The sequence below is a fragment of the Triturus cristatus genome, chromosome 1_1, assembly GCF_964204655.1.
Source record: "Triturus cristatus chromosome 1_1, aTriCri1.1, whole genome shotgun sequence".
Lineage (NCBI taxonomy): Eukaryota > Metazoa > Chordata > Amphibia > Caudata > Salamandridae > Triturus > Triturus cristatus.
Window position 1 is genome coordinate 63,632,163 of NC_140579.1, and position 243,793 is coordinate 63,875,955.

The window sequence follows — 243,793 nt, forward strand, 5'->3', positions numbered from 1 at the left end:
CTTCAGCTCCGCCGCCTTGGTGAACTCTTCCCAGGCTGCGAGCTGTAAATGGCCCTTTAGTCCTCTAACAGCTAACTTGTAACTTAAACAGCAAGCAGCCACCCACTCCCTGTCCCGAGGAGTCTGCTTAAGTGCCACTTTTAGCTCTCTTAGGGCCTGCGAGCATTGGCTATCAAACCACCTAGGAGCACCCCCACTGGACGTGTGTGTTGAGGACTTCAACAAGTTATCAACCAAGTTTGCAATATTTGTGAAAGCCTCTATTAATTCAGCCCCTTCCACTCCTAAATCTAAGCATTTCAATATTTCCTGATAACCTCTATCATAAAAGGAAATATTAAAAGCAACAGTGTCAACCTGGGCCCATCTCAGCCTTCTGCCTTGGTCGGTCACAGCAGTCGATGAACCCCATTCCTGTCTGTTTAATACTGGTTATTAGGATGGAACAGCAAGCACTAAGATAAGTGGATTATGATCACTAAACACACTGTGTTGAATATTAAAATTTGATCCACCTCTTTTCAATAAAGAGGAAACAAAAATAAAATCAATGTACGAATGGCATCCTCTCACTTTAAATGTAGGAGGAACCGCACTACCCTTTGTATTAACAATCATGTCCATCGTGTCGGTTAACCCATAGGAATATAAAAGACCAGTCAGTTCCCTCCCCACCTGGGTATGCTCCAGGTGTGGTCCCTTCCTTAATGGACAGGTTGACCAATCACGCTGAGCCGCCCTCAAGTGTGGGCACAAGTGACAATTAAAATTGTCGACTAAAATCAATTGTGATTGAGCCAGCCCTTTCCCTCGTGTGCGCTCCAGCCGTGTATTTAGTTCTTAGAGACTGCTCGCGCCCTGCACATTTGGCATTGCATTATAAAAATGTATTAAAATTAACCTAAAGAATTTATTCAAGAATTTTTATCCTTGGACAACATTTGAGTCCCATGCCAGGTTCTTCCGACTGCCCTGAATTCTCAAATCTATTAACATGATCAGGCCCGCTTTGCTCTACCGGAGAACGAACTAACTGCTGGGCAAAAGAAGGTTTTATATATTTCAATATTTTTTTTTACCTGTCTCCCATGTTTCCTGGAGGCATATTATGTGGTACTCCCTCATATTAGTATGCCATTGCTCCTCCCCAAATGTACTAGACAGCCCTGCTATGTTCCACAAGATAATTTTTATATATCTCCCCCACCGCTCCCCACAATAGAATCTTTTCAGCCCTTTAACAGTTTGGCTTAATAAAATGGTGTCATCTGCATATTGTAAATATTTTATCTCTTTATCCGACACAAAAGGGGAATGAGAGTTAACATTATTAAAATGGGATGGGAGATCGGACATAAAAAGGTTAAAAAGGCAAGGAGCCAAGACACATCCTTGTTTTAAGCCTACATTCGCTTCTAGGCGACGGGTCGTATGTCTTCCGTCGCCAACTTTGATCTGTACCCAAGTATCGGAGTATAATAATTTAATCATTTTTAAAAGTGTTTCAGATATAACCCAATTAATTAACTTCGACCAAAGAACATTTCGGGGCACAGAATCAAAAGCGGCTTTTAAATCTATGAAACAAATATACAATTTTTGTTTCCTACACTTGGCTCTTTCTCCTAATAATGTCAATAAAATCAAATTAGTATAAGTTGATTCTCCCTTTCTAAAACCAGTTTGTAGATTTGGGATCAAATCCTCTGTTGTAGCCCATGATTCCAATTCATCCAACAGACAACTAGCAAATATTTTCGCATCTACATCTGTTAATGTTATTAAGCGATAGTTTGCGAGATTATCCCGGGGACCACTTTTATAAATTGGTTGGATGATACTTCCCGGCCATGATTCCAGAATAAGGCCTGTTTTAAGCACATCATTAAACAGAAGCGTTAATAACTCTGGCCAGTTCTTTATCTTAGCCTGAAAAATGGCATTTGAAATACCATTCGGTCCAGGCGCTCCATTAGATCTCATCTTATTTATTATTTTCTTTACTTTATCAAGAGACCATGGCTCAATATCAACAAATCTTAGTGAATCATAAGCACTGGAATGTGACCCCACATCTACTATCTCAGATTGGCAATGATGTAGGTTACATTTACCTTCATCACACTGTGGGCATTGAGAAACAGTTTTCAAATTGTTAAAAACGTTTACCCAAATGAATTCATCAATATTGACACTATTACTTCTATAATTACCATTTTCTTTTTTTTTTTTTTTTAAATTTTTTATTAGAAACCGTTAGCACACAATAAAATACAGACAAGGGCCTACAACCACCAGGGCCGGCCGCTATAGAGCCCGAGGGCCCGCAGTATAATTACCATTTTCAAGGTTATTAATAATACCCCAAAATAGCCGCGCATCATTAGATTTACATGCCCAATGTAATTTAGACCAAGTTTCTTCATAATATGCCTGTTTAGCCTTCCAAATTTCGTTCTTATAACCCTTTTTCAGATCTCTAATTTGTAAGGATATCAAAAGATACGATGACCCTTTTGCTTTCCTATATAGTAATCTTATTGTTTTATTAAGGCTTCTTTTAAGGTGTAATAAGCGATAAGAAAACCACCCTGGATTCTTAGGATTTAAAATTAAAACCCCAGAAGGTTTCTGGTTAGAAAATGTAACCAAAAGCGCATCACATAAACCAGGCTAAAGAGCAACCATAGATTTTCCTTCAACATTAGCAACTTTAACATCCAGAATTAAACGAGAAAGAACTTCTAAAATTTCCTTCTCAGTTTTATCATTCCATATCAGCCTTTTAAGATTAAAAGGGGTAGAAACAGTTTTAAATATTCTGGATTCAGGCAGATAATCAAAGGGAAAATTGAAACAGATGACTTATGGATTGTGATCACTCTCAATCCTGGGAACTATCTCATAACTTTGGACTAAATTAAAAAGTTTCTCTGAAATTATTGTATAAATTGATTATTGAGGTACTACCCATTTTATTAAATTTCGGTATATGATCTCCATCATGCATAATCTTTAAGTTATATTTTATAAACTCACAATTTATCCATTGGGATAAAAGTTCTGAATGAATTGGCCAATTTTTATACGAAACAAGATGCATATTAAAATCCCCGGAAATGATGATCATTGAATCCAAGTGATCAAAATATAACACTTTCATCATTTCCCATAAATAGGTAAGTTGCGTGGATCTAAGCTTTTTTTTCGAACTCAAATAAACATTTAAAAAAATAAGTGATTGTCTGGCAATTAATTTAACACATTGTATCTATTTTCCTTGATAGTCAATCTCAAAATGTTTAACATCAAGACTCAAAGAAACATAAATAGAGAGACCACCACTTGGACGGCCCCTAGAGGCCTCACGTGTTGCCACGTTCAAATATTCAAAATAACCAATCAAAGCTTCACTACACATATTCTATGTTTCTTGCAAAATTAGAATATCAAAAGATTTAAAAAAACCTATAACATTCGAATCCTCAAGTAGTGTTTTAAAACCGTTTGTATTCCAGGAACAAATTTTAAAAGAGTTTAGTGCTCTATTTTGAAAAGGCCTGCATCAATCTAGCTTCACAGAGTTTACACTTGTTAATATTGACGGAAGCCAACTCCAATCCTCAACCGGATCGGTGGCTTTCTTGAACTCTTCACAAATTAGAGAACCTGGCTGACTGCTCCAGATCTTAATACCGCGCGACACATTTAACTCTATTGATGGACCTGAAGCACCTTTCAATACCCTAAAATGTGATGCCCTGGTTATTTTTGGTTCATCCTTCTTTAAAATCGGGCAACATGATGACTTAATTGGGATTAACGGAGTTGTATACTGCAAACCTTGCAATCTCCATACTCTGATACCCCATTTCTCAAATTTATTAGAATTAGCAATTATTCTACTAACTGTTGGAAAACGAGGCAGCATCTGTGAGGCCTGCACAAATAACATGACTACATTTGTCCTTCACTGGGAACCAAACACCCAATTGTAGCGCCTGACTCTCAGAGGGTAGCGTTGCAGAGCAGTCTGAGGCTTACTCAAGGGAGGTGGTGTGGGCTAGTAATCTGCACAAAATTTTTCAAACAGAAGTTTGAAAACAAAGGCGCACTGTTCACCAGCCCTATAAGGTGCTAACTTCAATGTATCAAAAACAATTTCTAAACGACAATCATACAATGACATTCATGTAATGGTGTAATCCAAACCATACACAACAGTGACTTGTGAAAATCACTATTCAACATTGTGATCCTTGGTGGAAAATATGACAATTGCACCACCAGAAGTCAATTCGCATTGCATGACAAATGTAAGTGCTCTTCAAACATAGCTTCACAAATGTGTATGAATTCAATGTCAGGAATCTTCTTTATTTTCTTATTCCATATCTTTCAAATAAACAAGTGCTTTCAAAACAACATCATGGCGTCCCAATGCATTTCGGTATGAAAACCTTCGTCAGGGGGATGCTGCAAAAATACATATGTACATATGTATAATACATATATATAATTCATTGGGCTAGTAATCACCATTTGCAGGTGCACAAAAATAACACTCAATAATTGATTGTCCAGTCTGTACTTTACTTTATAAAAGTAAGAGTACATTTATTAAACACACACTACTCAATACTATGCACCAATTTACAAATATATATAAGCTGTTGGAATTACTTTGTGACATTGCATAACATCTCCACCCCTCCCGCAAAGGGGGTGTGGGGTCTAGTACCACCACTCTCATGTATGCACATCAACTTGCCCCCAATGCAGATAGTTAAACATAACCTGGAGCGAGGGCCCTGCGCACTGGCACCATCCCAGTGGCGACCCACCCCATTACCTCAACAAGCATTAAAAAGGGGTAAACCTGCCTTGGTGACACATAACCCTGACTGAGCATCTCCTGCTGACCATAAAGTATGCACCTCTATATCTTAAGGGCTAGCAGTCTGGGGTCTTCACCTAAGCGCAGCAGCAAGAATCCATGTTTACGCACACTTTAGAATGACAGTACTCATAACCTTGGTTGATCATTTGAATGCATTGCAATTACAGCCCCTAAAGGCATCACAGATGAAATCACAGGATTGTGCATATACAGCCAGACACCCTAGCAGGACTGTCTGGCAACATAGCCCCACTTGGCTTATGACATCTCCTTACACATGTGACTTACAGTCCCTTCAAAAGAAGTACTCCTGGCAACTACACTTCTCCTTCTCACTTTAAAAGGAATCACAGGTAAAAACATGGGATTACGTAAATACAGCCAGACCCCCTAGCAGGAAGGTCCAGCAACATAACTCCATTTAGCTTAACATCACCTTACACATATACTTCACTTTACACAAGTGACTTTCAGTCCACCTAAAAAGAAATAACCAATAGTAAATGCATTTCGGTGCAATTACACCACTTCACCTCCAGGGGATGCCCTTCTCCAGACATCCCCAACTCAGCCCTTCACTCCATGAGGCACTTCATAGTACACCCTCAGCTGTAGAACATAAGTTCCAGCCTAGAAGGTGTTAAAGGCTGGCTGAGCCCTTGAGGGGTTATTCTTTCAGATGCCCCGTGCAATTTATGGGTGGACTGTTCTTCTTTATGCTGGGGGAGGTTGCGGTGCTCCTGCAGCCCCCCTGAACCCCTTTTCACACATGAGGGTGAGCCCCTCCTCTGGGGGCCACCAGGCACCAAAATGGCAGATTTCTTTGTGCTGGGGCGGGGGGGGCGGGAAGACTGGGCCTCTCCAGCAGCTCCCCCAGCACCTTTTCACAATTTAGGGTGACCCCCCTCCTCTGGGGGCCACAAAGCACCAAAACGGCAGATTTCCAAGTGCCTGGCGATGCATTATGGGGCGCTTCTTGCTCCTCTTTACCAGCCCCAGCCACTGGGAATAATCTCCTCTGCCCTCTGGGACGCTGAGAGGGTAGATTCATCAGTCTGCTGTCTTCACTGGCTCCCTGCGCCAGCCTTTTGCCAGGCTCTTCTTCTGGGCCCATGTTCTCCCTGCGCAGAGGCCCCTGCTTCTGTGCACCAGTCCTGGGCTCTTCTTCTGGTGCAGATAGGGTCCTGGGGGCAGTCAGGGGGTCTCTCCTTCCAACTGCCCATTGCGCCAGGCTCCAGCACCTTCAGCCGAGCACACAACCCAGAGAGACTTCTCTTCCTGTGCAAGCACTTTTTAAAAGTTGAGTAGGGGGCTGGCAGGAAGTCTCTGTTGGTCCTATCAAACAGCGACACATCACGTCCCTGTCCCTGCTCCCTCCTTCTTGTCCAGCCTCTGGGTTTGTTAAAAATGGTGTCATCCAGTGCCTCGGAAGCCCCTTTCGCCCACGCTGCCTTCCCTCCTTGGTGCAGCCTGGTGCCTGGCACCCAGTGACAGCTGATGATGGATGAGCCTGTAGCCCCTCCCATCTTCTCTTCGTGGAGAGGAGGCCCTAGCTTGTGGAAGAAAGGTTATCAATCCATCCAGCCGAGGTCAGCCCTCAGCCTGGGTCTGGTCATGGCTGGCTCAGGGAAATATGACAGTTCTGGATGACCCAAAAGCAGTACAAATATGACTTTGGACTCTGCAGAATACTTATTTTCACATTCGCTACATTGGACTTAAGTGCGTGGCTGGAATCTGTAGGCCTAACGGAAGTTAATTTAGCCATGGGCCCCACATTCCCATAGGGGAATAATGAAGTAAAAAAACAGTAAGACACACTGACTTTCCCTGGCCTGTTTCTTTCCAGTGTATAAAGCCTATTCCAATATCACCCTCCAATACTGCATAAGTCCTGCCACACCATTCACTTTGTAGCTGCTCCTGGACTGCGCACGCTAGGAATCTCCCCTGCGCAGCCCGTACACGTGTGCACACACATGTACACATGTGTCTGCATGTAACCAGCCCGGCGTCCCTTACGCCAGCTGCTGCGCAGTGACCTGGTCAAGCCAGGGGAACACCAGCCACTGGCCTGGCTCCCTGATAGGACCTCAGACCGGCCTCACCACCACACTGGCAGTGCCAGGGAGGAACACTGAGGGTGCCTCATCAGACATCCTACAGCTTATTCCCCCCGTCAGTAGCTCCACCCGGAAACTACCCCGGGAACCTAGACCCCTTCCTTGTTCTCCGCTGCGAGAACAGGGCCTATGTACCCTTCTCTCCGAGAGGTGCGCTCTCCTCCCGGAGTACCCTTAGAGAGCCTGTGGGTCCCGAGTTAGCTAGACCCAGACCAACCTCTCATGGCTCTTTCCGGTCTCCCTGCAGCGCCTTGGGAGACCGCCCAGGGACCTACATAGTCCCTGGATGGCCTGCACCACCCCTTATAAAGAGCAGGGTCCCTTCACTTAAGATAGGCCCCACCTGCCTTCAGGGTAGTACTACCACTCTCAGCCAGGGACCCTAAAGATCCTGGCTAGGCCTGCACCACCCCTTCACGAAACACAGGGTCCCTTCACTTAAGATAGGCCCCACCTGGCTTCAGGGCGGTACTACCTCCATCAGCCAGGGAGCCTAAAGATCCTGGCTAGGCCTGCACCACCCCTTCGCGAAACACAGGGTCCCTTCACTTAAGATAGGCCTCACCTGTGTTCAGGGTGGTACTACCTGACAGAAGCCCACCTCCTGCCTCCAGCTGGGGGAACACCCCCATGCTCTTGGTCCTTGGGTCCAAGTCCCACAGGACCTACCTGACTGGTTACCGGCTAGGCCTCGCCCCAGCCACCACTTCAGGTTCCCTCCACCAGCTCCTGGTCCTGGGGTTCAAGTCCCACCGGACCTACCGGACTGGTCACCGGCCACCCGACCCGACACCTCAGGATCCACCACTAACCCTTCCCCTGGAAACTAGGGAGCACATCGCCCCCACTCAGATCTCCACTGGGTCAGTTACCTAGCCCACCTAGGGTACCTAGGGGCTACCACTACACACCATCACTCAAGAACTCCCCTCCTTGGGGGCCACCCACTACCAGGGGCCACCCCTGGGTTGCTCACCTCCCCACCAGTTAACCTGGGGGACCTGCCTGACACTCAACTCTACCACACCCTCCTCCCACTGTGGGAAAAGTTTCTTGGGGTCCCCCACCATGGGAACCCCTGGGGCGCTACTACCCGGGGTAAAGAAACCTCCTGCCCCACCCTTCCAGTGTTTTTGGCCTGCGCCATTAGCAAGAAACTTCCAGTGGGGGAAGGATATCTGGGGCCCCTCCTGTGGAAACCCTCCCTGCCCTTAAAAAGCGCGGGAACCTCCCAGGACCCCTACTTCTCCAGTCCCCCTTGAAGGTCAATCCACCCCTACACCCCCACCTGTGATGTTGGTATCAGTTGCTGTCCCTATCTCTTGAGGAGACACCCTCCTCATGCAGGTGTAGTGTATGTAGTGTTAGGGTTCAAAGGTGTACAATATGGCTTAGAACATTTGTATGCAATCATTTCCTGGAAAGCACCATCCCGCTAGCACATTATAATCAACATAGCACTGTCATATCAATACAGCTTACATTTAAACCATAATAACTTCACATGACACATATGGGCGCTGGGCTTCCCTTTCCCATACCTTTAGTTCACATAACCAAAACTTTGAACCTTTCTCAGAGCCTTGCGCTCTTCCATTTGCTCATTGCTGCATAGGTAATGTGTTGCAAAACTGGACTTATCAAATGCTATAAATGCACACCAGAATGGGATACTATGTTTCCCGCCGCTAGACACCAATGTTGGAAAATGAGGCAGCATCTGTGAGGCCTGCACAAATAACATGACTACATTTGTCCTTCACTGGGAACCAAACACCCAATTGTAGCGCCTGACTCTCAGAGGGTAGCGTTGCAGAGCAGTCTGAGGCTTACTCAAGGGAGGTGGTGTGGGCTAGTAATCGCCATTTGCAGGTGTGCAAAAATAACACTCAATAATTGATTGTCCAGTCTGTACTTTGCTTTATAAAAGTAAGAGTACATTTATTAAACACACACACTACTCAATACTATGCACCAATTTACAAATATACATAAGCTGTTGGAATTACTTTGTGACATTGCATAACATCTCCACCCCTCCCACAGGGGGATGGGGTCTAGTACCACCACTCCCATGTATGCACATCAACTTGCCCCCCAATGCAGATAGTTGAACATAACCTGGAGCGAGGGCCCTGCGCACTGGCACCATCCCAGTGGCGACCCACCCCATTACCTCAACAAGCATTAAAAAGGGGTAAACCTGCCTTGGTGACACATGACCCTGACTGAGCATCTCCTACTGACCATAAAGTATGCACCTCTATATCTTAAGGGCCAGCAGTCTGGGGTCTTCACCTAAGCGCAGCAGCAAGAATCCATGTTTACGCACACTTTAGAATGACAGTACTCGTAACCTTGGTTGATCATTTGAATGCATTGCAATTACAGCCCCTAAAGGCATCACAGATGAAACCACAGGATTACGCATATACAGCCAGACACCCTAGCAGGACTGTCTCGCAACATAACCCCACCTGGCTTATGACATCTCCTTACACATGTGACTTACAGTCCCTTCAAAAGAAGTACTCCTGGCAACTACACTTCTCCTGCAGTGCGCCTCTTCACTTTAAAAGGAATCACTGGTAAAAGCATGGGATAACGTAAATACAGCCAGACCTCCTAGCAGGAAGGTCCAGCAACATAACTCCATTTTTCTTAACATCATCTTACACAGGTACTTCATTTTACACATTTGACTTTCAGTCCACCTAAAAAGAAATAACCACTAGTAAATGCATTTTGGTGCAATTACACCACTTCACCTCCAGGTGATGCACTTCTCCACACATCCCCAACTCAGCCATTCACTTCATGATGCACTTCTCCACACACCCTCAGCTGTAGAACAAAAGTACCAGCCTAGAAGGGGTTTAAATGCTACCTGAGCCCTTGAGGGGTAGTTTCCTTTAGGTCCCCATGACACTGAGGGTGGGAGTTTTCTTCGTGCTGGGGGGAGCTCCTGGAGAAGCGCAGTCTTCACCCCCCAGCACGAAGAAAACTCCAACCCTCAGTGTCATGGGGACCTAAAGGAAACTACCCCTCAAGGGCTCAGGTAGCATTTAAACCTTTTCACAAGTGAGGGTGACCCCCCTCCTCTGGGGGCCACAAAGCACCAAAACGGCAGATTACCAAATGCCTGGCAAGGCTTTATGGGATGCTTCATGCTCCTCTTTACCAGCCCCAGCCACTGGGAGCACTCTCCTCCGCCCTCGGGATCTCTGAGAGGGTGGATTCAGCAGGGAGCTGTCTTCACTGGCTCCCTGCGCCAGCCTTTCGCCTGGCTCTCCTCCTTGGCCTCTCTTCTCCCTGCGCAGAGGCCACTGCTCCTGCACACTGGTCCTGGGCTCTTCCTCTCCTCTGCCCTCGGGGTCTCAGAGAGGGTGGATTCAGCAGGGAGCTGTCTTCACTGGCTCCCTGTGCCAGCCTTTCGCCTGGCTCTCCTCCTTGGCCTCTCTTCTCCCTGCGCAGAGGCCACTGCTCCTGCACACCGGTCCTGGGCTCTTCTTCTGGTGCTGTTAGAGAGAGCTTCTCTTCCTGTGCAAGCACTTTTTTAAAAGTTGAGTAGGGGGCTGGCAGGAAGTCCCTGTTGGTCCTATCAAACAGCGAGACATCACTTTCCTGCCCCTGCTCCCTCCTTCTTGTTCAGCCTCTGGGTTTGTTCAAAATGGTGTTGTCCAGTGTCTCTGGCCACATGCCTCGGAAGCCCCTTCCGCCCACGCTGCCTTCCCTCCTTGGTGTAGCCTGGTGCCTGGCACCCAGTGACAGCTGCTAATGGATGAGCCTGTAGCCCCAGCCATCTTCTCTTCATGGAGAGGAGGCCCTCACTTGTGGAAGAAAGGTTATCAATCCATCCAGCTGAGGTCAGCCCTCAGCCTGGGTCTGGTCATGGCTGGCTCATAGAAATATGACAGTTCTGGATGACCCAAAAGCAGTACAAATATGACTTTGGACTCTGCAGAATACTTCTTTTCACATTCGCTATATTGGACTTAAGTGCGTGTCTGGAATCTGTAGGCCTAATGAAAGTTAATCTAGCCATGGGCCCCACATCCCCATAGGGGAATAATGAAGTGAAAACACAGTAAAGCACACTGACTTTCCCTGGCATGTTTCCTTCTAGTGTATAAAGCCTATTCCATGTCACCACCCAAAACTGCATAAGTCCTGCCACACCATTCACTTTGTAGCTGCTCCTGGACTGCGCACGCTAGGAATCTCCCCTGTGTCTGCATGTAACCAGCCCGGTGTCCCTTATTCCAGCTGCTGTGCAGTGGCCTGGTCAAGCCAGGGGAACACCAGTAAAATCCCCATGCAGTCTCTTACATCCTGAGTTCACTGTGGGTGAGTCCCAACTTATGAGGCTCCCCCACAGTAAAAGCTCAACAATTAGGTGCTCAAAAAGTGAAAAATCCGGGCAGCGCATAGTGTCAGAACCACCTTCTAATAACAGAGATCTATCCCTTCTACCCCTGTTGTCAGGCCTACCAGGAGGAATAAAGGAAGTGGCATTATTGTCATCCTCCTCATCCTCATGGTCTGTGTTCACCAGAGTCTGGTCATTGTCACCAGTCTGGTCAGCATTAGAGTTAGGGTCAGGGGAGTTTCCACCCCTGGACCCACCTTCAGGTGCTGCCCCACCCACACTGTCTACATCATCAGGCCCACTAGGACTTGTGATATCATCCAGTTTCAGTATCTTTATGAGATGCTGGGTAGATAGACTTTTGCCTGTCTTCAGCTTCCTAATGGTACATGAGGCCCTAAACTGAGCGAGCAAAGGAGAGATCCTCATATATATAGGGAAGGAGCTCAATGGTTCCTGGTAGGGACCCACTGGTTCCTGGCTGGTTAGACATTACTAATGTGGTGTGGTGTATTGCACTACCTACACTAGGGTGGCCTACTAAACTCTCTTGAGTTGTAGAAAGGGTGTGCTATCCATTAACACACAACTCTAAGTTCAGTAGAACTTACTGTAGCTAAACTTGATATTATATGTACCTCAGGTACCTTTAGTGGATTTCAGTTGATCAATTCAATTGAGATTATCTGGTAAAACAATAGCAAGCTGGATCTGGAATCCCACACGCTGCACACCAATGTGAGAAGGTGGCCTGATATATGCTGTCCACTAGTTCTAGTGGGCACCTTGTATCAGTCCAAACAACCCCTTATGGTGAATGGTTAAAGACAACCTTATGTGAAAGCTATCCTAGTGGTAGCTATGGAGAGCAGCCTTCAGGCTAAGTCTTGAAAGAATTTAAAGCAGCTTGTTTTACCAGTCTATAATCTCTTGAATGATCAAATGAAAGGACAACCACACCAGGTATATATTTAAAATATATGTATTTAGGTTAACACACACCCCTCTAGTCTCTTTATGAGACTGGAGTTCGAAGTACTTTAGTTACAAGTGATCAAGCATCAGTAAAAGCACAAATACACGTTTGGGCCCTAGGGGCGTACCAAACCATATACCAAACAAGCATTGAAAATGCAATAGGTCTCGCCTTTGATTAAGTTAAAGCCATTTGCTTTGCTAATGGTATTCTATAGCAAAGCAAATGGCTTTAACTTAATCAAAGGCGAGACCTATTGCATTTTTAATGCTTGTTGGTAGGGAGATTAAGTGATTTGCCCAGAATTACGGGATGTTGAGCCAATGCCGATGCTCGATCCTTGTTCCCCAACTCTGGCCGTTAGGCCACATCCTCAAAGTCTGGGAGTTCAGAGTAGATTAATTTCAGCAGAAACTAATCGGCATCTTAAAACAATGTAAGAGTGGGGAACATGAAGTTATCCGGTGACCTAAAATACAAAGTGCCCCGTTTTGGCCGCCCATCCTTAGATTGTCTCAAGCGCATATTTAGCTTTACCGCTAAACCACAAGAAACAAACCAGCAAACGCTCGCCTCTGTTGTTGGTCGGAGGGGACACCTCGTCCTCCGAGGGAACACTTCTTACAACGTCAGGGGTGGCCATGCTGCACTATGAGAACCATGCACTACTCGAAAGAGCCAGCCAGCTGGAAAGGCCACATCACCCGCAGGAGGGTGTTTACAGAAGACAGCTCCTTGATGTTTCCCCCACTGTCCGGGAAGAAAAGTCTTTTTTCAGTCAGGGTAACAATTTCCTAAAATATTATCACACCTTTATCCTTTCCCTTAATCCGCTGGGAAAGTTACTTTGTTTAATTAAAAAGAGGGGGAGAGACGTCCCCACCCCTACAAACCAGGCTAAACGGTGCCTTGATAATTATTCCCGGGTCAGGCTTTAGCGGGGTATTACGGCGCGCCGGAGCGTGTGATATTCGCTTTGAGTTTTCGGGCTGTATGTTTTGTGCTGCTTGTTTTGTTTGGGGGCTACTTTGAGTTTCCAATGAAGGGTGTTGAAGCGCCCCTAGACAGGGGTGAACAGCAGCTCGGCCTGGGAGAGGGCTGTGTGTGTGTTGTTTTCACCCTCTTTCCTCCCTTTGTTTGGGCCTGCGTCTGCCCAGCCGCCTCAGAGCAGCTGTTTCAGCACATGTCGTAGGACCCCCATGGACTGGTGCCCGCTCCGGAGCCTTTGAAGGGCCTGCCAAGCTTGTGCTGGTGTGCTGTGGTCGAGGGAGGGGGAGACGTGGGGGGTTTGATTGTGAAGCTCAAGCTGCAAAACGCAGCGCCAGAGAAATTAAAGTTTCTCTTGCAGGACACCGCAATCATTTATTTTCTAACTTTAACAATGAGCGGGGGGGGTAAGGGGGGGAAGGACTCCATCATACGGGAAGGCACCTTTACATCTCATTCCTTATTTCAGTTTGGAAAGGAAACGTTACAGAGATATGACTTTTGCAGAATCAGTGAGTGAGAACCAAATGCGCAAAAAAGAAAAAGTGAAGCAGTGGGCTTTCGCAAAAAGAAAAAGTGAAGCCGTGGGTTTTCGCAAAAAGAAAAAGTGAAGCCGTGGGCTTTCGCACCTCACTGCACCGGAATTTCCGAATGACCGGGGTGAAAGTCGACGAGGACGCCCAGGATGGAGTTTGTTGTGCGTGCCTGTCCTCGACAGAGACTTTTCTCTTTTGGAGCCATCCCACTTGGACGGACTGCCTGCTGGCGTAAAAGGTTTATTGTCTCCTTTATGGGGCCATCTATTTCGCAAAAACAACAGTTGATGGACAAAATGCAGAACAATGTCATACATTCACCCCAGTACAGAGAGCTGGGCCTAAATCCATCGTTTTTTGCTCACCATGCCATTCCAGTTTGAACCCAGCCATATGCAAATCAGTCTTGACCCTGTGCCTCATGGGAACAGTCCAGCCCAAACTGCCAAGCCAGGTCCTCCCTGGACTGGAACCAGGCATCCTAGGACCGGTTTCGGGGTTTCACCTCTCTTCAGCCAGGATAGCCTGATTCCAGTGGCATGGAGAGCACGGGACTCACGTCTGAGCATACCCGTCCCACTCGGGGTGACAAATGCAAAAACAACAGTTGATGGACAGAATGTAGAACAATGTCATACATTCACCCCAGTACAGAGATCTGGGCCTAAATCCATCGTTGTTTTGCTCACCATGCCATTCCAGTTTGAACCCAGCCATATGCAAATCAGTCTTGACCCTGTGCCTCATGGTAACAGTCCAGCCCGAACTGCCAAGCCAGGTCCTCCCTGGACTGGAACCAAGCATCCTAGGACCAGTTTCGGGGTTTCACTCCTCTTCAGCCAGGATAGCCTGATTCCAGTGGCATGGAGAGCACGGGACTCACGTCTGAGCATGCCCGTCCCACTCAGGGTGACAAATGCAAAAACAACAGTTGATGGACAGTGCTCACTTTGGCAGTTTGGGCTGGACTGTTCCCATGAGGAACAGGGTCAGACTGATTTGCATATGGCCATGTCTGAACTGGGGTGGCAGAGTGGGCTAAAGAACGGTGATGGATCAAACCCAGATCTGTTGACTGGGTGGGAGTGTTTGATTGGTTCTGATGCTCCGTCCATCACCACCCCCTTTTGTACCGCTTTGTTCGCCATAAGTTGGCAGGGTATGCTCAGACGTGAGTCCCTTGCTCACTTTGCCACTGGATTCAAGCAAGCCTGGCTGAAGACAGCTGAAATGCCAGAAACCGGTCCTAGGAAGCTTGTTTCCGGTCCAGGGAAGGCATGGCTTGGAAGTTCGGGCTGGACTGTTCCCATGAGGCACAGGGTCAGACTGATTTACATATGGCCATGTCTAAACTGGGGTGGCAGAGTGGGCTAAAGAACGGTGATTGATCAAACCCACATCTGTTGACTGGGTGTGAGTGTTTGATTGGTTCTGATGCTCCGTCCATCACCACCCCCTTTTGTACCGCTTTGTTCGCCATAAGTTGGCAGGGTATGCTCAGACGTGAGTCCCTTCCTCACTTTGCCACTGGATTCAAGCAAGCCTGGCTGAAGACGGCTGAAATGCCAGACACCGGTCCTAGGAAGCTTTTTTCCGGTCCAGGGAAGGCATGGCTTGGCAGTTCGGGCTGGATTGTTCCCATGAGGCACAGGGTCAGACTGATTTGCATATGGCCATGTCTGAACTGGGGTGGCAGAGTGGGCTAAAGAACGGTGATGGATCAAACCCAGATCTGTTGACTGGGTGTGAGTGTTTGATTGGTTCTGATGCTCCGTCCATCACCACCCCCTTTTGTACCGCTTTGTTCGCCATAAGTTGGCAGGGTATGCTCAGACGTGAGTCCCTTGCTCACTTTGCCACTGCATTCAAGCAAGCCTGGCTGAAGACGGCTGAAATGCCAGAAACCGGTCCTAGGAAGCTTGTTTCCGGTCCAGGGAAGGCATGGCTTGGCAGTTCCAGCTGGACTGTTCCCATAAGGCACAGGGTCAGACTGATTTGAATATGGCCATGTCTGAACTGGGGTGGCAGAGTGGGCTAAAGAACGGTGATTGATCAAACCCACATCTGTTGACTGGGTGTGAGTGTTTGATTGGTTCTGATGCTCCGTCCATCACCACCCCCTTTTGTACCGCTTTGTTCGCCATAAGTTGGCAGGGTATGCTCAGACGTGAGTCCCTTCCTCACTTTGCCACTGGATTCAAGCAAGCCTGGCTGAAGACGGCTGAAATGCCAGAAACCGGTCCTAGGAAGCTTTTTTCCGGTCCAGGGAAGGCATGGCTTGGCAGTTCGGGCTGGACTGTTCCCATGAGGCACAGGGTCAGACTGATTTGCATATGGCCATGTCTGAACTGGGGTGGCAGAGTGGGCTAAAGAACGGTGATGGATCAAACCCAGATCTGTTGACTGGGTGTGAGTGTTTGATTGGTTCTGATGCTCCGTCCATCACCACCCCCTTTTGTACCGCTTTGTTCGCCATAAGTTGGCAGGGTATGCTCAGACGTGAGTCCCTTGCTCACTTTGCCACTGCATTCAAGCAAGCCTGGCTGAAGACGGCTGAAATGCCAGAAACCGGTCCTAGGAAGCTTGTTTCCGGTCCAGGGAAGGCATGGCTTGGCAGTTCCAGCTGGACTGTTCCCATGAGGCACAGGGTCAGACTGATTTGAATATGGCCATGTCTGAACTGGGGTGGCAGAGTGGGCTAAAGAACGGTGATGGATCAAACCCAGATCTGTTGACTGGGTGTCAGTGTTTGATTGGTTCTGATGCTCCGTCCATCACCACCCCCTTTTGTACCGCTTTGTTCGCCATAAGTTGGCAGGGTATGCTCAGACGCGAGTCCCTTGCTCACTTTGCCACTGGATTCAAGCAAGCCAGGCTGAAGACGGCTGAAATGCCAGAAACCGGTCCTAGGAAGCTTGTTTCCGGTCCAGGGAAGGCATGGCTTGGCAGTTCGGGCTGGACTGTTCCCATGAGGCACAGGGTCAGACTGATTTGCATATGGCCATGTGTGATTACTGGGGTGGCAGAGTGGGCTAAAGAACGGTGATGGATCAAACCCAGATCTGTTGACTGGGTGTGAGTGTTTGATTGGTTCTGATGCTCCGTCCATCACCACCCCCTTTTGTACCGCTTTGTTCGCCATAAGTTGGCAGGGTATGCTCAGACGTGAGTCCCTTGCTCACTTTGCCACCGGATTCAAGCAAGCCTGGCCGAAGACGGCTGAAATGCCAGAAACCCGTCCTAGGAAGCTTGTTTCCGGTCCAGGGAAGGCATGGCTTGGCAGTTCGGGCTGGACTGTTCCCATGAGGCACAGGGTCAGACTGATTTGCATATGGCCATGTGTGAACTGGGGTGGCAGAGTGGGCTAAAGAACGGTGATGGATCAAACCCAGATCTGTTGACTGGGTGTGAGTGTTTGATGGGTTCTGATGCTGCATCCATCACCACCCCCTTTTGTACCGCTTTGTTCGCCATAAGTTGGCAGGGTATGCTCAGACGTGAGTCCCTTGCTCACTTTGCCACTGGATTCCAGCAAGCCTGGCTGAAGACGGCTGAAATGCCAGAAACCGGTCCTAGGAAGCTTGTTTCCGGTCCAGGGAAAGCATGGCTTGGCAGTTCGGGCTGGACTGTTCCCATTAGGCACAGGCTCAGACTGATTTGCATATGGCCATGTCTGAACTGGGGTGGCAGAGTGGGCTAAAGAACGGTGATGGATCAAACCCACATCTGTTGACTGGGTGTGAGTGTTTGATTGGTTCTGATGCTCCGTCCATCACCACCCCCTTTTGTACCGCTTTGTTCGCCATAAGTGGCAGGGTATGCTCAGACGTAAGTCCCTTGCTCACTTTGCCACTGGATTCAAGCAAGACTGGCTGAAGACAGCTGAAATGCCAGAAACCGGTCCTAGGAAGCTTGTTTCCGGTCCAGGGAAGGCATGGCTTGGCAGTTCGGGCTGGACTGTTCCCATGAGGCACAGGGTCAGACTGATTTGCATATGGCAATGTCTGAACTGGGGTGGCAGAGTGGGCTAAAGAACGGTGATGGATCAAACCCAGATCTGTTGACTGGTTGTGAGTGTTTGATTGGTTCTGATGCTCCGTCCATCACCACCCCCTTTTGTACCGCTTTGTTCGCCATAAGTTGGCAGGGTATGCTCAGACGTGAGTCCCTTGCTCACTTTGCCACTGGATTCAAGCAAGCCTGGCCGAAGACGGCTGAAATACCAGAAACCCGTCCTAGGAAGCTTGTTTCCGGTCCAGGGAAGGCATGGCTTGGCAGTTCGGGCTGGACTGTTCCCATGAGACACAGGGTCAGACTGATTTGCATATGGCCATGTGTGAACTGGGGTGGCAGAGTGGGCTAAAGAACGGTGATGGATCAAACCCACATCTGTTGACTGGGTGTGAGTGTTTGATTGGTTCTGATGAACCGTCCATCACCACCCCCTTTTGTACCGCTTTGTTCGCCATAAGTTGGCAGGGTATGCTCAGACGTGAGCCCCTTGCTCACTTTGCCACTGGATTCAAGCAGGCCTGGCTGAAGACAGCTGAAATGCCAGAAACCGGTCCTAGGAAGCTTGTTTCCGGTCCAGGGAAGGCATGGCTTGGCAGTTCGGGCTGGACTGTTCCCATGAGGCACAGGGTCAGACTGATTTGCATATGGCAATGTCTGAACTGGGGTGGCAGAGTGGGCTAAAGAACGGTGATGGATCAAACCCAGATCTGTTGACTGGTTGTGAGTGTTTGATTGGTTCTGATGCTCCGTCCATCACCACCCCCTTTTGTACCGCTTTGTTCGCCATAAGTTGGCAGGGTATGCTCAGACGTGAGTCCCTTGCTCACTTTGCCACTGGATTCAAGCAAGCCTGGCTGAAGACGGCTGAAATGCCAGAAACCCGTCCTAGGAAGCTTGTTTCCGGTCCAGGGAAGGCATGGCTTGGCAGTTCGGGCTGGACTGTTCCCATGAGGCACAGGGTCAGACTGATTTGCATATGGCCATGTGTGAACTGGGGTGGCAGAGTGGGCTAAAGAACGGTGATGGATCAAACCCAGATCTGTTGACTGGGTGTGAGTGTTTGATTGGTTCTGATGCTCCGTCCATCACCACCCCCTTTTGAACCGCTTTGTTCGCCATAAGTTGGCAGGGTATGCTCAGACATGAGTCCCTTGCTCACTTTGCCACCGGATTCAAGCAAGCCTGGCCGAAGACGGCTGAAATGCCAGAAACCCGTCCTAGGAAGCTTGTTTCCGGTCCAGGGAAGGCATGGCTTGGCAGTTCGGGCTGGACTGTTCCCATGAGACACAGGGTCAGACTGATTTGCATATGGCCATGTGTGAACTGGGGTGGCAGAGTGGGCTAAAGAACGGTGATGGATCAAACCCACATCTGTTGACTGGGTGTGAGTGTTTGATTGGTTCTGATGAACCGTCCATCACCACCCCCTTTTGTACCGCTTTGTTCGCCATAAGTTGGCAGGGTATGCTCAGACGTGAGTCCCTTGCTCACTTTGCCACTGGATTCAAGCAAGCCTGGCTGAAGACAGCTGAAATGCCAGAAACCGGTCCTAGGAAGCTTGTTTCCGGTCCAGGGAAGGCATGGCTTGGCAGTTCGGGCTGGACTGTTCCCATGAGGCACAGGGTCAGACTGATTTGCATATGGCAATGTCTGAACTGGGGTGGCAGAGTGGGCTAAAGAACGGTGATGGATCAAACCCAGATCTGTTGACTGGTTGTGAGTGTTTGATTGGTTCTGATGCTCCGTCCATCACCACCCCCTTTTGTACCGCTTTGTTCGCCATAAGTTGGCAGGGTATGCTCAGACGTGAGTCCCTTGCTCACTTTGCCACTGGATTCAAGCAAGCCTGGCTGAAGACGGCTGAAATGCCAGAAACCCGTCCTAGGAAGCTTGTTTCCGGTCCAGGGAAGGCATGGCTTGGCAGTTCGGGCTGGACTGTTCCCATGAGGCACAGGGTCAGACTGATTTGCATATGGCCATGTGTGAACTGGGGTGGCAGAGTGGGCTAAAGAACGGTGATGGATCAAACCCAGATCTGTTGACTGGGTGTAAGTGTTTGATTGGTTCTGATGCTCCGTCCATCACCACCCCCTTTTGTACCGCTTTGTTCGCCAAAAGTTGGCAGGGTATGCTCAGACATGAGTCCCTTGCTCACTTTGCCACCGGATTCAAGCAAGCCTGGCCGAAGACGGCTGAAATGCCAGAAACCCGTCCTAGGAAGCTTGTTTCCGGTCCAGGGAAGGCATGGCTTGGCAGTTCGGGCTGGACTGTTCCCATGAGGCACAGGGTCAGACTGATTTGCATATGGCAATGTCTGAACTGGGGTGGCAGAGTGGGCTAAAGAACGGTGATGGATCAAACCCAGATCTGTTGACTGGTTGTGAGTGTTTGATTGGTTCTGATGCTCCGTCCATCACCACCCCCTTTTGTACCGCTTTGTGCGCCATAAGTTGGCAGGGTATGCTCAGACGTGAGTCCCTTCCTCACTTTGCCACTGGATTCAAGCATGCCTGGCTGAAGACGGCTGAAATGCCAGAAACCGGTCCTAGGAAGCTTTTTTCCGGTCCAGGGAAGGCATGGCTTGGCAGTTCGGGCTGGACTGTTCCCATGAGGCACAGGGTCAGACTGATTTGCATATGGCCATGTCTGAACTGGGGTGGCAGAGTGGGCTAAAGAACGGTGATGGATCAAACCCAGATCTGTTGACTGGGTGTGAGTGTTTGATTGGTTCTGATGCTCCGTCCATCACCACCCCCTTTTGTACCGCTTTGTTCGCCATAAGTTGGCAGGGTATGCTCAGACGTGAGTCCCTTGCTCACTTTGCCACTGCATTCAAGCAAGCCTGGCTGAAGACGGCTGAAATGCCAGAAACCGGTCCTAGGAAGCTTGTTTCCGGTCCAGGGAAGGCATGGCTTGGCAGTTCCAGCTGGACTGTTCCCATGAGGCACAGGGTCAGACTGATTTGAATATGGCCATGTCTGAACTGGGGTGGCAGAGTGGGCTAAAGAACGGTGATGGATCAAACCCAGATCTGTTGACTGGGTGTCAGTGTTTGATTGGTTCTGATGCTCCGTCCATCACCACCCCCTTTTGTACCTCTTTGTTCGCCATAAGTTGGCAGGGTATGCTCAGACGCGAGTCCCTTGCTCACTTTGCCACTGGATTCAAGCAAGCCAGGCTGAAGACGGCTGAAATGCCAGAAACCGGTCCTAGGAAGCTTGTTTCCGGTCCAGGGAAGGCATGGCTTGGCAGTTCGGGCTGGACTGTTCCCATGAGGCACAGGGTCAGACTGATTTGCATATGGCCATGTGTGTTTACTGGGGTGGCAGAGTGGGCTAAAGAACGGTGATGGATCAAACCCAGATCTGTTGACTGGGTGTGAGTGTTTGATTGGTTCTGATGCTCCGTCCATCACCACCCCCTTTTGTACCGCTTTGTTCGCCATAAGTTGGCAGGGTATGCTCAGAGGTGAGTCCCTTGCTCACTTTGCCACCGGATTCAAGCAAGCCTGGCCGAAGACGGCTGAAATGCCAGAAACCCGTCCTAGGAAGCTTGTTTCCGGTCCAGGGAAGGCATGGCTTGGCAGTTCGGGCCGGACTGTTCCCATGAGGCACAGGGTCAGACTGATTTGCATATGGCCATGTGTGAACTGGGGTGGCAGAGTGGGCTAAAGAACGGTGATGGATCAAACCCAGATCTGTTGACTGGGTGTGAGTGTTTGATTGGTTCTGATGCTCCGTCCATCACCACCCCCTTTTGTACCGCTTTGTTCGCCATAAGTTGGCAGGGTATGCTCAGACGTGAGTCCCTTGCTCACTTTGCCATTGGATTCCAGCAAGCCTGGCTGAAGACGGCTGAAATGCCAGAAACCGGTCCTAGGAAGCTTGTTTCCGGTCCAGTGAAAGCATGGCTTGGCAGTTCGGGCTGGACTGTTCCCATTAGGCACAGGCTCAGACTGATTTGCATATGGCCATGTCTGAACTGGGGTGGCAGAGTGGGCTAAAGAACGGTGATGGATCAAACCCACATCTGTTGACTGGGTGTGAGTGTTTGATTGGTTCTGATGCTCCGTCCATCACCACCCCCTTTTGTACCGCTTTGTTCGCCATAAGTGGCAGGGTATGCTCAGACGTGAGTCCCTTGCTCACTTTGCCACTGGATTCAAGCAAGCCTGGCTGAAGACAGCTGAAATGCCAGAAACCGGTCCTAGGAAGCTTGTTTCCGGTCCAGGAAAGGCATGGCTTGGCAGTTCGGGCTGGACTGTTCCCATGAGGCACAGGGTCAGACTGATTTGCATATGGCAATGTCTGAACTGGGGTGGCAGAGTGGGCTAAAGAACGGTGATGGATCAAACCCAGATCTGTTGACTGGGTGTGAGTGTTTGATTGGTTCTGATGCTCCGTCCATCACCACCCCCTTTTGTACCGCTTTGTTCGCCATAAGTTGGCAGGGTATGCTCAGACGTGAGTCCCTTGCTCACTTTGCCACTGGATTCAAGCAAGCCTGGCCGAAGACGGCTGAAATACCAGAAACCCGTCCTAGGAAGCTTGTTTCCGGTCCAGGGAAGGCATGGCTTGGCAGTTCGGGCTGGACTGTTCCCATGAGACACAGGGTCAGACTGATTTGCATATGGCCATGTGTGAACTGGGGTGGCAGAGTGGGCTAAAGAACGGTGATGGATCAAACCCACATCTGTTGACTGGGTGTGAGTGTTTGATTGGTTGTGATGAACCGTCCATCACCACCCCCTTTTGTACCGCTTTGTTCGCCATAAGTTGGCAGGGTATGCTCAGACGTGAGTCCCTTGCTCACTTTGCCACTGGATTCAAGCAAGCCTGGCTGAAGACAGCTGAAATGCCAGAAACCGGTCCTAGGAAGCTTGTTTCCGGTCCAGGGAAGGCATGGCTTGGCAGTTCGGGCTGGACTGTTCCCATGAGGCACAGGGTCAGACTGATTTGCATATGGCAATGTCTGAACTGGGGTGGCAGAGTGGGCTAAAGAACGGTGATGGATCAAACCCAGATCTGTTGACTGGTTGTGAGTGTTTGATTGGTTCTGATGCTCCGTCCATCACCACCCCCTTTTGTACCGCTTTGTTCGCCATAAGTTGGCAGGGTATGCTCAGACGTGAGTCCCTTGCTCACTTTGCCACTGGATTCAAGCAAGCCTGGCTGAAGACGGCTGAAATGCCAGAAACCCGTCCTAGGAAGCTTGTTTCCGGTCCAGGGAAGGCATGGCTTGGCAGTTCGGGCTGGACTGTTCCCATGAGGCACAGGGTCAGACTGATTTGCATATGGACATGTGTGATTACTGGGGTGGCAGAGTGGGCTAAAGAACGGTGATGGATCAAACCCAGATCTGTTGACTGGGTGTGAGTGTTTGATTGGTTCTGATGCTCCGTCCATCACCACCCCCTTTTGTACCGCTTTGTTCGCCATAAGTTGGCAGGGTATGCTCAGACATGAGTCCCTTGCTCACTTTGCCACCGGATTCAAGCAAGCCTGGCCGAAGACGGCTGAAATGCCAGAAACCCGTCCTAGGAAGCTTGTTTCCGGTCCAGGGAAGGCATGGCTTGGCAGTTCGGGCTGGACTGTTCCCATGAGGCACAGGGTCAGACTGATTTGCATATGGCCATGTGTGAACTGGGGTGGCAGAGTGGGCTAAAGAACGGTGATGGATCAAACCCAGATCTGTTGACTGGGTGTGAGTGTTTGATTGGTTCTGATGCTCCGTCCATCACCACCCCCTTTTGTACCGCTTTGTTCGCCATAAGTTGGCAGGGTATGCTCAGACGTGAGTCCCTTGCTCACTTTGCCACTGGATTCAAGCAAGCCTGGCTGAAGACGGCTGAAATGCCAGAAAACGGTCCTAGGAAGCTTGTTTCCGGTCCAGGGAAAGCATGGCTTGGCAGTTCGGGCTGGACTGTTCCCATTCGGCACAGGCTCAGACTGATTTGCATATGGCCATGTCTGAACTGGGGTGGCAGAGTGGGCTAAAGAACGGTGATGGATCAAAGCCACATCTGTTGACTGGGTGTGAGTGTTTGATTGGTTCTGATGCTCCGTCCATCACCACCCCCTTTTGTACCGCTTTGTTCGCCATAAGTGGCAGGGTATGCTCAGATGTGAGTCCCTTGCTCACTTTGCCACTGGATTCAAGCAAGCCTGGCTGAAGACAGCTGAAATGCCAGAAACCGGTCCTAGGAAGCTTGTTTCCGGTCCAGGGAAGGCATGGCTTGGCAGTTCGGGCTGGACTGTTCCCATGAGGCACAGGGTCAGACTGATTTGCATATGGCAATGTCTGAAATGGGGTGGCAGAGTGGGCTAAAGAATGGTGATGGATCAAACCCAGATCTGTTGACTGGTTGTGAGTGTTTGATTGGTTCTGATGCTCCGTCCATCACTACCCCCTTTTGTACCGCTTTGTTCGCCATAAGTTGGCAGGGTATGCTCAGACGTGAGTCCCTTGCTCACTTTGCCACTGGATTCAAGCAAGCCTGGCCGAAGACGGCTGAAATGCCAGAAACCCGTCCTAGGAAGCTTGTTTCCGGTCCAGGGAAGGCATGGCTTGGCAGTTCGGGCTGGACTGTTCCCATGAGGCACAGGGTCAGACTGATTTGCATATGGCCATGTGTGAACTGGGGTGGCAGAGTGGGCTAAAGAACGGTGATGGATCAAACCCAGATCTGTTGACTGGGTGTGAGTGTTTGATTGGTTCTGATGCTCCGTCCATCACCACCCCCTTTTGTACCGCTTTGTTCGCCATAAGTTGGCAGGGTATACTCAGACGTGAGTCCCTTGCTCACTTTGCCACTGGATTCAAGCAAGCCTGGCTGAAGACGGCTGAAATGCCAGAAAATGGTTCTAGGAAGCTTGTTTCCGGTCCAGGGAAAGCATGGCTTGGCAGTTCGGGCTGGACTGTTCCCATTAGGCACAGGCTCAGACTGATTTGCATATGGCCATGTCTGAACTGGGGTGGCAGAGTGTGCTAAAGAACGGTGATGGATCAAACCCACATCTGTTGACTGGTTGTGAGTGTTTGATTGGTTCTGATGAACCGTCCATCACCACCCCCTTTTGTACCGCTTTGTTCGCCATAAGTTGGCAGGGTATGCTCAGACGTGAGTCCCTTGCTCACTTTGCCACTGGATTCAAGCAAGCCTGACTGAAGACAGCTGAAATGCCAGAAACCGGTCCTAGGAAGCTTGTTTCCGGTCCAGGGAAGGCATGGCTTGGCAGTTCGGGCTGGACTGTTCCCATGAGGCACAGGGTCAGACTGATTTGCATATGGCAATGTCTGAACTGGGGTGGCAGAGTGGGCTAAAGAACGGTGATGGATCAAACCCAGATCTGTTGACTGGTTGTGAGTGTTTGATTGGTTCTGATGCTCCGCCCATCACCACCCCCTTTTGTACCGCTTTGTTCGCCATAAGTTGGCAGGGTATGCTCAGACGTGAGTCCCTTGCTCACTTTGCCATTGGATTCAAGCAAGCCTGGCCGAAGACGGCTGAAATACCAGAAACCCGTCCTAGGAAGCTTGTTTCCGGTCCAGGGAAGGCATGGCTTGGCAGTTCGGGCTGGACTGTTCCCATGAGGCACAGGGTCAGACTGATTTGCATATGGCCATGTGTGAACTGGGGTGGCAGAGTGGGCTAAAGAACGGTGATGGATCAAACCCACATCTGTTGACTGGTTGTGAGTGTTTGATTGGTTCTGATGCTCCGTCCATCACCACCCCCTTTTGTACCGCTTTGTTCGCCATAAGTTGGCAGGGTATGCTCAGACGTGAGTCCCTTGCTCACTTTGCCACTGGATTCAAGCAAGCCTGGCCGAAGACGGCTGAAATACCAGAAACCCGTCCTAGGAAGCTTGTTTCCGGTCCAGGGAAGGCATGGCTTGGCAGTTCGGGCTGGACTGTTCCCATGAGACACAGGGTCAGACTGATTTGCATATGGCCATGTGTGAACTGGGGTGGCAGAGTGGGCTAAAGAACGGTGATGGATCAAACCCACATCTGTTGACTGGGTGTGAGTGTTTGATTGGTTGTGATGAACCGTCCATCACCACCCCCTTTTGTACCGCTTTGTTCGCCATAAGTTGGCAGGGTATGCTCAGACGTGAGTCCCTTGCTCACTTTGCCACTGGATTCAAGCAAGCCTGGCTGAAGACAGCTGAAATGCCAGAAACCGGTCCTAGGAAGCTTGTTTCCGGTCCAGGGAAGGCATGGCTTGGCAGTTCGGGCTGGACTGTTCCCATGAGGCACAGGGTCAGACTGATTTGCATATGGCAATGTCTGAACTGGGGTGGCAGAGTGGGCTAAAGAACGGTGATGGATCAAACCCAGATCTGTTGACTGGTTGTGAGTGTTTGATTGGTTCTGATGCTCCGTCCATCACCACCCCCTTTTGTACCGCTTTGTTCGCCATAAGTTGGCAGGGTATGCTCAGACGTGAGTCCCTTGCTCACTTTGCCACTGGATTCAAGCAAGCCTGGCTGAAGACGGCTGAAATGCCAGAAACCCGTCCTAGGAAGCTTGTTTCCGGTCCAGGGAAGGCATGGCTTGGCAGTTCGGGCTGGACTGTTCCCATGAGGCACAGGGTCAGACTGATTTGCATATGGCCATGTGTGAACTGGGGTGGCAGAGTGGGCTAAAGAACAGTGATGGATCAAACCCAGATCTGTTGACTGGGTGTGAGTGTTTGATTGGTTCTGATGCTCCGTCCATCACCACCCCCTTTTGTACCGCTTTGTTCGCCATAAGTTGGCAGGGTATGCTCAGACATGAGTCCCTTGCTCACTTTGCCACCGGATTCAAGCAAGCCTGGCCGAAGACGGCTGAAATGCCAGAAACCCGTCCTAGGAAGCTTGTTTCCGGTCCAGGGAAGGCATGGCTTGGCAGTTCGGGCTGGACTGTTCCCATGAGGCACAGGGTCAGACTGATTTGCATATGGCCATGTGTGAACTGGGGTGGCAGAGTGGGCTAAAGAACGGTGATGGATCAAACCCAGATCTGTTGACTGGGTGTGAGTGTTTGATTGGTTCTGATGCTCCGTCCATCACCACCCCCTTTTGTACCGCTTTGTTCGCCATAAGTTGGCAGGGTATGCTCAGACGTGAGTCCCTTGCTCACTTTGCCACTGGATTCAAGCAAGCCTGGCTGAAGACGGCTGAAATGCCAGAAAACGGTCCTAGGAAGCTTGTTTCCGGTCCAGGGAAAGCATGGCTTGGCAGTTCGGGCTGGACTGTTCCCATTCGGCACAGGCTCAGACTGATTTGCATATGGCCATGTCTGAACTGGGGTGGCAGAGTGGGCTAAAGAACGGTGATGGATCAAAGCCACATCTGTTGACTGGGTGTGAGTGTTTGATTGGTTCTGATGCTCCGTCCATCACCACCCCCTTTTGTACCGCTTTGTTCGCCATAAGTGGCAGGGTATGCTCAGATGTGAGTCCCTTGCTCACTTTGCCACTGGATTCAAGCAAGCCTGGCTGAAGACAGCTGAAATGCCAGAAACCGGTCCTAGGAAGCTTGTTTCCGGTCCAGGGAAGGCATGGCTTGGCAGTTCGGGCTGGACTGTTCCCATGAGGCACAGGGTCAGACTGATTTGCATATGGCAATGTCTGAAATGGGGTGGCAGAGTGGGCTAAAGAATGGTGATGGATCAAACCCAGATCTGTTGACTGGTTGTGAGTGTTTGATTGGTTCTGATGCTCCGTCCATCACTACCCCCTTTTGTACCGCTTTGTTCGCCATAAGTTGGCAGGGTATGCTCAGACGTGAGTCCCTTGCTCACTTTGCCACTGGATTCAAGCAAGCCTGGCCGAAGACGGCTGAAATGCCAGAAACCCGTCCTAGGAAGCTTGTTTCCGGTCCAGGGAAGGCATGGCTTGGCAGTTCGGGCTGGACTGTTCCCATGAGGCACAGGGTCAGACTGATTTGCATATGGCCATGTGTGAACTGGGGTGGCAGAGTGGGCTAAAGAACTGTGATGGATCAAACCCAGATCTGTTGACTGGGTGTGAGTGTTTGATTGGTTCTGATGCTCCGTCCATCACCACCCCCTTTTGTACCGCTTTGTTCGCCATAAGTTGGCAGGGTATGCTCAGACGTGAGTCCCTTGCTCACTTTGCCACCGGATTCAAGCAAGCCTGGCCGAAGACGGCTGAAATGCCAGAAACCCGTCCTAGGAAGCTTGTTTCCGGTCCAGGGAAGGCATGGCTTGGCAGTTCGGGCTGGACTGTTCCCATGAGGCACAGGGTCAGACTGATTTGCATATGGCCATGTGTGAACTGGGGTGGCAGAGTGGGCTAAAGAACGGTGATGGATCAAACCCAGATCTGTTGACTGGGTGTGAGTGTTTGATGGGTTCTGATGCTGCATCCATCACCACCCCCTTTTGTACCGCTTTGTTCGCCATAAGTTGGCAGGGTATGCTCAGACGTGAGTCCCTTGCTCACTTTGCCACTGGATTCCAGCAAGCCTGGCTGAAGACGGCTGAAATGCCAGAAACCGGTCCTAGGAAGCTTGTTTCCGGTCCAGGGAAAGCATGGCTTGGCAGTTCGGGCTGGACTGTTCCCATTAGGCACAGGCTCAGACTGATTTGCATATGGCCATGTCTGAACTGGGGTGGCAGAGTGGGCTAAAGAACGGTGATGGATCAAACCCACATCTGTTGACTGGGTGTGAGTGTTTGATTGGTTCTGATGCTCCGTCCATCACCACCCCCTTTTGTACCGCTTTGTTCGCCATAAGTGGCAGGGTATGCTCAGACGTAAGTCCCTTGCTCACTTTGCCACTGGATTCAAGCAAGCCTGGCTGAAGACAGCTGAAATGCCAGAAACCGGTCCTAGGAAGCTTGTTTCCGGTCCAGGGAAGGCATGGCTTGGCAGTTCGGGCTGGACTGTTCCCATGAGGCACAGGGTCAGACTGATTTGCATATGGCAATGTCTGAACTGGGGTGGCAGAGTGGGCTAAAGAACGGTGATGGATCAAACCCAGATCTGTTGACTGGTTGTGAGTGTTTGATTGGTTCTGATGCTCCGTCCATCACCACCCCCTTTTGTACCGCTTTGTTCGCCATAAGTTGGCAGGGTATGCTCAGACGTGAGTCCCTTGCTCACTTTGCCACTGGATTCAAGCAAGCCTGGCCGAAGACGGCTGAAATACCAGAAACCCGTCCTAGGAAGCTTGTTTCCGGTCCAGGGAAGGCATGGCTTGGCAGTTCGGGCTGGACTGTTCCCATGAGACACAGGGTCAGACTGATTTGCATATGGCCATGTGTGAACTGGGGTGGCAGAGTGGGCTAAAGAACGGTGATGGATCAAACCCACATCTGTTGACTGGGTGTGAGTGTTTGATTGGTTCTGATGAACCGTCCATCACCACCCCCTTTTGTACCGCTTTGTTCGCCATAAGTTGGCAGGGTATGCTCAGACGTGAGCCCCTTGCTCACTTTGCCACTGGATTCAAGCAGGCCTGGCTGAAGACAGCTGAAATGCCAGAAACCGGTCCTAGGAAGCTTGTTTCCGGTCCAGGGAAGGCATGGCTTGGCAGTTCGGGCTGGACTGTTCCCATGAGGCACAGGGTCAGACTGATTTGCATATGGCAATGTCTGAACTGGGGTGGCAGAGTGGGCTAAAGAACGGTGATGGATCAAACCCAGATCTGTTGACTGGTTGTGAGTGTTTGATTGGTTCTGATGCTCCGTCCATCACCACCCCCTTTTGTACCGCTTTGTTCGCCATAAGTTGGCAGGGTATGCTCAGACGTGAGTCCCTTGCTCACTTTGCCACTGGATTCAAGCAAGCCTGGCTGAAGACGGCTGAAATGCCAGAAACCCGTCCTAGGAAGCTTGTTTCCGGTCCAGGGAAGGCATGGCTTGGCAGTTCGGGCTGGACTGTTCCCATGAGGCACAGGGTCAGACTGATTTGCATATGGCCATGTGTGAACTGGGGTGGCAGAGTGGGCTAAAGAACGGTGATGGATCAAACCCAGATCTGTTGACTGGGTGTGAGTGTTTGATTGGTTCTGATGCTCCGTCCATCACCACCCCCTTTTGAACCGCTTTGTTCGCCATAAGTTGGCAGGGTATGCTCAGACATGAGTCCCTTGCTCACTTTGCCACCGGATTCAAGCAAGCCTGGCCGAAGACGGCTGAAATGCCAGAAACCCGTCCTAGGAAGCTTGTTTCCGGTCCAGGGAAGGCATGGCTTGGCAGTTCGGGCTGGACTGTTCCCATGAGACACAGGGTCAGACTGATTTGCATATGGCCATGTGTGAACTGGGGTGGCAGAGTGGGCTAAAGAACGGTGATGGATCAAACCCACATCTGTTGACTGGGTGTGAGTGTTTGATTGGTTCTGATGAACCGTCCATCACCACCCCCTTTTGTACCGCTTTGTTCGCCATAAGTTGGCAGGGTATGCTCAGACGTGAGTCCCTTGCTCACTTTGCCACTGGATTCAAGCAAGCCTGGCTGAAGACAGCTGAAATGCCAGAAACCGGTCCTAGGAAGCTTGTTTCCGGTCCAGGGAAGGCATGGCTTGGCAGTTCGGGCTGGACTGTTCCCATGAGGCACAGGGTCAGACTGATTTGCATATGGCAATGTCTGAACTGGGGTGGCAGAGTGGGCTAAAGAACGGTGATGGATCAAACCCAGATCTGTTGACTGGTTGTGAGTGTTTGATTGGTTCTGATGCTCCGTCCATCACCACCCCCTTTTGTACCGCTTTGTTCGCCATAAGTTGGCAGGGTATGCTCAGACGTGAGTCCCTTGCTCACTTTGCCACTGGATTCAAGCAAGCCTGGCTGAAGACGGCTGAAATGCCAGAAACCCGTCCTAGGAAGCTTGTTTCCGGTCCAGGGAAGGCATGGCTTGGCAGTTCGGGCTGGACTGTTCCCATGAGGCACAGGGTCAGACTGATTTGCATATGGCCATGTGTGAACTGGGGTGGCAGAGTGGGCTAAAGAACGGTGATGGATCAAACCCAGATCTGTTGACTGGGTGTAAGTGTTTGATTGGTTCTGATGCTCCGTCCATCACCACCCCCTTTTGTACCGCTTTGTTCGCCAAAAGTTGGCAGGGTATGCTCAGACATGAGTCCCTTGCTCACTTTGCCACCGGATTCAAGCAAGCCTGGCCGAAGACGGCTGAAATGCCAGAAACCCGTCCTAGGAAGCTTGTTTCCGGTCCAGGGAAGGCATGGCTTGGCAGTTCGGGCTGGACTGTTCCCATGAGGCACAGGGTCAGACTGATTTGCATATGGCAATGTCTGAACTGGGGTGGCAGAGTGGGCTAAAGAACGGTGATGGATCAAACCCAGATCTGTTGACTGGTTGTGAGTGTTTGATTGGTTCTGATGCTCCGTCCATCACCACCCCCTTTTGTACCGCTTTGTGCGCCATAAGTTGGCAGGGTATGCTCAGACGTGAGTCCCTTCCTCACTTTGCCACTGGATTCAAGCATGCCTGGCTGAAGACGGCTGAAATGCCAGAAACCGGTCCTAGGAAGCTTTTTTCCGGTCCAGGGAAGGCATGGCTTGGCAGTTCGGGCTGGACTGTTCCCATGAGGCACAGGGTCAGACTGATTTGCATATGGCCATGTCTGAACTGGGGTGGCAGAGTGGGCTAAAGAACGGTGATGGATCAAACCCAGATCTGTTGACTGGGTGTGAGTGTTTGATTGGTTCTGATGCTCCGTCCATCACCACCCCCTTTTGTACCGCTTTGTTCGCCATAAGTTGGCAGGGTATGCTCAGACGTGAGTCCCTTGCTCACTTTGCCACTGCATTCAAGCAAGCCTGGCTGAAGACGGCTGAAATGCCAGAAACCGGTCCTAGGAAGCTTGTTTCCGGTCCAGGGAAGGCATGGCTTGGCAGTTCCAGCTGGACTGTTCCCATGAGGCACAGGGTCAGACTGATTTGAATATGGCCATGTCTGAACTGGGGTGGCAGAGTGGGCTAAAGAACGGTGATGGATCAAACCCAGATCTGTTGACTGGGTGTCAGTGTTTGATTGGTTCTGATGCTCCGTCCATCACCACCCCCTTTTGTACCTCTTTGTTCGCCATAAGTTGGCAGGGTATGCTCAGACGCGAGTCCCTTGCTCACTTTGCCACTGGATTCAAGCAAGCCAGGCTGAAGACGGCTGAAATGCCAGAAACCGGTCCTAGGAAGCTTGTTTCCGGTCCAGGGAAGGCATGGCTTGGCAGTTCGGGCTGGACTGTTCCCATGAGGCACAGGGTCAGACTGATTTGCATATGGCCATGTGTGTTTACTGGGGTGGCAGAGTGGGCTAAAGAACGGTGATGGATCAAACCCAGATCTGTTGACTGGGTGTGAGTGTTTGATTGGTTCTGATGCTCCGTCCATCACCACCCCCTTTTGTACCGCTTTGTTCGCCATAAGTTGGCAGGGTATGCTCAGAGGTGAGTCCCTTGCTCACTTTGCCACCGGATTCAAGCAAGCCTGGCCGAAGACGGCTGAAATGCCAGAAACCCGTCCTAGGAAGCTTGTTTCCGGTCCAGGGAAGGCATGGCTTGGCAGTTCGGGCCGGACTGTTCCCATGAGGCACAGGGTCAGACTGATTTGCATATGGCCATGTGTGAACTGGGGTGGCAGAGTGGGCTAAAGAACGGTGATGGATCAAACCCAGATCTGTTGACTGGGTGTGAGTGTTTGATTGGTTCTGATGCTCCGTCCATCACCACCCCCTTTTGTACCGCTTTGTTCGCCATAAGTTGGCAGGGTATGCTCAGACGTGAGTCCCTTGCTCACTTTGCCACTGGATTCCAGCAAGCCTGGCTGAAGACGGCTGAAATGCCAGAAACCGGTCCTAGGAAGCTTGTTTCCGGTCCAGTGAAAGCATGGCTTGGCAGTTCGGGCTGGACTGTTCCCATTAGGCACAGGCTCAGACTGATTTGCATATGGCCATGTCTGAACTGGGGTGGCAGAGTGGGCTAAAGAACGGTGATGGATCAAACCCACATCTGTTGACTGGGTGTGAGTGTTTGATTGGTTCTGATGCTCCGTCCATCACCACCCCCTTTTGTACCGCTTTGTTCGCCATAAGTGGCAGGGTATGCTCAGACGTGAGTCCCTTGCTCACTTTGCCACTGGATTCAAGCAAGCCTGGCTGAAGACAGCTGAAATGCCAGAAACCGGTCCTAGGAAGCTTGTTTCCGGTCCAGGAAAGGCATGGCTTGGCAGTTCGGGCTGGACTGTTCCCATGAGGCACAGGGTCAGACTGATTTGCATATGGCAATGTCTGAACTGGGGTGGCAGAGTGGGCTAAAGAACGGTGATGGATCAAACCCAGATCTGTTGACTGGGTGTGAGTGTTTGATTGGTTCTGATGCTCCGTCCATCACCACCCCCTTTTGTACCGCTTTGTTCGCCATAAGTTGGCAGGGTATGCTCAGACGTGAGTCCCTTGCTCACTTTGCCACTGGATTCAAGCAAGCCTGGCCGAAGACGGCTGAAATACCAGAAACCCGTCCTAGGAAGCTTGTTTCCGGTCCAGGGAAGGCATGGCTTGGCAGTTCGGGCTGGACTGTTCCCATGAGACACAGGGTCAGACTGATTTGCATATGGCCATGTGTGAACTGGGGTGGCAGAGTGGGCTAAAGAACGGTGATGGATCAAACCCACATCTGTTGACTGGGTGTGAGTGTTTGATTGGTTGTGATGAACCGTCCATCACCACCCCCTTTTGTACCGCTTTGTTCGCCATAAGTTGGCAGGGTATGCTCAGACGTGAGTCCCTTGCTCACTTTGCCACTGGATTCAAGCAAGCCTGGCTGAAGACAGCTGAAATGCCAGAAACCGGTCCTAGGAAGCTTGTTTCCGGTCCAGGGAAGGCATGGCTTGGCAGTTCGGGCTGGACTGTTCCCATGAGGCACAGGGTCAGACTGATTTGCATATGGCAATGTCTGAACTGGGGTGGCAGAGTGGGCTAAAGAACGGTGATGAATCAAACCCAGATCTGTTGACTGGTTGTGAGTGTTTGATTGGTTCTGATGCTCCGTCCATCACCACCCCCTTTTGTACCGCTTTGTTCGCCATAAGTTGGCAGGGTATGCTCAGACGTGAGTCCCTTGCTCACTTTGCCACTGGATTCAAGCAAGCCTGGCTGAAGACGGCTGAAATGCCAGAAACCCGTCCTAGGAAGCTTGTTTCCGGTCCAGGGAAGGCATGGCTTGGCAGTTCGGGCTGGACTGTTCCCATGAGGCACAGGGTCAGACTGATTTGCATATGGACATGTGTGATTACTGGGGTGGCAGAGTGGGCTAAAGAACGGTGATGGATCAAACCCAGATCTGTTGACTGGGTGTGAGTGTTTGATTGGTTCTGATGCTCCGTCCATCACCACCCCCTTTTGTACCGCTTTGTTCGCCATAAGTTGGCAGGGTATGCTCAGACATGAGTCCCTTGCTCACTTTGCCACCGGATTCAAGCAAGCCTGGCCGAAGACGGCTGAAATGCCAGAAACCCGTCCTAGGAAGCTTGTTTCCGGTCCAGGGAAGGCATGGCTTGGCAGTTCGGGCTGGACTGTTCCCATGAGGCACAGGGTCAGACTGATTTGCATATGGCCATGTGTGAACTGGGGTGGCAGAGTGGGCTAAAGAACGGTGATGGATCAAACCCAGATCTGTTGACTGGGTGTGAGTGTTTGATTGGTTCTGATGCTCCGTCCATCACCACCCCCTTTTGTACCGCTTTGTTCGCCATAAGTTGGCAGGGTATGCTCAGACGTGAGTCCCTTGCTCACTTTGCCACTGGATTCAAGCAAGCCTGGCTGAAGACGGCTGAAATGCCAGAAAACGGTCCTAGGAAGCTTGTTTCCGGTCCAGGGAAAGCATGGCTTGGCAGTTCGGGCTGGACTGTTCCCATTCGGCACAGGCTCAGACTGATTTGCATATGGCCATGTCTGAACTGGGGTGGCAGAGTGGGCTAAAGAACGGTGATGGATCAAAGCCACATCTGTTGACTGGGTGTGAGTGTTTGATTGGTTCTGATGCTCCGTCCATCACCACCCCCTTTTGTACCGCTTTGTTCGCCATAAGTGGCAGGGTATGCTCAGATGTGAGTCCCTTGCTCACTTTGCCACTGGATTCAAGCAAGCCTGGCTGAAGACAGCTGAAATGCCAGAAACCGGTCCTAGGAAGCTTGTTTCCGGTCCAGGGAAGGCATGGCTTGGCAGTTCGGGCTGGACTGTTCCCATGAGGCACAGGGTCAGACTGATTTGCATATGGCAATGTCTGAAATGGGGTGGCAGAGTGGGCTAAAGAATGGTGATGGATCAAACCCAGATCTGTTGACTGGTTGTGAGTGTTTGATTGGTTCTGATGCTCCGTCCATCACTACCCCCTTTTGTACCGCTTTGTTCGCCATAAGTTGGCAGGGTATGCTCAGACGTGAGTCCCTTGCTCACTTTGCCACTGGATTCAAGCAAGCCTGGCCGAAGACGGCTGAAATGCCAGAAACCCGTCCTAGGAAGCTTGTTTCCGGTCCAGGGAAGGCATGGCTTGGCAGTTCGGGCTGGACTGTTCCCATGAGGCACAGGGTCAGACTGATTTGCATATGGCCATGTGTGAACTGGGGTGGCAGAGTGGGCTAAAGAACGGTGATGGATCAAACCCAGATCTGTTGACTGGGTGTGAGTGTTTGATTGGTTCTGATGCTCCGTCCATCACCACCCCCTTTTGTACCGCTTTGTTCGCCATAAGTTGGCAGGGTATACTCAGACGTGAGTCCCTTGCTCACTTTGCCACTGGATTCAAGCAAGCCTGGCTGAAGACGGCTGAAATGCCAGAAAACGGTTCTAGGAAGCTTGTTTCCGGTCCAGGGAAAGCATGGCTTGGCAGTTCGGGCTGGACTGTTCCCATTAGGCACAGGCTCAGACTGATTTGCATATGGCCATGTCTGAACTGGGGTGGCAGAGTGTGCTAAAGAACGGTGATGGATCAAACCCACATCTGTTGACTGGTTGTGAGTGTTTGATTGGTTCTGATGAACCGTCCATCACCACCCCCTTTTGTACCGCTTTGTTCGCCATAAGTTGGCAGGGTATGCTCAGACGTGAGTCCCTTGCTCACTTTGCCACTGGATTCAAGCAAGCCTGGCTGAAGACAGCTGAAATGCCAGAAACCGGTCCTAGGAAGCTTGTTTCCGGTCCAGGGAAGGCATGGCTTGGCAGTTCGGGCTGGACTGTTCCCATGAGGCACAGGGTCAGACTGATTTGCATATGGCAATGTCTGAACTGGGGTGGCAGAGTGGGCTAAAGAACGGTGATGGATCAAACCCAGATCTGTTGACTGGTTGTGAGTGTTTGATTGGTTCTGATGCTCCGCCCATCACCACCCCCTTTTGTACCGCTTTGTTCGCCATAAGTTGGCAGGGTATGCTCAGACGTGAGTCCCTTGCTCACTTTGCCATTGGATTCAAGCAAGCCTGGCCGAAGACGGCTGAAATACCAGAAACCCGTCCTAGGAAGCTTGTTTCCGGTCCAGGGAAGGCATGGCTTGGCAGTTCGGGCTGGACTGTTCCCATGAGGCACAGGGTCAGACTGATTTGCATATGGCCATGTGTGAACTGGGGTGGCAGAGTGGGCTAAAGAACGGTGATGGATCAAACCCACATCTGTTGACTGGTTGTGAGTGTTTGATTGGTTCTGATGCTCCGTCCATCACCACCCCCTTTTGTACCGCTTTGTTCGCCATAAGTTGGCAGGGTATGCTCAGACGTGAGTCCCTTGCTCACTTTGCCACTGGATTCAAGCAAGCCTGGCCGAAGACGGCTGAAATACCAGAAACCCGTCCTAGGAAGCTTGTTTCCGGTCCAGGGAAGGCATGGCTTGGCAGTTCGGGCTGGACTGTTCCCATGAGACACAGGGTCAGACTGATTTGCATATGGCCATGTGTGAACTGGGGTGGCAGAGTGGGCTAAAGAACGGTGATGGATCAAACCCACATCTGTTGACTGGGTGTGAGTGTTTGATTGGTTGTGATGAACCGTCCATCACCACCCCCTTTTGTACCGCTTTGTTCGCCATAAGTTGGCAGGGTATGCTCAGACGTGAGTCCCTTGCTCACTTTGCCACTGGATTCAAGCAAGCCTGGCTGAAGACAGCTGAAATGCCAGAAACCGGTCCTAGGAAGCTTGTTTCCGGTCCAGGGAAGGCATGGCTTGGCAGTTCGGGCTGGACTGTTCCCATGAGGCACAGGGTCAGACTGATTTGCATATGGCAATGTCTGAACTGGGGTGGCAGAGTGGGCTAAAGAACGGTGATGGATCAAACCCAGATCTGTTGACTGGTTGTGAGTGTTTGATTGGTTCTGATGCTCCGTCCATCACCACCCCCTTTTGTACCGCTTTGTTCGCCATAAGTTGGCAGGGTATGCTCAGACGTGAGTCCCTTGCTCACTTTGCCACTGGATTCAAGCAAGCCTGGCTGAAGACGGCTGAAATGCCAGAAACCCGTCCTAGGAAGCTTGTTTCCGGTCCAGGGAAGGCATGGCTTGGCAGTTCGGGCTGGACTGTTCCCATGAGGCACAGGGTCAGACTGATTTGCATATGGCCATGTGTGAACTGGGGTGGCAGAGTGGGCTAAAGAACGGTGATGGATCAAACCCAGATCTGTTGACTGGGTGTGAGTGTTTGATTGGTTCTGATGCTCCGTCCATCACCACCCCCTTTTGTACCGCTTTGTTCGCCATAAGTTGGCAGGGTATGCTCAGACATGAGTCCCTTGCTCACTTTGCCACCGGATTCAAGCAAGCCTGGCCGAAGACGGCTGAAATGCCAGAAACCCGTCCTAGGAAGCTTGTTTCCGGTCCAGGGAAGGCATGGCTTGGCAGTTCGGGCTGGACTGTTCCCATGAGGCACAGGGTCAGACTGATTTGCATATGGCCATGTGTGAACTGGGGTGGCAGAGTGGGCTAAAGAACGGTGATGGATCAAACCCAGATCTGTTGACTGGGTGTGAGTGTTTGATTGGTTCTGATGCTCCGTCCATCACCACCCCCTTTTGTACCGCTTTGTTCGCCATAAGTTGGCAGGGTATGCTCAGACGTGAGTCCCTTGCTCACTTTGCCACTGGATTCAAGCAAGCCTGGCTGAAGACGGCTGAAATGCCAGAAAACGGTCCTAGGAAGCTTGTTTCCGGTCCAGGGAAAGCATGGCTTGGCAGTTCGGGCTGGACTGTTCCCATTCGGCACAGGCTCAGACTGATTTGCATATGGCCATGTCTGAACTGGGGTGGCAGAGTGGGCTAAAGAACGGTGATGGATCAAAGCCACATCTGTTGACTGGGTGTGAGTGTTTGATTGGTTCTGATGCTCCGTCCATCACCACCCCCTTTTGTACCGCTTTGTTCGCCATAAGTGGCAGGGTATGCTCAGATGTGAGTCCCTTGCTCACTTTGCCACTGGATTCAAGCAAGCCTGGCTGAAGACAGCTGAAATGCCAGAAACCGGTCCTAGGAAGCTTGTTTCCGGTCCAGGGAAGGCATGGCTTGGCAGTTCGGGCTGGACTGTTCCCATGAGGCACAGGGTCAGACTGATTTGCATATGGCAATGTCTGAAATGGGGTGGCAGAGTGGGCTAAAGAATGGTGATGGATCAAACCCAGATCTGTTGACTGGTTGTGAGTGTTTGATTGGTTCTGATGCTCCGTCCATCACTACCCCCTTTTGTACCGCTTTGTTCGCCATAAGTTGGCAGGGTATGCTCAGACGTGAGTCCCTTGCTCACTTTGCCACTGGATTCAAGCAAGCCTGGCCGAAGACGGCTGAAATGCCAGAAACCCGTCCTAGGAAGCTTGTTTCCGGTCCAGGGAAGGCATGGCTTGGCAGTTCGGGCTGGACTGTTCCCATGAGGCACAGGGTCAGACTGATTTGCATATGGCCATGTGTGAACTGGGGTGGCAGAGTGGGCTAAAGAACGGTGATGGATCAAACCCAGATCTGTTGACTGGGTGTGAGTGTTTGATTGGTTCTGATGCTCCGTCCATCACCACCCCCTTTTGTACCGCTTTGTTCGCCATAAGTTGGCAGGGTATGCTCAGACGTGAGTCCCTTGCTCACTTTGCCACTGGATTCAAGCAAGCCTGGCTGAAGACGGCTGAAATGCCAGAAACCGGTTCTAGGAAGCTTGTTTCCGGTCCAGGGAAAGCATGGCTTGGCAGTTCGGGCTGGACTGTTCCCATTAGGCACAGGCTCAGACTGATTTGCATATGGCCATGTCTGAACTGGGGTGGCAGAGTGTGCTAAAGAACGGTGATGGATCAAACCCACATCTGTTGACTGGTTGTGAGTGTTTGATTGGTTCTGATGAACCGTCCATCACCACCCCCTTTTGTACCGCTTTGTTCGCCATAAGTTGGCAGGGTATGCTCAGACGTGAGTCCCTTGCTCACTTTGCCACTGGATTCAAGCAAGCCTGGCTGAAGACAGCTGAAATGCCAGAAACCGGTCCTAGGAAGCTTGTTTCCGGTCCAGGGAAGGCATGGCTTGGCAGTTCGGGCTGGACTGTTCCCATGAGGCACAGGGTCAGACTGATTTGCATATGGCAATGTCTGAACTGGGGTGGCAGAGTGGGCTAAAGAACGGTGATGGATCAAACCCAGATCTGTTGACTGGTTGTGAGTGTTTGATTGGTTCTGATGCTCCGCCCATCACCACCCCCTTTTGTACCGCTTTGTTCGCCATAAGTTGGCAGGGTATGCTCAGACGTGAGTCCCTTGCTCACTTTGCCACTGGATTCAAGCAAGCCTGGCCGAAGACGGCTGAAATACCAGAAACCCGTCCTAGGAAGCTTGTTTCCGGTCCAGGGAAGGCATGGCTTGGCAGTTCGGGCTGGACTGTTCCCATGAGGCACAGGGTCAGACTGATTTGCATATGGCCATGTGTGAACTGGGGTGGCAGAGTGGGCTAAAGAACGGTGATGGATCAAACCCACATCTGTTGACTGGTTGTGAGTGTTTGATTGGTTCTGATGCTCCGTCCATCACCACCCCCTTTTGTACCGCTTTGTTCGCCATAAGTTGGCAGGGTATGCTCAGACGTGAGTCCCTTGCTCACTTTGCCACTGGATTCAAGCAAGCCTGGCCGAAGACGGCTGAAATACCAGAAACCCGTCCTAGGAAGCTTGTTTCCGGTCCAGGGAAGGCATGGCTTGGCAGTTCGGGCTGGACTGTTCCCATGAGGCACAGGGTCAGACTGATTTGCATATGGCCATGTGTGAACTGGGGTGGCAGAGTGGGCTAAAGAACGGTGATGGATCAAACCCACATCTGTTGACTGGGTGTGAGTGTTTGATTGGTTCTGATGAACCGTCCATCACCACCCCCTTTTGTACCGCTTTGTTCGCCATAAGTTGGCAGGGTATGCTCAGACGTGAGTCCCTTGCTCACTTTGCCACTGGATTCAAGCAAGCCTGGCTGAAGACAGCTGAAATGCCAGAAACCGGTCCTAGGAAGCTTGTTTCCGGTCCAGGGAAAGCATGGCTTGGCAGTTCGGGCTGGACTGTTCCCATGAGGCACAGGGTCAGACTGATTTGCATATGGCAATGTCTGAACTGGGGTGGCAGAGTGGGCTAAAGAACGGTGATGGATCAAACCCAGATCTGTTGACTGGTTGTGAGTGTTTGATTGGTTCTGATGCTCCGTCCATCACCACCCCCTTTTGTACCGCTTTGTTCGCCATAAGTTGGCAGGGTATGCTCAGACGTGAGTCCCTTGCTCACTTTGCCACTGGATTCAAGCAAGCCTGGCTGAAGACGGCTGAAATGCCAGAAACCCGTCCTAGGAAGCTTGTTTCCGGTCCAGGGAAGGCATGGCTTGGCAGTTCGGGCTGGACTGTTCCCATGAGGCACAGGGTCAGACTGATTTGCATATGGCCATGTGTGAACTGGGGTGGCAGAGTGGGCTAAAGAACGGTGATGGATCAAACCCAGATCTGTTGACTGGGTGTGAGTGTTTGATTGGTTCTGATGCTCCGTCCATCACCACCCCCTTTTGTACCGCTTTGTTCGCCATAAGTTGGCAGGGTATGCTCAGACATGAGTCCCTTGCTCACTTTGCCACCGGATTCAAGCAAGCCTGGCCGAAGACGGCTGAAATGCCAGAAACCCGTCCTAGGAAGCTTGTTTCCGGTCCAGGGAAGGCATGGCTTGGCAGTTCGGGCTGGACTGTTCCCATGAGGCACAGGGTCAGACTGATTTGCATACGGCCATGTGTGAACTTGGGTGGCAGAGTGGGCTAAAGAACGGTGATGGATCAAACCCAGATCTGTTGACTGGGTGTGAGTGTTTGATTGGTTCTGATGCTCCGTCCATCACCACCCCCTTTTGTACCGCTTTGTTCGCAATAAGTTGGCAGGGTATGCTCAGACGTGAGTCCCTTGCTCACTTTGCCACTGGATTCAAGCAAGCCTGGCTGAAGACGGCTGAAATGCCAGAAACCGGTCCTAGGAAGCTTGTTTCCGGTCCAGAGAAGGCATGGCTTGGCAGTTCGGGCTGGACTGTTCCCATGAGGCACAGGGTCAGACTGATTTGCATATGGTCATGTCTGAACTGGGGTGGCAGAGTGGGCTAAAGAACGGTGATGGATCAAACCCAGATCTGTTGACTGGGTGTGAGTGTTTGATGGGTTCTGATGCTGCATCCATCACCACCCCCTTTTGTACCGCTTTGTTCGCCATAAGTTGGCAGGGTATGCTCAGACGTGAGTCCCTTGCTCACTTTGCCACTGGATTCAAGCAAGCCTGGCTGAAGACGGCTGAAATGCCAGAAACAGGTCCTAGGAAGCTTGTTTCCGGTCCAGGGAAGGCATGGCTTGGCAGTTCGGGCTGGACTGTTCCCATGAGGCACAGGGTGTAACGGTGACCAGTCCACGGGATCGGATTGATGAATGAGGGGTCCACCTCTTGATCTAACCAAGCCTACTAGCCGTAATGGCACAGGTCAGCAGAAGGATCAAGTGGGGGAAGGAAAGGAAGGGAACAGCTGGGAGGGAGATCTGAAATGAGAAAAAGCAGAACATATAATGGTAAACATCGCCTTTAGACACACATAGTAGACAAACGCCTGTGCTCTAGGCCATGCCCGGTTCAAAAACCCCCTATACCTGTAAAGGAAAAGAATCATCCATTCAGTGATGGCGGTAGTAAACTAAAGTTAAGAGGTGGCGGACTTGTGGGCGATTAAGCGTGGGGTAGTTCTGCAGTAATGAGAAAAACAATTATCAGGCCCGCATGCACAATCCTACTCTCTTTTACTCATGCCCTGAAGTCTGGCCCGGCACCTACCCTCCTTGAGACTCCACCGTTCCACACAGGGGTAGAGCGTAGCCCTCTACCACTTGTACCAACCCCTGTTAAAGATAGAGTCGGAGAAACACCATTAGACTTTACTGTTACACTGTTACTTCACATTCACAGCAAGCCACCAGCATTCAATCGCATTGCTCTTCCCCTTGAGTGCTACTGTGACATGTAGCTGAACCTTAAGTGCTTCTAACAAACGAGGCTGTGTTTGCCCCTATACCATGTGTTATCCAAGGTCTGCGGTTATCCTGTCGTGACAGACAGAACTCCGTGTATCTGAGAGGCCTTTTGAACTATCACTGGCGATGCGCCCCCACCGGCCGACAATGCAGGCCGATCATATCCTGAGCGCCAAATAACCAGTAACCAAGAACCTCAGGGATTGTCTCTCTCTCCCCGCCTGCCGAAAATGCGGGCCGATCAAATCCAATGAGTATTAATTGTATTACCCAAGACTAACGCCAGCCTCCAGACGAGCGTCTGCTCCCCAACGGAGGTTGGCACCAAGACACGAACAAGAAGTGGTGCAAGTACCCTTACCGGACCAGGAGTACTGGGACCTTGACCTGCATCGGACGCGAGCTCTTCTGCAACAGAGAATTTCCGACAGCGTGCGGAAGCCGACTTCCTGCTTTATGCGTCTTCTCGCGAAGTCTTGTGTGACGCACTAGGCCTTCTGGGATGTGTAGTTCCTGGCTGTGCGGCGAACGGTCGGCACCGTTTCTCAGCGTGCGCTCGCCAAGACGAAACATGACAGTACATCCTTCCCTCACCACGAGCGCACCTAAGGTCCGGGTTTCAAAGGATGGGCACGATGAAAGGCCGCCACCAAACGCGCAGCATGAATGCCCAATGCCGGTTCCCACGAATTTTCTTCAGGGCCATAACCTTTCCACGCCACCAAATACCACAATTTCCGGCGGCGGAACTTAGAATCCAACACCGTCTGGACTTCGTATTCCACTTCACTCTCCACCAGAACCGGAGGAGGCGGCCTCCGGATAAGTGCCTTAGATGGTTTCAATAAGGACACGTGAAACACCGGATGGATGCGCAGATGCGCCGGAAGTTTCAGTTTTACCGCCACCGGACTAATCCATTTCACAATCCGGTACGGCCCAATGAATCGGGGGTTAAACACACTATGTTTTCGAAAGTGAATATTCCTTGTGGACAACCAAACCGTGTCTCCGGCACAATACAAGGGCCCCTGCCGCCGGTGTTTGTCAGCCGCGGCCTTATAACGCAACTTAACCGCTCGGAGATGTTCCTGTGCCTGGGTCAGAGTCTCCTGTATATGGGCCACCCTTTTGGACACTTCCGGGAGGGTGTGATCCATAACTGGATTAACGAAAGGAAGAAACCGCGGATGGTGTCCATAGTTGCAATAGAAAGGGGAAGAGTCAGTCGAACTGTGCTTGGCGTTATTATAGGCTATCTCCGCCAGCCACAAATAATCCACCCAGTTGTTCAAACTAACGTCCACGTAACAGCGGAGATATTGCTTCAGTGATTGATTAAGACGCTCCGTCTGACCGTCAGTCTGTGGATGAAAGCTGGTGGATAGAGCAGTGCTGATATGGAGGGCGGAGCACCATTTCCTCCAAAACTGTGCCGTAAATTGCGACCCCCTGTCTGATACTATTACACTAGGCAATCCGTGCAGACGTACCACATTCACCATCAGCAATCCTGCCAAGTGGCCAGCTGTAGGCACCTGTTTACAGACAATGAAGTGCCCCATCTTTGTCAAAAAGTCAATAACTACCATTATGGTTGTACACCCCTGATCCATGGGTAACCCAACTATAAAATCCACGGAAATGTGGTCCCATGGCTTCGTAGGTGTGGGAAGGGGTTGAAGCAACCCCTGTGGACGTCTACGGTCCGATTTCATTGCGGCACACGTGGCACAGGAGGACACCCAATTCAGAACATCCGCTCTCACTGATGGCCACCAGAACTGTCTCGTGATGTGGTCCCTGGACTTGTCCACCCCAAGGTGCCCAGCACTGGGGGATGCGTGACACCACAGGAAGACTTGTTTCCTCAAACGCACCGTGGGAATCAACAGGCGGTTATTCCGTATGGGGAACCCCCATGGAGATGCCATTCCGGGTGATAGCGAAGCCAGGTCTTCCAGCCGGCCGATGCCACCCCTCTTTGAACGCCTTGGAGGAAGGCGTCAGGTTGTATGGCTCCTATCACTTATCCCTTGGCAATGATACTGTCCACCGGAGCCCCCTCCTGTCTCTTGGCGGACGTTTGGCGCGTGAGAGCATCAGCCTTCCGGTTCTCCGCTCCGGGCCGGTAGGTGATGACAAAATGGAAGCCGGAGAAAAACAACATCCAACGTAGCTGTCGGGGAGTAAGATGTCTGGCTGCGGTCATGAACTGTAAGTTCCTGTGGTCGGTATAAACCGTTACCACATGTCTGGCTCCCATAAGGAAATTTCTCCATTCCCCGAAGGCCACCTTAATGGCCAGGAGCTCCTTTTCGGCTATCGGATAATTTTTTTCTCGGCCGCGTTAAGCTTCCTGGACATGTATGCCACCGGGTGGAGCTGCCCAGTGGTGGTATGCCTCTGCGATAAAATGGCGCCCACGGCGTCGTCCGAGGCATCAGCCTCCACCACGAATGGTTTGTCAGGGTCTGGGTGCGAGAGGATGGGAGCGGTGACAAAAGCTGTTTTCAAAGCCTCAAAAGCCCGGTGTGCGGACTCGTCCCAAACAAACCGCTGCGATTTCCTCAACAACTGAGTCAGAGGGGCCACCAGCTTGGAGAATTGATGGATAAACCTCCGATAAAAGTTGGCAAAGCCTATGAAACACTGCACGTCACGAACGTTTCGAGGAGGTGGCCAGTCCTTCACTGCTGTGACCCTACGTTCCGCCATCTCCTGGCCAGCTGGACTTAGAATAACCCCCAGGAACTCCACAGTGCGGACGTGAAAATCGCACTTGCTCAACTTACAGAAGAGGTTGTGCTCTTGTAATATTCCGAGCACCGTTTTCACATGTTGAACGTGAGAGTCTTCATCATTTGAATACACCAGGATGTCGTCTATGTAAACCACAACATAGTGGTCCAGGATGTGCCGCAGAACGTCATTGAGGAAATATTGGAACGCCGCCGGGGCATTACACAGCCCGAACGGCATTACCAAATATTCAAACAACCCATAGCGGGTTTTGAAAGTGGTCTTCCACTCATCGCCCTGTCTCATGCGAACCAGGTGGTACGCCCCTTTAAGGTCCAACTTGGTGAAAATAGTCGCCTTTTAGACCTGTTCCAATAATACGCTGATCAGAGGCAGCGGGTACCGATTTTTTACGGTAATTGCGTTCAAGGCCCTGTGGTCCACACAGGCCCGCAACTCACCGTTGGCCTTAGGGATAAAGAATAGAGGGGAAGCGGCAGGGGATTTGGACGGGCGCATAAAGCCCAATCCCAAGAGTTTGTCCAAATATTCTCGTAGATATTGCGTTTCGGGTTCCGTCAGAGCATAAATCAGACCGCTTGGAACCACCGCCCCCGGAACCAGGTCTATCTGACAATCATATTGTCTGTGGGGTGGCAACTCTTCGGCTTTAATTTCGCTGAACACCAATTTGTACTGCTGATAGACCTCTGGTAGCTGGACGTCCTTTTCTGCGGCGGTGGCGATTATTGAGCCCTGAGCAAAGGCTAGGGATGGTTCCTCAGGAATGTCATGACAGTGTTTCAGACAGTATAAGGAAGACATGTGCACTGTTTTAGCCGCCCTATCGATCACTGGGTTGTGTCGCTGCAACCAGGACAACCCAAATATGATCCCATATTGTGGAGCTTGTATGATACTAAATACGACCTGTTCTTTATGGGAGTCCCCATAGAAGACCTCTATGCTTTCTGTGTTGAAGCCAATGGGACCCGTACACAATCGTCTGCCATCAACGGCGTACACTTCCTCAGGTTTTTCTTTGGCCACTAAGTGAATGCCTTTACGTTGTGTCTCTCCTATATCCATGAACATGCCCGTAGCCCCGGAGTCTACCATTGCGGACATCCGGATTCTCTCAGACGCTACTTTCAACTCCACCTGTATTACTAAATGGCCCCTAGCTAACGTGTCTCCTCCGGCCAGAGAAGGGATATACGCCGGACTCCAAGAAACCCCTTCGTCTTTCTTCGAGCCTACTAGTTTTCTGAAGCCGCCTCCACGATAGCGATAGCTAATCGGGGGTTGCGAAATTGACTTGACTTCGGCTTCACTGGACACTCTCTCACAAAGTGTCCTCTCTTGCTGCAATATAAACAAAGACCCTGCTTGCGGCGGGCTTCCTTTTCGTTGAAGGTCAAAGCTGTGCTTACAGCCCCAATGTCCATAGGTTCACTGGAAGACGAAGGGCTCATATGGGTGGCCTTCTGTCTTTCATGAGTTTGCGGGTATTTATCCTTCCGCACCCCCTTCCTTTCACTCAGCCGATGGCCTAACCGGAGCACCAAGTTAATCAAATCCTCACATGAGGAAGGTTGGGGATCTATCTGGGCTATGACATCTTTACGGTCTTCCTGTAACCCCTGATGAAACAGGGCAGCCTGTTTGCTTTCAGGCCACTTGGTCTCGGCCACCAGCCGTCGAAAGGAATTCAGGTAGACAACTAATTTCTTATCACCCCGCCTTAGTTCTAGCAACTCCCTGTCCGCTGTATATGAGTCCGCTCGTCTATCGAACACCCTCAGGAATTCTGCCCTGAAGGCTTCCCAATCGTGCAGAAGGGGATTGTCACGATTCACTAACGGCACCGCCTATTGCGCCGCGTCCCCAGCTAAGTAAGAAATTAGAAACGCAACCTTTCCCTGATTCGTGGGGAAGGATTTGGGTTTACATGAGAAGTGAAGCATCACTTGTGTGAGAAACACCTGCACTGTGTCAGAACCCCCATGGTACCTTTCTGGGGAGGCTAGTGGGATTGATACAGGCATTTCCACCACTACAGCTGCGGTCGGCCCTGCCACCGGGCCTATGGTAAACGGGTTTCTCTGGATACTATCTAGCCTCGCTCGTAAATCAGCGGCCTCCTGTCGTGAGGCAGCTAATTCTCCCTGAATGGTAGCCAAGACGGCTATCACATCTTCAAGAGTGGCCATGCTCAACACAACCCGACCGGGAGGACCGAATTTCGTGGGGCGGAAATTCTGTAACGGTGACCAGTCCTCAGGATCGGATTGATGAATGAGGGGTCCACCTCTTGATCTAACCAAGCCTACTTGCCGTAATGGCACAGGTCAGCGGAAGGATCAAGTGGGGGAAGGAAAGGAAGGGAACAGCTGGGAGGGAGATCTGAAATGAGAAAAAGCAGAACATATAATGGTAAACATCGCCTTTAGGCACACATAGTAGACAAACGCCCGTGCTCTAGGCCATGCCCGGTTCAAAAAAACCCTATACCTGTAAAGGAAAAGAATCATCCATTCAGTGATGGCGGTAGTAAACTAAAGTTGAGGGGTGGCGGAATTGTGGGCGATTTTGCGTGGGGTAGTTCTGCAGTAATTAGAAAAACAATTATCAAGCCCGCATGCACAATCCTACTCTCTTTTACTCATGCCCTGAAGTCTGGCCCGGCACCTACCCTCCTCGAGACTCTACCGTTCCTCACAGGGGTAGAGCGTAGCCCTCTACCACTCGTACTAACCCCTGTTAAAGATAGAGTCGGAGAAACACCATTAGACTTTACTGTTACACTGTTACTTCACATTCACAGCAAGCCACCAGCATTCAATCGCATCGCTCTTCCCCTTGAGTGCTACTGTGACATGTAGCTGAACCTTAAGTGCTTCTTACAAACAAGGCAGTGTTTGCCCCTATACCATGTGTTATCCAAGGTCTGCGGTTATCCTGTCGTGACAGACAGAACTCCGTGTATCTGAGAGGCCTTTTGAACTATCACTGGCGTTGCACCCCCGCCGGCCGACAATGCAGGCCGATCATATCCTGAGCGCCAAATAACCAGTAACCAAGAACCTCAGGGATTGTCTCTCTCTCCCCGCCTGCCGAAAATGCGGGCCGATCAAATCCAATGAGTTTTAAGTGTATTACCCAAGACTAACGCCAGCCTCCGCATGAGCGTCTGCTCCCCAACGGAGGTTGGCACCAAGACACGAACAAGAAGTGGTGCAAGCACCCTTACCGGACCAGGTGTACTGGGACCTTGACCTGCATCGGACGCGAGCTCTTCTGCAACAGAGAATTTCCGACAGCGTGCGGAAGCCGACTTTCTGCTACATGCGTCTTCTCGCGAAGTCTCGCGTGACGCGCTAGGCCTTCTGGGTTGTGTAGTTCCTGGCTGCGCGGCGAACGGTCGGCACCATTTCTCAGCGTGCGCTCGCCAAGACGAAACATGACACAGGGTCAGACTGATTTGCATATGGCCATGTCTGAACTGGGGTGGCAGAGTGGGCTAAAGAACGGTGATGGATCAAACCCAGATCTGTTGACTGGGTGTGAGTGTTTGATTGGTTCTGATGCTCCGTCCATCACCATCCCCTTTTGTGCCACTTTGTTCGCCATAAGTTCGCAGGGTATGCTCAGACGTGAGTCCCTTGCTCACTTTGCCACCGGATTCAAGCAAGCCTGGCCGAAGACGGCTGAAATGCCAGAAACCGGTCCTAGGAAGCTTGTTTCCGGTCCAGGGAAGGCATGCCTTGGCAGTTCGGGCTGGACTGTTCCCATGAGGCACAGGGTCAGACTGATTTGCAAATGGCCATGTGTGAACTGGGGTGGCAGAGTGGGCTAAAGAACGGTGATGGATCAAATCCAGATCTGTTGACTGGGTGTGAGTGTTTGATTGGTTCTGATGCTCCGTCCATCACCACCCCCTTTTGTACCGCTTTGTTCGCCATACGTTGGCAGGGTATGCTCAGACGTGAGTCCCTTCCTCACTTTGCCACTGGATTCAAGCAAGCCTGGCTGAAGACGGCTGAAATGCTAGAAACCGGTCCTACGAAGCTTGTTTCCGGTCCAGGGAAGGCATGGCTTGGCAGTTCAGGCTGGACTGTTCCAATGAGGCACAGGGTCAGACTGATTTGCATATGGCCATGTCTGAACTGGGGTGGCAGAGTGGGCTAAAGAATGGTGATGGATCATACCCAGATCTGTTGACTCGGTGTGAGTGTTGGATTGGTTCTGATGCTCCGTCCATCACCACCCCCTTTTGTACCGCTTTGTTCGCCATAAGTTGGCAGGGTATGCTCAGACGTGAGTCCCTTGCTCACTTTGCCACTGGATTCAAGCAAGCCTGGCTGAATACGGCTGAAATGCCAGAAACCGGTCCTAAGAAACCTTTTACGCCAGCAGGAAGTCAGACGAGCCAGTCCAACTGGGACGGCTCTAAAAGAGAAAAGTGTACGTCACTGAATGCTCTTTTCCAATGGCTGGCCACCGTTTAGCATAAACGGTGACGCCAGCCAATGGAAAAGTGGTGCGGGGCTTAAACCCCGCTAGTGAAAGCTACCCAAAAAACATAAAATCTCGCCAGCGAGACTGCGCATGTGCGCAGCCTACGCTAGCCGAGAGCTAAAAAGTGGTATAAGAACCACAACTGGAATAGGCACTAGGCCTATTGCCTCTAGAATCGCTGAACCACCCAGGGTAGTGATACAGGGGACCCACGGGAGCTGTACGCAGTGTGAAAACACAACCGTGGGTTCCTATTATCTTCTATGGGCAATGTCGCGGTTGGAAATTTAAAGATTAGGGACACTTCTAATCGAGTCTGGACCAAACCCTTTTGGACTTCAGAAGTTCTAGGGCTAGCACCCACGAGAGTACCGGAGTCCTCGAGTTACCTCACCCAGGGATGCCGGGTGTATAGGTGTCTTTTGGTGTCGGGTCGCGTCGTCGATTCCAATGGAAGCCTGCCATGAACTGCTGCTGCCGTTAAGAGGAGAAGTGTCCGAAGAGATCCAAGTCTGGATCTAGGATGTAAGGAACCTGAAAGCAGAGGGGACAGAGTCTGGGTCACTAGCCAGTGACCGAGGGCAGGATGGACCAATGCCCACAGATGTCGGGTGCTTCAGGTGAGTTGATGGGTGTCTTGACTCTTCAGCCACGAGGTCCAGGAGATGTCGGCGAAGTCCACGAGCCGGATTTGAGCTGTCCCATGAAGTCTGTTGAGTGCTGCGGTGTCAGTGACCAGAAAGGACCCAACAAGCCTTGGCAACGGCAAGTCATTGGAAATCAGAGAAAGGACTGCGGTGCAGACCAGGCAGGTCTGAGGGACTCACCCAGCGAGGGTAAGTCAGGGAACATCTGGAGCAACCAGGTAAGCCCAATTAGGAAAGGAGTCGCCTTCGTGGGGACCTGCTAGCCAATGGGTTAGTGATCGCGAAGGAGCCTCGTGCGATCGCACTTGAAGCTGGCCCACGGGTCACTCGTGGAGTGGAGGCCAACAATCTTCGGTGCAGGAGGTGCTCAAGGCTGGGGCTACTTGGAGCCCAAAGCACAACTTCGAGGAGGACCAGGAAGATAGGGGCTCATTTATGAGTCCCTCCGTCACTTTTGCGCCGCCGGTGCGTCACTTTTTGTGACGCATCAGCGGCGTAAAAACTGGACCTTGTTTCACCATATCTACAAAGTGACGCATCTAGGTAGATGCGTCACTTTGTAAACCCCTGCGCTATATTATACCTGCGTCAGGTATAATGTATGTTATGTTATATGTTCTTATATAGCGCACAGCTGCCCCAGCAAAGGGGCGTCCCGGCGCTCAGACAGGCAGAATAAAAAACACCCAGAACAACAAAACGGAAAAGAAAACAGAGAGCAGCGATAAGAATGATAGCCTATGTACTAAAGCTGCAGCCAGAGGGAAAAAGATATGTTTTAATAGCCTTCATGAACGTAAACAAGTCATCAAGGGCGCGGATATGAGCGGGTAGCGAGTTCCAAAGCCTAGCCGCCAGAAAGCGGAAGGAACGCCCTCCCGCTCTGCAGCGCTTGAACCGAGGAACTACTGCTAGATTTTGGCCAGATGACCTCAAACAGCGAGAGGGAACATAAGAAATGAGAAGATGCTCCAGGATCGGAGGGGAGGCCAGCTTAAGGATCTTAAAGGAGAGGCATAGAATCTTAAACTCGATCCTTTGAGCCATGGGCAGCCAGTGAAGCTTATGGATAGTTTCCTTCGCGGAGCAAAATCTAGGTAGGCCCACCAAGGCTCTGGCTGCCGCATTTTGGACTCGCTGCATCCGGATAACGTCCGCCTGATTGGCCCCAGCCAAGAGTGAACTCGCATAGTCAAGCCGTGAAAGTATGGTGGCCTGGATTATCAGTTGTCTAGTGGGGGCATCAAAGAATTTCAGGGTTGGCCTAAGCCCCCGCAAAACCCCAAAACATGCAGCAGCCACTTTTTTTGTATGTCCACAAAAACTGAGGGCAGAATCTAGCCAGACCCCCAGATTTTTAACCTCAGGAACCGGGATGGGTGCTGGACCCAACTCTGGGGGCCACCACTGATCGCCCCAGAGATTGCACTGTTTACCAATGATAAGGACTTCCGTCTTTTTAGCATTGAGTTGTAAACAGTTGGCCGTCATCCAGCCCGCTACTGCTGTTAGACCCTCCCTGAACCTAGGGGCCTCAGAGTCGGAATCCCCATTTAGTGCAACCGCCAACTGCGTGTCGTCCGCATAGGAAACCAGAGTCAGGCCCCACTGCTTGGAGACCGCAGCCAGCGGCTGCACATATAAGTTGAACAGCGTGGGGCTGAGTGCCGACCCCTGAGGAACTCCTTGTTCGATGGAATAGGATTTAGATTCAAAAGGAGGGGTAGCGACCCGGAAAGAGCGACCTGCTAAAAAGGACCGGAACCAATTCAGTGCTGAGCCAGAGATACCGGCCTCACCCAAGCGCTGCCGAAGTATCACATTTGAGACCGTGTCAAACGCTGCACTGAGGTCGAGTAGTACCAGTGCCACAGTTTGACCGGAATCAAGCACGGTGCGCAGATGTTCCGTCATTGCTAGAAGAGCAGTCTCCGTGCTGTGACCCGCTCGGAAACCATTCTGGGAAGGATCCAAGATATTAGCAGTTTGAAGATATTGGGTCAGAATTCCATTGACATAAGTCTCCGCAACCTTGGAGATCCATGGGAGAAGAGAGATTGGATGATAATTCTCCAGTTTAAGGGGGTCCAAGGTGGGTTTCTTCAAAATAGGGGTGACATAGGCTAGTTTCCACTTAGTTGGTACAATCCCTGAGCACAATGAAAGATTGATAAGTTGGCGTACAGGGGGGAAACATAAAGCAGCTGAGTCTCCAAACTGCGCGGGTCTGAGCGGGTCTGCAGGGGACTCGGATTTAACTTTGGCTGCCAGCCTATTAAACTCGGCCTCTAAGATTCCCGGGAATGTAGATAGAGCAGCAATAGAGGTAGAAACGGGTCTCTGCCCTTCACCCTGAGGGGTGGTATTAGGAAAGGAGTGATAGATGGTATGCACCTTATCCAAAAAGAAATTGGCCAATTCCTCACAATGAGATGCAGAGCATATCTCAGCAGCTGAAGCTCTTTTAGCAGTCAGATCTTTAAGAACTTTAAAAATCAGCTTGGCAGGATTAGAGCTGCGTTTGAACTCCTGGGAGTAATAAGCCGCGCGGGCTCTGCAAATGGCTCTGTGGTATATTTTAATTTTATCAAGGTACAGTTTTTTTTTCTCAGCGTCATAAGTTTTTCGCCAGTCTCTTTCCGCTTTTTTGCATGTTTTTTTTAAAAGTAATAGGGAATCACCATACCATGGGCTGGGTTCAAAAGAGCGACATTTACCCCACGTAGCAGGAATTAAATAATCAAGAGCACGACATAACATAACATAACATAACACGAGAAACCCATCCACAAAAGAGATCGTAGCCAGACTCGACATCATGAAAAGGGTCAAGTGGGTGTTCACTGAGCACCCGATGGAAGTCCTCGAGTTTCAGTTTCTTCCAAGGGCGTTTAAAGACAGACCTGTCTGAGTTGTAAAGGGAGGATTTTCAGTTACAAGGTTCAGAACCACCAAAGAATGGTCTGACCAGGCTACCGGGGAGGGGGGCAGAACCTTGGCCGCAGACAGATTAGTGAAAATGGGGTCCAGGATATGACCACCTATATGCGTAGGAAGAGTGACCATTTGTCTTAACTGCAGTGCCTCTAGATCTGCAAGAGTACTACTGATATCAGGAGTGTGGCAGAGATCGAAATGAAGATTGAGATCGCCAAGAATGGTGAAATTAGCCAAGCCTTTTGCGAGAGAGCTCACTATTTCAGGAAGAGCCTTTCTAAAGGTTTTATCGCTGCCAGGGGGTCTGTAGATCAGAAGCCCAGAGAAGGTGAGGGTTAATCGAGACAGAAAAGTGTGCACTCTCACAGCCATCTATAGTCACTTTCTTCCAAGTGCAGGGGTAGCATGATTTAACTACCATAGCAATACCCCCGCCCCTAGAGTTACGATTGTTCACGAAGATGGAATAGTGTTGCGGAATGGCCAGGTTCAATTCCACCATAGACTCATCATGAAGCCAAGTCTCAGTCATGCAAAAGATATCAGGGGCTTCAGCTATGATAAGGTCGTAAATAGCAGCGTGATGTTTGACCAATGATCTAACATTGAGGTTCCATATTTTAAGGATCCGGGGAGTTTGAGACTCGCTGGGCAAAGTGATCATGGGAAGGGTCTTACAAAGTGCTCTAATGGGAGTGGGGGAGCTAAGAACAAAATTACCACAAGGGCACCGGTAGGGACCGCACAGCGGGGCAAGAGGGGTGCACTCACAGGGCAGTAGAGTCTGCCAGATATTTAGTAGATCCTCTCTCTTGTAAGGACCGGCCCCGGTGACAATAGCTCCGTTCCCCCTTGCTCCTATCGCCTCCTTAGCGCTGACGGGCGCAGACGGGCAGGACTCTGGCACGACTCCGGCGCAGGGACGGCGCGTCCGCTGAACGCGTCCGCTGCGCGGGGCCATGCCTGTCCCCTTTTATGCGCAGCTAGAGCGCCACCGACCAGTAGCCCAAGCCAATATGGCCGCCGTTTACCCCTCGTCCCACGAAGCCGGTCTCTCAGCGTCGGTACTCGGCTGAGAGTAACCGGCAACGGGGGGGAGGGGGGGAGATGACTTTCCAGGAGCTTTAGCAGGTTTCCCCAACGAAAGGTAGAAAACCCACGCGCTAGCGCACACAAAGTCTCAGTGACACAAACAATTTTTAAAAATGCACAATGCACTACAGTAAAGTAAAAGGAAGATCTCCCGGCATCCGCCTCAGGAAAGAAATTGACAGACTGCCTAGTCAAACGCCGGGCTTCCGGGAGCCCCTTTTATGCGCAGCTAGAGCGCCACCGACCAGTAGCCCAAGCCAATATGGCCGCCGTTTACCCCTCGTCCCACGAAGCCGGTCTCTCAGCGTCGGTACTCGGCTGAGAGTAACCGGCAACAGGGGGGGGGGGGGGGGGGGGGAGATGACTTTCCAGGAGCTTTAGCAGGTTTCCCCAGCGAAAGGTAGAAAACCCACGCGCTAGCGCACACAAAGTATCAGTGACACAAACAATTTTTTAAAATGCACAATGCACTACAGTAAAGTAAAAGGAAGATCTCCCGGCATCCGCCTCAGGAGAGAAATTGACAGACTGCCTAGTCCCACGTAAGTAAGCATCGTAGAAGTGACGCAGTGAAATCTACGAGATTTCACTGCGCCACTTCTGGGGTGCAAATGTGTCAATATCTTGCGCCTGCCTCACAGCAGGCGTAAGACTGACGCAGGCCCGTTCACATGGGGCTTGCCCCATGTGAAAGGACACATTGCTACAGTTGCGTCACTTTCGTGACGAACTCCAGCAATGCGTCACTTTTGCGCCTACAGATACGCTAGAAATACTGACGTATCTGTGACTCCTTGCGACATGATGCGTCATACTGTAAATATGACGCATCATTGGAGTCGCAGGGAGGGCGCAGTGAAAAGTGACGCATCACTGTTTTCACGCAGTGATGCGTCACTTTTCATAAATGAGGCCCTTAGTGTTGCTGAAAAAGTTCACGGTGTCCAGGGGTCACGGTTCCACGTCACCCACGATAACAACGGGCCTCAGCTTTGCTGTGGACTCAGGGTAGCCTCGGGGAAGTCTGGAAATCCACCTCTGGGGATGCAGAGACTTCGGCGTCCGGCGGGAGCTTCAGAATTGCAGACCAGTCAGTTGCTTCTTTGGTGCCTGCCAAGCAGGGGAGTCACTCCTTGAACCCAAGGGAGATTTCTTCCATCTTCTAGTCAGGATAGAACGTTGATGGTCCAGGATGTACTTTGCAGAGTTACGTCCAGGGTAATCTAAAGTCCTATGGACTGGATTCCTAGACTTATACTAAGTTTAGGGGATGGACTAACTCTAAGGCCAAACCTATGGGTGGGCCAGGAAAGAGGGGTGGTTACACCCATTTCCTTTGTCCAGTTTCGCGCCAGAGCAGGGGCAGGTAGCCCCTGCAACCGGTTTGAACTGGAGTATGCACAGGGACACCAAGTGTGCCCCCAGTGCAGGACTTTAAAGCACCAGAGAGTGCTCCTGCCCAGCCCCAATACACATCAGCCTGTCTGGGGAGGTGGGGACACCTCCACTCGACAAGAAACCTATTGTCCAGGCCTCCCCTGCCGGAGTTTCGGTCAGCAGCAGGAGGCCAGACCCGTGTCTGTGGCAGAGGCATCCATTTTGTGATGCCAGGGCTCAGGAAAGTCCTACCGGGTTTAGCCAGTGTGAACATGTCTCTCCCTCTAGAAGGGTGGAATGCTACCCCCACCGCCAGGACTGGCGGGGGGGTAGTATTCCAAAGCGTTTGACACCAAACACGACATGTTTTGATGCAGCCATCCAAAGTTAGCATTTACCGCGAGGTTATAATGCACTTAATAGTATATGGTATGGCTGTATCACAGAACAGCCATAAGGAAGTATTTCTGAAAGCTGCAGAGGGGCTCAGCTCATGCTTGGGCACCCTCTCACATAAAACCAAGCACTCTGCCTTCAGGATTGTCAAGGCCTGCCATAGGAGTGGCTTATAGGTTTATATGTGTCTGTATAAGGTAGTGATATAGGTAGCCTATACCATTGTAAGGGGTGCAAGCACACCCTTACCCAGGCTGCAGTAGCAGACCTGTGCTGTCATTTTGGAGTGCTTCCCAGGGGTGGCATAATATATGCTGCAGCCCCTGGTAGGCCTCTGAGGTACCTATGCCCTAGGTACATAGTATACCATATACTAGGGTCTTATAAGGCACTCCTGAATCCAATTAGAAATGTACCTAATGTACATGCAAACCATTTTACAGAGAAAGCAGATAGACTGGGGCTCTGAATGGCAGGATCCCAGTCCAACTAAGTCATAAACCAGCAAAACACCAGGACAAAAGTGGGGGCAACCGTATAGTCAGATTCCACCTTCCTACAACCTGTATTTCTTCTCATATATCCTACAAATGCTGTTGGTTCTGATCCCCAGATACATTTATGCTACATATGCAGTATCTTTTATCAGACCATGTTTATTAATTTTTTCTTATATTTTATCATATTCATTGGTCTCACTAAACACAACACATCTCATAAAAAAGGCTACATGTACATTTTAATATTTCCTTCCATGTACTGCGACGGATATCTGTTTTTCACAAAAAAGAAAATGTCATATTTTACATAAAATCAGAATTGCCCCCATAACACTCCATTCACTCACTCATACATACGTACATACAAAGGCACTCCCTATCATACACTACATTCATACTATGACCCAGCATTCCACACATACACTGGACAAACAACAACGGAAAAGCAGTTTTGATTTTTATCTGTTGCAGCGTTGTGGGCTAGAATCACTTTTCCAAAAATGGTCAAAGCGTGTTTCGGTGTGGGCATTGATTACATTCAACCACCTTCTTCAGGACCACACAACAATACAGATACTTCAAAAGGTGGTCGATTGGGGGGAATTGATCTTTACAGCACACTGCTGCTTATAGCTGACAGCCGGTCACACCAATGTCTGGTAGTATGACACCTCCACACTACTACTTAGGAGATGATCTTATTATTACCAACTCCTGACAGAATTCCTCAGGCCAGGATCCTTACAATTCTTTTTCTAGATGCACTCATGTTGCGTGTGAACTCCTGTGTTGCAGCTGGTGACAATTGTCACCTTCACCATACAACCTATGGGTCACACAGGCCATTTGAGGCAACCATATCCTCAACAAAATGGCACCAAACAACACCAGCTTCTATCACAGTAAGGCAACAAGGCAACGCAATCAAATTAGGAGTAAACAAAAGCCTTGACCATTGACCCCACAACCAAATTGACTTTAACGCAAGGTGACATATAAAAACTTCCCCTACACAGCGGACTCTCGCTTCCACACAAACAGACCAAACATACCAGGAAAGGGAAAACAGTTAAACTGTTGCTAAAGCAGGCCAAATTCGATTGAATGAGCCAGGTGCCGGCCAAAACACACACACCGAAACATGACAAAATCTCTCTCAAACTGACTGGGAAATCCTCCTTAGCTCACACTCACTTGGTCAGCACTTGAGGGTCAACACCAAAAGGATGCCCAACTGAGGCCTTCTCCAGAGTGTGCAGAGAAAACAGAACAACAAGCAGGCAAACACAGACACCAGCTCCCAGCACTACCCAAGCTGTGGAGGCGAATAGGAGGAGAATTGCCAAAGCTATAGAAGCAAGCATTGGCAAAGCCAATAGGTCTTGCCTATGTAAGAGCTATTGGCTTCGTCAATGTTTTAGTCATGTTGCACACCAGCGTGGCTGCTGCTCAGCATGCCTAAAGGTTAGTGGGGTAAAGGAGACTAGCATGTTGTGCCATTAAGTGGAATAGAGTGGAGTGTTATAGAGTGGCGTGGAGTGGTGTAGCGTTGAGTGGTGTGGATTGAAGTGAAGTGAAGTGTCATGGAGGAAGTAGAGCATTGTACAGTGGAAGGGCGTAAAGTGGAGTAGACTTGATTGGTGTAGAGTGTCAGAATAGAGTGTCGTGGAGTGGCATTGAGTTTTGTGGAGGGGTGTAGAGTGGAGTGGTGTAGAGAGTGTTGCATAGAGTGGAGTGGAATGTTGTAAAGTACAGTAGTGAAAAGCAAAGTAGATTGTCGTAGAGTGGGATAGAATGAAGTAGTGTAGGAGAGTGGAATTGCATAGAGTGAAGTAGAATGTTGTAGTGCCGAGTGGCGTAGAGAGGAGTGTCGGAGAGAAGTGGCGAATAGTGGGGTAGTGTGTTGTACAACAGTGTTGAGTAAAGTGGCATAGAGGGAGTTGCATAAAGCATCATAGAGTGGAATCATGATGTAAAGTGGCATAGAGATGTGAAGAGTGTTGTAGAGTGGAGTAGAAGGTCATAGAGTGGATTAGAGTTTAATGGAGTAGAGCATCATAGAGTGGAGTGTTGTAGAGTGGAATAGAGACACCTAGAGTGATGCATCATAAAGTACTGTGGTGTAGAGTAGATTGGCGTACCGGGCATTGGTTTTGAGTATAGTGTATTGACGAAGAGTAGAGTGGCGTAGAGTGCAGCAGCATAGAGTAGAGTGGTGCAGAGTAGAGTGCAGTGGCATAGCGTACAGTGGCATAATGTAGATTGTTTTAGAGTAAAGTAAAGTGTCATAGAGAGGAGTGGTGCACGGTAGAGTGCAGAGGTGTACAGTAAAGTAGCGTAAAGAACAGTGGCATGGAGTCCTGAACAGAGTGGTGTGGAATGATGCAGACTGTAGTGGCATAGAGTTGAGTGGTGCAGAGTAGAGTTCTGTCGCAGAGAGTAGAGTGGCGCAGAGAGAAGTGGTGTAGAGTACAGTGGTGGAGTGAAGAATAGAGTGGCATAAAGTGCAGTGACGTAGAACGTAATGGTGTAGAGTGGCAGACCATGCAGGGGCACAGAGTAGAGTGGTGTTGAGTTCTGTGGCAGAGACTGCAGTGGCACGGAGAAGAGTGGGGAAGAGTAGAGTGGCGCAGACAGCAGTGGCGCAGAGTAGAACAGTGTTGTAGAGTGCAGTGAACGGGAGCGCAACAGTGAAGAGTGGCGTAGCTTGCAGAGTGCAGTGGTGCAGATTAGAGTGGCGTTGAGTTTAGCTGTACAGAGTGCAGTCTAGCAGACTACAGTGGTGTAGAGTAGTGTGGTGTAGAGTAGAGTAAGAGAGGTGTAAAGAGGTGCAGAGTATATTGATGCAGAGTAGAGTGGCGTAGAGGGGTGCACATTGAAGTAGAGCAGAGTACAGTAGTGCAGAGTAGAATAGAGTGGCATAGGGTGCAGTGGTGTAGAGTGTTACAGAGTAGAGTATAGTGGCGTAGAGTACAGTGAAGTTGGTGTAGAGTGCATTGGTTTTGAGTAAAGGGATTTAGAGTGCATTGGCTACAGTGCAGAGGTTGAAAGTAGGGTGGCATAGAGGGCAGTGGTGAAGTTTAGAGTAGAACAGAGCAGAGTGCAGCAGCACAGAGACCGGTGGCATACAGTAAATTGTTTCAGTGTAGAGTGAAATGGCGTGGAGTGGAGTGGTGCGGTATAGAGTGAAGTGTAGAGTGAAGTAGCATAGAACAGTGACATAAAGAGAAGGGGTGCAGAGTAGAGTAGCATAGAGGGCAGTGGCATAGAGTAGATTGTAGAGTGAAGTGGCATGGAGTGGAGTGGTGCAGGATAGAGTTCAGTGGCATAGAGTAGTGGCATAGAGTGCACTGGCGTAGAGTGCAGTGTTGCAGAGTATACTGGCATAGAGTAAAGTGGTGCAGAGTAGAGTGGCACAGAGTGAAGTGGCGTAGAGTGTTGCATCAGATGCCAGCAGTGCTAAAGCCTGCCCTAATGGCCATTGTTTCAGTGGAACATGTTCACCTATTTCATTGTTGACAACACATGCATCCACCAAATAGTATAAAAACTATGTTTTGACATAAGCAGGATAATTACGGTTGTAGTGTAAATAATGCAATGGGTTTCTAGTCTCCTGTTTGTAGTTTTCAGGAAAACAGTAATCTGTGTTGTCTAGGTTTTTATGGCACGGTGCTGCTGTTAGCATTGTACATACTGAGGCTATTGCTCATTAAGTGTAGATGTGTAGGCCACACCTTTTGGCTTGCCATTGAGCTATTAATAAAAGGGTTTGGTACTCGGACTCGCTGACTGTAAGCAGAAGGACCATCAGACATTCACTAGAGGGTCACCTTAAGCAAAGGCTAACAGTGATTGGATAGAAAAACCTCAACATGAATATTTTAGTGCGTGCACCTCCTCCCTGCAGGCCTGTTAAAAGGTTATATTAAAGCCTCGTAAACTGCAGCATAGGAGGGGCACGAGCTGGCTCCATGGAGAGAGTCATCTGCATTCCTCTTGCTTTTCTATAAACGTTCTCACTTTGAACTCACAGAATAAAAAGTAAAGTCCAGGCTCCCTCGAAGACAGGGCCTGACATTTGGACTTGCACAGCAAATGTGACAAGATGAGAGCAAGATTTAAAAGTCTATTTGCAGTAAGTGAGATCTAGGAAGTATTAAGTAAAGAAGGTTTGGGCAAGGGAAGGGACAAGTCAAGCTGGACAGCCTACAACAAACAGCGCAAGCAAACAGAAAGCAAGGGAATGGGAGATACAAAACACAAAGCCAATGGTGAGCAATGGGAAGAATGCACTCCTAGGGAAGCGTTCTGAATGTTCTCAAGATGTCTTCAACGAACCGCCTACAAGGATCCGCAGCTTGAAGATACCACAGCAGGCAGAGCCAAAAGAAAGAGCTCTGCACCAGAACCAGGAAAGCTGGCTGCTGTCCTGGTGGGCTCAGTGGATGAGTTGGTGGCAGCAGTGAGGGCCGCAAGCAAAACTCTAAGCCCACACTTTTTAAAGTGGATGGGCCATGTCCTACTACTGCCACTGCCGCTAGGACACGCTAAGCACACTTTGACATACTTGCCTAGCATCAAAGGAGTCCAGGCTGGCAATTTTGCAGACACAGTATATTCCGGTGATGTTGGGACCCTGCTATAATGCGGTACAAAAGGGGGTGGTGATGGACGGAGTATCAGAACCAATCAAACACTCACACCCAGTCAACATGCCAGAAACCAGTCCTAGGAAGCTTGTTTCCGGTCCAGGGAAGGCATGGCTTGGCAGTTCAGGCTGGACTGTTCCCATGAGGCACAGGGTCAGACTGATTTGCATATGGCCATGTCTGAACTGGGGTGGCAGAGTGGGCTAAAGAATGGTGATGGATCAAACCCAGATCTGTTGACTGGGTGTGAGTGTTTGATTGGTTCTGATGCTCCGTCCATCACCACCCCCTTTTGTACCACCCTGCTATAATGTCAGTACGCCCCATAGCATTCTGTGTGTTAAGGAAGATTTCACTACTGTTGTCCTCTTTGTACCTTCGTTGTGTTGTGAAGCTTGGTCTACAACTTTCCACTACACAAAATACAAAACATTTCACGTTGGCAATGCTTGTTTTAATGCACAATGTGAATAAAACACTGAACCCTCACAAAAAATGTGAGCAGAGTTTACTTGTGGCTTTCGGTGTAGACTAGACAACTTTGTAAATTGTTTAGAGCATAACTGACCAATGGCTCTATATCATGCAGAACACTTTCTGCCAATTCTGTCATTTTAGCCGACAGTAGTTTGCACGCTGGCATATTAAGCCCACAATGACACAGTTAAAAGTGAAACTACAAGCCCCGCAGTGAAACATTGTTCGCTTTGAAGGCTGGAATGGCTGTTGGTGTCGGTGTCATATGTGTGACTTGGCAGACTTGTGAAATGAAAAATAAAATGCATTTCTTGACTTTATGCATTTTTTTATTGTAAGCTTTCAAGGGTTAACCAGCCTATTGCCAGCCTATTTTCCTTTCTAGTACATCTAAGCGAACACATGATATCCCTGTACATCTGTCCACTACCTCTGGACGCCCCGACACTTGTCCCGAGTTACCTGTTCCATGTTACATTGTTGTCACTCCTCCATGACCACGGCTGTACAATTCATTTACAACACAATAATGTATCTGGAAAATACAGGCAAACTCGTGTCCACATGACTTGGAAACTTATCTCTCCTCACTTGCCACCCACAGGTCCAGCCATCGACTTCCCCGCCAGCACCAGTTCATCCACCCAAACTCCTTCAGAAAATAGACAAGGGAATAGAAACTACATCTGAATATACTCATGTCTCCTTTAACCTCTTCAGTGAAAATAGACACATGTATGAAATGACAAAGGTTCTTGTAGGGTCTTGGGATATAGAAACTACGGGGGCATCAGTGTGTGCTTCCAAATATTTTGAAGACCATTTTGAAGCCAGGCGTGTATGTGGATTTTTTTTGGCACAGTTTTTGAGGTGGTGCTGTCTAGTGTGGGGTCTAAGAGGTCAACTGGTTTGGAGCAGTGGTTGCTGCTGGTATTGGTTAGCTCTTAGATTTTGGAGGTGGTGGGGCCGATAGGCAGTCAGAGGTGCAATCTGACGTCAATCATCTTCCTTGGTCACTTAAGGACAATGGGGTGTCTGGGTGAGCCCTCCAAACAGGGTCTCTGGGCTGCTTGGTATAGGCATAACTGCTGTCTTGCACATGACCCCCTGAAATAGACCTGAAATTGACCTGATGGACCCTCTATGAATGGCTGTGTCTGTAACAAGCTGATGGTAGGAAGGCAGGTGAAGATTCCCTCAGGAATTGCCTTTTTAATGCAGGCTGACATTTGATGCAGGCACTCTAGGTTCTGGCATCAAGAGGGCTGGATGGCACTCTCTTGGAAGACAAGTGTGAAAAAGTGCCTCTTTTCACCTGGTTAGCTCCCACTTTTTGCCTGGTATTCGATGTGATTTTGGTTGTAGTTGCTAACCAGGTCCCCTGTGTCAGTGGTTCTTCCCTAAAGCATACCCACAATTGGCACTTCTGCCCCCTGTAAGTCCCTAGTAAGTGGTGCCCTGTGTACCTAGGGCCTGGAAGTTGAAGAGGGTCCCCTGAGACTCCCCTCACTAGGACCATGCCACTGCCCTTGCGTACATGCCCTTGTGAGGTAAAAAATGACAAAGTCGACATGGCTCCCTGCCTGGGTGCCATGCCAGCCAGCACTGCCAGTATGTATAGGTAAGTCACCCCTCTAGCAGGCCTTACATCCCTAAGGCAGGGTGAACTATACCACAGGTGAGGGCAGATCTGCATGAGTAGATATGCCCCACAATACTTAAGTCAATTATTCAATATTGTAAGTGCCAGGGAAGCCATAAGGAGTACATGGATGGAAACTCGAGTATCCCAGCACCATGATGGCTTCACCGAAACCAGGAGTGTTCAGTACCAAACAGCTCCTTGTAATACATCCACACTGATGCCAATGTGAGATTTATGAAAACATGTACTCAGAGGGACCTCAGAGGCACCACCTGAAAACCTACCGACCCTGGTGTGGGCACTGACTGACTTTAGGCTTCCAGGGTGGATAGACTCCCCCAGAATGGGCCAGTGCTCAAAGGGGAAGCTTCAAAGGCCTGCCGCCTTTGTAATGAGACATCCAGCCTCTGCTGCGAGCAGCAGATGGCAGCCCCCGGTTTACACCTCCACTTTGGGCAGGAATACTCAGAAGAAGGGTACCCACCTTTGCCAACTCCACCCTTCAGGTGGAGAAGGTGAAGTTAAGCACACTTTTCAGTCCCCTCCATCCTGAAGATGAGGGGACTCCTCCAATCAGGGCTAGGTCTATGGCCCCCTCCCACAGGAGGGTGGCATACTAGTGGGTATAGTCACCCCAGGTAAGTTGTCCATTTGCCCTACCTACTACTCCCCTAAAACACCACCTCAGGTGGCTCCCCAGACCTAGAAACTAGACTCCTGCAACATACGAAGAAGGATAAAGAAGACGCCATGCAGCACAGCCTGAAGACAATTACTGACTTGGCCCCAGCCTCAGTGGCCTGTCTCCAGCTTTAAAGACTCTGGAAAGAAGACAACGCCTGTCCTGTGGCCAGCGACTTCCAGAATCCTGAAGAAGCCAGCCTGCTCTTCATCAAAGACCAGATCTCCCAAGGACAGCGGCCCTGTCCAGACGAATCCAACTCCAAGGGCTCCGGATCCAGCTGGAACTGCAACTCTTGCCCACTCTGCACCTGACGGCCGAGTCCGAGTGGCTCACCTGTCCAGTGAAGTGTCCCCAGTGATCCTGACCTCGAATCCAGCATTGGCTGACCTCTCCGGAACTCCACGATGGCGCCAGTAGACTGAATCCAGAGGCTCTTGACGTTGAAAGGCACCCTGCACCCGAAGCCCCTGGGCCTTGGTGAGCTAAACCAACGGTCCCCCTAGATCTCTACTTACCTCTGCTGTCGATCTCCCTCCTGAAACCTCCGGTGCAACACCTGCAGCCTGTTTGTCGAAAGCAGAATCCAGCATTGGGATCATGATGCTAAATTTGCACCATGCAACCGGCCGCCCCTTTACCGCTGGTGGTTTATGTTGGTGCTGCTTTGTGGCCCCCTGTGCTTGACCTAACCCTCAAAGCTTGGGTCCTGCAACCAATTGACTAACCTGCAAGCAGTGTGGCTCCAAGTACCCCCAGTGTCCATTGAAACACATTGGGCCGAACTCCGATTTTGACCTCTGCAGCCGGCTGCCCCTGTGCTGCTGGTGGTGCAGTTTTGGTACTCACCTGACCTTTTGTCCTGAAGACTGAAACTCTAAGGGTAAAACTTACCCCGTATAACCGCATTATTGTTTTCCTCCGCATGGTTACATTGAACTGCTTCAAAATTGTTCTGTGTTGATTTTGGAAAGTGAAAAGTATTTTCAATTTAAAATGTACTTATCTTATTGCAAAGATCTTGGTCTTAAAATAAAGTTCAAACAAAGCTCATTTTTCCAAAATTGGTGTGAATCTCCTTTTTGAGTCATGTGCCCATTATTGGTCAATGTTGTGCAGTAAATATCATACACTCCTCTGTGTTAGGCCTAAGGCTGCTTGCCCACACTACCACTAATAGAGCAGTTTGGTTTTTACATTGAGCCCTGTAAACTTTTGGGGAACCCCTGAACTCCTAGTGGCATACCATATACAGAGCCAGCTTCCTAAAACAAGCAAGCACCAAATCCTTTAATCTCACTCTTAAATGTTAAGGCTGAATTCCTAGGAGGTCTCCAAAGACATTCAGCAGGAGTGGCTCAGAGTTCAACTCCCTGCAGGGCAGCTTTGGACATTTGATTTTCACTTATATTTGTGTACGTCAACAAATTAAATTTGGCCGTCAGCCACTACTGCATGCCAGCCAAAAAGTCCTTGGTTCTACAGAATCCACAGCCCCTGCACCCATGGTCCACCAGGCCTTATCAAACTCTTCGCAATAGGCACATCAGGTGTGAGCACCCTGTTGATTCCATGGAATGCACCACACCCTTTTACATTTGTTTGGTCATGCTTTAACTCAACATACTTTCTGTGATTCTTTCAGTATACCTTCCCTCAATCTGTCAGCAGGTTTTTATCTTACTAGAATATGTATCTGGGCAACCAGATTTTATGTAGGCAGCCTCTTATTTCAACACACATCCTTTTGCATTTCTTCCTTGCATCCCTAGGCCACCTTGTTAAAGATACATTACTTACATAACAAATAAGATATTTTACTTCTGGTAATACGCCATTAACTACTCCCTCCCTATGTCTTTCCATTTTTATCAGCCTATGGAACAACATGTCTGCTGGCAAGTTTAAGAAATATGTCGTATAGTACATTAAAGTGGGAAACATCCTTTAGGACAAAGCCGGATTCATGCTGTGCCTTCACAGCGCCGGCCATAGAACAAAAGCATCTTCAGCACACATTTGTTTGCACGCAAGTCGTTACAACGACTTGTTTTAGGGGTGGGGGGGCATTGGTGGAACTGAGTTGAAGCCCAACATCTTCTTTACTGTTGTGCAGACTGGTATTGGAATAGTAAATAAAGCTATTCCAAAATACAGTGCCCCCCCCCCCCAGACAAGTTGTTATAACGACTTGCGTGCAAAACAAATGCATGCTAAAGATGTGTTTGTTCTAATGACGACGTACAGAAGGCATATGTGCTAAACGCATGCGGAATACCGTTATACATTCCATTTAAGTTATACAACTGTAGTTTTGCAGCCAATCTTGCCAACTTCAATGAGACTTTGGTCAGGTCAAAATGAGCTAAAATATTCAAGAGAGGTACGTTGTCTGCCTTTAGCTCAAACCTAGTACGTGACATTATCAAAGATGCATGCCATGTAAAAGCATATTTGCTCTGAAAGCCTTCGGTTCTTTATGTGTTTGCAATTACTCACTTAATAGCCTGTTTGCTGGGAAAGCATTGCACCCACCCCTAAAGCACTTGTTCTCACCGTTTTGATGCTATCCCTGCTAATGTCAACCAGACCAATGCCTCCCCTTTAATGTCCTGAAAAGCAGACTCATGTCCCTACCCCTGTTTGCTATCTGCCTACTTCATCTTTAGTGTACGCTAGTTTACTAAATTTGCTGAAGGTTTTTCATAAGGTTGAGTGGTATTTAGCTTAGCGTTATCCTTTCACCAAATTCTATCTTTGCTTAAATCTGTGTTTAACTTTAACAGGACCAAGGTAACCAATCTCGTCTTGATGTGCATTTCTATGCTTTTTATCCCTTGATTATATACGGAAAGTAAACAATGTCCTTGTCATTCCAATATAAGGGATGCGTGATTCTCTGAAAAATGGAGACAAGTTTGCATCGTTTGCTATAACCTTGATTCTGTCATGAATGCTTTTATTTGTCAGAATTCAACATGGCGGCTCACCATCTGGTATGATGACCGCAGGAATAATGTACACAGCTTCATATCTCTGGCAGTGACATCAAATTAGTAATGCTTAGTAGATGGCAGGAAGCTCTAGGATCAAATATGGCCATTCAGGGATCTAATATCGACACACACAATTGCTCACTCTTACCTTGCTTGTGCCAAAGAAAAGCCTAACTTGGGCCCTTAATTAGTTTGGCAGAAGGGTTACCTCATTACAAATGTGATGGATATCCTATCCACCTTATTACACGTTCCTTGGTATATAATGGGGAGAACGGGATATCTGCCACGTTTGTGATGGAGTAACTCGTTCATCAAATTATAAATCAGTCCCTTGGTTTTCTTTATTATTCCCTAGTGTTGCAAAGTCATCCTGTGCCCTGGGTACCCCCAACTTTTTGCTGACTGGAACTGGTGGTAACTGACTCTGACTGACCCTGGGCTCTGCCTAACCAGGCCCAGGGCCAGTGCCAAGCTGAAAGGAACACATTAGATGTATATAATATGGCAGGGGATTGAAACTACCTAGAGGTCCCCGGTATCCTGGCGCATGGCAGTTTAGAGGCCAGCAGCTTTTCTGCACTTGCATGTGTGCTCTGCTGAAGCCTGGGGTCAGTTTAAAACCAGCCCTGGTTGCCAGGACTGCTTTTAAAAAGTAAAGAGCTGCTCAAATTCGACTTTGATGCTAGAAAACCTGGTTAAGGAAGATCTGCAATATTTCTGCAGATTCAGAACCCCTAAAGTCTCCCTTAGTTGCACATGGGGTGGGGGGTCCTGTAAAGATTAGGGAAATACTTATAAAATATGTTTTTATAAGCCCTGGTGCTAGAAAACTGACCCAAGTCATTTTCCCCATTGCAAACCCCTTGGCCCATAGGTTAACATGGTAGGAAGTTAAAGATTAATAAATATTGATAGGAGAGGACTAGCGGGACCATTCAAAGACTTCACAGAATGGTAGTAGTAAATCCAACAATATTATATTGTTGAATTTCTCCTAAAGTGTACATACAAGAAGTTATAAGACTTTCTTGTTTGTAGTCCAAATTCAGCCTTCCAGTGGTCTGCCCTGATTGGTCAGAGTTAAGTGGATTAGCCAGGCTGCTTTGAAGCGGTGATAAAGAACCACTCTACTGGGAGGGAAGTGTGCTGGTCTATAGGTATTCCAGGCAAGGAGGCAAACTATGCTCTTCAAAGGCAGAGGGGAGGCCTGGGTTTCAGTTTCACTTTGACACTCTTGACCCAGAGTCAGGGCTAGGCTTAAGGAAGGTATGTGCAGATGGTAGGGGGAGAGTCCATGGAAATAAGCCATCACAGGGGGTGTGTTTAGCCAGCTCTTACCTCCTTGCTGGAAAATCAGCCATTATGGATTTGGAAGAAGGATGCACTCTGGGACAACATAATGCCACACTCTGCCGGATGTGGTCATAACTATGAGGAGTTACCCTGCTTTCATTGGTCAGAAGTGACCTGTGGCTTGACCCAGAGAATTTTGACTAAGTATCTGAGACGGGGCAGAGCCCTCCAGATCTGCTGCTTGAAACTTACTTGAAGCAAGACGTGCCCTGCTGCGAAGTTATGCTGTGCAAAGACTTCTAAGGCCTGCCCTCTGAAAACTGCGCCATCTGAAAACTGCAGCCCTGTGGATTACCTTGCTACAAAAGGAATAAGAAGTAGACTCCCTGCAAGCTACAGGTTAACAGAGCTCACCTGGACATCCCCACAAAGAATCCCCAGCCTGAAGTACCAGTGGATTTGAAAGGGTTTTGTTCAAGTGGATTGCGGAATTGAAGTTTCACACTTTCAAGGACCCTCTTGGAGATTCCAGAACCTTGGACTGTGTGTTGGATACTTTGGAACCCGCAAGCAGAACTTCAGGAAGGAGTTCTAACTGGACCTAGCCTGCTGGAGAAGGCTACACAGTGGTGAGACATTCTCCAGAACCGTTTCTAAAGGTGTGTCCCTGTCAGAGAAAACGAAATGACTAAAAGGGGCGCTGTTGGTTTTCTAAGCACTAGAAAGTGACTAATCTTTAAAAATTCATAACTCTGTTTCCCTACAGTGGATTTGTTTCGTTTTGGTGTCATTTAAAAGATAAAAATATTATGTATTTTTATAAATTGGTGTTGGATTTTTATTTTGTGCTGTGTCTTAATTATTTACTGAAATGGTGTTTTTGAATGCTTTACATACCTGTCTTTGAAGTTAAGCCTGTCGGCTCGCAGCCACGTTACCAAGGGTTGAGCATAGGAATAATTTTCTGAGACCTATGCTGGGTCCTATTATGTGTTGGTGGCCTTATTGCCAGTGGCAGACCGACATTTGCCCCTACCAATAACCCACCTTCCAACATTTGGTGGCAGCGGTGGGATGTGGACTTGCATTTAAAAAGTACACCTTTCAGTGAATGATTTAAGATTATAAAAATCCTCTAAATTGCCTTAGAACAAAACTTTTGAGTTTGATTTTTGGAATTTGGACTAAACTGTTTTTAATCCATTGTTTTGATTTTTCCAAATTGTTTTAAGTCTGTTGTGCCTAGTTTTTTGTGACCCAAAACTAGGGAACCATGGAGCTGGACCTGGCTAAACTGTCCCAGTTTGCAGTGGGTGATCTTAGGTTACAGTGTAAGCTTAGGGGGCTGCCTGCTTCCAACAAGATTAAGAAGACAGCGTTGCTTAAGTCCCTAATGGCCTGGGCCTGGGCTGGGGTAGCTGAGGAGACGCAAGAGGGGTGGGAGGATGTTCCCCTCAACCTCACCCGAGAGAGGGGTGAGGATGAGACCTCTCCCATTGTGTCTAGTGTTAGCCAGGTGAATCAAGGTGGTGGTGGGAGTGGGGAAGGGTCCCTTACTCAGGTACCACTACTGTCCCTTGCAGAGAGACAGCTTCAGGCTCAATTAGCAAATTTTAAAGCTTGAGTCATTAAGTGTAATGTGATGTGATCAATGAAGACATTGTATTTTATTTTGTATACTGCCAAACGTTTATGGCCTATGGCATAGTAAAGTATTTATAAAGACATTGTATTCTTTTAGCACTAACTACGAACCTTTCCCTCACTCTCTCCATGCCCAGATGGTAGTGGTGCTGTGCTTTGTGTGGCTAGAGGCAGAATTTAATTTTGTGGTGCACCATGGTATGGATGGTTCGGAGCTTGGGGTTATTGTTGAAAAATGCTGTCAGGCTATTTACAAGCAAGGCATATTGGCTTATTGGTTGGAAGAGATGCCACTTCCACAAAGATGTGTGTATGTGGTTTCCAATGACTTTGTGCCTCGATGGCAGGGCTGTGGACTGCTGTTGGGCTCACTGGTTGATGTTAGTGCTTTGCACTGCTGGCCCCATTCCAAAACATCTCCATCGTCCCAAGGCTCATTGACCGCGCTGTACCCCTGGCACTCTGACTTGAAAGCAGTGCAACGTGGCACATCCCCAGAAGATTATCACATCAGATGAGCCGGTAAGGATAGTCGTTGGAAGACTTGCGAGGACAAAGTTCAAAAGATGCAATACTGACTCAGAGAGGAGAGCGCCCGGACCTACCGATCTTGGACCCTGAGTGTAGCAGCCAACACTACTTCCAGGATGGAACCCTGATTCCAATGCTCTCATTTACCGTGCCTCAGTAAGGCAAATGCTACTTACCAGTATGCATCTGTTCTTGGCATGTAGAGCTGCAGATCTACACACTGTGCATAGATCGCCATCTGGTGTTGGGCCCGGATCTTTGCAGTTGTTTTTCCTCTTGGAAAGTCTTTGGAAGTCACGAGGTATGTGACTCCTCCTTTGGATCGTATTGCGCATGGGCTTCGGCTCCATCCTCAGATTGTTTTTCGCCAGCAGGGAAAGATGGAGCGTAGTAATAACAGTGAAGATGCCCATGTGTGTTGCATCTAAATAAGATGAACTGGAACAGATAAAGGTAGCTGGGGACGTGGGTGGGCGTGTGTAGATCTGCAGCTCTACATGCCAAGAACAGATGCATACTGGTAAGTAGCATTTGCCGTTCGAGGCATATGAGCTGCAGATTACACACTGTGCATAGATTATATAGCAGTACCCATCCTTAGCGGCGACTACCCATATCTGTTGCAGTGGTTTGAAATAATGTTTTGAGTACAGCCTGGCCCACACTAGCCTGTTGCTTAGTTTGCACATCTACACAATAGTGTTTAGTGAAAGTGTGCGGTGCTGACCATGTAGCTGCTCCGCAGATATCATCTAATGGGATATTCCCTAGAAATGCCATTGAAATCCCTATTTTACGTGTAGAGTGGGCTTTAGGGGGAACGGATAGCGTTCGTTTTGCTTTGTGGTAGCAAATCTGAATGTATTTGACAATCCACCTAGCTATCCCCGACTTGGAGATGGGGTTGCCTTTGTGTGGTGGTGAGAAAGAGACAAACAGTTGTTTGGTCTTACGAAAAGGTTGTGTTCTCTCGATGTAGTAGAGTAAGGCTCGTTTGACATCTAATGTGTGAAGATCTCTTTCTGCAACGGTCTGTGGTTGCGAGAAGAATACTGGTAGTTCTACAGATTGGTTTAGGTGAAAAGGAGAAATGACTTTAGGGAGGAATTTTGGTTTAGTACGGAGAACAACCTTGTTATGGTGCATTTGGAGAAATGGTTCTTGAATGGTAAGTGCTTGTATCTCACTGACCCTTCTGAGGGAAGTGATGGCTACAAGAAAGGTGGTTTTCCATGTTAGTAATTGAAGTTCACAATCCATTTGTGTAGAGGTTCAAAAGGAGGCGCCATTAGTCTGGTGAGAACGATATTTAGGTTCCACACAGGTGAGGGTGGCACTCTGGGGGAATTATTCTTTTGAGGCCTTCCATGATGGCTTTAATGGCAGGTACTCTAAAAAGTGATAGATGTTGCCTGTTTTGTAGATAAGCTGCTATGGCTTCAAGGTGCAGTCTAATGGACGTATAGGCTAAATTGCATCTTTGTAGGTGTAGTAAATAGCCTATGATGTGTTGAATGGACACATCTAGGGGATTGATGGTATTGTTGTGACAATAGACAACAAAACGTTTCCACTTGGCTGCGTAGCACGCTCTAGTGGTGGGTTGCCTAGCTTCTTTAATGACGTTCATGCAGTCAGGGGGAAGATTTAGATAACCAAATTCTAGGATTTCAGGAGCAAGGTCGCAAGGTTGAGCTGAGCTGGGTCCGGGTGCCTGATCTCTCCATGGTTCTGGGTTAAGAGGTGTGGAAAGAGGTGTAACTTTTGGTGCGTTACTACAGATAGTTTCAGCAGTGTGGTGTACCACGGTTGTCTGGCCCACGTTGGAGCTACTAAGATTAGTGTGAGGGAGTGTTGTTGTAGTTTGCGCACCACTAATGGAATGAGTGGGAGAGGCGGAAAAGCGTATGCAAATCTGCCTGACCAGTTCATCCATATCACATTGCCTTTGAACAATGGGTGTGGATATCTGGCGGCGAAGCTTGGGCATTTGGCGTTTTCGTGGGTGGCGAAGAGGTCTATCTGTGGATGCCCCCACATTTGAAAGTACGGGTGAAGAACTTGTGGGTGGAGTTCCCACTCGTGGAGATGTTGTGTTTGTCTGCTGAGCAGATCTGCCATAGTGTTTTGGACTCCTGGGACATGTTGGGCTAGGAGAAAGATTTTCTGGGGTCAAGCCCATCTCCATATGCTTTGTGCTAGTTGACAGAGCTGTGGAGAGTGTGTGCCGCCTTGTTTTTGTATATAGTACATGGCTGTCATGTTGTCTGTGCGGACTAGGACTGCCTTGCCTGAAATCTGTGTTTGAAAGATTTTAGGGCAAAAAATATGGCTAGTAACTCCAGATGGTTGATGTGGAGTAACTTTTGTTGAGGTGTCCATCTGCCCTGCATGGTGTGATATAATAGGTGAGCTCCCCAGCCGGAGAGCGATGCGTCCGTGGTCAGTACTATCTGAGGAACCGGGTCCAGGAACGGTCGCCCTTTGGAAAGGTTTTTGGTGGTCCACCACTGCAGAGAGCGATGGGTACGACCGTCTACCAACACCAGATCTGTTAATTGACCCTGGGCCTGGTTCCATTGGCGCGCTAAGCACTCTTGGAGAGGACGCATCTGGAGTCTTGCGTGAGGTACTATGAATATGCAAGAGGCCATCATTCCTATTAGTTGCATGAACACTCGAGCTGGAAGAGAGTGTTGTGGCTGAAATTTTGCGCGTAGAGCTTGAATGCTTGCAATCCTGGCAGGACTGGGGTAGGCTAGCGCTCTTGAGGTGTCTATAGTGGCACCCAGATATTGTTTTACGTATGACGGTTGGAGATGCGTGGTTTACTTGGAAGCCGAGTTGGTGAAGTAGCTGGATAGTGGCGTGCGTGTGTTGTACACACTGGTTGTATGAACTGGCCTTTATTAGCCAGTCATCTAGGTATGGGAAGACATGGATGTGTTGTCTCCGCAGGTGTGCTGCCACTACTGCTAGGCACGTGGTGAATACTCGTGGTGCTGTGGTGACTCCAAATGGGAGTACTTTGAATTGGTAGTGTTGGCTTCCCACTACAAATCTGAGGAACTTCCTGTGAGCGTTGTGAACAGAAATGTGGAAATAGGCGTCTTTGAGGTCTAAAGTGGTCAGGAAATCATTGTGGGAGAGCAGTGGAAGTACTTGCTGAAGTGTTACCATGTGGAAATGGTCTGAGTGTATGTATCGGTTTAGGGTCCTGAGGTCTAGGATAGGCCGTAGAGTGTCGAACCCTTTTTGGTATGAGAAAATATAGGGAGTAGACCCCCAAATGTTGTTGGTAGGTAGGAACCCGTTCTATTGCCCCCTTTTGTAGGAGGGAGATTACCTCCTGCTGTAGTAGTGTTAGATGTTCCTGTGACATTGGGCGTTGTCGGGGTGGAATGTTTGGGGGGTAGATATTAGTTCTAGGCAGTAGCCTGAACTAATTATTTGTGTTACCCATTTGTCTGAGGTGATCGTAGTCCAGACAGGAAGGACATTTTGGAGTCTGCCCCCGACTGGAGAGGGATGGTCTGGGGGGAGTCATTGGGTAGGTGCGGAGGCAGAGCGGGCGGTGTTTGTCTTGCCTCTGCCTTTATGGTTGTTGCCTCTGTAGCCGCCTCTTTGATAACCCCTTGTAAAGGTGGATTGGGTAGGGGCCTTATATGAAGTGGAAGCGGAGTCAGAGGAGTAGCCTCTGGATGTGCCCCGAAAGGAAGAGCGGCGAAAGGAGCGCCTGGGAGGGTGTGATTGTAAGGCTCCCATAGATTTCGCTGTATCGGTGGCTTTTTACATTTTTTCTAGGGCCTCATCCACTTTTGGGCCAAACAGATGTTCCTGGTCAAAGGGGTGGTTCAGAAATGGAAGCTTGCACTTCTGGTTTAAAACCTGAAATCCTTAGCCAGGCATGGCGACGGAGGAGGATGCTGGTATTAATGGCTCTGGAGGCGGTGTCAGCTGCATCTAGGGCACAGCGGATGGAGGTATTGGTAATGGTTTTGCCCTCCTGAATTAACTCGTTTGCCCTATTTTTATATTTGTCAGGGAGGTGTTGCATTATGGCTTCTAGTTCGTCATAATGGGCCCTGTCGTATCTTGCCAGTAGCGCTTGTGTATTAGCGATGCGCCATATGTTGGCAGCTTGGGATGCAGTGCGCTTGCCCGATGCGTCCAGGAGTTTTGACTCTTTGTCAGGTGGTGGTGCTTCGCCTGACGCTTGGGAGTTTGCCCTCTTTTGTGCTGTAGACACTACTAGGGAATCTAGTGATGCTGGCACTCTGATGCAGGCGGGATCTGTAGGGGCGGCTTTATATTTTTTGTCTATGCGCGGGTTAATGTCCCTGGCTCTGACTGGGTCTTTAAAGACCTCCGGCGCGTGTTTTATAACTCCTTTGAGCATGGGCAGTATGGAGGTGGCCCTATGCGTGGTGTCAAAAGTATCGAGAAGGAAGTCCTCCTCCACGGGGTCGGTATGGAGATCCACCCCGTGATAGTGTGCAGCCCTTTGGAGTAAGTGGTTGTACCCTAATGAGTCTTCTGGTGGGGATGGTCTAGAAGGGTAGAGATCATCTTGTGGGCCGTTAGGAATGTCAGGGATGTTATAGTCGTCCCATGGGTCTGGGGAGCCTGTGGGAGTAGGGTCTCCTGTAGGTAGGTCATGGGGTACGTCCCCTATGTCATCATAGACAGCATCATTATCATCATCCGGAGAGGGTGTGGGGGGATGATGAGTTGGGGGGGAGAAGGAGAAGGAGGAGGTGGAGGAGGGGAAGGTGGAGGGGGTGGAGGAGGTGGTGAAGGCATTCTGAAAGGGGAGGTAGCAGAGTCCTTTATGGGGCAGGCTTTTCCAGCTGTCTTTTTGATGCTGAGCATCAAATGTTCGGTTTTGGGGTCCTTGATCAATGTCTTTTGCAATGGATCAGGCGTAAAAAGTTCTTCCGAGGGTGGTTTATCCTTCTGCGCCGAAGGCATTGGGGCCGTCGGTTTTCTTGTTTTAGAGTCTGCGCTAGTCCGCTGTTTGGAACTATGCAGCCTGGAAAGGGCTGTCTGTTTACTCGGTGCCAAGATGGTTTTCGGCTTGGAGATATCGGTGTCGGTGGCCTTGTGTTTTTTGCTCGGTTCCGGGGATGGTGTCGGTACCGAGAAGCTGGTTTTCGGCACAGAGTGTTTCGGTATGGAGCTCGGTGCCGAGGAAGAGGCCATTTTCTTTTTAGGTGTCGGTGCGGAGGAGTGTTCCTCGGCACCGACGGTGGGCTGGCTCGAGCCCGAGCTGCCGGAACACTTAATAGGCTTCTTTACCGGTCCCGAAGGCGTGGTGTGGGAAGCAGTGTATTTGGTCTTTCCTAGGCCTGGAGGCAAAGGCGTGACCGTAGCCTTTTTCGGCGCCGTGGAGGGTGTGGGGGGGGGACTTCGGTACTCACGACCCTCTGTGCCGGAGTGATGTCCTTCACATCTGAATCGTCGGCTTCCGAGGCCCTCGTCGGTGTGCTGTCCTCCTGGAGCGTCGACGCCTTCCCCGAAAATGTCGTCTGGAATAGCCGTCGATGAGTGTGCCATAGTTCTTCGTGCCCTTCGGTCTCAAATGGTTTTCTTGGACCGGAAGGACTTGCACGCCGGACAGTCTCGAGCCACGTTTTCAGGGGAGAGGCAGAGGTTACATACTTCGTGAAGGCCGGTGTGGGGGAATTTGGACCCACATAGAGGGGATTTCTTAAAGGGCGTCCTTTCCATTAGCCAGGACCGGAGCTTGGGTAGGCCCGAAGGCCGTTGTCGACGACTGGAATCGAAGGTCTTGATTGATCAGAGCCGCCCCAAGTGTGGAGATCGCGATCGAAAACAATACCGCAAATTGGTGTGAGGATTGCGCGTCGATAGAAGAACTGGAGACTGTACGGAACCGGAGCGCGAAGATCACATCCGAGCCCGATGGCGGGAAAAAACAATCTGAGGATGGAGCCAAAGCCCATGCGCAATACGATCCAAAGGAGGAGTCACATACCTCGTGACTTCCAAAGACTTTCCAAGAGGAAAAACAACTGCAAACATCCGGGCCCAACACCAGATGGCGATCTATGCACAGTGTGTAATCTGCAGCTCACATGCCTCGAACACTGTTTTTAAAATAAATATTTCCAGCAACCTGTGAACTGCCCATTTTTCACTTTTGCCTGCATTTACAGTTCAGTGGTAATGGTGTACTGACTGAAATGGCTCTAGTACATCAATGACTACCTAAAACGACATCACTCATGCAGAAAATAATTGGGATTCCCAAATGCAAGACAATGGTGGCAATTATATGGCAAAATAAATAGTAGTATTGTGGCTGCAATTGATTCTACAATTTATCCTGAAATCTCTAAATGAAGAGCTAACTGTGGTGATAAAAGTAAGTGCAACAGTCAGAGGTAGTAGTTCGAAAGAGTATTTATCACAGTAAGTAGCGAGTAAAAAACTCAACATGAAAGCGTTGTGAGGCAACAGAGAGCACCTTTCAATTGCCCTGCTCAGTACAAAGTCCCTCAAAGATTTCACCTTACTCCCCTAACATTCTGGCGTACAGCATTCCTTAAAGCTATACCGGTCATGGACTCCAAAGCCACCTCCCAAGCCCCCACATTAATATCCTCTGGTAACTAGTACTACAAATTTTACGTGGCGCCCTAAATGTGGCTCTAGGCATGAGAGAAAGAGAGGGGGTATCTTTATATGCGGTACTGGTCGTTTTGCATGTCTTAAGACAACACTGATCAATGGAGGATATCTTATACTAGACTATATGTGGATGTACACACACAACCCACACACACACACTCAACCACACTCCCTCCCCTCAAATCATTCCACCTTGTACAATGGTACTTGTACATCAGAGACAATTTAAACCCCACTAAACCCGAGGAGTCTGCCTGATTCTTCAGCAGTCCTGCTGATGCCAGTTTTCTCATAAATTATTATAAAATTACATGAAATCTATCCACAGCTGGGGCACGATAAGAAATGTATTCTAGGATGAATACATTAGATAAGTATAATTCTTTAGAACAGTGTTCCTGAAATCAGTTTCATTAATGTGTGCTACCGGATACGCCGCTCCTTCGCCAGTTTCGTTCCTGGTTTTCCACTCTTACAGTACAAGCAGGTCTAGAGAATCCCTGGTCATTCCCTGCAATCTGTTCCAGAGAATTTCAGAGTCAAACCTTTTCTTTGGCTTTATTCATTTAGTCATAGCTTCCAATTGTCTCTCTGTAGACCCTATCCAGAGGGTACTCCTCTCCGGTTCTCCTCTGTTAAGTTGACAAATTTGCACCCTGTGATTGGGATGCCCTGTTTCAGGGTCTTAGGCAGTCACCTAAGGTATGCCTTTTTGTAATCTTTGATCGCTTGACCTGAGGAAGACTACTAGAATCACAATGGTTGTTCAGAAAGCTGGAACGAAGAGTTGTTGGTCCCACTGAGACGGAAGGTCAGGCTGTCGGTGTGAACGGTAAGTATCCTCAAATGGGACTCACTCATAGTTAGTCTACCTTGTAGAACACACCCAACTTTTAGCTCAACTTTCCATTTGCCAAAACGGGAACGGTTAGCAGGTGTTGACACCGATTTTCCATCTGAAAAACAATCAGGCTTCACATGAAAATGTCCAGGTAAATATGCACGACCAGGCACCAGGGCTTCATTCCAATGAATGAATCGCAGAGCGTGGGGTTTGCTCGGTGCCTGTAGGGTGGTTCAGAGCTCATGGGATTCACAATGTGGCATAGGCAGCACCTCAGTGTCAGCGTTTTGGATGAGCTGCAGGTAGAACTGCACCAGTAATTCATAGTTCTGCACCGAGATCCTCTCATTCAGGCCGTGAATCCTGCACCAGAAAGGACATGTTAGCGCTACATGCAATATTCTGCGAGCACAACAGAGAAGCGCTAAGCCAAATCAGCACCAAGCAGAGTCCAGAACAGCATAAAGAAGATCCTTCAGTAGAACAATGTGCCCCACAGGGCCCGTGCACAACAACCTCAGGCACGACCTTAGTCTAGAGCATCACAGTCAAGGAACATGTCCTCGAGGGACCGCATAGCTGCTGAAAATACCTTAGTCACAATCTCCAACCACACAGCAGGCTCCAAAGATCTCGAGTCATTGAGCATTAAGCAACACACAGCCCCTTTCAAAACAACAACAAAGGCCTAAATAAATCAGCAGTTCTAAGTCAAAGACAACCAAAAATGCCTCTATTCATTCATTATACTGGCATAGTCTGCAGGCACTCTAGTTCCTGAAAATCATTGTTGTATTTTTAAATGGGCCAATAACATTAGAGTTATCAACTATACCTTCAATAAATCATTTGATTGATGTAAAAGAAAATAACTTCTCTATAAAGTTTACCACGTGTATAACTGGCTAACTTAGTTTCTGGCTCTTTTATGCACTTGAGATATTGTGGCTGCGTCCGACCCAAGGGAGAATAAGATCAAATGTTCAAAAAGACAACACGAGTGGACAGTGCAGACAATATCAAAGTACCAGTCAAATGACAGACCTCACCCAGTTACTAGACCTAGTGATATGGAGAAGGAGTAACTGAATGAAGCATTAGTCAATGAATGATGAGACTTGTACATTGTTACCATGGAAATTTCATAATTTCTTGCAGCTTCCTGTCTAATTTTTGCTACCACTGTGGAATTCAGGCAGGTGACCTCAGAGATAAAGTGTGATTGGATCTTGTTGGAAGTTCCTGAGCAGCAAGGCAGTGCCACATTTTACTTGGAGGATATGGAGTTGAATTTGGTTGCCAGAGTTGAGGGACTCCTCTCTAACATAGTGCATATTTGCTTGCTAAGTTGCTTCGCAGGCCTTTCGCTTGACGGTGAGCCGGAGGATGTTAAAGCAGACTTCAGATCTTACAGGGAGATGATAGCGGGAGATTAGGACTCATGTCGTTACAATGGAGTAGCGTTAGTCATACATTGTTTTCACACCCGCCGTTCACTCCATAAGACCACACTATACTCACCGACTAATGTCTTCAGGTTTCAACCAGATTGGGCTGAACCGGTATATATGTTGAGTCAAGCGCACATAGTGGCGGCTGTCTGTGTTCCCAACACAAACTCCTACATGGAAATAAAAAATAAACTTGAAATAATGACTGATGAGCAGGCAAAAAAGAAACGGCATAAATGGTGAAACAAAGCAAATGTAAAATCAATTAAACCCAATTTGCATCTCTGCAAAAATACTCGCTCTAAATGAATGACCCACAGCACATGGCCGAACTCGGTGATAAATACAATCTAACTCCAAGTCTATTAAGCATCCCTGCATAGGTACTCTCTCTCTGATCCAATCACTGCATTGTTACTTTACCTCCTAGCCAATGACTGCATGCATTGGTTTTCCACTTCTCATCCAATCACGTTTAGTCTGATCCCATCACCTGAAACATTGCTGCTCTGTCTCCAAGAGAACCCACCTAGAATGTTACTATTCGACCCTCCAGCCAGTACAATACGGACTTCCCGATTGAGCTGCCAACAGAAGCATACCCATCATACTCTCATGCCAATCACAGTTTTGGAATGCTCCTTTCTGACCAAACCAGAATGCCCAGAATGCTGCCAAGTTCAGCATGGTCACATGGCTTCCAGACAATATCAAGCCATCTACATTGCTTTCTAGCAAATGGAAGTGTCACGTGGTTTTAGGCCACTCCCTATTTACAGTGCTAAGTTAGCTCAGTCATGTTAGCTGTTAGACAGCCATCTTGTTGCTTTTGCTGCCTTTGCACCCGACACTGTTGTTACATGTTATTCATTTGAGAAATGCAGACTTGCTCTTGTCTCAAGTGAATGTTATTTATACATCCTTAACAGTTGCTAGTGCCCTTGGTCTGTACATCGAGTAAAGAACTGTTCTAGGACACTAGACGGTGCCGGCTGATTGTGTTCAGGGTGATCGTACCACTGTTTAGTCATAACATGCACGCAGCTGAAAATACCAGAAAGTCGTAGGCTTTAATATTACAGCGCAGCATTTGTTAGAGCATTCGATAGAAGAGCTGTTGCAGAGAACACTGAGCTGATCCTGTGATGTGATACACCTGAGCTGATCTATACGGTATGGGGTCCCCTATGCAAGCCTATGAGACCTTCTAATAGTCTAAAAATATATTATTAGTTGCTAGAGAAAGGAGGGTGGTTGTTTTCCACTGTCATTACAATATGATCGCTCCTTTCATTTTCTATGGTATTGTAACAATGCTAATGGTAATGATCTTAACCATTTGTCTGCTTATGTTAGCCAAAGTACTGTATAACAGGACTCGAGGTTTATGAATAAATTCTTTAAACTTTACTGTGTCTTAGTTATTCTGTTGTGGACTGATATATAAGTGCAAACGGGTATTTCGGGTTCCCACCATTCCTGAGAATAACTAAGTCGCATGTTCTGGGTTGTCTATACATTGGGACCGCCGAGCTAAATCTCGGATAACGAATGTGACACTAAGCTAGTCGGATAAGGGGTTCTTAGTTCTGAGGGGAGTTTCTGGTACACCACAATTCTCTAAGGTTCTGGTTTCCTGCGCATAGTTCTGTGCATACGCAGAATCCCTACAACATGGCGCACCTAACGTTTGGTCTTAATATCTGAGATGTTTTAGTAGTGCTTTTATTAGTCCACAACGCCCTCACTCTGGTTTCCGGATAACGGGAGTGACGGTTTAACCTACCTAGGTTTTAGGCTATAGGTTCTTTCAAGCTTGATAATAAAAAAGGTTACACTAATCTAAGCCCAAGTGCTACTAAAGATCTCGTTGTATCTTCTTTTTCGTCCTAATGGCGGGAGAAATTCCCGCTCATAGTAGGGTGTCTCTACGTGCTCATTTGAGGACGTATGGGGTGCCTGATGACGGGATGGCAGTGGTGTTTGTCGTTAGTGCAAATGCCACTTACCCTTATGAGTTGTTTTACTCTTGGGTTACCTTTGAGGCTGTGGAAGATGTCGATAAAACGTTCCACAAATACACTGCTACGCAGGTGCCTCTTCATTATACCCCATATATGGCTTTAGAAATTCCTATTTCTACCTGGCAGCACACTATTTGGTTTAATGGCGCCCTCCCCCACACGGTCACCCCGGCGAGACTGGGTCCTTTGTCTATTGAAGGAGCTACTTGGCCGGTACTGGCCGGACATACACCTCATCCACGCTACCTGACGGTGGGTGTGGATAGCTTACGTATACTACACACAACCCTGATTACGGTCCATAGGGCTTTAGTGCAGTATGTGTCGCGCACTGTACAGGTGGGGGCACCTACAGTTGCGGGACACGGGGCTGATCACCATCATGCGGTGGTGATCAGTCCTGTAATGGTAAACGCGGTTGTTGGCAAGCGCCCCCAGAATAAGGATGAGTATCCTTATTGGCTTGCAGAGAAATTCGATCAACTAGAAGCCGTGTTTCCTAACACTAGTCCTGTGGAAAAACACAGGATACTCACTATTACTTTGCCGAAAGAACTAGTCCCGGACATTGTCGATTGTGACAATTGGGGCAAGGTCTTTGCCGCGACCTATTCGAAGTGCTTCGGCACTACGTCTATGTCGGTACTACCTTCCGTTATCAAAAAAGTCCAGGAGGATCATGGTGCGGAAGCAGCTATTGAGTTGGGAATGCGGCTTATCGACAGCTTCGATATAGTATGTTCCATGATTATGGGAAATCTCAAAGGAGATGCCATGCAGTTTCAAGTGGGAAACATGATGGCACTAATTGCGGATGAAGATAAGCTGAGGGAGTTTGGAAAAGTTATTGCAAAAGCCTATAAGATGGTTGGACGTAGTGCACTAGGCGTGAAACCCGTCATCAAAATTCCTGATGTAGTACAGCACACTAAAGTGAGTTCGTCTACAAAAGACGATAAACCCAACTTTCCGAAACAAAATTGGCGAGCTAAAAAACAAGATAAACAGCAACAGAAACAGGAGACTCGTCCTGCATCCCCTGTTCAGGCGTATGTTGAACGCACTTATGATTTGCGTGATCGTTCTCGTATTAAGTCACCTGATAGGTTTCAGGTTCCTGACCAGCGCTCTTCTCGTTCTTCACAGGAAACAGCGGCTTCACACTTTGGTGGAGGAGACCGTGGGAGAGGCCGGGGTGCTCAAGGACGAGACCAGCCCCGACAGGCGGACGGAAGAGGCAAGCAGGAGGATTCTGCACGTCCACGTCCTCCGTTTCAGACAAAGAAAGTTGCTGCTATCTCAGCGAAGTATGCCTCAGATGGTACGGACACAGCTTCTGAACATGAAATGGGCGCTGACGCTGCTAGACAGCGCGGCGGAAGTTACAGTAGTGCGGGGAGCACTGCGTCCATTTCTGGAGGCGACAGCAACTAAAATCTATGTAACAGTAGAAACTGCTGATACTCGCGTAGCCCCCCCTGAGAGATTATTTGACGTAGTCCTCAATATTGAGGGTGACATACAACGAAAAATTAACGCGGTATTTTGGGATAATCTGACGACCACCTATGATATACTATTGGCGGAGAAAGATTGGCCCCCGGCTTTCGTTCTAAACGCTCCAAGGGGGGAAGAAGTCATTCTTCCTTCTTTTGGACACGTGGTGCCCAAGGAGGAGTCTGGGAAGTTAGCCGAGGAGTGGGCACGGGTGCTAGCACCTGCGTTGTATCGTAATCAGGTGGGGTGGGATAAATGTTCTACCCTCCACGAAATTCCATTGCGGTCCGACCCCCAGCCTCAACCCCAATACCCTATGCGTCGAGAGGCTAGGTCTCACGTCGCGTCTATCCTTGAACAATTGGAATATCAGGGAGTAATTGAAACGTGTGTGTCACCAATGAATAATCCTTTATTCACTGTAACGAAGCCTGACGGGTCGTACCGCCTAGTTTTGGATTACCGGCACTTAAACTCGCACTGCCGGAATTGTGCGGTACAAAATACCCATAGTTCGGCTCTCGTAGATAGTCTTGTGAGAAAGAGGTTCAAAACCACACTCGACTTGTCCAATGGCTTTTATTGCCATAACATATCCCCTCATAGTTATGAATGGACCGCTTTTACTTCGGGTGGTAAACAAAAAGTGTTCAAAAGGCTTCCGATGGGCTATAAAAATAGTCCTGGGGTATTTGCTGCTCGTGTGGTCTCTCTCTTAGAGATGGTCGACCCGGAGGCATACTCGTACGTCGATGACATCTACTTAACAGACGACGAGTTGCTTCCACACCTTGCTCGCGTGGACAACATAATTACTATGTTTGCGGACTTTGGTTACAAGTTTAACTTTAAGAAGTCTCACATTGCAGAGTACACAGTTTTATTCTTGGGGTACGAACTCAACAATGAGGGCCGAGGCTTGGCTCCGCAGTTCCTTGAGAAATGCGCACGCCTTCGTATCCCTGCGACACTGAAACAACTACAATCATTGCTGGGCTTTCTGAATTTCGGTCGAACCTACATTCCTGATTATGCCCAGCGTATCAAGACACTATATGCCTTGGTGCAACCTACTTTTACCAAATCTTGCTGGCTGCCAGAGCATTCGGCTGCATTGCACTCTTTGCAGTCTGACCTTCTTACTGCGAAATATTTACAAACTCGTGATAACCACACAAACCTGGTCATAAGAATTGTACCGGGTGTGGAGGGGTTCACGTACTTAACATACAATGAAGGCGACACTGTCCCCATTGCTTACAAATCTCATTTATATACTTCGGCTGAAATGCGTTTCTCCACTGTCGAAAAGGTTTTGACAGCAGTTCAGATGGCTATCCTGAAAGAACGAGCGCTATCACAGGGGAAACGCATGATGGTGGTGACACCATTTCCTGCCCTAGAGGCAGTCACTAAAGCAAGTGTGCCGAATTCTAAAGCTTTGCATCCAAGGTGGATACAATGGGCGACCTCCTTAGCCTCGCCTGATGTCGAATACATCTTTGACGCAGGACTACAGACTCAGGAGAGTTTGGAGTATGAATTAGTTCATCCGGCTCCACTTACATTGCGCCCGTTGGAGGAGTTCCATTGTGTCATATACACTGATGGGTCCGCGCAGCCCGCAACTGGATCACGGCACGCTTATTCAGCGTCTTGCGCAATTGTTGTTGGTGCTTTCGTGAATGGAGAATTCATACAGGATGCGGTGCATACGCAGACTTTGGGTGATTGTACCGCACAATTGGCGGAGCTTAGAGCTCTAGTGCTTGCACTGGAGTTTGCTGATTATAGAGTCACAACTCTAATAGTGAGTGATTCTTACTATTGTGTTCAATCTTACAACGACAATCTGATGTTTTGGATCGCGAATGGATTTCGTGATTCAAAAGGTAGCACAGTGAAGCATAAAACGCTTTGGGCTAGGGTGGCTGAACTAAAAGGCAGTCGACCCCTTGTGAATGTTATTCACAATCTTGGTCACCAACGAGTTGGCGTCCAGGCTGTCGGTAACAGTTTGGCTGACGAGGCAGCTAAAACAGCAGTGGCAACATACTTAGTAGCAGCAGTTACAAGATCCAAAAGTAAGATCGATGATGACATCTTGGCAGCCATTGCTGCTTCAGAGACTGGGACAAACTTCCCTAGGGGTTTCCCGTCTCGATACCATTATCACTTAAGTCCTGACAACGTCCCGTTAGTGAGGATAAATGATGTTGGGGATAGAGTTATTCCCAATTCGGACTGCAGGCCAGCTTTGGTACAAGCTGCGCACGAGGGTGTTGCGTCAGCGCACGCCGGAGTGTCCGCAACTGTGTCACTGTTGCAACAGCGTTATTGGTGGTACGGTTTGTACAAACATACGCGGACTTATGTCCTCAATTGTGGTATTTGCCAACAAATAAAGCCATCTACGGTGGCGCGTCCACCACAAACGCAGCTGCATATATCTAATCAACCACTAGCGTGTGTTTATTTAGATCACTGCGGTCCTTTTTCCTCAGACACTGCGTACGAGTATATCTTGGTTGCAGTAGATTCATGCACACGTTTTCTTTGGGTGTGGCCACACAGGAGTGCTGACGCCAGGACTGTTATCAAAGCATTGCGTGTCTTTATAGGGAGTTTTGCATGTGGCACCCTTCACTCTGATCAGGGCCCTGCGTTCGCCTCTAAGGCTTACAAAGAAGCTATGAAAAGTTTGGGGGTCCAAGTCAAATTTTCGTCTCCATACCGGCCTGAGGGCAATAGTGTTGTGGAACGAATGAACCGTGACCTAAAGCAATCATTGACAGCCAGGGTGTTAGGTACTGGCAAAAACTGGCTAGCCCATTTGTATGACGTCCAACGTGCACTTAATAATCTCCCTAGAAGGTCTCTGGGTGGGAGGACCCCGTACATGATGCTCTTCGGGGTTCGAATGTTTGTCCCAGACCTTGAGGGTCTAGACATGGCGGCGGCCGCCGCGCCTTTTGACTTAGATGACCACTGTAATGTCTTACAGAATCTTCAAGAAGCAAGAGACACTCTAGCAAAAGAGCACATATCCTCTGCGACCGAAGCTGGTCTTCAGATTCCGGTAGTCGGCTGGCTACCCAGAGTTGGTGATCTGGTCCGTGAGAAGGTGGAGAAGAAGAAGGAGTTTGGCCCCTCTTATCGTGCACCAGTGCCGGTGCTTGGAGTTGAGGGTACCCGTACAATTGTTTTGCCTCCACTTCCTGGTCACAGAGACAACAGGTACATTTCAGTTGACAATGTCAAGCTACACAGGGTGGCCGATTCTACATAGTCTGACACCTTCAGTTTCTTGCCCTTCAGTGATGCGCAGTTCTGTTGTGGTGCCACCATCTGACATCGTGCCTGAGGTTGCCATTGAAATGCAAGTACTTTCTGATTCTGCTGTATCACCTGCGAATGGTGATTTGCCTGATGATGCTGAGTATTCTTATCCTGCTGATGCTCTATTGCCCCTTTTGCATTCAACAGAAATTATCCAGTCTAATTCTTCCTTTGGAACTGAATCATTGACTTCCACTGCCCCTTCCAAATTTTCAAATTTTTTTGCCTGGTTCAAGAGACAATTTTTGGTTCCCCCCTGGATTTACATGTGGCTGGTGCTCATTTGCATTTTTTTGTTCATGTCCATTGGTTTTGTGGTGGTGTTTTTTAGGCTTATAAATGGACACTACCTGAATGAACGTTCTACAATTAGGTTAATTAATGGAACTTTGGCCCCACATTCATCGTCACACATCATGAAGAGGGACCAGACTTTTGTGAATATCACCGCCTGGCCTGTCCGTGATGGAATAGCATGGGATGCAGTTAAATTTCAAATTCATGGGCCCACGGAAGTGATTAATGTACCATCTGTATATCGTGTTTCTATGGGTGATGTGGTGAAACAGAACATTCGATCTGATGATTGGGATGTAAAAACCATAGAGACACTGTTTTCTGATTTGAAATACTATGCCGCGTTTGATGCTGAGGATTTGTATTTGAATACTGAAAACTATGCCGAGCAGTTTTGTTATCAACATTATGGTACTCATTTTCTTCATAGGGCTAACACATTTCGTAGTTTAGTCAACTTTACTCAGTGGGAACATTGCCCTGTCCCGATGATTGGTAGTTCAAAGACTTTGGTCAACAAATTTTCATATTTTTCAGATTTTGGTGTGTCCAATAATGCCTCCTTTTATTTTAAAATTAAGGACGAACCTATTTCAAAGGTGCGTTTGACACACACTAAATTGTTGTTTTCTAAGTCCTTTATGGACGATTTGGCAATTGGAGGGTATGAGGTTTGGAAAGATACTATTGATCTCAAATCGGTTTGGGGAACTAAGTCTTGGCAAGTACAAGGAACAGAAGCTTTACATCGTGCCTGCCTCATCCCAAACCACATGTTATTTTTAAATTCCACAATTTTTCAGACGACCTGTTTTGGATTGGCTATTTCTAAAAAATTAAATTCTCCCTCAATCCCGGATCTGAGTGCTTATCCTGGTTGGGAGAATCACACAGATCTGTCCCTTACAATGTTGCAGTCTTTTATTTCCAATACCACCTTCAATATTAGTGCGTTTGACCCTAAAGGTTGGTTGGTATGGCAGAGAAGTTTGGATGCCTGTCAACGTAGATTTTTGGGGTTGGTTCCCGGATACATACAGGATAGAGTAGACCCACGTTTTCTGTCCTCACACACTGTCACTACCTACTCGGTAGGTAAATTGTGCCAGACATGGCTGCAACATTCCACATTAGATTCTGTTAAAATTCACTTGTCACGTTTGCATGACAAAATAGATTTGAATGATTTTGTTAAAGGTCCAGCATTGGGAAGATCCAAAAGATGGGTGTATGCTGTTTACAACGAGGTTTGGAAGTTGTCGCAGATTGAGGCTGCTTCCAGACTCTGTGCTATTGACCAGGCCAATATGGAAAAGGTATTGGCAGTAATAGATAATAGTATTAATACCTTATCTTCGAGAATATATACATTAGATAACATTGTTTCATCTGTTGTAGATATTGTCCAGGAGGACGTGTCTGTGTTATATCATGGTCAAAGTCAATTACGATCGATTATGCAATTTGCTTGGACTTTGCAGACGTTAAAGGCGGGGAAAGTACCTTGGGATTACATGAATGTTTCTTCTTTATTCCGCCCATTTAATCTGACAGCAAAGCAGCAATTCATGTCCATGAAAGATGCTACGTATTCACTACTGCATATAGAAAAGTTGGAACCTTTGCCTTTTTCAGTGGCTGAGTCTGATTATGCAGTGTGGCTCATCCATGGGATGGTCACTCTCCCGATTTCTATGTATAGGTTTAGTTCGTGCATGAAACATTATGCTTTGGGCAGATATGAAAAACTTGGTTCTGCATTCTTGCATGAAGTGTGGTCTCTCCCATTTACATATCGATGTGAGAGGGACGGCAAAGAAGTTTATTTGAAGGGTGAGGAGTGTACTACTGCTCCTGATCATTCCGTAGTGTGTAGACATATCCAATTACATGGATCGTGTAATATGAATGCCCCTAATTTAGCTTGCGTATTGAAGGGCATTCCTGTGCCAGTTATAACGCCATCATTTACGCTGCTTGCTAATGGAAGTTATCTGCTTTTAAATAGTGAGGCTTGCTGTGGGATGTTAGCTGGTATTCCCTATATTGTTTCAGTTTCACGAAGGGTAATTTGCTGTAATAACGTGCTTTTCCCACCCCCGCAAGGCCGGCTGGATATATCCATCTGGCCGACGATTACAACCTTGAAAGCAGAGTTCAATAGGATGAGCAGAATAAGGGCTCTTTTGTCTCAAAAGGAGGTTGCGTTGACTTCGTCCCGTGAAACATTTCTCCTTCACGTGGCAAACACTCGCACCGAAGTTCAAGCTCTTTTGAATACTGACCTCCCCCTGCATTTTGGCACATTAATACACACTATCTTCAATGCTTCTTCCACGACTGGTCTGGTCCATTTTTTTAAAATTGTAGGCTCTGGCCTTGTGACGTCTTTCCAGTCTATCTTTGGTATAATACCAGCTATTTTTCATTCTATTTTTTCTGGTGTCTTTGGAGGGTTTCCTCTGATTCTCGCATTAATTGCTGGCATACTCCTGTTGGTCTGCGCTCTACGCTATGGATGCACGACTTGCGCTACTCGACCACGGATTCAGCCTGTTCCATCTGCGTAGCAGGATGTGGGAATCCTATGGGACTTTACCACTGGCTACCTTGAGTGTCGCTTATGGCTTATCCTTCAGGTTCCCATTTTTCACTTGTGTACAGCCTGTTTTTCACTGTCTCGAATGTCCATTCCAATGGGCTCTGGATATGTGTTTGTCAAACTTGGTGTCACCTGACCTGGATTTTGATCGACTGATGTATCCCTTAGTGGTTCATGAGTTTGACTGTTCTGGAGTCGGGTTTATGGCCTTGGGTGCGGCGCATGGAGTCCTTGGATTATGGGATATCGAGAAGGCAGCAGTTGACTTCCTGGCTCGAAGTTACATCGAGATGCCTGTTTCTTGTCCACGTGGAGTGCTTGATGCTCATTTCCCTGTGGAACACGTGTGTTCTTTTTCTTTGCTGAATTGGATGACAGACAATTTTGCGGATGACTCCAATGATTTTCTACTGGAAGCTGCGGCTGCATATGCTGCTTATACTTTTCTACATTGACAATTGTGCTCACAATGTGTGATGGTGAGTCATGTGGAGTTACATTTTTTTCTTTCCTCTCACAAACGATCGTTGACTTCTATGGACGATGGATTGTGTTTTTACATATTTTTCTCTTCGAATTTTTTTCCTCTCATTTTCTGAACTCACATTTCAAGCTCTTTAGTCTGCATCGTTGATCTTGAACTCTGCGTTCTGTTAACATATTCGCCCCTGGTTGCACCGTGGTTCGATCAAAGGGGGATGTCACGTGGTTTTAGGCCACTCCCTATTTACAGTGCTAAGTTAGCTCAGTCACGTTAGCTGTTAGACAGCCATCTTGTTGCTTTTGCTGCCTTTGCACCCGACACTGTTGTTACATGTTATTCATTTGAGAAATGCAGACTCGCTCTTGTCTCAAGTGAATGTTATTTATACATCCTTAACAGTTGCTAGTGCCCTTGGTCTGTACATCGAGTAAAGAACTGTTCTAGGACACTAGACGGTGCCGGCTGATTGTGTTCAGGGTGATCGTACCACTGTTTAGTCATAACATGCACGCAGCTGAAAATACCAGAAAGTCGTAGGCTTTAATATTACAGCGCAGCAGGTTTTTAGGGCATTCGATAGAAGAGCTGAAGCTGAGAACACTGAGCTGATCCTGTGATGTGATACACCTAAGCTGATCTATACGGTATGGGGTCCCCTATGCAAGCCTACGAGACCTTCTAATAGTCTAATAATATTTTATTAGTTGCTAGAGAAAGGAGGGTGGTTGTTTCCCACTGTCATTATTAATATGATAGCTCCTTTCGTTTTCTATGGTATTGTAACAATGCTAATGGTAATGATCTTAACCATTTGTCTGCTTATGTTAGCCAAAGTACTGTATAACAGGACTCGAGGTTTATGAATAAATTCTTTAAACTTTACTGTGTCTTAGTTATTCTGTTGTGGACTGATATATAAGTGCAAACGGGTATTTCGGGCTCCCACCATTCCTGAGAATAACTAAGTCACATGTTCTGGGTTGTCTATACATTGGGACCGCCGAGCTAAATCTCGGATAACGAATGTGACACTAAGCTAGTCGGATAAGGGGTTCTGAGGGGAGTTTCTGGTACACCACAATTCTCTAAGGTTCTGGTTTCCTGCGCATAGTTCTGTGCATACGCAGAATCCCTACAACAGAAGCAACGCTATGGTGCTTTTCAGACAAATGCTGCATGGTTAACTGCCTCTAACCCATCAAAATGTAACTAGAATGCCTCCAGCTGCAGTGTGCCTACCCTGGCATGATTGGCAGCAGTGGTGATATACCTTCCAGCCGCTCACCAAAGTTACCAAGCCACAAAGTCAGCTACAACATGAGTGCACTGACTCAGACTTTTTCATCTCAGTCTCTCCGCTCCAGTTCATTAATGCATGAACTCCCTTCACACTCTGCAGTCTAACATGTTTACCGTGCTCACAGTCCACTTATGCATGGCTACCCTACGTCTAGTCCATGACACCATTTCTATTTGCTAGGCCAATAAAGTGAAGTCGCCATTTAGGCTAGATTACCCTGTCCCCACTTCAAAAAAAGCATGGTTACTCGACGGCCGACCCAGAAAAGCATGGTTACTCGACGGCCGACCCAGAAAAGCATGGTTACTCGACGGCCGACCCAGAAAAGCATGGTTACTCGACGGCCGACCCAGAAAAGCATGGTTACTCGACGGCCGACCCAGAAAAGCATGGTTACTCGACGGCCGACCCAGAAAAGCAAGGTTACTCGACGGCCGACCCAGAAAAGCATGGTTACTCGACGGTACCCAGAAAAGCATGGTTACTCGACGGCCGACCCAGAAAAGCATGGTTACTCGATGGCCGACCCAGAAAAGCAAGGTTACTCGACGGCCGACCCAGAAAAGCAAGGTTACTCGACGGCCGACCCAGAAAAGCATGGTTACTCGACGGTACCCAGAAAAGCATGGTTACTCGACGGCCGACCCAGAAAAGCATGGTTACTCGACGGCCGACCCAGAAAAGCAAGGTTACTCGACGGCCGACCCAGAAAAGCATGGTTACTCGACGGCCGACCCAGAAAAGCATGGTTACTCGATGGCCGACCCAGAAAAGCATGGTTACTCGACGGCCGACCCAGAAAAGCATGGTTACTCTGTCCAGCAGTCAAATGAAATATGGTTATTGGTCTACTCCAGTTGAGAGCAGGGTTGCCACCAATGGTTGACTTGAGAATTTTCTGGTGTTCTCGGCATGGCTGATGCCAAGTCACTCTACAGAATCAGTCAATGTGGGCAAGATAGCAGGTCCACAAAATAGAGCCAATAAAGGCAGAAGTAACAGCCAGTCCTAGTAACAAGGGGGCATTTTCAGAGGCATTAGAACTTGCGCTTCTGCCTCTACGGTGGGAAATTTACTGCACATACGTGGACAGCTGCTTCCACACAAACTGAGGACCTGAGCATGTTTATTTATAACGTAACCAGGAAAGTGGGAAAACTGATCCTGGCTGCATACATAATACATGATTGGATTTCTTGTATTGACACTGCATGTTGTGCACTTGCAGCGCACAATATGCAATGTCAATAAAAGAGGTTATTAGTGGTCTCCGAAGTAGGCAACCGTTTTGCTTGCTCTTTGCACTAAGAACAATATTTTTTCTTCATTGAATATATTTCATTTTTTGCGAATAATGATGTTGCTAATCAATGAGCGCAAACACATATGAATGGGGCTCTTTCAAACTGCACTTTGTCTTGTCAGAGTCCACAAACCACCAGTAGAGGCCGCTCTTCCGCTCTGCCTGGCGCATTATTGTAATCAGTCACTAACTGAACAAGTGGACACAAGCTCTGAATATCAACACACACTTTGAATTAGAAGCGTTATTCATGTAGCTTTAGCAGGACTGCTGTGGCTACATATGACGCTAGTCAGTTGTAAAGCGTTTACTTGAATGTACCTCCAAAGCTGCTTCTGCACAATGACACACCAGCATCTTGTGGGGGGGAGACACTTATTTCTGCTTTTTTTCAATTGTTGACACGGTCTACAAGTGAGAGTTGACTGACCATCGTCAGGGTGGGTGGTATGCTGCACTCGCAGCTTGCACAGGATAGTCCTCGTTTGAGTTCGGATGTAGGAAAAAGAAAACGCACAACTTTATTTTCATAACTAATTTAAGTGAAACTGCAAGGCTTCCTGGAAGCCCTGAATACAGCCTCACGCAGCACTGCTGGGGGTGTGAGGGGGTGTTCAGGCCCCGAGGTGTACAAGCAGGTCTAGAGGGAAAGGAGTGAGGGGTTTGGAGCACATGAACTGAACATGTGGGGGATTGGAACATGTAGACGTGGCGCAGAGCTCTGGATCCTGGAGGGCTGGCACAGCTATGTGGGAAGACCCCTCAGTATGTTTGAGGGCAATGGGCTGCTTTCACATCTGGAAGGAACTGTCAGGAGGAAACAGATCATTTTCCTACCGTCAGATGCATGATTTGCTGAGGCAGACCAATATTGGTGGAGGCCTAAACACATTAGGGACACAGCATGGGAACATTCATCCTTTGGTCCTAGTTTTGAAAATGAAGACCTCCAAAACCCCTGCTGGAGAGGGCCACTCTTCAGAGAACCCGGTACTGAACATTTTACGCAGTTGCTTTTAGCTCCGAGTCCTACCCTGACTGACAGAGTGAGGGTACAAATACACAGAGTGATGCATCACTGTCAGACAGGACAGCGCGGGGAGCTTGGGTCACATAGGCTGACTGCAGTGTGAGGAACCTCTACAATAGTGGAAGGCAATAGATGGCCCAGGGTTACATGGAGACATTTGGTGATAAACTGGGGACACTACCAAGGTTCATTGGGCACAGTCAGACGGCGTGAAGAGCTGGGGTCAGTGTGATGGACAGTATGAGGAAGGTGGGACGCTGGGCTGAAAGAGTGGGAAGCTTGCGTCACTGGCGTTCAGTGCGGACAGGCATGTGCAGTGCTAGTGAAAGAGCTGTGTTACAGGGACAGACCGCGCGAGGAGCTGGGCCAGCAGGCAAACAGCTCGAGAAGCTTGCACTGCTATAGAGAATCGACCTTTTAGGATGATGGTTGAGCACATTTCCTGCATGCCTAGGCCAGGGGCTGTATAACAGTAACTGCCCCGGGGGCGCAACGGGCGTTTGCACCCGCTTTGTGCAACCCCGGAGCACTTTCGTATTACAGAAGGGTGCACAGACGCTTGTGCGTTCCCTTCAGTGATACCAATAGCGCTGACGAAGTTAAAGCACCAGCTCTACCTTAAGGGGTGCGTTCCCTCATTTGGATAGGGGTGTGCCCTATGCAAATGAGGGGATTCCTTTGCTTTGCACCTACAGACGTAAGCGCAGAGGCAAAGAAGCTCTCAGGGGGCGCACCCTGAGTGCGCCCCGAGAGCAGCCCTCTGGAGGGGAGAAAGGGTGTCCTATGGATCCCCCAGACATCCCTGCAGGCGGGTGCAGTAACTGACTGCACCCGCCTGCAAGGGGGTCTCTAATCCCCTTTAAAAGTGCAGGCGGGTTGCCGTCTACACTGAAAACACGGAGTGGCTGCCAGCAGCTTCTCCGTATTTTCATATGAGCGCACTGCCCTGGGGGCAGAACGAGTTTGCGGCTGTCCTGGGGGCAGAACGAGTTTGCGGCTGTCCGGGGGGCAGAACGAGTTTGCGGCTGCCCTGGGGGCAGAACGAGTTTGCGGCTGTCCTGGGGGCAGAACGAGTTTGTGGCTGTCCTGGGGGCAGAACGAGTTTGCGGCTGTCCTGGGGGCAGAACGAGTTTGCGGCTGTCCTGGGGGCAGTGCATACATCGTAAGAGGGTGCATGGTCATTGTTTGCGCATTGCGCAAACAATGACAATGCGTAATACAGCCTCTGACGTTAATGAACACGGAGTCAATTCTCAGATCTGCATGTGAAGGAATTGAATTGAGGGTGCTTCGGTTAACATTACATGTTCTTGTTTGCTAACTGGAATGATAAGCGTCGAGCAGAGAAGTACAATGTGCTATATATATATGTTGCATGTTGAAAGAGTAGTTCTCTCTCAGTTTGAACCGGCCCCATTGGAGCATAATGAATAACCACATGTAAAGTGAGTCTGCCTGGGAGTCGGAGAAAGCTCTGGACCGCATTCTCTAAAAAATCCGAAAGAACAAAAGCTACTGAAATGTACTGCAGCTGCGAGACTAGTATAGCTCCTTCTATACAGTATTGTATCTCTGGCATCCAAGTAGTCCCTTTGGGCGTAAGCCACGACCTGTGAAATCCAGAAACGGGTGTGGTGCATGTGAATGAACTGGAAATGTGAAGGCGACGAACACAGTGGTAAGAGTTGGAAGCAGAAGGGATGCCACAGATAAAGAAGGAAACATGCTCAGACCCAGACAGGGAAGGGTACATGCTCGTCTGAGGTGCTGGTGGAAGCAGACATCTGCAAATGTGTCTGGCCAGCTCTCACACACTCCTGCATGGCACGTCAGTGAGGAAATAAAAGAAGGGGGAGCCAGAAAGAAGCCGTTTGTCAACTCCTGGGGCTTCCTCGCCTCCTTCGATCTCCAGGATGCATTTGATCTTTTTTCTGACCCGACTATCCCATTAGAAGTATCTTCCTTTTTGTGTGCATTGCAAACACTGGAAGTTCAGCATGCTCGTGTTCGCCCTCAAGTGCTCCAGTTGAGCTTTCACAAAGTTGCTGGCCTCTTTAGTGGAACAGCTTCACAATTTTGGGCTGAATGGTCATCCCTACATTGACTGGCTCGTACATGCACCCTCAGGGGACAAGATGTCACGCTAGGCCTCCTATCTGCTGTCTGTACCATGTGCAAGAATGTTACGATGACCGCTGGTTCTGCACCTGCACAATCTCTGGACCCCCAACTCAGCAGGCTTCAACAGTGTTTCCAGCCCCAGCCATGAACGAGGATGTAAACCAGTGGTGGCTGATTCATCAGAGCGCACCACTGGAGACATTCTATGCCCCCAAGGCACCACTGGAACAGGATGTATCAAAATGTCTTTGTAGTGGGTCAGAATTCTGAATAATGCCTCTGCATGGAGATGGCAGCAACTGACAGGTGGGAGATGTGGAGTTCCTACAGAGTGAAAAGTCTGGGGGAAAGAAGTTTTCCAAAGTCAGACTTACACCTAGTGAATGTAAAAGGACAAGGGAGGAGGGTCCCTTTAGGGTGGAACTGAAACCCTCACACACCCAGCAAGCTAGGTGTCATGCTTCATCATCTGGGTTTTGCTCCTCGTCGGGTCGGCGGTGCAATACCCGACGGGCACCCATATAGGGGCTCTTTGTCGGAGATCTTCTGTTCCCTGCCGTATGGTGCGTGCGTGTGAGGGCCCGTGTGTGTAGACGAATATGGTTAAAAAAGGTTGGTTGATCCGAAATAAGACTTTATTGGTTCAGTCAACCAGTAAAGTATATTGTGGTTTCTAATTCCTATAATGTCATTAGATGTGGGACATTGCTTTTTTGGTTTTAATCTTCCAAGTTGGACATAATCCTTCAGCGGTGAAGAGTTGTTTCTTGTGGAAAATCATAGTAGGACTTCCAGTTTTCATTCTTTTTTTTCTTATGAAATCTACTGCTGTGTTTTTCAGTGTTTCCCAATTTGTGAACTTAGCCCAAGCTTACAAAAATGCATTGATATAGAGTCATGCAAAAACAACAGTTGATGGACAGAATGCAGAACAATGTCATACATTCACCCCAGTACAGAGATCTGGGCCTAAATCCATCGTTTTTTTGCTCACCGTGCCATTCCAGTTTGCACACAGCCATGTGCAAATCAGTCTTGACCCTGTGCCCCATGGGAACAGTCCAGCCCGAACTGCCAAGCCAGGTCCTCCCTGGACTGGAAACAAGCATCCGAGGACCGGTTTCGGGCTTTCAGCCCTCGTCAGCCAGGATAGCTTGATTCCAGTGGCATTGAGAGCACGGGACTCACGTCTGAGCATACCCGTCCCACTCGGGGTGACAAATGCAAAAACAACAGTTGATGGACAGAATGCAGAACAATGTCATACATTCACCCCAGTACAGAGATCTGGGCCTAAATCCATTGTTTTTTTGCTCACCATGCCGTTCCAGTTTGAACCCAGCCATATGCAAATCAGTCTTGACCCTGTGCCTTATGGGAACAGTCCAGCCCGAACTGCCAAGCCAGGTCCTCCCTGGACTGGAACCAAGCATCCTAGGACCGGTTTCGGGGTTTCACCCCTCTTCAGCCAGAATAGCTTGATTCCAGTGGCATGGAGAGCACGGGACCATGTCTAGGCTTACCCGTCCCACTCGGGGTGACAAATGCTAAAACAACAGTTGATGGACAGAATGTAGAACAATGATATAGAGTCATACACCTCTACACGCCTACCAAGCATCCTGCCATTCTGCATGTATTTGATCTGTGACGCGCAAGCATGTCGACAACCCCATTTCTCATAACAAGTACAACTGGTGAAGAAAGAACAGACAAACTTCAGGCGTAACATGTCAAAACAGCATACGCCTGACTTTCAAACTGAAGACAGTGAAGGACACTTGTGTATGGTGAGAGCCCAGAAGGGAGGGTGGGGATTTTCAATGCAGTCTGCTTAGGAGTCATAGGTTTCTTTAAATAGCATTTATGCTACAAACACAAGCGCACATTGGTTGTCTTCTGGGCGGTGCTGGAACTCTCCAAGCAAAGGTATGCTGGTCCTGCAGAGGATCTGTCACCAGAACCAAACCAGCAGAATGCATCTCTACACCCAGCGCTGGACACAACCAACACTGGCGTTGTGGCACATAAGCGCCTTTTAAGACTCCCTATCCTAAGCTGTGCACTGGGTTAGTATGAACTATGTTGTTCTTTGTATATCACATAATTTGTAATGTATGGTCTTTTGGCACTGCGAAAATGTCTCAATTTACCACTAACAAGCTGTCACATAAGTATATTGGTGAGGTGTGCATGTTTTTATTTGTACACAGCAGCTGCACACAATAAGGGAATGGTAAATCCTGCGCACGGGGCAGAGAACAGAAGAATCAAGTAAGGTCTGCCTTAAAAGTTTGTGGATGCCTATAGACTTCTGAGTTTCTTGCCCTTCAGCAACTCCTATTCCATGCCTTTCCACTCTGGAAATGGCCGAACATTTTCTCTTAACAAGGTCTGAAGTAACATGCCTTCCAGGGCAGGAAGGGGAATGGACCCCCAAAGTGTGTTGAGTCGTGTGGGAGGGCTTTCGCCACTGGGAACACTGCGTTTACCCCGGAGAAAGTAAACTGCATGTTCACAAGGCATAGTTGTACCCGGTGTATAACGAACGCTACATTGGGAACAATGGAGGTGTCGCATGACTGACACATTTTTCCAGGCATGCTACTGGGACTATTTGTAAAATTGCCAAAGGGTGTACATTCACACCGGTGAATGTCAAAATGTGTACAGGTTTAAATAGGACTTTTGTCAATCAGGCCAAAAGCGCTTTGCTCCAGAATCGTACAATCTGATAATGTGAAACCATGGTTTTATTATGGAGCAAACAGATTTCTTTTTACATTCACAGCTGTAACACTGTTTGAACTCCTATTATTTAACTTTTGCATCCCTTTCACCCTTCTCTTCATACAACACTGCAAAAGTGCTATCCCAGTGGCAACAACACCCAGGTCCAACCCACCATGACCCCAAAGTACTGCACGCACATTGCCCACCCTCCCATTCCTTAAACCAGTGGTGTACAACCTGTGGAACGAGCAATATCTTTATTTCAATCAAAAATATATTTTAAAAAAATCGTTAAACCAAAGTGCATTTACATCCTTCGTAATTCTTCAAAGTGTCCTTCTTCCCTCAGATCTAACATTTCCATGATTCTCCTGGCGATCGCACTCACTGAGAAGTCCTGCCAACTAAGGTAGGTTAGAAGCTTCACCTGTCGGTGTACAGACCGATGGACTGGTCTTCACAGTCTAGGATTCTCCAACATGGCAGCTTCATACAGCGTGCTTCAGATACCATCTAAAAAAAAAAAGGCTTTGTATCGAACATCACTGGGTTGCCAGTTGTGTTGGGGAAGCAGCTACAGCACTCAGAAAACCATGGCAGATGGGGGTGCCTTTGAAGACTTCGGACCCAGACGCGGAGAGGATTTACTCTACTGCGGTATAGGCTTAATCATCCTGCCACAGAATGGGATCTTGCCTTGGTTCTAGGCACCAGATGGTGTCTTGTCCCTGAAGATTCTTCTTGACTTCAAGCCAAAAGGCTGAGTGAATTAGTGGCTTTGTCATTCATATAAGGCTTCCCATTTAAAGGTTTTATTCTCCAATCCTCTAGTTCTTTGTTTAGCCCCACAGTGAGCTCCACCCTTCCACGGGAGGAAGAATTATTTGTTCGCGGCCTTCTGTCCATTGCCTACTTCAGGCACCTGTTGGATATCTCTGGAGAAGTTGTGGTTATCGGTTTCAGTGTTTCCCATTCCAGAACAGTGAAGCGCTAGTCATTCATTTTGTACCTGGCAAGACAGAGGTGAAAACCACTTATTCTACAATAAATAGGTGTATGTGAACGGTCCCATGTTTGCCTACGACTAAAAAAATAAGCAAGCAGCGGCATGGCGGGTTCCAGGACAAAGACAGTTGGAGTCTCTCTTTCTCATATTTATTGGGGTGCTATACAACCCACCTCTGTCTACCTTTTTTCCTCCTTATAGACTTAATGCAGGGTCCAAATTGTCCCAACACAGTAATGTGATGTAAACAAGAGGTCTAGAGATCTACTTCTGTATCATCATATTTCGCTTTCTCATGACATTTAGAGACTTCAAAGCATCAAAGGCGCTCCTGATGAAGGCCCAGTGCTGGTGAAAAAACTGTGAAGAAATGAATAACAAAAACAGTGCACAATGTAAACAATCAGCCCAACCATACGGACTATTCTCATTGGAATCCACACTATGTTGAAGTTTACGACTGCAAAAAGTTGTGCATTGTATAAATGGTTGGGATCAGAAAGTCAACGTTTCGACCCCTAGGAACAATTTTTATGGGATCTTCCTCATTCCTCGGACAACACTGCCCATTGGAGAAGGTAATAGCACGCACGCGCGCTATGCTGCTGGAATTATAATCTACAGCGCTGCTTATATTTTAAAAATACCGTTTTTGTATTTCGTTTGCTCTAAATTGTATTTTCCCCTGCTTTTAAGTCAATCTTTGTGTGCCCACATACTTGCACCTTAAATTGGGCCCCCCACCGCGCTTTTCGCGGATCTGTTTCATCGTTCCTCTTGCCTTCGAGTTTGGCGCCTGGTCGCCATCTTGGGGGTGGCGAGTAGCGAGTGTGCCACTTGTTTGAGCGCTCTAGCGCTCACTAGGACCACAGGTGAGCCCTACTTAATGCTCGCTATCTGCGCGCAGCGGTGACGCGCAGCGGTAGCGCCGGACTCGCGCCGGAGTCAAGCCAGAGTCCTGCCCGTCTGCGCCCGTCAGCGTCCTGGAGGCGATTGGAGCGGCGGGTAGGGTTCTAAACACCAGGGATGTGTCCCCCTGGGACACCAGTGTTGCATTATTCCCCTGGGGAACTTCGCTCTTTTGACACCCTGGTCACAGGCTGTCGCACTGTCTTTCCCGGACGCTATCGCGGGAAACTCTGCTGCCGCCCTAACCGCTCTCAGTTATCACGTCCCAACAATAACACCCTTAGTGTGGGTTATCGCTGCATGCTATTAAACACCAGGTCGGCGTGTAAACATGCGCAAGACATATTTGAGCTTCTAAATACAGTGAAGCCACTATATCTTATGCTTACTGAGACGTGGTGGGGTGAATTTTCCAACCCAGATGTCGCTACGGCAATCCCGCCTGATTATAACATCTTCAGGAAGGATAGAGCTAAGGGAAGGGGTGGTGGAGTGGCATTGGTGGTCAAGAAAGGCACGCCCTGTGCGATCCTGCCAGTGAAGGACATCCGAGGCTCGGAGACCCTCGCTTTTTCTATCACTTTGTCTCCACATCAATCTGTTAAGGGATTACTCGTGTATAGACCACCTGGTTCACCCGGTACGTTCTTTGAAGATCTGGACTCCGTGTTGTTGGGGCTGGCCCTGAAAGCAGAACATTGCATCGTGGCAGGGGATTTTAACTTTCGGATGGATGATCTGTCTGACCCTGCTGCCATCAAACTTTCTGAGGCTATGGCCCCGCTGGGACTGATTCCTCATTTGCAGGAGCCTACGCACGAGAAGGGGCACACTCTTGACCAGGTATTCTCGTCTTCCCCTCTCGAGGTGATTGAGATTATACCAGTACTATGGTCAGACCACTTGCTTGCCAAATTTACGATCAAAGGCACAGTTAAACCGGTGGCTGCCTTGGCACAGCAACAGGGTCGTGTCCATAGGGCATATCATCGTGTGACCCCAGAGATGCTGGCCCAGGCTGCTGTGGATCACCCATGTTCCCTCTCTGGCGATCTGGATAGGGACTTGGAGACCCTGCAAGCTTGGCTCCTAGACAGGCTGAATGATCTTGCCCCGGAACTGACACCCCGCCTGACACCGAAACGGGTCTCTGCGCCTTGGTTTACCGCAGCACTGTCGGCCACGCGGCAGCAGTGTAAGGTGGCCGAGAGAGCTTGGCGGGCGCAATATGATACTGTAGCCAAGCTGACCTATAAAACGGTGGTCAAGGCCTATCACCGGGACATTCGCCTGGAAAAAAAAGCATATCTAGCTAGGAGAATAGAAGCTGCTTCTAACTCCTGCAAGGAGATTTTCTCCATTGTGAGAGAATTTATTTCCCCATGGTCTAACACCTCGGACGAAAAACCGTCTGGTACCTGGGCTTCGGACCTTGCTGATTTCTTTACGAGCAAGATCCAACGCATACAGGATTCTTTTCCATCGCCTGGGCCCACGGGCCAGACTAATCCTGAGGCCATTTTATCCCCGCGGGCTTGGCCTGGTGTGACGCTGAGTGTGTTTCCTTCGCTCTCTGCCCCAGACTCTTTAGCACTAATGGGCAATCTCAAATCGGTCTGCTGCCGGCTCTCACGAAGATTGTGGAAAAGCACGTTCAGGTTGTGCTTTCCAATTTTCTTGAGACCAACGAGATCTTGCACGCCACCCAGTCGGGTTTTCGTCCCCATCTCAGCACAGAGACTGCGCTCCTTGAGGTCTCAGAAACCATTAAAGGGGTTCTGGACTCTGGGGGCAAAGCCATGCTGGTGATGTTGGACTTGTCGGCGGCGTTCGACACCGTCCCCCATGATGGCCTTCTCGTAAGACTCTTTGAGATAGGTCTGCGGGGGACGGTGCTCGGCTGGTTTTCCTCCTTTCTAGCCGGCCGCCGGCAAACGGTCTGGGCCTCGCCAGATTCCGCCGTGATGCCGCCTCTGGGAGTCGGGGTCCCACAGGGCTCTATCTTGAGCCCGACCCTATTCAACATCTTCATGACCCCGTTGGCGGCATTGGTGGAGTCGTATGGGGCCCAGATCGTATCCTACGCCGACGACACCCAGCTCCTCTTCTCGTGTAAGAGAGGAGGAGACTTTGACGGGGAGAGTATCCGGGATTGCCTTGGGGCTGTTTTCCAATGGTTCCAACTGAACAGCCTCAAGTGCAATTCCGATGAGTCTGAGGTACTCTTCTTTGGGTGCGACACAGAGCCAGACTGGCAGGCCTGGTGGCCGATTAATATGTTTCCTCCGTCTTGCTCCTCCCAAGTCGCCAAGAATCTGGGGGTCAAGATGGATAAGGGGCTAACATTGAAATCCCAGATCCTCGGGGTGTCGGGCACCTGCTTCGGCATCCTTAGGATGCTGCGGAGGTTCCTTCCCCTGCTGTCTGAGGAGCATAGGAAACTGACAGTGCAGGCTCTGATCGGGTCCAGGTTGGATTATTCTAACATTCTTTACCTGGGCCTGCCAGAGTATTTGCTGCAGCGGCTTCAAGTGGTGCAGAACGCTGCTGCGAGAGCAATCTTTTAATTAAATAGACGGGCCAGTGCATCGGGCCTGTTGAAAACCTTGCATTGGCTCCCTATCCGGAAACGGATCGCCTTCAAGGCTCTGAATCTGGCCTACAAAGCTCTCCACGCGGTGGGAGCAAAGTATCTTCAAAAGAGACTGGTCTTCTATCAGCCGACCCGGTCTTTGAGGTCGGAATCCCTGTTTTTGGCGATTGTCCCGCGTGTGAAGAGAGCTCGCCTGGGAGGCCGCTCTTTTGGACTACTGGCGCCACAGTTGTGGAACTCTCTGCCGTTCACTCTGCGGGGAGCTACCAGCTTACTAGCTTTTAGAAAAGGCCTTAAAACCTGGCTGTTTACCCAGTAGCCTGTTTTTCCTGCATGTATTTGTCTGGCATTTTGTCCTTTTTTTTAATGGTGTTATGTTATTGTGTTGCAGCCCTCCTTTTCCAAAAAGCGCCGGGACACTCTTTTTGAGTAGCCGTGCGCTATACAAAAGAATGAATAACATAACATAACATAACATTGCACAGGATTTGGGGATCGAGTATGATGAATCACTAGAAAGTGGTTGGAAATTGAAATCAACTCCCCCCCTCCCCCAAAATGACAAAATAATGATTATAATGATGTGAAATACACACTCTGAGATGAGAACCCGATGCAGTTTAACCATAAAATTACCAATTTGAGTAAGCAACGGAGATTAGCCTCACGGTCTTTAGAGAACAACAATCAGAAATGCAGACAAGGGAGGAGCAGCAGTGGTGATGGATTATTGTAACTATGAAAAAGAAGCTCATAGACAGGAATCCTGTTATGAAACTGACAATATCATGACGGTTAAAAGAGAAGAGAAAAATCTGAAAGTGATGTTGACCAATTGGAAATTGACAGGGTTGTTGTCAGAGTAGGAGTATCGCTCTTTAAATATTTACTCTCCCAGAATTCAAGTGATATACGTCATTGGATAACCCACAAGACAGACCTATTGTCTCTTGTAATGGTTCTCTGACAGAAAGGGTGTCAGAATTCATAAATATCTTTATAGCCTCTTTGGTGAAAGATCTTCCCTCATATATAAGAGACACCACTGATTTTCATAACAGTATAAATAATATGCCACGGGAGAATGATTTACTTCTGGTGACAATGGATGTTAAAACTTTGTACACGAGTATTAAGCATGAAGATGGCCTTTTAAGTATGAATTATTTTCTATACAACGATCAGCTAATCCTCTGACTCCCAGTAATGTGTTGGAAATGGCTGAATTTGTACTAGGTAAAAAAATATATATTATGAGAAAGATTTGTTTCATCAAACAAGTGGGATTGCAATGGCTTCCCATTTTGTACCCTTGTAGGCCTCATTGTTTATCGGCTGGTTTGAGAAAGAGCATTTGAAAATAGAAGACCTTGTTTTGGAATACCAAGTTCTTTTATGGCTAGGGTTCATTGATTATATTTTTCAAATTTGGAAAAAGAATGAAGATGAATTGTATATATTTCAAAAGTGTTTGAACCACAATTCAATGAATGGGGAATTAATCTTAATCTAAGAAGCAAATCTTCTCCATGCGTCTATGAGATTTGTATCAGAGAAATTAGTATCAATAGTAGGGTTCACAGGAATCCCACATTAGTTAACAGCATACTGCACTATGACTCGGCTCATCCTATTCATCAAAACACTAATATTCCTCATGTTGAGCTTTTAGATGACGATTATAAGAAGGACGCAACAAATAACAGAAAACACTTTCTAGAAAGAGGTTATCAGGAGAACGTTTTGAAATAGGTCTTGCATAGGGTCAGTGATACTGCGAAAAATGACTTGCTGTACAAACACAAGGTTTCTTGGAAATCTAAAATTATATCTGATAAACGCTCAGAGAGATTTGTCACTTACTTTTAACAGTGAAAGTACCAGAGTTATTGAAATATGTTTAAGGAAAATCTAAAGTGACTTTCAAACTTGGTAAATCTTGATGAGAGGAGTACTTTATATACATGGATTTCACAAATGTGGAAATTGCATCTGTTGTCCACATACAGAAGGGAAAAAAAACTGTCTTTTGGGACTGTGAAAGGGTTAATAGTTACCCGATTAAGGAAAGTTTAAATTGCAATAGTAATGAATGCATATATGTAATAACTTGTGCCTGTTTAAACAAGCATTTGCAATGCAATCGGTCTCACCATTGGGACCTTATATGTATTTAGCTATGCAGCACATTAGCCTGGGTGCTGAAACATCTACTGTTCTTTAACATGGAGGGAAAGTAAGCACCAAACTACGTGACACGCCAGCTATGGTAACACATGGAGAGAAATAGTGCCTTTCAGTAAGAAATGGTATAGTCCAAAGCTCTGTTTTTAATATAAAAGTAGGACCTTCGGTGGTCAGATCACTGAAAATACAAGATTTGAAAAAAATATTATTGTCTACGGGTGCTCATGGAAGACAATTTCTATGGATTGGAATCTAGAGAATGCTAAAGTGATTCTGGTATTTTACTGACCTCTGCTGGTCGGTTTCTAACAAGAAAGTTAAATAGAGGCAGTTGCCAGAAACATTTAAAAAAAGAAAGACACTCAGCAGAAAGCAATTCTGGTATTTTAGTGACATCTGCTGGTCGTTTTCTATCAAGACAGTTAAATAGAGGCAGTTGAACAGAAAGAAAGTCCGTAAGCGGAAGCAGACAAGTCCTAGGGATGATCTCCAGAGCCCACAAAGTACATACACAGATAAGTATATAATAAGTATATGCTAAAGTATATACAAGAGGTCTTGAATGCTCAACCTAACAAGCATTTGCAATGCATTAGGTCTCGCATTTACGCGAGTTTGAGTAATTGACATTGCAAATAACAATGCCTATTGGCATTGTCATTTACAATGCCAATAGCTTTAACTCGTGTAACTGCGAGACCTATTGCATTGCAAATGCTTGTTATCTTAAGTGTTTTAAGCCACGCCCTTAATTACATTGGCTACTCCCCTTTGAGAGACCCCCAGTTTTTTCATCCCACTTAAAGCCCTGCTTAACACTCATAAGGTCCCAAAGGCAAGACCTATTAGCTATGCCAATGCTTGTTTTTCAAAAATGCAGCCAGGAAGCTTCGCAGAAAGGTTTCATTTTTTCCAGTCAATGTTTTCGTTTTACAATGGAAAATAATTCTCACAACCTCCTTCTCTCAATGTAGATGTGTCAGTAAGTTTGCTACGTGGCGGATATTTCAATTACCTCTTCTGCAAAGTACCAAGGCATACATTTTGAAGCGATCTCGAAAGAACGTATTTCAGAAAACCAATATCGCCGAAGCCAACATACAGGCCTCCTACTTACTGCTCTTTTATATAATGTAGCGAACTGTAAAGCGAAGGTAGTACCTAAGGTCTTGATAAAGTAAATGTTTACTCTTCCTCGTAGTCCCTCCCACCTCTTCGCCTCAGAGCTGTGTGGCCGTAGTTTGAAAGTCTGGGCCAGAGGAGATGTAATCTAGCCTTGATTAAGAAACTCAAGTGTACCCCCAGCGGGTGAAGCGAAGATTTGCCTGCTAATGTCCTGTGAACCGATGCTAATGAGACCTTCAATATGTAAATCTGGGAGTTCAAAGGGGACTACGGGGTAGAGAAGCTGCGGGTGGCAGCTCGTCGCCGAGTGAGTGTATTACTGCCAATTATCAGGGTCTTCTGATAAACCATGCCTGCTGTAGGATATGAGCTCTGCAGACTGCCCTCCCAGGGCGGTGTCCAGCCCGGCGAGATAAAGCCCCAGAGTCAGGAGAGGGGCATTTGTGGAGCTTTTCTGGCGTAATGTCCAGAGCTGCCGTCTTCAGAGGGAGGGAGCCAAGTTCGAGTCTGGGCATGGGCTGTAACAAAACAATTAATGAGTCACTGTGTAACGTAACTGCTGCTCATGTAAAGCCCTCCAATACTTTGGGGTCGAGTTCGTGCGATATAAAACTGCAATTTTTTTTTTTTCTAAAAACAGAAGAACCATCCATCAAGGTGTCAGATGTGGCAACTTGGTCCCCTGATGTAGCGAAATGCACATACTGATGTTAATCTTCGTATGTGGGACACCGGGAGTAGACATCGAATTATCCTCCTATGGAGGAAGTGATAGGAGGTGCATACTGTATTAGGAGAGTCGTAAAAACGCTTTGTTATGATATAATAAAGCCAAGTCCCTAACAGCCTGTTGGACTGCGGTTGCTGCTCCAGAGTCATGTTTGCTGTACTGTGCAGACAACAGTGGCGTAATGCAAAACAAGCGCGCACTGAAGCTGACGAAGTGGGAGTGGGAGGGGGGAGTGGGGGCGGGCACGCAGGCTGCCAAATGGTGCGCTGAAAGTGATCGCGATCGCGATCACATCACGGCGAAAGTGAAAGCAAACGAGTGCTTTCAGGCCTCCAAATGGTGCGCGCGCCCGGACGGTGCACATGCACTGTACTTTTGAAATATTGCGTCATCTATCGTTGTGTTGACTGGACAGTTTTAGTGAGCAGCATTGCTCACATGGCCAAGTACGCCGCAATATTGCATGAGTGTCAAAAGCACAGTATGTAATAATGTTAACATTAAAAGCTTATGATCCTGGCAAAACTTGTGCTGTGCAAATTCGCAATGTAGTTTAATGGCACGGCAAGATGCAAATGTCTTTGAGAGTCACAGTGTCAATATTGTAATTACGTATGAATTGCAAGAAAAGGGGGGATGGCAAAGAGGTTCTACATTATTCTTGGAATCTGAAGGAAATGTATAAATGCTGTAGGATTTATCCAGTAGGCTCCTGGCTGCCCTTGTAAGTCGGCAAGGATTCTCATAGTAGAAGCTGTCTGTGACTGACAGCAGTGGAGAAACAGACACATTGGTGAAGCAGACACTGCTCTCATGGGATGCTGCATGCTGCCCCTGATGCCCTCTCCGAAGAATTTATTTTGGCACTGCAACCCTCGTCCTTGCAAGTGTACAAATAGAAGTTTCCTCCCAGCAGGCCTTTTGGGCACTTGCAACACCAGCTCAAATTAAGCACTGCTTGCAAACATCCTCTGTGCTGGATTGATACATCCTGTAAAGACCAAATAAGTGGCTGTTCACGTCGCAATGCTTCGCTGTGATAACACCCGCCTAACAGTGTAGCTGTCATTGGTGCAGCAGGGGCAGTGCCACTGAGGTCCATAGTCTTGAGGGCCCTTTAAACCCTGTAAATGCTGTTGTATATTACTATCCCAACGGCAGTCAAAGTGGCTATTTTCCATGCTTCCACTAGGGCCTGTGGCATCCTCACTACGTTACAGACCCAGACAATAATACATCAGTCTCAACATGTTCCTTAAGAAGTGTTCGATGCTCGGGGGTTTCAGCCTCGCGCAAATTAACAAGCAGGCAGCAACCCTTTCTGTGCCAGGCAGTTGCACTCAACATTTTTTGCTTACCTTTATTTGAGAATGTGCGCTTCAGGAATGTGCTTTGTGGTGCACCACCATGTTTACTAGCACAACACAAATTCCATGTGTCACGAGATAAATTAACATATTTTGTTTTCATTTCACTGGTTGAAATTCCATTCTGAAATCTGTGGAAAGGCGTTTTGCTAGTTTCAGTTGCTGCACTGGGTTTTACAGCATTACGTATTGTATGCCCAGTAGGAAAATATAAGGGGAATTTTACAAGTTAACAAAAAAATATGTAGTAGAAAGGCACTGGCACGATAAACAGTTTAAAAATGCAAGCAACTCGATTTAGCTGGAAATGTCTTCATAGCAGATCTTTAGATGTTCAAAAACTCACATCCCAGAAAACATTCACACCAGGTGCAGAGAAATAAAACAAACTTGTATCGGTGTAGACTTGTGTTTAGATGAGAATATGTCAAAATAATATTTTTTCAGATTCTCTGTTAGACACAACTTAAATGTGCAACAGCTGCCGAAAATGTAATATTCGCATCTGCGTTTATCACAAACCCGGGTGTGTGCACAACTTAATGATTCGGCATAACAATGACTGAAATACGACGACAGCTGTGCAAACGACGGTGCACAAATCAGTGTTTGCATGACAGCATATTGTTTCTGACATGGCTCCTTGACGTGTGGCACATTTTCCACATGATGCACACGGACATGTACAAATTGTTCTTTTACCCCACCCGTGCACACGTCTAGAGGGGTTGAGAGGGGTGTCACCCTGGTCCACTGTATTCACCACCCCTCCACGGAATCAGGAGGAAAGCAGAAGTCAAGAACTGTCACAAAGAACTTGAAAATGGACCAACGCTCGACCCCATCCCAAAATAGATCGTGCAAACAGCAAAGCGCCTGTTTTGGGGAAAAAGTAGGATGGAACTGTGATATTTTTGTACATTATGTAACTAGGCCCTTCAGAAGCCTGGGAGGGGCAGGGGTCATTATTCTACAGGCCCCGTGCATGTTGAGAGCCCGTGTTCATACTGTATTAGGAGAGTCGTAAAAACGCTTTGTTATGATATAATAAAGCCAAGTCCCTAACAGCTTGTTGGACTGCGGTTGCTGCTCCAGAGTCATGTTTGCTGTACTGTGCAGACAACAGTGGCGTAATGCAAAACAAGCGCGCACTGAAGCTGACGAAGTGGGAGTGGGAGGGGGGAGTGGGGGCGGGCACACAGGCTGCCAAATGGTGCGCTGAAAGTGATCGCGATCGCGATCACATCACGGCTAAAGTGAAAGCAAACGAGTGCTTTCAGGCCTCCAAATGGTGCGCGCGCCCGGACGGCGCACATGCACTGTATTTGGAGGCCTGAAAAGCCACTGTTTGCACTTCCAAAACTCGCTTACTATAAGTCTCGCCAGAACAGCGCTAAAGCGCTGGTCAGGCGAGACCTAAAAATGATGTGGGGTCCACTATGAGACGGGTGAAAGAAAGATGGACGGAGCACCTAAGGACTTTGAAAAACCCAAAGGAGAGATACCCAATGTCTCTGCATCTTAAGTTTTCTGACTGTAAGGGTAAACTGGGATGGGTGGGTGAAAATCCAAAGAGATTGCATAGTCATCAATTTTAGCAACCCCCTGACTGTACAAGCAATTGCAGGCCAGTTTTTTAGCACCCATGCACCGCGCACTGAAGTCCGAGCTCATACTCTGGACTTTTTCTATCCAGGCAATCACATCCCGCCTTGGACTCCAGTACACAGGGCCCCAATAAATATATTCCAACCCTATAGCAGGTCAACCCCTTAGACCTCTTTCTAACATCCCAGTGGCAAACAGATATGGGCCCCTCAGGGAGGTGGATTGACTCGGGTTGCGCCACAACCCTAACATTGGGATGGGGGGGTTCAAGTGGGGGAGCAGGGGGTGAATACTAGTGGGCAACAGACACCGCATACCCACAGTAGCAACGAAGATGAACCAGGGGACCAACAGCTCTCATCTCTCTGGGGACCCTTAGATCATAACGAAATAGGTGTAGCTATGCATAATAATCAATCTTTAACTCCTCTGGATCATGTAACCCCTAGCCTAGCTAGGAGTGCCCCTACAACGGAAGAAGCTGAAGTAATCCCTATAGCTCAGCCAGCTGTTATCCGAAGTCCTAGTAACAACTGTCATGATGCACTTGGTGGCAATCCTTCCGCCGTTCATAAGCTAAGGATTCTATCATGGAACATCGCTGGAATAAAAAATAAACTTCACTGCCCAGATTGGGGACAGTTCGTTGGCACCCACGATGTGTGTATGTTTCAGGAGACTTGGGCAAGAGAGGATATAGTGAGGGGGGCTATGCAACCTTCAACGTGCAGGCCACCTCAGGGGGCAGAGGCAGACCCTCGGGGGGCTTATGCACCTGGGTTGCTACCCACCTGGATTGCACTGCGGTTCAGTTGAATACCGCATCCAAAGATATCCAGTGTATTGTACTTTCCCCTCCAGCTTAAAACTTGCTCTTATTAACATCTATTCCTGTCCTGTAAACATCACACAGGTATCCCCGACCATAGACTTACTTAACACCTTCATCACTACAGCACCCCTGAATGCTAGCTTGATTATTGGGGGAGACCTTAACTGCCAATACAAGCCCCTGGCTGCCCCTACTGATGCCCCCTCTAGCGATGAGGATAGTCTTTGGCTAATCCCTGATCCTCAATTTCCACCGGCCTGGACTCCTCTGGTGCTCCAGATAAATGCAGTCTGACCAGCCAGGGAAGCTAACCTTTAACAGACCAGGACAATCTTCCCTGCTGGATTATATTTTAGTGGAGACAAGCATTTGGCGGTGGGTGGTCGACTTCGCTGTCATGCTAAGACTTTACAGTGATCATTACGCCCTGATAGTGGAGATGGAGCCTCCAGAACTTTACAATCCCACGACTATTGGCACCCTTGCAGGTACCAACTTAACACTTGCCAATATTCGAAGGAAAATCAGGTGGGGAAAACTCAAGCAGTCACCAGATAAGGCAGACGCATTATATTCTCTAGTCATCCCGTCCTTAATGGAAATGGAGTCGGCTGCTGGAACACTCAACAAACCATTAGTAGACTAGAGGCCCTGCATGAAGAACTGTCAACAAGCCTGACCAATATTTATAACCCTGTGACACATTCTAAGCCCAACAAGGCTACGAAGCAAGCCTCTTGCCGCAAGGCAAAGGGTGCCCTCATAGATGCCATTAAACATAAGGATAGATCCTTAATCAAATCAAGCAAGGCCGAGTATCCAGATAGTGTCAAGCTACCCAAGAAGAATTGGGGGCTTGAAAGGTGGGATGACATTAAGGCAGCACTCTTTAATAGGGACATGAAGAAGTTTTGGTCATTAGTGAGCGCAGACGGCAGTATAGAGAATTCAGCGTTAGAGCCAAACATCGCTGCATGCGCATGGAAGTTGCACTTCCAAGTTCTCTATTCTACTGAGGAACCCACAGAGCCCAAAGACGCAGCGTCTTTAGCAACTTTAGGAATCCCAATGAAGACCCCCAATGGATTACTCTCTAAGAAGTTTTCAACGTAATTAAGAAGCTCCCCCTAGGAAAGGCCCTTGGTTTAGATAAGATCCTTGGGGACTTATTCATGTAGGAACCTAACATCTGGGAACCCTAACTTTGGGCAATATTTAACGCTATTTTGTTAGGCATGAGGATCCTGGATACGTGGCTAGAGGCTGAAATCTTCCCAATCTTCAAGAAAGGCTCACCCCTCTTGCCCTCCAACTATAGGCCGATCAGCCTGATAGATGTCACCCAGAACTTGTTCGCCAGGATCCTCCTTGAGCGACTCCACTCTTGGATGGAAGAGAGTGAAGTTCTGAGTGCGCATCAGGCTGGGTTTCGGAAGAATATTTCCACCATTGATCAGCTCTTCAGGCTCCAACTATTATACTGGAAGACTGTGTCAATAGAACGTGGCAGCCTCTAGTTGATATTTGTTGACCTTAAATCGGCTTTCGATCTGGTCCCCCGAGCCAAACTGTGGGAGGTTCTTGAGCAGCTGGGTATCCCGCCCTACCTGTTGTCACTGATTATGCGATTGCATACAGGCAACTTTGCCCAAGTCAGATATGGGAAATCCGGAGAATTGACCCCCGCTTTCCAGTTAACAGTGGAGTGTGTGCTGGCCCCAACCCTGTTTTGCCTTTTTATTAACGCGCTGGTGGCCCAATTAAACGAAGTAGCGGACAATGACGCCCCGAAGCTGGTGTAAGGTAGGGTGCCAGCAATGATGTTTGCGGACAACACTTTGCTGTTGTCTAAGTCCCCTAAGGGCATTCAAAGGATCCTGGACAGTTTCTCTTTATTTTGTAAAGATCGAGGGTTGGAGATTAATACAACAAAGACCAAATTCATAGTCTTCAACCCAGACAAAACATCTCGCCCAAACCCCTCTTTACATGGCACCTTGTTAGAGAGGGTGACTGTCTTTGAATACCTTGGTGTCACGTTGTCCAAAACGTTCGAATGGGGCCCACAACTAGACAAGGCAGGCTTGAGGCTAGCGCAGATGGTGGGGGGAATCACTAAAATCTTTAGGAATTCCCTATACAAACCGCCTGGCCCGGTTGCTGAAATATATAAAGTACAAGTAAGGAGTGCTGTAATGTACGGGGCGGAACTATGGGGTCACCGCCCTTCTGTCGGATTGGCCAAAATAGAGAACCAATTTATGAGAAAGCTCTTGGGCTTACCGCCTAGCACTCCCCTCATTCCCCTGCGCCTGAATCTAGGAATCAAACTCATTGCAGAGGAGATCGGACTAAGACCACTGACCTTCTGGTGCAGACTGCGGGCGACCCCTGAACTAGCATCTTACCAAACCGAACTCAAGGGGGTCCTGGGACTTTCGGGGGCTGGAAAATTGCCATGGTTCAAGTACATCAAAGACGCATGCACCAGAATAGGCATGCCTAACCTGTGGAGTAATCCCGAGGAGGTGTCCCCAATAATATCTCGACTTCAATTTGTAAGAGCATATAGATCGCTCAAACAAGTCGATCTGCAGGGGAACACCAAACTCGGGCACTTAACGGCTGATTTTCTTAACATGAAAGCAGAGTATCATTTTGAGCCTTTTCTGGATGATATACAGCCCTTTATGACTAGGAAGCTGTATATCCAGTTTAGAACAGGGACCCTCCCGGTTAATGCTTTTACGACTAAATGGTCAAAAGATCCCTCTGTTGGGTGTCCCGCTTGCAACAGTTGTGATGAGACCGACATTCATGTTCTTTTTTTTGCCCTGGCTACAAATCTGCCAGACGGCATTGGCTCATACCATTATGTAGAAACATGGGCTGTACACAGTGTTTGGAGGTGTATAGAATTCTAAGATCTGACACCCCGCCCCCATAGTTTTTTGCCGATTCCTTAATTCTATGTGGCACAGACGTAGGGCCTTTTTTAATACATCTCAGCAACTGTAAAAAATGTCCCCCGCACTCGTCGTTTTTAGTTTTAAAATTTATCTGGTTTTAATCATCCTCGTTTTTAACTGATGTAAAGATATTGAACAAACTAAAATGTTTCTCTGGCTATATTTTATAACCTGTTATCAATGAAATTTCATCTCTCGTCTTAATAGAGCTATATATGTATACGTATTTTTTTTACTTTTTATGGCCTCTGATGACCGAAATTGTTTGTTGAGAGAGTAAACTGGATGGCATATGATTTGTAGCTATTGAAAGCATGCATAAGCACAGAAAAGCAGAAAATAAAGGAGCAGAAATTGAGAGAGCGGGAAAGCGTTTGGATTTTTAAATTCAAATCTTTTACTCATGGTTTTAACAGGGATGAAGAGCAGCATTATTTTTTAAAGGCACATTGACTCTGTAATACTAGCCGTTCTGTTTGTACAGCTTTCTTCTCCAACTCATATTTCCATGGATACCATATCTAGGAAGCTCAGAGAGAGTTGACATTGCATTTTACATATTCATATCTTGTTCCCTATGACCCTCCCTTTTGATTACATATTCGGATTGACTGTTTGTTTTGATATGAGCATTTAAGATTTTAAGAATTAAATGTAGAGGGCAAAATATGCTATTATGTACTGATTTGGTTTTCTTTCAAGATGCTGAATATGCATACGAAGAACTGGTTATTGTGCTAAAGACCCACTGAACACATGTTGCAGGTACCACTTTTCCAGTCCATTGTTCCCTTTTGGTTGATATATGTATAGGGTTGGTGAAGAAAGCAAGGAATCCAGATGAGGAGCAGGTTAGCAATCTAGTCTATTGCTCTTGGAAGGTATCGTGATCAGTCCCAGAATTGCTCTGTGAATGGCAATATGAGGGAAGGGTTGTAATGTCATGTGAGGAATCTGCATAAGTATGTACACCACTTTATCAGAAGGCATTTATCATGCCTGCGAGTTGTGGAGTTGTGCATTTAATACTATCAGTTGGATCTAACTGGGTTGATTTGGAATATTTGGATGCTTGTTGTTATGAGATATGGGAGTCAGAATGCACATGTTACTCCGACATGCCGATTATAGGATCATATGCGTTTAAAAGTGGTGAGGTTGTGTTTTTTCTCTGCACTTTTAATGGGTTTTTATGGACTTTTAGGATACGGCCCCTTAGAAAATTGCTGCTGATTTATTTGTGTTGAACTAGAGTATACACAGAGAATGTTGATCTGTCATAACACTGGAGGCAACATTCTCCGCAATATCTCGATTTAATAAATCCAAGCGTTCTCTGATTTTATTTTTCATAGGTTACGAGTAGGGTGTTGTTGGATTTTAAGAAGGAATAGGATAAGTCCTTTTTGCTGGATAATCCTGATTCAAATTTCCTCACATTTGGTTTATTGGACATGGATCTTCCTAGTTGCTTTTTAGTTTTATGCATATATTAAGAAAAGTGGATTTAATAGATGTTCTTTTTGTTTCTTCAGTCTGGCAATAAAGCTACATAAAGTATTTTTTTCCTTTTATTGTTATATTGTCATGTGTTCCCTATATAGCTCACTGTTGTTTTCCCTATGTTAACCTAACTATGTACATTGTAAGCTGCATTCACTGTGCACATATTGCCAAATATTACTTTTACGTTTGTGCCACATTGTATTTTCACACATAGGCAGCACATGTTTTTGTATTTTGTTCCCTTCTTGGGATTTAGTCAGAACAGCTCATGCAAGGTCAAACATTATTGCTCCTTGCTATTCTCTGTGGTCGGACACTAGCACATAAACATAATAGCGAAACCCAGCTTCTGTTTTTGAACACACATGTTTTATCATATAACCTGGGACTTGTTGCTTGATAATACAGAGCGGAGGACTTGCAGGCAAAGACAAAGTCCTGAGACGAATGGGCTGTGTCAGCTGAGATGTAGAACATCCATCTATGTATGCCAAGGTGTGGGGTTCGTCATTAATCCCAGAGATCTATAAATCACTTTGCTTATATAGTGGCGGTGGGCTTAGGCAAATCTGTCAGCTAATATGACAGTGATTTTTATTGTATATGGTCTTTCAGTCATGCTAATGACATTACTGACCTGCATATATTTTCCAATTGTGGCACAATTATTGCATATTAGAGCATGATAGTTTCAATAAATATTATAAGCTTCCTTCATGCCTCTTTTCTATTTAAAAGGGGATGACCTGCAACCGCAATCCCTGGAAGAGTCGAGAGTGTTGTGTTCTGGGGTGTCAAATCACTTGCCTCTCTGGGAAGGTTAGGAGGGCAAGTGAGGCACTATCAGCTAGTCGGATTCGGGCCCATAGGTACTTATGCGGTATGGGGACTCAGTCCCTACATACTAACATTGTATGGTCCCATGCATAGTTCTGTTCCTTAGCAGAATCCCTGCAACAATACTGGATGGACAGGTAACCAAACACATTTTTTTTAATTGTCTTGCACATAACTTTATTTGAGCACATTATTAGAGGCTCAGTATAGTGAAAATGTATTTTCCACAACTTTTCAGAACTACTGTTATTTTAATATGAAGAGAAATGCAAAACTTCATGATGGAGTTTAACCACTTTATGTATCCGCACTTTCACACAAAATGAGGGTCATATAAACTATTATCAGAAATCATCTGAATGATCCTTTCTAGAAAGATCGATCATCCTGTCATAGATGCTTTAGAGCAGTGGTTCTTAACCTTTCGACTGGTGTGGACACCCAACGAATCATAACTGGAATAAAAGGAATCCAATGAGTCATTACTTGAAGCTGGAGTTCCCCCGACCTACGCAATTTCTTTGATTTGAACTTCAAAACAAACACAGAAATAAGTACACAACTAACAAAGTCTCAAATATGGAAATATTTTGTTTAATTCACAATCAAATATAGAAAAGGTATTTAAATGTTAATTTTGCTTATTATTTGTATAAACTTTGTTAATTTTAATTTATTAATTTTAATATTATTTCATTTTATAAAGCAGTCGCGGACCCCCTGGGGACCTCAGACCACAGGTTAAGAACCACTGCTTTAGAAAAACAGTCATGCAGTTCTACTTTCTATTCACTGTTTTTTTCTACTTGTTAATATTGGGTATTGTTCTTTAGCATGCCACAAAGTGACAGGTTTTGTCGGACAAAACACGGGATTGCTATCTTTACCTGTTCTTAGATTAACTTTGCTATGGATCTGTTCCCATGTTTTTGGTTCCAACATCATTTTGATACATTTCCTCTGATGGGGTTTTTCACAAATTATCCCTTTGTTTTCCAAGACTTATTTATAATGAATCATAGATAAATTGGTACCTCTTATCTCTTGAATAGTGAAATTATTTTCTTGAAATTGTATCAAAAGTGTTGTTTGTTAAAGTATTTTTTGCTTACCTTTCTTTTACCTTGTTACTAATGTGACATTTTTTTGTTCGGTATTTGTTGTTAATTCAAGCCCTGATGAAGTGAAATATGAATTTAAAATGTAAGCTGAACCAGTTGGGTTTTGGAAAATGCTACTTACCAGTATGCATCTGTTCTTGGCATGAAGAGCTGCAGATCCACACACTAGCATTAGATCGCCATCTGGTGTTGGGCTCGGATGCTTGCACCTTGTTGTTGTCTTGGAAGAAGTCTTTGTAGTCACGAGATAGGTGACTCCTCCCTTGGACGATAGTGCGCATGGGCATCAGCACCATCCTTAGATTGTTTTTCACCATAATGGAAAATGATGGAGTTAGTAGAAAGAAAAAGATGTCCATGTGTGTATATCTAAGTAAGATAGAACTGGAACAGATACAGGTCCCGGAGAGGTGGGTGGGCGTGTGTGGATCTGCAGCTCTACATGCCAAGAACAGATGCATACTGATGAGTAGCATTTTCCGTTCGAGGCATATGAGCTGCAGATCACACACTAGCATAGACTGTACAGCAGTAGCTCCCCTAGCGGTGGTCACCTGTATCGTTTGCAGTAGTTTGAAAGAGTTTTAAGAACAGCTTGGCCCACAGTAGCTTGTTGCTTGGCTTGCACGTCAACACAATAGTGTTTAGTGAAGGCGTGTGTTGTAGACCATGTTGCTGCCTTAAAGATGTCTTCTAGGGGAATGTTCCCTAAGAATGCCATGGAGGCCCCTAGTTTGCGTGTGGAGTGCGCTCTAGGGGGAATTGTCAACGTGCGTTTAGCATTTTGGTAGCATATTTGGATACATTTAACGATCCACCTTGCACTCCCAGCTTTGGAGATGGGGTTACCTTTATGCGGTGGGGAGAAAGCTACGAACAATTGTTTAGTCTTGCGAAAGGATTTAGTTCTGTCAATGTAATAAAGTAGGGCTCTTTTTACATCTAGGGTGTGTAGAGCTCTCTCTGCTATGGAGTCTGGGTTTTGAAAAAACACTGGTAACTCCACCGATTGGTTAAGATGAAATGGAGAGATGACTTTAGGAAGGAATTTTGGATTTGTTCTGAGAACCACATTGTTACGATGTATTTGTAAGAATGGTTCTTGTATGGTTAAAGCCTGGATCTCACTTACTCTTCTAAGAGAGGTGATTGCAATAAGGAAAGCTACTTTCCATGTGAGGAACTGCAATTCGCATTTATGTAGAGGTTCAAATGGGGGTCCCATGAGCCTAGTAAGAACAATATTTAGATTCCATACTGGAGAGGGTGGCAACCTGGGAGGAATGATTCTTTTCAGGCCCTCCATAAAGGCTTTAATTGCAGGGACTCTAAAAAGTGACAAGTGTTGTCTGTTTTGTAAATAAGCAGCAAGTGCTGCTAGATGTAAACGTATGGATGAATATGCTAGATTACATCTTTGCAAGTGTAGTAAGTAGCAAATGATGTCCAGGATGGAGGCATCCAGTGGATCAATATGGTTGTTAGTGCAGTAAATGGCAAATCTTTTCCATTTTGCAGCAGAGCAAGCTCTAGTAGTAGGGCGTCTGGCTTCTTTAATGATGTTCATACAGTCTGGTGGTAGGTTAAGGTAACCGAACTCTAGGACTTCAGGAGCCAGATCGCCAGATTCAGCTGACCTGGATCTGGATGTCTGATCTTTCCATGGTTCTGTTAACAAGGATGGGGACAGGCGTAGTTTTTAGTGTAGAACTAGTGAGAGTTCCAATAGTGTTGTGAACCACGGTTGGTGTACCCATGTGAGAGCTACAAGGATTAGTTTGAGAGACTGTTGCCGGAGCTTGCGTACCACTAGTGGAATCAGTGGTAGTGGCGGAAAAGCGTATGCAAATCTGCCTGACCAGTTCAACCATATCGCATTGCCCTTGGACAATGGGTGTGGAAACCTGGCGGCGAAGGTTGGGCATTTTGCGTTTGGGTGTGTGGCGAACAGATCTATGTCTGGTTGGCCCCACATTTGGAAAAATGGTAGAAGAACTTGGGGATGTCGTTCCCATTTGTGAATCTGCTGTGTCTGTCGACTTAATAGGTCCGCAATCTGATTGTGAACTCCTGGAAGGTGTTCCGCATGTAGGTATATATTTTGTGGTATGGCCCATCTCCAAATGTTCTGTGCGAGCTGGGACAGCTGCAGAGAATGTGTGCCTCCCTGTTTTTGTATGTAATACATGGCTGTCATGTTGTCCGTCCGGATCAGGACAGCTTTGTTTTGTAGATGTACTTGGAATGATTTTAATGCAAGAAATATTGCTAGTAGTTCCAGGTGATTGATGTGGAGCACTTTTTGTTGAGTGGTCCATTTGCCTTGAGTTGTATGCCCGAGGAGATGGGCTCCCCATCCTGTGAGTGATGCGTCTGTTGTGAGCACTATCTGTGGAACAGGTTTGAGGAACGGCCGCCCTTTGGATAAGTTTGTGGTGTTCCACCACTGCAGAGAGTGATGTGTGCGGCTGTCTACCAACACCAGATCTGTAAGTTGTCCTTGAGCCTGATTCCACTGATGTGTTAGACATTCCTGTAAGGGACGCATTTGAAGTCTTGCATAAGGTACAATAAAGATGCAAGATGCCATCATGCCTATGAGTTGCATGAACACTCTGGCTGGGAGAGAGTGTTGGGCCTGAAATTTTGGGGTGAGGGTTTGTTTACTGGCTATGCTGGCTGGACTGGGATATGCCAGAGCTGTGGAAGTGTTTATTGTGGCCCCTAGATATTGGAGTTTATGAGAGGGCCGGAGATGCGACTTCGTGTAGTTTAGTGTGAACCCCAAGTTGTGTAATGTTTGGATGGTTTGGTGAGTGTGTTGAACACATTGGTTGAATGACTTGGCTTTTAATTAGCCAGTCGTCCAGATATGTGAAGACATGGATCTGTTGTTTTCTCAAATGTGCTGCTACCACCTCAAGACATTTTATGAATACTCTGGGTGCGGTGGTGACTCTGAATGGAAGGACTTTGAACTGATAGTGTTGTCCGTCCACTACGAACCTTAGATACTTCCTGTGAGCAGGATGTATGGGAATGTGGAAGTAAGCGTCCTTGAGATCTAGTGTGGCAAGGAAGTTGCCTTGTTGCAACAGTGGGAGCACTTGTTGGAGAGTGATCATGTGAAAATGATCTGAGTGTATATACAGATTGAGGAGTCTGAGGTCGAGTATTGGTCCTAGAGTCCCGTCCATTTTGGGTATTAGGAAATACAGCAAGTAAACCCCTGTTCCTTCATGTGGTAAAGGAACAGGCTCTATTGCGTGCTTTTGAAGCAGTGAGAGAACTTCTTGTTTCAAGAGCGTGAGATGATCTGTGGACATTGGATGCTGCTTGGGTGGTATGTGTGGGGGGGTAGCTGTAAGTTCCAGGCAGTAACCATACTGGATAATCTGTCTTACCCACTTGTCTGTTGTGATGGAATTCTAGACAGGTAGAACGGTGATAATCTTCCCCCGACCGGAGTGGAATGGTCTGGGGGGAGTGGAGGGAAGTCACTGTTTTGTAGTAGGGGCGGTGCGAGTGTTGTTGTTACCTCGGCCTCTCCCTTTATTGTTATTTCCTCTGTATCCACCTCTAAAATATCCTCTATTGGGGGATGTTTGTGTAGTGGTTTTAAAGAAAGATGAGGTGTCTGTGCCCATGTTCTTGGAGGCTCCTCTGTAAAAGGAACGATGAAAGGAGCCACGTGTTTGCGGAGACTAACGCTCCCATGGACTTAGCAGTCTCTGTGTCTTTCTTCATTTTTTCAAGAGCAGTGTCTACAGCCGGGCCAAATAGTTGTTCTTGGTTGAACGGCTGGTTCAGGATGGTTGTCTTGACCTCTTGCTTAAAGCCTGAAATGCGCAGCCAGGCATGTCGTCTGAGGAGTATACTGGTATTGATGGATCTAGAGGCGGTGTCTGCTGCATCAAGTGCGCATTTAATTGACGCGTTTGATATCAGTTTGCCCTCTTGGATGAGATCATTTGCCTGAGTTTTGTATTGGTCAGGCAAATGCTGTAATAGGGTTTCCAGTTGGTCATAGTGGGCCCTATCATATCTAGCCAGCAGTGCTTGCGTATTGGCTATGCGCCAGTGATTGGCGGCCTGCGCAGCTACTCTTTTGCCAGATGCGTCCAGTAATTTGGATTCCTTATCTGGGGGTGGTGCATCCCCGGAGGTTTGTGAGTTGGCGCGCTTTCTAGCGTTGGAAACTACTAGAGAATCCAAAGGCAGTTGTCCCTTAATGTAAGCAGGATCTTCAGAAGCAGGTCTATATTTTGTATCTATCCTACGATTAAGAAACCTGGCACGTACGGGATCTTTGAACACGTCAGGGGCATGTTGACTCCTTTAATCATTGGTAATATTTGCACTGTTTTTTGGGACTGTTCAAATGTCCTCCTCTGCTGTGTCTGAGTGCATTTTCACACCGTGCAAAACGGCAGCCCTACTAAGCAATTGTCCAAAACTAATATTATCGTGGGAGGTCTGGTAAATCTATTGGGACAGTGTAATCCCAATCATCTTGTGGTGGGTCGTCTGGATCTGTGAATGGATCAGGGTCTCCCCCTGCCCCTAGGTCATCATCATCATCATCATCCTGTGGTAGTGTATGTGTTGGAGAAGTTACAGGCAGAGGTGGTGTAACAGATTTAAGGATAGGAAGGAGGTTAGAAGGACATAAAGGAGAAGAAGGAGGCATAGGTGATGTAGCAGAGTCCTTCTTCTTCACAGGCTCTGGAGGGGCATGTGCGGTGTCTAACTTCCTCTTCTTGCATGGCACAGCTGTGACATGTCCTGTTTTAGGATTAATATAGATCTTTTTCTGCTTAGGATCGATAAGATCCAGATGAAAAAGTTCCTCTTCCTCGATGACGCTTTCGGTGTCGATTTTTTCGGTTTCGAGCAGGGCTGTTGTTGAGTTTTATGCTCTTTGGCCTTAGGAGGCGTGGTAGAATCCTTCGGCTTCTCTTTCGGTTCCGAGGATTTCGGTTTCGGAGCCGAGGCGGGATCTTTAGGCTTAGAAGCGTTCAAAGCCGGTTTATCCACGGGTCTCGAGGTTTTCGAGGCCGGTTTGTCTTTTGAGGGAGTTGGAACCGATTTCGGAGCAGAGTGATCCTTTGGCTTCAGTGCTGAAGGTGCCGGTGGGACAATTATATGCGGTTTGCTCAGTCCCGAGCTACCGGAAGGCTTGTCTTTTTTCTTCGGAGCTGGGCACACAGGCGGGGCTTCTGAAGTGTGTTTTCGATCGCGACTGGGGCCAACAGGCGAAGTCTTGACCAGTGCCTTTTGTTTTGGTGATGGGGTTGGGGTATGGGCAGTAGTACTCACTCGTTTACCATGAGTGATGGGGTCATCTGAGTCTTCCGCCTCCGACATGATTTTGAGATCCTCAGAATCTTCTTCTGGGACATCCGGGCCTTCATCAAAGATGTCCTCTGGTTCTGGAGCTGATCTTTGTGCCATGAGGTGATGTCGAGCCCTTCGATCCCGAATAGTCTTCTTCGATCGAAAGGATCCGCAGGCTGGACAGCTTGACTTGTCGTGTTCTGGCAAGAGGCACAGGTTTCAGACCTTATGATGGTCACTGTGCGGGAACTTTGCACCACACTGGGGGCATTTCTTGAATGGCGTCCTTTCCATGAGCCGTAGGCCTTACGGCGTCGATAGGCCCAGTGGCCCGCATTGATGACTGGAATCGGGCCGATGAAAGGCGCGTCGAAGATATCGATGTTCGAAATCAATCCGAAGAGTTTGTGAAAATTTTGCTCGCCGAAATAGTTTGAAATGGAAGTTTTGAACCGGAGCGCAAAAGTTGCATCCGAACCCAATGGCGGAAAAAAACAATCTAAGGATGGAGTTGATGCCCATGCGCACTATCGGCCAAGGGAGGAGTCACCTATCTCGTGACTACAAAGACTTCTTCCAAGACAACAACAAGGTGCAAGCATCCGAGCCCAACACCAGATTGTGATCTAATGCTAGTGTGTGATTTGCAGCTCATATGCCTCGAATATAAACTTAGCAATAATAAACAATCATAAGTCTGACTGGATGTGTGAAGAACTCCATCTTTGAAATGAATCGATGGACCTCGAAACAACTGGTCTTTTACTGCCCATTTCTCGGTAGCTTTCCAACCCGTGCAGACCTAATGCTACCCGCTTGTTTCCATCTGCATTCTGCCGCTTTCATCCCTCACTCCCACTTATATTCCATCAAACAAGTGTGATCTGAGGTTCTAAATTAGAACTGTGTAGTGTTGCCCCTTCTGCATCACATGCTGCAGAGTTGATGGACAATATGCTGAATAAATCAAACATTCATCTCTAGTCAAGAGATCTGGGTTCTTTTGTTCACTACGCCACCCCAGTTTGGACCCAGCCCTATGTAAATCAGCCTTGACACTGTTCCTCATGGGAAAAGTTCAGCCCAAACTGCCAAGCTGGGCCCTCCCTGGACCGGAAACAGGCTTTCTGGGACCGGTTTCGGGGCAACACTCGTCATCAGCCAGGCTAGCTTGAATCCAGTGGCACAGCGAGCATGGGACCCATATCTGGGCATACCCATCCCACTTAGGGCGAAAAATGCTGCGGCAACAAGTCATGGATGGAATCCTGAATAGATCAAATATTCACCCCCAGTCAAGAGATCTGTGTTAAATCCATCGTTCTTTTGCTCACTACGCCACCCCAGTTTGGACCCATATGCAAATCAGTCTTGACCCTGCTCCTTATGGGAACAGTCCAGTCCGAACTGCTAAGCTGTGTCCTCCCTCCCTGGACTGGAAACAAGCATACCGGGACCGGTTTTGGGGTATCACCCCTCATCAGCCAGGATCGCTTGAATCCAGTGGCAAAGTGAGCAAGGCACCCACGTCTGGGTATACCCTGCCAACTTAGGGCGAACAAAGCAAACACAAGGAGATGATGGACAGAGCGCTGAAACTTTTCAGACACTCACCCCAGTCACAGATCTGGGTTGAATCCATGATCGTTCTTTAGCTCACTTTGCCACCCCAGTTCAGACACAGCCATATGCAAATCAGTCTTGAACTGTCCCTCATGGGAACAGTCCAGCCCGAACTGCCAAGACAGGTCTACCCCGGTCCCGAAACAAGCATCCTGGGTCCGGTTTTAGGCTAACCCCCTCATCAGCCAGGCTAGCTTGAAATTAGTGGCTAAGTGAGCAAGGGACCCACGAACAAAGCAAACACAAGGAGATGATGGATGGAGCACTGAAACTTTTCAGACACTTACCCCCAGACACAGATCTGTGTTGAATCCATCATCATTCTTTAGCTCACTTTGTCACCCCTGTTCAGACCCAGCCATAAGCAAAGGGACCCACATCTGGGCATACCCATCCCACTTGGGGCGATAAATGCTGCTGCAAAAAATGATGGACAGAATGCTGAATAAATTAAACATTCTGCATCACAGCCCAGTCAACTCACACAGTAGCTGTGTGACACACTTTTTTTCTTTTAATCATCACATGGGCACTCAGTGAGGAGACACTATCACACATTGAGGTGAAAACCCACGCACATATTAGGTCTCCAGCTTAGGTGTGGATGCTCTGAACAGCTGGGCTCCAATTAAAACTTCGCCAAGGAATGGAAAGTCATTCCAGATGAGTTGCTTATTACTGTGGGAGAAGGCAGGTGGGACTGTTTGGGAGGTGATGGGAGGCCAAAACCCCACTGTCCAGGGGCCCTGTCCCTTCTCTCTATTATGCACTTTCAAAATTATTGTTTTCAGGCAATTTTGTGGCAATCCTGACAAAGGCGCATCCTCGCTCAAACAAGCGAAGAAGATTCAATTTCTGCCAATATTGGTTTTTATTGTGTTTTTAATATGTCGTTCATATATTGAAAAATATTGCCGATCTAAAGATTGTATTTCATAATATCGCAATTTGGATGTTTTTTTATGAATGAAGATCGTTTTATACTACTATTGAACTCAATTAATTGAAATTAAAAAACCTTTTTATTGCATTTCTTCCTTTTTGGTTCTTACACTGAGCTTACGTTTAGTTATTACTTATTTTGTCATAGTATAATGTTTGACAAGTTTATCATTGCCTAGGAATTTATTGTCGATTGGAGTTGCCTTCGTTGCCTTGCACTGCGCACTTTCAAGATTGTGATTGTAGTTTGCATTTCGTATGAAAAAGGCTTTACTGCTCCTTAATCTTTAATCTGGTGCCCCTTTGCACGTCCCCCTACGAAGGCCTCCATCTACTGCACTGTACTGCAATTACATTTATATAGTGCTTACTTCCCCTGATGAGGCGTCAAAGCACTTTATGGCAGGTAGCACGCTACTCCTAAATTCAAAGGTTAATGGTTAATCCAGTGGTTCTTCTTGATGGTTAATGGGATTAGTCATTTTCTCAAGGAAAGGCTTGCATGCATTTATTGTCTCCGTGGAAGATCACGTTAATGGCTGTTAGGTGTGAGTATTACATTGAGTTTGTGAAAATTGTTGGTGGAAAGCATAGAATGGTTAGCGGAGGTGAGTTACTGTTAAAATGCAGGGATATGTTTTCCAGGAAGGAGAGGTTATGATCTAGAGGATGAGGTGTGGGCTGTTTGTATAAATGCAATAAATGAGAGTAAAGCAGACAGGCATGCACCAGAGTAGGTAACACCTAGAGAGAGTAGATGTTGCAGAGAATGGAGAATGGGTAAGAAAAAATGGAGAAGGAACAATCATATCTTTTAAAGCAAAGTCAACAATTCATGCGAGGCTTTAGGAGTAAAGGGGGAGAAGGGTTTTAGGAAAGCATGTCATCTCGGATGTACCAACTGTCGAAGAAGGATAGGCGGCTGTCACATGTGGGAAGGTGCCAATAGCTGCAGCATCTTTGGGTTCTGTTTCACTCTCGACATTGTTGAATCTTTGTTCTTTGAAAAGTAACATTAACAGTAAACATTATTCCCAATGTTTTCAACTCTATACTCTGCTCTTTTTAACATTAGGTGCTATGCTATTAGGGAAGTCCTTTGGGTTTGACAGGCAAGATTTGGAGGAGTGAATCATCTCTGCGATTGGAAGTGATCCCTCCGTTAGGCCTGGTTCTCCCCTGATCTCAGGAAGGGGATTTTGTAAGGAGTTTGTGCTGATTTGATTCTCTTAGAGGGTAATACACGTGTAATCCCTAAATACAGATTCTTAATTTGATTTGTGTGATACTGTGTGACAGCCGTTCCCAAACATCTGTCAGACTGCTGCTGCAAAAGGACATTAGGGGGAGTAGAGTCAGAGAGGGTGGCAAAGTCCTGACATAGCTTTGTCCTTGCTCATCTTCAGACATGACCTATAGATTAGCCAAAATCAAATATCTGGCTAGAGCCAAATCCCAGCATGCTTTGCCTCAGTCACCTACAATGCCTGGGTTAATCTCCACTGATAAATCAGCAGCAACTGTGGGTTCGGGGGGGAAGAGATGATGGATGTGATCTGCTTTGTTTATCTTGAGTGGTAGTAGGAAGGGGTGATAGGCCTTATATCGGATGCGGTAACCGATTGTGAGCAAAGTAATAAGTGGAATGTGTCTGAACTTACCTGGAGCGAAGGGGATGTCAGAGAATACATCACGAATGGTCCGCCCTACAATTTGATATCCAAAAGACGTTTCATCATAGGGACTGACGGGAAGAGGTTCAAAGGCATTCTTAATAGTAATTTTCACTCTGTCATCACTGATGACGTGCTTCACAGTGTCAATTACCTAGAGAAAGAAAACAAGGTGAATAGGCTTTCCTTTCTTCAATATCTATTTGTTATCAATTCCAGTGGAGTTTTTTTCAGTGCTTTCAAAAACTATTACATTTTTTTTTTTTTTTTTAAAGTTATCAGGGTTTACACTTTTTGGTCCAAACAAAATTGCTGAGATTATGGTCTTTTCAATGCTTAGAGCGAAATGCCCTTTTTTCACCCGTTCATTCCTTTTGTAAATTATTACTAGTTCTTCCTTCTCCAAACTCACTGGTTCACACCCTTTCCTTAAATGTGTTCTTCCATGTAACTTTCATTATCTCACCTCTCTGCCAGTCTAAATTGTCAGTAATCAGATACCTCTTTTCAGCAGTCCAGTCCCAATTCATGATCAGTATGCGCATGAATGGAGATTTGGTGCCATTTCATTAAAACAGGAAAGATCTACTTTATAAAGATTTTCAACTCTGACATTAAATGTATGTAAACTGTGGTGTACTCTCTACTAGGTTATTGTACGCTAGTGTCACAATGTCCTGTTCTGTGGCTCTACATACCAAGAAAAAGCGGGACTAATAAATATATTATTTCTGATGGATCTAGGCCTATTTTTGCTGTACCTGGTCATAGGGTAGAAAACTGCTAGGATATTACTACTGTTAGCTATAACGACTTTGGTGACAAAAAACTGTGCTGTTATTTGAAGCAGCTGACGTAATAAAGCAATTTCATGAACTGCAGGATGTTTAGAGTCGCTCTCGAGTGCAGTTCACACAGGGTATGAAATCTATTGTACACTGTTGGCGTAGTGTCTGTGGATTGAGGTGTAATTGAAAGCCAGCACAAGGACCTCTTAGCACTGGTTTTTACCACTCATGTGGGTGGGCTTTGTTTCTTTGAAAGCAGTGCTGGGACTGTGTGCTCAAGGCACTTTAACTTTGTGTTCTGTGCAGTGTGTCTAGTTCCAGGGCATTTTCTATTGAGCAGGAAAGAGTTAATGAGCACAGTGCAATGTGTTTCCATGAATTGTAGTCCGCGTGCTTTGTACAGGCGACGTTGCCAAGTGGCGAGCCTTGCTTTGTCCTCATACATGTCAAGCTTCATTTCGACACTGAGGCAGTAGGAATGAGAGTTGAACTCAGTGATCATCTGGCTGCATCATGCACACATCCTACTTCACTGCACAGACTCAGAATAGGTTCTTACACCTGTTTATGCTTACATTGCTCTGACATTTTTCTGATATTGCATAGACTAGTAAACATGGAGCAGTGCGAGCGTCTTCATTTTCTGAGTGAATACACCAACTCATAGATGTTCAGCATTAATGTATGTGCTAAAAGCAGCATGGTTTCCCCAAAAACCAAGGCATGAACTTCGGTGCCTGCACATACGCAACGTAGATGTTCATGCTTTGGCCCCTAATCATTTTGAATATAGGCTGCAGCTGATATGGACATGCTCGTCACACCGCCACGATCTACACCTAACCAGTGGAGCGATGGGTGGACATCAATTCAGTAAGTACCCGCATGCACGGTGATTTTTGTTTCCACAATCCTGATGTGTGAGCTTTCAGATCCAAAACGTTGTCCTGCTCTCAGAAGAAGCGTAGCATCCTTTTGACATGGCCTTGATAGCAGCAAAACAATAGCAACGCATTGGAAACTCAAGAGGACCCATTGCGAGTAGATTGGTCATGGGCGGAGCGGACCACACTAATGGCCCTACGCTGCAGACATGATAAGGACTCCCCGTTGGACACATGGGACAACAATCTTGCTACCCGTTGAAGGTAAATTTAACATTCGACCCCCTTAAGATGGCTGCTTCATATACTGTGGATTACTTCATAAAACAAATATTAAGTGTTGTCAGTGATGCCCAATGGTTTACCCCGCCTTTTGATTACATACAATGCCTGCTTGCTGGGGTGTGGGGGGAGTGAAGAGGATACTGGTTTTGTTAACTTTTAGTTTCTCTTCATTCTCACTGGTTAGTGGAACTAGGACAAACTCGTTTTGGGCGCATTACATGTATGCTAGATACATGATACTAGCAGGCATGATTCTTATGGCATACACTGCTTTTGTTAATGCATATTATCATGGTCAATAAAAAATGAATAAAGAAAATCAAAAATAGCACCCTGGAGGTGGCACATGTCCTGAACTGAGAAACTATTCATATTCAGCTGCAAATCCTCTGGCCACTACACACCAACATGCAGTAACAGTGAACAGCAGCCATGTGAGGAGAGCCCTGCTTTAGAAACAGGGGTGGAAGTAGTTCCTGGTTGTCCTGAGACCATGTGGAAGGTCACTAGGGCATAACAATTACTTGCATGTGTCATAGTAGAAGCCCCAATGACTGGAAAGCTCTTGGGGGTAAGGGCTGCACTTATACTGATTGATCTCAGGGATGCAAAAATTCAGCAAACTCCTGTTTTCCAGTTTGTACCGATAAACAAACTATTCACACGACTCAATAAGCAGATCCACACCAATTTATAAAAATAACATGCATCTTTGTATGTGTATAGGGACCAGAATCAATACGATCAGGTAAGTCCGTTTTGCAAGTTAAATATTAAGCATTTTAAATTCAACACTTTTCAGAAGCTGCAATGTTATCCTATGGGAGGAAAAATAAGTACAGCATCCAGGTACAGTAGAGCCACTTACAAGACCAATCTCCGGGACTTAAGGTGAGTATCGGGCAAGGTCCAAGGCAGCACCAGCAGGTCAACTCCAGCGACACTGGGGCGGCCGGGTGCAGTGGTGCAATACAGCGTTGGGTGCCCAACATGAGCGAATGGGGATCGGTCCTCATGAAAAGAGGCTGCAAGTTTTGACTGGAAGACCAGTCGGGTTGACCCCAGAGGAGGGTTCAAGTCTTGCGATGCTAGGAGACGTCGGGACACTGGTGGTCCTAGTCTCCAAGTGCAAGAGCAGAGGTGTTTGAAATGTTGGGTTTCTTAGTCCATTAGCACTCGTGTTGGAGGGGGCCTGCAAACAGAGGCTGCATGCGACGTCAGGGAGTTCACGAGGGGTGAACCCAAAGTGGACTCAGCCTCCTGAGGACTTGGGGACCAATTGTACAGTTTTGGGAAAGAGATCTGGTAGGGGGGACCTGGTTAGTAGGAACCAAGTACACATCCGGCTAAAATCATATCAAATACCAGGCAAAAGTGGGGGTGACCATGCCAAAAAGAGGCACTTTGCTAGAGTCATTTTATTAATTTGTATTCTATTTTTATAATTCGGTTTGGGATTTTTATGGTTTTACATTCTGACTATCACTGTTTTGGTATTGCATAAATACTTTACGTATTGTCGTACGTTAGGCATATCTGCACTGTGCCATAGTGGATATTTACTAGGGGGTTGTGGGAAGGGTAAATAGTGATTTTAAGGTTTCACCCCGTCAAAGGTTGTGTAAAAGGTTGTGATTATTCCTTGAGGTGGGTAGTCACCTACACCAAATAATACAATTTCATACACTTTTAAATTCTGATCCGCAGGGTATCGGATTTGTTCGATAATTATTGCCTCTCCAGGCGGCCATTCATAATTAGAACAATAGTGCTTTGCCATTCATAAGATTCATAACACAAGGCATGAAATGTTGCATTCTGGTATCACATTCTATCTGTCTTTCAAAATGAATGCAGATGATCACCACATATGTGTGATTACCAGTACTGGGCTACTACTGTGATCTGCGTGTAACCCGCGGTATGTGTCTGAATTCCAGAAGGTATATCTCACCCTTTCTTCTTTCTGCAATTGATAAGACGGGTATCACTGACTTCACTATGGAACACTTGCTGTTTACAGAGCTGAAAATGGCAACAACTCCTCCTGGGAGTGCCGCATAAAACACAAGTTATTTGTTACATAATAAAACAATGAAACTGAGGGTTGCAATAAATAGGTAATATGATAGCTGGCTTCTGTGGCTTAATGGGTTAAAGAGCCCACTCCAGGGATCTGTGTTTGACACCAATCAATCATCAGATTTGTATAGAGTGGCTAATCACCTGTGAGGGTATCAGGGGCTGGCCACAGGTTCAAATCGTGGCAGATGCACTTACCATTTCATCCTTCTCAGGTGGATAAAATGAAAACTACTGAGTTGGGTAACAGCCGACATCCATTATCGGTCAGAAGAGTCAAGAGAGATACTCGGGCGACCATGCACTCTACAAATATGCCAGACATGTTTATGTTAACGATGAAACACCAAAAAGTGTCTGAAGTACTGAAACACAAGCTTTCTCCACAAAAAACAACAAAAGCAATGGTGCTATGTTCCATTACACAGATGGAATAGACATGTAATAAGGCCTCAGGTTTGGCACCTTGGCATGATCATGCACACGCCTGAACTGTGCTAGTTACCATGTTAGCTGGAACAGGAAAAACATCAGCATCCTAAATCTGCATGCAGTCGGATTACCCAGGGCAAGAGTATACCCACTTAGACCATGCAGGGAACATTTAAGTCCAAAAAGCACTACATTGCAAAATCTGGTTCTAGAGAGACTCCATCATTCGGAACAGCATTACCACAGAGGGACAGGGGACGCACCACAGGCCCTGAGGCTCACGCCAGAAACCAAGCCAGCAGGAACATGATGCTGGGAGTTGGCATCCCGAGCCTTTACAGCCTACTCAGACACCTATAAAGCTCGGAGCGGAGTGCTGGAGGGGAGCACCCTGGGCCCAGAAACCCAGCTAGGGAGTCATGCAGGTCTAAACTTACCTCTATCACTGGGTGCCCTGAGTATGCGGCAGTGAGCAGTGTGGTCTGAAGGAGCACCATGAGTTCTTAGCCTCTAGCCAGAGAGCCACGAATGTGTCCATCTGTAACACAACTGGTGCTCATGTAAAGTGCTCTGATACCTTTGGGTCTAGTTCGCGCTATATAGAACTGCATATTGTTTTGTTTTTTAATGCTTGCTTGCAGTGAGCATGGTGACCAACTTGCAACCTGCACTTCTTCTAGTTAGGTCGGCCATATTTCTGACTTTGTGCCCATGAACATCTGAAATGCAATTAATAGGATTGGAAATATAAATGTGTCACATAAGGGGTCCCCAATCTTTTCTGTAAGTAGAAGCTACTTCTGCTCAAGGAAAGTGCTCCTGGGCTACTAGCAAATGTTGTCTCTGTAAAATAGTGACAACATAAGTAAACATGACACTATGACCACACTAAGGAGGATTATCAGTAGTGACCCACAAGAATTCCAGGCATAGTTACCAGCAGAAATACCAGGAAACAGTTATCAATATTAAATGCCTTCATGTGACTAATGAAGTAACATTTAAATCATCACATGCCTTCTGGCACAAAGGAAACCACAGCCTTTTGTCTCACCAATTCAGGTTAGATTATTATTCTACTTTCAACTTTAAATGTGTTTTGGAATTGAACGTTTTGTTTATGTCAGCACATCCTTTCATGAAAATACACATTTTTCTATCAAATATCACTTTCAATTTGGGGCAAACAAACTGAATATTTCAGAGGAAAAGCCTTTTCTGAAAAAAAAAACAAGTTTTGCCTTCAAATATCCGTTTTCATTTTTAGGAAATACGCAGACCCCAAACATCAGTTTGTCATTTTCATTGAGCACATACATGTACAAATGCCTCTCATGGACAGATTCTGCCTTGAATGGCCAGATATTACAATCCTAGGCCATAGATGCTCATTATACGTCAAGTTTGCCCCTATTGCTCCAATAATGCCTACCATTGCACCAGAGCCTCAATTGGGACAAAGCTGAACACCATAACAGCCAGGATGCCCACTATATATCAGTAAGGGCCATTAATATGTTAGGGGTGGCCCCCATCATGTCAAAGCTGGCTAAAAGTAGGCCAGTCATACTCGTGTCAATGATGCCTGCCAGTATGCCACGACTAGATCATGAATGTCCAAAATAATCAAGGATGACGAATATTATGCCATTGGCACATTTATGACCTGAATGGCACAATTGTGCCAGAGATAAAACCCTTTTGATGGAGTCAAGCACACTCATTTGGGGGCCCTTAGCACCAAGCATAGCTTCCAGGAAGTGATATTGTTTATCAGGAAGGAGCACAATGTTAAACAGACACACACATACATTAATGCAGGAGGCGACTTTTACATTTCTCTGATCTGAATCCAAACCCTGTTCTCCTCACTTGGGCTGATCATGTACCCAACTAATACATTTTCACACTGGCTCTTGCAGTCCCACTTCAGTGGGTCAGCATTGGTTACTGCTCATGCTACTGTCGCCACTCTTCATTCATGGTTCATTATTGACACACTTGGTGCAACTGAAAGAGTGTAGTGAGGGCTGCGATTTAGATACATACATTGCTATGTTGGCATAAGCGCGTTAGATGTTAGAAAGCCATCTTGCCACTTTTGCTGCTTTTGCACACGACACTGCAGATACATGTTATTATTTGAAAACTGCTTGCTCGCCTTTTTCTTCACATGAGAACTGTCTGTTGTTCACATCCCTAGACGTGCGCTGCGACCTTGGTCTGAACATTGTGTAAAGAAACAGTCTGGGTCGCCAGACAATGCATGTTTTTGAGTTCAGGTTGATCGGCCCACTATTTAGCCATAACACGCACACAGCTGCAAATACCTGAAAGTCGAGTGCTTTTAATATTGCAGTCTGCATGCTTTACATACATTCTGAAGAAGAGCTTTCCCAGGAGCAGAGCACACCTGATCCTGTGATATGATTCAACTAAGCTGATCTTTACGGTATGGGGTTCCCCATTCAAGCCTAGAGACCTTCTATTAGTATAATAATACTAGTTTACTAGCGAAAGGAAGGTGGCTGTATTCCACTGTCATTTATACTATGATTTCTCCTTTCGTTTTCTATGGTATTGTAACAATGCTGATGGTTTTGATTTTAATCATTTGTCTGCTTATGTTAGCGAAAGTACTGCATCTTAGGACACGTAGTTTATAAAATAAACCTTTTAAACTTTACCGTGTCTCTGATTACTCTTGTTGTGGACTGATATGAGAATAATTACGAACAGTTATTTCTGATTCCCACCATTCCTGAGAGTACTCTAAGTCGCTTGTTCTGGGTTGTCTATACATTGGGACCTCAGATAGAATACGGATAATGAATGGGACACTGATGCAGGTCGGATAGGGGTTCTGAGGTGAGTTTTTGGGACACCACAATTCACTGAGGTCCTGGTTTCCTGCGCATAGTTCTGTGCATGAGCAGAATCCCTGCAACATGGCGCACCTAACGTTTGGTCTTTTGATTTGAAACGCCTTAGTAGTGCCTCTATTAGTCCATGACTCCCTCACTCTTGTTTCCGGATAACAGGAGTGACGGATTTTACCTACCTATTGCTAGCCTAATAGGTTCTTTCAAGCTTGTTAATTAAAAAGGTTTCTTATATTTACGAACCCTTGTGCTGCTGTAAAATCCATTGTTGTATTTCTCTGTGTCCTTATGGCGTTCGAAATTGCAGCACATAGCCATGCACCTCTGCGACGTCATTTGACACAGTATGGGGTACCGGACGATGGGATGGACGTTATTTTTGTGGTGAGTGCAGATGGCTCCTACCCTTATGAGTTGTTTTACTCTTGGGTGACGCTGCCAGCAGTGAATGCCGATGATAAGACGTTTCACTCGTTTACTCACACGAGGGTCCCAGTAAATTATACGCCATACAGGATGCTAGAGATTCCCCTTTCAGCCTGGCAGCATAGCATTTGGTTTAATGGTGCCCTTCCCCATGCGGTTGCACCGGCTAGACTCAGCCCTTTGTCAATTCCAGGGGCCACATGGCCGGTGCTGGCCGGATTTACGCCTCACCCCCGCTATTTGACTCTTGCGGTGGATGAGTTGCGTACGCTCCATACAACCCTCATTTCAGTATATAGGGCTTTGGTGCAATACGTCTCACGCAACGTGCAGGTGGGGGCACCTGCTGTTGCGGGACTACCAGCTGGTCATCCTGCGGTTATTAGCCCCGTCATAGTTAATTCGGTGATGGGCAAGCGCCCCTAGAATAAGGATGATTTACCTTATTGGCTTGCCTAGAAATTTGACCAACTGGAGGCAGTTTTTCCACACTCGACCGCTGTGCAGAAACACAGGATCCTCACCATTAGTTTGCCAAAACACTTAGTCCCAGAAGTGTCCGATTGTGACAACTGGGGTAAGGTTTTTGCCGTGGTCTATTCGAAGTGCTTTGGCACTCCGTCTATGGCTGTGCTTCCCTCCGTCATTAAACGTGTTCAAGATAACCACGGTCCGGAGGCGGCTGTAGAGTTGGGAATGCGGCTTGTCGGAGTGTTCGACGTAGTTGCCTCTCTCGTCCTTGGTAATCTCAAGGGAGATGCGGTACAATTCCAAGTGGCTAATGGCCTAGCCCGCGTCGATGAGCTCGATAAGCCAAAAGAGTTGCCTAAAATTATTGCGGAGGCTTATAGAACTATTGGCCGCAGTAGTTTAGGGGTTAAACCAACTATTGTCATTCCTAACTTAATCCAACAAACTAAGGTGAGCTCATCTGTTAAAGACGATTGTCCAACTTTTCCAAAACAGAATTGGTGGACAAAGAAACAGGGAAGGCAGCAACAGAAACAGGGGTCTCGTCCTGCGTCTCCCGTGCAGCCGACTAGTGAACACACATACGATATGGGCGATCGCACTAGTTTTGAGTCACCTGATAGATTTCAGGTCGCTGAACAACGTTCTCCTCGTTCTTCACAGGAAACATCGGCCTCGCAGTCCGGTGGCGGAGAATGTGGCAAGGGTCGGGGTGCCCAACAAGGACGTGAGCAACCCAGTCAGGCTGACGGTAAAGGCAAGCAAGACGAGTTTGCACGTCAACGTCCCCCGTTTCAGAAGAAGAAGGTTGCTGCTCTAACAGCGAGATATGCCACAGATAGTGCGGACACAGCTTCGGAACCTGACATGGGTGCTAACACTGCTCGACAGCGCAGCGGAGGTTACAGTAGTGCGGCAAGCACTACGTCCATATCTGGAGGCGACAGCAACTGACACGTTCATTACTGTAGAAACTGCTGACACTAGAGTGGCTCCCCCTGACAGACTATATGATATAGTCCTCTTAATTGAAGGTGACATACAACGTACTATTCAAGGGATTTTTGGGGATAATCTGACCTCTTCCTATGACATTCTTTTGGCGGAGGCAGACCGGCCCCCGGCTTTCATTTCAGATGCTCCTAGAGGGGAGGAGGTAATCCTCCCTTCCTTTGCGCACACAGTGCCAAAGGAACACGCTAAAAAGTTTGCCAAGGAGTGGGCTCAGGTGCTTGCTCCGGCTTTGTATCGTACTCAAGTAGGCTGGGATAAATTGTCCCCCAGCCATGAGATTCCATTACAATCTATGCCCCAGCCACAGCCCCAATATCCCATGCGTTGTGAATCTAGACCCCACGTCGCGGACATCCTTGAACAATTGGAATATCAAGGTGTTATTGAAACATGTGTGTCACCAATGAATAATCCTTTATTCACTGTAACAAACCTGATGGGTCTTACCGCCTAGTTTTGGATTACCGGCATTTAAACTCTCATTGCCGGACGTGCGCGGTACAGAATACCCACAGTTCTGCCCTCGTTGGTAGTATTGTGTGTAAAAGGTTTAAAACCACACTTGACATATCCAATGGCTTTTATAGCCATAACCTGTCCTCTATTAGTAGTCAGTGGACAGCGTTTACTTCAGGCGGCAAACAAAAACAGTTTAAGAGATTAGCCATGGGCTACAAAAACAGCCCTGGCGTCTTTGCCGCTCGTGTTGTCTCTCTGTTAGAGAGCATAGACCCTGATGCGTACTCGTATGTTGATGATATGTATCTCACGGACGATGAGTTGTGGCCGCATCTGTGTCGCGTTGATCGCATTATTGTTATGTTTGCAGACTTCGGTTACAAATTCAATTTTGCGAAGTCTCACATTGCAGAGTATACAGTGTTGTTTTTGGGCTACGAGCTCAACAATGAGGGTCGAGGATTGGCTCCTCACTTTCTGGAGAAGTGCGCATGCTTGCGTGCTCCAACAACACTGAAAAAATTACAGTCTTTGCTGGGCTTTCTGAATTTCGGTCGTATGTACATTCCCGATTATGCACAACCTACTTTTTCCAAAACGAGCTGGCTGCCAGAGCATTCAGCAATTTTGCAATCTTTGCAAGCTGATCTTCTTGCTTCAAAATACTTACTGACACGTGATAACCGCACTAACCTGGTAATAAGAATCGTGCCAGGTGCAGTGGGTTTCACGTACTTGACGTTCAATGAGGGCGACACCGTCCCCATTGCATACAAATCACACCTGTACACTTCGGCTGAACTGCGCTTTTCCTCTGTCGAAAAAGTTTTGACTGCGGTGCAGATGGCGATTCTTAAAGAACGAGCGCTGTCGCAAGGAAAACGCATGTTGGTGGTCACACCGTATCCTGCCCTAGAGGCAGTGGCGAAAGCAAGTGTACCCAATTCTAAAGCTTTGCATCCACGTTGGATACAATGGGCCACTTCCTTGACATCGCCCGATGTCGCCTATATCTTTGATGCCTCATTACAGACTCAGGAGTATTTACAGTATGAATTCATTCATCCTGCTCCTCTGTCTTTGCGCCCGCTCGAAGATTACCATTGTGGCATTTACACTGACGGTTCGGCGCAACCGGCGACTGGATCGAAACATGCCTATTCAGCAGCCTGTGCAATTGTGGCGGGTACTTTCGTAAATGGTGAATTCCAATCTGATGTCGTGCATACGCAGTCATTGGGTGATTGTACCGCGCAGTTGGCGGAGCTTCGTGCTCTGGTGCTTGCACTGGAATTTGCTGATCCTCGGGTCACTACTCTTATAGTAAGTGACTCATTTTAATGTGTTCAATCCTTCAACGACAATCTATTCTTTTGGTCTCAAAATGAGTATCGTGATTCCAAAGGTAGCACAATTAAGCATAAAATGCTTTGGGTTCGAGTGGCAGAACTTAAAGAACATCTGCCTCTCGTGAATGTAATTCACACTCTTGGGCACCAGCGAGTTGGTGTCCACACTGTAGGCAACAGCTTAGCTGACGAAATAGCGAAAACAGCAGTGGCGACATATCTAGTAGCAGCAGTTACAAGATCCAAAGTAAAGATCGATGATGACATCTTGGCAGCTATTGCTGCTACAGAGAAGGGAAGTAATTACCCGAGAGGTTTCCCTTCTCGTTACCATTATCACTTAAGTCCTGATAACGTCCCATTAGTGAGAATTAACGATGTTGGTGACAGATTGATTCCCAACGCGGACTGCAGACCATCCTTGATAACAGCAGCTCACGAGGGTATGGCCTCTGCCCACGCTGGCGTTGCAGCTACTGTTTCTCTGTAACAACAACGTTACAGGTGGCGCGGGTTATATAAACAGGCTCGCACTTATGTTCTCGATTGTGACATTTGCCAGCAGATTAAACCTTCAACTGCTGCGCGTCCACCGCAAACTCAGTTGTACATATCCAATAAACCACTTGGGGTGTTTTATTTGGATCACTGCGGTCCTTTCTCCTCTGATACTGCGTACAAGTATATCTTAGTTGCAGTGGATTCGGGCACACGTTTTCTGTGGGTATGGCCACAAAGGAGTGCTGATTCCCGTAACGTCATCAGAGATTTGCGTGTCTTTGTGGGAAGTTTTGCATGTGGTACCTTTCATTATGATCAGGGCCCTGCGTTCGCCTCTAAGGCGTACAAAGGCTCCATTGCTGCTACTCCTGAGGCGAAAAGCCGGGTGGTGTTCTGTACTCGTTTTTAAACCAGCTTGTGTACTGTATTTGTTTTTAAAATACTTGCCTGACTTGCACAATCCCTGATCCCACAACAGCTGATTATTAGCTGCTGGGACTCAGAAACCACTCGTTTCTTGGCGCCATTGACCGCCGAAGGGAGACGACAGCCACGCCCACTTCTTGTTGGCCACGCCCCCTCCGCAGACATAAATAGAGCGCGCTGCACTCGAACGCTGCTCCATTGCTGCTACTCCTGAGGCGAAAAGCCGGGAGGTGTTCTGTACTCGTTTTTAAACCTGCTTGTGTACTGTATTTGTTTTTAAAATACTTGCCTGACTTGCACAATCCCTGATCCCACAACAGCTGTTTATTAGCTGCTGGGACTCAGAAACCACTCGTTTCTTGGCGCCATTGACCGCCGAAGGGAGACGACAGCCACGCCCACTTCTTGTTGGCCACGCCCCCTCCGCAGACATAAATAGAGCGCGCTGCACTCGAACGCTGCTCCATTGCTGCTACTCCTGAGGCGAAAAGCCGGGAGGTGTTCTGTACTCGTTTTTAAACCTGCTTGTGTACTGTATTTATTTTTAAAATACTTGCCTGACTTGCACAATCCCTGATCCCACAACAGCTGATTATTAGCTGCTGGGACTCAGAAACCACTCGTTTCTTGGCGCCATTGACCGCCGAAGGGAGACGACAGCCACGCCCACTTCTTGTTGGCCACGCCCCCTCCGCAGACATAAATAGAGCGCGCTGCACTCGAACGCTGCTCCATTGCTGCTACTCCTGAGGCGAAAAGCCGGGAGGTGTTCTGTACTCGTTTTTAAACCTGCTTGTGTACTGTATTTGTTTTTAAAATACTTGCCTGACTTGCACAATCCCTGATCCCACAACAGCTGATTATTAGCTGCTGGGACTCAGAAACCACTCGTTTCTTGGCGCCATTGACCGCCGAAGGGAGACGACAGCCACGCCCACTTCTTGTTGGCCACGCCCCCTCCTACGCTACCCGTGACCACTATAAACTATGTGTCAATGTCGGAAGCACAGCGGACGAGCGCAGCGGGCACGCCGATTGCGCGCCGAAGGCGCGCTTAAGGCAAGCTTGTCTGCGACGAGGACGCGCCTAGCGCCACACACCCTGTCCGGCACAGCCCATCATCCCCCGGCTCCACTCGGGATGCTTTGCTCGACCTTCGAGGGTATGCGCATGAAGGTAAGCTCTCCTTTGAAGAGACTGCCTTTCCATTAACTGACTTCACACACAAGGACCTAACTGTAGGAGGCCTCTTGAACGTAAGATCCTTACCAAAACATGCCACCGAAATTAATCTTCTTATCGAGTCACACCATCTAGATGTACTCTTTTTAACCGAGACTTGGACACATGCAAACTGTGAGACCGACCTAGCAGCCGCCTGTCCGCTAAACTTTAACATTCTTCATCTTCCTAGACCCAAGGGCCGCGGTGGCGGAGTTGGCGTCATCCTCAAAGCCTCGTGGCAAACGAACAGCCTAGACATAGACCCGACACCTGGAATCGAGCTCTTTGGTCTGTCTATAAACCGCCATCAAGGAGATATCTTTACGGTAATCATCTGCTACCGTCCACCTGGGGCCTTTTCTCTCTTGCAACAGCAAGCCCTTCTCACGACCATCACCAACATGGCAACCTCTCACAGTAAACTAGTACTTCTAGGAGACTTTAACCTCTGGCCAAACGGCAGCCTAGACGCAGGTCTAGACAACCTTCGGCTGTCCTGTGATAGTGTAGGCCTCCAACAACTGATAAAGGACCCCACTCACTCCGCAGGCAACCGACTCGATCTTATCTTCTCGAGCCCAGGCCTAACCCAAATAGGCGACATCCTGCCTATGAGTTGGACAGACCACTCGCTCATCAAATTCTACATCAATAATGCCACAACAAGCAAAGCCAAATCTCACCCGCCCCCACAATTCTTGTACCGAAACTGGAAAGCGTTTGAAAAACTCAGCACCTCCACCAGAATCTTCGAGGTGGAGGACAGTTTCACCATTACCAATTCTGTGGAAGATAACTACAGATCCTTTAGGTCGAGAATCACCTCCCTTGCGGACTCTGCTGCCCCTCTTAAACTTTGTAAACCGAAAGGTAGAGCCTCGGCTCCCTGGTACAACGACTCTTTGAAAACCCTCAAATCAGCCTGCAAACAAGCTGAGAGAAAGTGGAGACACGGATACAGTAACATCAACAAAACCCTCTGGAAGAAGGCACTCCGTGACTACAAGTCCGCTATTGCAGAGAGTAAAGTGAACTACTACTGCTCCACCATTACCAATGCGGCTAACAGTCCAAAAAGTATATTTCAGATTCTGGACAATATCTTACACCCTGACTGCGTCAAAAACTCCATCCCCCCCTCTCAGTCCCTTTGTGATAGTCTCAATTTTATCAGTAAAAAACTGAGCTATCATTAATAACCTGGCAACGCCCCCGTCTTCCACTCTCTCCACCCTCTCCAAAATTAACCTCACTAACCCTGAATCTCTGAGGCCAACCTGTCCTCCCACGAATAAATTGCTGGCTTTCCCTCTTATTCCTCAAACAGAATTTGAAATAGTCGCACAGGGCATCACTTCCGGATTCCCCCTTGACCCTCTGCCACCGAAAATATGGAAAACCTGTGGGCTCCAACTATTTCACACCCTCCGATTGATTTGTAATCAATCCCTGAGCTGCGGCGTCGTTCCCCGCTCCTGGAAGCAAGCGCTTATAACCCAGCTGCTAAAGAAACCCACGCTAAACCCAGATTGTCTGTCCAACTTCCGCCCCATATCACTCCTGCCTTTCCCGGCGAAGGTGCTCGAACGCTGGGTCAGTAAATGCCTCTCAACCCACCTCGAGCAGCACCATTTTTTGGACGAATTCCAATTTGGGTTTCGCCCAGCCCATGGCACTGAAACCGCGGTGCTCACGGCCATGGAGGAGCTTCGAATGCGCGCAGACAGGGGCCAAGCCGTGGCCCTCATTTTACTTGACTTGTCTGCCGCATTCGATACGGTCAATCATAGGATCCTGCTCCAGCGGTTGAGAGCGGCAGGGATCGACGGCACGGCCCTGATCTGGTTTCACTCCTACCTCAGCGACAGAAAACAGGCTGTTTCCCTCCCCCCTTTCAATCGGTCTTCTCCCCGGTCCCTCACGGTGTCCCCCAGGGTTCCTCTATCAGTCCGATTCTTTTTAATGTTTACTTAAAACCTCTGGTCACGTTAATTAAGTCACACAACATGACCACAGTAAACTATGCGGACGATACACAGCTCCTTCTCTCGTGGGAAGGCGAAGACTCCATCCCCTTGCAAGCCTTCCATGACTGCCTACGAGACACGGCATGCTGGGTGCACCGGAACTCACTTCAGTTCAACTCCTCGAAAACCGAGGTGATGTACTGCCCTGCGAGTCGCATACCTCGCCCTCTGCCCGCTGAGTTCTGGCCCCCGGAAAACTCCAACAACCCCCTACCAGCTACCACCGTTCGCAACCTGGGCGTCATGCTCAACCATCAATTAAGCATGGAAACACAGGTTTCAAGAACAGTCGCAACTTGCTCTGGCCTTATGCGCTCACTGCGCAAAGTCTTGCCTCTACTTCCATCCTCCGCCAGAGTCTAGTAGTCAGGTGTACTATTCTTAGTTGCCTTGACTACTGCAACGCCCTGCTGCTTGAATCCCCTGCGACACTACTGGACAGACTCCAACGAGTCCAGTCGGCAGCAGCCAAACTGGCTCTGGGATGGACCAGGAGATCCTCGGCCACTGCCGCACTGGCCGAGTTGCATTGGCTGCCTTTGAGGCAACGCATTGCCTTCAAGGCCCTTTGCCTGGTCTTCAAGGCACTACATGGAATAGGACCCAGACCTCTTCAACGTCTGTTCTCCTGGTATACTCCCACCAGAACACTCAGGTCCACTACTGCCTGCCTCGCGAGAGTGCCCAGATGTAAGAAGGCCAGGATGGGAGGAAGATCGTTCCGAGTAGCTGCAGCCAAGCTATGGAACAGTCTACCTGTCGACATTCGCCATATCCCTCACCTCCTCCCATTCAGGAAACGTATCAAAACATGGCTCTTTCCCCTGTCCCTATAAAAAAAACCGGCCAGTTCCAGTTCACCCCCGTCAATAAACCACAAGAGTAGCTACCAGCGCCAGGATACCTGCCAGGTGACAGTCGCGCTTTATAAATATTTTAAATTCAATAAATAAATAAATAAGAAGCCATGAAAAATGTGGGGGTCCAAGTCAAATTTTCGTCTCCCTACCGACCTGAGGGTAATAGTGTGGTGGAGCGAATAAACCGTAACTTAAAGCAATCCTTGACAGCTAGGGTTTTATGCACTGGCCGGAACTTTTTAGCCCATTTGTATGACGTCCAAGGTGCACTTAATAATCTCCCTAGAAGGTCTGTGTGTGGGCGGACCCCATACATGATGCTCTTTGGCATAAAAATGTTTGTCCCGGACCTTGACGGTCTAGACATGGCGGCGCCTGCAGCACCCTTTGACGTAGATGATCACTGTGCTGTATTGCAGACTCTACAAGAAGCCAGAGACAGTCTCGCAAAGGAACATATGCCCTCCACATCTGATGCTGTGCTTCAAATTCCGGTAGTCGGCTGGCTACCTCGAGTTGGTGACCTGGTCCGTGAGAAGGTGGAGAACAAGAAGGAGTTCGGCCCTCTTATCGAGCCCCGGTTCCAGTGCTTGGCGTGCAGGATACAAGAACAGTCATTTTACCTCCACTTCCTGGTCGCAAGGATAACAGGTACTTCTCCATTGACAATGTCAAACTACAGCGAGTTTCTTGCCCTGCGATGCTGAGAAATTCTGTTTTGGTTCCGGCATCTACCACCATGTCTGATATTGCCATTGAGATGCATACGGTTACTGATCCTTTGATACTACCACCGGCTGGTGGTCCACCTGAAGATACTTAGTATGCTTATCCTGCAGATGTAACATTGCCTGTTTTACAATCAACCGCAGTTACCCAGTCCTGTTTCTCCTTTGACATTATCTCAATGACTTCCAATGCCCCGTCAAAGGTTTCTATTTTTGCTGTTTGGTTAAAACAACATTTTTTAATTCCCCCTTGGACTTACTTCTGGCTGATGCTCATATGTATTTTTCTGTTCATGTCCATTGGATTTGTAGTGGTATTTTTTCGTCTTGTGAATGGACACTACCTTAAAGAAAGATCTACAATTAGACTAATTGATGGAACTTTGGCCCCCCACTCCTCATCACACATCATGAAGAGGGACCAGACTTTTGTGAATATTACTGCCTGGCCAGTGTTAGATGGGATTACGTGGGATGCTGTTAAATTTCAAATTCATGGACCCACTGAGGTTATCAATGTACCAAATGTATTTCGTGTTTCTATGGGTGATTTAGTTAAACAAAACATCCGTTCTGATGATTGGGACGTTCAGGCCTTAGAGGCACTGTTTTCTGATTTGAAATATTATGCCGTATTTGATGCTGAGGATTTGTATTTAGATACTGCTAATTATGGTGAGCAGTTTTGCTATCAACATTATGGCAATCATTTCCTGCATAAAGCCAATAAGTTTCGAAATTTTGTACATTTTACCCAATGGGAACATTGTCCAACGCCAATGCTAGGCAGCTCCCCCACATTGGTGAACAAATTCACATATTTTTCTGATTTTAGTGTTTCAAATCCTGCCTCATTTTATTTTAAAGTGGCGGCTGAGTCTGCCTCGAAAATTAGGCTGACACACACTAAATTGTTATATTCCAAATCCTTTATGGATGATTTGTCAATCAAAGGTTATGATCTGTGGAAGGCTACTATTGATCTTAAATCGGTTTGGGATTCCAAACCGTGGCAGGTAGAGGAACAGAAGCTTCGCATCGTGCCTGCCTCATCCCGAACCACATGTTGTTCTTAAAATCAACAATCTTCCAGACCACCTGCTTTGGATTGGCTACTTCGAAAAAACTAAATTCTCCTCTACTCCGGATCTGGGTGCTTATCCAAATTGGGATAATCATACAGATCTGTCCCTCGGTGCATTGCAGTTATACATTACTAATACATCCTTCAATATTTCCAAGTTGCATTCTGAGCAATGGTTGACTTGGCAGACAAGTTCTGATTCCTGTCAACATCGTTTTCTGGGTTTGACACCTGGGTATACGCAGGTTCGCGTGGACCCTCGTTTTGAATCTTCTCATTCTGTAACTACCTACTCTGTAGGGAAGTAATCAATCAATCACTGCATTTGTAAAGCGCGCTACATACCCGAGAGGGTCTCAAGTCGCTGGGGAGGGGTGGGGGTGCTACTGGTCGAAGAGCCAGGTCTTGAGGAGTCTTCTGAAGGCCAGCAGGTCCTGGGTCTGTCGTAGGATGGTGGGGTGAGTGTTCCAGATCTTGGCGGCGAGGTAGGAGAAGGATCTGCCGCCGGCGGTGGTTTTTCGGATGCGGGGGACTGTGGCGAGGGCGAGGTTGGCTGAGCGGAGGCTTCGGGTGGGGGTGTGGAAGCTGAGTCGGTTGTTGAGGTAGGTGGGTCCGGTGTTGTGAAGTGATTTGTGTGCGTGGATCAGGAGCTTGAAGGTGATCCTTTTGTTGACGGGGAGCCAGTGCAGGCCTCTCAGGTGGAGTGTGATGTGGCTGCGGCGGGGGACGTCGAGGATGAGTCGGGCCGAGGCGTTCTGGATGCGTTGGAGTCGTCTCAGGAGCTTGTTTGTAGTTCCTGAGTAGAGGGCGTTCCCGTAGTCGAGTCTGTTGGTGATGAGGGCCTGGGTAACGGTTTTTCTCGTGTCGAGGGGGATCCATTTGAAGATCCTGCGGAGCATACGTAGGGTGTTGAAGCAGGACGCGGAGACGGCATTGACTTGCCTGGTCATGGAGAGAGTGGAGTCGAGGATGACCCCCAGGTTGCGTGCGTGGTCCGTGGGTTCCGGGGCTGTGCCTAGTGACGTGGGCCACCAAGAGTCGTCCCAGGCTGATGGGGTGGGTCCGAGAATGAGGACCTCCGTCTTGTCTGAGTTCAGCTTCAGTCTGCTGTCCTTCATCCAGTCGGCTACGGCCTTCATTCCTCTGTGGAGGTTAGCTTTGGCGGTGTGGGGATCTTCGGTGAGGGATATGATCAGCTGGGTGTCGTCGGCGTAGGAGATGATGTTGAGGTTGTGTTGTCATGCGGCGTGGGCGAGGGGGGCCATGTAGATATTGAACAGCGTCGGGCTGAGGGAGTATCCCTGTGGGACGCCGCAGATGATCTAGGTGGTTTTGTAGCGGAAGGGTGGGAGGCGGACGCTCTGGGTTCTGCCGGAGAGGAAGGATGTGGTCCAGGCCAGGGCCTTCTCTTGGATACCGGCGTCATGGAGGCGTGCTGATAGGGTGCGGTGACAGACCGTGTCAAAGGCTGCTGATAGGTCCAGGAGGATGAGGGCGGCTGTTTCTCCTTTGTCCATCAGGGTCCGGATGTCATCAGTGGCAGCGATGAGGGCGGTCTCGGTGCTGTGGTTGCTGCGAAAACCGGATTGGGAAGGGTCGAGGATGTTGTTAACTTCGAGGTAGCGGGTCAGCTGTTTGTTGACAATCTTCTCGATCACTTTTGCCGGGAAAGGGAGGATTGCCAATCTTGGCTGCAACATTCCACCTTGGCATCTGTTAAACTTCATTTATCTAAATTACATGACAAACTAGATTTGACTGATTTTGTTAAGGGTCCTATGGGTGGCAGGTCCAAAAGATGGGTGTATGCTATTTATAACGAAGTTTAGAAGTTATCACAAATTGAAGCTGCTTCCAGATTGAGGCCTATTGATCAAGCCAATATGGAAAAAGTACTAGCTGTTATAGATAATAGCATTAACACCCTTTCTTTCAGAATTTACACTTTAGACAATATTGTTTCCTCTGTTGTTGATATTGTGCAGGATGATATGTCTGTTTTGCATCATGGTCAAAATCCATTGCGTTCTATAATGCAGTTTGCATGGACATTGCAAACGTTAAAGGCTGGGAAAGTCCCCTGGGACTATATGAATACATCATCTTTATTCCTTCCCTTTAATCTCACTGCAAAACAACAATTCATGTCCATGAAAGATGCGACATACTCAATACTGCATATTGAAAAGTTAGAACCTTTGCCTTTCTCTGTGGCCAAATTGAATTCCGCTGTGTGGCTTATCCACGGGTTAATCACATTGCCGTTTCCTTTGTTTAAATTCAGTTCATGCATGAAACATTATGCCCTAGGTAGATATGAACAACTGGGTACTGCCTTCCTTCATGAAGTTTGGTCACTCCCATTTACATACAGGTGCATGAGAGACGGTAAATAGGTCTATTTGAAGGGCGAGGAATGCACTTCCACACCTGATCACTCTGTAGGCACATTCAATTACATGGTGCATGCAATGTGCACGCTCCTAATTTAGCTTGCGTCCTGAAAGGGATTCCAGTGCCAGCTATTATACCATCTTTCACGCTGCTGGCTAACGGTAGATATTTGCTTTCAAATAATGAGGCTTGCTGCGGGATGCTAGTGGGAATTCCATACATAGTGACTGTATCACAGAGAGTAGTCTGCTGTAAGAATGTCCTTTTCCCACCCTCGCATGGGCGGCTGGATGTATCCATCTGGCCTTCCATTCCAACCTTGAAAGCGGAGTTCAACAAGATGAGCAGAATAAGGGCTCTATTGTCTCAAAAAGAAGTCACACTGACTTGTTCCCGGGAAACATTTGTCCTTCACGTAGCAAATACGCGCACCGAGGTGCAGGCGCTTTTGAATACTGATCTCCCACTTCATTTTGGTGCCCTGATTCAAACTATCTTTAATGCCTCGTCAACAACTGGCTTGGCACATTTTTTCAAAATTGTGGGCTCCGGCCTCGTGACCTCCTTCCAAACAATTTTTGGTGTGATACCGGCATTTTTTCATTCTATTTTTTCCAGCGTCTTTGGCGGTCTCCCGGTGATTCTCGCCCTTGTGGCTGGGGTGCTGTTGTTGGTCTGCTTACTAAGCAATGGCTGCACAGTTTGTGTCACACAACAGCCTGTCCCGGCTGCTCTATCTTCGTAACCGGATGCTTGAATACTATGGAACATTACCACTGGCAACTTTGAGCATAGCCTATGGATTGTCTTTCCGGTTTTCCTACTTTACATGCGTACAACCTGTTTTTCATTGCCTAGATTGTCCATTCGAATGGGCTCTGGATTTGTGCTTGTCGAACTCGGTGTCTCCTGCCCCGGATTATGATCGACTAATGAGTCCCTTAGTGGCTCATGAGTTGGACTGTTCTGGCGTCAGGATTATGGACTGTGGAGCGGCACATGGAGTCCTAGGGAATTGGAATGCAAGAGATATAGGGACCCCCTCTCAACAAAATACTTTTCCAGAAGGTCAGGGAGAAGAGGGGAGAATAAACAGCCTAACAAGTAATTCTCCCTCAAGACCTGTGTTCTAATTTCTTACATCTAAGTCAACATGGGCTAAACAACAAATAACACCAATTTACCACTTCAATTTATTTCTTTTACTCCTGTTTATTATATTTTTTAATATATTATCCTTTTTTTGTAAATATAATTATTTTCCACGTATAAATCAATCTTCATTTATGACATCATTATATTTTGCACATAATTTATGTCAATTCCCTCATACAAAATTTATTTTTCCAAAGCGAAACCCAGAAAGAGAACACTAACCATTCATACTATTCATTCATCCATCTACATACCATACACATCCTATAAATATCCTATACATAGATCTCAATAGTTGTCCCAGTTAACGCTTATTAGTTGTAAAACAGTCTTTATAGCCCCCAAGAGGGAGCTACTACAAAAATTGTAGGATTTCCAAAAAAGACTTGGTCAACGCGTTTTGGTGGCATAAAAAACGTAGAAACCACCTTCATCAGGACCCGCTATTTCTCATATCGTAGGTTCTCAAATTCTGGGATTTCCTAGAAAGATATATATATATAAAAGTGAAATTAATCACTAGCCACAAAAAAAATGTAATATACTCAATAAATTTAAAAAGACACCGATTGGACCAATTAATACATATATACAATACCAAATAGTGTAATGTAAAGAGAGCCGGTTTAACCCTAAAAAGACCCCAGCATATAAAGTAATACATTAGGAATTGGGTTACCTAACAAAAAAGGATTTTTTTTTTAAAGAAAATAATTTAATCAATCTAGAAAAGGAAGTTGTCCATGTGGAAATATCCTATAATAACAAGGATATGTATCCAACATATGAATTGAGTATTATGATCTAACCCTAACATAGATTTAAAGGTAAAATACTTACTATTTGAGGGAGTAATATTGACCTAGAATGGTTTCTGTTATAGATATAGGGGATAATCACAGTTTCTTCTTTGTGTGACGCTATCCTGACAGGATAGGAATAAAAAGACAACATAAGGATAATTGTATTTATATATCTGACTTTCATTTTCCTATTGTAATCTCTCTAAATCTTTCTTGTAATTCGACACAGTATTGACATACCCTCAGAAAGCGCCTCCAACGTCGTCCTACTCGTAAGGGAAAACCACGATACATCCGGTATTTATTCAGAGGTATTCCATATATCTTTGTAAAAGAGTTATTATATTCTGCATTACCACCTATCTTCCACTATGAAGGGCTTCCTTGCTATACTCTATCTCCAAGAATGGAAATTATACTGATCATAAGTACCTTTGAGTAATATATCTTATCAAGGTCACAAAGGTGTTCCTATTTCATCTGTATCCAATTCTGGAAAGGACCCCGGACCAGGTACACGATTTTTAAAATTCTTCGTAGTGTCCCTATAGCAATAAAAGTGCAAAAAAATAGATATATATTTAGCAAAAAAGTCCTAGGGGGCAGACAATAACAATTATACGCTGCTCAACAGAGACTACTAACCAAAATCTTTGCCGGCAAGAGTAAGACAGAGAGCAAAAGATTCCTAGGAAGCAGGCACCATGATTTATATGCTGCTCAACACGGATTTCTACCAAATTTATTCCCGGACGGGTTCCCAATCACAGTCTCTTAGAGATAAATATTACCAATCCCAATATCTAACAAAAAAACACCCAGGCTAGGTCAAGAAAAAGTCCGAAGTTCATCCGAAAGACAATCACAGAGTCCAACCTATTCCCTCCTGACTCACCATCTTTTAAGACATCTCGGACCTTCAATCACAACGTTGGCGTCATCGGTTCGTCTTCCCGTAGGTTCGCGAGACTTTACCCAATTGCATGTCTCTATTTATACCATTGCGGTCTACCACGATACGCGACCATAATTGCTAAAGCAGCTTCACCTGTTGGTTCCATAGTCACTGACGACAGACCAACTACTTGTACTACTGCATGCGCCATCTTTGAAGAGTGTGTTTCATATCGTAATACCCCATTCCGAGTTGACAAAATAACTTAAGTTTGTACACGACAACCCACAAAAATGACGAGCCATCTACCAAATTGTCCGCAAACGGTATCTTAAGTAAAAATATCCATTAATACCATTTTAATCAATACCGTTCCACATGCATATTTAGTTAAGTCACGTGACCTATTAATTTCGTAGAAACTAATTGAAGACTCAGTACCTCTACCACTATACACATCATCCAAAACAAATATGTTACGAATCGGATCCCGCACGAAAGGCCACCACGAGGACCCAACCTGCTTAAGATCGTCCAAAAGGACGACAGACTCTTTGCTGAAATAATACCAGCGCCATCTTGAGTGAGTGTATAACCAGTTGTCACTACTGAGAAATGTTTCTACAACGTTCAAAAGGCCACAAAGATGAATTTTTGTATATCCAAACCCACAACGCTAAATTTCCATAGGTAAAGCAAAGTAAGAAAAACAATAGACCAACCAAATCATCTCTACCCAAATGCCTAATACATTTAAAAAATGTGTGAACACATATATATACCCCAAATCATGCATACACCCCCAAAAAAGGAAAATTAAACAAACTTTCTGAAAATACAAACGACAGTACTATCTATCATTAAAGAAGGACAGTTGAGCTTACAGTTAGATCCTATGATGAAAAGATATTTTCAAATGTGTAAACTTTACTGACTAACTTGCAAAGACCCAAATAATATCTACAAGAAAACTCATTATTACTGTTCATACCAATAGTGTATACAAAATTACAAAACAGAACCATAGACCAAAAACGGCCAGCCGCCCGTTATCTAGTTGTCAGGAAACGCTATGGGCAAATCACTTGCCAACACCATAGCAATGTGGCTCACAGCTCAATAGACAAGCATCAGCTAATATCTCAAGATAGCATTAGTAGTACCACACTTGGAACTCACCATGGTTGGGTGATATTCCATTGGATTTCCTCTTTTAGACCATGCTTCACACTGTTAAGAGTGAAGATCCAAAAGTCTCTCTCCTCTTTCGCAGAATTTCCATAGGAATCCCTACTTGGCCTTGTACTTTCTCAAGAATACACCATTTAATATCTTTTTCCGTGTGGTGTTTAATGAGAAAGTGTTGGACAAGGGGGGCAGAAGCCTTACAGGTACGTATAGCAGATTTGTGCTTGCTAAGACGTACTCTGAATTCACGTGCTGTCTCCCCTATATATGCTAGATTGCACGGGCACATGAGGATATAAACAATGTTTTGACTTCTGCAATTTGTAAGATCTTTCAGTTTAACATTATACCCCTGATACACAAATAGATCCGTGACTAAAGCAGAGTCACAGGCATGGCAGGATCCACAAATATGGTTTCCCATGACAACCGGTAAACCCGTAATGGTAGTTTGACGCATAGTATTGATGGTGCTCGATCTTGTATGCACCAACATATCACGTAGATTGCGATTTCTGCAATAAGCTACCAGAGGTTGTTCTAACTGGGTTTCTTCAGTATTGGTATTTAAGATTTTCCAATTTCTTTGGATGATGTTGTTAATCTTGAAATTCAAGGGGGAATGATTAATCACACATACCACTTGTTCCTTGGGAGCACGTTGTGCTCCCTCCAAGAGGGCATCACGATTATAGTACTTTGCCCTCTTGTATGCATGGCATACCAATCTCTTAGGGTATCCCCTCGCCAAGAGTCTCATTCTAAGGGCATCACCATGAATATAGAAATCCGACATGTTTGTACAATTTCTTCTGACCCGTAAAAATTCTCCAAATGGGATAGAGTCCTTTTGGATGTTAGGATGATAACTCTGATACTGCAAGATTGTATATTTTGCGGTAGGCTTCCTATATAGGCTGACTTCCAGGATATTATTGAATCCTGAGATCAAAATATCCAAAAATTCCACAGAGTGAGCACTGCTCTTAACTGTAAAATTCAGATTGTCATCACTTGCATTCAACCAAGCAATGTATTCGCTAAGTGAATTGTTGTCACCCTTCCAAATGAAGAAAATATCATCAATGAAGCGTCTCCAATTCTCAACATTGTCAAAGAAAGGAGCCGCCTCATTGAAAACATAAAGGATAATATATTAAAAAATATAATAAACAGGAGTAAAAGAAATAAATTGAAGTGGTAAATTGGTGTTATTTGTTGTTTAGCCCATGTTGACTTACATGTAAGAAATTAGAACACAGGTCTTGAGGGAGCATTACTTGTTAGGCTGTCCTAGGGAATTGGGACATCGGTACGGCTGCATATGACTTCCTGGCACGAAGTTATCTTTAAGAACACGCCAGTTGTCCTCTGATTGTGCTAGAGGCCCCAGTTGTCGAAGAACATGTATGTTCAATTGCCTTACTAGACTGGATGGCGGACACTTTTGCAGAACACTCCAATGACTTCCTCTTGGAAGCTGTTGCTACTTACTGTGCCTATACATTGATGGATAAACTTGGATGTCGTCCAACTTTCCTTTGCACAAACTTTTTGGTTTTTCATTCGACATTCGGGCTCTCTGAGCCTTGCCGTTAATTTTTCCATTCAAATTTTTTTCCTTTTATCGTTTTTTTTGCTCTTCGAATCTTCACTGCCTTTTATATGGACTTCCAATTCGTGCCCTTAGTTCTGTTCTATCGAACTTGAACTCTGCGTCCCTTATTATATCCCTATTTTGCTAGTGGTCCGATCAAGGGGGGAGTGTAGTGAGGGCTGCGATTTAGATTCATACATTGCTATGTTGGCATAAGCGCGTTAGATGTTAGAAAGCCATCTTGCCACTTTTGCTGCTTTTGCACACGACACTGAAGATACATGTTATTATTTGAAAACTGCTTGCTCGCCTTTTACTTCACATGAGAACTGTCTGTTGTTCACATCCCTAGACGTGCGCTGCGACCTTGGTCTGAACATTGTGTAAAGAAACAGTCTGGGTCGCCAGACAGAGCATGTTTTTGAGTTCAGGTTGATCGCCCCACTATTTAGCCATAACACGCACACAGCTGCAAATACCTGAAAGTCGAGTGCTTTTAATATTGCAGTCTGCATGCTATACACACATTCTGAAGAAGAGCTTTCCCAGGAGCAGAGCACACCTGATCCTGTGATGTGATTCAACTAAGCTGAACTTTACGGTATGGGGTTCCCCATTCAAGCCTAGAGACTTTCTATTAGTATAATAATGCTAGTTTACTAGCGAAAGGAAGGTGGCTGTATTCCACTGTCATTTATACTATGATTTCTCCTTTAATTTTCTATAGTATTGTAACAATGCTGATGGTTTTGATTAAAATCATTTGTCTGCTTATGTTAGCGAAAGTACTGCATCTTAGGACACGTAGTTTATAAAATAAACCTTTTAAACTTTACCGTGTCTCCGATTACTCTTGTTGTGGACTGATCTGAGAATAATTACGAACAGGTATTTCTGATTCCCACCATTCCTGAGCATACTCTAAGTCGCTTGTTCTGGGTTGTCTATACATTGGGACCTCAGATAGAATACGGATAACGAATGGGACACTGATGCTGGTCGGATAGGGGTTCTGGGTTCTGAGGTGAGTTTTTGGTACACCACAATTCACTGAGGTCCTGGTTTCCTGCGCATAGTTCTGTGCATGAGCAGAATCCCTGCAACAAGAGCAACATGGCCAACGAACTTGTGAATTAAGTTAGATGGAGAGTGGATACAGATGGTCCATACCTCAAAGACCGACACAGTATTGTGTTATAACTTATCCTTTTTTAAATGTATAATAATGCCATTTCATGTATATTTATCTTTAGCATGTTTTTTTGTTTTTCTTTCCTATTAGTATGTTCCACCCCCATGTCTCTGGGTCCTTGGTTTTACCTTAGAACCCTTGTGAGAGTGCACCTTAGAATGTTGGCATTCTTACTGAGGAGCGTTAGACATGGCAGTTTGGGAACTGTTATTACTTCATTTTGGTGACCTTTGAAGACTATTGCACAGGGGGCAGCTGTGGTTCCCCACCTCTGTTACGTTACCAGCCTAACCTACTTTTGAATACGCCTTACCTGGTCATCTCTGGGACTTCTCCTCACGTTTTCTACCTACTTCTGTCCAGTTGGAGTTTTACACTGTTGTCTACTTGGGCCGTGTCCTGGTGCCAAGTTTGTGTTTAGCTCCTGCCTTGAGGTAATTTCTCGAGAGTTTGCCTCGCTTTGTTACATAGCTGGCAATCCTGTTCCAGTCTTCTCTGCCACCTAAACTGTGGTGAAGATTTCTACGCATCCCTTGTGAGGTGCTTCCAGTCTTCGGCGCATGCTTTATATGCTTTTCCTGGGGCTCTTCACCGAGGTTTCCTGTCTCTTCACTGCGCAGGTCTAGAGGAGTGGTGTCTCCGCGCTGCGCCTGCCCAGTTAAATTTTCTTCAAGATTTCCAGTTCTCCTCACAGCGCACGCCTTGGGGAGCGGCGTCTGCGCTCTGCACCTGTCCTGTTATATTTTCTTCAAGGTTTCCTCACAGCGCACGCCCTGGGGAGCGGCGTCTCCGCGCTGCTGCGCCTGCCCTGTTATATTTTCTTCAAGGTTTCCTCACAGCCCACGCCCTGGGGAGCGGCATCTCCGCGCTGCGTCTGCTTTCTCCACGCTTCCATCCAACGTCTTCGCATGCCATCACCGCTGTTGCTTCAACGGTATCCAACCCTCCTCTCCTTAACCGCTGTCACGCTTTGCTCTCTCAGCACCCTCAAGTGAAATTTCACTTTCCCTGCTGAGAGTTTGTTTGAAGTCGTTCAACTTTTGCAAGTAAGTTGGGGAAGTCGTTAACAGTGTGCTGTTTTGGTTGGAGTTACACACTGACAGGCACAGCTTAATTACGCCTGCAGTTTATCATAGTTCTGTATACGCTGGCAGGCACAGCATACCTTGTTTTCATAAGCAGTTGACTAATGTTCATCTTTACACGCTGATAGGCACAGCTTATATTTGCCTGCAGTCTTTTTTCATTAAACTTTCTTTGACAAGCACAGCCCATTTATTGATTCCATGTTAACTGGAACTGTGACTGCTCTTCTTCCTTTCTCCTTCACGTATAGTCACCTATATCATTGGTAGGGTTCTTTATTTTTATTTCTAGCTTTTAAATTTTGTGTTTCTTTTCCGTCATGTCAGTTGCAAATATGAGTCATCCGCCTCCATTCTTAAATGATGAGGGTGAACCAGAAATCCCTTGGGATAGATGGGTCAAAATACTCCATTTCGATTTAATTGCCATAGGTGGGGAAAAGTTTTCATCTGTAACGAAACAGCATATTTTATTATACAACTTGGGCATACAGGAAGAAACGTTTATGAAGATCTTGCTGATGGTGGAGAAGAGGAAGGTGAAGGTGATGTAGATGTTTCCACCACTACTTAAGGAAATTGGGTTCCCATTTTAAAGATAGGGTAAATGTTGTTTTGGAGCGACATAAGTTCTTTAAAAGGGTGCAAGGAAAAAATGAAAAAGTCACCTCATACATTGCCACATTGAGGGGGCTCACTGCCACATGTGAATTTAGAGCACTTACTGATTCTTTCATTAGGGATCAATTGGTCTGCTGCACCAATGACCACAAAGTACAAGAGAGGTTGTTGACTCAAAATCCTGATTTAGAGGAAGCTGTAGCGATAGGTAAGAGTATCGAGCACACTGCTTATTGTGTAAAAGAAATTAAAAATAACAAAGACTCTCTTAGTGATGAGAAGGATGTAAATGAAATTAAGGAGGACAATAAAGTTTTAAGAGTGTTAGATGCACACACTGTGATTAAAACCAAGTCAAAAAAAGAGAATTTCAGAAGTTACAGATGTGGGAAAAAGTCAGTGTGTTTGCAGATTCTTGTTCCCCTTATACCCTAATTGACAAAGAAACCTTTGTTTAAGGAAAATGAGCATACTTTTGAGAAGCCAGATATACATCCAGAGGGGAATAATAAGGATCCTATTCTAGGAACGGTGAAGATGCGAATCACTTTTGAAGGCAGGCATACCATTGGAAAAGACTACATCACAGAGAAAGGGAGTAATCTATTGGGGTGGAAGTACCAAAAATATTTAGGCATCATGCTTGACCCCAATAATAAAGAACAAGTATTATTGGTTGACAGGTCCTTGGTAGGAATTGATGCATGCAAAGAATTTCCTGAAGTTGTCACTGACAATATAGGAATGTTGAAAAACTATGTACACAAAATTAAACTAAACAATTATGCTGTTCCGGTTGCGCACAAAACCAGGTCCATTCCATTGTTGGTGCGTGAACCATTAAAAAAAGAACTAGAGAAACTGGAGAAGCAGGGCATTATTAAAGCTGTGGAAAGTTCAGAATGGTTGCCCCTCATTGTAATTACATCTAAAAAAGAGAGTAAAGACATCTGCATGTGTGTGGATCTGAGAAGTTTAAACACCAACATTTGGATAGATAGATATCCGCTTCCCAAAATCAATTAAATGTTGTCTGTAATTAATGGTGCTAGATACTTCTCTGTTTTAGACATTACATCAGCATACCATCAAGTCCCTTTGCACTCTGATTCCCAGATTCTTACTGCCTTTACTACACCTTTCGGTACTTACAAATTCTTAAGAATGCCTTCTGGTCTGGCCTCGGCCGCAGCTGCTTTCCAAAGAATTATGCAACATGTATTGGGGGGAATAGATAAATCTATTTGTTTCCACGACAATATCCTTATTTATGGTTTGAATGAAGAACATAATCTCAACTTGAGGAAAGTGTGTGCTAAGCTTAGTGAGGCAGGTTTTACCATCAAGAAGAATAAATGCAAAATTGGAGTAGCATCTGAGGATTTTCTTGGTCACACCCTGTCTAGTGAAGGAATGAAACCCAAAATGGACTTAATAGAGTCAGTAATGGAAGCTCCCATTCCCGTCAACAAGGAAGAAATCAAATCCTTTTTAGGTTTAGCACAGTATATGTCTAAATTCATTAAGAACTTTTCAGAACTTGTACAACCCATTAGAGACCTTCTGAAAAAAAGTGACACATTTTGAATGGTTACCCGTCCTTAACCGTGCGTTCATGGATTTTAAAAAAGCTATTGCAACTGCACTTTTTTTTTACCACCGATGACCGTAACGGGGCATTGGTGCTACACTATCGCAAATAGAAGGTGGCAAAGAAAAGATAACAGCCTTTGCCTCCAGGACATTGAAGGAAGCAGAAAGCAACTACTGTACAATTAAGAAAGAGGCTTTGTCATGTTTTTGGGTGACAAACAATTTCAAATACTTTTTGTGGGGTATACCGTCCGTACTAAGAACTGACCATAAACCCTTAGTATCATTATTTTCATCAAAAGACATTGAACTACACCACACCCAAAATAGGTAAATGGCTCGTGCCTTTACAAAGTTTCGATATTAAAATTGAATATGTTCTGGGCATCAAGAATCAGGTAGTAGGCTGCCTTTTTCGTTTACCCATCAATAAGCAATTGGAAGAGGGTGTAGAAGATTTGAAGTTTTACAAGTAGTCATTCCTGCAATTTTGGAAGAAGATTGGGAAAGACACGTCAGATGATGGTACGTTAATGGTGGTCATTGAAAATATCAGAAATGGATGGCCCAAGACATGTGGTGCTCTTCCTCGTGAAATACAACCGTATTGGAATGTAAAGGAGGAACTGTCAATTGTAGGGACTAATGTATTTAAGTCTGACAAAATCCTTCCTCCTGAAAAACTCAGAAGGCGCATCTGTGAAATAGCTCATGAAGGCCATCTGGAAAGGAATCTTACGAAAAGTAAGCTTAGGTCAGGATACTGGTTCCCTTGTATGGACACCCTTATAGAGGATCTGGTTAAAGATTGTAATGCCTGTGGTCTCAGTGACAAATTTAAAAGCACAAGGAGAGTACCTTTGGAACCAGTGCAAACTCCCATTAAAGCCTGGGAAAAACTAGGCCTTGACATTATTGGTCCTCTACAAATTTCAGGTCTGCAAGAAAGATTCATTTTAATTTTGGTAGACTATTTTTCCAAATGGATCACTCTCAAGTTTGTCAATAGAGTGGGCACCAAGACTATAATACGCTTTCTGTCTGAAGTGTTTGCTAATGAAGGTATCCCTCACACTCATCACCAACAATGGTGTCCAGCTAGTGTCAGAGGAAATGAAAGAGTTAGTCAGTCTTGCCATAAAACACATATCCACCCCCTTATATTGCCCTTGTGCTAATGGGCAGGAGGAACGCTGCAACAGAATGATCAAAGACGCTTTACAATTAGTGATGGTGGCTCATAAACCCATTGTTCAGTCAATCAAAGACATGATATGGACATATTATATTACGCCTAACAGTGTAACTGGTTACTCACCTTTTTGTTTATTGAGAGGGCGTAAACCCGGCTCAAAACTTACACCGAATTGGTTGTTTGAAGATAACTCATTTGAATGGGACAGTCAAGTGGCTAAGGAGAGAATTGTGCTTCATCAAAAGAAATACAAGCAAGAATACGATCACAGATGGGGAGCCAAACAACGCAAATAACATAACATGACGTGTATTTGTAAAGCGCACGTTCACCCAGAGGTATCTTGGCGCCAGATAACAGATGTTTCTTGTTACCCAACTCAATGGTACTCATTTTAAATCGACCTCAGATGGATGAAAGGCTGAGTGGACCCGCCGGGATTTGAACCTGTGACCGTGAGGTCGAACACAGGCCCCTGCAGTGGAGGCATTAGTCCACTGAGCCACTGGAAAGTAGGTGAATGGGTCATTGTTAAGAAACCTCACACTAACCTGAACAGGTACAATAAACACTATGGTCCAGAAAAAATAAAGGATGTTAAGAAAAATTTAGTCATTATGGCTGATGGCCGAATGTGGAGCATGGATAGATTGGTTCCACATCCAAGGCAAGGTATCTGTAACAAGTTGGTTAATGGTTCAAAAGAGCTGTCCAACATATCTGGAGTTAAACGTAGTGACAGGAATGTAAGTTCTCCCAAGTGGCATGGGGACTATGTCATGAAATAATCTTTTATATAATGTTACAGCATTTTCTGTGTCCTCTCTTTCCTGTCAGACCTCCTTCCACTCTATATTCATCTTGTTTTGCTGTTTCGTTCTTCTCCTCCTTTCTTACCTTTGCTCCTATCCTTTATTTCTAATCGCTCTTTCTTTATAATTGTTTTCCTCCTCCATTTTCTCTTTCATCTACCTTCCTCCCTTTACCTCTTCCTGGCTCTTCTCCTCTTTTGTTATTTAGGGTAAGGAGATGTGTTATAACTTCTCCTTTTTTAAATGTATAATGCCATTTCATGTATATTATCTTTTGCAGGTCTTCTAGTTTTTTTTCCTATTGGTATGTTCCACCCCCATGTCTCTGGGTCCTTGGTTTTACTTTAGAACCCTTGTGAGAGTGCACCTTAGAATGTTGGCATTCTTACTGAGGAGGGTTAGCCTTGACAGTTGGGGAACTGTTATTACTTCATTTGTTTTTAAGTGTAATCATACAGCCCTGCCACTGGTGTGGTTGGCTGTCTTTCTAGGGGTCTTGAGATGAGCAGTGCTGTCTTCTTTAAAATGCACAGATCCATTGAAGAGATACTGGACTTGGCTTCACCTCTGAAAGCTACTCTATGGTTGCTGGTTAGCTACCAATAGCTCACAAGCTACCCATTGGAGACCCCTGGTTTCCACCATAAGAATGTTTGGTTCTTTGCATATTTCACAAACATTATGTTATCTAAGCAGATCAATAATACAGCTCTTTAAACAACTGCATGCTCTTGGACAGTGGCGGGGGGAGTGGTGGGAGACGTGGGGCCAAGAGAAATCGAGAAGAGCCAAGGGGAGAGGAAAGGGGAAGACCAAATAGATCAAATGGACAATGTCTCGAGAACAAAATGGATTGTTCTTCCCCGTGCCATAAGAATCAGTACTCCATGGGTAGGTAGATGTATGCATTTGACCAACCGGTCGGAAGGAGTAATCATGGGAAACAGCAGAAGGCCAAAGGGAAAATTTGAGGGAAAGAAGTAGATATGTGGGTTGAAAGTGGGAGAAACTGGGATAACAGAGTTAGAAATACATGCACTGCTCCAAAAATATTAGAGAGAAAAAGAAAGACCGCGAGAGAGCCAGGAGGCCGCTTACCTGCTCCACAGTGGAGACCGCCCACAGACTCCACTGTCTCAACAGTGAGTCCTCATGTGCTCCTATCACTAGGACTCATTTTACTATGTGCTCCCAGTTGAAGAAGGAAATGTTGGGATGGAGCCAGAATGGAGCTGATGGGAGAACGTAGACCAATGGGAAGGAAATTATCAAGCATCTGACAGTCTTAAGATGGAGAAGGTAATGTTGGCTGACTGATAGTGCTTGAAATGGAAAATACTACGTGAATGCATTAACTGTCTTAGAGTAGCTGCTTCCAGGTGAAACTAGACAGTCCCCTATTTCTGAAAAGCAAATTATTTTGGGATTGTGATTGCTGTGCCAATTTATTGCCGCCACTTCTGTGCTTGCTGCAACACAGTAGACGCTACATTGTCTTAGCATTTCACAATAGTTCAGCAAAAACTCGGTTTGCCACTAGGAAGCATTCCCAGAGCAGCCTTAATGCAGGACTCAATGAAATACACTTGCTGTGCCATTCATAAATCGCAAACATTTTACAGGCTTAAATTGTGCTTCATTTATTCTTCCTGCAAAGCTGGCATGCATTTTCAGCGTGGCACCATTTTATATTCTGCTGCTTCCAGTGTCCGTGGGTTTGCTGCAAGTTTGGGTATCTGTCGGAGCAGAAAGGCACTATGTAAACTGACAATGTGTGCTGGTTTATGGCGTTTTACAATCAATAGACAAACACTCTGAGATCGAGTGGAACTTCCTTGAATTGCCTGAGTCGGAGGAGCTCTTACTGAGCACAAGATGGCGGCGTGCTCTTCGGCGGAGCTTGCTGCAGACCGAGGCTCCGGTTTCCTTCCTGGAGCACGAATCTCGACCGGAGTTCAACACAGGACTCAACGGGACATGCACCATACAAGGCACTCTGCTATTTTGGTTTCTCTGAGCCCTGTCTGTTTCAGAGGCTCGCTCCAGTTTTCAACTCAGCCTGACCCTAAAATGGCGACTGCTCAAAAACGTGATGGACTTAAATGTCTGACGAACAACAGTGCAGGCTGCATCGCCGTCGAAACAGATCGGTGTCTAATTTCCATTCCGAGTGCCCGTTGCCGGATGTTCATGGCATCCTCACTTCTCTTCCCTAAGGTACAATTTTCCGCCGCTGTTATACAGTATGATCTTCGCTCCAGTGAGCACTGCTTGTATGACCTGACCCTAAGATGGCGTCCTTTTGTGAAGTGCAGGGAGCGCTTCTCCTTCCCTTACTGGTATACGTGCTGGAATCCTATGATCCTGCGCAACTGTCTCAGCTGTGGTGCCTGTTTTTGTAGGGCATGAACTATATATATATATATATATATATATGATATATAGTATCTTCTTCATTCCGGCGAGCTTTGCTTGTAAGGCCTGACCCCAAGATGGCGTCCATTCGAAATGTACGCGGATAGCTATCTCCTTCCCCTGTTGGTCTGCGTGTCGGAATCCTATGGTCCTGGGCAAGCGTTTCATTAGTGGTGCCTGTTTGTTAGGGATTGAACTACTGCTGGACCATTCTCTTCTGAAACCGAGTTTCTATTGGGTGCTGATCCTGACCTTAGGATGGTACCTGTGTTTTTGGATCTCAGAGTATGTGATGAGATCACCCAAGATCTGAACTGAAGCTACCGCAAGACTCATAAGACGCAGTCCTCTACCCCCTTCACCCTAAAGTATGTCGCCTGGCCTCTACATCCTAAGGATCTCTCCCCTGGGACCCACTCTCAAACTATTTCAAATTTGATGCTGAGATGACCCTGCATGGTGTTTATTATTGGCAATGGACCGAGTTTCCATGTGGCCCCACTTGGGTTTTGGTCCCGCTTGCTCTAACTTTTGGGCCCCCTTGGGACACGTTCCTTCCATTGCCGGTATACCTGAACTGATCTGCTCCCCTGCCCCCTGTCTTTTCTCCCCTCCCTTTTTTCCCTCCTCCCTCTACTGAGGTCTAGACCTCCTATGTTTGATTATGCAACAGTAACTAACGTAACCATGCAAATCTGTTATTCTTGTTATTCCCGACTGCGGATACGTGAACAACATGGCTGATGACCGGTGGAGCTGCTAGACAGCTATAGAGGAGATTGGCCCTGGTCTTCCCCCTCGGCCGTCACCTACCCAGCCGGACATTAGGCATAGTTCTCCTCGTCTCTCCACTTGGTCTCCTTCCGCCCCCTCCCTCCTACGAACTACTATAACATTGTTTTTTTCCCTATGTTTTTATTATGCTCTTGTAACGGATGTAATTTGTAATTTGTAACGTAACGATCCTCATGTAAAGCGCTCTGATACCTCCGGGTCTAGCCAGCGCTATATAAAACTCAAATAAATAAATAAAAATATTTGTGGAGTGGCAAAACATAGGGTTACCACGTACTGCCAGGGAAAGAAAGTCAGCATTCTATGCTATATAGAGTCTGTACATAGGGTGTCCTCTCCACGACAGCATGGGATATCTCAAGTGCTGATATCCTGTACCGCAGTTTAAACGTTTGGTCTGCTGCTAAATATGGTATGAAGAGAAAATAACCAAAGAAATGTGCTTAAGCTGCACCACTTGCCAGCAATTTTCTAAAATAGTTACTCCAAATATCTTGTAAAATATAAGGTATTCTCTCGACAACTGGACTCAATGTGTTTTAGAAGACACCATTTGTCACTCTCACAGAAAGAGTACACAGTTCTATATCTTTCCAGGTATTAAGGAGTATAAAAAAGCCACTCATACCAATGAATGGAAACCCCACAAGCAGTGCTGAAAAGTAGAGGTGTCGCCCTGGATCCAGATTCCCCCTGCGGTAACGCCTAGAGGCCAGGACGAGGGAAGGAAATGAAGACGCACAGCCATTCACATCACAAGTACCTTAGAGAAACTAGGACTTAGAGACAGGGTCTTTACTTTGTTGAACCCCCCCCCCCCCCCCCCACCTGCCATGTAATATATGCACATGCAGTGCTGGAATGCAAGAATTATCATTGTCTATGAGTAATTACACAGATAGTGATATAAATGACATCTACTAACTTATTTTTTATTTAATTCTTTTATAATGCCGGGTTTTGGAGTACTTTACTTCACAAAGAGAAAAAAGAACAATTGAAGGACAGAATGCTGCACAATGTCAACCATTCGCCCCATGCCTTTCCAGGTCAGACCCAGCCATATGCAAAGCAGTCTTGACCCTGTTCCCCATGATAACAGTCCAGCCCCAACTGCAAGACCCTCCCTGGACTGGAAACAAGAATCCAGGGACTGGTTCCGGGGCATCACCCCTCATCAGCCAGGCTAGCTTGACTCCGGTGGCATGGTGAGCACGGGACCCACGTCTGGCCCCAAGTGGGATGGGTATGCCTAGACATGGGTCCCTTGCTCACTGTGCCACTACATTCAAGCTAGCCTGGCTGATGAGGGGTAATACCCCGAAAACGGTCCCAGGATGCTTGTTTCCGGTCCAGAGGGGACCTAGATTGGCAACTCAGGCTGGACTGTTCCTATGAGGCACCGGGTCAAGACGGATTTGCATATGGCTATGTCTAAACTGGGGTGGCATGGTGAACAAAAGAATGATGGATTTATCCAGATCTCTTGACTGGGGTGAATGTTTGATATATTTAGTATTCCGTCCATCATTCGCATATCACTTTACTTCACAAAGAGACACCGTAAATCATCCAAGTGTGTAACTCAATAGACAAAAAATGTTACATAAGACAATTAGTTTTATAAGGTGTTAGAAATCAGATATCGCCCATACTTGTGGACATTATATGCTAAGACTGAATGGTCAGAAGAAAGACATGGTCAGGATTTAAAACTTTGCAGTGATTGGTGTTGCCTGTACTAACAAGGCATTTTTAATTCCCAACAGATCCCTTCTTTGCAACCATAGACTGAGAAAAAAACACAATAAGGATCTAAACCTATCGTATACAGACTCCTCCGTGATTCCGATAAATAGACCACGGTGCTATTTTAGAAGGACTGCAACATATGAATTGGGAGTAACAAAATGATCTCAGTGTCAAAAACAGTGGTCCCCTTACCCAGCTACATAACCCACAATTCTGTGATGCGCATGTTACAGTATGTGCTTTGTCACAGGCACATTAACCTGGTATACAATGTTTTGGATCAAAACTATGACCTGACAAAACACACAACTTTCCCAGAAATGCATTAAATACCAGAGTTATTTTACTGCGGTTATGGTCCCCTCAAAACTGCTGAGCACACAAAGGCACGTGCAGCGGATGTCTTCAAGCAGAAGATATTTTAAAATGCAGCCTTTTTGTGACCAGTTAAGTAATCTATAACAGATTTACAGTCATATTCGTCCTTGTTTGCAATTTATTTACAGCATGATTATTATTTTAATGCATAAGTTGACCGTCAGAATCTGCTGTGCAAACTCCTTCTTTCGTGACACCACCCCTTTTCCAATGCCACACCTTGACCCCCAATGCATGGATTCCCGGAGTAAAATGTTTCGAGTTCTAGCACTGCCCATGAGACATTGGGACTTGGGCTTTTGAACATGGCTCTGCTCCCGCCATTCAAAATAACGTAAGCGACCCCTCCCATCACAACTTTGGGTCCAGTTGTGCGCCCATAAGGAATCTGAAACCTCGGCAGGTATGCGCCCTGGCACTGTCCTGCAAACGGCACAATATTGCCCGCTGTACGTTTGGTTGTTGATTCGTAGTCCGCCTCTGACGCAATAGCAGACCAGTGACAATGAAAATACACGATGTGAGAAAGGAACACAAAAAATGGTGCTCATTCAAGCGTTAGTTACCTCCTGCACAGTCTGGGCGGGGTGAATCCGGAAGTTCAACGTGGCGCTGGCGGAAGGCGGGATTATGTTCGACTGCGGGAAGATAGTAAATAATCATGGCTGCCCTCTAAGAACATTAAACATTTCCACGCCGTCAACTGAATTGCCTATTGTTATTTCATCATCATCATCATAATCTTTATTTCGGTCACTTGGACCATAAAAGATGCAAACAAATACAGTTACTTATTTGTACAGCAATGAAATAGACAAAAAGATTGCATATAGATGAATTTAAAAATAAGCTAAGAGAAACCTAAAACATTTGATTAAAAACATTCAAGATGTACATGCAGTCATATTAGACTTGATAAAATGATTACGGAAAGACCACATTACTGTAAGAAATCTAGCGACTACAAATACAGTGAGGGCAGATAGATCTGTTTTTAAGATTCTATACGCAGAGGGATAGTTCCTGAAACCAGAATTTTTAAGAAAAGGAATGAGCCAATATTTCCGCGCTGCTTTATAAGCTGGGCAAAAAAATATAATATGTAGGTCATTCTCTTTGGGATAAGCACATGCTGGACAATGAGCCGTAGTTTGTGTTTTTGTCCAGCATTCAGTGTGTGCCCTCAAAGCGAGAGTACCGTATCTCCACTGCATATATAATTTCCTTGTTATTTGAGGGGCCATGTCGTCAAAGACGGACTCTAGCCGGTAAGAATCTTTAATGGCAAGGAAGTTATTAGATAGAGATCCCTTATGCATCGTCTCAATAGTAATCTGCAGTTTGTACTCAAAATAGACTTTTGCCAAAGATTTGCGGGAGATTCTGGGGCATGCATTTTCCGGGTTAGACCACAAATCTGGTCTTCCCAGGGCTTGAAAAGTGAGCCTAATATATTTAAGCCACGGTATTTGTGAGGCCTTGGGTATACACAAGATCTCCGCAAGTTCAGCCCTATAACTTGCTAACTCAGGTACACTCCATATCTTACGCCAAAAGGTCAAAGGTTTCAGGCCCAACTCCTCCTTAATGGATCTTAGGCCTAAATCAAATCTTAAGGGGGGAAGTGGTGTACTGAGTGGTAGTGCTGTCAGTTGTCTTATAAAACTATTCTCAGTAATCTGGAGTTTCTGATCAGCAGTGTACCCCCAAATCTCACCCCGGTACATTGCTGCCCCTCTGGCCTGCGTTCTATAAATTTGGAGTGGTGGGCCCAGAGGTTTATAAGTCGACCTGGCTAGCATCCTGCATATCCCACCCGTACTCTGCACTAACTTCAAGTTTACCTTAATTCTGTGTGTGTCCCAGGTCATGGATTGGTTTAGGATTACCCCCAGATAATCAAACGTGGTAACCCGCTCCAGTCTGACAGACCCTAGGATTGGGTTTGGGCGGGTTGAGGGATGCAGATTGAAGACCATATATTTGGTTTTGGACACATCGATTTCCAATCCGCGCCCCTCACAGTAATTCGTGAATCCGTCCAACACCCGTTGTATGCCTGTGGGTGATTTGGATAGCAGTAGGGTGTCATCGGCAAACATAATTGCCGGCACCCTACTGCCATTCAACTTGGGGGCATCAATGTTATTTATCCCTATAAGGTGATGGCACGAAGCCACCAAAACAAACTTTACAACAGACCTACCTTGACTCCGGCATGGAACATGGTGACTGCAGTAGTGGTGCGGACCAGGGCATTGCTGGAGGTCTTCCCTTCGAGAATCCTGCGGGGCACAGGAGGCACACAAGAAACTCAGCACAACTATTACAAACCTGCGTAATATGCATTTCAAAGTCAGGCAAGATGCCATATCGCAGTAAGAGACGAGGTGTGTGTGTTCAGAGCAATGCAGAGAGCCTCGCCCGGGACGGAGGCGCGCGCCATGGCAGCCCTCGCGTTAGTACGGTCCGACACGAATTCAAGCTTTCAATAAATTACTGTTTTTTGCCAGTGAGACACCCTAAGTGTGAAGGGTATTCCAAAATGTGGGTCTGGTGCTTGCTGTCCTACAAGACTCCGGCTGATTTGAGCCTACCTGTGTTCCTATTCAGAGTGGCCTAAAGTGCAGGGTGGATTGTTCTTATTGGGACAGGACCAACCTGATTTGCATTCGATCCCAGGTCTTCAGTGACACAGTGAGCAAACAAATGACCGAATGTGACCAGGTGCAGTTATCAAGACTGAGAGTGCCACAGAGTGGCCAGGAAATTTGAAGCATGCATTTCCCATACTTATTTTGGCACAAAAATTACAGAGCATAACATTCGGCTTATATCGAGTAGACAGTGTGTGGAATTTCAAGAGCCAGTTCCGTTTTTACAGGATGCATACATGAAAGCAGTTTTGGTACACAATTAAGCTAAGCAGCTTTCATACACAATTAAGCTAAGCAGTTTTTATACACAAATAAGCTGTGAAATACAAATTACCCCTTGCCTTCACACACACACTCTTTGGGAAATGGGTGTGCCTCTTTCTACATAAATTAATACATATGCCTGTATATAAGAACATGCATAGTTAGGCAGGAGTTACAAGTCAATGTATGCGAATACGCAAAAACCATAGAGTACACATATGCACAGCTCACGTGTTGTATACTTTGCATGTGTAATTCTACAATATTTGAATCAGTCGGTAGGTCCCTCTGGATACTCAGGAGGGGATATTGTGTGATTAAGCATCCAACACATTCCTGTCTGGCTCTGGGAGTCATAGATACAGAGATCTCTGTGTATTATGAACCTTCAGAGAGAGAGAGGTAGCTACTCTTTGTGTCTCATGAAACTAATCACTACAAGTAGATGACAGGAGGTCCCATGACTCTAGAGATGTACGAGGAGATGTGATGCTCTTACCTGCTGACGAGAGGGGTGAACAGCCAAAGGTTACTCATTATGACATTGATGGGGAAGCTGAACTGAAGGAAAGACAGAAAAGAACAGTGTGTTAACAGTGCCGCGGATGGCAAGATATCAACCTGCCAATGCCAGTCCACACAATTGTTTTAATAATACCAGAATCCTGTCTTATGCTCTTCCTTCCGGGCCCTTACAATAAATAGATTTTCCTTCTTCAAAAGAAGCACACTTGTCTAAAGGGAAGCCTATTTATTCTTGGTAGGGCTTCAAAGTCCTAGCTTGGGGGGCCCAAAGTAGGTCCATGAGGGCAAATCCTGTCCAGATATTTAGAACAATCACTATGTAAATAGAGTCCATTCAGATTTACTGCATGTAATTGAATCTTCTGTGGATATCATGAAAATCAGTTCTGAATCTGGCACTCCTGGACGTCCGTGGGCTAACCTTGCCATAGAATCGGACAACATTTCTGATTTCCGCAAACAGCAAGTCTGGCCTGCCTCTTTCTGGGTGAAGAGCACCTAAATGTCCTTTTCTTTAGTGCTTGGACCGACTGCCAGGTTGGTGGCACTTTACCAGGAGGTACATCCAATGTAAAAAGAAACGTAAGAAAACTATGATCCGGAGTACAATGAGGGTGTGGTCAGCAATCGTGGGGGCGGGGTCCGTGATGTGGCTAAAATGAACAAGATATTCTTTAACTATTTTTTTTACCTTTCACCTACACGTAACTGTATTATAATATATAGTGGACACACCTTAAATGAAAATTAAATGCAACTCAAATTTATCTGTTGGAAATGCATTTTTCTGGCACGAAAGCTTAGATGGTTAATGTGATCACTTCAAATTCAGTAGGAGCAGCCGGATGGTCTCTGATTTGACTCTGGTTCATGCAACAGGGAAATACTGAAGTGTTTTATAGTGCTAAGAGGTCCGCGCCTGTTTGTGAAGGCACTGCAAATATGAAAGTCATTAGTTTGAAAAATGTTATACATGTTGTATCAAAGTCTTTTTTATACACTTCCATTAAAAGAACACTGTAGGAAGGTGGAATCTGACTGTATGGTTGCCCCCAACTTTTTGCCTGGTATTTGAATGGGTTTGACTAGTCTGGCTGGGAACCTGCCATCCAGGACCCCAGCCTATCTGCTTTCTCCCTTAAACAACTTGGTGTGCATATTAGATGCACTAGTGATTGGATACTGTGATACCTTATGAGCCCCTAGTATATGGTACCTTAGGTACCTAGGGCATTGGTACTTCACAGGCCTACCAGGGGCTGCAGCATGTATTATGCCACCCCTGGGAAGCATTCTCAATCTGACACCACAGGCCTGCTACTGTAGCCTGGGTGAGGTAGTGTTAGCACTCCTCACTGAGGTATAGGTTCCTATATCTCACCATACACACACATACAAACCATATGCCAAAGTCTGCTGCTCAGCGAGGGCCACGGTGAAGAAAAAGGTGTACCGTGTTGATCCTGCATTGTGAGAGAAGGAGGGCCATTGCCCGATACAGCTCCGAGACCCGAAGACGGTCGCCACCACATTCATGCTGTCTGTGCCTGCGTATGCCAGGTGAGGACCACGGTGAAGTCAGAGGGCCAATCACCATCTGTGTGCTGCTGGTATCCTACTTGGGTGTCAGGAGGAAGGGACCATGAAGGAAGAAGAAGGTTGTCTCCCTGAATCCACCTGCAGCAAAGAAGACACTGCGGGCCCCGGGCCATTACCTGTGGAAAGTGAGAGCAACTCCTTCAACTCCCCCATCTGGGAGCATCGGAGACGTGTCCATGGAATCTAGGAGAGGCTTATCACATCAGGGGAGTGCTGAGGATGTCGGCCACCATGACTGCAGCTTCCCACAATCTGGGATCAGTCAGGCTGCCGAGGTGCACCTGGGGACTCTAAACCACGACTCCGTGAGTAAGAGCAACAATAAGACCACCAGGCCCTTGGGAACTTGCTCGGACTTATACACTCCATCGTTGGAACTCAGATCTTTGCAACAGAGCCCCCGTAAAACTTCCGAGACCCGAATGCATTAGCACAGCCTAGCATGGATGGTGCCACTTGAGTATAGGGAATGACCATCAGCCAAAAGCGGGAAAGTGAGACTGGAAAGCGGATCTGGGTAACGCTAGTGGGCTTGCCTCTAGAAGGCTATGTAAATTAACCACAATGTGTTGTATTGTAATCTGTGTTAGGAGATAAATTCTTCTTCATACATGAAAGCAAGTATTTGACTTAACAAAACGTTGTTAGGGTTGCCGGATGTATTCCGAGTTGTGAGCCTGTGTACACCTTACACCAATCTCCTTCCAGAGAAGGCTTGGACTACTAAACCCACGCTATCACTGAGAGTCAAGTGCTGAAGGGGTGCTTGACCCAGGAGAAGGCTTGGACTACTCAACCCACGCTATCACTGAGAGTCAAGTGCTGAAGGGGCGCTTGACCCAGGAGAAGGCTTGGACTACTCAACCCACGCTATCACTGAGAGTCAAGCGCTGAAGGGGTACTTGACCCAGGAGAAGGCTTGGACTACTCAACCCATGCTATCACTGAGAGTCAAGCGCTGAAGGGGCGCTTGACCCAAGAGAAGGCTTGGACTACTCAACCCACGCTATCACTGAGAGTCAAGCGCTGAAGGGGCGCTTGACCCAGGAGAAGGCTTGGACTGCTCAACCCACGCTATCACTGAGAGTCAAGTGCTGAAGGGGCACTTGACCCAGGAGAAGGCTTGGACTACTCAACCCACACTATCACTGAGAGTCAAGTGCTGAAGGGGCGCTTGACCCAGGAGAAGGCTTGGACTACTCAACCCACGCTATCACTGAGAGTCAAGCGCTGAAGGGGTACTTGACCCAGGAGAAGGCTTGGACTACTCAACCCATGCTATCACTGAGAGTCAAGCGCTGAAGGGGCGCTTGACCCAAGAGAAGGCTTGGACTACTCAACCCACGCTATCACTGAGAGTCAAGCGCTGAAGGGGCACTTGACCCAAGAGAAGGCTTGGACTGCTCAACCCCCGCTATTACTGAGAGTCAAGTGCTGAAGGGGCGCTTGACCCAAGAGAAGGCTTGGACTACTCAACCCACGCTATCACTGAGAGTCAAGTGCTGAAGGGGCGCTTGACCCAAGAGAAGGCTTGGACTACTCAACTCATGCTATCACTGAGAGTCAAGTGCTGAAGGGGCGCTTGACCCAAGAGAAGGCTTGGACTACTAAACCCATGCCATCACTGAGAGTCAAGTGCTGAAGGGGTACTTGACCCAAGAGAAGGCTTGGACTGCTCAACCCACGCTATCACTGAGAGTCAAGTGCTGAAGGGGCGCTTGACCCAAGAGAAGGCTTGGACTACTCAACCCACGCTATCACTGAGAGTCAAGCGCTGAAGGGGCGCTTGACCCAGGAGAAGGCTTGGACTACTCAACCCACGCTATCACTGAGAGTCAAGCGCTGAAGGGGCGCTTGACCCAAGAGAAGGCTTGGACTGCTCAACCCACGCTATCACCGAGAGTCAAGCGCTGAAGGGGCGCTTGACCCAAGAGAAGGCTTGGACTACTCAACCCATGCTATCACTGAGAGTCAAGTGCTGAAGGGGTACTTGACCCAGGAGAAGGCTTGGACTGCTCAACCCACGCTATCACTGAGAGTCAAGTGCTGAAGGGGCGCTTGACCCAGGTGCCCAGAGCCCATAGTAGGCCTGGCCCCGGGATATCAGGAGTAGAAACCCTCAACCACCAGAGTTGGGCCCCGTGTCTCCTGCTTGCCCCGTGGCCCTCGGAAAGGGGTTGTGATGTTACGACAGAGGTCTGTGCATCTTTGCTAATGTTTCCATTCATACTGTAGATAGATGTCTGCTAGGAATAGGAATGGCCGAGTTGGTTGAGCTGCTTACAGAGTAGTGTTTTTAGTAGGAGCTTTGTTTACTTGACATAGTTTAACCTCTTCCATGCTCATGACGGCTCCCTTCCGTCATGAGTCACGGTGGGCGTGTGCTGATGACGGCCGGGAGCCGTCATGACCACGCCCGCGATTGGAATGTTCGGCACGCTGCGGCGGAATTTGCGCCGCAGCGAAGAGGCTAGAAGGCTTCTCATCAACAAACCAAATAGTAAATGTTAGTGAATCGAATGCGTTCTAGTATACTCAAATAATAATTTACTTCAGGCCCAACATACAACCCCAGCAGTAACATCACTTGTTTTACAAAACTGTGGTCTAGTCTTGTCTAGCTTTCCATCAGAGACCGACAACATGCTTTTAAACAAAATAATGATTTCCTGAAATCTGAAGCAGTGACATCACAAAGTCAACACACGGAAAGCTTACAAATATTTACGCAACACCACATCTACCACTGAAAGGAAAAGAAAACTAAGAAAGTGTTTGCGAGACACTGCAGGGAATAGAGTCTAGTATCGTGTGATGCAGAGGAGAGCGAGCAATTTTATTTCTGAACCTGCCCCATGCTGCCTTGCGCACATGGACCTGGAGAAAGAGGGTGCCCACAGTTTACCATTATGCTGCTAGGTGTAGAAGCAGTGTCCTGACCTCTGGAGCCAACTGCTCAAAGGTGGCCTTCTCTGGCCCGCTGCCAAACAGATTGGGCATCGGATTCTGCTCCAGCCTGGAACAAAATACAACATAAGATGGAAGATTGAGATCTTGGTTCGACAACATAATTCAAATTCACTGCAGACAAAAATTAGAAATACTGAATGGAGAGCACAATATCTCAAGCTTTCTTCTGGACAGCTACCCAGGTCTAGAACTTCCTACCCACTCAGATCCAGCAAGCGCCATCATTCCTGCTCTTTGGGAAGAAACTGAAGACCCTCATCTTCAAGCAATGCCTCACCAACATGTAAACATCTGGGGAATGGGCATCAATGGAATTCTCTATCTAATCTGCATCAACCCCCTCTTCTCAACCACCTCTCTACCATGTCACTTTTATAGTGCCATATTAAAGTTATAGCTAGACTGGCACTACATAATTCCCCATGCATACATAAAAGCTGTAGAACCATAAACTATATTAAAGAGAGTCCGTTCAATAGGGCAAACGAGGAGGGATGAGAGGTGGAATACTAAAAGAACTGAGCAGAGGAAAGGAGGTGGAAGCGTGAAGAAAGCAGATACCCTTGCAAGACGTAATGATCAATTGAATAGTGTTATAATCTCCTATTCCTGTTTGACATATCCCTCAAACGGTGAAGGAATTGTTTATTTTGAATTCAAAAGATTTTCCTTCGGTTCCTTTAAAGCCAGTCTCAAACAACTGTAGAATCATGGAGCCAAACAGGCTATTTGTCGTTGAAGAACTGCAACACCCCGTGCCGTCTTACTGCAGACAGACATTTTCCATTTGCAAGAATGGGTTCATCGATTTAAAGGTGCCTAAGTTGGGAAACTGGAGTGGTCCTCTTCATCTTAGACCCATAGTGCCCTCGTGTGGCCACTGAGGGAAATGCATCTCAGCTAAACAGTGTCTGCGTTTAGGCAAATGGAGAGATACTTTTTTTTAACAAGATTGGAGGCTCCTATTATGCTTTTCTTATGTTGCATTTTATTAAATAGCAGCCAAGATAAAACGAAAACTACAGTTCCCAGAAGGCCAAGAGAGCAAAAGGGCAATGGAGAAACGTGGAATCCAAGACATCAGCCAATGAATGGGCAGAACTGAGTATAATGCTTGTCCTGACTGCAAACAGCCCTCTTTTCTTGCTGCTCGCAATCAAGATAAGTATATACTCTCTCAGTTTTGACGTATTTCTATTGCGCATTGTTATTTATCTGCTTGGTATTGTTTAACGTTGATTGCTGGCTTATAGGAGTTAATCCCTTTTGATAACCCGCCGCCGGGTGCTGAGCTGTTTCCCGCTGCTCGCGCGCTCATTAGCGCGTTGCGTCGCAGCCATTTCTCCTACCGTTTATTTCCTAACGGTTTTTGGCTTCAAGTCGAGCCTCCTCGCCTGCTGTGTCTCTTATCCTGAGCTTCTCCGTCCACACGTTGGTAGAGTCCGGACCCCTGGGAAAGGTTTTCCCTGCTAACCCGGCCTCTGTGTTCCTCCAAACGCTAAGGGGTGGTATTAGGCTCTCTCTCTCAGCCTGCTGGTTAACCCTTTGTTCCCCACTCTTCTCCCTTTGTTTTTGCTATGGAGGTTGACAGCTCTCCTGGGTCTGATTTTCATAATGAAGAAGGGGAGTCATTTAAGAATGATTTCAATACGTTTATTAATTCCTCTGTGGAAAATGCTGTTCAAACCTCTATGAAGAGATTTTCTAAGGATATGGAAAACTCTATGTTATCTCTAATGTCCAAAGCTTTGGCCCATTCTGCGGGGGATTGCAGAGAGAGAAAGCTTGTACCTTCCGGCAATAATTCCAAGGTGTCTGCGACTATGAAGTCACGAGTGCACAGTGAGGTTTCCTCACGCGAGGTTGAGGACGTAGTGCCTCCCAGGCCTCCTGCTAAGGAGGGGTTTAATGTTCAGAATGCTGGTAAATGTAAATCAAAATTAAAAAATGCCGAGGTACCTAAAAAATTGGTTATTTCTCAAATTTTGGACACGGATGACGATCTTGGAGACGCCGATGATGCGTTTGACCTTTTAGATGCCAATGGTCCTTCTTCCCCTCCTGCTATGTTAGGTTAACATTTCTTATAAAGCGCTCGTATACCGAGTGGTTTCTTGGCGCTGGACTTAAGAAGCTTTTCTGGAGCCACGTGTTAGTCGTAAATAGAGTCTATTTATAAGCTTGGGTAAATAGCCAGGTCTTGAGTAATCTACGGAATCTAACAGATTCAGTGCAAGTTCCTATATCTAAAGCGAGAGTGTTCCAGAAACTGGGGGCCAGTACTGTAAACCTGCAGCCACCTATTCGTTTCCATTTGTAGGAAGGAATGACTAGGAGGTTCTTATGAGCAGAGCGTAAGCTCCGTGCAGGTAAATATTTCTGAACAAGTCTGGATAAAAATTTTGGGTTCGTTCTTACAAGGTTTTAAAAATGAGGCAACCAACTTTAAACGTGCATCTTTTCAGGATGGGAAGCCAATGTAGCTCTTTCATAGTAGGGGATATATGTTCCCATCTGCGTTGTTGGAATATCAACCTTGCTGCCTGGTTCTGAACCTGCTAAGAAGTCAAGAACTGATTCTTTTTCTTTTCAACCTATTTTTGGATTCGGAGGGTGCTCCCATGTTTGACCCTTCTACTAGTCGTCACCCTAACTCTACAGAAGGGTTCCCTACCTCTCATGTAGGTGACTATATTTCAGCTAGGCTTTGTCTGCCTTTGGACAAATCCACCAGATCCCAGCTCAAGTGGGAATGTCCCAAACCTTCCCTTCCTTCCAATATCTCCTCTACTCCGACTATTGATCAACCCTTGTCAACTTTCTTCTCAAAGTTTGGAAAAGATACTCATAAAGGGGTGGATAGGGCCTGGCCTGCCTGTCAGGACAAATTATTGGAAATTGTAGGGCCTTTGGCTCGTATGTTTGACATGGCAGAGTCTGCTCGTTTGGACGGATCAGATTTGGACCCCGAGGATGTTTCTTTATGGGTCCAAAGAGCCTTTTGCCTCCTGGATAATGCCAATTCGTCAATCATACGTGAGCGCCCCCAAGGCCTTCTTATCAAGTTGGATCTCAAGTTGGCTAACTTGGCTACCCTTGATTCGGGTATTAAGACCGACGGTCTTTTGTTTGGTGACTTGTTAGTAAAGGATCTAAGTAGATTTGTCTACCTTTGCCACCATCGATAAGGCTCAACAATCCTTAAAGACAGTTTTTACCCAGCGGGTTTTTGGACGGGCCGGTAGAGGCAGGGGTCACTTTACCGGCCGTCCATACCACAATCAAGGCTCCAGAGGATCTTTCAACCCAAATTTCAACTACCAGGAGTTTAAACCCCAGTTCTACCCACAACGAGGTCGCGGTTTCAGGGATCATGGACGAAAAAAACTTCTGCAACAATAACCAACAAGGTGAGTCTCTCAGAGCCTCCCCCCGTAGGGGGTCGTTTAAGTCTTGTTCTTCCAAAATGACTAACTCTAACTGCAGATCCGTGGGTTCTAAGCTCTATCCAAGGTTATTTTATAGATTTCTACGCTCCACCTTTCCAAACAGTTTTCCCTCCTCCTCTCGATTTTTCCACCGACATGGCCAATCTCGTTTCTCTCGAGGTGCAGTCCCTTTTGCTGAAACACGCTATTCAAGCCGCTCCTCTAGACCGTTCGGGGTTTCTCAGTTCTATCTTTCTAGTACGAAAAAAGAACAAGGAAATGCGTCCTGTCATACATCTCAAGTGGATCAACCAATTTGTAGTTTATCGTCACTTCAAAATGGAGACCATCATCATCTCAGGGACTCTCTCCACTTACACGATTGGATGGTCAGAAAAGACTTGCAGGACGCGTACCTTAGTATTCTTATCCATCCTTCCCACAGGAAAGGTCTACAGTTTCAGGGGCTAGGAGTGACTTACCACTTTTTCTCTCTCCCCTTCGGGCTATTGTCAGCACCATGGTGCTTTACAAAGATCATGAAACCAATGGGGACTTATCGCAGGTCTCTTGAGGTCAGGTTACTTATTTACCTCGACGACATTTTAATTATGAATTTGGACAAACAGACCCATTTCTCTCATTTGGACATCACTCGTTCCCTTCTTTCAGAGCTGGGCTTTCTTCTCAATCCCGAAAAATCCATGCTCATTCCTTCCCAACAGATAAGAGTTCCCCGGTTTTCTGGTAGATTCTTCAACAGCTTCGCTTCATCTGCCTCAAACAAAGGTGTCAGCCATAAAATCGGAAATTTCCCAAGTGCTTCGGAGCTCATCGATTTCTCTCAGCTCTCTGGCCAGAATTGTAGGTCTTTTGTCTGCCTCCATTCAAGCAATCTTTCCAGGACCTCTGCACTATCGAGCGCTCCAGCGCCTAAAAACTCGCCACCTGCGTCAAGGCCTAGCTTATTCAGATCTGATTTCCTTAGACACAGATTCTTGTTTAAAGCTCCAATGGTGGATAGACCATTTAGATGCGTGGAACGGCAGGACAATCTTTGCCTCAGCCCCAGATCTTGTATTAGAATCAGATGCAAGTCTGTCCCGTTGGGGCGCCCGATGTGGTTCAATCTCGACTGGCAGTACATGGTCACAAAATCCAAGCTTCTTGCGGAGTTGGCAAAGAGTCTTTGGGAATTTTGCCTTCTCAACAAGATTTCAGTCAGAGCCGAATATATTCCAGGCAATCTCAATTCCATCGCAGATTGGCACTCTCATTACCTACGGGACTCCAGCGATTGGAAGCTTCTTTCATCTGTCTTTCAATCTCTGTCCCAAAAATGGTCCCCTCTGCAAATCGATCTCTTTGCCTCTCGTCTCAATTCCCAGCTTCCTCTCCTTCAGTTGGCGCCCAGATCCACTGGCTCTTGCCACAGACGCTTTCCATCGCAGATTGGCACTCTCATTACCTACGGGACTCCAGCGATTAGAAGCTTCTTTCATCCGTCTTTCAATCTCTGTCCCAAAAATGGGGACCTTTGCAAATCGATCTCTTTGCCTCTCGTCTCAATTCCCAGCTTCCTCTCCTTCAGTTGGCGCCCAGATCCGCTTGCTATTGCCACAGACGCTTTCCTCCAGGATTGGTCTCTTCATCTCAACTACGCCTTTCCCCCTTTCATCATGATAAACAAAGTCCTTGCTCAGTCCAGACGCCAACAAGCCTCTCTGGTGATAGTTGTTCCCTTCTGGCTATCTAATATTTGGTTCCCGTCTCTGCTGGAGATGGCAGTGGACTTTCCTGTTCTTCTTCCTTCTTACAACAATCTTGTGATGGATCCTTTGGGTCGTCCTCACAGTCTCATTTTGGACAACAATCTGACCCTGTCCGCATGGAAGATCCCGGGCCTAACCTCCTTGACCACTGCATTTCACAGGAAGCTTCTCTCTTTATTAGCAGAGCCTGGGCTCCAGGCACAACAAAAGCTTACAAATCAGCTTGGTCTTTATGGACAAGCTGGTGTGTGGGAAAACATGTCGATCCCTTTTCAGCAAATTTAACTTCCGTTGACAATTTTCTGGCGTCTGAAGCCAGTTCAGGTAAGTCTTACAGAACGGTTAACCTTTACAGATCAGCAATCTCCCTCAATCACAATACGGTGGGCGGCAAGCCAGTGGGTAAACATCCTCTGGTTTGTTGGCTCCTTCGGGGAGTAAAGATTTCCAAGCCTCAGTCACCAAGGTACTCTAAGTTATGGAATGCGAATCTAGTTCTCAAACTTTTTTCCGATTGGCCAGATAATACTGCTCTTTCTCTGAAGACGCTTTCTGCCAAACTTACTATGCTATTGTGCTTGGTTTCTATCAAACGTGTTTCTGATGTTAAGGATATGGATGTTTCCTCTCGGCAATTTACCCCGTCTGGGGTGATGTTTCACACCAACAAATGTACAAAAACTAACTTGAATTCTGTTTTTTAGCCTTATTTTCCTTCTCAACCTAAATTGTGTGTAGGTCAATGCCTCAAGGTGTATGAACGTCCTCGCATTCCCATCTTCTCATTTCATTTTGCAAACCTCACAAGCCTGTTTCTTCTGCCACCCTTGCCTGTTGGGTTATGTTCCTTGCTGGTATTGATGTTTCTATCTTCGGTGCCCACTCTGCCAGGGGAGCCATGGCCTCCAAAGCCTTTTGGGCAGGCTCCAGATTGGAGGACATTCTGTGATCGGCTGATTGGTCCAATGACAAAGTGTTTTGTATGCTTTACTGTAAACCTGTTATTACTGCTGCTTCTTTAGTTGTCGATATGCTTTGAACAAGCATAATAGGAGCCTCCGGTCTGGTCATAAAAAGTAGATTTTCCTAGGAATTTATGACGGAAAGTCTTGATTTTTATGTGTTATTTTTTCCCTCCCTTAGCGGCTGCAGCTCTTCCACCAGCAGCTTCCTGACCGGGGACACAGTCCGCTCAAGGTGTCTGATCTGCACCGTCCAGCTTCAGTCTGCATTCCTGGTTCTTCGATCCCAGTTCCAATTCCGAGGATGACGTTCTTGGACTTTTGTCGAGAGTTTTCTATTTGAACTCTAGCCTTTGGTGTGATTCTCTCAATTTTTCCCCTTGTTTATGGATAATATCTAGTCTGCTTGCCAAAGAAAAGAGGGCTATTCGCAGTCAGGACAAGCGTTATACTCAGTTCTGCCCATTTCTGGTTGAGTTCCTGGATTCCACGTTTCCCCATTGGCCTTTTGCTCTCTTGGCCTTCTGGGAACTGTAGTTTTCATTTTATCTTGGCTGCTATTGAATAAAATGCAAGATAAGAAAAGCATAATACTCGCCCCGTGTCTTTATTAAAATTAAGACTTTCCGTCATAAATTACTAGGAAAATCTACATTATAGCTTCTCCTTGTGAAGAGCTATTTCTCACAATACTTTGGCAAATGTGGGGTGGGAGGAGGATACAAAGTGATCGGTACACTCCTGTATCAGATCGAGATGGCTAGGTCATGAGGAATTGAGCTGCCGCTGACAGAGCTGGAGTCAGGTCCAAACAAACTGCAATTGTGTGAAGGACGGACACGCGAGGAAAGCCAGCCCAGAAGAGATGAGGACCTGGAGCACCGAAGACCAATGACCCACAAGTGAGTCAACTGCACTAACTCTGATGGAGACACAGGCGAGCAAACTTGCAAGGCACCACTAAGTGACAGGCTGCAGTGCGCCTTTGACAAAGTGTTCTGGATGCGAGCTGTCATGCATCCCCTGGTGTGGAGTGAACATCCGTTGACTTCTTGAAGCAACAACCCCATGCTCGAGAAGAAAGCGGAGTTTACCTCAGCACCCACCCCCTGTGAGTGCAGTCCTATATGTGGATTTGGGCTATAAACTTGGAGCCATTTGGACCAGTTGGATTTCGATGTCACATTTGCTCTAAACTAAGGAGGTTACCATCCCGCCCAATGACTGCCCCTGGGATCCCTGATACTCAAAATACTGGACTATGAGCAGCCTCTGATGTTAGCTGCCACCCACTGATGCCAACCCAACTTCAGTAACACTGTGAGCACGGACTGTGCACCACCAGTAATTCTCTGCGCACTGACTGACCGCGCCCAAATGAAACCCAGCAGACACCTGTGGAAAAATCTGTATCCACAGACCCGAGGTAAATAATACCCAATTACTGGAAAATTCTACACGGAGTCACTTTCCATCACGCTTCACCAGTACAGCCCCTTTTGGATAGGGCCCATTTCTGGATTTGGTGTCTGCGAACACCATGGAGGGAGGCACGCGCTGAGCTCTTGCTAGGATTCTTTTGGCAGCAAGTTAAGGGAAATGTCAGCAGACAGACACAGATACCGTTGCTGCCAGAGTCCTTTCTGATCTAGGATTCATTAACTGCCCTTTTCCTTGGTAAAGACAAGCGTGTACGACCCCTTTGACATAGTAAACCCCTCCAGTCTCAAGGCCGAGTCCATAAAACTGTTTGGAGTCCTGCCTTGGCACCAGAAGTTGCTAGAACCTTCTATTTGTGTTCATTTTAACCTCCTGACATTTCTGTTCTATCTTGTACGAGTTATCTCCCACTGACCATTGTCTCTTGAGTGGGACTGCTGTATCAAGCTATATCCAGGGTTCAGATCTAAGTCACAAGTCCCAAAGGTGTGAGCATGCTACCGTCAGGGAGTAAAGTGTGCGGAGAGTAACAGAACCAAAGGCCAGGGGAACCCAGCAGTGCAAAAGCGCCCCCTACGGACACAGCCTATTTATCACTGGCTACTCCAGGACCTGGAGAAATGGCCCCATAGGGACAATTCCAAATGATAACGCCAGTGGGAGGACAGCAGTGCACAGAAAGAGGAGGCTGTCCATCTCGGACATGCACTTGAAGAACCTAACGTATAGGAAGTTGGGTCCTTCTCCAAAAGAGCCAGAATGCTCCTTCCGGTTTACTCTATTCATGTGACAGGAGTTACAGAGAAGTGGAAGAACAGGAAAAGGAAAATGTAGGTTTAACAGAATGTGGTGCAGATCCTAGAGAGGTGCAGATGGTTTCAAGCATGGGCCCCATAAAGAGAGGGCCAAGAACCTAAACAAGTCTATAGTTTATACTGGAGAGAAGAATGGAAGTCGAAAGGAGAAAGCACACCAAAGAAGAGGCTGGGACTTCATAGAGACGGAAGGAAGGTCGAAGTCCAGCTTCGGAAGTGTTTTTTTTACCACAGGAAGGGTGCGGAATGCAGAATATACAGACAGGATAAGTGAATGGGTTAGAAATGTCCTCGGCGGAACACCTGCGGTTAGAGCAGAAGGACCCATCACCTGGACACTGCTGCAGCAAGGATGCCAATGCTGGTCTCACGGGGCGGCATGGACGAGTGGCCCGGCTGCATCTCCGCACTCAGGGCCATTGTTATGGAGCCTTTCTCCGTCGCGCCGATCCTGGGGCAGGCAGAGCAAAACCTGGGTTACGGGGGGGTCATTGCAGCAACAGACACGACAAACGGCTGCCTCAATCAAAGACCTTAATGTCCACAGACAATAACTTTCAATTACTTGGGAACACGCACATTCTACCACATGAGAAACGTCAAAATAACTGTATGAGGCACACGGGGGAGTGACTCACACTGTCACCAACAACACTGACAACATCCTCTCATCCATAATTATCAATAAACTCATCACAAAAAAGTCTGGGTGTCTTTGCTGACTTTACAACAAATGACTTACTCTTGCTTGAAAGAAACGCTCAGACAAAGGTGCACAGTTTCTACTCTCTTTAAAGGAATCAAGTGGAAGCTCCAGCCGCACAACCTCAACCTCCTTAGGCGCACACATGACATAGAAAAAGTCTTTAGCAGAGCATGAATGCTTTTCTGTAAATTGATTGTTCACGATTTTGTAGCTGCGTTAGGGAGTGTGTGCCCAAGATAAGTCTCAAAATTGTAACTTACACTCGAGGGGCAGCGGGTACCCAACTGTGCCTGTGTGTACCGGGGGCTCTAACACTTTCCTTCCATTCTGATGATGCAAAGTAGTTTAATTGGCTCTTTCAGATACATAATCGGGAAGATGCTGCTCACATCTCTCCCCCAGAACTCCTCCTTTTAACCAGAACCATTCTTTTTTTGCAGCAACAAAAAGAACTAAACATTTGTGGCATATGGCACCATCTTGAGGTTATTTTCGGTGGAGTCATACGGCAGTTCCAGAAATAGCCTTTCTGTAGCAATGTCCCTAACCCTTGGGTGTCTGATCTTATTAAAGCAGAATAGGGTCCCATGCCTTTCGATCTTTACATGCATACAATGGTAAAGATTGATCTTGAATTCAGGCTGTAAGTTGTTTCCTACGCAGACAACACACAGCTGTTTTTCACCCTCTCACCTGGGCAGGGTCCACAATCTCAACAATTTAGCCATTCTTTAGAAAAAGTAACTGAACGGATGGCTGGCCGCGATCTCAAGCTCAATGGGAACAAGACGGAGTTCATGTTGCCGGGCAACAACCCGAAATTTGCAGACAGTGCTAGGATGGCCTGACTTTCTAGGTACAGCACCAGCCCAAAAACCCCCATAAAAAGCTTGAGGATGTGGCTAGACAAATCTCTCACAATGGAAAAACAAGCAAGGTAACTTGCTTGCCAGCTGCTATGGTCTTCTTAGAACACTCAGCAGAATTATAGATCTGCTGTCCCTTCTCTATAGAAGGATTGTTGTACAGGCTTCAGTACTTTCACACTTTGACTACGGGAACTCCCTATACCTAGAGGCTCCACGATATGTGACCAGAAGGTTACAAACCATATTCCCTCCAATTATGTTGCGAGTGCAGCTACCATAATCAGTGCTCTTTGCTACCTGCACAATTTTGTTTACCACCAGAGGAAAAAAGGAGTATTCACCCTACCAAGACAGTATAGGGTAGGGCATTAATCTTTATAGAAAGCAGTGGTGGTGCCTTCAAAATCTTCTTCATGGATGTTATGTGAGAGCCAGCGCTGCTGCCAAATCGTGTATCTGTGTACCCTGAAATAATTGCTCACTTCTCTCAGCTGTGATCCAATTAGGACTCCGTTATAAAACAAAAAAAAGCTACACAATGTAGAAGGCTACAATAATATGGGGATCACTGTGCAGGGACGAATCTTAGTCATTGTGATCTGAATAACTTTTGCAATCTTATATAGTGCCCGATGACATCACACTTTGTTATGTACATGAAGATGACGTGATTTTCCCAGAATCATACACTGTTGAACCAAGACTGGAACTTGAGCCTGGTCCCTCAGGTTCAAAGTGTCCTGCCGTTAGGCCACATCTCATCCCAGTTAGGTTGAACATTTCTATCCGAAAAAGGAAGACAAAAACACAGTTACAAAAACAAGCATTGGCATAGCCAATAGGTCTCGCCTTTGGGACCTTATAAGTGTTTAGCCATGCAACAGTTGATGTTGTTGCACCAAGGATATTGTGCTGAATAACTAAACACTTATAAGGTCCCAAAGGAGACACTTATTGGTTATGCCAATGCTTGTTTTGTATGGCTGCTGTGAGTAACCAATTAATGCTGTTCTGTATCAACATGAAAATGGTAAATAAAGTTAGAAAAAAAAAGTTATCAATCAATACAACCACAAATAAAATCTAATAAAGGACTGTATGGTTATAACCCCAGTATACAGCGTATCACATATGACTCTATATAACCGACTTAAACATTACAAGCCGAGCTACAAAGAACTGGATACTGGAAGTCTTACAGATACTGCAGGCAAAGGAGCCAGGGCAAAGAATGATAACTTGTGTTGCAGCATTGTTTAGCTCCTACTACATTTAAGGGGGGCTCTAAAGCACTAACCCACACAAATAGCAACCTCCAACGTGTAGGTGTGGGGTTGGGCAGTGCAGTTTTTCGTTTGTGCCTATGTGGGGAGTGTTTTTATTTCTCTGTGATGACCTCCATGGTACGGTTATCATGTTATGGGAAGCAGTATGTGAAAGAGACCTTCAAATTATAGTTATAATAAGGACTAACAAGCTTAACCACAGGGGCGATGGTATGTTGTGTGCCCATAAACCAAAGAGGGGGAGAGGGATAATCGGATAAGACCCAGTAATCCATAAAGCGACATGTGCCAGAAAGAGATACTGTCAAATGAGTCAATGGATGCCACAAGGGTAAGAATGGGACTTGGAGATATAAGCAGTAGCCATGCACCTTGTCATTTTATTTGTTTATTTACTTGACCCCGGTAGAAAAAAAAAGACATCCCATGAAAGAGAAAGGATGAAAGAATGTGGACGAGCGCTGAAGGCCAGCAGTCTGAGCGGAAGCTGCGCACTCTTTAAAGGCCCAGATTTCACCTACTCCTGCAAGCCCGTAGAGCAGGGGTTCACACCCATGGCCTCTATCAGACTCTCAGAGGTTCTCAAAGGCGGGTGAGAGCCAGTACGACAACCCCAGCTAGATGGCACCGTCCACATGCGAGGGTCAGAGACAAAGCACTCAGTAGAAGCGAACTGGCCTGCCTCGTGTTAACCTGCAGGCCTCACCTTTCCAAGAGATCCCAGTACTTTTCTTGGCTCCCAGAGACCCTTGTTCTTTCTAGTTTACATAAGGAGGCGTCCTCCTGACATTCGAGAATGTCCTCCCAGAACAACTTCCACTGTCATTATTAGCGCTGAACGACGACATTTCAGGGTAAAAAAGGGACCATGTGGGGCAAGAAGGCTTACACTGATCCCATCACTTCGGCTAAGGCAGCAGCATGGCGACGATTTGATAGTTCTCAATGTGTTCTTTCTTAGCCCAGCCCCTGTCCGACCTGTGCGCCTTGCGAATAGCATATGTTTCTTCACTGCAGTGTATAGTGAACTAAAAATGTTATTATTACACAATGTAATAGTACCCAGCTTACCTATCTGTAAAGTTCCTAAGGATCCGTTAGCATGTCAGACATTCGAAATACTGCATGTCTCAGCAGCGAGCGTTTAACTCAATTAGACATGCTGCCAGCTACAAGGGCGAGGGGATGAGGAGTGGATGAGGTTTACAGGGGGGTGGGGGGAAAGTGGGTGCCTGGGATGTTTAAAGCTGGCTGTGTGAAGAAGAGGGTGGATATTCAAGGGTGGTCCTAGTCAGCGACCAACCACAAGCACAGCTGTGGAATCACGTCACCAGGTGAAGCGGGCACGTGTGGTACATGCAAACTCAAACCGTGTGAAGGTGAGCTTGTAAAACCTTGTGGAAATGCCACGTCCTTTGATGCTTTTCATTCCTGCTGGCCACTACTAACAACAGGGGAACCCTACTCACAAGGAACCAGGGTATTACGTTATATAAAATGACAAAGGTTCCAGTGGATAATAAGGAATTAGTATAAATGATAATACTGCACAATCGCAATCACACTGTAAGGACTATAATGTCAGGGGGCAAAATGAATTCTCTACACAGTACATTCAAATAATTATTTATGAAAGACAGCAATCAGTATATACACTTCATTAAATCAAAAGCGCAAAACTTGTGCGTAGTGTCCCCAAGTGAAACATGGAACCAAAACGTGACTGTACATTGTGAAAGAAATTTCATGATACAAGGTTTCCATAAAATTATGTAGAACGGCCAATTGGGTACAATTTAACGACAGTCCACATATACAATGATGGTTCTTCTAAAGAGGTGGATAAACAGTGGGCAGTAGAAAGTGGTTTACGTGCAGGTGGGCGAGAAAGTGCGGAACAAACCATGGAAAGCGGCTCCCTGTGCCAAGTACCAGGTCGAGCCTCTGCCGGGGCATGACGGTGACTCAGAGGCACTGGCTCCGGCCCAGCTCGCTGCTCGCGAGCGGTTACCAGATTTGAAAATGGATTCTAAGCTCGGCCATGCCTCGGAGTGCGACCCCGACCTGCAGGAGATCCCTGCACTTCAAGGCGCTGCGGAGGCTGTGGCAGTGCTTCCTCAGGCCCAGGGGGCTTCTTGGCGCTGGACGCTGCAGAGGAAGGTAAGGGAAGGAAGCGCTTATTAAAAGGGGTTCCCCGTTAGCGCATGGTGCTTTTGTTGAGTACAACTCTAGCAATAAAAAGCTAAACTTTGAAAGAAACACGTGTAGCGCCGGGTGCAGGCGCCTTGTGTTTGGTGGCGTCATTAATTTACACGTTGTCAAATTGAAGTCACAGCCATTTAGAACTGGGGTGCCCCGAGCAAACATGTTTTCCGAATTTCAGTGACACTTTAATAAGTTAATGCACCAGTATTTGCTGACTGTAAGATAGTTCTGGGTTTTGCATATATTTAAAAATATGTCTGTTTTTAAATAGCCTGTGATGTTGGTCAGGCATCAGCTGGGACCGCTGTCTGGGCAGGAGAGCAGGGGTGCACTATGTACTTCCCTAGCAAGGCAGTGTGCAGGCGACAAAGCTTTTAGAAAGGTTTATCTATGGCAATCCCTCTCTGCTCGAAAGTTATCTTCAGAAGCGTTCTTTCTCCGTTCATGAAAAACGACCAGGCAGGAGTTACTTGCAGAATGCAGTCAGATGCTGTGCGCATGCGACAGTCCTGGAGTCATTTGTATGCTTCACATAGAATTATCCAAGCATCAGGGCACATGTGGAGCCCACATCAATCAAGGTTCTCGGCCTGTAATCTGTGCATCAAATGAAACAAGCGCGGATGCAGACAAGAAAAAACAGATGTCCGTTGCGCGCGCGGCTGCGAAACGAAAACAAGAAAATAATTTTAAACAGATGGCGCCTCTGCTCGCTCCTGAGACACATAGGCCATGGGACATACCCGAGCCTTTGGCCATTTGGGTGCTTTCTTTTGTGAAAGCCTTGCGCAAATGGCCAATCAAATGCGTGGGCGAAAAAAAAAACATGAGCAAAAGATGTGTTAGCTGACATGAGCAAAAGATGTGTTAGCTGGAAGTCCTTGCTAGAAGCCTCGCAGAGCAGCGCATGCGCTGGCTCAGGCAAAACCTAAAGAGGAAGGAGACAGTTAACATGTCTCGCAGTAGAGTTTGGCTGCAGTGCACGCAATTAAAAGCCTGTCTTTGTGCGAGAAATGGAGAGCGCTCCAAGGGGCACGAACACACAGCAGGCAGATCTGTCTCTAAATTGCTCCTTTTATGAGCCATTACTTAGTAAGGAGTGTGAGCGATAAACAAATGCTGTGTTATATAGAAGGCCACAGTGATGTGAGCGTCACCATGCAGTCGGGCACATATAGACGGCCTTGCAATCTCCGTAACCAGTTGGATTGAGCATTTCAGAAAGCGTGTTGCCTTTTAAACATGGGAAATGAAAACACATGACTGACGAAGGGGAGGGAGACAGTTAACACGGCTGCTGCAGAGCTGTTTATGGGCTGCAGAGCCTACATTGAAAATGTGCTTGTATGCTAGAATTGCTGGGACAGCCGCATTAGGCATGAAGAAAGGAGGCAGGTCCTTATCTACATTATATAACCCAAGGAGAGGAAGGCAGAATGCGCCTTGACCCGCACGAGCATCTTCTGATAACGGATATCCGCATACTAGAGTTCAAATCCTCCCATCAGTCCCTGCAAGCCACTGCCGCTTCACCCCAATATTACGGGAGCAGGAGGCATATGTGGGAGACGCCTGCTCGGACTCCGCGTCCTGCTGCAACTCGCAAAGACGCTTCTCTTCCTGCTCCGCTACCAAGAAAGCGAGTGACTGGTTTTATTTTTGCCCTGCTTGCGATTTAAAGCCAACGTTCCAGAATGGTCTCTCACTCTTGTGATGCAGGCAGTGACTTAAGCAGTGAAGTGCACGCTTCGTAATGGGTGTGGGCACTTGAGAAAGGTGGGCAGCGCATACCCTACAGGGAACACTGGCTACATGTCATCCAAAATGCAGCGGCTTGGCTTCTGCTTAACGTTCCAAGACATCTCTCAGCTAAGAATACCTTGGTTTCTCTTCACTGGCTTCCCATTGATCAGCGGGTGAAATTCAGGGCTCTATGCCTGGCTCATAGAGGACATCATGCGAAAGGCCCTCCTCTGCCAAGGACCCTTACGGTGCCTTACATACCTAGCAGGGCACTGAGGCCAACCAATGCACGACTCATGAAAATGCCTCAAGTATGCAGGACGCGATGAGGTGGGCTTTCTTTTTCTTATGTCGTTCCTAAGCTTTGGAATTCTATGTCCATTGGCCTGCGTCTGATGGAGAATGAACTCCCGTTTAGGAAGCATTTAATAGCATGGCTCTATGTAGCTTAGTCCTTTTCTTGAGAGGATCCCCTGATGAGCATAGGTGCCAGTAATGATGTGGATGCTAGCGCTGGAGAGCTTTTTGGTAGGAAGGACAGCCCCACCCACCTGGGAGGAGGGATCGCCATCGTCCACAAATCCACCCTCTGCCTGAGCACACTCCCAGACGAGCCCACAGACCTGATGGAACACCTTCACTTCAAGATACAGGCCAGCCCTACCACCACCCTCTGAGGAACCCTCATCTACCGATCCCCTGGACCCCACGGACCATTCGCCGACTCCATCACGGACATCATTTCCCCGCATGCCATCGCATCCACCAACTACACCCTGCTGGGGGACCTCAACTTCCACCTCGACAACCAAGTGGACCCCAACACCACATCCCTCCCGGACAACCTCCACAACATTGGACTCCACGAGATCATGACCGAACCCACGCACTCAGCAGGCCACACCCTTGACCCCTTCTTCACAACAGGAAACTCCATCACTTTCAGCCACACCACGAACTCCAGTGGACAAACCATCGATGCGTCCATTTCAGCTTCAGAAAACCTACCATCCACAGACATCAGCACCGGCTCCCACGAAGAAACTGGACCAAAATCACTGACGACCAGCTCACCTCCTCACTCAGCAACTCCACCATAACCATCGCGGAAGACGACGACCCCAACACTGCAGCCCAAACTCTGCACAGATGGATCTCTGACAGCGCCAACACCATAGCCCCCCTCAAGAAAAACAACAACACTCACTCCAAGAAAGCCAGATGGTTTACCACAGAACTTTGAGAGTCATGACGCACGTGCGCCGCCTCGAAAAGGTCTGGAGGAACTCCAAATCCACAGAGGCCCACAACGACTTCAGAGCCGCCACCAACGCCCACCACCAACTCAACAGAAAAACGAGGAAAAAGGCAATTAAAGACAGAATCTCCACACACACACACGCACAACAGCAAACAACTCTTCCGCATCATCAAGGAGTTCGCCCAACCCACCAGCGAGTCTACTCACATCCCTCCCTCACATGACCTCTGCGATAAACTCAGAACCTTCTTCCACCTCAAAATCAAGAACATTTACAACAACTTCCACGAAGACAACCAACCCACTGAACCCTCACCAGCCACCCTCGACACCCTGAAGCCAACGATTGACAACTGGACAGCCCTCACCACCGAAGACACACTGAATATGATAAAGTCAATAAACTCCGGGGCCCCCACAGACCCCTGCCCCCCACCACATCTTCAACACAGCAGCCGACACCATTGCACCCATGCTCCGCCACACCATCAACCGCTCCCTGACGAACGCCGCGTTCCCCGACGACTGGAAACACGCCGAGATCCACCCCCTCATGAAGAAGCCCTCGGCGGACCCCACCGACCTCAAAAACTACAGACCCTTCTCCCTGCTCCCGTTCCCAGCGAAAGTCATTGAGAAAGCCATCAACAGCCAACTCGCCACCTTCACCGAAGAGCACAACATCCTCGACTCCTCCCAATCCGGCTTCAGAAAAAAACCACAGCGCAGAAACCGCCCTCCTCGCCGCAACAGACGACATCCGCTCCCTACTAGACAGAGGAGAAACAGTAGCCCTCATCCTCCTTGACCTCTCACCGGCGTTCGACACAGTCTCTCACCGCACCCTAATACGCAAGGCCCTCGACTGGATCCACTCCTTCCTCTCCAGCAGAACGCAGCATGTCAGACTCCCCACCCCCCCTAACTTCCTCTCAGACCCTACACCTACCGAGTCCCCCAGGGGTCCTCCCTCAGCCCCACGCTCTTAAACGTCTACATGGCTCCGCTCGCCCCCATTGTCAGAACCTACGGACTCAACATTGTGTCATATGCAGATGACACCCAACTCATCCTCTCCTTATCCAACGAACCCAACACTGCCAGACACAACTTTCAAGAAGGCATGGAAGCCTTCGCCAAATGGATGAAAAGTAGCTGCCTACAACTCAACACAGAAAAACAGAAGTATTCATCGTGGGCCCAAACCCCGAAGCCTGGAACGACACCTGGTGGCCGACCGCCCTCGAAAGCCCACCCACCCCCACGGACCACGCACACAACCTTGTAATCATCCTGGACGCCGAGCTCAAAATGGACCACCAGATCAACTCCGTCGCATCCTCCTGCTTCCACACCCTTTGCCTCCTACGTATGACCTTCAAATGGATCCCCCTCGAGCACAGAAAGACCGTCACTCACGCCCTCGTCACCAGCAGACTCGACTACGGCAACGCACTCTATGCCGGAATAAACAAAAACCTCACCCGCAAGCTACAAAACATCCAGAACGCCGCCGCAAGGCTAATTCTCAACCTGCCAAGACAATGCCACATCTCCCAGCACCTGCGCGCACTCCACTGGCTCCCCATCGAGGCTAGAATCACCTTCAAGATTCTCACCCACGCACACAAGGCACTCCACGACACCGGACCAGCATACCTAAACAGAAAAACTCAAATTCCACGCATCCCAAAGGACCCTACGCTCAGCCCAGCTCTCCTACGCTGTGGTCCCCCGCACCAGAAAGACCAGATCGGGAGGCCGCTCCTTCTCTTTCCTCGCGGCCAGAGCCTGGAACACCCTTCCACTCCACCTCAGACAGACAACTTCGCTCCTCATCTTCGCGAGAAACCTCAAGACCTGGCTCTTCGACAGACCCCCTCCTTGATGGACTGGAACCTGCACCCTCCCTCCCCCCAGCGCCTTGACACCCTCACGGGTGAGTAGTCACGCTATAAAAAACTCCTGATTGATTGATTTTGGTAGCCATCCACTCTATACATCATGATAGAATAGACTGAAGAGGGTAAGCCCTCTCCATTCCGAGGGGCATGTTTTCAAAGAATTCTATTATCAGGTTTAAAAAAAAATACAAACTACCACTGTTTTGTGTTGATTTTTATAGTGTATGCCGAAGTGTAAAGCGCTAGAGCATCTATAGCCCCAGAGTCCTTGGGGTCTCCCCATATCTAGCCATCAAGAGCACCCAACTGTGTTAAAGACTGGCCAAACATGTACAAGCTTGATAAGGGCACCTAGATTTACTAGAACTGCATAACCAAACTCCGTAACAATTAGAGCACATGTGCCTTTTCCTGGTGTGTCATGGTCCCTACCTGCTGCTGTAAAATATCAACTGACTTTCAGGCAGGTTCTGGTATTTATTACAGCAAAGGAAATCTCCCTGATAACTGAAGGCCTGTTCTAGCTGACTGCAGGGGGAGCATGTACACCAACATGAAGACAGCAGCACTGTGCTATGGCCGTGGCGATAAGCGAGCAATGCCAGCTTGCTCTTGCACTAAGGTAATAACATTCAGGCTTTCCCACGCGTATCAGAGTTCAGTAGCCCTCAGCTGTTCAACACTGAAGTATTACCTAGCTAAGTGGACCTGGGAACCTCTACCCTACAAAAATGGTTTCCCTACAGGGTCTCTACCAACTCACTATAGGTGAGAAAATGGCAGCAGGGAGCCTGGTGACATTGTGAGAAAGTGTGAGGAAGATGACCTGCCTGAACCCCATGAGGGCACCCCAACAACTCAACAAACCCATAACACCGATTGTCATATATATACAAAACATATCACTGTGTGCTATGCACCATGCCTGGCCATACCCATGGAGTCTGAAGAAGGACCCACATATGCCCTACTCACCCACTCGGTTGCCCTAAACAGGTAATTTGTCACATGATGGCCACCAACTGCCTCTTAAGAGCCTAGTTGATCTAGGTCCCACAAAAGCCAACAGCCCATGTTCCCCCCATGCTGCAGAGATGGTGTGGGACCAAGGTGGCTCAGCAGACCAAGGTGGCTCAGCAGACCAAGGTGGCACAGCGGAAGCTCTGTGCTGACTTGTCAAACACTTAGGGATCCAAATGTCCATTTCATCATTCCTATAGAGGATGTCCAAGGAGGGGTCTTGCAGCCAGCTTTGTCGACCCTTTTATGAAACCTTGAAGGCACCCAGTTTCCCAAGCCTGCTTTTCAGGCATTATCTGGATGAAGCTTGTAGCAGCATTTAATCAATTTGACAAAAAATAAAAAAAATTCTCACTCATAGATACTCACAGCCAGCACTGCCACAGGCCCTCCCCATTTAGGTACCTACAGAAGATGCCCTTACGCAAGGTTAAGCCGATGCACACTGCCTGCAGTACTCCCTAACAACGACACCATGTGGCAACATTTCTAGACATGCATGCGACCTGAGGTCAGGAAGGAAAAGGTCCCTGTACATTTGCTACCTTAACTGACTCAAATACTCTTGTCCCTTAAACCAAACACACACGCTTGGCAAGAATTGTACAACAACCCCATGTAAAATAACTTTGTGTACAGTGCCACAAGTTGGCACAGTAACAAAACTGAACATACTAAAAACATAAGTGTGTGGGAATAGCAACACTATTGGTTGTAAAAATTGTGTTGCTTATAACCTGTCACAAACCTAGGATTCTTCAATACATTTTGTAACGAATGATGACAAGGAAACATTTATTCCAGGTAAGTGGGATGAGTACATGCATAGCACGATCAGATGTTGAACCAGTTAACCAAGCTTTGAGCAAGGGCACGTTTGTACCTCAATACTGGTCTCATGTTAACACATTTAATTAAAATATAACCACTTCACTGGTTATTATGCAACTTGCCCTCCACGTATCATAAAACAGACATTCACATTCAAATGAATACCCCACCTACATACAATCAACCACAGCAATTTGTTCCTTTGCTTGCTCCGGTCTTGCATTTCTCCTCACTATTTAGCAACCATCACACATCAACCCACCTACACCCCTCAACCTTATTATCTTCCATTCAGTCAATTATCCTTCTCACCTCTCCAGCACCGCTCTCTTCAACCTACAGCCATACAGCAAGACATGACAGAACTAGGGAAGGCCTACCAGTGGGTTGGGGGCGTGGGCGTGGGGGGGGGGGGGGGGGCACTTGCACATCAAGCTAAACAACATGCCTTGCAAATGTAGCATCATATACTGTCCAAATACTTTCCACCAGTATGTCCAGCACATAATTGATTGAGTGCCCTAGAGCACCGAAATCTTCTCATTACATACATGCAGAGACTTCTAGTCTATGGCAGAGAAATCAATTCACCCTGAACACCTAACAAACAAGCATTGGCATCATAGCCAATAGGTTTCGCCTTTGGGACCTTATAAGTGTTTAGCCATTCAACAGTTGCATAACTAAATACTTATAAGGTCCCAAAAGCGAGACCTATTGGCTATGCCAAGTGGACGTGCTGCCGCGAAAGTGATCGCGATCAAACTTCAAAGCGGCCATGCGGCCGCGAAAGTGAAAGTAATCGCGGTCAAGCGCGGCGCCCGCTCTCGCGCACCTGCACTGTAGTTCTAGGCTGGCCTGGTAGCACTTTTTGGAGCCCTCTCAATAAGTCTCGCCAGACCAGCACATGCGCTGGGTCAGGCGAGACCTAAAAAGGCACCAATGCCATGTCCCCCACATAAGATTTGCAATTGCACACCATGTCTGGCGAAAGGTCAAAAGATCCCCCTCCGCCCTCTGCCCCCACTCGATAACCTCCCCCTGCCTCATGGCGACATCCAAAGGTAAACTCACCTAGTGCACGTTCAATTGCTCTGGGTAGAAAGAAGATACAAATGCATGACACAATACAACAAGCATTGGCATAGCCAATAGGTCTCGCCTTTGGGACATTATAAGTGTTTAGCCATGCAACACTTGCATAACTAAATACTTATAAGGTCCCAAAAGCGAGACCTATTGGCTATGCCAAGCGGCCGTGCAAGTCGATCAAACATTAAAGGGGCCGTGGGGCCGCGAAAGTGAAAGTAATCGGGGTAAAGCGCGGCGCGCGCGCCCGCGATCATGCACTGTAGCTCTAGGCTGGCCTAGTAGCACTTTTTGGAGCCATCTCAATAAGTCTCGCCAGACCAGCGCATGCGCTGGGTCAGGCGAGACCTAAAAATCACATGGCTGTGAAACCCATCTTTTCTAAATAACCCTAGCATTGCAATTGCAATGATATTATTGGCGAGGGCAAGGGCTCGCACACATCCTTTGGTTAATGGCCGCACAGCCCGATCACCCACAGTAAAACAATCCTCGAACGCAAACCAACAGGATACATTGAATAAAACCAGTCTAATGGGTTGTGTAAATGGTGGAGGCTAGGTTATACAGAAAACACACAGTAATTGTTTGCGCTCAATCATATGTGTGCGCAAGTAAACATGCTGCATTAACTAATCGTAAAACGTATTCACTGATTCAGCGATGCCACTAGGTGGATTCACCTGGACCGTTCGGACATGAATCAAGGGTCTAACAGCACTCGTGCGGCCACAAAAGAGAGATGGAGTGACATTAGCTCTTGATACTTTTCCTCGTCCAAGTAGTAACTTAACTGACGTTTCTCCATGTCAGAGAGACATGCTAACTCAGGGGCATCAGCGTTCTGTACTCTTTCAGAAACTGGAATTCTTAAGGGGTATTAATACATGCCTTGTTCTTCTCAGCCTCTAGATACTTTAAAAGCCTGTTTATTGTCCCATGGGTGAGACTTCACCTGATATCTATCATTAGTCATCTGCTAAACTAGCAAGCAGTTTGACCTACGAATTCTAAATAAGTGTCACGACCACGTGCAGTGGTGGTTTGTTTAACTGCAGCTGCCCCGTGAAATTCCATTTTGCCATCACCCACCGTGATATGCACAATAGACCCGCGGGCTATGGCTGGGACCTACTGCAGAAGGCCCTCTGCTCTGAGACTCTGGTAGCATAGGGGCAGGGTTCAGTACTTGAATTAGATGAAGTGGGAAACTGGCCCGTGGATCCTCATTCCATTTAACTCCCCTGCTCATAGCAGAGAAATGGTGTTTCAGACCCATACCTACACCAGACATTAGGGGACTTGCTGTCAGAGGGTGCCATTTGGACGGGGGTTCTTGACTGAGAAAGACTGCTCTCATTGTTGTCAGTACACGTTAGAGGGATGGATAATATGGTGATAGACAGCTTAAATTGACACTTACCACCATCCCATATGCATTATAGGCGCTTGGTAACAGATCAGTATGTTTGGCTGTCCAATTCTGGACCAATTCGCCTCCCAAAAGGATGTTCTCGTGTTTAATATTTACTGATGGTTCTCAGAAGAGACCATTTGACAGATAGGTTATGTCTCTGGTCTTTGGTTCTGCTTAAGGTATTCCTGTCATTCCCACTGTTCCCTCTGCCATTTACAGATTATGCACCAATTGTCCTGTTTCAGGAGGGAGGACGTTCAGCGGACAGTTGTGGGTCTTGCTTGAATAGTACGTTGTGTGTTCACTTGCTACAGTAGTTACAAGTGAGGCAGGGGTAGACCCTTGCCTCCTTTATTCTGGGACACGGTCAGAAAGGTGTACCTAAAAGCCTAGAAGTTGGAAGGTATGAAGAATCAAGGATTACTTTAAAGCCTGGCCTCGGTGGCATTAGCCTCCTGGTGAGGCTCTGCTTGGTGCATATATTTGCGACTGGGCATATCTTCAGGGTTGACCTGGGGATAAGGAGATCTACTCTGGGATGGAGAGGGAAACCTTGCTTTGCAGTGTTTAGAAGACTGTTTCAACTGAGGTTAGCCCCTTCAGCTCTGCAGGTTCTATCATAAACCTTCACGGTTTAGTAGGAGGACGGACAGGCAGTCTAGGCCAATCTGTGGGGGTTTCGGCTAGATTCCTAAATGTATTTTTCAGCGTGGAGAACTTCATTTGGTGCTTGCTTGTACTGCAAAGTGAAAGACACAATTGATGGACGGAATGCAGAACAAATCAAAACATTCACCCCCAGTCAAGATATCTGGGTTAAATCCATCATTCTTTTGCTCACTATGCCACCCCAATTTAGACCTGGCCAAATGCTAATCAGTCTTGACCATGTGCCTCATGGGTAACAGTCCAGCCCGAAATGCCAAGGCAGGTCATCCCTGGACCGGAAACAAGCATCCTAGGACCGGTTTCAGGGTTTCATCCCTCATCAGCCAGGATAGCTTAAATCCAGTGGCAGAGTGATCCGGGACCCATGTCTGGGCAAACCTGGCGCACTTCGGGCATGAAAGCAAAAGACACACAATTGATGGCAGGAATGCAGAACAAATCAAAACACCATATGGCTGTGTTCAATATGGAATGGCATGGGGAGTACAAAAGCGATGGATTTAGGCCCAGATCTCTGTACTGGGGTGAATGTATGACATTGTTCTGCACTCTGTCCATCAATTGTTCTTTTTGCATTAGTCATCCTGAGTGGGACGGGTATGCCCAGATGTGTGTCCCCTGTTCTCCATGCCACTGGAGTCAAGCTATCCTGGCTGATATGAGGTGAAACCCCGAAACCGGCCCTAGTATGCATGTTTCCAGTTCAGGAATGACCTGGCCTGGCAGTTCGGGCTGGACTGTTCGAATTGGGCGCAGGATCAATACGGATTTGCATATGGCTGGGTTCAAACTGGAACGGCATAGGGAGTAAAAAAAGGGATGGATTTAGGCCCAGATCTCTGTACTGGGGTGAAAGTATGACATTGTTCTGCATTCTGTCCAGCAATCGTTCTTTTTGCCTAGCACCTCGACTGGGACACGTATGCCCAGACTTGGGTCCCGTGCTCTCCATGCCACTGGAGTCAAGCTATCCTGGGCTGATGAGGGGTAAAACCCCGAAACCGGTCCTAGGATGCTTGTTTCCAGTCTAGGGAGGACCTGGTGTAGCAGTTCAGGCTGGCCTGTTCCCATTGGGCGCAGGGTCAAGACTGATTTGCATATGGCTGGGTTCAAAATGGAATGGCATCGGTGTGGAAATGTGCCTTTTCAGGGGCACACCGGTGCAGGGTTCACCCTTAAGTTTGTCCACGGGTCCTTAGACTAACAAAGAAGAGAATGGCACTGAAGCTGGAATTCAAAATACCAAGTTTATTAATCACTCATGAGTGGGACTACATCAATACAACACCCTCAGGCGCTGTAGGAGGTAGTACATTGAATACAGAAGCCATGGGCCTTATATACACAGTTTGTTGCAGAGTAAGCATGTAGTTACACATAGAAGGTACAGGACTACACAGGAACAGATACTGATAAACAGGCAGATGAATATCACTTAGTCAGCAAAGTGGGAGGGGAAACAGAACTGCTTACATCAGTAGGATATAATAGACAGTTACATTCTCAAACGTGCATTCTAGCAGCTACAGGCCTTTGAGCTCATACATTGCTCTGGCTCAGTACAGAAGGAGTTAACTAAGGTTAGTGACTCAAGCAGAATAGAAAAGCAGGCAACAGTGAAGACGGCAGAATCACAAGGCTAACAAAATGGATGCTGCAAACAAGATGGCTTCAGCTCATGCTAACAGCAATTATTTTCGATTTCCACAGACGGCCGTTTTAGCATTAGCTGAAGACATCTCTAGGATTTAGAAGAAACATGAAAGATATCATGGACATCAATCATCATTAACTCACTAATTTCTTGGTCTGTTACTAGTCGGGTATTTACATTCTTGACATTTTGTTTAGCTGGTATACATGAGGTACAGGCAGAAGCACAAATGGAACAGAGCATCGGGCCACATTAGATACATAGGCAACAGATAAAAAGGATCGCAACAAACATACATAGAGCTGACAATAGTTTCCAGCCCCATACAGTAAACATAGTCCATAGCCATCCAGTCAAAGTCCACGTTCCGGAATCCTGATGGATTTCAGTGGCTATCTTGTGCAGCTTAGAAATTGCTTCAAAAACTGAAGGGGCGTGGTCAGGGATGTAGACACAGCAGCTGCTCCTAATAATGTGGCATGCTCCACCACGGTCTGCCAGTATCACATCCAAAACCATCCTGTTTGAGTGCCACAATTCTTGCAATTTGTAGTTCTTCCGTGATGTTTCCAAGTGCCATGGATGTCTGATTTGTTACAGCCCCAACACGTGTTAAGCGCCTTATTTTTCTGCTGTTTAAGGCCGCACCAACAAAGAAGAATAGTCACAAATTAAAGTCAATATACTGCTGCAATGCAGTATCAGTTTGATCCACCTCGTAGTGATTTATTGTCCTCTTAAATCGGCTCTTCGGAATGTAATTAAACAGTTTATAGTCTTTGTGGTAGGATGCAGGTGCCAAAAACACAGGTGGTAGCAAAAAGGACACAAAACAGCTACCTGACCACCCAGTAGGTAGGTGGTAATAGCCTTTACTTCCACAAATGAAATAGGTGTTATGTGATGACAAAAAACTACTATTGTTTATTCCAGTAATGTTCAGTGACTTTTTATCACAGGGATACTGCCAATACTGCTCACACAAAGGTCTGCTTGAGCTCTAGTAAGAGCTATAATAGGAGGCCCATTACCCTTGACAGTTCGAGTGTTAGGGAAAACATAGTGCGTGAAGGAATTTCCTCGGCGATACTCCTCCCATTTCCCATACAGTTCCTTTAGCTTGTGGACCTCCTTCCTCATCACGGTAACAGACTGTATTTAACGGAGCGTTAAGTCTTCCTACATCAAAGTTGGTAATATTACCAATATGAGAAGCCCACAATAGTGCAAACCATGCTCTGCAGGAGCCATGGTGTGAAAACGGCAAAGGAATGAAAGGCGTTCCTCCCTTTTTCTGATGAGCTGGCATCATTCCACACACCCAACAGTTGGTAATGTTCGTAGCATTATGGGTGTGATGCAACATTTGTATGAAAGTGTTATTGAGATATGACATTCGGTGCTTCTTTTCATGATAGGGAAGAGTAAAATATCGGTGCTCAATGGAGACAGGGTAGTAGCAGTCAGTAGTTGTTGAGCAGGAGCTACTCCCTCTACAACCCATGTTATTGTAGCAATGACAAAAATCAAAGTGAGTCCAATAATGAACATACTCTTTCGATCACAAACTTTTGCAGCAGTTGACTTCTTCTCCGCAGGCATGTTCATCTTGCCGTTGAACAACAGAACAGATGGTGCCTTAAGGTCCTGGGCAGACGTTGGTTTCTTCGCTGAGGTTGAGACGAGTAGCCACTAAAAGAGTACCCCCCTTTGTAACTCAGTCTTTCACTACCCAGGACTGTGGCTCAAACAGTCTTTTGCAGCAACGAAGTGTCTCTCTTCCAGGGTCACAGCTGATATCGAGATGTACCAGGGATCGTGTGGTCCAGGAAGACTTACTCAGGTCCTTCAGGTGACATGGCTTGTCTGTTCTCTGTGTCCAGGATGTCGTGATGATCTGCCAACACAGCTGGGCTCACTAGGTCCTGCAACACCTTTCGACAATGGGTTACGTGGACCCAGTTCTTCCGGTTGGTCACTCGAACCGCAGTCCTGGTAGCCAAGAGCACCTGCTCAGGGCCATGCCAACGAGGCTCCAAGAAGCTGGTCCGCTGAAAGGACTTCATTAGGACAAAGTCCCCAGGCCGTAGATTATGGCCCTCACCCTACAACCTGTCTGGAAGAGCCTCCCGAACCTGTGGATAAATAGAAGACAAACTGTCAGTCAACTGAGACAAATAGTCGTTCATCAATACATAGGGTACATCATGTATAGGGCGTGGCTTAGGAATCCCCCAATTATTCATTGGCCTTCCAAAAACCACCTCATACGGTGTGAGGCCAGATCTTGTATGTGGTATCGATCTAATGGACAGCAACGCTAATGGCAGTGCATCAGGCCATTTCAAAGATGTGGAAACCTGTATTTTGGCCAATTTTAGCTTGAGGGTAGAATTGTAACGTTCCACTAGCCCTGCTGATTGACGGTGAAAAGCAGCATGGAACTTCTGTTTAATTCCTAACCCTTTCATGAGGTAATCAACAACTTGCCCAATGAAATGGGGACCGTTGTCACTCCACAAAACTCGACAAATACCGAATCTGGGGAAAAACTCCTTAAGGAGCACCTTTGCTGTAGTAAGAGCTGTATTATCTTTCATAGCGTATGCCTCCACCCATTTACTGAAGGTGCAAACCACTACCAAGACATACTTTAGGTTGTTACAACGCTCAAACTGTATGTAATCTATTTGCAGGACCTCAAAAGGTGCAGTAGGTATGGCAAACTCTCCTGCTGGAGTTTGTGTTCCCTTTCCAGGATTATATTGGAGACAAATCAGACAAGACTGGACTATCTTTTTAGTTGTGCCGGCAATATCTGGATGATCCCAAACTTGCCTAAGTTACTTTGCCATTGAGGACGCTCCAACATGTGCCGGCCCATGTGCCATGTGAATTATAGGATGTAAATAGGCTGTGGGTAACTTCCATTTTGTCATTTCTATATTCCTCCAACAGCCCTCATCATCCAATGTTCGCTCCTTAGACCATTAGTCTAATTCCTCAACAGAAGCAGATCGTTGCATATCTAGTACTTCTTGCCAAGCATCATGCCAACCCTCAGCCTGTGACTTAACTACATACATGGGTGTAGTACTGTCACCTAGGCGCTATCCCCTCCGGGTCTCTGATAAGAACGCCACTAGACGAATTGATAGTGTTGAGATTTTATTGGAAACACAGTGTCCGGATGTGCTCTTTTCTTTCTCCCTCTCAAGATGGTGGAAGGCGGAGGTTGCAGTCCCACAAGTAGGTGTCCCGGTCAGGATGGTGTCTTGTCCGTCTCGGTTATCTTCACCTCGGCGGGGTCCCGTTTCTGGTGGGGTTTTGCCTCAGCGGAATGTGAAAAGGGAAGGTAAGATCAGGGGTTAGGTGATTATCCTGATACGTCAGGGATTTGAGGGGGAAAGGGAAGTGAAGGGTCACCGGGGGTCCGTCACCGTACTGTACACACGTGATCAAGGGGGGGGGGAAGCTCTGTGAGTGTTTCGGGTACTGGGAACACACAGAGAAAAGGAAAAAAAAATACCCCAAACCTCCCCCTCAAGACACCCCGTGACCTCCCCACACAAAAGCAAAAATCCTCCCTCTTTAACTCCCTCCCCTTGTGGACAGTAGCCCCAGGATCCGGCCCCGTACCTTTCCCAGCCACACTCCTCCGGGCGTGTGGCGGGGCGAGATGCCGTGAAGTTGGCCTCCTGGCTCTGCACCTCTTCCGTCCCGGCTGGTATGGACCTCCGAGTCACCTCTTCCGGACTGCTCCACCTCCTCCGTCGTACCCGTACTTCGCTCCGCTCCGCTACCGACCACCGCCTCTCGCTCTCCGCTCTTCTCCTCGCTCGCCTTCTCCGCTACTCCTGACTCTCCTCCATGGGCTTTCGCGCTGGCTTCCTCGCGGGCTTCCGTCTTACGGGGGATGGACGCGGCTGATTGGTTCCCTGCCGCTGACGTCACAGGGGGTGTTACTTCGTCCGCGATGAGCCAGCCGGCGTTAAAGGGGCCGCCAGCACCCTGCAGGAGAGGTGGAAAGCTGTCATCAATGAGGGTTGCCTCGTACCCCTCCTCTTCTCCCGAGGCCTGGCGACAAGTACTTCGCTGCATTGCAGTCTCACGAGCTTTGTGATCCGCAAAGGCATTGCCTTTTCCTATTTTATCAGTCACTTTCTTGTGTGCGCTACACTTAACAAACGTCACTTTCTTAGGATATGTCAAGGCAGGAAGGAGATTGTGTACTAATTCCCCATGCACTATTTGCATCCGAAGTGAAGTATGAAAGCCTTTCCTTCCAGAGTTGCCAAAAATCATGAGCCACTCCAAAAGCATACCGGCTATCGGTGTAGATGTTAACGAGCAGATCTGTACTATGCTCACATGCTCTTGTCAGTGCTATCAACTAGACTGCTTGAGCTGACTTCTGTGGAATGCGAGCTGTCTCAACTACTGTTTGAAGTGTTGTGATTGCATAGGCAGCGGATGTCGTGCCATCGGGCAACTTCAAGCAGGACCCATCAACCCACAGTTCCCCATCAACACTAGAAAGGGGCGTATCTTGTAGGTCAACACGACCCCTTGTTTGTTCTTCAGTAAGGGATATACAATCATGTAACTCCTGAGACTGAGTGGCTAGAAATGGCAATGTAACAGGATTCAGAGTCGAGCATCTTTTCAGTGTGATATGGGGAGCCAAAAGTGTCAATTCATATCCTGTCAAGCGGGCACTAGTCAAATGTTGTGTTTTTGTTTGATTTAAAAGAGCATCAACTGAATGGGGTACTAGCACAAGCAATCTATGTAACAAGACTATTCCCTCACTCTGACGTATGGACACAGCTGTCGCCGTCGCCGCCACCGCTCAAAAACACCCAGGCAGGGCACGGGCGACTGGATCAAGGACAGTTGAGAAATATGCACAAGGACGCTGCTTATCACCGTGTGTCTGTGTTAAAACTGAGAGAGCACAACTGTCCCTCTCGTGTACATAGTGTGTGAAAGCCTTAGTGTAGTCTGGAGTTCCTAATACTGGTGCAGAACAAAGAGCGTGACGCAACTGTTGGAAAGCATGCTGGCATTTAGTCCATGGGAGGGGGATCGGAGTGTCTTTAGTCAAAAGGGCCAACAAGAGTTTAACAATGTGATAAAAGCTAGGGATCCAATGCCTACAGAAAGAAGTAAGGTCAATCAGTGCACGAACATTCTTCTGAGTACAGGGCACAGGCGTGTCTGAAATAGCTTGAATGTGATCTGGTGTAAGTGCATGTCCCTCCTTAGACAGGAGGTGACCTAAAAAAGTAACCTGCTGTGTACAATATTGCAATTTCTTCCGAGAGACTTTGTGATGATGAGAGGCAAGGAATGATAGCAATAACAGTGTTCCTTCTTCACACTGTTCAGGGGTATCAGCAGCCAACAAGATGTCATCGACATATTGAATAAGAGCCACCGCTTTTGGCACAGGGAAAGAATCAAGCTGCCTTTTCAATGCCTGGCTATAAATGCTAGGACTCTCTGTATACCCTTGTGGAGAGCTACAAAATCTGAATGATCGATTATTTAAAGTGAAGCCGAACAAATAACGGCTGTCAGGATGAATAGGTATCGAGAAGAATGCATTCTTCAAATCGATCACACTGAATGTAGTTACAATAGGAGGAACCATAGTAAGAAGTGTTGTGATGTCAGAGACTACCGGATATTAGGGCACTACGATCTTGTTAACCTCTCGCAAGTCAATGAGGAATCTATACATTTTAAGATCAGTGTCTTTTTTCAAAATAGGAAAATAGGGCTATTACAGATATAATAAGGGACTTCTTCCACAACCCCCACCTTAATCAAATCCTGAACAATGTGTATCAATGCTTCTTCGCCTTCCCAAGATATTTTACATTGGGGCAGTCGAGGCAAAGAAGCACCTTCCTTCACTTGAATATGTACTGGTGGGATAACCATTTGTCCCACATCGGTATCTAATGTAGCCCACAAGGTACTAGGTAACATTGCCAAAGCAATATCCTCTTTAATAAGACAAGACCTCTCAACCATTGGATAGTTATCATTTAAATAACACGCACACCTTCTGTGAAACAACGTATTGTAGCACGAAAATGTTTAAGCATATCGATACCCACAATGTTATCCGGCGTGTTAGGGGAAAGCAGAAATGGACATGTTGCTGTGAATTTATCAAGACTAATTGCAAGTGGCTGTGACAGTGCGCTAAGTGTAGGTGTCCCATCGAACCCCATCGGTGTTATCATTGTGCCAGATAGGGGAGCCCTAGGAAGCAATTGTTTAGACAGAGCACTACGAGTAGCTCCTGTATCAACCAGAAACTGTAGAACCCAAGACGTTTGCATCGACATAGGGACCCCTCTGATCTACTGGGACCTCAACCGGTTCCTTACCCCATCCTAGGCATTCCTATGCATAATCAGAATCCTTAGGACCATCAGCCGAATAATAAGACATTTGGTATTGGTTTGGTCTATCAAAGCTATTAAAAGAATTTGGATTGTGTTCAACTGCCTCACTTCTGGTACGATTATCCATGCCTCCCCTATTTCCTGTGTTCCCTGGGCGGCTTCTCACACTTCCTCTACCCCGCTGATACTGCTGACCTTGCAAAAGGGGGCACGCAGCACGCCAATGTCCAATTTCTTTACAATAAGCACACTGATCAGAAGACAAAGTTGCTCGAGGGAAAGGGGGTACACCAGAGCGATACATTGCACGTCCACCTCTACCACCACCTCTAAATGAGATACCATAGACTTGAGCCCACATAACTTTCATTTTTAGATCCTTAACCTTTTTATCCTCCTTGCTTCCAATTCCTATAGCTCATAATACTGAACCATAGTCAAAAGGGAGACTGGGGAAGATGTAGTCCATGAACTCTCGCTGGCCTTTAGGCGACTAGCTATTTCTTGCAACATGTTAGCGACAAATTTGTTGACAAACAGATGCTTAACCATGTCATCTGTCAATGACTGCCCACTAACATCATGGAATGTCTCTTCAAATCGTGTAAAGAAACCAGAAACTGACTCATCTGCTTTCCGTTTACAAGACACTAATGTAGCCCAATCTATTTTCTTAGGGGGTATAAGAGTTTTCAATTTAAATCACAAGAGATTTGGAAAGATCTAATCTCTCCCGTTGTGGTTTCTGCGTAGGCTTTCTAGCTGCATCTATTTGCTCTAAATGCACCCAAGTATCACCATAGGCTACATTATAATCTACCGTCCGAATTGATCTCCACATATCGGGGGGCAAAATAAGTCCAAAAAACATGCATGGGTTTTATAGTAACTTCAATATCACTAGTATCTTTATCTGTCACCGTAGCTCCCTCTTATCGCTCCGGGGTCTGAACCGTTTGTTCAGTTGTAGTTTTACCAGCTGCTTTTTTCTCCTCTCGCAGACGGAACATGTCAGTGCGCAACTTAACCACTTGCCTAATTAGATCAGGCACCTGTGAAGGAAGAAAGGTGCCATCACTTAATTGTTTATAATTAGAATTTATATCAGAGGGTTCTAAATCATCAGAATGTTTTCTAAAACTGAGGATTACTTCCCAAGTAAACGTTTCTACAAAAAATAACTGCTTTAAATCTATCCACAGTTGAACTATTGCTATGACTTCTGGTGCGGAGGCACTCCCACGAGCTGCTTTATGAGCAGCGGATCTAAGAGTGCCTTGCATTCAGTAGTCAAAGTAGAGCGAGTCTTCAGCTGATCTAACAGTGACCTTGCATTCAGTAGTCAAAGTAGAGTGAGTCTTCCGCGCTTCCTGCTTATCTTCATCTTTTTCTTCTGAAGACAAATGCTCTTCATCAGAACCTTCATTCTCAGGGGAACTAGGGAATTTATACGGGGGTGGAGGTCGATCTAACAAAACAGAATCATCTTGAGGTCTATTAAGTATGGGATACATGGGGCGCCTAATAGGGTACTGGCCAGTTACCTTTAAACGACGCTCCCCATCTTCTTTTTCTTTTATTTCCTTCATCTCCTTATTTTCAATTCCAATGCTTTTTCATATATTGTTTTTGCTGTTCTTTTTCTGCTATAGCTTCTTCTTTCCTCACTCTCTCATGCACTTCTTTCTCCCACATTCGTACACAATCAAACATATCTTGTCGACTCTTTCGTTTAAACAGACACTGCTCAACATACTGAATCTTTTTAAAATCAAATGACCCATTTACTGGCCATCGAAGATCAGGATCCGTTTTCGTATATTTGTTCCACAGTGTACTATACATTATGGAATAAATACTGTATTTAATATACATGTACCTATTAGGTGTTCCCTCTAGGGGAGCCGAATGACTACTTTCTAAATCCATTTTAGAACCACCAAGACAGCAACACAACCTACAAAATGTGCTAGGAGCAGGGATGCTACCAAGTTGTAGTAAAATATTACTTATCCCAGATATATCAAAGTAGATAAAAATCTCCACATTACCTACCTTTATTTATTGCAATAAAAAAAACAACAAAACCAGAATCTTGGCTAAGCAAATCCAAAATCAAGAGTGTCGCTTCAGCGACCTTACCAAACAAAAGTCTCCAACCTCCAACTGCCAATCTCTTGGTCGACCTAATGGTCACTGCAAAACTGGCGCCAAAGAAGATCTCAGGCGGGACCGCCCACCACCTGGAGGGTCAAATTAGGAAAACCGGAAAAACACTTCGGTCTGCAAAGACAAAAGGTCTCCTCGTGCAGGACGTCTCCTCAGTAAGATTCCATTCCTCCGTCAAGACCACTCCTTCGGACGGCCGCGTCTCCGATGAGTCGGGCGCCAAACTGTGGAAATGTGCCTTTTCAGGGGCACACTGGTGCAGGGTTCACCCTCAAGTTTGTCCACGGGTCCTTAGACTAAACAAAGAAGAGATTGGCACTGAAGCTGGAATTCAAAATAACAAGTTTATTAATCACTCATGAGCGGGACTACATCAATACAACAACCTCAGGCGCTGTAGGAGGTAGTACATGGAATACAGAAACCATGGGCCTTTTATACACAGTTTGTTGCAGAGTAAGCATGTAGTTACAAATGGAAGGTACAGGCCTACACAGGAATAGGTACTGACAAACATGGGCAGATGAATATCACTTAGTCAGCAAAGTGGGAGGGGGAATAGAACTGCTTACATCAGTAGGATATGATAGACAGTTACATTCTCCAACAGGTGCATTCTAGCAGCTACAGGCCTACCTGAGCTCATACATTGCTCTGGCTCAGTACAGAAGGAGTTAACTAAGGCTGAGGACTCAAGCAGAATAGAAAAGCAGGCAACAGTGAAGACAGCAGAATCACAAGGCTAACAAAATGGATATTGCAAACAAGATGGCTTCAGCTCATGCGAATAGCAATTATTTTCGATTTCCACATCGGGAGTAAAACAAACAATGGATTTAGGCCCAGATCTCTGTAATGGGGTGAATGTATGACATTGTTATGCATTCTGTCCATCAATTGTTCTTTTTGCATGTCACCCCGAGTGGTATGGGTATGCCCAGACGTGGGTCCCGTGCTCTCCATGCCACTGGAGTCAAGCTATCCTGGCTGATGAGGGATGAAACCCCGAAACCGGTCCTAGGATGATTGTTTCTGGTCCAGGGAGGACCTGGCCTGGCAGTTCAGGCTGGACTGTTCCCATTGGGCGCAGTGTCAAGACTGATTTGCATATGGCTGGGTTCAAACTGGAATGGCATGGGGAGTAAAACAACTATGGATTTAGGCGCAGATCTCTGTACTGGGGTGAATGTCTGACATTGTTCTGCATCTGTCCATCAATTGTTCTTTTTGCACTTTGGGTGAATGAACATAATAAGAGACTTGTCCTGAACTGTTTTTTTTTTAAAGCTGATTATGTTGGCTAGGCAACAAGTAGAGTTGGGGCTCTTATATATATATATATATATATATATATATATATAAGTCCAAAAAAGGCAAATAAGGCCCATCTAGTCGGCACATGTTAAAGTCAGCCAGTTGGTTTCCCTGAAATTGCTTTTGCTGCCCCATGTCTTATGGGTCACAAAGACAGCAGCGAGGAATAAAAGTAAGCTTGGCTTTGCTAATGTGTCTTTATGCTTTAAAGGTTGTGCAATGTTACCTGAGCTACCCCTTGCATTTCGGTGGATCAATTTTCAAGTGCCTTATTCTGCCTAACAGGCCAGTACCTCTGAAAGTTTCATTTGGATGACACGTACCTAGCAAAGAGCCAGACTGATCCGCCTTCATCTTGTGACATTTTCCAACAAGCATTTGCAATGCAATAGGCCTCACATTTGCAAGAGTTCAATCTATTGGAATTGCAAATGAAAATGCCTTTTGTTTATCTGTTTTGATAACTTAAATAAAAGGCATTGTCATTTACAATGTCAATAATTCAAACGCTTGTAAATGCGAGACCTATTTAATTTCAAAGAAGCGGTCGCCATTGTACAAGGCTGCTTGGAAAGTAAAAGCGCGCATGGCACACTAAATGTTGCAGGAAATCATGTTGTGACTAAATAAGACATACTGTGTAACAACAGATGTAAGACGGCCAGTCCTCTTGGGAGGTTACAAATGAAGGCACGGGGGTCCTGAGGAGGGACTAACAAGCATATTAAGGAATCAGAAGCAGCATTTACAAAGGACCACAAGACAATGAAAAATATGGGCGAAGAGTGGGCGGAGTTTAAAGTCCATACTCAAATACAATATGTCTCGCAAAGCAGCGCATGCCCTGTCCAGGCTCCACCTAAAAAGGTTACTGCTTTCAAAAGCATGTAGTGCTGGAGTAAATTCCATTGTATGTCATGCATACTTTTAGAGTTAAGGCAACAAATTTGGCAAGGCTGTGTTTGAAAAGCATAAGTGATTCTAAATGGTGGAGCTGAGAGTCCTGCAAAGGCCAGCTGAGATCTGCCAGCGCACTCACACCCCGCCAAATGAGATGGGTCTCATTTTTTAGTGAGTACGATTTTGTCATTACTTATCGCCCTGGGCCCCAGCATGGAAAGGCAGATGCACTATCCCGAATAGGGCAAGAAAGATCAGTTGCTCTTAACTCCTATCATTCCTGGTAATAAGATCATTGGAGTAGGAGACCTTTGAGCTGTCCAACCCTTGGGTTTTGTTGATCAGTTGAAAGAGTGCTATGCTACAATACCGGCAGTTAAATGGGAAAGTGATCCTGTTAATCAGATTAGAGACGGGTTATACTATCATGATAACAAGTTGTTTGTACCCACTTCTGCATTACAACCTCAACTAATAAAATCGTGTCATAATAGCTCCCTTCCTGGGCATCCTGGAAGCGATAAGACCTTACAGACATGCCAAAGGTGGTTCTGGTGGGAGGGGATGGCTAAAGATGTAACAACTTACGTCAACTCGTGGTCGACCTGTGCGAGGCAGAAATCATTGCATTGTGCCCCTGCAGGGTTGCTACGGACTACATCTATTCTCCCTTTGCCCTGGCATTCCATTAGCAGGGACTTCATCACAGATCTCCCCGGAGTCAAGGATACACCGCGATATTCGTGGTAGTGGATATGCTTACCAAAATGGCACATTTTATTCCCCTAAAAAAAGATACCTTCCTCTAGAGAGCTTGTACAGATATCCCTGGAGCAGATACTCCGGTTGCACGGGCTCCCTTCGGTCATTATATCTGATAGAAAGGCGCAGTTTGTGTCTAGGTTTTGGCAAGGTATGTGTACAGCCCTTGGAATTGACCACAGATTGTCCACAGCATATCATCCTCAGACCGACGGTCAAACTGAGAGAACCAACCAGACCTTGGAACAGTTTTTACGCTGTCTACTGACCACCATCACAAGTGACAGAGTACAGGCCCTTCCTATGGCAGAATTTGCTTACAACAACACTACACATTCATCTACTGCTATTTCTCCTTTTTACTTTTCCCATGCACACCACCCCAGGTTCCTACCTATCTCCCTTCCCTCCAGTTTAGAGAGTATCCCTGCAGTCAAAACCCACCATAAATCCCTTTTGTCTATATGGGAAAACGCCAAAAAAGAACTACAAAGAGCCAAAGAAGCAATGAAGCATCAAGCAGATAAACACCGTCGCCCTGAGCCCACCTATGTGGCAGGAGAAAAGGTCTGAATGTCCACTAGAAATTTAAGGTTAGAGGGACCTAGAAAGCTACAACCCAGATTTATAGGCCCTTACGTAGTGCAAAAGGTAATCACACCAGTTACCCTGAGATTACAACTGCCCAATAAAATGCGCATCCATCCCGTATTCCACAGTTATTTAATAAAGAAGTATACTCCACCTCTTAAACCTGAGAACCTGTCTCCTCCAGTAACAATAGACGGAGAAAAAGAGTATGAAGTAAAACGCATCTTAGACTCCCGCAGATACAGGGGTAAACTACAGTACCTCATTGACTGGGTGTGTTACACCCCAGAGGATAGGTCCAGGGAACCTGCTGAACATGTTCATGCTCCTGTTCTGGTGCGCAGATTCCATGCACAACATCCCACAAAACCCAGTCCCATAAATAGGCCTTTGGGCGGGAGAAATGTTAGGGCTCAGGCATCATGCAGCATATTTTGGGACCGTAAGCAGGCAGAGTGTTAATGCATATCATAGTTTCAGTCGGTCCATTCTTTACAGACCTTCCCTTTTTCCCCTGCAACAAGGGAATACCCAGCAGATCTTTTGACAAGGCCCCTAACTCACGTAAAGGAACACATCAGCAGCAAGCCGTTGCTTGGCTTACTGATCCGATCACGTGACCACGCCCCCTTGGTTCGTTCCCTTGCTTGATTCCCGCAACATTGTATCCAGACGAGTATCGGCCCCCGTTTCCAGATGAAAGATCTAATTCATGTATTACCACCAAGACTTTACCCGCATGTGTGAGTAACACGTACGCGCTTCGGCTCCGCTCGCTCTACCATAGAGCCGGAATAGTGCGCTACGCTTGGGGAGACTCCATTGCTGCTGGAATTACCCGCCACTCACACCGCCATTAGCAGCACTTTTCCCTAGCCTCTAGGATCACGCGCACCCTTTCCTTCCCATCACACTTCCACCTCCCTATCCTGTGAAGCATGACATTTCAATCTAGCTTTGCAACTACGCTCCCCGTAATATTTGATGCCCCACTGACGCCCTGTATTAACCGGCAATATGTAGCTTGTGTGTGCGTGTGTGTTGTCCTTGTCCACTCCTTGTTTTCTCCCCATTCTTTTGAGAATCCTTCCTCTACAAAGACTCCCGGTACCTTCTACGAACCGCAGTCCAGTTATTCTTTTGAATAGAGCAGCACTCTTTTTTCTGATCTAGACTACGTTTATGCCACAGGGTGGCCCTGAAGTGCATACTTTACCACTGACAGTGGAGTGACATCAACTCCTGCCTGTCAATATAGAGGAGGTTTTGAAGATCAAGCTGGTAAGTGGACTGTTGTGTGTGCTTGGACTTGACATGCATTATCACTATCAACTGGGGTACTAGCCACATGAGTGTTAGTGTTAACAAGGCGTGTATTTCATTTTCAGCTTTTTTTTTCCTCTTGTTCCTCCACATGAGCGTCACCTGTTTCTACATCAGGGGAAGAGTAGTGGTCACTCCTTGACTCATTCCCCCAACTTTTAGGGAACAGTTACCAGTAAGCGAGTGTAAGAAAGTGGCTCTGTATATACTGTTCCCAAATAGGTACAGTGTGCACAGAGTCCGCAGTCCCCAGAGGTTTGGCAGAGGCTAAAGTTATATATAACCTTACTCTCTAAAGTGGTAGCTTGGTCGAGCAGTAAGGCAGTATCAGAGGACAGTGTAAAGCATTTGTTGTACACAGTCAGCAAATGGTCTCACACACTCAAGAACTGAACTCGAGGCCAATGGTTTTAGTATAAAAATATATAGTGGTTCAAAATATACTTTCTCAGAATGAGATGCTTTAGATAAATACTTTTCAATAGGCAATAGACTTTTGAATATAACAGTTACAGTGGTTGCAATAGGCAACACAATTTCAAAACACAATAATACATTGAGCTCAATGAGAATTTCTAATTAAATGAAATTAGTTACTTTAAGGATTACTTTTCTAACCACAGGACTGGATCCTGGATTCAGTCCTGGGACATTTTCTGTAAACAATTGAGTAAAAACGTTTTGGTTACAGTTGTGATTTTTAAGCAATATTGTTGTATTTTAAAAGTTGACACTTCGAAACTTTTTCACATAGAATCACCAATGTTATCCTATGGGAGGAAATTCACTTAGCAGGTTAAGTGGGGTTATTGTTACTTTTTCTAACTCAGTGTTGGATCCTGGATCCAGCACTGGGGCATCTCCTGTAAACAGTTGAAAGAATGAGTTTTTGTCATACAGGCGATTTTTAACGAATATTTGTAAGTTTGCAAAATCGACAAACTTTTTCAGCAAAAACCAGGCAATGTTATCCTATGGAAGGAAATTAAAATTACAGGTAAAGTAGGTTCTCGTTACTTTTGTAATACAGTGCTGGGTCCTAGGTTCAGCTTGGGACATCTATCTAAAACAGGTAAGCAATTACGTTTTCACAGTTGGTGCGATTTTTAAAGAATATTTGTAGGTTGCAAAAATCGACAAGAAATTTCGCAGAAAAATAGTCAATGGTTTCGTATGGAAGAAAACTGGGTTAGCGGTAAGTATGGTTGTAATTACTTTTCAGGGTCAGTGCTGGGCACCAAGATCCAGCACTGGGATCTCTCCTGATAGCAGGTGAGTATTTTCGTTTTCGTTACTCGTTGATTTTAGGTGAATATTTTAAAGTTTAGGAACTCCACACTTACTCGACTGGCAGAGTTAAGGTTCTGGGCATAGACTCAGGGGTCTCCCAGGGTCAGGTAAGTACAGTTGTTACACCCTCAGCGGTACAGGGGCAGCCGGGTGCAGAGTGAGTTAGGCCCAATGTTATCCCATGGGAGTTAGGGGGCCCTTGGTTGGTGGCTGCTGACTAGCAGGCCACGCGGCTGTGGGAGCTGGGCTCCTGGTCACTTGCCCAGGGCAAATGGGGAAGTAGGTTAGAGTAGAGGTTGCACTGCCAGGGGCACTCGGGCGGCTGGGTGCAGAGTGCTTTTGAGCCGTCGGGCGCTCAATGGATTGCAATTGAGAAGCTCAAGAACGAACAAAGGCTGCAAGCTCGGGGACGAAGATTCTTCAGATGTGACCACCACTTCGAGAGGTAGGTGGGTAGTTGGAGGATAGGTAGGCACCCAGGAGTTGGGCACAGGGGGCCACAGGGCGCCGCGGTGCCTTTTGGTGTCGGGAAATCTTACCCTCTGCTGGTTGGGGGGGTCCCTGGTTCTGAGGCTGCAGGCGTCGTCAGGAGCGTTGAGGTGGGTCCTTGGGTGCTGGATTCGGGGTCACAGTCGCCGGGGGGACGTCCTAGGGGTCTTTGTTCACTCCAACACAGGCCAGGCTTGGCGGGTGCAGAGTGTGCAGGGTTCGCGGTTCCTGGCTCATGCCAGGGGTCAGTTACTTGCTTTGAGCAGTACCACTGCTCGTGGGAGTCCCAGGTACTTAGAGTCACAAGGCAGTCAGGTCCTCCGGGATTTTTTAGGTTGCGGACCACTGGAGATGCTGGGGTTTAGCAGGAGCAGGTTCGAGGGTCGACAGGCCGGTAGGGCTGGGGCCAAGTCAGTTGGTGTCGTCCTCTTAGCAGCTGCACGGCAGGTCTTCTTGTTTCATGATCTTCTTGCTGGTTTCGGATCGGGATCTGAGTAAGGAAGGTTCATGGTGCCCCTAAATACTAAATAGGGGCATTAAAGGTAGGTAAAGGGCAGGGACCAATGGATCCCTGCCCTGGGGAGGGTACACCCCCTATCCTGCCACTCTCCTGTGGGAGGGGGGCAGTAGCCTAGTCCTGATTGGGCGGGGCTTCCCATCTTCAAGATGGCAAGAGCCCGGAAATGTGCTTCACCTCGCCTCCCCCACATGAGGGGCGGGGTTGGCAGAGGCTGGCACACCCCCTTTCCTTCCTTGGGGTTTACGGACAGTCTTCCCGCCAGAGTGGGGGTCAGAACCGGTAGGGGCCAGTTGCTGAGTACAGCAAGTAGTCTGGAGAAGCTCACAAAGGCGGCATGCCTTTGAAGCTTCCCCTGCCCATCCTGCTGGAGGGGACCTAGCACCTCGCCCAGGATGTGCATTGTTGCAGGCCCAGGAGAGCAGATAGCTCTCTACCCAGGGGTCCAGCAACATGTCTGCTGTGTGGCAGCCTAGGCAGCCCCTCAGACAAGACGTGGATTGTAGGTTACGCTCAGGGGGCATCTCTAAGATGCCATTTGTCGTGCATTGTACATTAAATCCCACACTGGCTTCAGTTCGGGTTTAATGTGCTGAGAAGTTTGATACCAAACCTCAGTCTTCAGTGGAGCCATCATGGTGCTGTGGAGTTCGTGTTGATGATCTCCCAGCACCATATACTCTTAAATGGCAACACTGCACTTACAGTGCCCAGGAATGGACCAGGGTACTGTAGGGGCACAGGGCTCATGCCCTTGTACCCACACCACTGTCATATGGCACCCAGCTAGAGGGGTGGCTGATGTATGCCAGGGCAGTGTGTGTTGTGGGCATGGCACACAGGGATGTGTGCCATGTCGACTCTCTGTTTTGTTCTGTACCCAGGCACTCAGCCTGCAAGGGCAGTGTGTATGTGTGTCAGGGTACAGGGCCTCTAAGGGTTGGCACAATAAGTGCTGAAGCCCTTAGGGGCCTTCCCTGGTCACAAGGCCCTGGGTACCTAGTGTACAATTTACCAGGGGCTGACATGTGGCCATAGATGCCAATTGGGTTTAGGTTTCAGCACAGTTTTAGGGAAGAAACATAGGCCCTGGGTACCTGATTGGCAGGAGCCCAGGGCACACTCAGTCAAAGTACATTCAGCAATTCAGCAAAAAGTGGGGGCATACCATGCAAGAAAGATGGCACTTTCTCACAGCCAGTCTCCCTATATTACTAGAGGTGCTGCTTTCTGGGCGTTTGGGGAAACGCATCTTCGTTCCTGTGGAATCACGCTTGGTGCAGGCGGGGATTCAGAGTCCAGACCCGACACTGAGAATTGTTTGTCCATAAACACACCTTCCTCAAACTTGACAGCATGTAGGAGCTGATAAGACATATCAGCATACCTGCTCTCTCTAAGGTGCAGCCATATCTGGTAAACGCCAACTACTGGCAGATTGTACTTTGCACCCAATGCACATGAAGCAATCAAGGCAGTCTGCCCTGGCTGAGTGAGTGGTGCCTTCAACAACAGAAGGCGCAAAAGCAATAACTTCATTGGCACCGTGAATTAGATCAATATATGCCATTCTTCCCTCACATCTCCTGGACTCAGAACTAAGGGTCAGATATACAAACTTTTTTTTCCGAGAATCGGGCCATTTGCAACAAAAAAAAGCATTTATTAATGCCTACGATTTGCTAACCTATTGTGTTTGTTTTGCGAGTTTGCGATTCAGTAATAAGAAGGGGCGCGTAAAGGGAGTCCCAGCCTAATACCGAATCCCAGTGGTACGTGTGAATGTTTTGCGACCTTTAAGTAGGTGGGAACCCATTCGCATTTGGGAAGGGGTCCCCAAGAGATCCTTCCCCTTTGAGAATGTTTGTAAAAACATTTTTGAAGAGCAGGCAGTGGTCCCATGGACCACTGCCTACTCTTAAAAAATTAAGAAAAAACTTTTCATTTTTCTTTTTGAAACACATCCCGGTTTCTTTAAGGAAAACGGGCTGAATTTAAAATAACCAAAAAAGCTTTGCTTTATTTAAGAGCAATCACAGACATTGTGGTCTGCTGACCACAGCAAATCACCATCCCTGTGATTTTTAGGTCTCGCCTACGCAGCGCGCATGCGCTGCTTAGGAAAGAGACCTTTAGCCGTCGATTCCCTTTTTGAGGCAAAAACGTGCACGCGTTGCATTGCTTTGAATGGCAACGCGTGCATGTTTGGCGATTACCTTGCGGGAGCGGGCGCCATCTGGTAGCAATTATCGCGCTCGCTTCCGAAGGTAAACGCTGCCTGCTCTCGGCCGCACTCCCCCCCCCCCCTTGTTTAACTTTGAGCACGAAGCGCGCCCGTGCACGGCCAATTCTTTTTTTTTTTTTTACCTAGTTCTGCGCGAGGCATGCATGCTCGTTTCCAATCAACAGCTCAGAGCGAATGACCTGCTTGTCCTCAAGCAGTCCTACTTACATTATTCCTAAAACCGCTAGACCTTTTTTCGCCAACAAAAGTTACACTGCGTACAGTTACATGTCAAGTACAACGAAGACAAACTGAGTGAGAAGGGCTTAATGGAGGTGCAGAGACTTAGATAAAAGTGCATGATTTCGTTACAGCTCCACTTTGTCAGAAACAGAGACTCTCAGAGCATACAGAATTGCCTGAGAAACATTATGGGCATGGGTTCATCGGTGATCAATGCCGGGTCTGCGTGACCGGGTTCTAAACATCACTCATTCGCCACCCATTCACTACTTGCCCCTCTGCACCGTTCCTTCCAGTCCCGATTTGTGGGTAGAAACAGCACAACCTACCCGGGCCGAAACCGACTGTCACCGTCCAGTTCAAGCTTGCCCCGTCCGTGAAAAGCAGTATTTAAAAACAATATTGCTCAACTACAGAGGCATGTGGGGGACTCTAGAGCCAATGAGCATTTCGGATTTTTGTGCAGCGTACTAGGATTGGCTGAAGTACACCAATCTTAGATCGTTTTACATAATATGCGCACCTCTCGCTCCAATATGGCTGCTTTAATATGTATGGTCCTGGGTTTGTTTTGTTGTGCGACCCAGAAGAACTGAAATTAAAAGATTAATTACAGACAATGAAATTAGGCTGAATTCATGAACGGTCTGTGTAAGTAGCGTGCAGGCAGTCAGCATGTTGTACAGGCGTGCAGTGTGTCATTGTGTACTTAAGACTTGATTCCCATGACAGTTTTTTTGTGCACGCCGCCAGTTTTCTTGCAATACATTACAGTGTGGCAAAAAAATCTCCCAAAGCTCGCACATTAACAGATTTTGTCAAGGGCTGCGTTTTCAGAGCTAAAAGTTTGTGTTCACCAAGCAACGTGGTCTTTGTGGTTATTGTTTTCCAAAAACGTACTTTGAATTGTACACCCGGTTTTGCAAGAGATATTCTTTTTTTAAATTGCCTATGAACATATCGTTATAAAGTGCCTTGCAATACTAATATTGCCCAGCTATGAACACTGCCTTTTTAACATACATCATATCAGATGTGGAGTATTAATCAGGTATAGGGGAAAGAGCGAGATGCGGAATCTAAACTTACACAGAGCGGACTAGTCATCAGTGAAAATTTCCAGAAGGTTGTTGATATTAAAAGACTGCGAGAGCCGACTTCAGTACCAACTTACTGTACCTCACCCATACCGAACTTTGAGCGATATGAGCCGCATGTTTGTGATTTTCAGTATGAAGCAGGCAGCTTAAGTATATTTGATGCTTTATTGTTGATAGATAGTATAAGTTTGTTGGGTGTGGTTGGAGGACTAACCTAGACATGTTTACTTGCAAACTGGTGCATTTGACTTGCGTATTGCCCACATGGTTGTGCGTGAATTAGCTGGAGTTATCGCATAGTGGCCGCATCTGCTAGCTTGTTTTGACTGATGTGGGTGGGTGTTTTCAATTCTGTTGAGACATGTACTGCGGTATGATGGTGAATATTGCTGGTATGCTTAAATGCTTTTGTAGGAACTCTCCTATCCACCTACGTGGCACGTCATTGCACTGTTGACTGCCCAAAGTGCTCTGTGTATAACGTTGTGTTGGACGTTCATGTGCATTGTTTAGTCTTCACTAAGAAGCAGTGACGCCAAATTGTGTTCATGCTGTCTCTGTGACACTGACAAAGTCCTCGCAATTCTGATTTATGATCCCGGTTTTCTCAACTCAGTATTATGCAAATACCCAGATGCTGCGTCATTTGGACATATTCTGACATATGTATATTTTGTGCATGTATAATTGTGAGTTATATCGTTTATGGTATTACTATACAACCCTTTATGCATATAGGGACCTGTCACTTATCTTCACGTGTCTAAAAGTACTGATTCAATTTGTTGTGCTGTTGAGCCTTAACTGTTCTTTGTATCTTTCACAGAGCTAGACTGAAGCCCAGTGAGCCCAATGGGTGTTGCGCGCCTGGGCTCCAGTGGCAGGCCCTTCAGTGGCAGTGCCAATTAATCTCAGGTAAAGCCGTCTCTGACCTTGGGCAGGAACCTGCCGCAGCCGAGCGATGCTTATGTAATTTAACCGTAAAGAGTGTAATCACCGCTCTCATCCCCGAGGCCTCCCAACCCAGCTTCGGTGGCGGGCTGCCAAGTGCTGCCACACCGTGCCGCCGCCGGAGATGGTGAGACGCCCATTAACACCAGCGCGGCACCAACTGTTGCATGCCTAAACACTTATAAGGTCCCAAAGGCGAGACCTATTGGCTATGCCAATGCTTGTTGTGATTCCAATAGGTCGCAAACCGAAACCTACCTCATGAATATTAATGAGGGAGGTCTATTTGCGACCCACTTGGAATCGCTAAACAGGATTGTTTGCGATTACCAAATAGTGAATCACAAAAGTCCGCTATTTGGTAATCGCAAAGCCTTCCCTATGTATATCTAGCTCATAATGTAGAAACAAGTAAGGTGTTGCCTTCTAGGGGGCTCCTATTCCAGTTGTAAGTTGAGTACATACTGGGTGTCCCTTCATTTTCGGAAAGCACCCACTACATCTTAAGACTGCCAACCATTATTCAACCACTGGCCACAGAGCACAAGTGGGTTCATACTCTACCCCATACATACAGAAAGTCCCTCTTCCTTGCAGTTCCTAAGTTTTTGACTTTTTTACCCTTCGCATAGACCATGGCCACGGCAACCCAGAGCACTTGAACATTATAGAGACCACATCTGTCTTCGTTTGTTCAGGGTGAAAATGGGAAAGCAGAATCCAAGTTCATTGTGCATGAAACAGCCAAAACAGATGAAACTTTCTTTTAAATCTTTAGTGTATAAATGATGGCAGCAGCCGAAAGGGTGAAGAGATACTGATTCAGTAACTTAGAATAGTGGTTTAGGAGATCGCTGGATGCAAATGGTGGATGTGATACTGCACCAGATTACAAGAGTGGCTTGCGGTTACTTACAGCGCTATGGGACGGTTCATTCCTTGGATCACCCCGTCCAAGATGCCAAGGCCTTCATCCGTCAAGAAGGACAGACGAACACCTCGAGCTTCCAGCCTGGCAGCTATTTGTAGAGCGCCTTTATATCCAGACACCTATGGGCAGTCAAAGAATAGATGAGAAGAAGCGGCAAACATCTAAGGGCAGAAGCTGTGGCGGAAACCACAAGGTCAACCTACATAACATGGACTGAATAAAGGCGGTGGTTAGATTTACACGGCAAGGTAAGAAATAGTGAAGATGAAATCATTTTTTGATACCGCTGCAACCACAGCTACATTTTGTCTATTTAACGTTATTACATTGTTTGCTGGCCTGCAAGAGCGGCAAAGAAGGGTGGGGAGAATGCTAAGCATGAAGTGGAGTAAGAAAGAAAGATAGGTATTCACTAGGAAAAGAAGCATAGGTAACAACAGACATAAGGAGGATATAGGGGTGGAAATTCTGAAAGGGACAGAATCAGAAAATTGAGAGTGCAGAACAGACAAGCAGAATTACAGGGTGACAAAAACTGAAAGAATGAGGGAGTGAGAGAGAAAGAAGGTGATCATTAGTGACATGGTATGGCAGAGAGAAATTTAAAAAACAGGATTTTGTTAAAAAGCAAAAAGGAGCTAAGAGGGTACTGCACATAGATAACAAGAACAAAGTGAAAAGGGCAAAACAAAGACATCTGGAGGGGTTTAAGTGAGTGGTCTCTAGAGCTACAGATCACAAGACAGTTTCAGATGAAATGAGGCAAAAAGGATCCAAAAAGGTGGTGGAAGCAGAAAGGTAGAGCCACCAAAAATGTGGATGAGGTCCTCTACCTCTTCATCGTGCCCGATACCCACGTAGAAGGATCTCCGCGGTCTGAACTTTATCTTCAGTAGGAACTCCAGGGCCTGCAAAATGCCCTATGTAGGGGACACAACATGTATCAAGTAAAGAAATACAGCATAGAGGGATCTTCACGTGGCAAGGTCAACGTGACAATGCATTGAACATAAGAGAGGACAAGGGAGTGAATGACTTAGGAAAGAGCATTGAGAGGTCAGAGAACAGAAGCAAGGTGCTCCAAGGAGCCCATGGGAGGGAGCAATGGGAAGTGGATAGGGAACAGTCTGAAGCAACTGGGAGTGCAGGTCTAAGATGTGACATATTAGCGTGGAAGCTACAGGAGGGAGCACACAACAATGCACGGGGCTTGGAGGTCCACAGTGACCAGGAGTTAGAATGGGGCTGCACAACATGGAGAATTGAGTCATGGGTAAGTGCAGGCATGCAGGGTAAAGGAAGGCATATGGAAGAAAATGCCAAGGAGAAGCATGGGGGTGGAAGATATCTTACAGTCGACCCTTAAGAAGGCGGCACAGGGTGGCGATCAGAGAGGTATGGAGTGTCAAGCATATTGCAGCAAAAGAACAAGATTCCCATATAAGAAAACGAGGACTTGGGCAAAAGACTAAAAGTGTAAGAATTTGAAATAAACACAACAATATTGAATTTTTTTAATTTCTTTTAGTGTTATTTTTTACTATGTGAAACATGACAAGGTCGAAAAACAAGTAACTGAAAGGCAATGGCTTTGGTCTACTTTTTTAATCCTCGACTAGGAGGCCTCCCCCTTCCCTTGCTCTTGAGGACAACCTTGATGAGGAGTGCTTAGCGGATGGGTCCACATCAAGTATTGCAGACCTTCACAGCAGGTCAATGCTTAGTTGGATGCAAAGATTCACTCTCCTCTTGTGTACTGGAGCGCGTCTTTCACCCCCATGCTTTTCCTTGCCATGTTCTTCCATAGGCCTCCCTGTGCCCTGCATTCCTGCACTCACCTATCAGTGTCAACCTTGGCTCTTTTAGGTTGAGGTGGCTGTGGTGCATCATCAGTCCCCAAATGAATGGTCCCTTCTTGAAAAAGAATGTTGGTAGTCCACTTGCTACAGCAGCGACAAGGGATGTAGGAGACCCTTGCATCCTTTCCCAAGGGAGACAGTTAGAAAACTGTACCCAAAGGCCTAGAAGAAGGAGGCAAGGATTCCTCAGCAGCATAACCTCAGCGGTACAAGGCTCTACCTGGGTCATTTAATTGTCACTAGGCATACATCCGGAGTTGACCTTAGAATAAGGGGGGTCTACCCTGAGGCTGTGAGAGAAACCTGGTGTTGTAGTGTTTAGAGGAAGGGTGTTCAACTGAGGTTAGCCCTTTCAGGTCTGCAGGTTCAACTGTAATTCTTCAAGGTTTAGGGGGAGGACAGAAGTGGCATTTGTGGGGGTTTCCGCTATATTCATGAATGCTTTTTTATTCTGGAAATGAACTTCATTTGGTGCTGACTGTACTGTAGAGTAGGCCCTTCAAATAAATGATCCTTTCAACAGATATGCCTTGAAATGCTTATTAAAACTGGTTATGTTGGCTAGGCAACAAGGGGAGAAGGGGTCTCTGTGCAGGACGACTCACATATACGATTGTTTCTCGATTGCATGGGGCTTTGGCTTGGATTAGGGTGCGTTTCCAAGACACATTCCAAATTTCAAAGGGAACCTGTTAACGGAAAATGACCTCCTCAACCACCGAGGTCACTTTGCACTCTTCAGATGTGTGTAGGATTATCTTAATGTACAGAGACAAATTAGCCTGTTATTGTCACCCGTGACTTGGCCTGAAAGGGCGAGCGTCCTTCTAAACTCAGTTATACATGGCCCTGGCCTACTCCTCGTCTAGGAAAGACATAGGAAATCTGCAGGTCTGCTACTAAGTCCAGCCCATCCACTTCCTTCTACTATTGGCTAGAGGTGAGACCCTAAGTACAGGAAGTTCGGTAACAGGATTCAACAGCTGCTACACATTTGTAGTATGGTTGTGAGTAAACTGCAGTATTTTGCAACTCTCAAGATTTTTTTCTATAGATCACATTGAAACAGATAATGTAGGAAGGTGTAGATAACTCAGCTAAGTAAGTAGTGCAACTAGTAAAAATAAAATCCAAGTGATGGCATTATAGGTAAATAATTGTAGCATTCCTGGACGCCAGTCTGCCAGCAAGACGAAGTACCTATTCAACACGCATAAAAATCTTGGGGCATTTTTAATCTTGCACAAAACACGTACATTTATCACGCTACACAAAATGTAATGGTCCTAAATCAATACAGACCATACACTTTAATTCACAAAAGTATTTTGTTGAAAAAATTGAAGGGGGGGGGGGGGATTTACCCCCCTAAGAAATGTTAATGAGTCTGTAAAATGAAGAGGAGTGTGCTTCCCGTCACTCTCTTGCCCCCTCAGGAACATGGAAAGCTCCCTGTGACTGCCTACAGGTGCAGGGGAGCCATTAACAGAGCTTAACAACTCCATATTACTTAAAGAAGGTTGGTCTTTGTGTCAGCTTCTTACTCAGTCACTTCCTAGCTTGCTAACAATTGTAAAACCAGAAGTTTGCACTCATACCTGCTTTTCCTGAAATGCTGGTCTGTCTTCTCATTGGTTGTAGCGCATCATCAGTCCTCAAATGAGGTTTTCAGGTGGCGCGGGGCCCTCAAGACTCTAATGGACGGGCTGCTTAAAGAAGCTAAATCCTATTGTATATGGGTTCTGCAAGTAAAGCGATGTTCCTCCTTGGTCCACGTGGGCTGCCTGTATGCCAGATTTCCAGAATATCCACAAGATATTTTGCATAGAGTGAACCAAAGGAGAACCACTGACAGTAATTGGTTACCCTGGAATTCTGGCATATCTGTGGTACACAAGGACCAGCACTGGATACCCCAAGGCTAAAACTTCCAGAAAAGCCTCCGACTTAGGAATTTAATTACTCCATCAACAGTATTCACTGACAAGTCATAGCCAGTATCTAGCGCATTGAAAATATAATCACTATCTCCTGACACTGTGGCGATATCCACCTTCCTTGTAGAACGAAGAGAAACTACTGATAAAAAGGACTGAAAAGTAGGGCTGTATTGTGGTGAACACATATAATCAATTGTCTCTGCACTGGAAAGTAAGAATGAATTTCGGGAGATCCTAAAACCTGATGAGGTGGGCAACTCTTGTGACCAGGGAGAATTGTGGAAACAGAGTCCTCTTCCTTTACTGGAAACTGAAAAGTCACTGAAGGTTATGGACATTAATTAGAAGGGTATGACCTTTGTTTGCCTTCTGAATTAGACATATGGCTTTAGATTTAGAATGAATAGGTATCATGGGCTAAATAACAATTTTCAGTACTGAGGAGCCTGTCCCAGATTTTTTTTTCCTGTATGGGAACGGTAAAGGACTTATTACTAATAACACAGGTATGTTTTTTTCAAAATCCTCTTTTGTGTTTTAGCTTTTATTTTGTGTGCTTATAAACGGAAGGTCTGTATTGAGGCAGGCTCCTGTAGTGTTCCGCACATCCACATCAAATTTAAATATAGAATATAACCCTCTGAGCCTTTGTGATCATCTGCAAGAATCAGCTGTAGGTGTAGTCAATTGTGGATAGTTCATCATGAAGGTTTTGCACCTTGACCCTGAGAGGAGTCTGGCTCAGTCACTAAAGGACGAATATTTATGCAAAGGCGTATTTGTTTTTCTATGGAGATCTTGCTTTCATAGCCTGGTTGATCCCAGACTAATCTGATCCTGTTATAGCCGTTACAGAAGCAGAAACACCCTTTAATGATAGCTTTAGAACTCTGTGAGGAATGAACGGGTCATTTGATAAGGGAAGGCCACAAGCTGGGTTCTCAACGAGAGGTAGAGGGCGCTGGGATATGAGAAGCAATGATCATACCAGTACCAATAGCTATTTACCAACCCAGATGGAGTACAGGGTTAGAATCAATCTTTCCAACTTTGAAGGCTTTGTAAATGATGATGCCTTTTATTGATCTGTTTTGCTAATTAACAAATGAATAAAAGGCACTGTCATTTACAGTGCTAACAGCTCTAACTCTTGTAAATGCGAGACCTATTCTAAGAAGCAGCTGCCATTAGCCCGGGCTGCTCCAAAAGTGAAAGCACCCGAATGTTGCAGGAAAGCATGTCGTGCCTGCAGTAGGAGAAACTCATTAAAGAAAATAGTGCTTACAGACTAAAAAAGACATACCATGTAACAACCGAAGTAAAAGGGCCAGTCCTCACTGGAGGTTACAAATGAAGACAATGCAGTACTAAGGAGGGGCTAACAAGCCTATTAGCGAATCAGAAGCCAGCATTTACAAAGGACAATGACACAAGCCCATGAGAAATATGGGTGGAGAGTGGGTGGGGCTTCTATTCCATACTCCAGTACAGCATGCCGCAGAGCAGCGCATGTGCTTCCCAGGCTCGACCTTAAAAAAAGAGATGGCCGAAAGGGGTTGTGGATGCAAACTTTGAGGCAGGGCCTGGTAACGTAGAAATATGTTTAGGCAGAGCACCACAAAAACCCTTAATGTTTTGCTTTTCAACAGCTTGTTCTGGCCCTGCCCATTACTGCAGGGAATTTGCAACTACTTAAGAAGGGAAGAGTGCAGGATGGCAGAGTTGGTACTACAGAAGAAGGGCAGAAAGGATTTCATGGTTATTGAGAATAGAATGAAGCAATGAAATAAAGCAATGTGTTCATTGTTTTAGAGTGACAAAGGGTACACCTAAATCATGGGGAGTTTTGAAGATCATCTATTTCTCATGAGGCAGCCTGGTGGCTCTCAATACGTACAATAGCCGAGCCCTTGTCATCCAGTGTTCCTCGCCCATAGATAAAGCCATCAACTTCCTTGGCTGCGAAGGGTGGATAATTCCAGCCCTCGTCAGATGCGGGCACCACGTCAGAGTGGGCCAGCATCATGTAAGGTTCAAGTTGGGGGTCCGAACCTTGAACGGTAAAGAGGTGGCTGTATCCTGCAATTATCTCATGCTGAATGAAGCTGCAGGAAAACAATTCAGGGAAAACTGCAAGAAAAATAGAGCGAGTTAATTGTGGCTATAGAGAGACACTTCGGTTTAAAACAAATGTAAGCGTTCAGAAACTTTAAGATAAAAGACGTTATCGAACAAAGCGCATTTAGAAGTCTTCTGTTGTAATTCAATTAAGGTTATCCACAATGTAAAGTGACACCTCCTATGCTGCTTCACTGATGTTACCCACGTTTCCCGCTGCAAAGCCTGCACTTATCAAGCTATGCAATTCCAACACTGCTTTTCTGATGTTACCTACATCTCCGGCTACAGTCAAAGTCTGTATTAATAAAGGTATGCACCGGTGCAGGCTGTTTCAATCATACACTGCACCTCTCCTGACACACGGAAATCCAGCATGTACCAAGCTATGCACCCCCACAGTGGAGTCAGTGTGTGTTCTTGATGTTATGCTTATGCACCTGCCCCGCAGCAGTCAGTACACCCTCATCAAAGTATGCATTAAGAAGGTTATGGCTCCTCCGACCATAAAAGTCAGTCTGAACCCTGTAATGCCACCACCCCTCATAGAAAAGACAGACCAAAGGCCTCACAGCATTAGTACCTTTTTTGATGTATGTGTTGAACTCCTCCATGGCAGTCAGGTTCAGTTTGTCTTCTGAGAAAGAGACGGTGGGGATCCTGATGGCCCCTTGGAAAGAGAAACAGACCTGCATGTCAGTACTAAACAATCACTGGAAGGTGCAGCGTATTCTGAAAAGAAAGTGGCTGCTGATTGGACCCCTAATTAAGCCTGCTCGCGCCCATAGCACTCAAATTCCCTTCCAGAAGTCCACCAGGGGACAGCTGGATAAAGAACACCTACAAGTTTTTACCTTTACAAATACACTTTTCAGTGAGGAATCGGTCAACCTAACAATTCAGTCAGTTTAATGGTTTTTTTTTTGCTTTAATCAGAGTAGTTCTGATAAACTGAAGCATCTGTAGTATTTTATATGGATTTGCAGAGTAGAGGTACAGACTTCGTCTGAACTTGCAGCAGTGGTGTGCATCCAGGCTGGAGCACTCACAAGAAAGACACAAAGAGGTGTGAACAGTCTGTGATGGAGTGGGTAAAACAAATGTTGTATACCCCCCCATTCTGCATGTTCATACTAATTAGAATAATCTATTAATTATAATAAGTATTAATGTGTTTGTTTGCTATCTGATCAACCCTACTAATGTATGAATTACACGTGGGATTTGCATTTGCATGGCTAAAATAATTTGAAAAACTAATATATGTATGCATACTAACACAAGAAAAATAGAATATTACATGGTATATGTTGCCTTTGTGATGTAATTGTAAGTTGCACCAGATGACATCATTGGGTGAGTATAAACACTTTAAATGTCGCCAATATGCTAGATAATTACACACACATAAGGTAATTAGTGAGGGTTAAACATTTTATTAGTTATTTCCATGTTTAATTACTTTTTGTGTTTGTTTTGCTTAAGTTGACCAATTTGGCCTATGATAAAATGGCTGGCCTATGGACACGACGAAACAGCTACCATTCCACGAGGTTTCCGACTAAATGCGCATGCTCCAGGCTCCTGAACAAGTGGCCTCAAGATGGCCTGTACCACTGACAAGGACGTGACTGGACTACTGCAAGAGCTTTAACAATGGACAATCTTAGCAAAACCGGATGGATCATGTCTGACAGTGTGACATCATAGACTTTGGGAAACCGAAACGGGCGATCTTAACCAACCAATCAGAAGTGCCTAAAACTGACTTTTGCTACATTTTATCATTAATTTCATTATAAAAAGACGGTAGAATAGTGAGTTGTGTCGCTCTTTTCCTGTTTCCTGACGTTATGCTGACAGAGACGATGGTGACACTGCAGGACAGCTGTTTCCCTGAATCTTTGACAGACTAAATTGCTGCCCATTTTCTTGATGAACTGAGGACTCTTAGACTGATGGGCATTGATTGATACGGGCACGTTTATGGTCCAGACCCAATCTGTGGGACTGTAGCGTGCTGCATGACGAATTGATTGACTTAAGAGGACTAATAGCCAGATTAGGTAACTATGATGTTCTGTGAATTGATTAAAATTCTTACTAAAAATTTGCATTTATTAGATAAAAATATTATTGATTAACAAGCAAATGTATTGGGTTATTTATTATCATCTGAATCTAAATGAAAAGGATTAGAATCACTTTTCCAAATTCAACTAAATTGATCCATCGACTAAGTGGAAGGAATATCTTGAGATTCAGGATCAAGATGTGCTGGATTGAAGATATTTAGTGGATGTTTATGTAAATAGATATTCTTTTCACGCCAGCGTTTGCAACATCTATCTCTCCTGTAAGAACAGAATAGATGAGAGTGTGTGAGTGTTGGTGTTATGGGCCCCAACAATGAATGTATTGAGTGAAAGTGTTAGTATGGTATCTGGTTTGTGACGAAGGGAGGATAGGAAATTCCACGCTGGAGCAGTTTTTCTCGGTAGCAGAGTTATGGTTTTTATTGTTTTGGTTTGGTGATTATTACTTGTAAATAGCTTATTGATTATTGATTGTGGATAGGTATTGGTTTATGTATTAACACTCTATGTTGAGTCGCGTCGAGTTCTATGTTGTTTGCACGACTTCTGGGATGTAGGAAGTCGGAAGTTTGTAACGGTTCCGTAGTAGAGAAGAGGTAAGCGCTGCTCTCGGGAAAGACGGAATTGTTGTTGTCCTGTAGGTACACGGGGAAAACGTGTGACGATTGAAGTTGCACGGCGCATTGTCTGGGTTCGATTCGGTAACATCGTCGTGTGTTGCCATTAGAGATATCTCCAGTATGAAAGAAGTGTATGGTAGCGAAGGTCACCTGTGAAATTTTGCTCTTAGGTACCAGGGGTCCAGATGGCACTCCAATAACGCTAATCACTAGAAAGGTAATAGGTGCTCCCTAAGCTTGATAGAAGGATAAAGTAGAGGGAAGCGCTACTTTGTTAACAAGTGTCATAATTCTGTAGTAGGACAGACTGTTCGGTGTTCTCGGGAAAGACAGAATTCTGTGTGAATGAACTACATTTTCCGTATGAAAGTGCGTGAATGAAATAGCACTCAGGTTAATCGTGAAACTCTGGTTTTATTTCTCAGGAGAATTGGGTCTCCAACTAGGTGTCTTAATTCTGGAGAAACGGTTAGCTAATGCTTGTTAGAAGGGTAAGGTAGAGGGATGTGCTACTTTATCAACGGAAGTAACGATTCCGTAGTACGGCAGAGGTAAGCGCTGCTCTCGGGAAAGACGGAATTCTTGTGAAAAAGGTCATTAACTATCCTTGGTTAGCGAAGCGGACAATGGTGGCGTTTTATGTCGTTACTAACAGATTTGTAAATTAGAACAAGCGAAAAGAGCTTACAGAGAACATTTTGTAAAGGAGGGGTCAGTAGAAGCCAGAGTAAGAGCAGCGGCTGCTGACGTCAGAAAGACCGCGCTGGGATTGGCCAGTCAGCTAGAAACATAAACGCTCCTGATTGGTGCGTTAGTGTGAGTAGCGCTACGATTGGCTAAAATAACAGAATAGTCGTAAAGGAGAGACTAGTGATACGCGAAAAGACAAAATGATGTATTACGATCCACCTGAAAAAGAGAAAAAGTCCTGGTTTGGAAAAATCAAGAAGTGGTTTAAAAAGGACAAACCGATTGTGACTAGGGAAGGACAGTTGCTTCCCCCACCAAAAACCCCTGCATCCTTTATGGTTGTGAAATATGGATATCACACTTGTATTTGGTAAGACACTTGGGTAAAATATACCAGGAGTGACGGAGTTTTAGCATTTCCAGAGCATGGTTAGTTTAATTTAGCGGTTTTGAGAAATTTGAGAGAAAGAATGATGAATCTAGAACCGAGACCTAGACCAACACAGTTTGAAGCACTGACAGAATGGGAAAATGAGATGCATGACAGAGAAAGACAGAGGAGTGGCGGAAGGTATAAATACATGTTTGGCAGATACGGGCATGATACTCATTTTGAGAAAATGAGAAGGTGGCGGAATGAGAGCATGACCGATGGGTTGTTTCCTGTAAGAATGGTTGGAGGGAAAAAATTTACAGAAAAAAGACATAATTTAGAACCAAAGGGATACGGAGTGAACGAACTAGAGGATGATGTTCTTGATGATATGTTTTATAAAAATCCACCTCCGTATCAACCAGAATCTGAAATGTTGACACCAAGTGCCCCAATGAGAGAAACTTTGCGAGTCATTAAGACAGAGCAAGTACCTCAAGAATTAGGGGAAAGTAAAACAATGGGAGAAATAGAGAGAAAATCAGATGATAAAATGAGTAGTGAAAATTCAGCAGAGTTACCAAAAACAACCTTAGAATTAACTGAAAAGATAAGAGAATTGACCAAAAATTTAGAAGCTGTAACTGTTCCAGTGACTATAGGCCCTTTAATGCCTATTTTTGACAAACAGAAGGATAGTGAACATTGTTTAATGGTTCCTTATAACAGTAATAAACAAATTGAAAAATCAAGGCAGAGTTCAAATGAGAATCAATGGAGATAGACAATGGGTATGATGGAGCCAAATGCCTCAAATAACCCATTTCTATGCCCAAAAGTTGCAGAAAGCCCTACTGTGAAGATGGAATCAGTATTTGAAAACCCAAAGGGACTTAGAACAAACTAATGTAGAAAAACCAGTAGGCCCATCTTCAGAAGAACTGAGCGAATGGTTGAGAAGTCTGCAGAGAAAAGACAAAGAATCCCAATCAATAGATGTAGCCAAACTACGAATGGTATTGGAAGAATTAATAGTAGGAACTATTCCCACAGAGAAGTTAAAAACTTACCAGGAGGAGGAGTTGTTGTTTCTGTGTAAAAGCATAACTTGGAGAGCAAAACATCTCCATGAAAGATTAGAAGAAGTAGCAAATGAAATGTGTATAGACATTGAAAAGGTGAAGGCCCTACAGAAACCATATTGAATAGATTTCACTGAAAAAGATATTGAAAATTTGAATACCACAGGACAAATGAGTCAGATTAAGGAAATAATTATCCTGCTGAGGAAATGGGGAGATGTGGACAAATGGAGAAGCAGATGGTATCGAAAGCGAGATGATGCTTTAGACAAAACTTTTGCAGCTTTCCCTGCAAGAGAAAAGGAGAACGTAGTAACAGAATGTCCTATGAGAGAAATCTCAGGAGGAGGATATGTACATGTCCCATGGACTAGACAAGATATTTTGTCATTCCCAAATGATTTCCCTCGACTACGTGAAAAACCTGTCGAGTGGTATAGGCAGGTAGACAGATTTGTAAAATTGTCCAAAGTATTATGGATTGATCTAAACAGCCTGTTTGACATAATAGTACCAGCAGATTTATGGACGGAATGCAAACTTATGTTAAATTGGCCCACACAAGAATATCCTAGGGATCCAAAGACAGCAGCCCCAGACCCCGAGGTAATGAAGAAATACGAGCAGGTCATTATCTTTTTGAAAAACAAAAGTACCTCCTAAAGAAACAGATTGGGTAAAGATTGACAGAACTCATCAGGAAAGTCGGTAGATGCTTACTATGTGAGGTTGATTTTGGCTTTTAAACTATTTAGTAGTGATGAAAATTTGAGCGAAAAGGACTTGAGTCATTTTGTATATAGACTTGTATATGGTCTACGTCCAGAAATTAGTGAAATGATCAAACAACATACCGTAGATTGGCAAAACAAGAAAATAGATGAAGTACTGAGACATGCAAAATATTTCAGTGATGAGATTGAGGCCAAACAACGAACGCATCTGCACGCATCAACAGCCAGCTCTGACAGTGATCAGGAAGTCAAGAGCTTACCGCTTTCTAAAAGGACCATTCACTTCCTTACACAGTTCTCAAAGTCCTACTCTAAACCCCTGACATCAACTAAATGGCAGGCTCTGGAAGATTAATGAGCAGCCTCTGTATCAGCATGGAACTAATCAAATTTCGAAGCGGAAGACCGTCTCCTCTTCCCCTAGTTCAGTGCCTGGGCTCCTTCCCTCAGTCTCAGGAATGTCAACAATACACTTTCACAGTCTGGGAAAGCAACCTTGCCTCCATCTTGTGCACATGAACAGGCTTGGGATGTTCAAAATAGCACAAGTTAAGCACACACAATCTCAAGCTAGGATTTTGGGCTCACCGGTTCCAGCAGGACACGAAAAAATACACACACACTACCAAACATGTCTCACACTCACTGCACATTAAAGCAATTGACAGGCACACAGGGGTTCACATAACAGAGGAACATTACACATAGTGGCAAGTATAACCATAAATGGTGAGTAGAACCATAAACTCTTTGACATAGATAAAAAAAAAGAAAGTGTGGTCACAGTAATGAGTCTTAGAAACTCCGTACGCTGCCATCACCGCTCAAGTGACCTACCCAAGGCATGGACAGTAGTCTATGCTCACAAAGAAGGCACACTTGATGCGCCCCTCCAGGTCATGGAACAGATTCTGGATCTTGCATTACCATGCACAAGCCTAAGGCTATTTAAACATATTAATTAGTGTGATACCAGGGCTAAAACAAAAAGTCAGGATACCGATTGGACTTGCATGTCCACACTCTAGGTGCAAGTACCTGCCCGTTCACCATGCAAGAAACATTCCCGTTTCAACACATAGTAATAACACTCAATAAGTTCAATGTGTGTCAGGATTACATCTTTTAACATAGCCTGATTGACACAAAGGGAATACACTATGAAGTCCCAAAACTGCACTTTGCGACTCACACTTAGTCTTTCCACGCATGGAGCACCCCGTGAATTGCTGATAGAATGTAAGGCGCCCTAAAAAAAACATCTTTAAAAATTATGTCATTTGAGAAGTATCACATAATGCAATCTAATTGGATTCGATTCAAACAGAAATAAAATGTAAAATGACCTTATTTTTTACTTTCAAGAACCTCGTTTTTAGGTCTCGCCTAGGCAGCACATGTGCTGTCTTTTCGAGATATGCTGTATCAACTGTATGGGCTATCAGCATGCCCAGCGCTTTCCATTGGTTGTTTCGTTTACCTTTTGAAATTTACATTCGTCCCGCCTTTTGTCGGTTTTGTTCACCTTGGAGACTTCCCCTGTTACATGGATCATTTCACTCTTGGCCATATGTTTAGTTTCGGCACATTACTTTTTCTTTCCGCTTTTGTCGCTGCTCCGCTCGCTTGTTTTTTATTGTTTTCTCCTGCTTGTGTCTTTGGCGCTTGTTCAGCTTCAGCGCCCTTCGCTGCTCCCAGCTGCTCATGTCCTCAGTAAGTGTTCTGCTTTGGCGCACGTCTCCCCAGCTCACTTAATCTCCTCCCATTTGTTTCTGCTTGCTTTCCCACCCCCTACCACACCTCTGCAACTCCCACCCAGCTTTAATTACCAACATCCCTCCCTCCTCTCTCTTGTTGCTTGTTACAGCTGCCACCGTAGTAATCGCTTGGGTGCCCAACTAGCATGGAAGCAAATTCAGGACGGTGAGTGTCAAAATTCAGGACAAAGGGTCAAAGTTCAAGACCGGAGGTCAAAATTCAGGACAAAACTTAGGGCCAAAGGTAAGTTTCTTATAGACACGTCAGAGGAGGTCGCACAATAGTAGATAAGTAAGTAGACAACCACTTAAGTACAAGTCAAAATAAGTTTATATTAGGTTGATACAATTGTGCACGTCACGGTTTTTCAGTATGTGTACAGATTTGAGCATCTGTGCAGGTCTTTTTGTGGTATTTCATATGACAATAATCTATTTTTATGGTTACTGCACTTTGTTGTTGAGTTTGATATTTTGTTTACAATTCATGGTCCTGAGCAGGCATGTTTGGTGAGAGAAAAGGTTGGGAAGATCTGCTCGGATAGACATTGTGAGATGTAAAGTGGCACGCATAGGATGCAGCTAATTGGGACCTGCAGTGCTGGACTAGAGTGCAGTCCTCCGACTGACCAACTTTATGTGTTAGATCGCTTCAAGCATTCCATTTCTGTTCAGCTAGTGATGACTGGTATAAGGGCTGGTATAGTATGGAGTGGTGGATTACACCCATAGCGAAGGTAAGAGCATTAAGCAGGAAAAGGGAGTTATTAACCAGGCTGCATGAGCCACAATTGGCTGCACACTGCTGAGTGTAATGGTATTATTGTGGGTCAGAGCAGTTAGTTAGGAGTTGACATTGCTATATCATGCCCTGGCTAGTCATAAATCAGCCCTCCTTATTTTAGCTGTATATTGGAAATAGTATACTGATTGGGCCGTTTCATTTCTGTGAGCTTTAAACTGCAGATTCTCATTGATGCACAGAAGTGTGCTACATACTAGAAACTATTTATGCTGTGGAGGCATTATTGTAGGATAGAGGGAGGCACCGTCTTTTACATAAAAACACTTTCTATTGAAATAGAAGCAAAATAACATCATGCAATATTACTGATATATAGTGCACAAATACTAATGTGTGAAAATGTGGTTTCAGCAAATATGTATTGCGAGAAGCTGCCCCGATATATGATGTCCACTCATGTAAGAGGGCACCTTGCACCCGTCCAGACAACCCTTATGATGATTTAAGAGGTCTCAGACAACCTTAGAAAGCTATCAAAGTGGTAGCTGTGATGAGCAGACTTCAGGCTTAGTCTTGAAGGTGTGTAAAGCAGCTTGTTTTACCAAAATGCTATCTTATAGTATGGATTAAATCAAAAAGTATTTATAAAAATATGTATTTATTATATAACACTCTCTAGTACTTTACAGGATCTCCTACATGGAGATAGACACAAAGCACACAATACTTAAGCAAATAAATTACAGTAAATACAACTAATGCGCAGTGGGCCCCAGGGGGGGGGACCAAACCATACACTAAGAAAGTGGTATAAGAACCATGACTCGAGTCAAGACAATGTAGCGAGGATGTAGAATTGCTGGGGACCCACAGAACCACCCAAAGTAAATAGATAGGGACCCCACGGAGAGCGTGTGCAGTTTGAAAAAACAACCGCGTGCTCCGTACAAGTTTATGTGCAAGTCACAGTTGGAATTTTAAAGAATCGGAACCCTTCACAGATGACCCTGAAGAAACCCAGTGGAAGACAGAAGGTCGGAGACCCATCCCACCCATGGATACCGTGGTACCCATGTTACCTATCCCAGGAAAGCCGGCTGCATAGGTGTGAAGTGGCATCGGAAACCGCAGTCTAACCCAATGGAGGACTTCAGGAAAGTGCCACTGCTGGAATTGGAGAAAGTGTCCGGAGGAATCCAAACATGGATTCTTGAAGAGGAGTACCTGAAAGCAGAGGGGACAGAGTCTCTGGGCCAGATGTACGACTGCAAGATTTCGCGAGGTGCAATTTGCGACTACTCCGTACATATTATTTTTCGACTCGCAATTTGAGACTCGCAATGTGGTATATGAAAAAAGCTGTCGCTTTTTTTGCGACTCGCTATTCAGTCGCAGCGCAAATTTTCAATTTGCGAGTGCATGTCTTACATTGCGTACAGCTATTTTTGCATGTGCAAATCAATTTGCAACAGATTTTGCACATGCAAAATGGTAGTACATTTGGCCTTATGTCACTCGGGAGTGACCAGGAGCCCTGGAAGACGAATGTCATCCGATGTCGGGTGCTTCAGGAAAGATGACGGTGACCTTCACTTTGCAGCTGCGAGGACCAGGCGGCCTCAGGATGACCAGGACCCGGAAACGAGCTGTCCCACGAAGGATGTCGACTGCTGAGTGGTCGGTGTCCGGCAGGAGCACCAACGAGCCTTGACAAATGCAACCCATGCAGGAAGTCAAGAAGGTGCACAGTTGGGACAAGCAAGGTCCAGGAGACTCACCACAAGTAGGGGAGTCAGGACAGGCCCCGAGCAAGCGGGGGAGCCCAAGGAAAACAAATGGACCCACAAGCCGAAGGCACAGGAGTCGCGAGAGGACCTCAAGCAGCTCACCAAAAAATGTTGGCCACGATTCACACGATGCGGTGGGGTCGAAGATTCTGGTCACTGGAGGTGCTCGAGTTTGGGGCTATTTGGAGCCCGAAGATCTGCTAACAAAGATGTCAACAAGCCTTTCCAACTGCAAAGGGGACATGGTACCCAGGGGTTCGGTTATTGCAACCCGACAAGGACTGCTGGCCTCAAACTTGGTACGAGGGTCGAGCAGGCCTCGGGAGCTGAGGAAAACCACCACCTGTGTTGCAGAGCCCAGGGAGTCCGGAGGAACTCGGGAACTGCAGACCGGTCATCTTTGGTGCGGTGCCTACGAATGCAGGGGAGTGACTCCTTCACTCCAAGGGAGATTAGTTTTGTTGTCCTTGATGCTTCACAGGCCTTGGAAGGTTCCTGTATGATGCACAGGCACATACGATGCAGCAGGCTGGAAGGGCGACAAAGTCAGGCCCAAACGAAGTCCTGAGTGCCCAGACTGTAGAAGGGCATTGGTTTCAGTTCTGAATCTTATCCCATGACAAATCTAGGGACCTACACCCAGGTAAGCCCTTAAGTACCCTAAGGAAAGGGTTGGGAAGATTCAGAGGACCCTCCCAAGGGAGGGTCTGGACGGGGGGAGGTTACTCCCATGTCCTTTGTCCAGTTTCGTGCCACAGCGGGCGCCAACGGCTCCCAAGACTGGTTTGAACTGGACTATGCACAGGGACACCAAATGTGCCCCTCATGCACACTTTCAGGCACTGGCATGCGCACCCACCCAGCCCTAACACACTAAATCCTGTCTGGGAGGTGGTCACACATTCCTTTGACAGGATGTCTATTGTTCTGTCTTCCCATGCTCGAGCTTGGCTCAGTAGCAGGAGGGCAGAAATATGTCTCTGGTCGGCAGCAACCATTTTGTGCTGTCTGGGACTAGAAGGTTGGTACCGGGAACACAGAGCTTAGCAGAGGGCTCTTCCAGTGCTTGGAATCATACGGTGTGGGGGTATGATTCCAACATATTTGATGCCAAACATGAAAGGATTAGTTGCAGCAGTTTTCGAGACGGCCATCACGAGATTACGCGGTGCCACTCTATAAAGTATATGGCTGTTTCAATGACAATCCGGGAGAATCTATTCCGTAGGCTGCAGGGGTGTCCTACTCATGCAGGGGCACCCTCTCACTTAGAACCAAAGCACCCTGTCTTCAGGATTGTAAAGGCCTGCTGTAGGGGTGACTTATAGGTTTTAAGTGCAGCGACCCTTAGATATAGTAAACCTATATCTTTAGCAAGTGAAACATGCACCAACTTACATAGGCTGCAATGGCAGGCCTGTAGTTCCATTTTGAACGGCCTCTCATGGGTGGCATAATACATGCTGCAGCCCATGGGAGACCTCTGGGGTACCTATGCCCTGGGTACCATATACTAGGGACTGACAAGGGTACCGCAGTATCCAATCTTGGATGTACCCAAGTACTGAACACAACAATTTAGGGACTGGGGTCCTGGTTACCAGTATCCCAGTTTGAATAGTCAAAACACAGCTTAGTATCAGGCAAAAAGTTAGGTACCCATGCAGAAGGATCCTACCTTCCTACATGTATCATTGGAACATCACCAAGTAAAGTGTCTTGGTTCTTTGATCCTTCGAGCACACTTCTGAATTACAAAACAAGTGGTCCATTTATGGTTTCCCAACTGCTGATGTGTTTTGAAACATTTGCACAGTTTATTTACAGATATTTAAAAGCTGTTGTGGGTTACAAACAAACTGACAACTCACAGCCTTTGTTTTCGCACCCCCAAGAAAATTTGGGAAAACATGGTGCATTCTACAACACATTTGTCATTATAGATCAATTGTATTAGCTTCTAAAGCATAGTAAATAATGACTTTACTGTGGACCAGGATACAAAAATCTTTGATTGGGCTCTTCAATGATTTCCTTACTATCACTCATCCATCCATCCACTCATCCATCTATCCTTTTACCCATCCATCTACCCTTCCACTCATACATACATCTATTTACCTTTTCTCTCATCCACCCTTCCACTCACTAATCCATCCAACCCACACCATCCCTTCACTTACTTACTCACCCACCTTTTCACAATAATTATGAGCTGAGCCTTTGTCTGCAACCGAAGAGACCCATCAAGAACTCCACCTTTGCTGTAGCTCCTAAAGCAAAGGCTGGAGTGTGGGGGGGGGAGATTCATTATGCCCCTGCACATAGGCAGTGCCAGGATGGGATGCAGCTGTAGCATGGTGTTGTTTCCAGAGCTTTAAGTGGGATGAAAAAACAGGGGGGGGGGGGGGGGGGGGTTTCTCCAAAAGGGGTGTTCGATGTAATTAAGGGTGTGGCTTAAAACACATAAGCTGAAAATCTGTGCTTAGCATAGTGTGCCGCCCGACTGGTATTTTGCTGCTTCTGTCATTGCATCCAGATACATAATACAACAAGTAACGTTACACCTACAACAAGCCAGAACTATTGGCTTTTTCAATAGTTGTTAGTTGCATAAAATAACAAGCATTTACAATGCAATGGTCTCGGCATTGTTAAAGTTAGAGCTATTGGTATTGCTCATGACATTATTTTTGTTTACGTTTTTGTTTTTAAAACATTTCCGAGGAGGCCACGGGACTTGTGTGTGCCTGCTGCCGCGCCACATGAAGACCACCGGGCATGGCCGTCTGCGCCTACTAGTGTGTGCCTGCTCCTGAATCATACTACTGCACCTACACGTGCGTGCCTGCTGGTGTACAACACCAGACCCTCGGCCCTACAGTCTGCGCCTGCTGCCGCGCCACACTACAGGCACACAGGCACGCCCTCTGCGCCTACCAGTATGTGCCTGCTCCTGCGTCATACTACAGACCCACAGTCCTGCCCTCTGCGCGTACCCGTGTGTGCCTGCTGGTGTACAACACCAGCCCCTCGGGCCTACAGTCTGTGCCTGCTGTTGTGCAACACTGCAAGCACACAGGCCCGCCCTCCGTGCGTAGCTGTGTGTGCTTGCACCTGCATCATACTAAAGACCCACAGGTACCCCCTATGTGCCTGCTCCTGTGTTATACTACAGACCCCCCAGCCCTGCCCTCTGTGCCTACCCGTGTGGGCCTGCTAGTGTACACCACCAGACCGTCGGGCCTACAGTCTGTGCCTGCTGCCGCGCCACACTACTCACACACAGGTACGCCCTCTGCGCCTACCAGTATGTGCCTGCTACTGCGTCGTACTACAGACCCACAGGCTTCCCTCTGCGCGTTCCCCGTGTGTGCCAGCGGCCCGTCACACTGCAGACCCTCAGGTCTGTGGCGGCTGCCGCCTCACACTGCAGACCCTCAGGTCTGTGCCGGCTGCCGCATTATACTGCAGACCCTCAGGTCTGTGCCGGCTGCCGCATCACACTGCAGGTCGTGCCGGCTGCTGCACTGCACTCCAGCTCCAGTGAAGGCTGTGGAGCAAGAGCTGTGAGGAGGGAGACCTGGGCTCGGAGAACTAAAGATTACACGGCGGCAATCACTTTGGGCCTCGGTATTTTCCGCATAATTATGGATTTGCAGAGTTTACCAAATAATACATCACCCACTGCATAGATTTTAACGAAAACGCTCAAAACAGCCAACAATTACTAAAAATGTGACAACGGTTGTTGCCGCACAAGGAACGCTCTTACGAAAAGTTGACGAGAAACCTTTGCTTTGCTTATTGCTGCATTTGGGTGTTATACTGATACTAAAGACGCGGAACGAGCTCAGGCAGGGTTAACATGCAAGGAAACAGCTACACAATGAAGCGATTCTACCACAAAACGCGCCGCATTAAGCATCGTAATCCGCCTGTTGCCCGAATAGTTTAGCCAACTGCTGTATATGTTCCTCCTGTGCCGCATAATTCTAGTGGCACTGTCAGTAGGTAAACGTGACGTTCCATAAGAGTTTGAACCATGCAGGAAGTGGGCAAACCCACTTAATGTAGCCACCCCGGGGGCACTATTTCTGCTTCAGAAAGGGCATTTGCCACATTTCTGAGGTGAATGACCGGGGAACATGCAGCCGAGTTTGGGGCATAATTCATCGCTTTGCGCTCTCTCGGACTGAAAATGTAAGAAGAGAAAACAGCGTTGGTTTTTTTGTGTGGAAAGGGTATAGTTACAGAACAAGCTTTAATTAAATCTATAACAAAACCACAATTTCTAAGCAAGAGTTACATCCTCATTTTTAAAAAAAATGTGTGCAAGTGTCACAATTGGTTTCCTCTATTCTCTGTTTCAAATTCAAATTGTTTCATGTCACATGGACTACAACAAAATATGTTTTTGTTTTCCCATCCCCAGAGAGGCACACTACATCCCCTCTCCCTTCACTGCAAACTGCCGCTCTCAGGCCACGCTGGCCCCGCCTCGTCTTAAGAGCCCTGTTACCCAGTTTTTATGGGGGCCCCGATTCACACGTGTCGCCACAGGCTGGAAAGCTACAATCATTTCCTGTCTTGGTTTTTGGGCCCAGCCTTCCTCCCTGGTTGATACCGTGCAGGCCCGGCCCATAAATCCCACATGTGCGCGCATAACCCTACAGCCCACCTCATTATTTTTAACGAGGATAAAGCGACCAGTCTGCATGCAGCCGGTCGGACCATAGTGTGTTAGGCGGCAAGACAACTCAGTGGGTTAAAAACAGTCTTAAGGACGGAGGTGCAAAGTCTTCCGGGCAGGCAAGCCTTTCATCCTTCCAAGGAGACGTGTTTGATAAGAACTGTTTATAATTGAAGCACCGCGGTGGCAGAATAAGCGCTTTATAAATCACTACAACATAACAAACGTAAAGTATTTTACTCAATGGTCTGTGCGCTTATGACTGATCACTACAAACCCGGACCGGATAAAGACCTGTGGGTGGTGCGGGCTCACCTGAGGCTTACATCACTGACTACTTACTCCACGTCCAAGTTGCACTTCCATCTCTTTTATCCACTGGAGCAATTTTTAATCAGAGTTAATATTATTAACACTATATTTAATTTTAAACATCAGAGTTTATCACCCAAGGCAAGGTTCCTCATGTGGCCGCCGCACGGATGAAAGGCGGAGTTGGCCTCGCCAGACACGTGACACACAGATCTCCGTGGCGAGGGGGTGAACCTTCCCCTGCCTCCACCTTACGGTCTGCTATCACTGAGATGATGCCAGGCAGAAGGCTCGAATCTGTAACCCCGAGCCAACGGCTGCTAAGTGAAACGAGTTTTTTATAGCGCATACTAGAAATTTGAGTTGCGTGTAGGCGCTTTGATGGATTTATACTGTGGGCCTGGCTAAAGGTTAGGGTGGTAGGCCTCGAGCGTCCAACATGAGAATGCACTTCTCACGCCACCTTCGATGCGCCCCGATTGGCAGAGGCGTTAAACTTCTATCTCATTGGCTCTATCTTCCCCCAAAGATGAGCCTGAACCAGAGAAGCCAAGGGGCCACCAACAGCGCCTCCAGATGCGTCATCCTCAGTCAGGCCTCACTCGTGGTACCAGCTGACTGCCTTCGGCTGTGTGAGGCCCAAGCTCCCCCCCCTTCTACACACCACACACCCACTCCAGGCTCATTTTCACACACAAAACACCAATTTTCCAGCGTTTCCACCAAAGGAAGGGGCAGATTAACAATCTCCTTGCGCCAATTTTCCATTAAAAGTGACGCAAGGGGTTTGTAAATCTGCCCCGAAGCATTTAACTCTGCGTCACTTTCCACTAAGTGGGCAATTTGTACCACATCCCCTCTCTCCACCAACCTCTGAAGAGAGGAGCCCTCGAGGGTCACTTTAAAACCCAAAGAAAGACAAATACATTTAAAAAGAGCCACAATGGTGTCACGTGCTCAGTAATAAACGTGCACTGACGAAGCAAAAACTGCACCTGAATGGAGTCTTCAAGCCCGCTCCAGGACTGCACCGGTTCCACGTCCTAGAAGGCCGCTTATAAACGCGTCTGGAAAGTTCTTCCAAGACTTTCATCGTCTTTCCCAAGGGTGAATCCATCTGGGGTGGTCGAAGAAGCCGGCCATGGCTCCTGGCGGATCCGGGGGGTGGTTGGGGAAGTAAGTGGGGGACGAGAACTGTGCTCATGGTGATCGTGAACACCACAAGCCACCGTCCCACCCCACTCAGGCACACAACTGTGGAAAATAACTCTGGAAGAGCGTGCTTTTACTGAGGCCACCACCGCCTTTCTCCGAGGCGAAGCAGAAATGCCTCGGAGAAAGGCAGCGGCGTTTCCGGATTCGGGGGCGTGTTTTGCTTTTCTCTCATCTTGCCATTGGCTGGAGGAGATAATTAGAAAAGTTGCAAAAAACACGCCCCAGAATCCGAAAAGGACGGGGCCTGTTCGGAGTGACGGACCTCTTCTCCAAAGGCTGGCCAGCATTCAAGAGGCCAGCCAATGGAGAAGAGGGGAGAAGAGGGGCGGGTTCAAGCCCCTCTTCTCCAAGTCATTATCTCTCGCGAGCGAGACTGCGCAAGCGCAGCCTTCGCTAGCCGAGACCTAGAAAAGCAGCAACCATGCCTTTGTTAAATATAATACTGAAAATACGTCAGTCCTAAAATGAAGACTGTGAAAGAACTATAATCTCTTCTTTTAACTTGTTTTGCCGCCTAATTTGCATGAAACTGGATTCTCACGTACAAGTATTGGCATTTTTGTACATTTCTTCCTTCTGACAGAATGCCCTGCCCTAGACCGAGGCTGGAGGAGGTGACCACAAGCTTTAACAGCCAAGACTGGCCCATTGTCATTCTGTATGTGGCAATCTGCCGCATATAGATGAAGATGGGCAAGGTGGGGCTTCTCTTGTGCTCAGAGGATGAGTACGAGGCAGCCCCATCAGGGAGCTTAGTAAGTCTAAGCGCTCGCAGAGTTTTCCGCGTTACGCAGAGCTTCTGGAGTTCCGAAAAACTCTGCTTTGTGTTGCGGAGCGGGGTTTTTTACCTCGCTCGCATTCGTCAACATCAAGTTGGCCAGCGCGAGCGTGGAAAAACAACATCCTGGTGAGATTTCTAAACGCAGGCGGTTAGATTTCTCATTACGAGTGGTCGCGTACGTTCGCGTTGAGAAAGCTGCCGCTCGAGTAAAAATCTACTCGAGCGGGAGAAAGGAAGCAGCGCCTGCTCATGCTGTGCACTGTGTCGTTCACAATGATTACACAGTGCAGACAAGCATCTGGCACTGAAAATCACCGCGAACGGCATTTAACTAATGCACTCTGCTGCTCGCGGAGATCCGCTTAGGGTAGCTGACTTTTTTTTGCACTTCGAGGAACTCTGCCCAGGCTTAGAGCTGAGGCTTCTTGCAGGAGAGCAGAGATGCTCCCTGCAATGCCCAAAATTATGGACAAAAGACGTCCATAAAAGGGATCCTCCCAGACAACGGACGTGAGGTCCAAATTACGGACGGTCCGTGAAATTTACAGACGGTTGGTCACCCTAGTAATCACTGAAACATCAGAAAGATAAAATGCATTTTCAGCCACTCATTCATACAAATACGTGTAGGCACACCAACCCATTAACTGTTTCAACTGTTAATGAAATAACATTTTAAAGATGAAAGTATCAAGCGGAAGATAATACAAGGTAACTTTTTGTGAGAAACCGAGGCGAGGTGGATTGGAGTGGAGAGCGAGTGGGCCAAGTCTCTTGACACCAGCATCTTCCTCCAGCACAAGCAGCCACTTCATGCTGTGCTTGTTGTACATAGCCTCGCCACGTCACCAGTGGCCCAGTTAAGTGACAGTAGACGTTGTGGCACGCATGTGCTGCATGGCTACGGGTCCCAGAGGCGAGAGCTCCTGGCTATGCCAACGCTTTATTTATCATGTGGCCTGCTGAGAGGATTACACGACGGGTGTTTGGACGATGGCTTGATCGTACTCTGCCCTTCCGGGGTGAGCAAAATCCCTGCTGTGCTCAGTCTGAACCTCCACGCGAATGCTGTGGTTTGAGAACAATAAAGCTTGGAAAAAACGAGAATCCAACCACAGAGCAAAGCGAGCACTAAAAGATTGCCTGAGGAAAGTGAATAAAATACTTACAGTAGGAAACTTTAATTTCCAACATTTTTTACAATATATTCAAGACGAAAACAAGTATACAACTACTCAGACCCCGGAGTTCCTCTCTTAATTTCCTAAGTGCTCCCCGTACTCACCCTTAAGGTTTTCCTTCCAGATTCTCTGCTCATCAGTGCCCGGTTCCACAGGGAGCTGCTTCCTGGGGCCCCAAGCGGGGCCCGCCGTGGAGCTCTGTGAACCATAAGTTCGGAGCAGTAAGACAACCAGCAGGAACCCCAGTGCGGCGAGGGGCAACGCCAGGAGGCCAGGGGAGCAGCGTGGGCAGCGGGGCATGTTAGACTGAGAGCTGACAGGTAAAGAAAGATACGAGGATGAAATGGCACATGCACACAGAAAGGGCACGCCCACAACAGACGATCACACAGAGACTCACGCGCCCACTCACCATAGTATCACAGAGAACAGCCAGCCGCCGGCTATTAGAGCGACCTCTCTATCAGCGGAGGCCCCGCCTCCTCGACCCCAGTCTTCACCCCATGCCCGCTGCGTGCCCGCACCATGCATCTGAAATGAGCCGCTCCTGCGCCAATAGCAACCCTGGAGGCGACAGGCAGCCACAGGGCCGATAGGAAGTCCATAAAGAACTAGACTGCTAACTTTTCTTTAAAACGTTTTTACCGGAGTTCGTCCAGCCACATTGTGCATGTGGCAACCGATCGAGTTTAACGAATGGTTCGATTTCCTTACGCAGCATCTGGGTAGCTGACCAGTTGAAGAGTGAGCGTTTGGAGATAAGGGGGGGGGGGGGGGGGGAGCAAGCCGACACGAGACCAACTTTCTGTGTTTGAAAAAGGCCACTTTATTGAAACAGGTGCAGGAAGAGGGGTACTGAGGGCAGAGAGCCCTGTGCACAGGAGACCTGTGAGAGGTTTACTGAGGGCAGAGAGCCCTGTGCACAGGAGACATGTGAGAGGGGTACTGAAGGCAGAGAGCCCTGTGCACAGGAGACATGTGAGAGGGGTACTGAGGGCAGAGAGCCCTGTGCACAGGAGACATGTGAGAGGGGTACTGAAGGCAGAGAGCCCTGTGCACAGGAGACATGTGAGAGGGGTACTGAGGGCAGAGAGCCCTGTGCACAGGAGACATGTGAGAGGGG

At 46.9% G+C, this 243,793-nt stretch overlaps 1 protein-coding gene across 1 annotated transcript; it reads right to left on the reverse strand.

The window, feature by feature from the left end:
* Window positions 1-76,948: 76,948 nt before the first annotated feature.
* LOC146869414 (N-fatty-acyl-amino acid synthase/hydrolase PM20D1-like) lies at window positions 76,949-243,149 on the reverse strand. Its single transcript, XM_085599799.1, has 14 exons — window positions 243,083-243,149; window positions 242,775-242,983; window positions 225,188-225,274; window positions 224,384-224,616; window positions 219,521-219,607; window positions 218,673-218,806; window positions 181,139-181,258; window positions 172,361-172,436; window positions 167,796-167,857; window positions 166,582-166,660; window positions 164,942-165,013; window positions 126,572-126,737; window positions 79,559-79,658; window positions 76,949-78,400 (listed from the first exon to the last, which is right to left on the reverse strand). The coding sequence occupies exons 2-14, from the start codon at window positions 242,968-242,970 to the stop codon at window positions 78,271-78,273; spliced, it is 1,542 nt and encodes a 513-aa protein (XP_085455925.1). The 5' UTR covers window positions 242,971-242,983; window positions 243,083-243,149; the 3' UTR covers window positions 76,949-78,270.
* Between the last annotated feature and the right edge of the window lie 644 nt (window positions 243,150-243,793).

Coding starts and splice junctions, on each gene's coding strand:
- LOC146869414 (XM_085599799.1), bottom strand. CDS start 242,970: ATGCCCCGCTGCCCACGCTGCTCCCCTGGCCTCCTGGCGTTGCCCCTC. Junction 218,807..219,520: donor GTATCGGGCACGATGAAGAG/GTAGAGGACCTC, acceptor GACTGCCCATAG/GTGTCTGGATATAAAGGCGC. Junction 181,259..218,672: donor ATGAACCGTCCCATAGCGCT/GTAAGTAACCGC, acceptor TGCCTGCCCCAG/GATCGGCGCGACGGAGAAAG.